Source organism: Paramisgurnus dabryanus, chromosome 21 (genome assembly GCF_030506205.2).
Source record: "Paramisgurnus dabryanus chromosome 21, PD_genome_1.1, whole genome shotgun sequence".
In the NCBI taxonomy this organism is placed as follows: Eukaryota; Metazoa; Chordata; class Actinopteri; order Cypriniformes; family Cobitidae; genus Paramisgurnus; species Paramisgurnus dabryanus.
Genome location: NC_133357.1, coordinates 14,478,607 through 14,723,670, shown reverse-complemented (window position 1 = coordinate 14,723,670; position 245,064 = coordinate 14,478,607). Strand labels below are relative to the sequence as shown.

Sequence of the window (245,064 nt, the reverse complement as noted above, 5' to 3'; positions counted from 1 at the left end):
AAGCCTAGCTCTAGCTGTCACATTAAATTATTAATTTGAAAATTAAGAAAATTGTGTGCAAAAGAACATTGTGTGCAAGTACCAATTGACATTTATTTGTATCTGTTACAACAGTGACAGGTTGAAAGTTGACATATCAAAAATAGTAGATGATAAGACTGAAAAATGACAGCAGACTCTATTCATAGAGCAAGTACTCAATAGCACACTGAGTTGGCCTTCTTATTATTTGTTCATAGTCATGATGTCCACTATACTGAAAGCACAAACCAAACCACTGACTCACAAGCTTGAAATATATCAAATATTTAAAAGGATGAATCAGCTGGATTTGTTCTGTTTAATATGTTTTAATTACATTTGTGTTTTTAATTACACAGAACAGCACAGGTTTATATTAAAAAAAAATAACTTTTCATAATAAGTTCAATGCAAAGGTTCCTCAATGCTTGGACATGGGTTGCGAAATTTTCATTGCATCATTTTTAATTTAATTAATTTATTATCATTAGACATATTATGACCCATGTTAATAATAAAATTGACATTTACATTAGTATGAAGAAAGTAGAGGAAAAACTAAGCACAAAATATATAAATAAAAATCTGTCATCATTATGTGTTTCCAAACCTATATGGGTTTCTTTCTTTTGTGAAACATAAAGGCAGAATGTTGAGAGTCTGTCAACGTTCACTTTCATTACATTTTTTTCCATACAATAAAAGGGAATGGTGACTGAGGCTGTCAGTGCATTACATTACATCTTTTATTCCAACAAAAGCATTTATAAATGATGACAACATTTTAAAAATATTTGGATGAATGTTTTCCTCTACCATGGTCAATATCAAAACCCTGATTAGTAAGGAATTAGAATTTATATATCTTAACATAAATGTATTATTATTTTAAGTGTGCTGTCAGACGTTTGGATGCCACTATATACTATATGTATAAGGTGCAATGTAACTGGGAAATTGAAGTAAGCAGTGTATTTGTCTTCAGTGTTTTGCACACATGCAGCAACATGATTAAATTAGTATAGTGTAATAAGAAGTAATGAGAGGAGATCATGGAGGAATGACAAAGCAATACTAAGTAACAAGCAAAGTTCAGTTTACATAAGAAAACTGAAGGACAAAGATCTACATTTTGATCTCCGTGCGGAACGTTTGTGCATGCTCCAATTTTGCAGGGTTTCTCTGTGCTTTTATAGTGAGAGTCCCATCAGCCCCTAAACATGACTTCACCGAGGTGGGATCCACATCCTCTGGGAGCTGGCATTTATGGTTGAAAGTATTCATCACTGTGCCATCAGTAGCAAGCTGTTGATTAAAATGCAGACATAATTGAATGCATATTTTGAAGATTCAGATGTAATGGAGGAAGCCAAATATTGCATTCGTTTTTACCTTTTCAGCATGAACTTCAATCTGATTGTTAGAAGTGGTGACTATAACATCCTCAGGTGAGAAGTCTCGGACATCCACTGTGAATTCGTATGTGTCTCCCAGTGTTTTGATGTTCCCAGGGCTTCCTGTTCTGTCTAAAGGAAACCATAAATATTTAATATCTAACAATATCTGGGTCTATCATTCTTATATTTGGTACTACAAGTATGAGAAAATTATTTGAAGCTTTACTGCAATATTTTTATCAGACCCCTCCGGCTACAATTTTAACGCAATATTGTCTACAGATGGACTGTCAAATATTGTTTGATCTCTAAGAAATGTTTTTGTGAAAGTATGCATTAAACAAAAATATACATTTTACAGTTGTCAGGCAAAGGTGTAGTTATATTTTCTTTATTCACATAAAAATGTATCAACTGTAATGTGATGTACAAGTATGATTATTTTAATGCCTTAGTACTGTAAGCATCACAACACAGTATAAAAAAGTAATAATGTGGAACCAGACACGTTATAGACCAGGCAAAAAATGTAACACCCAGTTTCATAATACATAACTCCTTTCTCTATATTGCTAGAATAAATATGTACTGGGGCAGTGCCCTTTAATAAGGTCCCAATATTTACTATTGGGTCCCTCGAGATATTAACATGTATCTTTGAGGTATAATATTAAACTCTCTTTGGTACCAATACGTACCTCTGAGGTACTAATGTGAACTCTTTAGGTGCAAAGCTGTACTTTTTGAAAGGGCACTACCCCAGGTACTGGGGTACATATTTTGACATTTTTTTCTGACAGTGTTTACACCTATAGAGGGTCCCTTCCCTGAAAAGACATGAAGACCCCTGCTATGTATATTTATGACAGACTTAATTAAATCAACTATAAGTCTGCACTCACAGTTGTCACTATTGCAGATGGCCATTCTTGCTATGCACTGATAAACCTAGCTAGTGACATATGGGAATTTAATGAATCTCAGACTATACTTCAAATTCATATATCATAATCCTTCAGTCATTTTCTGGGGCAGCGCCACTTCAGCCATTCCCCAACAATGAAGTCACAGCTTTGACTCTGCGCCACATATTCTCACCCTCAGTTTGTCCCCCAGATGCCCTTGTATAAGGCACTGACAGTCCCAGTCAGCACATTAAAATAATGTATTTAACTGCATACTTTTACACATGCCTGGGCATTGCCGTGTGAACATTCATCTGCTTTCACATATACAAACTAAGGTAACAGATTACACAGCTCACACCGCTTATGCAGACAAACTGTCAGATGTCTCATGGAGTCTTGAAAGGCAAATTCATATTCATATACTACAATAAATAAACCCATCAGATGTCACATTTATCATTTTGTCATACTGAGTGACCTGTAAATGGAAATATTAGGGAAAAGGAAATAAATAAAAATATTTTGTAAATATGCATGTTAGTAGAAAAACAGTGACGACCAGTGTTGGGGAAAGTTACTTTTAAAAGTAATGCATTACAATAATAAGTTACTCCCCCAAAAAAGTAACTATTTGCAATACTTAGTTACTTTTTATGGAAAGTAATGCTTACGTTACTTTTAAGTTACTTTTAAGTTACTTTTTCTTACTTGGCTGAGGTTTGATCTCTTTTTTTTGGTTTTATGATCGCAAAAATTTGCACAGGGTGCGTAATTCTATGTTAATATGTTCCGTTTAAATCAGTACATTATTTTATTTTTAAATTTAATTAATTAAACTGAAATTTTAAGACTGTACATTTATAAAGTAATGCGTTACTTTACTCGTTACTTCAGAAAAGTAATATTATTACGTAATGCGCATTACTTGTAACGCGTTTCCCCAACACTGCTGATTATATATCAGCATATATATATATATATGAGAGAGAGAGATTTTGTGGAAAAACAAACAAAAGTGTTCAAAAAGTAAAAGTTGTATACACATTAAATAATAGAGATACATGATGAACTGCCACTAAGTAACTCACTTGGAAATCCCAAAGCATCATTTGGACACATGAAAGATCCAAAGTCCTCAGCAAAGAGTCCTCGGCTTTTCTCCATGTATGGATTAGTGGTGGATGAAGAGGAAGTCTTGCTCCTGCACTCCGATCGATAAGCAGAAGAGTTTGTCACACTCATTAGTGTTTAGAGGGTTTCGTTGGCTCAAATCAATATCCAATCCGAACTTTACAGTGATGAGCCCCAAAGGATATAAATGAGGTAGCTTTGTGTCTGTCCTTATTAAAAACACTGTGTGAATCCACTCTTGAGCGTTGCTTCGTACCAAACTCTTCTCACAGTCTGTGGGTATTGTCTATCAGACCGTCTTTATATGGTGGGTCTGGGTTTACTTGCCCACTGAGTGTCTCTCTGCGTAGATGCGCTCACATGAGTATGTGTGTTAATTGTGGGACGACAGCGTGCTATATTTATCCCGTGAGGGATAGGGGCTCTGTGGTCGGAAAAGTTTTTGTGTGATGAGGGCTTGAGGTTGAGAAAGGGACTGTGACAAAGACTCAGAGATAGGAAAGAGAGAGAGATAGGCAGAGAGGGGCGAGCAAGCAGCTGGCATTCCAGACACACACTTCCTGAAATAGCCATCTCTCCCATTCTGCATCCATTTCTCTCCAGCTTGCCATCCAGAGTTGCTTGCTTTGATTTGCAGATGCACTTTTATTCTGTGAATCGACTCATTCCTTGACAGCACAATTTTAACCTAAATTACAGCGGAGTTAAGAACGCTTGTCTCTTTAAACAACAGGGTTGTAGAATCAAAGTTCACAAGCTGGAAGGAATGCAGATGAGAGTGTGTAGTAGAGGGACAAACGATGTTAGGAAAATGGATTAGGAGGGGTTTGTTTTTGGAAAACGACTGCTAAAAATAAACTCTTTAGTGACATGGTATTCTAAACTCATTTCTGGTTTATTCTTGATAACAGTAATTGCATTGTCTATTTAAAAACGTAGTGGGGATGCACAGCACAGTATTTGGAAACATACGGTTTTGAGATGATAAACAGCATGTGTTTGGAGCTTTGGTATTGTTTATCATTCCAACAATTTTTGTGTTATCTCCAGTGCATAATTCATGATGTGAAGTGGTTCTTCAAGTCAAGAAAGTCAACATTTACTCCTACAGCATGTCACTAATGCAGCTTTTCTATTTTGATTTTGGGGAGAGAGAGAGAGGAGAGAGAGAGAGAGAGAGAGAGAGAGAGAGAGAGAGAGAGAGAGAGAGAGAGAGAGAGAGAGAGAGAGAGAGAGAGAGAGAGAGAGAGAGAGAGAGAGAGAGAGAGAGAGCATTAAATCAGTCAGCACTATAATCAGTACTGGCACAGTTTGTCCTCAAGCTTAGTGTGAGTTCACTTTATAAAGTTCACTGACATCCTTGTAGGTATTGATCTCATAGATGTCACTGGACGGCTCTATGGGGAACATGAAAAGACTTAAGGCCATGCGGAGGTAAACAATTTGGTCAGAATTGAAAGCTTTTGTGCACCATGGGTTGCCCAGTTAACCCCTGCTGGCAGTTTTTGTAACTGCACCAGCTGTAAAGAAAAATCTTTCTCCATTGGCAGTCAACACCATCAACTTTAACCAAAAGTTTTTTTAAGCAACATATGAACAGCATCAATTTCAGTTAAATTATAATATTTGAGTGATATTTTAATAATTTGTGGAGAGTTCTTATTTAGCCTGTTTTCAGAGCACAGGATAGTCACTAAAGTGAGTGATTTGGGCCTGTTTGCATTCTTGTGGCGCCATCAGTCATTCGGCATTCTCATGATGACTGAAGTGTGACCGGTTACATGGCATTTGTAGCCCTGGCTGCAAAACCGAGCAACAAGGATGGCAGATTTTTCAAGGACTATTGGATGTGTTTGGGGGATGTTTAAAGCTTCACTGACCCAAACTGTTTTCATTTTTCAAGGAAATCAATTTGTAATTGGCCTACTTATAGTTGTCATATTGAAATGAGAGTTTTACATAAAATAACAATACTCATCTTGATTCTCTTTAATAGGTAATGATAAAATCATGTAATATGTATTTACACTGAAATGTAAACGTGGTGAGCACATAGAGAGAAAACAAATTTGTGTTGTGCTACATTGCTTTTGCTTATGTTAGTCTCAGCTGCTGAGCATTTCTTCATTGTCACTGTTTGAAAAAATGCAGCTCTGGAAACAAACATCATGCAATAATAAATAAGATGAAATACTACTTTAAATAGCCCGGATAGATGACTTTATGCCAGCATCTACCTGTATGAGAAAAAACTATACAGGAAAAACAAACATAATATGGGATGACAGAGGGTACTCATCAGACACACAGTGAGGTGGGCAAGAATTATTATTGTGATATTTCAAACATATTTATATTGATTCAGCGACTCTTCGGAGAATAAAACACATCGAGTTTACCATGAGGGAAAACAAATCCAAACTGATCAGGGGCTTTGAAATTTCAAATAAACAGCTAACCTTTTGTTATTCAGTGGGTGTTGGGGGCTTCACTACAAAATCAAAAGACATGAAATTGATCTGTAAGGTAGAGTCAAATCCTTTGTAGACTGGAAAATAAAACTAATATTCAGGGGCTATTGTGCCTTTATAATTTAAACTCAGGCTATTTTAAGGGGACATATCAGACTTTTTCCATGTTTAACTCTTTCCCCGCCAGCGTTTTTAAAAAATGTTGCCAGCCAGCGCCAGGATTTTTCATAATTTTCACAAAAGTTTAATGCCTTCCAAAAAATTCTTCTTCTTTATATTTATAATCATACAATATATCAAATAAAAGAACAGACCCTCTGTGAGATAATTACATTTTTGTGAAGAACTTTTGCTAGCGATCTGATTCAGAGCGATCCTCAAAACATACACAGACATACAGCTGTTTGCCCTAGGGCTATACTTCCGGGTTTTATACGTTCTGGAAGAGTGCCACCTGGTGGATAATAGCGATTGCCAGAAATACTCGTCATTGGCACGGAAGCGTTTTCTCTTGGCAAAGAAAGGGTTAAGTGCTATGATTGGGTCCCCAGTGTTTGTATTAACATAGAAAATGTAACAAAGAACAACCCAGTAACTTAATTTTGGTAAACTCTTCTATGCAAGAATGTGAAAAAATAGATCTGGCTCCCCTTGTGATGTCAGAAGGGGATAGTACTGCCCCTTAATCTGCATTATCCAACCACAGCACTGCCATTTAGTGCAGATATCAGCTCATTGCATTTAACAGGACACACCCAAAACAGCACAGTTTTGCTCAAACCTACAAAGTGGCAATTTAAACATGTTATAAATATAGTATTTTGAGCTAGAACATTAAATATGTACTCTGGAAAAAACAAGTTTTATTGAACATCTTAAAAAAATCTTGTGAAATGCTCTCTTTAAGTCCTTAAAGTTAACCAGAACTGTTATTAACAATCCAGCCAAATTTTAATGATGAAAGAAACACCAAGTAAATAAAGTTATCAAAGTCTTGGAAAAATAGGCAAGATTTTATTCTCTGAAACGCTGGGGGCGTGTACACTCGCGGGAGAGCCGCCTTCTCTTTTTAACTTTTAAATACAGCTACAACCTGAATGGATGCTCGCGATTGTGTTAGGGGCGGGGCCATGCTCGGTGGCTGCATCATTGAGTTTTGATTTTAACTTAAGAATGAAGGAAAAACTGATCTAACTCCACAATTTAGTACTACACAGTGCAGTCTTGTTCAATGTGTTTCAGCAATACATTTTTAACATTTATAATGTGTTTTCAAACAGTTCTCTAATTTTGCTTTAAGCTAAATCATTGAATAGAGAAGTAAAAAAAACAGATGCAAGATTTTAAATGCTTACACCCTTACCTTTGTTTATCAACTGCAAAACCTGATCTAAATGATTTTTGTAAAATAAATTGTTAATCATCTCAATTAGTGCCAATGCCATTCATCATGCCTGTCAAAAAATGTCACAGATTAGGATGTAAAAAGGTTTTGCAAAAATTATGCATTATTATTTTAATTGCCTGTAATTACTTAATGAAACACCCACAGACAGACACTATGACACGATGGACACTATGTGAAATTTTTTTTTTTTTTTATATTTGCACAGCGGTAACACAGATTTTAGAAATTTTGAGCAAAACACAGCTAATTGAAAATGAATGATTGTATGTGACAGTGGGTGGAGGGGTGTGTGCACCTGATTGCTTTCACCTTGAATAAAGGTTAATGTAATATGAATCAGTGCCAAAAATGGTAAAAACAGGGCAATCACTTGAAATGTCCAATGCAACAATTACAAAAGATGGGTAGAGTTTTAAATATGCATTGCTCTTTTTACTGTAGTCTGGGCTCATTAAAGCAAGTGAGTGGTGTATGCGTACAATTTGAAAGGTCAGTTGATTTGTATCCCTTTCTATGATCTGCACTTCCTGCCATTGCACCAGGGATCTACCATGAATCACAGGTTATTTCATCAACCACCCAATTAAAAGCACCAAAGGCCGTCTGTATCTGATATGTGCACGATTCAAATTTAAAAGAAAAACAAATAAGAAAACTTCAATCTCACATTGTTCCAATTCACGGCATGCCCAGAGGCAAAGCAGTCGAGGACGTGCACCATAAATAAGTTAAAGATTCATTTTCCATTTATGCTACATGTAGTGACGCCACGGTGGCTGTGAATTGGGAGTTGTTACTGACCTCAACGTCTTTCATGTGGAGTACACAGGCTGACAGGTGAGCTCTCTTTAATCTTTATCTTTGACAGCACAAAACCTTTGGAGTTGGAATTGACGTAAAATGATGAGAAATATTTCAGGTCACATTAAACAGATGTTCATTTTAAATTGAACAAGCAAGTTGTACTTCTTCAGGCAATGGACCAGATTTGTGTAGATGTGAAACGTCCAGATCAAAGTAAAGATCAGTGCACAGACCAAGATAAGACAGATACAGATAATGCAGAAGAAAAGCTTATCAGCCCTCACAAACAGCCCTGGAAACCATGGAAACACAGTCGATCACGTATAAGAGGTGAGGTTGAATAATTTCAGTGGAATAAACTCAAAGTATTTTCATTCCTAACAACAATAAGTGATTGATCAATTTTGACTTTGTGCAGACTGTGTGTTGTGTATGAAGAAGGCTATGGTCTCTTTGGCTAGTATGGAGTGGTATTGTTACGCCCTTTTAGGGATGCTTACTGCTCTAATAAGCTTCTTCATGGATTTGACTGTGGCCAAAGTGATAAATGGTGAGCTGCTCCTCGATGCCTTTTTAAAAATACAGTACAAAATTTACATAATGAGGAAATGGTGAATTATATACATATATGCAGCTGGAATAGTTAATGGTTTAAGCACTGTAGCTTGTTGGCAGCTGTGTGGCAAGGTCTTTTATAAAACAGACTTAACTTTACACTCACTAGCATTTATGTACACACTGGTGATCCAAAGCCTGTGCCCTTGTCTCTTATTAGCTCACCAATGGCTGTACGGTTGTCTTAAGGGTCAGCACCTTCTGCAGTTCCTCTGCTGGACGCTGTACCCTGCCTGTCTCTGCGCTCTATCCACCGGCTTCTCCCACAGCATCTGCCCATCCTCAGCAGGTCAACACTTCCTGGAGTATCTTTAAAAATGTTGAATGCTAAAATCAATTTAGAGTAAATGATATTGGTAAGCATATTAATCATGTGGGAAGTTGTGGTTCTGCCCATGTCATGATTTAATTACATTACATTAATGCATTTGGCAGATGCTTTTATCCAAATTGACTCACAGTCATGGTATACCTTCTCAGTATGTGTGTGTTCCTTGGGAATCGAACCCAAAACCTTTTGTGCTGCTAATACAATGCTCTACCGGTTGAGCTTCTGAAACACCACTATTCACATTCATCTTTTCTGTTCCCTCTTTAAACGAAAAGGGACATGAAAAAATAACCATGGTTTTACTATAGTAACTATGGTGTAACTTAATGTAAAATTACGGAAAAAACAGTATTTTTGTATCACAGAAAATTTCTGACATTTATTGTGACCGTTATTTTATGGTATTTTTCCGGCACCCCAGTTGCCGTAATTTTACAGTTTTTTACAGATTTTTTAACAGTGTTAATGTAAAATTACAGATTTTTTTTATCTTTTGTTTCACAAAAACTTATGTAATTTATTGTGACTGTTATTATGTGGTATTTTTCCAGCACCCCAGCTGCCAGAATTTTACAGTTTCTTACAGATTATTTTACAGTGTTAATGTAAAATTACAGGAAAAAAAACAGTATTTTTGTATCACGTAAAATTTCTGTCATTTATTGTGACCGTTATTTTATGGTATTTTTCCAGCACCCCAGCTGCCAGAATTTTACAGTTTCTTACGGATTATTTTACAGTGTTAATGTAAAATAACAGAAAAATCTGTATTTTTGTATCACGAAAATTTCTGTCATTTATTGTGTCCGTTATTTTTTGGTATTTTTCTGGCACCCCACACTGTAAAAAAATTCCGTAGAAATTGCAGCTGGGTTGACGGTAATTTACCGTAGATTTACATTTATGTTATTTACTGGCAAGAGTTTGTTCAAAGTTAAATGAACATTAAACATTTACAAGTCTTTGTCTTTACAGAGTAAAACTAAAAAAAAACAGTATCAAGCAAAACATTCTGGAAAACAAAATCTGAAGCAAAAACAGAAAAAGGTTGATGATGATTTCTGGTTCCCAGAATGCTTTGCATGAGGCTGTTATTGTATAGTTTTATTCTGTAAAGATAAAGACTTGTTAATATTTAAAATTTATTTTACTTTGAACAAACTCTTGCTAGTAAATAACATAAACGTAAATCTACGGTAAATTTAGCTGCAATAACATTGTAATTTCTACGGATTTTTTTACAGTGCAGCTACCGGATTTTTACAGTGTTAATGTAAAATTACAAAAAAAACTGTATTTTTGTATCACAGAAAATTTCTGTAATATAATGTGACTGTTATTTTATGGTATTTTTCCGGCACCCCAGATGCCGTAATTTTACAGTTTTTTACAGATTTTTTACAGTGTTAATGTAAAATTACAGACTTTTTTATTTTTGTTTCACAAAAATTTCTGTAATTTATTGTGACTGTTATGTGGTATTTTCCAGCACCCCAGATGCCAGAATTTTACAGTTTTTTACAGATTTTTTACAGTGTTAATGTAAAATTATAGAAAAATCTGTATTTTTGTATCACAAAAAATTTCTGTAATTTATTGTGACCGTTATTTTACGGTATTTTTAGCTTTAATTTTACCTTTTTTTACTGATTATTTTACAGTGATGTAAAATCATGGTTTTACATGTGGTAATCAAAAACACATGTTAATTATAATTAAACCATGGTTACTACAATAATTAACAATGGTTTTGCTACAGTAACTATAGTTTAACCATGATTTATTTAGTAAAATATTACAAATGGTAATAAAAACAATAAAACATGGCTACTAGTTTAACCATGTTTACTCTACTACAAATTAAACATAGTTTTGCTATAGTAACCAAATGTAACCATGGTTTATGTAGTAAAATTATGGTTTTACAAATGTTAATAAAAACAATAAAACCTATTTACTACACTTCTACTATAATAAAACCATGGTTAATTTTAGGAAGAATGTTCCTCAAAATGAGAGATATGAGAGTGGGTAGTTGACAATATAGATTTAAAATAGTCTTGTTTATGTAAATTACTTACATATACTTAATCCAGATTATTATTTGTAATAAAAATAACTATTGTTTTACTGCAAATAAAAAATATGGTTACTAAACCAGGATTATTAAAACTAACCACAGTTTGCTATAGTAACCAAATTTAAACATGGTTTTTGAAGTAAAATCATCATTAAACAAATGGTAAAAATGGTCACTACACTGTAAGGGGTCAACTTAAATGACAAATTTAAACTGCATCACAAATCTGAAAGAGAACACAAACCTGGCTTTTGTAAGAAGGTCAGATTTTTACATTCTAATTTATTCATTCATGATCTGTCCCACAGGTTCTGGTGTTCCTGAGGCGAGAGCTATTCTCTTAGGAATGGACATGCCAGATTACCTGTCTCTTTCCAATTTGTTCGCTAAAGTGGTTGGCATGACCTGTACACTAGCTTCGGGCAGCACAGTGTTTCTCGGCAAAGTGGTAAGGACCCGTTTAATATGCAAATTTGGGATTTGTATGTGGTGTATAAGCTGAATGGGTAAATGGACATTGTGAGTATTTTGACCTTTTGCAATAAAACTTGTCACCTCAATAGGGTCCCTTTGTCCATTTATCCACCATGGTGGGTGCGTTCATGAATCGTCTGCATGTTTCCTGTCGTGGTGGAAAGCAGGTAGCAGACATGTACTGTGAAATAACCAATGTTTCACAGCATTGTAATTTTTTTATTATGAAAAGCAGATCGAAATTGTACGTTACTTATGCTGGTGACTCATGTCAGTCTCTTCATCCGAGTCTCGCAGAGAACATCAAAGGGAGAAATGCTGGTTGTGGCAGCAGCAGTGGGTGTAGCGAGCTGTTTTGGAGCTCCAATCAGTGGCAAGTTGACGTAACCACCTTGGTATCCTTTAAGAAAAGAAGAAAAATTATAATGCATTTCATCAGACTATCAAACAGCTTGACTCATTTTTATATTTTTTTCTCACAGGGGTTTTGTTTAGTATAGAGGTAATGGGGTCTCATTATTCGGTCAGCAATTACTGTCCATGCTTCTTTGCAGCAGGTTGTGGAGCAATAACCTTTAGACTGCTTTCAGTCTTCAGTAGAGATCAAGGTGAGAGTGTTTACATTACCTATAGCGCCCCCTGATGGTGGCTGATTTGATGTAGAAACAGAATGTAATTTGTAAAAAAAATTCAACTATGTTCAAATGATGTTGGTGCTACAAAAGCGTTATCTGCTGTTAATAATATTTAGCATGACTGTATAATTGCATTTTTTAATTTGCAAGGTATTATTTGCTTTTCTAACCCAAAAGAACAGTTTCCAACCCACCACTTGAGAAACTCCAATGGCCGTATTTTGTGACCCAATGAGTTGATGAATTATTGAATTTAGATATGATTGAACTTAGGAGAAAGTAGGAGGCAGAAAATGTAAGGATGTAAAAGAGACAGTAAAAAATATGTCTTGCCTACAGAAACCATCCAGGCCCTGTTTAAAACCAGCTATTCTGCAGAGTTGCCTTACCAGCCATTTGAAATTTTTCTTTTTGCTTTGCTTGGGTAAGTTATCAAGTATTTTTTAGCAATATTATGTGACTGCTCATCAACCCCTTCTGTCTCTGACATACATAAACCCATCTGCATTTTATTGTCTTTTTGTTGTCCCTGATAAACAATGTTGGCTAAGCATTATTTCATATAAATAATAATGGGTTTGTATTGTGATATTATTATCAAATATCATTGAGGAGCTCAGATGTACCCCTGCCAAATGCAAAAATTATATAATATTATTATTTGAATGCTCTCAGCATGTATAATATGTTTATCAAATACATTTGCTTCAAATCCGCTTAATCCCAGCCTCAGGCCATTCAAAATTACTGCTTTATTGGCAGAATCCGATCAACTTCATGTCGATTTTTTAACCTTGTTTTTGAATGGATCACATTTAAACTTGTGTCCCTTGTGGGTACTTGAACCTGAATGTGACAGTGACATGGATCACAGCACCCTCTAATGTGTGGTTCAGTTTCTCCATTTTTGTACTTTTATCATTGGCAATCTTTAGTGATTTTGCAACTGTTTACAATGTCTTGTTGGATTATTTTATAAAGTGGACGTTAGCTTGCATGCACTTAGAGGGTTTTGCAGCGAAAGACAGTCAAATTAGTTAAAGGGACACGCCACTTTTTTTTAAATATGCTCATTTTCCAGCCCCACTGGAGTTAAACATTTGATTCTTATGTATTTAGTATCCATTTAGCCGATCTCCGGGTCTGGCACTAGCACTTTTAGCATAGCTTAGCATAATCCATTGAATCTGATTAGACCATTAGCATTAGGGCTGTAATGATATATCACATGTCCCATTAAAAAGACCTTTCTGCATCGAAAGGCTGCGATTTTGTGTTTCATGCGCAGCTTGTGCGTGTAGTACTATGGCGTTTTGGTCAGTAGGAAGTCCTTATCAATCTAAAATCACTATGAGTCGGAGTCGTTTATAACATGCATTTAAAAAAGTAACCCTTGATAAACAAAACATTCAAAATACTATCATGAAAATACCTGAAACAATTTGAAGAACGGCGATATAAATATTCCTGTAGACATTTCCTGGAATAGGGTTTGTAATGCTACTTCTTCTGTGGCACAAATGGAGTTTCTGCACAAGAGCGCCCCCTGGCTTTTGGATGTGGCGGCATTTAGCGTAATTCATTCAAATTCATTCATTGAGAAAATGCGCATTTGCACGATAAATTGTTACAGCCTTAATTAGATCGCTTCAAAAATAACCAAAGAGTTTCAATATTTTTCCTATTTAAAACTTGACTCTTCTGTAGTTACATCGTGCACTAAGACCGAAGGAAAATTTAAATTTGCGATTTTCTAGGCCGACATGGCTAGGAACTATACTCTCATTCTGGCGTAATAATCAAGACCTTTGCTGCCATAACATGACTGCAGGAGACGAAATAATAATAGGTAGTGCCCGAAAATAGTCCCCTGCTATTGAAAGATACTAAGAGGCAGCCGAGCCCTTGAGTTCCTATCCATATAATCGCAACTTTTAATTTTCTGTCATTCTTTGTACACAATGTTACTACAGAAGAGTCAAGTTTAAAAATAAAAAACTATTTGGTTATTTTGGAGCACGATGCTAATGGTCTAATCAGATTCAATGGATTTGCTATGCTAAAAGTGCTAGCACCAGACCCGGAGATCAGCTGAATGGATTCCAAAACTGTAAAAATCGAATGTTTAACTCTAGGGGAGCTGGAAAATGAGCATTTTTTTTTTTTAAGTGGAGTGTCCCTTAAAATATCAATTTTGTAAAAAAGTGACATTTGTGAATATAATCCATTTCAATTACTGACTAATAACCTTTATTGAGTGTGAAGTTAGTGAACCTAAACATAAGTGCCTGATTAAAAATGCTAATTTACAAGAAAATATGTCAGAAACACATAGAGGGTTTTGCATCTGAACTCTTCAAAGGTTTTGTGTATGTGTCTTACATGTGCATGCTTCTCTGCTTCTCAGGCTGATCTGCGGTTTTATCTGCTGTATTTATTTATATTGTCATCGCTGGGCTCTGCGGTTTGTCAAGACAAACAAACTCATCAGCAAATTCCTTGCAACAGAGTGAGCATCAAAAAACTTTATTGGCACACAGTATTTGATAAAGAACATTGAAGAGGTTAACTAAGATGCACGTTATGATTAAATGCCTAATAATATTTGTAGTGACCTAACTATGATGCCTCATGTTTGAAATATTCATCTAGAAAGGCTCTTTATTCAGCCATCGTGGCATTTCTTCTTGCCTGCTTTACATTTTATCACTCAGCAGGACATTTCATAGCAGCTGAGGTGAGGATCTATTTCAGAAATATTGGCTGTAAAATCGAAACAGTTTTCATTCTGTTGTCTTTACCTTAAATGTAACTTTGTTTCCTAATAGCTCACAATGAAGCAGCTGCTCTCTTCCCTGTTAGATGCCACTTCATGGCACACCATTTCCCAAAATGCAACAGGGCTGCCTGAGCCTCAAAACACATTTTGGAAAGCATGGAACCCACCCGACGGGAATTACTTCAAAACACTGGGATTTTTTATTCTTACAAAGGTAAAAAATGAATTCAATTAAATAGTATTCTGTTAAAATAAGCAAAGATTTTAAAATCCTCATATTGTGACTCTCTGTAAGATTGGGCTGTTGGTTGTGGCGTGTACCTTGCCTTTACCTGCTGGCTACTTCATGCCCGTGTTTATTTATGGTAGGTACAATTATGGTTATTATAATGTCCAATTCGATAGCATACCCCATCCCTCACTGCCCATGCTTACACAATGGCAAAGCCAAAATATTTATCTCCTAATGTATTCATATTGCCATTGCCGTATTTTATTTAACCAAACCTTTTTACTTTATTAAGTGAACCAACCGATGTCTTACACCCTTATTAAAAAGCCATTTTCTGTGGTTTAGGTGCAGCTGTGGGCCGTTTTGTGGGTGAAGGCTCTGCCTACATTTTCTCAGCAAAGCTTTTGATAAACCCTGGGGGCTACGCTTTGGCTGGTAAACAAACCTATTAACCTGTCGCCCTACTGCATGGAGATTATCAATACTGCAGACTGACTCAGACGATAAGGCCTCTATAAATGTATTGATGTGTGTAGGAGCAGCTGCTTTCTCTGGAGCTGTAACACAGACTCTCTCTCCCGCCTTACTGGCTATTGAGATGACCGGCCAGTGCACTCACGCCGTCCCTGCCCTGGTTGCCACGTTGGTGTCCAACGCAGTGGCTCGAGCAAAGCATCGTCCATCCTTTTACGATGGCATATCTCTTATTAAAAAGCTCCCACATTTGCCATCCCTCATTCGTGCTTGTCCAAAGTGAGTAACAAATCAAGATCTGTACAAAAATTTGGGGGAGACATAAAGGCAGGCTCGACGGTATATTGGTTTTATCATAAATACTTTCCCACAGGTTGGCTTCAGTTCAGATCAAGCAGTTTGTGATCCCAGCAGGAGAGGTGCTGGAGAGAGATGAGGGACTGACAGGCGTGCAGAAAATCCTAAACGATAATACTGAGGAAGAAATCCCTGTTGTGAACTCTCACGGTTAGTCTGATGAATGATCTTCAGGGTTTAAAGGAAAACACCACAATTTTTTATATTTTACTATGTTCTTACCTCAACTTAGAATAATTAATACATACCTATCTTATTTCAATGCGTGTACTTAATCTTTGTACAGCGAGTCGTGAATGTGTTAGCATTTAGCCTAGCCCCATTCATTCCTTAAGATCCAAACAGGGATGAATTTAGAAGCCACCAAACACTTCCATGTTTTCCCTATTTAAAGACTGGTACATTAGTAGTTACACGAGTAAGTATGGTGGCAGAAAATAAAACTTGATGATTTTTTAAGTGGATAAAAAATGAGAAATATATTTTATGGCGGAAGAGCGCTAGTCTGCTGCACTTCAATCTCAGGCACGGATATATTGACGCGAGGGGGGAGTAGTCAGGGGTGATTTTACCACGCACCGAGGTCGAAGATTAAGTGCACGCATTGTTAAAAGATAGGTATGTATTAATTCATCTAAAGCACTATTCGGACGGGATTAGGTTTCCAAACAACGTTTGAGTTTCAACGTGTCCCCCAGGACGCCTGTGATTTTATGTACCGATTCGGACGGGATTAAAATGATGCAGGCTATTCCAGAGATGGGAGTGTCTGTTTCATGCATTTGGGCGTTACAGAAGAGCACGTGCTCTGGATACGCGTGTTTGTAATGTTTAATATTTTTGCTTTAAATGTAAAATTATGACAGAACATGTAATTTATTAATTTAATTTGAACAAATCAAAATAAAATAAACAAATCCTACTAAAGTAACGTTAGCTTACGTGTTTTATATAACTGTCTGCTTATAATAAACTCAAAGAAATGAAGAAATAATGATTAATAACAATTTATTATCTTTATTAATTAACATTACCATTCCGGAGTTGAACAACTTTGAACGGAGTTTCTTATAACGTTAATGATATTACAGTGGCCAGTCTTAACAGTGTTTAATATTCAGCTCGTCTTGATTTAATTATTGTATTTTGCCGAATGCGAAAAAACATCCATATCTGAATGAATGGGACTCAGGAAATACAATAAACGGGCATTAGTAAGACCTTACAGCAGATCACGTTGGCCAAAACACGAAATGAACCGCGTTTTCAAAAGATATTGCGGGCAAACACAGACATTTGCATCCGGACGGGATTAAATTTCTCAGAGGACCTCTGAGTTCGGCGAAAAACAGTAGGTAAATTGCTCTGGAATTCTTACGGAGGTCGTAAGAGAAAAACACAAACATGGCCGATTCGGACGGGATTAAAAACACAGAGGACCTCTGAGAAGCACGATTTTCTCAGAGGTCCCCCTGTAAAACTAATCCCGTCCGAATAGGGCTTAAGTTGAGGTAAGAACATAGTAAAATATTGAAAAACGGTGGTGTTTTCCTTTAACCAAAAGGATTTTTTTGATTTTGAGTAGCCCACTGGCCAACAGACAAAAATAAATAAAATGTTATTATAATGTACATAAAGAATTTTAACAGCACAAATTTACATTAGTATTATTAGCAATTATTTTTCAAGTGAAAACTTAAAGTCTTATCTGAATTTGAACTGTATAAATCTTATATATTTTTTGCATTTGTTTGTACTAGCAATTTTAAGCACTCTTTAGCAATTTTTAAGTGAAGTCTGGACATGTTTTAAGGCAAGTGCTGTTACGTCACCCAGCCTGAATTTCACTTATACTGGCCCATAAGTATTGTCGAGCCCCCATCTTTCACATCATCAGGGCACCAATTTCACCTCTTGACTTTAGTTACTCTGTAGCTCATCTCAGCGCTTGACGAAGCAGATTGAGAACTATTGAAGAGGCCAGAGGTCAAGTTATTCAGTAATTGTGACTTGAGAAATAGCCTAGGTGGGACTCTTTAGAAAAATGATTCAATACATTACAATGAAAGTGCTATTGAGTGCAATTGGACTAATACTCGGAGGCTTGAGTTTGCAATCTAGTTTCTCTCCTCTCATCTGCCAGACTCCCTCACTCTCCTGGGCACAGTCAACAAATCACAGCTGCGAGACTTTCTGCAAGAGAATAAAAATGAGGTAATTGAACCTATTATTTGCTGAGTCATAACATGAATTGTGCAAAGTTACACTGGTAATGAAAGAATAATGAACGGATTTGAATTAAGAGGCCGGCTTCTCAGCATCACTGAATCATTTGTCTTGCAGGGGTTATATAAACAGATAGAAGAAGCTTGTACCATTAAACCAGTTAGACTACATCTGACTCCAGAAACCACAGTGAAGCAGGTGAAGTGTGGAGATAAACTACATTAACATATAGATTTTCTTTATACGGCGTGTATGTTTTTTTACATTGCATGTTTGTGTTTATTTTTCAGGCTCATTGTATCATGAGTGTCACGGGCGAGCAGAGTTTGTTTGTCACTGAGATCGGGCGGCTGTATGGTGTCCTCACAAGGAAAGAGGTGATAAGAGACATGCACAAACAAAATACTGAAAAATATACACTGGTTACACCCACTATATTAATGCAGCAAAATGTTTGTTTAAAACCCAACATTCTTCTTTCAGATGAAGAAAATAATCGAAGAAATGGCAAAGGAGGTCTAATGCATGCACACTGTCAGAAAAAGGTACAAAATGCGTCACTGGGATGACACTGTTTAACAATGATTGTACCATTTAGATACAGCCTATGTACCTTTGGGGTACAAATAAGTATTTTTGAAATACTAATATGCACCTATTAGGCACAAAGTGTCCATCCTGAATGGGTACTGCCCCAGTGACAGATTTTGTATTTTTCTTTCTGAGAGTGCAGGACAAGCATATGTCAACTGAAAACGGGCATTCATTTATACTTTTCACTGTAAATCTCATTACTTTGATAATCATCTTTATTGTTTCATCTAGTGGTGATTTATTTGGATTATTATATGGAGATCAAGCAATAATTATTCATTGTAAATGAGGAGGCGATCTTATGATATTAGGATTTTGTAAGGGTACAAAAAGGCTGAAAGTCCTCCAGGTTAAATGCCTTTGTAATTCAATGTTCTACCAAAGTCCTAAATGGCAACAAACACAACACTTTCCTAAACACTGTGCACTGCCAATTGTTTTATTTTTATTTATCTAGTCCTTGTGTTGAGTGGCAGCTTATTAACTTTAAGGGTAAACTGATCTTACATTAACATTTTTAAAAATATATGTTTTATTTTTGCATTGTTACAAAACATGTCTAAGAAGTAAAATGATAGCTATCACAATATCTGATGCATTTTAATAAAACATCTAGTATAGTTTGTATAGCTGTTACCTAAGCGTGGTTATAATAGCTTCCACCAGCTTTATGTTTTAATGGACTTTTGTGAAAACAATCCTCTTTCACTATTTATTTTCTCACAAGATGTGTAGTTAAACAAATATTCAGCATAATTTTTGTTTATTTATTCAGTTTGGGAGCATGTGGCTTAAAGCGATTCTTCAGCTAAATAATAAAGTTACCCCATGATTTACTCATCCTTAAAGGAAAACACCACCGTTTTTCAATATTTTACTATGTTCTTACCTCAACAACAAATTAATTCATACCTATCTGTTTTCAATTCATGCACTTTTAATCTTTGTACAGCGCATTGTGAATGTGATAGCATTTAGCCTAGCCCTATTCATTCCTATGGCTCCAAACAGGGATGCATTTAGAAGCCACCAAACACTTCCATGTTTTCTATTTAAAGACTGTTACATGAGTAGTTACACAAGTAAGTATGGTTGGCACAAAATAAAACTTTTGTTTGGAGCCATAGGAATGAATAGGGCTAGGCTAAATGCTAACACATTCACAATGCGCTGTACAAAGATCAAAAGTGCATGCATTGAAAACTGATAGGTATGTGTTAATTCATCTAAGTTGAACATAGTAAAATATTGAAAAACGGTGGTGTTTTCCTTTAAGCAATCTGAGATACAAACGTATTTAGTAAATGTCTTTGCTTTTCCAAGCTTTATAATGGGAGAAAACAGGGATCAGGAACAACTTCTGACTTTGAAGCCCAAAAAGTGCATCAATCCTTCACAGAAGTAATCCACATGGCTTCAAGGGGTTAATAAAGGTCACCTGTGGGTGATCGATGCGATATTGTAAGAAAAATGTCTATATTTTAAACTTTATAAACTGTAATAACAAGCTTCTGGTAACAACGCCATCTTGGACTCACGCGATTCACGAGAGTCACTGCGCATTGTACCCATGGCAACAAATACTCACTACGCTAAAACTCTTGAGTGAATCGAGTCCAAGTTACTGAAAGCTAGTTATTTCAGTTTACTTGAAATCTGTATATTTTTCTTACAAAATCGCATTGATTACCTGCAGAAGACGCTTTATTAATTCATTGGAGCCGTGTGGATTATCTATGTAAAGGATGGATGCACCTTTTTGGGGTTTAAAGTCAAAAGTTGTTATTTTCTTCTACCAATACAACGCTTTGAAGTGCAAGGACATTTACTAAAATAACTCCAAATGTGCACATTACCTCAATCATAGGTAATTCTGATATTTGGCCGGAGTATCCCTTTAATGGGTTGAACCCTACTGTTGTCAGTTAACTATAAACCTAATATAGTCCGGCTATGAGTAACTCACTTCAACAAACATGAATTTGGTAACATGTAGTTATGAAGAGATATATGATATTCCATCATGTAAGCAAAGCCAACAGTGATTACAAATTGTTTGGTTTCATTTTTTTATTTATTCCATTTATTTTGTGTCTGTCGTGCCCATGTCTCTTTTAAATGCAAAATTACTTTCTGGGTAGTTAAACTGAATGTCTGTAACCTCTCAACACATAAGACACAATTTTAAACAAAGGCTTCTGTTTTTCTCTCTACTTTCCTCATTATTCTGTGTATGCCTCCAAAGAGGCTTTAAAATAATTCATTTAAATTCTCAGCGTACGCCTAATATATTTAGTTGAAATCGAATTCCAGTTACAACACCATTTTGATTCTGCTCACCACCTCAGAGCGTCCGTCTACACAATTAAATCCAACAGAAAACCTCCCCAAGAGCACAAAAGCAGCCACACACATTATCTAACACCACAATAGGATCACACGGTGTAAACTTCTATTAAAAGACCCTAGAGCACGACAACACTTGACCATTCCACCTCCCAACACTCATCGCTCCTCTACTCATTCTGCATCTATAATCCCTTCGTCTCTCCTTTCTCTCGCTCTCGAACTATCTCTCTTTTTCTCTGACACCTCTCTTTGTTGGTGGTGTGTGAATAGGGCTAATTACAAAGAGAAGGTAGATGATTGTTATTCCAGCTCTTGTGCGTTTGTGTCTTACAGAACACAAATGTGCAAGAATGCGCAAGCATTTTCTTCAGCAATATAGATTTTAAGATAAAATCATATTTGACATGTACAAAGGACTTTTCACAAATATAACAGCTTGACACAATCATAAACACTATATGGTGGTAAGTCACTTAAAGGCAGCTGAGGTAACAATTCAATATGAAGAGCTCAGATGCAAAACCCACTATAAGTGCGTCTGACATGTTTTCTTGTAAATAACCATTTTATCAGGCTCTTATTTGTCAGTTTATTCAATTTGTCAGTAATTAAAATGGCTTATTTTTTTTTACAAATGTAGCTTTAGTCATCTGGGATTTAACAGATTGGACTTTTGCTGCAAAACCATATATACGTAAGTACAAAAATATCCACTTTTTAAAAAGTCTTCAGTCACTCCTTACTGTCCTTCTGAATAAAAGTAAAAGTCTCAAAATTTTGGTATTCGGTAAACCTCCTAACCGGGAAAAACCTTGCACCATGACGTAGATGCGCAGTTGTTCATTAAATTCTTACGTGCCAAAAGCATTCTCTCATTTTTGAGGAAGGTGGCGTTTAGCGGCTTTTGCATCTGAGCTCTTTGTATATACCCTTAAAAATAATGGTTCTAAATAGGGTTTTTTGCAGTGATGTCATAGAAGAACCATTTTTGGTTCCGCAAGGAACCTGTAAGTCAAAGATTGTTTCATTTTTTTTATTACCTTTTTATAGTCTAAAGCAGTGGTTCTCAAACTAGGGGCCTTGGCCCTCTGGGGGGCCACAAGATTTTCCTAGGGGGCCCCAGTTTTATGACATTTTATAAAATACATTAATTTGTCAAATTCTGACTAATAAAACCTCAGAAAAATAACGTTACTAACCAACAGCTCTACATTATATAATTTAATACGTTTTGAGTGTTTTATGTCATACAATTTCTTTGGGGGGGCTACGGAGGGCACAAGAGGGGAAAAAAGTTTAAGAACCACTGGTCTAAAGAACCTTCAGCATAAACAGAAAGGTTCTGCATATGTTAAAGGTTCCTCATGGAACCAACAAAAAACCTTTCAGGAACCTTTAATTTTTTTAAGAGTATAGGATGAATTCAGGTTGATTGGGACAGCTTTTGACAGTCATCTGAATTCACCATACATAATGTATAAATCTGTGGCAAGTGTGACTATACCCCTTTAAAAAGTGTGTTAAAGTGTGTATTTATGTAAAATACCTTATCCTATCAGACATAAATATAACATATATATGCCATCTGGGTTGATTTTGATGAAAAGTGTAAAGGGTCTGTTTATTTAAGCATCCCAACCAATGGCATTAGTTTGGGGCGGGACTAAGTTTGTACGACCAATGGCAGTGTTCAGAAAGCATGTTTGCAACAATCATTCATTTGAAAGTTTTGTTTGGTGAGCACAGAAAGTACACATTCAGCAAGTACACACTTCAGCAAGTTAACATCCAGTTGTTTGGTGTGTTATATATTTTACATTCAAAATCTCTAGGGCAACTGCAAATCTTCACAATCTCAATGTCAGCTAATGATTGCAGCTTTACTTAAAGCCATAAGTCAGTTTCAACTTCTGCTGCCATCCAAATTCTTCACAAAAGAAGTCTATTTACGCTGTAGCATCATCGAGCTGTTCTTATACACGAGGAAAACGTCTATGTAATATCTGAGAGATGAAAGCGTGTCTATTTTGGCTCCCTCTTCAGTGCTAAAAGACATCCAGTTCTTTTCATGGCGGAGCAGCAGTGAGTCTCAAGCAATTGCTGCATAAATACGAGTCTAGATGGGTTTGACTCAAAATCCAATCTCTATCATCATCACCACTGAAAACAGAGAAGGTTTCATTCGCAGAAAGGTCATATGATATGGAATTAGCATGATCGCATGTACATCGATCCTTGCATTCATTGTTTGAAGACGCTGAGCAGTGTACTTCAACAGTAAAGCGATAACCTTGTCAGGTGTAACTTCATACCGTTTCTCTTTCGCATCAGCAAACACAAACAACAGACGAAAAACGCTGATCCTTCTCATCACCAGCCGTCAGTCAGTTATAAAAAACCTCATCCTCCGACAAAGAGATGCTGTCCGCATGCCGCATGGCCCTTTCCGACTGAGAAATTCTCTGCTGTTGTTCAGGACGCTGCGCGTCAATCGGAGAAAAGGAATGGCTGGGGGAATGGGATTTAGGGGGCTGAGAAGGACCCAGAGAGCTGGTTTCATCATTAGCCTCCATGTGCATTCTGTAGAGATGCTGAGGAACACCTAGACTCCCTCCATCCAACAGGAACTGAGAGAGATAAAGGCTCTCGGGGTCTGTAAAGATATCCTTATTATCATCATCATTATTATTATTATGAGAGCAGAAATTAAAAAGACCTCAAGCACAAAGAGGCTTCTTCTGAAAGGAATTGAAATGAAAATTCTTTGATAGAATGAAAACTATATCATAATTGATGAAGCCCATTAAGTCCAAGCTCAACAAAGACCTAATGTGTTCATTTCTCACAACAGAAACATTTCTTTTTCAGGCATTTCTAAAGAACAGCTGCAAGACTTCAGAGTCAATACCACAGTATAATGTTGTGATCCATTTTGCACCTGGGTGCTTATCTGCGTTAGCCATTTATCATTATTCTCTGCCTATTACTGTGAAGAGCTATCATCCCCTTTATAATGAAATAAAAGTATTTGTACACATGCAGGCTGAGAGAGGTACATAGTGAAATAAAACAGATACAAAGTACTGTGCTACTTTTATTCAGCTGATGTGAATGCTTTTATCCAAAGTGGCTATCAGTGCATTACAACTATAGATTTTATCAGTATATGTGCTCCCTGGGATCTAACCCATGATCCTTTGCACTGTTAATGCAATGCTCTACCAGTTAGGAACACCTGATATTATGAATATGATCGTTTTGTGGCAAAGAAAATCTCCCACCATAAATTACCATTAACAAACACCAACCTGATATCTCAAAATGCAACATATGCTGGGTTTAATGGTGGTGTTACAATTACCTTGTAATGGGATTGTGCTGGTTGTGGCTTGACTTTCAATGTCTTGTGTGGACCAGGCATTCATCGCTGCCTCAGCCAGGGCAAACTGCTCTGCAACACCTGTGAAAGACAGAAAGCCATACTACAACAGCAGAGACGTTCACTACAAGTTCTGTTTTGCAAACGTACATCTTATGTAAATGATAAAACATTTAACATTATGAAATGTGCATGGTGCCCACCCATAAGTCTACCACCATAATGATGTTGCTATGATTTAGTGGCAAAGATATTCATTCATTTAGCAATAGATGCAATCAGATCTCTTTGTTCAGGGAGTGTTTTATTATCTGTAATATACATTGTTGCTATGGTGACTTATGAGGAAGCATGATGTAAGCATGAGGACAACAGAAAGAGTCATACGAGGGAAAGGCAGGACCTCACAATAGATTTTAGGTTTGAAAAATTCTACTAATGATGCATGCTTTTGTAATAATTTTACATACTGTTAAACGTTAACAATTTTTTTGCATATTATAAGAAATGTGTCACATTCATATGTAATGTGTGCTGTAAGTGCACAATCAATCCTGCACTTACCACACAATGTTTAAAAGTAAAAAGGTTGCCTCACCTGCAGCAAATCGAGCTTCCTTGATTTCATCAGTAAGGTGAGAGTAGAGCTGTTCGTCCTCCTGTAGTGCCGCTCCGACACCTCCCCAGCCTCCACCATCTCTACTCCATCCATACAAGCCTCCAGACGTCGCCTCACCTCCCCAACTCTTCCACTCAATCAGATGGGCGACCCGGCCTTGGGCCATTGCTGTGGGTTTGGTGATGTGGTCCTTAATGGTGGCCAGCAGTCCTGAGGAGATTGGAGGGATTAGCATAGATGCAAATCAAATGAAATGAAAGAAAATAGGAGGTGGTAAGGAAGTGACGCCTTGAGAGAGAGAAAAATTATAACCTTACGATTATGGATACATTGTTGGGAATAATTAAGCTTAAGGGATAGTTCACCCCCCCCCAAAAAAAATAAAATATTTCATCATTTACTTACTTTCATGTAATTTTTACAACTGTATAGCTATGTCGCAAATTACATACTATTCACTATACACTTAAACTATGCACTATGCACACAAACATCTAATATGTGAATTTTAAAAGAGTATCTTCCTAAATGAAACACTGTTTTTTTACTAACCGGAAGATTTAAACCCATCTTGATGTGGTCAATCACTAGAATAACATCACAACCGACGAGGAATAACAACAAAAGCCAATTCAAATCAGTTTAACTCTATTTTTACCACAGCCATAACATACAGCTTAAATTTACAGATTTTAGATACTGCAACGCTAGGAAAACACATCACAAATGCTAAAGAAAGAGCTGAACAACTCAGTGTAAAACAGTGAGTAAAGCCAAAAGCATGATCAAAGAAAGGTACACAAATTTTTCTGCATTTCTTACATTATCGACTGGTCTTTGTTGAAGGTGAAAAAACCAGTGTCATGCGCATGTGAAGGAGAGTCAGATTCTGACGTCAGACCAATGTTGGGTTTGGACGTTAAACCGACCCCAACGTTGGTCTTTTAGCGTCAGACCGACGTTGGCTTTTGCCGTCAGACCGACGTTGGCTTTTGCCGTCAGACCGACGTTGGCTTTTGCCGTCAGACCGACGTTGGCTTTTGCCGTCAGACCGACGTTGGCTTTTGCCGTCAGACCGACGTTGGCTTTTGCCGTCAGACCGACGTTGGCTTTTGCCGTCAGACCGACGTTGGCTTTTGCCGTCAGACCGACGTTGGCTTTTGCCGTCAGACCGACGTTGGCTTTTGCCGTCAGACCGACGTTGGCTTTTGCCGTCAGACCGACGTTGGCTTTTGCCGTCAGACCGACGTTGGCTTTTGCCGTCAGACCGACGTTGGCTTTTGCCGTCAGACCGACGTTGGCTTTTGCCGTCAGACCGACGTTGGCTTTTGCCGTCAGACCGACGTTGGGTTTTGCCGTCAGACCGACGTTGGGTTTTGACGTCAGACCGACGTTGGGTTTTGACGTCAGACAGACGTTGGGTTTTGACGTCAGACAGACGTTGGGTTTTGACGTCAAAAAAACGACGTTGGGTTTTGCCGTCAGACCGACGTTGGGTTTTGACGTCAGACAGACGTTGAGTTTGACGTGAGACAGCGTTGGGTTTTGACATCAGACAGACGGCTGAAATAATAAACCAGTGTTATGCACATGTGAAGGAGAGTCCAATTCTGGCAAGGAGACCAACGTCAGTCTTCTGTTACGGTAGCAAAACTCTGATTGATGAGTGCGTCCAGTGTTAGACACTTAATTTATACAATTGAATGAGCACTTATTTTTTTTGGAATTTTCAATGTGAACCTTCTTATGCTATTTATGCTGCAAAATGATGTAAAATAGTGCGCAAGTGTCCAATTTGGGATGCACCTTTTGACTTTATTCTTCTGTACGAAAGATATTTTGATAGATGCAGATAACCAAACTATTGTCCCCCAGGGGCTTCTACTGTATGGACAAAAAAGAAACACTGAGACATTTCTCAAACATCTTTTGTGTTTCACAGAAGAGAGAACGGCATATAGGTTTTCAATCAAATGCTGAGTTTTTATTTTTGCGTGAACTATCTCTATATTCTCGCATTCATTAGAAGCAAAAAGTTGAAAAAAAAATACTCAATAAGCCATTAACTGCATGCCTCTGGAAGTGATGAAAAGGCCCTTCTAACGTTTTACTAATGTGCTGTCATCCTTGTGATGGGTTTTAAAAGTGACTTTTTAATAGCTTTCCCCAAGTGCTTCAGTTCATTTAAATTTTTTCACAAAAAAGAAAGAAATGAAACAATTTGGTTAATCTGAGATTTGCCAGTAGTTCCTCATAATACACATCCATTGGCAGGTGACTATATTTATAATTAAAACTAAAATATAAAAAAGTTGTTTATTTTAACGCCTTATTAATATCTGTAATTAATTTCCTGAATAGAGTGGGTGTGGAGGAGTCAAGCTAAAAACAGGAGGAAAAAACAGTAGTGTTAGAAAGAAAGAAAGAGAGAGAGAGAGAGAGAGAGAGAGAGAGAGAGAGAAACCATTTATAAATGACATATTTAGTAAGAGGGAAATTACATTAGCAGTAGCTTACATAGAGCATGCACTTATTATTCAGATGAATGATTCTGAATGATAACAAAAAACAACAACGACAAAAACCATCACACGCTGGGTCTAATTTGCACTATGTTGCTCACCCAGCAGGGAAGATGTTGCCAGTTCTCCAATGTCATACCCACTACTGCTTCTTTTATCTGTCAAACCCCCATTGTAGGACTGATGGTTACCCTAAATGAAATAACAAAACAGTAAATACAAACGACAGCCTAGCATACGAATGCAAGCTTTTGAAATATTACAAATCCTAGCTAGGTGGTGAGTCACTAGTGTTAATTACACCTTACAAGATGCTTTTCCTAACTCTCACACATTCTGTTTTGGTGTGAAAGCGCTCCCATGTATCTTTGAAATGTATACACTTTCAGGCTAGCACAGAGAGACTTCTGTATAATGGGTAATTATTATTTTTGGATTGCTGATGATAAAACTGCCATAATCATGTCAAAAAACCTCATAAAGGCACCTGGAAAATAGGCTGTCCTTCAGCATAAGACTGAAGCTCTTCCATAGGATGTTGCTGGCCACCTTGAAGATCTGTGGAGACAAAAATGTTGTTATTTACCTGTTAATAATTGTTTTTGATATAAATATCTATACATATACAGCACCAGAAAAAAGTTTGGACACACTAACTGAATGATCTTAATTTTTTATTCTAGAGGTGTATTTTTAATAAAAATAAAGCATTGTCTTAGGAAAAAAGTATACCTTTAATTTGCCTTAAATTGATTTGTATATAAAAAGCATCTCCTAAATGCATAAATGCACTTGCATTTGCCCTTCTGCATTTAAACCGGAGTGGACGGACGGGACTGACTCCTGTTGCTCTCATGTTTCCATGGCAACAAGAGATTGTCTTGACAACGCCTCCCTGGGGATCCCCAGTGCACGAGAATGTTTTCTTCGCGGCCTGCATCTCATTGAGGTGAGACCTTAAAGAGGACAGCTAATCTCAGACCTGTTGAGCTTCAGGGACACACCAGCACATTCTGAAGGAACACTTAATTAATAGGTATCAAATAACAATGCGTGACCTTTACAATGTCACACGTTGGTTGTTTGTTCCCCCTATAAAACCCACCTCCCATTCATTACAGTGAAACTCCATCTATCTAACATATGCATTATACATACGTCTCGACCCTGGCATTTAACACACACGTTTCATCTTGTGTACGATGTGCTACGTTGTCCCTGAACCTTCTCACTTTTGCACAGAGCTCAGACAAACAAACACTCCTCCATGGGATTTACAGATCATACACTTCACTGCAACCCTGCCGCTTGGTATTTCCTTGGAGAACACATTGAAGATTAAGTTGTTTCATCTCTTATCCTAACCTTCATTTGTAACATGAGGTTATAAAACGTCATGAACTCAGACTTACAATACATAAAATATGTATATTCAAATGGGAATGTAATAATTTCCTCTCCTCTTTATTCTGGTACACAGAGCTCAGGGAAACTTCAAGGAAAAATTCCTATTTTGAATCCTAAGCGGCTTCTTTAAGCACAAAAAAATTTATTAAAAGCAATTAAACCCTCGGAGTATGAGCCAGGAGGACATAACATAACACATAAAAGGCACATTCGCAATAATAAAACTGCATGTTATCTATCACAATAGGCTCCTGCCAAAACCACTCATATAAACTAGTTATTTTAGCCAACTATATAAACACACATGCACATTTTGCATTCTAAAAAATATATGTATCAACATACCATGTGAATGATTTGAGGTGGAGATAACAGACAGGTGGAGGGCTGAACAGACTGACAGGTAAGCTGATGGACACAGGACGCACAGAGAACAAGACTTGCATGAGATCCAGAGACAGATAAAGTCAGAGACAATCAGGATGAGACTGACCTTGGTGACCTTTGCAGAGGCAGGAGCCCATGTTCAACAGCTTAGCAGTTATCTGTTCACCATGCTGAGTTAAAGTGGGGCGATGGGGGAAATAAACAACTGAGGGAGAGAGAGAACTAGATGACAGAGGGGAAGAAAAAAGATTGGTCCAGAAAAAGGATCCAATAAGATCTAGTGTCCATCTGTACAGTGAATAAAGCACTGTCTGTTTAACAAGTGGGGATGGAAGTGAGGAAAGGAAAAGGAGGAGAGAGAATAAGTGGGGAAAACATCACACTGACTGTCTACGTAGAGATCCCTCCTCTCTTCTTCTCCTCCCCTCCCTGCTCTCATTTTCCACCTCAGCGCTGCAACTTCAACACCCTCTGAATACTGAAAATACCACCTTTCATTGAGGATAAATGGGTTAAATTTGTGTGTAATCATTCGAAAGTAACCAGAATGAGACTGAAGACTGAAAGACAGATAACAGAGGGAGACAGAGCGATAATTTGGGGTATGTGATAAGATATGTTCAGTTAGTGGAATGGGCCTGCATTTTTTTTTTAAGCTGAATTAATATAAATAGATTTTTTTTAAGGTAAACACGATAGCAGCTCATAAGTCAACACTTTGACGTTGGCATTGTGCTGCCCTCTAGTGTTGCTTAGGTGAATGTGCATTCAACAGCACACTGAATGTGAAGAATAGACTGTATTTTTGAAATGATAAAAAATTGCTTTCATTTTTGTTTTTACTGTGTATTAAACATATTTTTATGTATAACATTTAAAGTAATGTAAATTATGTAATGCAATTGAATTGTACAGTAATTCCAGAGTAGATATGAATCTTCCTCAAGGGCAAAACAGAATTGATGAAGTGATGAAAATGATTTGAACATGGTTCAAGGAATTATGGTTTGGAACTGTCATTATTAATATATCATCATTTCTTATGTTATATGTAAAGATAAACTGTAGTAATATTGAACACACTGAGCACACTATTTAGAAACTTTGTATTTGCTACATTTATATTCATAAATTATATTATATTATTTTTTATTCGTTCAATAACTTCAACTCTTATCTAATCCATGCCATGTTGAAAAAAATTGAAATGTTAGCTTTTTGTCAACCTAACAGTTATGGTTAACATGTGGCCATTTTTGGGCAATCATGAGATTTTGGTTATTTTGTTTTAATAGCATAGTCATATACATTTAAGGGGTTTAAATAAAGATACTTTAATAAAAGAAAAAAGTTAATAAACACAAAACACATTCATTAAATATACCAATAAGGATTATGTAGGTCAATATTATTTTAGCATTGATATTTTATTAACTGTAACAAAACAAGGAGTTCACCAAGTTTTGTACACTTGTTAAAGTCAATCTTTAGAGAACACGTCAGGGACACGTCTGAACTTGTGGCTTCTTTTCAGTTCGTCTTTTGTAAACCTGTAATTCAGTAAGCAAACATTGTTGAAATACATTTTTACTGACGTCACCCTCGGGGTCAAGTTCGTGCACATGGGAAATTTCTGATCACTTGTAACTGCACGCACATAGAATGTTTCATTTCCATCACATTTATTCAAACTATGCAATTATCCAATTTATACTAAGGAAGCAATAACATATCAAGTGCTGCATTTTCTGCATGAATTTTAGGTTAAATACTGCATTAACACTTCAATTTATTAAACTTTTCTTGCTAAACTTCTCTAAAATGTAGTGTAACGAATACATTGCGTGTAAATTTATTAGTTCAAGTTTAAGAGTGTAATGCTTAAATCGGGGAAAGCCTGACTTACTGTGGTTATTGTATGTAATTACAAGGCTTGTTCGACTTAACGCGGCGCTGCGCAGACAAACTGGCCTATGACATCAAATATCGCGAGAGCAACCCGAAAGTGTAACGTTTCTTTCGAAACACCTTGCGGTGCTTTGACGTCATATTCAGATTTATCTGCGCAGTTCCTCGTGAAGTCAAACACATCTCATAATTCATCTTAACAACACGAGGCCCCATTTTTGATCATATCTCGTAGTAACTTACTGTTAAATGAACTAATAAAGTATGCCTGACTTTTGGGGCACATACATTTCCATATACATTTAACAAGCAATTACAATTACAATTCCCGCAGTTTTCCATACCACTCAAACCGGGTATATTTCTCAACTTTATCCCAACATGGAAAACTACATGGTATATCATTAACTTACATGATCTATTCAAAGAGAACAAATAGGTAAATCACGGAAGGAACGTCATCCTAAATTAAAGAGAGCGACTGAATACCTTTAAGATGCTCCTCCATGATGTGGGTGAAGTCGTTTGTAATCACGTGGAAATGGTAGGCTAATTTAAGATCTTACCTTACGTGTTTATAAGTTTTAAGTTTGTTTGCATCAAACGCCACACAAAATGGTCATTTAAAATCACAGATGCAACCCATCTTTTCCTACCGTTAGCATTTAGTAGACCTACTCATTTCGTTATTTATTTAAAAACCAAACAGTAGCGTACTAGGAACTTTTTAAGCAACCATAAAATAACGTTCCCAGAACGTTGCCGGTCGGTTATTTTTAAATATACAAATACTTAAAGGGAACATTCTCTTTTATGTTAATTTTCTGCAACCCTGTTTTCAGATTTTTTGTAATATAACGAATAACGTTAAAGATGACGTTAATGAATCATAACTGCTATAATCCGATTGAAGGAGGGTAAAATGTGGCACTTTATCCATTATGTTTTTTCAGTGGACGTATACGTTTTTATACTTTGTCAATGGACCCATTAAATAACAATTTTGATTATAATATGATTATGACTATGTTTCGTCTTCATCATGTATGCACAGTGCTAAAACGTATGGCAAAACTAATTGCAATGTAAACCTTTATCATGCCTTTAGTCGAGGTCCTCACCTTTGAACCGTAAAAAATATAAAGAACAAGACAAAACATGGTTTGTTTATTCATGAGAAACTGTATTTAATGTTTCAATGGAGCAGATGTATGTGTGCCTGTGTTTTGTATCATTCAAGATCCATCAGGGCATACATGAACAGGTGAATCTCCACTCGATGTTTCAAAGAACCCAAACAGTAGCATATTGTTTTAGATATGCTAATATGACACAATGAGATATGAAAAACTATAGGTCAACTTAAAGATCAGGGTATAGTAGCCTATGTAAGTGTCTGTGTGTAATTGAACATCTGCACGAACACAAACATATCCACACTGATGTTCATCCTCAGTTTAATTGTACATTCTCCACATGATCCTGATCTTAATAACTTCCACCTTCATCCGTGTGTTTTGTTGATCCCTCCAAAGGGACAAAGTGGCTTAAAAAGAATAATCAAAACTCTCTTGGTATTTACTGGATGAACAAACCTTTTAATGTCTTTCAGCTGCTCATAGCAGATTGTTAGGTGCTGTGATAAACACTCAGATATAAACACTGCTGTTTGGTTCATTATGATATGACTGATAAACCCATGAAAACATAAGGGTTGTTTATTAAATAATGTCACGCTAATTCTGATAATACTTTATAATGGATGTAGCTGTCTTCTCGAATTTTCCTGTTTATTTTAGTTATAGTTACAAGGAATATATTTATTAGAAATGACACGAGTCAGTTCGAACACCCCTGTTTATATTTTGTTGGAAAATCCCAACCCTCTGTTCTCCAAAATGTAGGTAAGATCATTGAAAGAAAGGAACGTTTCCATTGAAATGCTTTTGTAGGCCTATATGATAAACTGAGACTATTTTTAAAGGATTACATGCAGTTTGGTTCTCTGTACTCAACCACAAACATCAGCTTCTCTGAACCAATAAACGAACAAATTCACAAAACACAAAAGTTGTATTTTTTTAAAGAGATTCTGTGATTATAATGTTTTGTTCAGGGAAAAAAATCCCTCTCCCTTCCCATGGGATTTGTCAGTTTGATCCCCAGTCACTTCTTTTCCAACATTTCCACAAGCTGAAACTCCACGAGAGAAGAATTTATTTTTGGTTGCTGACTTTGGAGGTCTTTGGCTTTGTCTTCTTCTGCTCAGTCTCCATTTAGTTTACATATCGCTGTTACCATAAATAACACGACTAAAGCAATAATCCATTTTTATGAGTGTGTCAGTGGTTATTCCCCTGGAGAGGCAAGACTGAATGCTTTAATCAGTGCCCTGTAGTCATATGAATAACACAAGGTTTACAAAATTCAGTTTAACTTAAATATTATTTATTGCATTTGCAGCTTAGCGTTTATTACACAAAATCAATTTTAAATGGATTAAGTTAAGAAAAGTTTCATTTTGCACAGATTTTTGGAAAGCACATTATTTCAAACTCTATTAAAGCTGTGACAATGCCCTTTTGATTATTTTTATAACTCACTAAATCTTTTACAGATTAAAGGAATGTTCAGTCATCTTTTCATTACAATCTTAAAAAAAAGTTTTTCACAAAAGTTTCACAAAATGCCTTTTATAAATATATAAATATACAAATATATTAAATGAGTCAGACCTTCTGCTTTCAAACAAACAAACAAAACGGGGGGGAAACTTTCATCCTATTTTCATTTGTTCTCTTTAATAACCTTAGTTTTAAAAATGGGTAGGTTTCTTCAAAAATACAAAATTTTCAGCAAAAAGGAATTTTGTTAGAGATCAGATTAAGAATGTTGATCAAAACATACACAGAGTTTAAAATTTGTTTTAGCTTCATTTTTTTATAAATTGGGTAATTTACAGATTTCCGTAAAAACTTGGCTGGGAACTCATCAATGGCTATAAGAGTTAAAGAGGTCACTGTTTCAATTTTGTAGGTGCTTGGTGCTGGGGTGCACTTAATGATGTTGCTGCAATTTCTCTATGCTTTTTACACGGTAGTTTATTGTATTATTGCAAATTACTTATGTAATGTCATACCATTTTTTTCTCTCTTAAGGCCCATTTCCATGTGAAATGGAAAGGCATGTCGAGTTTAATATATATATATATATATATATATATATATATATATATTAACAAATTAAGTGAAACAATTTCAACTTGTTTTTATAAGTTATCACATGACAATACATAAAAAAGTAGGTTGAATTGACTTGCAAAACCAAGTTGTTGTGTGTATATTTTCTATTATAAACACTCTAAAAATGACTGGGTTATTTTTGACCCATAATGGGTAAATATTGGACAGAACACACTGCTGGGTTAAAACTGACCCAATGCTAGGTTGTTTTAACCCAACTGCTGGGTCATTTAATCCAGCACGTGTTCTGTTCTATATTTACCCATTATGGGTCAAAAATAACCCAACCATTTTTAGAGTGTATGCCAATATGTTTGATAATTTCTGTTTTTCTGTGACTTTTAGTTTTTTCTTCTTCTTTGTTAAGCTGCTTTGAAGCAATGAAACATAACACAAATGCTATACAAATAAATGTGACTTGACTTTATTGAAAAAACCCTAGAGATCCTAATGGGGTTTATTTTGTCATAATGACCAGATAATTGGACTTCATCCTTCTTAGCCTACATGGTTAATACCAAATAGTAAATAAAGAAAGGTTATCTCTTTAAAAGAAGATATCAGAGAATGTTATTAAACATTTAAATATTTGTTGCGGCTTATTTTAAAATGTGAAATGTATTTAAATGTGTATATATATATATATATATATATATATATAGATAGATAGATAGATAGATAGATAGATAGATAGATAGATAGATAGATAGATAGATAGATAGATAGATAGATAGATTATGTTTAACAAAATAATAATTATATAGATATAGATAGATAGATAGATAGATAGATAGATAGATAGATAGATAGATAGATAGATAGATAGATAGATAGATAGATAGATAGATAGATAGATAGATAGATTATGTTTAACAAAATAATAATTTGACTTGAATAAAAACATATTTTTTATTTAGTGAAACGCCTACTTCTATTGAACAGATTTGACTGATTTCAGTAAGCACAAATCTTAATGCTATAGCATATAATGATATTCTAGAGAATTGTGTTCTTATTTTATAGCAACAGTTTGGGCAGAGCACCTTTTTTGTTCCAACACGACAATGCCCCATGTACAAAGCAAGATTCAAAAAGAAATGATTGATTCAGTCTGGTGTTGAAGAACTTGACTGGTCTGAATAAAGCCCAGACCTAAACCCAGCTAAACATCTTTGTTATGACTTGCAGGCTCTGAGCCAAACACTCATCACCCAAACCCTCATCAACCAAACCCACCCGTCATTTTTAGCACAGATAAAGTCCAAAGCTGGACTTTTTCCAAAGCTGTTGCAAAAATATGGAAACAAAATTCTTTAAATATTTATATTGTTTTGAATAAGAGTTCTTAACGCCATTTTTAGCATTTATGGCTATATTCATAGTGGTCAATCACTAGATTAAAAATGCAGTTTAGGTGAATTGGAGATGTCAAATTGCCCTTCCCTCAGTGTGTGTATATATCATTGTGTGTATACTTTTTGGACTGTGGAAGGAAACCGTATACTGTAGTACCCAAAGTAAACCCATACTGACACAGGGAGAACATGAAAAATCCACACAGAAAGACATGACCCAGCCAACCAGGGACCCTCTTGCTATGAGACAACAGTGCCATCCCAAACATCTTTATTTGAAGGGGCTAATAAATATATATATATATATTTGTATATAGTTTTAATAATAATGGCAACAAATAGCCGCTTCATGTTGAAACATGTTAAACACATCTCCATTTGTCATCAGCTATTCAGAGGGACTGTAGGGGATTCCCAAAGCAGAGGTTTATAACCACAAACCTATAAATCCTATAAGATTTGTTGATAGTATATTTTCCACACGCCAAAAGTCATTAATGAACTCAAGAGCTCATTTGTTCATTGTTTCAGCACATCAGCGCCTTTAGAAACCTGATCTGCTTTTCCTGTCCAGTGTTTTTTCCCATTGTAAAGGCCCATACCATGCACCGGCTCAGCAGGTTTCCACTACTGTTTACTCCCTCCTACTGTCGTCTGTTCTCACACCTCTTCAGACAAACCTAATCTCACCAGTCTCACCTGCTGCTATCCTTCACAACCCCCCACTTGTTGCCGTCGAACAGAAAACTCTACACATTCTTTTACTGCCTCAAAGAAAATGCTGAAAGACGGATTTGTAGATATGATCTGAATGTGCCAATGCTTGTTATTTTTACCAATGCTCAGTGCCTCTTGGTAGAGGTTTGGTCAAGTAGAGAAGGCATCCAGCTTTCTGTCTGTTCCTGTTTCTGGCTGATACTGTTACACGAAAATATTTTTACTGCAATTAATGACGTAATGTAAGACCAGAAAACGTAAACTTGACTAATTTTAACTGCTTGTTTAAATGCTCTAGGACAGATGTGTTGAAACACCACTGGGAATTAGGCCTACATCAGAAATAAACTTTACTGAAACAGAATTTGGCAGATAGGCAAGAAATATGTCTTGTTAGTGAACAGAAAAAATAATATAATAACAGTACATTTATAAAACTTAAATTAAAAAAGGGAGGTGCTGACTTAGAAATCAGGGTTTTTTCAAGAAAGCCAGTGTACTATGAGTTGGATACACAAAAGTTGATAAAGGGTGACACTACCTACACAATCTCACAGGAATTTATACGTACACTGTTCAAAAATTTTTTTGCCCTTAAATTTTTAAGTACAATCAACTTCAATGGCGGCTCGTGATTGCTCATCCGAGGGGTGCAAATTCAAAATACGTGTTCGGAGTGTCGTGTGTTGCTTGTGTTTTCAAAAGATGTGTTTGTTGCGTCATGTGAACCATGTGCATCACGTGATTTGTCAAAATAAGTGCCTGCTGCACACGCGTCAAAACCGTTTATGATAAAAGATATGCTCACATTCACAAAATACACGCAAGACACTCCCTTAACAGTAAACTCTGATTACGCATGAGATTATGTGAGTATCTGGCAAACGCGAGCGTCTCTTTTATCATAAACAATTTAGACGCATCCGCAGCAGGCACTTATTTTGACAGGACACGTGCTGCACATAGGTTCACTCGACGCGCAGAACACATATTTTGAAATTACGAACCTCACACATGACGGGCTACATACATGTTGTGGCGAACTTCGCATCGAACTCCCTCGAAAAAAAGAAGTCACCGGCCACCACTGATCAACTTGGATTTACAAGTTTATTTTAATCTTGACTAGTTAGAATTTGCTAAGAAAGTTGAAATAAGTTAAACTAATTCAACTTTATTTTATAACTTACAGCAACCAAAAGTTGAAATTTAAGTTCATTATACTTCAAAATTTAAGGGCAAAATTTTGTATGAATTCATATCTCATTCGTTATGTTTGCGGGGCTAGGGGTGTGGCTTTAACATAGTTTTTTAGTAATCACACCTTTTTTGTACAAATTACAACGTACAAACTTATTCGAATTGGCCACCTCGTAAAATATGATGAATTCCTGTGAGATTGGGTTGGACACAACTTGTGTTTCACACATTAATGATCTCCACTTTTCTTAACTCTTTCCCCGCCAGCGTTTAAAAAAAAAGTTGCCAGCCAGTGCCAGCATTTTTAATGATTTTCACAAAAGTTGAATGCCTTTCAGAAAATGTTCTTCTTTAAATATATAAACATACAATAAATCAAATAAAAGAACAGACCCTCTGCTTTCAGGGAAAAAAACTTTTAATCCTATCTCCATTTGTTCTCTTTTTATCACCTCTCAAATATGTTTAGGTTTCTTCAAAAAGACGGGATAAATGAATTTTTGTAAAGGAATTTTGATAGAGATCAGATTCAGATTGATGATCAAAACATACACAGTTTTTACTGTTTGGCCTAAGGGGTTGCTTCTGGGTTTTATAAGTTGGATAAGAGTGCCGCCTGGGGGATAATAGCGGACATATGGATTGCCGTAAAAACTTGTCATTGGCAGGGAAGCGTTTTCTCTTAATTGACGAGTTAACTTATGAATATTTTATTACGAAGCATTCACCCTTCGTGTGAAATGTGTCATGTTTGAGGAAAAACTACAGAAAGATAAAAGGTGTTAGTCAGACAATATTGCAAGATAAATCTTGACAGAACAATTATAAGGTATTGCATAATTTATTTTAAAATAATGATTTATCAAAGATTTATTGTGAAATCTTATTACATGGCTACCTACCAAAAACATAAATTACTGAGTCATGAACGAGACTGCAAAGGGCCATGAATAGCGAAACTAGCAACTCCTGGAACAACAGCCAAAAGCACAATTTACCTGCCAGTTTCGCTGTCATTATCCAAAACTATTTGACCACAGAATGATCAGAAAATCAAGCACTTCATTGAGCAATGTAATAGTATAAAATAGCTATTAAGACCACTTATAATAAACTCATATATAAACCTAACCCACTGAGAGATAAGTCCCAGTATTATAAGAATTAAGGTGCAATTTCACGGTTTAAAATATCATCTCACTCTTGATTATGTTGTCCTATATTGTTACCTTCTTGCCACAATGTGAGGATCCAGAGCCCAGCAGCGTACATCTGCATGACCCACTGCCTGCAACGCAGCATTCAGGCTCTGCTAAAAGGAAATTGCTTTAATCCAAAATTGGGTTGAAGCAATTTACTCGGCCCCTTCCTTAAGCAGTGCCAGATTCAAGGACCACCTCAGCACCAGCTCACGTAGGGGGACGATTGCAGGCCTCTGTGTCCTCGGGGCATGCAAACTCTCTTTCCATATGCTGCCTAATTGGTTTAATTACAGTAATTATCTGCTGGGGTTCACATTGTGCAGACAGGGGCGATTAATGGCTTCAAGAACACATGCGGACAGGAGCGAGGGGGCGAAGGGAATTGCTGAAGAATGCCAGCAGAAAGAGGGTCGATAAAGTTTGAAAGGACTGTCGCGGACGCTTAGGAAGAAGAATAAACAGAGCTAATTGAAAGTTGACTACAGAGAAGTGAAAATAAAGCTTGTGTTGTTGAACAAGTCATTATTTGACCTGAAAAACTTACAAAAACACTGGGAAACTTCAGGGGAAGCAATCACGAGGATTTGTGCCGTTTGCGGCTGTCGTCTTAAAGGCATGGCGTAACTGATCAGCAACTCGGAAAGGAAAAAGATCATATTTCATTGTCAAGCTGTCAAAACCTGAAATAAAGTTAAGGAAGGCGCACTGACGGATAAGTTACAGTCTAGCGATCGTAATTAAACAAACTACACAGCCCTGTATGTTGTAAAAATGCAGATAAGATAAGCTGTGTTTAACAATCAAGGACACTTATCACAAAGCAGGATTTGTTTGAGTCCTGCAACAAATGTATGTGTCCGCGCATTTGTTTATTAAGCAAATAAATGCGTTTCCATAGAGAGATGTCACCAATAACATAAAGTCATTTGAAAATTATAAAAGGAAGTAAAGTTAGCTATTTTTCTGTGTGTTTAAGGACACACAGTTCTGTGCTAAGCAGTTTCGGTTTCTTTGTTGGGTCTCCACCTAATTCGCAATGTAGAATCAAAGCCAACTGAGAATCAACATAAGTTGTTAAAAAAGAGCCATGAAGACAAACAGAACGATCTGCAGGGAAAAAGAGCAATAAGAATAAGTGTGGAGAAAGTGAGAAACATACAGAAAAAGTGAGAGAGGAAGACCAATATAGCCCCAAATTGGGAGGATGTGTTTTTTGGTTAGAAACCCATCTCTAAAATTATCCAGGGATGAAATTCCACAACGCTTGCTGGCTTTGTGTGTTCAGATGAAACGGGCGATGGAAAAGACGAGAAATAAATATAAAAGGAAAACTCATACTCGAACAGTATAATGATGATTTTTACAATGTGAGCTCTTTAAAGAGCAAAAACACTTCAAAGCCACTCGAATGGAAGAAAGCTAAAAATGAAAGCCACAGGCCTCACACTGGACATTTGGCCATTAAGGTTAAACCATGTATACAAAGCATAAAACACAGTGGCCCAGCCTTCAATGCAGTCCTCACCTATGCTATAGTAGCCTGTAATTTAGGCTTGGCAAAGAAATGTATATGCACCAGGGTCATGCACCATTCAAAAATGTATTGAGAAGGCTTTAAATTTTATAGTTCCTCAAACTTACATTTTCATATTACAATTTTTTGGTTTGTGTATTTTTACTATATTTAATTATTTATTTATTTATTTAATTGTGCTGTATTATTTTGCCTTTATTAAAGACTGTGGTAGTTACATAGCAGATATTTTATATATTTATATATAACGGGGAGAGCGGGTACAACGCTTTTTGGTTTTGGCTCAATCATTAAAAAAATATTTGAGTTTGATTAATTATATTTTTACACAAGCAACACACACATCTCTGCTACAAATGAACATTTGAAGTTTGTTTCTAGTACTTACCATTCTGAGACAAACGTGACAGAAGAACAAACGTTACAACTTACCTCATTGGTGGGGTTAATTATAACAGGCAGGGGGTTAGTTGTAACACTTGCTAAAAATTAAGTTTGCAGGCAAATATTTCAATACTATTTTGTCTATATACTTGAATTGGATATTGTTTATATATCTGTCTATAATAGACGGGTATCCACACTGTATTCATTCATCCAGCCTTTTTCTAACAATAGTTCAATTATAAATGGATACAAATGTCTAAATATGTGAGAAAACGCTGCACAATTATGACAAAACATTTTTTTTATATGTGACCCAGTCTGTAATAACCATACTACAGTTTCAAAATCAAATTCTGAGATAATGAGCATCAAAGTCTGATTTTAGCCATTCATTTCATTATGATTTCAATCTTAGATGAACTTAGAAAACCTTACCTTATTCAATCAATATTAAAGGTATGAACAAAAATTAATTTTTGATAAGACGGGCACATTTATTTTGTTGGCAGCCAACAATCATTCATGTGTAGCCTATTTAAAACAACGGCAAGAATTACGCTAACGTTAGCGGTTTTCATATCGTAAGTGCTGAGGGGTTAGTTGTAACACAGCGTTACAATTAACCCCGCTGGGTCAAAATATTTTTAAGCCCACCAAAAAAAGTTGTTAAGAGCTGCAGATATATTTAAAAAATAATGCTATGTTTTAGTTAACAAGACACTGATTAATATGACATAGCATTGGATTTGGTATCTTACACACCCAACTTAGAAACCGAAAAAAAAACATATGATAAAAAAATTTACTTACATGCCACCAAAACACTCGTTCATCTATAACTCTCTGGAAAAACATTATACATTTCCAATAATTAGCAGGACATCGTCTTTTGACAGCGTAAAAAAATACTGGGAAAAACCCGCTCAACCTTGTGCATCAATGTAAACAGTTCGTGTTAACCCCGCGTTAGTTTTTTTTCCCGCGCACACCTATATATATATATATATATATATATATATATATATATATATATATATATATATATATATATATATATATATATATATATATATATATATATATATATATATATATATATATATATATATATATATATATAATATTAATATTTTTTATTATTACTTATTTATTCCTCACAAAACTAAAAACAATATCGGCATTATACTGTAATTGTGTTAAATTTACGAATTATTTCAGTAAATTATATTTTCTTGTCATATTAAAATACCATCCCATTTCAAATTAAATTACACATTTTAGGATAAAAATGTATACTCTTATTCTTTTTTGCTCTCTTTTATCTCTCTCTCTCTCTCTCTCTCTCTCTCTCTCTCTCTCTCTCTCTCTCTCTCTCTCTCTCTCTCTCTCTCTCTCTCACACACACACACACACACGCACGCACGCATGCACAGGCACACACACAATGTGCCTCCAATCATTCACATCTTGGTCCATTTCTGATGTAAACAGTTTTGCTCATTGCTTACATGTTTATGTAAATGTGTCATTTACATACATGACTTCCCCTCACTGCAACATGACTCTCTCTTTCTTTCTTTTTGTACTTTCCTTAACCAATTTCCACAAGAGACAAACATAAACACACTGAACCACATGAGGCATGCATTATGTATATAAATGTAAATATACAAGGGATGAAAAAAAGCTCTGGTTTTCAGGTCTTTCCACACAACACTGTTCTAGACCACTAATGCAGGTACAGATAAACAAAGGATGACAAATCTGCACTGTCAAAGATAGACACGCACACATAATGGACGACGAAATGAAAGCCGGACATTTTTATCCCCTGCTCTACCTGTTTGACTTCCATGATGGCATTCGTTTTTTTTTTTTTTTTTTGCCAGCTTCCCTTGTCCGATTACATTTGTATATAAATATTTACATTCCATCCTTGACATTTCCACCTTATCAAAGGGTGCATTAGTGGCTTTGTTACCTGCATCACTCAGCAGCCACTGATAAATGTAATACTCTGGGCGCCAGACAAAAGAAGCTCTTAATTTGGGTTCAGTGAGGCTGTGGATGGGGACAGGAGGGGAACAATTGAGAACAAAGTAAATCATCCCTCAAGAGTTATAAGGTTCGTTGATTTTTGCAATAGTTTACTGCTGAATTGCACCTAATTAAATAGGAGCAATTAAATACTGCAGTGATGCAAAGTTTGCGGCTTCCTTTACCACAGCACACTTTATATGAAACAGCTGTTTATTTATGTTGTTTTCAATTGCATTATTATATTTTATTGCAACGCATTCTTACTCTTGTGTGTAAAAGAACATGAGAAATAAAAAGTGACATTGAATTCAAAGAATCTACCAAGATTTTATTGTGACTGAAAGACAAACTTCAATTACAAATAAATCCCAATTCAGTGTTGTTAATACAATAAATAAAATTAAAAAATAAATAAAACTATTAAATAAAGTATAAAACAATTGGCCCAATCATTATTGTTTTTTGTGGAAGTTCTCATGAATGGGATCTGTAAGTTCGATTCAAAATTTCAATTATGTTTTGGAAAAGTAAGTCAGAACAGCATAGAGCAAAATCGAAAACCAAGACAGGTAATAAAAAAATACAAAATGTGAGGCCCTGTCATTACAGTCCCATAGCACACTTTTTAGTAAAGAAAGTTCTGCCAACAAAAACTAAATATGTCATTTCGGAAATATGTAAGAGCCCATTTGCATTCAACATGTACCAATATTCAAAATAAAGTTAAAATGAACAAAGAACTGCAATATATTTGACCATAAGCGTCCCCATAAATGTTTAAGGACATTAGGTGGTTGATTCTATCCTCTGTAAATACAAATAACCCAAACCTTCATGTTTATCATTAAACCATTAAACTTTCCATACTTATATCTACACTCCCATTTTAAACCACACTGAGGTTCTGTAATTCAGAGGAAATAATCAAAGAAGGTCAATGCAGGGTATAACATTTCATTCCTCCATATCTTGTATCAGTTAATCATAAACTAAATCTGCCAAAGACTGTCCACACAATTCACAGCTCCAGGCAACTGCGCTTTAATCTGCTGATACAGAATGAATAACAGACGTTGTTATATCAACCTAAGCAAAACTGTTTGTAGATTTCTTCTGATCATTTCCTTAGTTTGCTAGGATTGTCGCTCAATGCAAATATCTCAAATTCAGATCCGTGCATTTGTTTGCAGCCCCCTGCCAAACATGTTTTCCCATTTGATTCGGCCCGACGTGACGGTTTACAGTTTTGCGTGCCAAAATCGGTCCCGGTATCTTTTCGCTTTCATTCTTTAACCATTTCCACATTGTCATTTTGCGTGCTCCGTGTTCCCTTCGATCCTGAATGCAAGCTTCCATAATGATAAGGGATGAGACAACCCGCATTTAAGTCGCGTCCACGCAGCTGCTGAGATTTCTGATTTAAGTGCTTTTAATTTCATGGTGCTGCGTCTGCAAAGAAGACGTCGAATTTGAAGACTTCTCCGTTTCATTTAAACCAGAGGGTTTAAACTTGATGGTTCAAAGCATATAGCACTGAGATTGTAATTGTAGAAATGCCATCAATGCGCCTGACATCCAATCATGGCCAGCTCAAGCCGTGATAGAAACCAGAGCGCATTACAATCACCTTGATCTCTGCTGAACATCACTAAGTCTTAAGTTAAACCCATAACCACCAGCTATGATTTCACTGGTAGAGAAATACATATGTGTGTGTCTATGTGGTTCCCTCTCTTAATTCAGAGAGGCATGTTACATTGCCGCAGCACCAAGCTAAAGAGCTCAGTCAAATAGACGGCCAGTTCCCCATAACAACATCAGAGGAGCAATGCTTGCGTTTGACTATAGGATCAAAGCAAAATGTGACGACTGCAAGCTAGCATTGATCAAAGTCTGGCAAAATTAAGCATGCATATGAAAAAAAACTAAAGAAACTACTATACACGTCTCTAAAAAATAAACATATGCATATGGTAAAAATATATATCTAATGTACATGGTTTGATGCATACATCAATAGCTTTTTGATTGTTTTACACGTTCGCATTTTTACCCCAACCTCCCTCCGTTTTTGATGAGTACATCAAGTCTTAACGGCGATGAGAGTCCATCTTGATAGGCTGGAGGGTTATGGCCAGGTCAAGGGCTGTCCCTGCAGTCCGATCCCAAGGCATATTTGAGTTTATTCAGTACACAGCCAAATGGGTTAATTCCCTTTGGCAAGTTTTAACAACAGTTCACACCGCAAATACACTCAGGGTGCTGGTCTGGTCCTTAAGCCCTAAGATGCTGTATGCAATCCTCTTCAGGTGCCCCGGCAAACGGACTCCGATGTTCCGAATATCCCTGTGAACAGAAAGGAAAAATCGTGTGAGATGAGACTGGGAGGGTGCTGGAAAACTATAAACTTATCTTTCATAATGGAATTTTGAGGGAGGCCCTGCACGCACCACAGCATGTATCCAGGTCCTAATTATATTTTTAATTAGCGCCTTGATGATTTAACAAGGGTTCCCTGCACCCACTATGAAGGAGGGCTGGCGGCCACGGCCAGTGGAAGACCTGTAAATAGTTTTGGTTTTAAAGAGTGCTACCAGATGACACCGAATGGAACACTCAACCATAAAAAATGACACATCAAAGACCCTTCTGGTCCTCCGCACAAAGTTCACCCAGCTTCCAGGCTAAAACCACCCATGGGAGCAGAGCCAGAGGTCTCAGGGCTTGAAGCAACATTGCTTCCCTCCTCCCTTAAGACACACACATTATTCATCTATTCCAACCCCTTCATCATTCGAACTTCCTCCTCCGCAGGTCCCAATATTGTTGTCTCAACCTCCATTAGTCTCAACTTCAGACAGCACTCCTTGGAAACGCCCACTTTGTCTGATGCAACTTTAAGATGTAGCGGCAAACATCATTTGAATGTTTTTTACACTGATCCATAAGGGTTAAGTAGGGCATAATGTACAGAACCCCAATGCAAAGTAGGATTAATTTACGCGATGCCCCGCATTTGGTGTGTACGTAGCATTATGCTGCGTTCAGACCAGCCGCGGTAGAGGCATCAAGCGCGAGTGATTTCAATGTTAAGTCAATGTAAAGTCGCGTTGACGCGCATCTGGAGGTCTCGCGCCCCAATGAGGCATTTAGCGCGGTGCAGTAGACGCGATTCCATCTCATTCGCGCGTCTAGTTCTCCCGAATGGCGCGCATTGAACGTTGCCACGGGAAACACGTTGAGTTGAAACATTTTAACTTTGGTGGGAAAACGTGCCGCGTTAACCAATCAGGAGCTTGCTCTAGTAGTGACGTGATTACAGGAAGTGAACGGAGTCGCAGATGCCCCTCCCATGACGCGAAATTTCCACGGGAATCTCTCGATAACTAGAATTTCACACGTGGCTTTCATGCGAGAATGAAGTGAGTACACTCAAAATGTTCAAGCGTCCAACTACGTGCGGTAGACGTGAATTTGACACCTCGGTAAAACAAGTTTAAAGGCAAACATGCATTTGGTTATATCATTTGTAAATAAAAAGCCATATGTTATTATTTTTGCATATTTATATTGAATATATTTTAAAGTATTGCAGTTCACCTGTACAGATGACTCACAGTACCAGGATGAGTCTGTGTTATTAATTTTAGATGGTTGTTATCTGTAAAATATATGTAGTAATAATATTTGATGGCCCTGCCCCTAAATGGCATGTAAAAATAAAACAAATCCTGATTGGTCAATTTAAAAGCTTCCTGTCTAAATTGGCTGAAAGTCAAAGGCTATGCAAGTCTACCACCTCCACATTCACATCAGCTCACCATCCCATTTCCCTTTCATCTTGCATATTCTATCTTTAAATTCAATCCTGTTGATCTAAAGGGGAGTAGTCGCACAACCCAGCAGGCAGACACGGCGGTTCAGGCTTTGGGAAATGAAGCCCAAAACAGTGGGAGGAATGGGATGATGGCAGAACAGAAGAAGAACAGCATGGCGTAATTCACCACATCCAGGCCACTCATATCCATGCCTATTCCAGATCTTATTTCTTTAAAGATTGCTTCAATAAATAGCGATTTAAGGTGTTGATAGGTTTTAGAATAATAAAATTGCGTTTACCGTTTTAAAAGATTGACTTGAATTAAAGTATCGAGAAGGTTAAATCACTATTACTATTTATGTGGTTTTTATGTTGGCCAGACATAGTGAATTATAAATGGTCTGTGGCTGTGCAAGATTATCATTGTAACCAAAGCACATACTCAAGACACATTTAATTACCAGATCCATAAAACAAAAACATGGAAAATATTTCAGTTTCTCGAGAATTATTGATACCATCTTTAAATCCAGTCTCGTCCTGGCCAGTTAGCATCAGTGTGGGCTGTTTCTGTGCGCAACGGGAGAGAGTCCTCCAAACTTTTCCTAAATTTCCAGCACTCTCAATTACAAGTGATTTACATCTAGGGCCATTGGTTTAAATAATGTAATATCAGAAACCTCAAAAAAAGTTTGTATTGTGGATAAGGGAGGAGAGAAAAAGACTGCAAAATATGTCTTTGCAATTCCAAACAGGATACATTTAAATGCATTACCAAAAACAAAAATTCCCCTTTTTTCCCATTTCATGTTAAGTATTTCTGGTTTGAATGGTTGCGACAGGTCTTATTAACATCTAAATTAAATGAAATTCAAACAAAAGTACACTCTTTACCTGACAAAATATGCTTATCATTAACTTAAAGGACTTCTTTATGTGCTTGATGCTTTTGCTTTTATTGGTTAATTATTGACAGCCCTAGAGAACTGATTCTACTCAAGTGTGTGTCAAACCTAACATTTAATATATTTGGAAAACCAGGATGTGACACATAGAAGAAAGAACCGAGCCAATTGCACCTTCTCTGGATCTTTCTTTAGAAAATCCATGTGACCTCATCTAATTGTTTACAGCAACTCTTCCCTTCCACAGAATTCCCAAAGGCCGGAATGAGAGATTACTCACTCGCTTTTCATCTGCAACACCTGCTCCATGCTGACAATTCCGGCTATACTGAAGTTTTCACTGTACTGGCTCATCTTGATGGACTCCAACCACTCGGCCACAGACCTGAAGGGTGAGCCGTCTGAGCCGCTGGTGCTGGGAAGCCGAATGGAAATTCTGACAGGGACAGAACACAAATACTTTCAGCAAACCACACAGTGAGACTTTATTTTGGCTTTCCCTTGTTGTAATTGTTGGGTGGTAGAGGGACACTTCAGGAGGAAAACCTGTCTGTTTAGTTTTTAGGATCTGATAGAGATTTTTTCCTTTGTGCACATATACAGTGCGCTAAACATCGGATGACAACACCATTCCATGCGTCACACTGGTGCATACTGTAGTGCATGTCTTAACTTTACCAAGGGCTGGTTTGATGTACAATTAGACTTGTTTAGTTATTTTAAATTGTGTAATAGATGGTACATGTCTCAACATCTCTCTGCCTCGAAAAAACACCTAAACTTTTTGTCATTATTTACACTTCTTCATACTGAACCTGCATGACTTCCTTTCCTTTTCACTAAAATGGTAAATGTTTTGGTAAAGATACACCTTTTCACATAATGAAAATGGATGGGAACCAAGGCTGTCAAGCTCCAAAGTGACAAAAACACGAAAAAATCCCTTTATATGTATTAGTTAGTTAATATGGGTAACCTCACTAAATTGATAAGATTTTTTTCAAAGTTTTGAATTTAAAACTTAAAAATCTCCTTTTTTGGGTGGGTATGTGCAAAGCTCTCACCGTGGGTCGAAGTCTGCAATGGCCTTAAGGGAATCCGGGCTCTTCAGGAGTTTATCCAATAGACTGACAATGTCACCAAATCGGGGCCGTTTGGAGCGATCCTGTAGCCAGCACTGCAACATCAACTGATACACAGCAGACGGGCAGTCCATCGGTGCAGGGAGCCGAAAAGCCTCATTAATGGCCTTCATTACCTAGCAGAAGAAAAAATGGGATTTTACTCCAAGACAAACGGCAAATTCACAGAGTTATTGTTTAGAGTCAACGCCATGGCGCATTTCTGTACCTCATGATTACTCATGTCCCAGTAAGGTCTCTCCCCAAAAGCCATGACCTCCCACATGACAATGCCAAAACTCCACACATCACTGGCTGACGTGAATTTCCTATAAGCTATGGCCTCCGGTGCAGTCCAGCGAATCGGAATTTTACCTCCCTATTGGAAAAACCATACAGACGAGTGTCAGACAATTTCGGAAAATAACCAGGTTGTAGTTTTGTTCAAATAAAGACGTCTGGGCTTAAGAGCAGCTTTACAGAAGACTCTAACCATAATTCTATTGACGTCCTACGTGAACTTACACTGGTGGTGTAGGTTCCCTCGGGGTCATCCTCCAAAACACGTGACAAACCAAAGTCAGACACTTTGCACTCCAGGTTACTGTTGACCAAGATGTTGCGGGCAGCCAGATCCCTGTGTACATAGCTCATGTCTGAGAGATACTTCATTCCGGCCGCAATGCCACGGAGCATACCGACCAACTGGAAAGAGGACATCTCATCATCATGATCCTACGAAGAAAAGAAGAGTTTCATTTTTGCTTTTTTTGGGGATGGGACATTTTTACAAAATGGTTAACATGCCATTATCATCTGACAAAATGTAACATTCTAAGCGATGAATTTAACTAGCGTACCCTTAGGTATTTGTCCAGAGCGCCGTTTTCCATATACTCAGTTATAATCATGGCATGTTTAACTGCAAAAGAGAAAGAGACACAGACCGAGAGGTTTTACAACACGAAAAGCAAAAACAACATATGTAGAAATACATTCAAAAACAAAGATTAATCGCGATTAATCGCACACAATAAAAATGATTTATGCATAATATATGTGTGAGTACTGTGTGTAATTATTATGTATATTTAACCACACACACATTCATATATTCATGTCAGATTTTTGTATATTTATATATAATTTTTTTTAATTTATATATAATATAGAATATATAAATTATAAATAAATATATATACACATGTAAACATTTCTTAAATACATACATGAAAAAATCACTTTAATTTTGTATGCGATTAATCGTGATTAATTGTGATTAATCTTTTCCCAGCCCCAATTTAAATTAAATTAATGTTTTAAATAATTAACTTTGTGAATATTGCACTTACATTTGGTGACCACCCCCTCCAGGCGAATGATGTTTTGATGCGTGAACTGCCCCATGATGCTGGCTTCACTAAGAAAGTCCTGCCTCTGTTTCTCTGTGTACCCTGGCTTCAGCGTCTTTATAGCTACTGCTGTTTCTTTCCGCCCTGGTGCTTTCAATATTCCCCGATAAACCTCTCCAAACTCACCTACAGCACAAAAACCATCAAATTGAGAGACGTACAGGCATCAGATAACAACATCTTGTCTCATGATACATAGGGGTTATTTAGAAACATAACATTCAGGGAGAGTGAGTAACAAGCGGCATGTGTACCTTGAGCTAAGGCCATGGACAAGACAATATGACCGGATTCATGGGAGGGGGTCATAAGGGCATGAGAATTTGTGTAGAAGACGACAAAAGTGGACAAGATTCATGTCCTGTGGGCGGCTTGACTGACTGATCATCTCATTTAAAGACACAGAACTAATTTAGCCGCTGTTTGTTTTATTTTAAAGTCGTGATTAACTTTTTTAAATAGCAGTACTATGCCTCATGTGGGATATGAAAAAACCTCCCGAGTGACTTAAGAAAACAACACTGATTCATTCTGAGTGACGCTGAAAAGAAAAACAAGCTCTCCGGGGGGAAAGAATTGCTACACTAAAAATATTCCAGCTTTAACATGTTGAGTTTGAATTTGAACAATATCTGATTCGTGCCTTGTTGGAGCTGTCACTCCAGTGAACTGTAAAAATGCTGTCACTTGCAATGAACTGTAACATAACTTCAAATAAATACTGAGTGAAGTGCGCCAAGAGAAAAACTCTCTTCCTGGCACAAATGTACGAACCGGCACCGATGACTTTCTGCTTAGTGATGTGACTAGGATGAATCTCGCTGGCGAATTTGAGCACGGCCGTGTTGGGGTCTTCGTACGTGTGAGGGTCCACGTAAGTCTTCAACGGCTTTAGTTGGTCTGGATTGAAGAGAATTAAGGGAGCGTTTAAAAAGAAAACCATGTATTAAAAGAAGAAAGCGACCAAATGAAATTCAACACCACTAACCCGGGCTGGAGAAATAGGTGTCCTCTGGCCCCTGTCTGGTGTGAGAGTTTCTTCGGCTGTAAAAGAAAAACAACTCCATGAAAGCTCCATTTTACACGTTTCTTTTCAGACCCGAGTTTGAAAAGTGGCTAGTGGTGGATCTATTCAATGAGAAGTGCTTAGATAAAAAAGCTGCCTGTGTTTGCTAAGTGGTGACGGAGGTCTAGGTTATCACAGGGAGCTACGAAAGGCTCGGGTCACCTTCACAGAATCGCTACAGTCTCTGTTCTAATTTATACAATGTGCTCTTGAAAAACACGCCACTTATTAAGATTCACTTATGGAGCAGTCAGCGAACCAGATTTTTCCTCCAAAATGGTGAGGAGATAAAAAAAGTGGAACACTGAATGGACTGACTGAAAGAAAAGAAACAAAGCTTGAATGTCTGTGTACCGTTTTCGAAGAAGCAGGACCACTATGACGATGAAAAGCATGACGCCTCCACCGACCGCTGCACCGAGGATCACCGCAGTATTTCCCGATTTTTGGGCTGAAAAACAACAAGGAATCAAATAAGTCACTCCATAACAGAATAACAAACTGTATAAAATAAAAAGTACACACAAAACCCAAAATAGTTTCAAAGCCTTTATAATCACAATGGTATGCATTTCTACTTTGTTTACCTTGTGGGAGTGTTGAAAACTCGTGCTCCTTGCTGTAGCTGCCTGGGTTTCCCTCTGGACTCAGGGCTTGGACTTTAAACAAGTATACAGTGGAAGGAGATAAATCACTGATCTGTACTGAGCTCTTTTCCAGCACTAGCACGGTGTAGGTAGTGACCTTTCCTCGGGCTTTCTCCTCATCATTTTCCTGTGGACGTGATAATGAAAGACCATGATGAAATGGAGAATAACAACGGCTGCTTTAGATCAGCATTTGCGAGGCGAGTTTCGGAGATTAAGAGGACACGTTTCTGACCTTCTTACGATACATCAGTTCGTAACGTGTGGTGACTGGTTTGGCTCGATGAGAGACGGACCACTGCAGTGATAGGCTGGTGGGACTGCTCTCCACTAGATTAATGTCTGTTACTTTCGGGGGATCTGGAATTAATAAACAAAAATTAAGTGTTAGCACATTTTCTGAAAGTTAAGGCTTTGTTAAGATTATTTTGAAGGAAATTGGATATCTTTGTGTAATTAGAAGAACCCAATGGCTAAGTTTTGCTAAAAGCATCACGTAAAAGTATGACTCGAATCAGCTGTCTGTGTAGAGAGGATGAAAAACTGGACCTACGTTCATATCTGTTCGTACAGATTCACTACTACATTGACAATGTTGCATAGTTTTGTTTATGGGAAAATAAAAATGAGCTGTGTATTCGACCACAGCTACAGACATTCGTATGATGTTACATGTGCGTTGCAAAAATAAACAATTTGAAATCTGATCTGACCATTTGGACTTGCATTACAGAAAACGGCATTTCAAGCCACATATGGATCGGATTTGTAAACATATAGGATTTTTTTCTTTCATATGTTTTGTTTTTGTGTTCACACTTGCTTTAATTTTGGTGAATTCGGATGTATTTTGCTAGTATAATAGTAAATTGAGTCACAGACCTGTATAATGCAATGCAGTGTTGATGCTGTCGACCGCTCTTTTATTGCTGAACCGCGAAACTCCGCTCCGAGCCTCCACGGTGAAAGTGTAGTTCAGATGCGGCTCAAGTTCACTCACTGTGACTTTTGCCTCCTTTAGGTCGGTGTTACCAGGGTCGAAACGAACTTTCTCGCCACAGGACTGACACGATTTTCCATCGCAACGTTCGCAAACTACAGAGTATGTGATGTCACTGCGCCCACCGCTGTCTGCGGGTGGTTTCCATGACAACCGAAGCTTGCCTATCGGCATCTGAGCTGTTGTGGCCACCAGACTTAGAGGAGACGAAGGTAAACCTAAGCAGACAAAGAACAGAAGACAAGCCCATTATTTACCTGTTCACCTGTTCAAAGGAACTTGTGGTTTAGTTAATCCCTAAAGAAAAGGGTGACATGGTTAAAGATCTGCAAAGGTAAATATAAAATGACAGGTGGCTAAACTGGGTCACAATGAGAACAAAGATGCAAGATAGAATGGCGGCGGTTTCTCACCTGAGCAAGCTGCTGTCTCGGGGTCTTCAGGTGCCCGGTAAAAGCCCTCCATGCAGGAACAGCTTACGGCACCTGGGCCAGAGGGTTGGGTGTTTTTTGGACAAGGCTTGCAAGGTTCAGTGGACACTGAAGATTTAAAGTATCCGGGGCGACATTCTGCAAAAAGACCAAAGGGAAAATCTTGCAATTAAACTGCATACTGTATATGTCATGTGTATGAACACTATTAATGAACCTCCTTTGATGTGGTGTTTTTTCTCAACAGTTTTTAAGCTCTGTGCTAGAGTGTGCAAAGTTGACAGAGCAAGACTAAGTAAGCACACTCCTACTCATCCTGTGTGAACCATCCCCCCCATTCTCTACAAACAGGACCAGTCATCCCACATTCCAGACCAGAACCATCTTTGACAAACTCCACGAAAGAAAACAGAACAAAACGAATAAAACCAACATGAAGGATGAATACTTCAACTAACAAAAGGACTAAAACGTTTTAAGAAAGACAAATGTTGTTGTTGTTCAACTATGTCTGGTGGATATCGCATTAATGCTTTGTATTACCCAGCGTTCCCACACCTTTTGACCAGTGAATCTATTATATTCCATGACTTTTATTATTGGACAAGGATTTTTAACAATAGTTTTGTAGAGATTGCAGTCACAAAGAGCGTCTAGCTGACAACGTATTTTTAAGCTGAGCCATTATGCACTGTTAGATGTCCATATTTATTTTTCAATCTATTTTATTAAGATACAAACAAAAAATACAGGAAATATGTAAAATAATAATAATAATAAAAATTTTCAGGGATTAATGTCTTTTTAGGCGTCTGTGTTTAGTGTGACCTCTCTTGGCACTAAACACATCTTGAGCGTTTTTGAACAGAATGAAGTAAAAAGACTAATTCTTTAGATTTCATTTTATTTAGGTTTAAGAGATCCTGCAGTTTCCTGCTATTGCTGAAGTCGAAGGGGAGTTTACCCTAAAAACTTGACACATCAGTTTACATTTTTATACAGTTTTTAATACTATATACACATTTCTTATTACAGAAATAATTATATATGATCACTACTGTAACATTGCAAAAACAACAAATCTAATTCTGGCACTGTGGCCTAAGACTTTTGCACAGACCTGTACTTTTACAAAATGTAGGATGATTTTATATAGAAAATAGTAAATAAATCAACTACTTTAGCTGGGTTTGAACAGGTAGGGTAAATTTATTATAGTCATATACATACTCATAATGCATATTCATTTTTTTTTCTTCGTATCAAGTTATCATATTAGGTTTACTGTGTTGTAAATGATAAAAAAAATATAAATCTCTTAATTTCTTAATCTTGTTTTTCTTAATCTTAAATGTTTAGATTTATAAAATTTTGTAGTCTTTTTTCTCTAGGATATCGTTTACTGTGGGGAGAAGTCCAAAGATTTCACTACATGTTGTACTGTGTATGGCTGTGGAAATGCTTTGATTTTTTTATTAAAAAATTTAGTTTATTTTCATACGTGAACATTATGGGGCGGTTTCCCGGACAGGGATTAGACTAGTCTTAGACTAAAATAAAAGTAAGAGCTGTCCAAACTGAAAACAACTTGCACTGACATATCATCATCAGTGCCCTTTGTTTTGCCTCAAAATGCACACAAGTACTGTTTTAGTAAGGCATGTTTGTTCAAACTAGTTCTATTTCCTAATTAAACTAAGGCCTAGTCCTGGCTTAAGATAATTCCTGTCCAGTAAACCACCCCTACCACATTTTCTATGACTATTAAAAAAATATAAATGGACATATATTTAGGCTTTTTATGCTTTAAGTGTTTAAATATGGATGAATATATGTAAGGCAAAGAAAGAACTGAATTTGTAAACATACATACATATATTTAGACAATCGGATGTTTAAATGTACAAACAGGAAGAAAAAGAAAAGTGTCTTCAGAATCTGCCTACAAACATTCCAACGTGACCAACTCATGTCCTTCCTCTGTCGGCTTTCAAATATATTCACAATCCCTCACCACCCCGCACACAAACACACACACGCACACACACACACAGAATCCTGTCCGAGTCTATCCATGTACTGTACAATTTATTTGCATTCACAATATGTTCACGTGTGGGTTTAATAAGCCAAAGGACAAGCTGAGACACAGCAGGGCAGATTATTAGTTGCATTACACAATCATTTACACCATGTGTCTGACGCAGGTGAGATATCATGATTCGTGAACGTGTGCCAGCGTGACACGGGAGATTAAATATGATTTAATGATTAAATATCCAGGGAATCATGTCAGTGTAAAAGACACTTTAGGAATGTGAATGGATACATTTACACCCTATGGTGAGGAAAAATATTAAACTCATCCCAACTTGTCTACAATGACTTTTGTATTGTATCAAATACAAAAAAGTTTTCTTTCACAAAACTGATTTCAGTTACGCTATTTTCCTCTTTTTAAATATAGCCAGTTCACAAATGTATAGGTACTATAGAAATAGTTAATCACATAACTATAGACATTTTCTACTTAAAGGATTAGTCAATGTTCTCAAAAAAACCAGATAATTTTCTCACCACCATGGCATCCAAAATGTTTGTCTTTCTTTGTTCAGTCGAGAAGAAATTATGTTTTTTGAGGAATTCCAGGATTTTTCTCATTTTAATGGACTTTAATGGACCTCAACACGTAACAGAATTAATGCAGTTTAAAATTGCAGTTTTAAAGGACTCTAAACGATCTCAAACAAGGCATAACGGTCTTTTCTAGCGAAACGATTGTCATTTTTGGCAAGAAAAAAATGCGCAATTTAAAACCACAACTTCTTGTCTTCCTCCGGTCCTGTGACGCGCCAGCGCGACCTCACCTCACGTAATTGCGTAATGCGGTGGAAAGGTCACGTGTTACATATATGAAACGCACATTTGCAGAACATTTTAAACAATAAACTGACACAAAGACATTCATAAGTATCATTCAACATAAAACAACGTCCTGGAACGGTCCTCTTTCTCCACACTTGTAAAAACTGGGGCGTAGTTTCGCATACGTCATCCGTGACCTCTTGACGTGACAACGTATTATGTGAGGTTATAGGACCTGAGGAAGACGAGAAGTTTTGGTTTAAAAGTGCATATTTTTATTACCAAAAATGACAATCGTTTTGCTAGATAAGACCCTTATGCCTCATTTGTGATCATTTAGAGTCCTTTGAAACTGAAATTTTAAACTGCATTAAAAACTATTAAGTGTTGGGGTCCATTAAAATGAGAAAAATCCTGAAATGTTTTCCTCAAAAAATATAATTTCTTCTCGACTGAACAAAGAAAGACATCAACATTTTGGATGACATGGTGGTGGGTATATTATCCGGATTTTTTTTTAAGAAAGTGGACTAATCCTTTATGTTACACAATCACTCGACAAAGTCACTTTGCTGTAATTTTAATTACATCTATCATTTCATAATTTGTAATCTAGCAGGGTTTGCTTGAAAAGTGCGTTAGTTAGCTATTTTTCATTCAAACAAACTATTAAGCATTTAATCATCCGAAGTGATGACATTCATGTATTTTTAAGTGTAACTTGAGTCTCTAAGTCGTTTTCCCGGGTTACTGTATTCCTGTAACACAATAGCCACAAACCAAATTACTGTTTGCATTTTCTAATAGTTTGTTATCTGAAGTTTTGCCAAACAGTTATAATTACAGACTGCTGTGCCTCTTTCTTCCTGAATGCTCTGTATCAATTGAGGCCTTGTTTTGGGTTGAGCCACTTGGTCTCCCTCACAGGAAGGGGGTTAACAGTGGTATACATTACCTCTAATATCTGAAAGCACGCATTCTCTTATTTCAAAAGAAAACTCTCAGCATGAAAAGAATTTAGTGTGGCAGGGAAGATCGAGCCAATGTGTTATTTATTCCTTCTTTCAAGTCAACTCTTCATCGAGTTTCTGTGCCAGCTGTTGCGGAGACTTTACTGCAACTCATTAACACGGCTCTCTGCGGAGGAGGTGGGGATGGTGTGAGAGACATAGAGACTGAGAGAGAGAGAGAGAGAGAGAGAGAGAGAGAGAGAGAGAGAGAGGGAGAGAAAAAAAGGGGGGTATAACAAGTCCAACTGGGAATTGAAAGGAAAGGGGGAGAATAAGACGAAAAAGAATTGTCCTATTCACCGAGAAGGGGGCCAAACAGCAGCTGCGGTGAAGCCAGTTTCATATGCCTGCTGCCCCCCCAAACACACATTCGTAATCCCCAAATTCTTAAGTCCCCACGCCTGCCTCATGGCTACATGTGAGGATCTAGCACAACATTAGGCAGTCCATTCAGTCTGGACAACAGGCGCGGAAAGCCACTCGGCACGGCTGGAGAGAAAACCCTTGTTTGGAATAGTGTAGATGCCACATGACACGCCGGATGGCTTCTTAACAGCAACGGACAAAAAAACACGAGCATTTTTGGAGTGCCGTGTACGGTGGCTTTCAAGTGCAACGTCAATCCTTTTGTGCACTGGTATTTTCCAAAAACATCTTTGAGAATAGACTTTGAAGGGTTTATTGAAAATACTTTGTGCTTATCAGCACCTCTAACCCTCAAAGCGAAAGTCTATTGTATTGAAAGCCTAACTTGGCATTTTTCATGAACTTTTCACTTTCCAAAATACACTAGGAATGCAGTTCAGGGGCTTTGTCTTTGCGTTTCGGACACAACAGGAAGCAGGAAGGACTAGGCCGACGCGTTGCTTCCTTCCTAAGTCAGCCAATCAAAGCATGCAAAAATCGGTCATGGAAAGCAAAGACTTATGGCTTTTGAGGAACCTTGATTACATTACCGCAATACAAACTTTCCTGCAAAGATGCGACCGTGTCTGTTTCGGTCGACTCTCGAGGGCCCCGTCTCATTTTTTGGCACCACGGGCTTAGGACCTAAGAGGCTCTGAGTGACTGTTTGTTTATTGTGAGAGTAGCTGAATCCTGCTCGCCGTTGACCTGCCGGGGTCTGTGAGTTGTGTGGGTTGAGTGAAACAGTCAAAGTGAAGACTGATGAGAACGTGACATTAATGGACGGATGTATGGATGGATGGATCGCCTGAGAAGGGGAAGAAGGGCCGAATGAATGAATGTTTACACGGTGGCGGGACAGCACGAAGCCCTCCAGGACAGGAGTTTGGCGGGGGTGTTTCAAATAAGAAAAAGGAAAGATAAACAAAAGGCCCAGTCATTTAAAACTAGGCGCAGAGGGGCTTACATGTAGCCTAAGGCAGAGTTGAGTTAAAGTGTACCGCACCACCAGGTGTTGAGGGCCAAGTAAAACAAACACGGCAGTAGAGTAAGTGCGGACAGCGGCCCGGGGCCCGTTTCGCAGGGGAAAAGGTTAAATTCAGAAGGGGAGCCATTAAAAAAATAAAACGTGCACATAAGAAAATAAAGATTAAGATTAAGGGTAGGACAATCCTGTCATAAGATACAGCCACGTTTCTGCAGAAAATTGCCTGTTGAGTTTTGATGCAAAGTAATAATGTTAATAAGAAAAGCCTAACCCTTTAATATCACACAATAGGTTTCTGCAGAACATGTTTTAACTATCGCTAAATGGTCAGTGGCATGGAGTGGTTTTCCGGATCGGACAAAGACAGAATTGTGTGTCAGTGTTTGGATTTGTGTGTGTTTGTATGTGTAGAGGGGGGATGTAATGGTAACATGAGGCCACTGGGGAGTGAATGGTCTCTAGGTGTGGTGAGAGCATTAGTGCAAAGGATTATCAGACCAATGGAAGAGTTGTAAGAGAATTACATCTACGCTTTACAATTCCACTTACTCTTTCATCTAGTCGTTAACAGACACAATAAATGCACTAATCCTTCTCTTTTCACACTTTTTACTCAAAGGAAAGAGGGCATGAGGAAGAGAAGATGAGTGTGGACAAAAGGAGACTAAAGATTGAGACCCATGCAAAAGATTTGTTCATCAAGAAAAGGGTTAATTGGAAAACCTCAGGCAACACTGAAGATTCTTACGCACTGGTGTCCAAAACATTCAAAACACTACCTCATTGTCTAAACGTTGAAATGACAACACAGATGGGAAGCATCTTTAAGCCAAAAAGTGAAGCATAGCAATAAACAAAATACTTTTATAAGTAGGATGAATGGAGCCCACGGCTGGCAGTCACAATAAAAACCCTGAGCTGACGGGTTGGAGGGTCAGTGAGGATTAACAGGCCTCCGGTTTCCGGTATAGCTTGTGCTGTTTCGGGGGACACGGAGCTGACACAAGAGCAGGAAACTGCTGAACTCACACACCAACGCATATGGCACATGCACACAATGCTGAAATAAAATCAGTGTATAAGACAAAACTGATATTGCTCTCCTTTAAATCTGTTTACTAGAATGCTGAAAATGCATATTACATTACGAAGGTGAAAAAAATCCCCAGATGCTTCCTTATAGTGAGTCACTATTAAACTTTGCTCGCCTGTGAGGGACTTTGGTTTCCAGTGTTTAGTTTTATTTTCATAAACCATTATATTGAAATTAAGATGACTATCATAATAACCACATTTGTCATGTGATGTTCAAACCTGACACTAAGTTGACAGAGGATTAAAGTAGACAAACAAACTGTTTCATAGAAGTACTCATCGTTATGTAAACCTGTCCAGGCAGATGACACTGCGATAAAATGAGTTGCTGTGGTGGACTTAGTGAATGAAGTTTAATCCTAAAGGTTAAGATAAACTTTTTATGTTATTTAGCCGAAAGAGGAGCGCATAAGCATCAGATAATGCAAATGAAATTAGCTGGTGGAAGAAACTGCTATGCTATTTTATACTTCAAATGCAAATAATCTTTACTGGATAAACGGCTCACTTCTATATTCTATATTTATCTTAACTTTTACTTTGACTGTCCTTGTGTACATTGTGTTCAGTGACCCTGCGAGCTCAGCGGATATCTTACTCTGCAGGCTGCATTTAGACTCAATGGCAACTTGATTTCTGTATTCTCCTTATAGACCTGAGATCCATCTGTTGCCAAACAGTGCACTCTCTGTGGAGTTTCTCAAGCCTTTTAACCGTACACAACGTATATATTGCATGCATCGTGGTATATGAGTTTATTTACAATGTTCTCTGTGTAAACTGGGTATGGTCTAAAAGGATCTATTTGTCTTGAAAGACGGTCAGAGAGATAAGCAAAGTTGTTTATTTACAAGACACCACTGGAAATGAAACAGAGGAGGGTAAACAGAGTTTGCAGTGCCGTGTGAAACGGTATGTTTCCCTTTCGATACATGTCACATCTGAGACCTGCAGTCAAGGCCAAAAATAATATATTGTCATCAGAACAGCCAGTAACAATAAATATAATCCATGGTGCCTAGGTGGTTTAATTCGGAAGAACTTGGGATAAAAGTGAAACAATGTAAAGGAAGGTAAAAATATATTATTATTTTACATTTGCATTTAGCTAACGCTTAAATCCTTATAGTGCATTTAAGCTAGTGTACATTTTATAAGTATGCGTGTTTCCTGGGATCAAACCCACAACCTTTTGGATCGCTAATCCTCTACCAACTGAGCTATAGGAACACTATTTTACCCTGCCTTTTTCCAATAATATTGTATTTGTTAACATTATTTAATGCATTTGCTAACATGAGCAATGAACAAAACAGCTTTCCAGCATTTATTAATCTTTGTTAATGTCAGTTAAAGGGACACTCCACTTTTTTTGAAAAAATGCTAATTTTCCAGCTCCCCTACAGTTAAACATTTGATTCTTACCGTTTTGGAATCCATTCAGCTGATCTTTGGGTCTGACGCTAGCACTTTTAGCATAGCTTAGCAAAATCCATTGAATCTGATTAGACCATTAGCATCGCGCTAAAAAATAACCAAATAGTTTCGATATTTTTCCCAAAACTTTTAAAACTTGACTGTTCTGTAGTTACATTGTGTATTAAGGCTGTAACATGGCTGCAGCAGGCGTAGTGATATTATGCACTGCCTGAAAATAGTCCCCTGCTATTGAAAGTAACCAAGGGGACTATTCTCGGGCAGTGCGTAATATCGCTACGCCTGCTGCAGCCATGTTACGGCAGCAAAGTTCTTGATTATTACGCCAGTTTGAGAGTATAGTTCCTAGCCATATTGGCCTAGAAAATGGCAGCTTTTAATTTTCCGTCGGTCTTAGTACACGATGTAACTACAAAAGAGTCAAGTTTTAAAAAGGAAAAATATTGAATCTATTTGGGTATTTTTAAGCGTGATGCTAATGGTCTAATCAGATTCAATGAATTGTGCTAAGCTATGCTAAAAGTGCTAGCGCCAGCCCCGAAGATCAGCTGAATGGATTCCAAAACGGTAAGAATCAAATGTATAACTCTAGGGGACCTTGAAAATAAGCATATTTTCAAAAAAAGTGCAACGTCTCTTTAATGCCAATACAATACAATTTATTTTAGTTCATTATGCATGAATTAATGTTACCAAATACAACTTTAATGTAAATGCTACCAACGAATAAAGAGACAGAAAGACATGAGCAATAGGATAGGAAGATACATCCAAACCCAGTACTTTTAGGTCTTTAGAACACACACCCAAAGTCAATTACTACCCAGCCATCCACTCACCACATATAATAGACACACAGATCTAGCTTGGTCACCCATAACTCTCGGCTGCAGCACGTTTCAGTGAGGGGAAAAAAGGCTTCCACTACGCTGAACTGCATTACAATGAAAGATTCAAGACCGTCAGACCTCAGACTTTCCTATAGAACAACAATAAAGAGGCCAACTGCCTATAATATGTTCCAGTAAGCCGTTTAGCCGTTTAACTAACTCTGGAAAAGTTGAAGTTTACCGCTGATGGCAGGGTGTGTGCATGAAACAATCTAAGATAGATAAGGCAGCGTGTCTTTGTATGGTCACCTAAGGTATGTGCTCTTTTATTCCACAGAGCGTTGTGACTGAGAATGGGTGTGTTTTATTAGTGGAAAACTGTGTCAATGTCAACACTGTTTCAACTTGAATGCAACGGTGTTCGCTTCTTTCTGCGTGCGTGTAATGCTTTTGTGTTTGTGTTTTAAGTAATCCCACCGTAGACAGTTTGCCATCCTCTCGGACAAAAAAGGCTGGACCCCACCCACAGATTTACCCCATTCTGTTCTTCAGTGCACTGATCTTAGTATTTGACAATGATTGCCTTTAATCAACAGTACATCCATCAATGTGAGTCGCCTCTGGCCTGAAGCTCTCCCCAGGGAATTCCTCCAGCCTGCAGTAGTTGGGGAGGCTCCTTAATAAACCTAGCAGGAATGCATCAGTAAAGTGAAAGAGGTGGGGAGGTGGGGTCATGTCTCTGGCTGAACACAGCACTACATTGTTCTGCTACCTTTACATTCCATTCTGCACCTTACCACTACAACCTCCTTCCTCTCCCGAGTCCAACACTTTATCTCTCTTCTCGTTTTTCAACAGGCACACACACCTGTTTCCACAATCCTGGGTCTATAAATCAAGGAATTTATGCAAACGAAACAATGCGCGTGCCAGGCAGAAAAAAGGTATTTCATGCTGAGGCACTATTTCTATAAGAAACTTCGACTGTGTTTTACTTGTCACTTCATTGTAGGCTATATATGTTAAAGTGTCAGTGGACGTTTAACTTGGAATGATCGTAAACAGGTCCCAGCACGTCCGTGTGCTCGTACGGCAGCCACAAAACACTTGAGGACTGTCACATGACCATTTCTCCATCCGTGATGTGGCAAGAGTAAAGGAGAGAGAAAAAAGCAGGTGATTATGATACGTGCTATGGCTAATTGAGAGAAATTGTTACAGGCTCAAAGCGAGTTTTAAAACAGTCCTTGAAAGCGTTCTGTGCCTGGGGCACAATTGTTCGCAACAGTCGCTGACTTCTGAACTTATGTTTAAAAGAACGCTGGGGGTTATGGGAGTCAAACCCAAAGTTAAGAAGAAGAGCAAACAAGTTTGCGAAACATGGCTTTTAGGTGTAACAGCAGAAATAAAATAACTGATAAAAACATGTTTTCGAAATGTGAAAAATATAGTTTTGTGAAAACTGCATGGTGTAACACCACCAAACCTAACCCACTTCAAAAGTAAAGACTTTAGCTTTTTGTGTACATAACGATTAATCGCAACTAATCTTTTGTGGGATAATTTTTTTACATTATATATGTGTGTACTGTGTATAATAATAATTATTTGTTTATGTTGTGATTATATTATATTATAATATATTATTAGTTGTGATTAATCGTTATGCAGTCCTAAATAAAAATTATACCACTGGGCTATTGAATGCTTTATTCTGATTGGTTTAGAAATGTTCCATGGGTGTTGACTATTTTTCAATAACTGCACACCTAACCTTTAAAATGTCTTTAAAATAGGCACCAGAGCAATATTTTTTGTAACCGTGGTATAAGGGGAATAATTGACTACGGTCCTTTGAATTATAAGAAAATAATGCACACCCGCGGTGTAACGGCATAACCACCTTGGGTGTGCATTATTTTCTTATAATTCAACGGCCTGTCGTCAATTATTCCTTATCATACCACGGGTCTGTTGAATGCTGTATTCTGATTGGCTGAGAAATGTTCTGTGGGTATGCATTAATTTCTGATAAACACACACCTAACTTGTCAAATGTCTCAAAAATGGGCACCAAAGCAATGTTTGTGGTAACAGTGGTATAAGAGGAATAATTGACGACGGGCCATTGAATTATTGGAAAATAATGCACACCCGCTGTGTAACGATGCATTGCACCTTGGGTCTGCATTATTTTCGAATAATTTAATGGTCTGTCGTCAATTATTCCTTACATAAAAACTCTTATATGCATTATTGTATGCTTGCTTATCCCAAAACTTGGCGAAAAGTAATGTGGAAAAATTTTGTCCATCCTTCCTATACAAAACAAAAACATTACTTTTCTGAAAATGATATAGTAATTTACATAATGACATAGGCTACTACAAATGGTATGAAAATCACAATCCATGTGGACGTCTTCTCAATATTCAAATTCTTGACGAAAACCGGTCCTTAGGCGAAATCAGATGTCACAACAAACTACTTTCTTAATGTGAAAAGTGTATGAGACAAAAGAACTCATCTTACCTTGGCACGCATTCTTCATGGCTTCAAACCCGGCTCTGCATTGGCACTGGCTCACGGGTACCACCCACTCCCCATCCGCCGTGCAATAAATGCGAGGTTGGTCCTCGCTAACTGCATTTTCTACACAACTCCCAGCCACTTCCCGCAGGGCCTGATTTTCTCCCCCTGCCACTGTCTCAGGGAACGCTGCCAAGCTCTTCACTGTTGCTGGACATGTTTTATAGTAAACTCTGACAGAGTAAATAGCTACACAGGCCCCAATGTCCTGAAAGGCCAGGTAAAAGCCCTTATGAGAAAGATTATCCACTATTTTGGTCTCAATGTTCATCTTCATCTCCCCAAGGCTGGATATTTCATCCGGAGCGATGGTCGCCACTTTCCGGAACTGGCCTTTGCGGAAAGCAGTACCGATGTCGGCATCAGCTTCAGAGGCGTACAAGTTAAACGTCTCTTTGCAGATAAGGGAGTCTGCATTGAAAGAGTTGCAGTCACGGACTACGAATCGCAGCTCCACGAAGACCCGAGAGGCAGTTGGGTTGCGTTGGATGAACGTGGTACGAAGCCAGTTGTCTTGCTCTCGTTCCTCCACGTTACATATATAATAGTTATATAAGAGAGAGCCGTTCACAGCCCTCTGGCCGATCTCCCACTGCAACGTGAATGTAAAATGGATGTTAGCAATAAAGTAAAAACCAACAGAAATTTCAAAGAAAAGATGCCAGCGTGTGCTGAGGACAGAAATAACACAAAATGTCCAAACCGTGGAATTTTAAGTAGTAGTGAGGATGATGGTCAATTACCCACTAACCTCTGGCAAAGAACAATGCAACAGTCTTTCTGATGCTTGGCTGATGTAATGTACCGTAACACATACATGTTCAAATGCTGTATGTATGTGTTTGCGTGCATTCTCCTATTTCCGAACCTCTGCCATTAATTACAGAAGTGTAGGATTGATTTCTCAGTGTGTGGCATGGCAATAAAAGCGTTTCAGCAGCAAATGCTTCCATTTAAAATGAATGCTGCTGTGGTTAAAAGTATTTCATAAGTTTTGAAGTCTAAATGAACAACAGCTCATTAAGATACAGCTAACTTTCCATAAAACAAACATGCTGACACCTTGTTCGCATTCTTAAATGCTCAGCTTTTTCCACTACACATGAGAAAAATAACTACACAGGTTTTATTGCTTTATACTTCTTTGCTGTTTACCATTTTGCTTTACAGTTTCAGGCGCAACCTTCAGTGTCAGGCTGGTTATTGATTGGACGCAAATGTGACAAGTCGGTACTTGCCATCTCTGAACATTATCATATGAAGAAGAATGTTAATTCTAGTTAACATTATGCTAAAACTCTAGTTAACTGCTGCTCACGTCACAGAAAGCACCATTTGCGCCAACCTTTAAATGTTAATTACACCCTTAGTTTTACAATCCCCAACACAGGCCTTTAAAATCACAAGAGAATACAAATGTTGAGCAGGCAACGATACTGGCAAGTTTTCCAAAGTATTTTCCAAAGTCACGCAAGAATCCCAATGCACTAATGACAACCCACATTTAAATAAACAATAAAAGAGTAAACAATCTAAAATATACTTAAAAAGCATTTTGAAATATAATGAGTTTGGCACATATATTCAGCAGTTATAAAAGAAATCCAGTCAACTTACCCCACTATCACTAGGCGATGTCAACCAACCCAACTCTGCTCCTGATGCCGTCATATCCAACAGCACCTCTGTAATAACGCACAAATATGATATGATTATGATAAAACATTTTCTTTTTTGACAGGACACATGGCTCATTACGATGCCAAAAAAAAGTATAAAGACGCGTGGTTTTTAAAGTGCACACGTGCAAAACGTGGACCTTAAAAAAATACCGTAGATATTAGTCTTCTTATCAATATAAATCAAGGAAAATATTGCGTGCTCCAAAGCGGTCCAGTAACTTATTTACTGAAAGTCAATTTACGCACTTTACTTGCTTTTATTATAAAATAAAAAAAAACACATTTGTCAGAAATTGTCAAACATAAAAATGTCAGTCATTTACTAATTTGAATTATTTATCGTTACATGTTTTGAAATTCACACCGAATCGCGCAGACTCGCACGAGACCGTCAAAACCAGTTTAACTAATACATAAGAGGTTGAATGTAAAAAAGCCATGGGAGCTTTTACATTGTGCCGATTATAGGCAAATAATAATTTGCATTTAATACATTTAAAACGCAACAGAACGTAGCATTTGAACACATTTAAACCATGTGAGTCAACCTGACTAGGATGTTTCTGAAAAGTCTAAAAAAAAGTAGTAAATTTCACGTACCTTCTTTTTTCTGAAGAGAAATAAATACACAGTTCATAAATATACAGAAAAATAAAACACGTGTAATCCGCCTGTAATCCATGTTTTCAGTGAAGTGGACAGGTTTGTAGGTTTCTCCACACTGAACTCACTCGCGCTCTCGGCAAACTCATTGAGAAATGCAGAGAGTCGTGAACCCGCCCGCTGGAATGCAATGGACGTCCTTATAGGAAGGAGGGTTGATCATGAACATTCACATGTATGAGATCCGACCCCGCCCCTGACCTCTCAACCTACCTGTTACATTTACAGTAAACCAAACCTTTTGACAATTTAAACGAGGTTTTGTGATTAACAATCCAACATAAATACTAAAGAATACTTAAAGTAATAAACTTAGTTAACATACACTTTAGTAGGCTATTCTGTAATATATTGTGACTATATACTGTCTGTCTATCTATCTATGTCTGTATATATGGTCTGCCTGTTTTTATATGTGTATTAATCATTGGATTTGTCCACATATGACCCAATCGAGTGGTTGAAACAACCTAGCATTTTAATGTTTATCTTAATGTATCAAAAGCATGCATGCAAAATTGTTGGGATGTTGGCATGCTTAAATAGGAAAAGGTTGGATTTGGATACAGAATTTATATGGGACACCAGTGGCAAAAGTGTCCCCTAGCAACTCTTAGGAATTTTAGAGTCAAGCTCTCTGTGATTTGAGAGCCCTGCTTAGCTGACTTCAATGACAGCCACATAGTGGAGTCAACAACAAAAAGTGCTGATATGAAAGGAAATACTTGACAGCACTTTCAGTCCTTTTAGATATAGCACAGGGGATGTCTAGCAAAGAGAATAGTTTCGTTTAGTTCATTTTATTTATTTTAAATGTTAAACTTTTACATCGGGGTTTTTTTAGGAACAAAGCGGCACTTCTTTATCATTCATTTAAAAATAAGGTCTATGAATTGCATTACAAAAGCCACATTTTGTGGTCTTTTACCTGTTTATCAGAGTTTATTTTTGCTGTCATTGGCCGTTCCTGTCTTCTTTACACACCATTGAAGCCACTGTATCCACAAAGTCCTTCACACCAGAGGCTGATCCCAGTGTTTCAGAGATTCTTTTGGTTAACAATACCATCTCCTTTACTTCCACGCCCCACTGTTCTCACCTCACACCCTCTTTTCACACGAGTACATGAATGTCAGATTGATTTGAGAGAGAAAATTTTATATTTTGAAAGAAAAAAAGCACAAATAAAACCATTTTATATATGCTATATAATTATATAACTTCATTTGTTTTTTAGGCTTTAATGGAAAAGTGAGGAGTTCCGTTTTATATTTTCTCCCCGTAATATGTGACCATATTTTATGTAGGCTATTTATTTACTGTATTTTTTCATATATAACAACAATTTGATATGAAACAATGTAGAGCAGACTAGATACAAGTGTGTGAGATAACTACTGTGGAAAATAACATATCGTAAACTTTTAAACTTAACAGTCATGAATAGATGGAGATGGGTGGTTTGAAACTGTGGGGGGAGGTCGTGAAGGGATCGCTGTTGGAGGACAGGTGGTAGTCCACTCAGCGGCAAAGTAGCAAACAGCAGGTCCATTGTTACGAGCCCATCAACATACAGCAGCAAGTGTTGCTCAAAGATGCATGTGTGAGCTAATGTGATCTCACTGAATCACCTTTGTGATAAGACTTCCTCCTCAAACTCTTTCTGCCACTTCCTTGAATAGATATCTGAGTATATTAAAATGACAAAACTTTATATAAAAATATTATTTTGTGTCTAAGTAGATGTGGTGTCATACTTTTATGGTTGCCAGTTTGTTATGGTTACAAACGTATCAGTATCGATTCTTTATTTATTGTGTCCTATCACATGATAAGAGTCAGCAGGTAAATGTGTGAACCGGGTCAAAGGTTCGAGAAGGTGATTTGAATTACAATACAAAGGGCTTGGTAGAATATTTACTTGAAACGTGTTCAGAGTTCAATTTACTGTACTAGCACAGACTATGTTTCAATTTTAAAATAGGCTGAGAGCACAAGACCACACACAGTTGGGGACGTTGGGCCACATGAAGAGGCTAAACATCAGTTTCAATTGGGAACCATCACCACGGGCAGTTTATGTGGCAAACTTTAGCGTTACCAATGACACACATTGACGTCATAAGACAGCTCATTTGAATATGAACAGCTGTAAGTGTACTAAAGTGATTTCTGCATCTAACGAATGAGAGGAAGTCTTCACTAGTATAAGCACAAACATTCATGCTTTCCTTTATGTAGTTGTGGGTTAAAAGGAGTTTCAAGATCTTTATTGAGATGCACTGTATGCTTTATTGTATGTAGCTGCAGATGAACATAATGATGGGATGGGGGAGATGCCACAGTGGCCCTAACCCTCAAATTACTGCAAGACTGTGCGGTCGCGAGGAAGGAACATAAAGAGAAATTCCATTCCAACCGATTTTCCGACTCCTCAGCATCTTTGAAATACAGCCCATATCTCAATGTTGATTGGGAAGCAGGAGGGTGGAGGGTGGGATCTTTAGCACTCGTTCCTTTGTATCACAACATCTTACATTTACATTTGAGAAGATTAAATGCAAAACACTTTTCTTTTTTTTATGAGGCTCTTATGTTTAAGTTCAGTAATTTCACTTTAATGGCAATGAAAAGGTTATTAGTCAGTACCTGAAATGCCCTTATGTTCACAAATGTCATTTAAGTCTTTTAATTGGTATTAAACAAATTTGACTGTCTTTCGCTGCAAAAACCTCTAAGTACATGCAAGTTTTTTGGCCAAAAACCTCCATTAATGTGGACAAGACATAGTAAAGCTTTGCAAAATCACTAATAATGCAACTAAAAAATAAAAGTCCGAATGTAAAAATGAAGAAACTGAACCACACATTAGGGGGCGCTGTGATCCATGTGGCTGCCACATTTAGCTTGTATTCAGGCCCAAGTACTGACAAGGGACCCAAGTTTGAATCTAATCCACGGTCTTTCCGCACACCGTTGTTCATTCAATTCACCTTAGAGGACTTTGCTAAAAAATCTTTGTGGCAAAGATACTGAAACAAAGATATTTTGTCACAAATTTTCGCGGTTTTCGTGATCGTATCACACATTTTTGTTTATGTGTCATTGTCACATATTGGGTACTCAACTGTTTTGTCCAATTTTCGTACCATTGTTGCTTCGGTTTAGAGTTAGATTTACATAAAATGCCATCCTTACCCAAACCCAACTCTAACCCTAACGCCAGACGACAATGGGTTAAAAAATCAGAAAATATAAAAAAAGAAATCAGAAATTGTATAAACCAATACTTAAAGTGACATCCTAACGCAAACACCAAATCTAACCCTAAACGAAGCGACAATGGTTTGAAAATAGAAAAAAGCAGTTGAGTAACCAATACGTGACAATGACACAAAAACAGAAATTCGTGATACGATGCGGAAATTTGTGACAGTATCACGAAAAAGAATCAAAAAATTACATGACTATAGGTACATGATTTCGTGAGACTGGGTAGCAGCAGCATGAAGAAACAAATTTTAAATAATCTGTATTTGTAAGATTACAGTTTCTATTTAACATGTTTGATCACCATTTAAAGTATAAATCGATTATTGTACTGACCAAAATGTAGACAATCTCCTACAGTGTTTTGGACAATTTTTGACCTAAAATAAACAATTCTTTCTCGGCTCAAAAATCCTAAGGGAACTCATTTAAAGGGGAATGAAAGTTTTGCTATCTATTAAATTGCAGATTGCAGCAATTTAAATTCTTGTTTTTGGTACAACAGATTTACTCTCATTTATCATTTTGCCGAGGCACGCAACACAAACAAATAATAATCTTTTGAGTCGGACAAGAAAATGAGCACCGACTGATAGCCAGGTCGTCATGTGATCGCTGCATGAAGCAGTGTGCATATTCACTCGAATGAATAAATGCTCTCTGGGCACTGAGGGCCTTTATAACAACATTCCAATGCTCTGACTTGGAACACACCAATATACCTCCTGTTCAATTAGATATGCTCAAGGCTCAGTTAACACGAGGCCGGATAAATGGATGGTCTAGATGTTCGATGCAGGCGAATGACCTTGTCACAATTCATCCACCAGAAAATGAATCTACTGTATATGAGGAAATAGTTTTTAACTGGTAGGTGAAAGAGATTGTGCACTTGTTGGAATCCCGTTTCAAGTTTACCTTATCCTAATAAAGTCTGTATAAATCACATCCGAGCGTTACTTGTGCTCTATTAATGAGATCTTTGTTGAATAGCCACCTGTTGATTCATTGCTCATGAACCACCCAGCATTGAAAACGATCAGTCATGCATATATCAGATGAGCCTGGATAAAGCGGCAAATAACAGGAAGAGGTTGGGTGCTGTTACATATGACAAAACGACTAAACTCTACACTGTTTGTTTAAACTGAACTTAAGTTTGTGGTCACTTAACTGCTCACTGTGAAGTTTTACGGTTGTGTTGTATTGAGTGAGCAGACGGCAATAGGCACCTGTTCCAGCAGTCTGAGCCCTAGGAGGTTAACATTGGTTTATTGAGGTAGGCATTAGGAACGTAAGGCATGTCAACCCCCCCCCCCCAACCAGCTGACTGGACTTTCCTTCCTCCCTTACCCTATAAAGGAGGGGGTCAGTGCCAAGAGAAAGTGGAGGGCAGCTGTGTAAATTATTGGAAGAGGGAGGAAACTCATAATGTTGCTGTACCGCATAAGGAAGAGGAGGAAAGGGAGAGGAGGATCAAAGCATAGATCAGTCACAAACAAGATAAAAATGGGAATGTGTTATCCATTTGATAAAAACAGGAGACTGTGGGTTTACACAGCAATAGCTCAGGAATGAGGTGTTCGGTTATGTAGGTCACAAAAATGTATTATCACTGGGTAGATTACAATCTACACTAATAAAAGATCATTTGGGTGTCACGCAACATAGTGTACACTGTCGATGGTCTCTAATAGGGCAAAAAGTAACCTACTTTGCAACTAAAGAGGAAAGTTACCTCACGGGTACATTTTGGTACCAAAGCGTGAATATTAGCACAGGTATATATTAGGACCTCAAAGGTATATATTGGTACCAAATGTATACATATATGTACATTTTAGGACCTTTTTAAAGGTACTGCCTCCACTGGGACCATTTTTTCTGACAGTGTACTGCTTTAAGATTCCAGAAAAAAAAACTGGAATTCAGTATAAAATCTCCATAATAGAAAGTCAAAATTGTAAAAATATATATTTAAAAAATGTTTTTTATTAATGATTTGGCCTAAATGGGGTGAATTTTAACTTAACAATTCATTGACCCTTGATGTCAGATCATGCGGACACTACAAATAAAGCTGACAGCTGAACAGACAGGTAAGTAGAGGTTTTGAATTGAAGGTTGCAAATCATTCGCTGACAGATGTCACATCTTACGCAGGGCTGTGAATCTGTGGCCCATCATCTTCTCATGGGGGCTTTATGTGAGGTGCGAGAACATGCCTGTCTTTGATGGCCTGATTTTAAATACGACCCTTAAGAATGATTCACCAGATGACAGCAGAACTCTTCGTTTTAAACGCATTGGCACATGGTGACCACTTAAAATGCAGATGCTGTGTTACCCAACCTGTTCCAAATGTAGGCATGCTTTCACAATAATCCACATGAAGACAAGCATTCAATACAGCAGCAAACAGCATGGCCATATCGACACTGTGATAAAAAAACAGTATATGAATGAATCGATCAATTAAATGTAGTAAATTAGTTGGCTGCATGTAGTTTAAATTGTACAAATTTGAACATAGCATGTTTTAGTTATACAAAGTAGCAATACTTTAGTCTCTACGATTGTTTTACCTTAATAAGAAGAGTGCTCTATTGATGATGTTCCTACAGCACTATTGTTCTGAATCTCTCTCCCTCAGAATTTTTGCTTTAAATTTCCTTTTCACGCAATTCCTTCTGCTTGCTCCTACTTGTCCCTCGCAAGTTTTTACCTTAACCACAAATAAACTGGGTGTGTTGGAAGGGTGTGGGAGACTTAGAACCGGCAGGAATGACTTATGCAATATAAAATGTTGCTTTGTTCTCCTGCATATTTGATTCTTTCAAGATAACACATGCCCACTGTACCCGAATAGCAACTGGCAATATTAATCGTGAGAAAGTGTGCGTGTGCGTGCGTGCGAACATGTGTGTGTACCTGGTAATCACTTCGGTGTGAGGACCATGTCACTTCTCTCAAAAATGAGATAATTATATTTACTCGGCATGTATTATATGTTTATCAAACATAAATACACTAAATCCCTGCCTCAGGCCATTCACTGCTTTATTGGCAATTATTTATTGGAATCTGCTTTATTGGAATCTGCTAAACCCCACGTAGATAGCAAAGTCCTCTAAGTGTGCGCAAGATTAATTTAGATGAAGGATGGCACGCAAAAGTGTGGATCACATTCAAACTTGGGTGTACCTGAATACAACAGTGACATAGATCACAGCGCCCCCTAATGTGTTCGTCATTTTTGCATTCTGACTTCATTCATTGCCATGAAAGGGGGCATTTCGCAAGACTTTTTAAAGATGTCAAATAAATCTTTGGTGTTCCCAGAGTAGGAATGTGAAGTTCTAGCTCAAATACCATATAGATAATTTATTATAGCATGTTAGAATCTCCACTTTGTAGTTGTGAGCAAAAATGTGCCCTATATCCGTTTCAATGCAAATTAAGTGGGGTATTATAATAATTAGATCCCTTTCTGACATCACAAGGGGAGTCAAATTTCAATGGCCTATTCACTTTTCCCTTTTCACTTGTTTGCAGAGAATGGTTACCAAAACTAAGTTACTGTTTTTTTTCACATTTTCTGGGTTGTTCGAAGCACTGGGGACCCAATTAAAGCACTTAAACATTGAAAATGTCAGATTTTGATGTTATATCGCGTTTAAAGTGAAATTACTAAACCTAAACATAAGAGCCTGAGAAAAAAATGCACGTTTACAAGAAAACATATCAGACACATACAGTTTGTGCAGTATAAAAGTCATTACGCTTATGGAAATCCCCATAATGTGTGTGTGTGTGTGTGTGTGTGTGTGTCTTATGACTTAGTCTATTTGGTCTGTTTTACCCTGGCATATAAAATAACCTCTTCAAAATTAAGGTGGACAGTTTTTCAACATAATGAGAAAAGCTTATTGTCTGCTTGCTTCTCATTTTTCTTTTATGATACTCTTTATAATCCAGTTACAATATTGGATAAATTTTACCATCATCCCAGATGCCCAAATAGTGAGTCACCCAAAACTCAGATAGCCTTTGACTTTGTTGGATCATGTTCAATTGAGCAGCAAACATTTATTTGTTCACTAGACACTTTAATCCAAAGTCTCTTCAACATTTTATTTGGTATCTACCTCAAAAAATTGCATTTGGCAAAAAACATAAAACTTTGGCAAACATTTTAAAACAATCCAGTTAAAACATTTAACCAGATACTGTCCCTGCACTATAAGATTTGGTCCGAGATCAAGTCTGCTCTTCCCAGACTGAAATAAAGAGAAACATTATTTATGTGAGACATTATTATGAGGAAAACCCGTCTTTACTTGTGTTCAGGATTATATTTCAGCCTCAGAGCAGAGGAGATGATGTCAGAGAGGAGGTTGCGTGTTTACATGAGATCAGTCACCAGGTGAATCCTATCGCAGCGGCATTGACCTTTTCCATTCCCCTGTGCCACCTGATCCAGCACTAAACATATACCAGGCCATTGTATTGGATATGAAAAGAGGAGCACAATCAAATCCTATGGCTTTCTTCAGACTATTCTGTAAGCAATTGAATTACAACAGCTTGGTTTATGGATATACGTCATCCATTATGGCTCTATCTAGAAATGTTATCATTACACTCAGTCACGCATTGCAGTCTCCGTTTTCAGGCATCTTCATTTCAATCTCCCCTAACTGAAAGGTCAGGCAGCTCTCATTGTAAAACTTTTTATTGTTTTTGTCATCCGTTCTTTCATCCAGTGTGATGATGAACTGCGCTGAGACTTTGAGAATGACGCTTTAGGCTCATTCTTCAAAGGTCCCTGTAAAAATCAAGCGGTTTGGTTTAAATTTGCCATCCTGAAAGAGGTTCATATCATATAAATACAGTATGTCATTGAAGTGAAATGATGATATAAATAAAGCCTATATTTATGCTATCAAATGTCTGCTTAAGTATGACGTGAACACAGTGACACTTTAAGTGAATACTGTAGTTAGATCAAAATGTACTGGATGGTTAAATAGCACTGGATGATTTAACCGTCTCAGCAGCAATTTATGTCTGTTAAATATTATTATAAAATGACATATGATTGCTTGTCAGAGGTAAGAGAACCACAACTAGCAAGAAAGAGTATGAAAAGATCACATCAAGTTTTTTTGTATTAGGCATGCATTCTTTTTACACAATTTGTGTATAGATTTGTGTGATTGTGTTTTCTACTGTCAATTAAGGTAAAAGGGTGTCTGGTTAATATTAAAGGGTGACTGACCATTTACAGCCCTCCACCTTCATTATAAAAGCAAATATTCACATGCTTAGTAGTTTTACAAATATTATATAAAAGTTGTAAAACACTTAATTCTTTTAGCATAGCAGCACTGGGACTGGCTTGCATATGGCTCATTAAACGTCACTCTTGTTTATTTTATATTGCATAAAAGCTATAAATGATTGCTTTTTTTTGTTATGTCTTTTGCCATCCAACTGTATTGTTAACCTAATGAATTCTTTGTTAGTTGCGTTGGCTAAAAGTTGCTGGCAAAGGGCTCCAGTTGGATCATTTGTTTCTGAAGGTTTTTGTCAGAAAAATGCAGCCCCAAAATGGTCCTTCGCTGTACTCTTTTAAAGAGCACCTATTTTATTGATTTTAAAAATTTTATTTTGTGTATCTGATATAATACATTATGGTTTATGGTTAAAAACACATTATTTTCCACATACCATACATTCTTGTAGCTCCAGATTTCCCTGTCTTCCTGAAACGCACAGTTTTGTACAAAACTGTCCCTGATTGGCCAGCTGATCTGTACCTTGTGATTGGCCTGAATACCTCTGACATCAGCCGGAAATGTGACGCCCCTTACCATGTTTGAAAGATTTGGTCACAATGCAATGCTAACAGGAGTTAACTTAAAGGCTTTTAGTCCGAAGCGAGAGGAATTATGATAATGTCGGTCTTTACTACATCACCAATCCCAGGAAGTAAACAGTTGCCTACAATCCATGTGTTTGTTGTAGTCCAAGAAAAGAGATTTACGTTGGAGATGATAACTAGCGTCATCATTTACTTTGGGGTTTGTTCCTTTTGCATATCGTTTACATGTACTAATACACACTTAGGGTGTTTTCACATATACACTGTTTAGGTCGGCCCAAATGACGTGTCGCTCCGAGTACGGTGCGTTTGGGTCAGTGTGAACACAACAGCCGCACTCGGGTGCGCACTAAACGACCGCTCCGAGACCGCTCTAAACAGGTGGTCTCGGAGCGGCTGTTGCCGAACTCTGGGGCGACCCACCTGTGGTGTGAACACTGCTGGACCTCGGGCCGAACCAAATACAGGAAGTTCTCCACATGTTTGAACCACTGGGCTTTCGTTGTGACGTGAGCCGGGTGTTATATTGTGGGTTAACAACAAACAAGCCAATCCTGGTCCGTTGCAGAGAGATTCGCTGTCACCCTTACGTTTGAGCTGATGATTTTATAAATGCATAGCTGTCCTCCACACACAAATAGTGACATTACGGGCTTTTAGCAAACGGCTCCGTGAGAAAGGCTTTAATAGAACAGCTACGCAATTTCGCGTTAAAGCAAAGAAACTTCGCAAAGATGTGCATCGTTTATCTCCACATCTTGATAGCAGCGCTCTCTCTGTCAGGCTGGTTGTCGTGGAAACGTGGGGGTGGTCATGAGACGGTAAGAGCTGTCAGAGACCAATGACAGCGCTGACCGTTGTCACATGGTGTACGGTGCGGCATTTCGAGTAAAGTAAAATATATATATATATATGTGAACACGGACCGCACTAACAGAAAAATGATACAATGTATTTTGGTGCGCTCCGAGGCCGCACCACGTTGCGCACCAACATATGTGAAAACAACCTTACACACCAAAGTAAAATCTTGAATCAGACCAATGGTGCTCTTTAAAAAGTACATCTTTGCACCTAAAGAGAGCATATATTAGTAACTCAAAAATACATATTGGTACCAAATGTATATCTGCACCTATGGTATTTAGGGATTTTTTTAAAAGGGAACTGCCCCAGTGATAGGGACCATTTTTCTCACAGTGCAGTGATGATTATTAACCAGCCGTTATTGCAAAATTAAATTCCATAACAATCCATGCATCAACCCCCCCACACAGGAGTCTATTTTATCAGAATTTATACAGTTATGCAGTGACTAATAATTTAAGAATTCCTTGGTCAAAAGCTTAAAGGAAACAGGAGTCTGCACACTGCATATGCACATCTATTTTTGATAGGGAATGTATCAGCTCAGCAACTTGTAAGATAATTTAAATTGCAAAGATGTTTAGCGTGCCCAAATGACTGGTGGAAAGTAGACACTTATCAGAAAAAGAAAAGCCAACCCTACTATTTTCAACATTCTTAACATTTTCCTTCTCTTTCTAATTTGGTCTTTTGGAGCCTAGTCAGTGTGGTTTATGTCCATAGAATTACAGCGAACTAAAAAGATGAAGCACGTGCCGTGAAAAGACGCTTTGACCTCTCGACGGATAAACTACATTCCTGCACCTGTATACACACACACCATAACTAATCTCGAAAGGAAAAATAAAAGCATTAATGTACATCTGAATCATTTTCATGAGCAGATCCTTCTCATATTTTCATAAACCTGCTCTAATGTTCATGAGACTTGAGAATAAATGCAAAACAGATATTCCTAAAGCAATCTGTGTTTATAAAAATACCATATAAGTATCATATCACATGGACTCAACATCCTACATATGGCCCCAATAAAGCGGTGAAAAATACTCCCAGCAATTTAAATGAATTAGATATTTGCATGCCTGTTCTTGCTTTGTGTCCTCCAACTGTGGTTTTTACTACATACCAAGCTCCCTACTGCACCATAGCTACCTTTGCCGTCGGCTGAAGATGAGGAATATAGATGCCTTTATTTTCCCTTTTTTCTTCAGGATTCATACCATACTTCCTCCAAATGCATTACTGTTTTACTGGGAACGGGTGTCAATTAACATTCCTGGTCTTGGCCTGTCATAGCATTGTAAATCTTAGGCATTTTTACCTCTCATTTTCCACGAACACACCCCTCTTCCTACTGCGATGAAAGGAAAGATGAGAGGGAAATGTCTTCGGGATAATCTGTCCGTAACTTCGTTCTGTCTACTGCTAAAATGTGATCTTAGAATATAGGTGCTCTTTCATTGAGACAATTTTAAAATGTGCATTCATTTTATTATTAAATCTGACATAAAAGCCACAGCTTTGGAAAGAGATCATGTTTCTGAAAAACGTGCATTGTGGTCAGGATGGGATAAAATTTGATCATCAGAAAAGTCATCTGTGATGTGTCTTCTAGCTCACCACACTCACAAATATACTGAGATATGTTTTAGTGTCATGCCATCCTCACCACAAGACATTGCCCTTGGGAATTCCATGAATTCTCTCTGGAACATTATGGAAGTTTATAAATTTAAACAGCATCAGACTATTAAAGCAAGACACACACACACACACACACACACACACACACACACACACACAAACTCTTTTATGAAACATCTTACAAAGATAACAGATAAACCCATGCTGTTGCACGCTTGAAAATACATATTACCATACAAAATTGTAGTAAATTTGTCAAAGTATACTATAGTATTCTGTAGTATTTTATTATAGTGAAATGACAAACTGTAAATACTGTTGTATATTTTAATATTGTTAATGTATAGGCTACTGCAGTATTTTCTAATATCAGTGCATTGATAAAGTGTATATGCATTTGTACATTACTATAGTAAATTGCAGTATACCGTATTTACTACACTTATCTGATTGATCATTTTACATTTTTCTTTGGTGTGTAAGTGTGTATTAGTACATGTTAACAATATGCAAAAGGTACAAACCCCAAAGTAAACGATGACCCGAGTTATCGTCTCCAATATTTCTCTTTTCTTGGACTACAACAAACACGGATTGTAGGCAATAGTTTACTTTCTGGGATTGGTGATGTAGTAAAGACCGACAATAATTCTTCCCACTTGGACTCACAGCCTGTAAGTTAACTCCTGTTAGCAACCGAATCTTTTAAACATGGTAAGGAGCGTCACATTTCCGGCTGACGTCAGAGGTATTCAGATGAATCACAACGCAAAGATTAGCTGGCCAATCAGGGACAGTTTTGTACAAAATCCGTTCGATTAAAAAATCATTAATCTTTAGCAAACATTATTCAGTCATGTGAGTGTAAACAGAAGATTATAACTATATTATTATATTATATTATATTATAACTATAACAGTCACGTGCTTAAATACACGCTTAACAAGATGTAAATTAACTTACGCTATTTAAAGTTTTTGTTTCACTTATCTCAATCTCTACATTTACAGGGCATTTGAGGGCAAATGTTATTTTTCTCTTTTGACAATTTTTACTCTCTTGACAAAAGAAATTGATTTGGAGTAGTTCTTATTTTTTGATAACATCAAGATAAATCAACAATTTGAAGCTATTTACACTAAAAGTTTATACCAGCAGATATTTTTAATTTTTTGTCAAATGACAAAAACCTGATTTAAAAAGAATAAATCTGATTTAAAAATGCGATATGGTTCAGCATATTTCATTTGGATACAACGTAAGCATGCAGATCATCTTGGTTGACCATGCGGTGCTGTGCTTAAAACTTTGTAGTCTCCTACAGGGTGTGTGCTTTATGTATGGTATGGGTCTCAAAGTCAGGTAATATTTTAAACAATAATTCCTTAAAAAAACTTTCAGTTTGGCGTTTTGACTGTGACTTAATTAACGTGTTTGAAAACAAGAATCAATGCTTAACGTTAGTATGACTTGGTCTGAAGCTGACTGGTTGTCTATCCGAATTCATAAACTGTATTTGATCATATAAAGAGTTTTGTTGTCTTTTTATAATAACAGTTACAGGCAATTCAGAGAGCTTGAAAAGAGTTTAACTTACCTAGACAGAGCAAGTTAGCGTTTAGTTATTTAGCTGTACAGAAAATGTTAGCACAACACTGCCATCAAGTGGAGGTTTCGATCACTACAATTGAAAAACTAAACATGTTACCCTAAATTGCTACACTTCAGACTTTGAAGGCTGCAGTTTTGTATGATAAATTACAATTGTATATATTTGTATATGAACAGGGTATGCATCAAGTTACCAAACAAAACTCAAAAGCGACACAAAAAGCAACACCAGCATACAGATAGCGAATGACCATTTAATGATCTGCAGAAGTGTTAACCAACAAAATTTATTTTACATTTTAAAATGTCCTCATAGAGGAACAGCAAAATACACTCAAAATGATGAAATAAGATAAAACAAAGACAAAAGTTTAAGATCTGCTGTTTTTGTTTGCTCTCTCTTTTGGTATTCTAATATCTTAAATTTTGTATATCAAAAATGTAAGTGCCTTCAAAATTACCATGAGAAATTTTGTAGTCAACCCAAATAAACTGCAAAACTAAGACTCATGGTTATACTTTCTGCATCGGTTTTCTTTACATATTTTTGTTTTGTCTCACAAAACAATGACCCTGACATATGACAAAAACAGAGACATAACAACACAAATGATTATATACAGCTTGGCTCAAAGAGACATCAGTGAAGAAATTAGACCAAAATCAGGTCTCTAACATGTCTCCTGACAGATTTATACATAGTTTATCTTTCTTTTCTTTTTACAAAGTATTTTTACCACTTGCATTGCACTGTTCATGTTGGACATTCAGAGGTATGTTCAAAAAACCAAGAAAGAAACAAAATTATACATTTTTAGGGGTCCTAAAGGCAGCATCATCAGTTAAGATTCCCCTTTAGTTACGTACATGACAATAAAAAAAGATGAAATTAGAGGTAGGGAATAGAAAGCATAAAACAAAGGCAATTACAGATCAAGCAGGCCTTATAGATCAAGTCACAAATACAAAATATCAAAATAAAGTTTGATCAATCTCAATTAATTTAGTTTTCTCCATGGAAAAGAGTATGGCACAGGACACAAAGACACTCAATCGGTAACAGACAATTAATTTTCATGGTTGATGGCAATAGGTTGTCAATCTTGTTATCTGCAATGTCTAATGGCTGCTTTGAAAGTCTTTAAATATACATATTTACAGTCACGCCTTAAAATCAGTTCAGAGGAAAGCAGAAAAGTATACAATCCCCTATTGAGGCGTCAAGTGTAAACTGTACAACTCGCAATACTCCCATTTTTGTCCCTTTGGGAAAGAACAAGGGTTATATCAAGAGTCATTTCTATAAATGACATGGAAGTGACTTGTTTACTTATGATTGAACAATAGCTGCTTTATATTACATTATTTTTTACATTATAAAAATTGTCAAAGAAATTCTATGAAATGCTTTGACAAGATAACATTTTTATTCTTGACCACAAAATGGCTGGTGAATGAAGCATGTCCATGTAGTAATGTAAAGGTACAACTTCAATAATCAATTTATACAAAGTTGTCTTACTTTTTTGATTTTCATAACATAGTGCAATGACTGATCTTGATCACTGAAAGAAAAAAAAACACTACAATATCAATAAAAAAAAGAAAACTTAACCCCCATGATGTCCTAATAATCTCAAAGATATTCACTGTTTTAAAAACCATAGATAAAAATCTCCAAAAGAAGAAAAAATAAAATAAATGATCAGAGAATTGATCGTTGTAAGTAGCTCCACTGACTCTGTGCACTTCAAAGTGGTGCACAGTGAGATGGAAGCGGCAATGTTTCAATGGATTTAAAAAGCTGGTGAGCGAACAAAAACAGAGTGAGTTAATGGCCAAAAGGGAATAAACTCTCAATACAATGAGTTCCTTTTCAGAGTAAAAAAACTGGTAAGTTCCCAAGGCTGGTGTTGGCATACTGTATATGTGAGAAGCTGCAAACTTCTTATACAGAAGCGATAACAATCATAAGATGGGGAGAGATACTAGAGATGCTATTGAGAAGGTCCGGAGCAAGATGAGACAAGTGGCTCTCGGAAAACTCACAGGGAGGGAAAATCTGGACAACATAGGCTGGCTGTAAGGGAAAGTAAGGAAACAAAGATGTTACTGCATTGTATAATTATTATTCACTAATAACTCTATAGCCACTTTTCCATCCTCGTGCCAAACTGCTGTGTAACCAATCCGCGCCGATCCAACCCGAGTCAATACAGTTATGGCTTTATTTTCCATTGTAGAGCTTATAATAGCATCTTTTGGAATGTAATACAAATGTGTACTTCGTTGATTTGATAACGAAAGACGGTATGAGCTTGCATAAGCAAGCAAGTTATGATGAATTATCATATTTTGGTTTTAGGACTACTTTTAAGTTAGACAACCCTGCTAAGAATTCAGAGTGAAATTATTGTTTGTAATTGTGTCATGCCGAAGTGGAAACATAAATGTAACCGTTCCTTGCCGCTAATAAAATGGTTGGGTTTTGATTGTGGAAAACTAAATATGATATTTCTGAGAAGTATCTGTCAATGCTCAGTTTGCGTTGCATCTAATTTTAAATTTGAGTACTTACCTGGTTTGAGCCTGGGTTGGGGACGTTGATAATTCCAGCAGCTTGTTTTGCTTGCAGGTAATTGATAAAACCAGTTTTGAGAGCATGGGTCTGGTTATGGACATCATCTTGGTCCAATCCACAAGGCAATGCCAATAGAAGGCAGTACTCACTTTCAACCTAAAAAAGTTTTTTTTTTTATTAAATTCCCAACACAATTTATTTAGTTTATTTATTGAGAAATTATTGATATAGTCTGAGAAAGAAAATAGGTAGGCTTACAGTCATCCGTCTTGCAACCCCTTCAAGTTGTGATGCCTCCAAACGCATTCTCTGGGCAATGCGAAGCAAGGGACTTCCCTCTGGTGGTGGCAGTGAGCGGTGAGCCAGTACATTGTTACCAGACACAAAGTGCAGCTGTACTGCTGCACTGTCATTTTTTAATGCCAGATGACCTTGCCACATAATTGGGTATTTCTAAGGAAGACAAAGAAACTATTAAAACCTGAAGGTAAAAATGTATTGTTTTCATTAGAGATTATGATTAAAATAACAACAAAAATTGACAAACCGTTAACAACTGCACCATGTCAACAGACCGCCCTGTGTGATCAAGTTTAATGTCTGATCGCACGTGAGATGAGGCTGAGGATGGAGTTACCATTTGGTTAGTAATCTGTCCATGAGGTCCCTTCTGTACAGAGATGGGCAAGTCCAACTTGGGAGTTATGGTCACTGGAGAAATGTAAGAGGGGGACCCAGTCTCTCCCTGAACTCGTGATATGTGGGACAAATCCATGGAGTTTGGGTGTCGAATGTGTGAACTGTCATGTTTTGGTTCACCAGTACCTCCCATTGACCCAATGGAGGAGACAGAAGAAGCCTTATGTCTCTGACCATGATCAATGTCTTGTGATACCTGGTTATAAACAGGATACATAAATATAACATTAGGTACGAAATCTCACACAACTTGCACATCTTAAATCTACAGAATCCAAGTTTTCACAAAAAAGATTTTTCACGGGTAACAGAAATATTAACTTAACAAATATCACAAGCAGTAGCTTACCTGAGATGCAATTCCACGATTAGCCACATTAACCCCAATTACTGAATGACTTGGGTATTGGGAATGAAAACCACGGATTTCTCTGTAGTATTCAGATATGTGATTTGCATTGCCAGGATGAATCAACTGTACTCCTTGAGGAGATACCATCACAGAGCTTGGTGGGTGTCCAATTATTCTGCTCTCTGAGTGAGGGGAGGGTGGCATCTTTATCTCCATTGGTTTTGGGGCATCCCTCACAATTTGTGGAGTAGTCTTTAATACAGGGGAGGACTTAGTAGACAATATGTGTGAGGGAGACTGCATTCCGTCTGGTGTTCGAGATTGACGACTTTCAACTCCTTGATGGTCAGCTAAATGCTGGTGCACAAGTAGCCGTACATCTCTGCTGTACTGATCAAAGCGCAATGCCCGGTGATGGAGACCTTTGTATTCAGGCTGCATTCCCATGCTTTCTGGCTGTATCTGGGGTGCAGATGCCCTACGATGTCCTTGTGGGTGATTCTGCATATCATCATTGCTTATTTCACCAATCTGGCCACCAGCAGATGAACCAGCATGTGACTTCAGAACCACATCTCTGATCACCGCAGGCTGGGGAGTAGTGGGGCGTTGCTGAGGTCCAGACCGTGGAGATCCATGAATACCATAACCTATTCCAGATAAAGGATTATTGACTCTTACATCTCCTTGGGACAAATGACCTAAGGGCAAAGACTGGGTGACACTATGTGGGGGCATTATCACTGACTGCTCAGCATGGTGTACATTTGACGAGTACTGAGATATAGGGCCAGCTGATCCCAAAACAACGGAGTTGCTAGGAGGACGAACGTTCGGAAAGCTTGAAGCTGAATAACCTGATGCCCTTGGTGAATGTGAATCCTGCTTTGGTTGTGTGACCACTCGTTCATGTGAAGCCCCTGGGCTTGAAATATGATTGCCTGATAAAGAAGGGTGGTGTGGGCTTAAAACTGGGTTTACATTGAAGGTTTGTGATGGTTTCATTTCAACTTTTATTGAAACAGACTCAGTTGCTCCATTTTTTTTAATATGTTGCTGCTGTGTAACGGACTGACTATACCTTAGAAGTGGAGAACTGCCAGTGGCCTGCTGGAAGGTTTTCACAGAGCTTCCTTGCTGATTGGTGTGGTAGGATTGTTCAGATTTTTCAGAAATAGGACTTTCCTGATTAATTGAGGAAATAACCGTTTGAGCATTGTATGACTGGCCAGTTAATAACACTCCTGTGTGTCCATAACCTGTTGGTGTCTGTGAACCTTTTGGGGTAGAGGGTTGTGATGGTAGTTCTTGTTTTATCTGAGATTTAGATACAGACTGCTGAAACTCAATATCAACTGCACTGGCTGGTGGAACCTGACTAATTTTGGCAATGATCCGCTGTGATCCGGGAGTCTTTTGTCCAGAATAACTCAATACAACGACACCCTCTGATGTATTTACTCTTAATCCACTACCTAACCCCATGTTACAATGTGTGCTTTCAATAGTAGGCCGTCCAACTTTTCCTACATCATCAGATAGAGAAAGTCCATGATACCTGCTATTTTCATTACTGCCTGAACGATATTTTTGCTTGGGTAAAGATATTCCAGGGCTACGATTGCTCAAAGAGATACGAGGTGTTTCCTCAAAATCAAAAGGCATAGGGATCCGACTAATGACAGAAGTAGCAGTAGACGTTATAGCCAGTTTCTCCTTTAAGATCTGCTGACCCTCACAATGTTGTAAAGAAGGTGGCTGTGGTGGTACTGTACGGGGTACAAGTTGGGTTATAGGGCTAGGTCTATCTTCACGTAGAGAGGACTTTAAAGGCAACAGAGCCTCAACTGAATTTTCATTATCAGACATCCGTGGATCAGCTAAAGTTTTTGTGAATTGAGTGGTTGAGACTGCATTGCTGTTTGAAGCAGATACATACTTTGGCTCCATTAGAATCTTTCGCAATGTACTGGAACTAGGGTCAATATCAGAAGCTTTGGTGTCAGGGGGCATGGGAGGATTTGATGGAGGTCCCCCCACTCCAGATGTAGACAAAGTGACACTAACTTGTGTTTTAGGTGGTATTGACATCTCCTCTGTCCTGGTTTTCCACTCAGGTGGTGTGAGAGAAGTCTTTGCAGAGTATGCAGGTGAATTCAGGCAGGTTGTGGGTGAAGTAAGGCCAGATGCTACAGGGTCTGGAGATGGTTGTTGTATCCTCAAATATGAAGGACTATTATTCCCAGTGTGGAAGGCTGATTCTTGAGGTTCAGGCTGGTCAACCGCAGGCTGTTCTGCCTCTTTTGGCGTGTCCAAAATCACTGTAGATGTAGCCTCATGTTTACATGCAGCAGCGACAGTGACCACAGCTGCTGCAGCTGTGGATGTTGCTGCCTTGGGGTTGGCAGTCTGAATCTCTTCTGGGATCGACTCTGGAAGTTTGACTGTTGTTGACTTAGGTTCCAACAGTGTATTCTCAGCTATGTCAAATTTTTTGTTTGAAGAAACCTTCCGCCCTCTAGATTTCTTTGGTGTTTTTGGTCGTGTTCGTCCTCCCTTTTTGGTTGCCTCTGATAATGGAGATTCTGTTAAAGCTTCTGTGGTATTTGTTTCTGAAGATTTTGATTCTAGACCTGAACTTTCTGGTTCAGCCTGCACAAAATTCTTTATAGTCAAGTCTGTCTCAGGTTCATTAACCTCATTTGCTACAGGCAAAACTAGTGTCTCTGTTGTGGAAAGTAGGGCTGTGTATGTTGTTGGCGCAGAAAATCCATCTGCATCACCTGATATATCCTCAGCAGTAATGGAATCAATTGCTGCAGCAAGTTCAGTTTCACTTGCTGGGTTGGCAGGCTTTTCTACCTCAGTTTCATCTGCTGGTTGTACTACAACAGGTGGTATTAAAGTTGGTGGTACAGTTTGTGGTTCTTTGAATGGTACTGGATGTTGTTCATCTGTAAGCCTGGAAATATTTTCCACAGCCCTTTCCAGTTCCATTTGACGAGCAAGCAAGGCAACCACAGGATCAAAAGGAGGCTCCGGTTCTGATAGAGGCTCTTCCTTTTTATCAGGACTATGATCATTCTCTTTGTGGTAAATTGGGATATTTGGGTCCTCTTTTTCTAATAGTGGAGCTTTGGTCTTGTTCAAAGAGTCCTCAAAATGTACAGGTTTTTCAACACCAGAGTGAAGGGAATCTTTAACTGCATCCACAGTGAGATTAACTACGTTTAGGGACTTTTCATCAGATGCCACTTTTGTGTTCCGTGTGGATCTTGATGTCTTAACGTTTTCGTTTTTTTCTAATATCTGTGTTTTATCTACAGGAATGATTTCTTTATTATCTGTAGGTTTCTCCTCAGCAGGATATTCAAGTTCTTTTTCTCGTTTAGTGTGTTGTTTGATTTCATGTGAGACCTGCCCACCTTCCATTGGAATTTCATCTTTGGCTTCATCTTGATGCACTAGGGTAGCAGGCATATCAGTCTCTATTTTATCTGTCTGATTAAATTCTGAACTATCAGACATTTTATCAAATTTTAATGATTTTCTGCTTTGTCCTGCTCTTACAGGTGACAAATGCACTTTTTGAGTTCGTGGGGATCGCCATCCCTCTGGTATTTTAGAAACTTCACTATTAACTAATTCTTTATTTTCAGTCTCTTCGCCCTCAGAATTTTTGGTCTGATCTGCTTTAACTGGTGACACATCCTCACATCTTTTGCGAGTTTTGGGTGGACGACCTCTCCTGGTGTGTGGAGCAGGTGTGTTTACCATATGTTGTATTGCAGCATCCTTATCACTACCACGCTTGCGAGTAGAACGGAGAGGTTCTGTAGTCTCTTTTCCAGTTTGTTGAGAAGCTTCATCTTCATGGGGTTTTGCATAAACAGACCGCACATTTCTCCGCTGTCGTGTTCTCCCAGAGTTCATGTTTGATTCATGGCCCTGTTCCAAATCTGTAGCATGAACAGGAGATTTTGCTAAGTTCCTGGAATCCGTCATAACTTTAGTAGAGTCCCCTCTGGGTGATCTTTTTAGCTTCTCTTTGTCAATGCGCTCACTCTTTCTCGTAGCTGGTTTCTCGTTACCAACTTGAGGAGTTGGTGTCGTGGCTGGTGAGATATTTTTTGTCTTTTTACTCTTGGGGTGTTTTCTTATTGTTTGTGCCTGTTCAACCTCTGGTTCAATGACTGGCAACTCCACCCCAAGTGGGGATGTAACCTGGTGCACAGAATCACTAACAGGTTCGGTTTTGATTTCTGGAAGCTCCACAGTCTCTTGAGTTTGGCTAGCCTCTGGAATCAACACAGAAGATGCCTGTAAGGGATTACGTTCTTGCTCAGTATTATTCAATGATGCACCAGGAGTAGGTGGTTTGACATCAAAATTCTGTTCGACAGTTAAGGTCACAGTTCTTCTGTCCTCACTCAGTTTCTCACTAGGTTCTTCAACTGGTAACTCTTTGTTAATCGTGATTTTAAGGGGTGTGGCATTTAGTGAGACAGCTTTGTCCTCCTCCTCTAGGCTTATTAATGGAGAAGAAACTAATGAAGAATCTTCTGACTTCTCATCCATGACTGCTGGAACATCTATGTTTGTTAACGTAGAGGGCAAAACTGGCTTATCTGATTGCACAGAAGTCTTGGAGACTTTGGAAAAAGTGGATGTTGTAGTTGGACCTTCAGACATTTCCTGGGAAATTTCAGATACATTGGAAGACCCAAGCTCTACCTCAATTATCTTCTCTTTGTCCAACTGATCAGGTACATTGTCTCTCTCTGAAAGTTGCAGCTGTTGGTTCTTATCCCTTTGTTGTTGAAGCTCCAAAAAGCGGCTATGAAACAATACTTTTGGCTCTTTGGAGTGGTCTGAACCCTTTGTTCCAGTTTGGTCCAATTGGGGATCACATATAATACTTTCTCTACTGGGTCTAACTTCAGGATCATTATTTTTACGTTCAAGGTGTTGAAGTCGCCTTGAGTCCTGCTCAAAGATTGAGCTATGAAGAAAACGAGAAGCAAATAGCTCTTGTCGTTCTTGTTCCTCATGTTTGGCTTCATCCTTCTTATCATCAAGCTTTCCCTCAGAATTAGAGCGGATTTTCTTTTTTTTCATGTACCATGAAGGAATAGGTCTTGGGGCGGGTTCAGACTTCTCCTTATCTGTGCTATTGCGAAAGTTTTTGAATTTTGAATCATGACCAAGAAAAGACCAATTTTCTTCTCTAGATGAAGACAGAGACTTGGCACGCTCAAGCAAGGCTTTGGTGTCTGGTGTTATGGTCTTATCTAATGCAAATTCATAGAACTTGTTCTTTTCAAGAGACTCAGAAGACTTTATGTCTGCCAACCTTTCTTCATGATCTCTTTTAAAGGAGTTTGGCTTCACTGAAAGGTGCCTGCTGTCACTATCATCATCATCAGAGTCTGACTGAACCTCCCCAGGTTCCAATTCATGCTCAGAACGTATACTTTCCTGTTTAACAATGCTGGTAGGGAAGCTCATTTCTCTCACTGCGCCCTGCCGAATATTGCTCTCCCAACAAAACTCCTCATCAGGCTTAACTTTTAAAATCTCTGCTTGGGATGTAGGCCCTTGATGCACTGAATTATCAATGTTGTATTTACATACATCAAAGGGAAAACATTCTTTCTCCACTAGTGAATTATCTACCACTAACTGTGATGCAGTTCTGTCCTCCTCAGCAAAAGGTGTCCTATCAGGAAATCTCCTATCAGGTTCATCATTTATCTGTCTAAAGCTGTGGCAACTGTGTACTCTTGTCAAGCCAATGTCCAATTCCAATGCTTCCAACTTTTTTCGCTTACTTGGTGGTGAATCACCAGTTACATCCTGGGGTAGTTTTCCTACTTCATGCATAAGACTTCGACGATCAAAGTCCTCTGCATCAGTGCTGGGTGTGCTTTCAGTTTTATCAGATTTATTACATTCCAAAAGTTGTTGAATGCGACGGTTTTGCTCCATTTGTTTTCTACAGCTTTGTGAGTGATCGATGTCTAAGAGAAACCTTTCTTTACTTTCTGAATCTATTTCTAGCCTAGTGGAGAGTAATTCGTAGTTTAAGTGCTGTGATTCTTGGTCTCTTAGAGATTCCATTTCTACACTCCCATCATCAGAGACTGCAAGACTTAAACTTGGTTGACAATTAGCTCCAAAATGTTCTGTTTTTTGATCAAGACAGTCTAAGGGATCAATTGCCTCTTCAGTTGGTTCCCCAAGACGAGACCGAAGATCTAGACTAAGCCCTGCTGACATAATAGTGTCCACCTCTTCTTTTGTTGTACTAACAGTAGCCAATCTCTCTAGCTTATTTTTTTGCTCTCTCTTGTGAGTTTCTTTTCTAATCTTTTTATCGTAATCAGTGTCTTTTGGCAAATAATCATCAATGATTCTCCTTAATTTGCCTTCATCTTCCTCCTGACATTTCCTGCTTAAATGATCAGGTTTTCCAAATGAGTCATCAAAACGCCTCTTACGTGCAGCCAAGCGGTCTGCATCCACAGAAGAACTGGTGTCAAATCCTGGATCAGTTTTAAAGTATTTTTTATTTTTCACCTTGATTTCTTTATCCACAATCTCAACCTGACTAGCCAAGCTTTTCTCCTTGAGAGGTTTTCCTTGCTTAAAAATATCTCTACCTTGAGTCTCTATGCGGAAAGACATACTCTTGTGGTCAGTTGAGGGGGGTGTGGTTGGAGACCGCACTGGATCACTCACAGCTTTTGTTTTTGGTTTCTCACTGAAGACACTTTCTATTAACTTTCCTTCCTTCTCTTTTACTCTTGTCAGCTGGACAACACAAGGCGGCAAATCAAGTTTTCCTTTTCCAGAGGAGTCTTTCTCTTTGATTAATGATTTGTTGGCTTTCCCTCGCAAAGTTAAGCTAGCCTCTGGGCTGTTGTCCCTGTCAAATTCAAAGTCGGTTTCTGATGATGGAACAGTGGGAGATGCAAGTTTGGATTTCCTCGACTTCTGCTTCTCTGTTCTATCCTTCTCTCCTTTCTCTTTACGGCCAGCATGGCGTTCTTTTTCTCCTCCACTTCCACGCTCTGTCTCAAAGAGAGATTTGTCTTTCTCTGATTTATCACTCCTACTGTGCCTTTCCAAACGAATTTTGTCTGACTTTTCAAAGCGTGGTGGAGAAAGTGAGCTGCAGCTGCCACTTCGCTCAGATGAGTGACTGTAAACAAGATGCTCAGTCTCACTGGGTGGACGTTCTGATAGGGATGGGGAGGCAGCAGGGCTGGCAGGCCGACGTGAATGGGATGGGCTTTGATTATGTGGTTCAGTGGTTCGTCGACCATGGTCACGTTCACGGTCTGTTTCAAACCGCTCTCTTTCTCTTTCACGTTCTCTTTGCAAGTAACTGTATTTCCGAATATCCTGCTCATAGGGGTCTCGATAATCCCTGTATTCACGGGGGTCATCATAGTATCGTGGGTCATAGTAATCCCCCTGGTAAGGATCCCATTCTGAATAAAAATCTCGACTTCTGCCAGGATATTTTCGACGTGGATCCTCTGTGTAGGAGCCTGGGGTACGCACATTCTCATAGTATGTCCGGTCAGTTGTGAACTCATATGGCGGCCGGCGCTCATCTCTGTAAAAGCCCAGACAAAGAATTTGAGTGGACATGAAGACAACCATTATATCACACAATAAGAAAGACATTAAAATATAGGCTCACCGTCGTTCAGAAATGATTTCATAGAAATCTCTTATATCCTGTCCAGATGCCTGCATTGAACGGTAGAAAGCCATCTGGCTTTCCTGGTTGGCAAAGTCAACCTACAAACAAATCATTTAAAAATGTAAGATCAACAAATAATACGTTGTTCAGTTAATCAAAAGTGCATTGGTATGATTAATACCGTTTTACCAACCTTAATTTTATTTCCTCCAATTTTCCAACCCTTTGTTTCCTTGACAGCGGCCTGCGCATACTCTATATTATTATATAAGATGAGGGCCATTCCCTTCAGTCGGTCAAACACAACCTGATAAATAATTGTAATTTAAGAAATGTATATAATTACAGATTTGAAATGTATATTCTATTGATTAAAGTAATAAAGATATATAATGTAAACAAAAAACAGAAATGTAAAATCGCAAGGATGATTACCTTTACAACATGTCCATAACGACAAAAGTGTCTTGTAAGATACTGTTCAGTAATATTCGAGGCCAAGCCATCTAACCACACACATGTAGTAGGCATACTCTTGCCAAACCCAAGCTGCAGGAAAGAAAAACGTATTTTTAAGTGAACGAATATTTCTCACAGAAATTTTAAAGACTTAATTTTAAGAAGAATTAAAAAAAAGACTGTAAATAAAGTTTGGCTGTAAGTGAAGGGAAACCATATATTTTGAATTATTAATCAATTTGATCTCATCCTCACCTTTAACCTGTTGTTGCCAAGGTATTCACCATCCATTTTTTTGATTGCTTTGCAGACACTCACTATGTCACAATACTGAAGAAAGGCATACTGGGGGGATCCGTTTACCTTTTTGATATCAATATCCTAGTAAAGGCAAAACCGTGTTAAAATATTAATTTTTTTTCCAGAATCATGCATGCTTTAACTAAAGATTTCCATAATGTCTACTTACAACAATCTCTCCGAAACGCTGAAATATGTTTAGTAGATCGTGATAGGTTGTCGTTTTCTCCAAATTTCCAATGAATAATGTCCTTGTTGCTTTGGGGTGAAACTCATCTATACGTTCATCCAAAGGCCGAAACTCATTCTCACTCTCAGTTTCTATTTAGCAAAAGATTAGAGAACCAAGATGAGTCCACTGCTACCTCTAAAGTTAACAACAAATTAATTTTGTACAAATATAGGGAACAAACCTGGGCCATGCCAAGCAGTGACATCAATTTGCATCCCAAAAAACAGCTTTCCTTTAGATGCACTCAGGGCTTTCTCTTGGTCCTCTTGCTGGCGAAAGAACACCAGTCCATATCGGTCCTCAGAGGCACCATGAATCTGAACTGATGTCACTTTGCCATGTTTCTTGAATTCATGGAAGAGACCATCCTTTAGACTTGTATCTGAAAAAACAGGTTGGCTCAAATTACACACACATATATGACATCTTTCCAAACATTGCTCAGCAATACGGTTTTGTTTTGTTTTGTTGGGTAGTTTGAAAAGTTAATTTGGACTTAATTTAACTCAAACCTTACCTGTTGAGCGCACAGGGAGGTTCTGCACTTTTATACCAAAGCTTTTGCGAGGTTCATCTTTGTCTAGTGAAGGTAGAGGTTGAGCAGAAGGAGCGGGAACCGCTGTGGACTGTACAGAACGAGCTGGCGAACGATCACTGGAGCTACTGCTGGAATCACTGCTGTGAAAAAAAAAACACAAAACACTCTTTTTAGTACCATGTAAATACAATGATATAAAATTACATTCATTCCCAGATAAAAATAAAGTATACCTGAATGTACAAAAAATATACTTAAATACAAGCAAGTGCACTTGTATTACATTGTTATTTAAATAAAAGTGTAAACGTTATACACTACAAAATAAGCTGATTAAAAGTATAGTTCTACTTCAGTAGCAGCTCAGTGCACTTGAATAAGTAAACCAAATACTAGTAACACTTAAAAACAATTTAGTCTATTGAAATAAATGGTGTCTCAAAATAGCACAGGCATTCTCAACATAGACATTCTTAAGTTTATCTTAAAAAGTAACAACTTTTTAACTAATTGTACAGAATTCGTGCATGGAAATAGTATATTTAGTTAACACTTTACAATAAGATTCATTAGTTAACATAAGTTAATGCATAACATGAACAAACCATGAGCAATACATTTGTTACAGTATTTATTAATCATTGTAAATGATAGTTAATACAAATAAAGCTTTTAATTGTTTGTTCATGTTAGTTCACAGTGCATTAACTAACATTAACAAGATTTTAATAAAGTATTAGTAATTGAAATTAACATTAACAAAGATTAATAAATGCTGTATAAGTGCAGTTTATTATTAGCTCATTTTAACTAATGTAGTTAACTAATGAACCTTATTGTAAAGTTATACCTATATTTACGAAAGTGCACTTAAGGCGGATTTTAGTGTACTTTTTTCACCTGGGTTGCTTAGTGGTGGAATGTTATAAGTATTAATAAACAACTTATATTGATTCAATTCAATTGTAGTTCATTTTCCCACCTCTAAGAGGCACTAAAGGCAAAAAAATGCCACCTTTTATAAATAAACCATTGTTGGTCTTAGCAAATAAATATAAAAATGTTATAATATGAAAAGAATGCCTATACCAGTCACAAAAAAGACAAGGAAACTTGCAAGCAATATGGCACATTCACGTATATAAAGCTAAATGACAATATATTGTAAGGGTGCTGGCTCTTTTTTTAAGGTTCAAATAATAGTGTTTTAATAGTAAAATAAACATAACTTTACTAAAGTAAAACATTATTACGAAAAGCAAGATATGCCTGCATTGAAAGCTAATATTTGTTTAAAGAAAAAATGTAAATTTATTTGAATGGTGAATTAATACACATATTAATAGTGCTATTTTGCATGGTTGTATAGCAGCTTTACAGAAAATACATTTCAGTACAGTAGAGGCATACGAAACAAGAGGAATAACAGAAAACAGTAAAATGATAAAATACATGTGTAAGGCAGTTGGTCAGCAATGAGATTAAACATCAGACACAAAACCACATTCATGTAATGACATCTAGGGTATGGTTGTCTATTTTTCACGTTGTGGTGCTGATTAAAGCATATTAAATGTTCAGTAATCAAAATGTTATTATAAAACCATCCTTTCAATATCCTTACACATTTCAATGACTTAATATGTACATCTTGAATAACATTTACATGATGGTTTGGCCATGACTTTACAGTGGGTACTACTTTTCCCACTATGATTCAGCCATATATACTGCTTTCCTTTTGTCTGTTTACATCGCTGTACTGCCCTCTTTTTCCCACTCGCTCTTGCTCTCAGTGCTTCTGATAGGGGCTGGCCTATGGGAGTGGGCAAGGAGCCAGCGGTGGCTAGAAATTTCCAGTTCCAACTGGATCTCACGGGGGTGGGGGGAGTTCAAGTGGGCAGTGTGAAAATACACCAGCCGTTGTTTCTTAAAATTCCCCTACAGCATTTTCTCCTCCAAGCACACACTACCGATATAGGAAATTTATTTAACAACAAACCTTTTCAGATAAATAAACCACTCTCCATTTTAGCTTAAACATAGTCATAGTTCTCTTTAAAACAGCGATGGAGACCATCCTGCAATTTAGAGGAGCAAACAACACAAAGATTGCCATTTGGTTTATGCTTATAAAAATATTGTTAAAATACTCAATATTTACATATATTAGTCATTCAAAACTGCATCTTGCCATTAATAACATTTCTTTCACTTAAGCAAAATAAATAAGAGGTTTAACAAAATAATTATCCAGATAAAAATTGCTTTCCAAATGACATTTAGTTCCAGCTATTAACAGAGGACATCTGCGATTTCATTGACTAAATTAGGATGTGTCTGGTTTTTACGGAGATGGAAGCGTCTATTGTCTGGGTGTAGCCATTATGGAAGGTCATGTGCTCTAGATGTGTGCACCACAAAACATATTGAAATAAGACTGGTACATGTTATAACAGAGATAGAATTATGGCAAGGAATTGATTATGATAAGGATCATACTAGACGCTGCTAATACAATGGCTGTTCTGAGCAGCTCAAAAACCTTCACAGAGAAGTTACAGTATTTGGCAAAGGTCAAAATGAATGAGTAGAACTGCTGTGAAAAAAACCTTCATGTCACAAACATCCCTATCTGGGCAAGATGGGTAATTTCCACTTTTGTTCTATCCAATTCGAAAACAATACTGATAAGTCAAAAAAAAATGAAGAGGTAGTATTTATAGCATCTAATACACCACTCTCAAACAACGAAGATTCATCAACATCAAGATTCATCAAGTATTTCCTTGTCAGGTAGTTTGCGTGTAGCCTAATGCATGTGGTACGTTCACACCGCCGCCGACAGGAGCGTCAAAAAAGCTCTGGCTGGTCTGCCAACAACGCTATAGAAAAAATGTAGTAGACGCTGTGACGCTCTAATGCATTTTCTGGAGGTTTCTGCCTTCTGATTGGTTGCCACTAGGGATGTTCACACGTTTACCGAAGGTAAGAATTTATGACCGATTAACATTATCAGTTAAAATAAAAAAATATTTGTTAATACATGGTGCGTGTCGTCATGAGCCGACAGACATTTCGCCACTTTTCTATCTTTAATTTGTGAATGTCCTGTAAATGACACAAATGATTGCTGCCCTGACTGACGGTCTGATAAAGTAATCAATTTGTATGCGTGTTTGGAAGCTGAACGGAGACGCCGCGTGTCCGCGCAAGATGACGCGGTCCGTCACATCCGAACAGACGTACGCTGATGACCTCTGACCCTATCCATAAACATCTCTCTTTTTGCACAAATGAAGAAAGACGACGCAAAACCAAAACTTTCTGAAAAGCGTCCTGCTTTAGAAATGACCACTCTGGTAGATGAAATGGAGACAATCTGCCCTTTAGATATTAATCCTCTGGACTGATCGCGTCCTTTTTGATAAGGTAATGTTGCGTGAATATCTGATAATGTATGAATCCTGGTTCTGTTGTTGATCTGTCGCTGCTGTTTGCACGTTCAAATTAAATGTTTTGTTTTTACTAGTTCACAGACAACCGTCAACTGTATTTTTACTCAATGACAATTTCATATTAAAATCTTATAAGTTAACGGTAAATGTTCGGTTTAGAAGCTACGGTTGTTGGTCGGGAAAATTAACTGATATGAGCATCCCTACACTCTAAAAAACAAACGGTGCTATATAGCACCAAAACAGTTGCTTTGGATCGTAATGATAGAAGAACCATTTTTAGTGCCATATAGCACCGGTGAAGAACCAGTGAAGCACCAGTGAAGCACCTGTGTAGAACCATATAGTGCTATGTAGAACCATATGTGGTGCTATATGGCCCCTATATGGTTCTACACTGGTGCTTCACTGGTGCTTCACTGGTGCTTCACTGGTGCTTCACTGGTTCTTCACCGGTGCTATATGGCACTAAAATGGTTCTTCTATCGTTACGATCCAAAGCAATTGTTTTGGTGCTATATAGCACCGTTTGTTTTTTTAGAGTGTAGTTGCCACCGAACGTTTCCGCTTTCCGATTTGTTGCTGCCGAACCACGTCAGCTCATTACCATAAAGTTCAGCTGATTTCAACTGATTTTGTTTCATCAGCCTTAGCCGATGACCGATACAGACTGCAGATTTTCTTGAGCCGATATTTGGATGCGATACTGCTTTTGCTCACTCAATTTACATCATAAAAATGACACGATGATTCCAAATGTTACAAGTCTCAATTTAAAAAAAGTTACATTTATTAAACTTTAAAAAACTATATTTAGCAAATAGTAAAAACAGGTGAGGGTGCTATGGAACCCTGAACTGCGTTCTCCACAATGATGAGGAACTATCAGAAAAGGATATTGATTTCTAGCACTTTACTACTACAAATATATATAGAGATGAGAAATAAAAACCCGCTTTGTCCAGCTATGATCAGCTGTTAAGCCGAGCTTTCGATGTTGTCTGTAAATAATGCCGGAAAAAATATTGGCATGTATCGGCTGATGTCGATACACATAAAACTTGCAAAAATATTTTTTTAGCTTATATTTCTGTACTGTTTGTTAAGTAAAACTTTTATAAAATTATAATGTTTAATAAAGACATATTTAAGAGATTGATGTTTTATTCATTTCTCATATTTATATATCTAGCTCTGATGTTACAAACACCAGGGTTGTTCCAGCGAACGGCTTCTACTACCCTCTTCTTTGTGTTTGTTTTTGACTCGATTGCTCGCGTCGCCGGTCGCCCCCTGTTGTTTCAAAGAAAAGTGCAACAGCGAGCGCATCAACTACAAACGCCTCATCCATTTTTTGAATGTGTGATTAGCGGAGACTCGCGTTGCGGCCAAAGCTCGAGTGTAAACGCAGCTTCATTGAAAATGAATAACTTCCGGCCACTTTGACGCTCTCGCCGGTGGCAGTGTAAAGACACAAGTAAGGTTAGCTTTTCATTTTTAAGTTAACGCATTAGACTTTCTAGAAATTGTGTTAATCTGTGGAGATTATGTTGTTGGACAAAACGTGTAAAACACAGATCTTACTTGTGTGATAATCCAAAAGTTTTATTGGCAAGGGAACCAGTGTCCAGCTAACTTCCGAGTTGGCCTACAAAAATAAGTCATCCCTGCAGCACTCAATTAAATTATTACTACAATTAGCAAATGTAAAAGCTAATAAGACACTGATTTGACTAAGCCAAGGGTATTCTTTAAAATGTAAATGTCTGAAGGTGAAAACAAAAAACAGCCAAAATGCACTTTCTCCGATTCATTTTTAACTTGAACCATAGGCTTAATACAACCACAAAAGTTTAACATTTTATGCTCAAATGCACTTCCATCATATAAAGTGATTCCCAAAGATGAATATCTGGCCTAAAACCTGCTGGGGGCAATTCCTGACCAGATGGAGCATTTATCTGCTCCAGGGCATCCCAACATGGCTGACTAGAAAACTACTCACCCCTTTGGTGCTATATTACAGCATTGGATCATAGTGTACTTAATTTGGCATGATCAACAGAAAATGACTATTAAATATTGTTAAACTATTTATTTATGCTCATGAATAGTTAACAGAAATGACCATTAGATAGTCAAGGGGTATCAATTGATAAAAGATTATCATAAATACACTTCCTTTAGAAAAGTCAGTGTTGTGGCAGAACATAATAAGGGATAAAGAAAACATAAGAAACTTTGTGGAAAGTAACTGAAATGCACACAACAGGGGGTTGTGTTGATTTCTAAGTGACCGAATATCTCCTGGACTACAGGTAAATTAATAATTATTAAACAGGAAGAATTGGACACAGCTGTTAATCCACCTAGGGCTGCCTAAAAACTTTATCGCCCGTAACCATGCAAGGACAAGACTGGTAGGAGAGGCCAACAAGAGACCAATGACTGAAGGAGTAACAATCTTCACTGGCAGGGATTGGCAAGAAACTGTGCAAATGACAGCAGTTCAGGGCTACAGACGAAGACCATTTTTTGAGAATGTGCGAGTTAAAATTTGACGTGGTTGCATTTGCGTGAATGCATGGTAGAGCTGTGGAATATAATTATTTAATGGATATATTGCGATGCTGATGTGAAGCAATTATGCATTGATGCATAAAAACAAGAAATTATACTAGTTTTGTTTTATTATTGTTTTTAAAAAATGCTTTTGAGAAAAAATATTTTTAAAAAGTAAGACTTTTTGACTGTAATTTCAGAATGATTGAGCCCTCTCTCCCTCTCTCTCTCTCGATGAGCAATAATAAAGCGCCATCTCATATACAGTATTTCTGAGTTAAAAAAGATTAAAACATTTTGCCAACATGAGGTCTTGTGTAACTGTCAGTCTTTACATCAGTGCAAAACAGACAACTATTCATCTACATGCATTGATTAATGTTGCTGTAATAAAAGTGTCCGACCAAATCATGTGCTGGTGAAATCATTTGTACTGCAATGTCTCGAATCCATCCGCGCGTATCCGTGGCTGAGTATGCTTTGAAAGCTGTGACAGACGAGGAAGTTTTCCAAGGCACTAAGAAAGTTGGTAGCAAAGTTGGTAAAACTTAGTCTAAAGCCCTGGCAGTTGCCAGAGTACTTCAGCAGCAACAAACATTTATATTGAAGGGTTTCAAGGAGATAAATGGTGTTAATAAAAATTCATATTAAATCTCAGTTTTTGAAACTGCGAGCAGGAAAGTCTGAAACTAGCTGGAAGAAGGTTTAATGTTTTTTTTTTAGCTTTGTAGGCATTGGACTATCCATTATCATCATATAGTACACCATCCCAACTGTGAAGTAGTGTTGGGCGATATGCCCTATTTTCAGATCGTCCTATCGTCAGCCTGTGAGATCGGCGATACACGATATTATCGGGGGGCGGGGCAGTAGTTTACTCATTTTTTTATTTGTTAATTTTTTACTCATTATAACAAGTCACTTGATGGGTGGACAAAAAAACAAGAGCAACACCGTCATGGCCGCAACTTTCTTAAACCTGATGCCATTAATGCGAGTGCGTCATTAAAACCCTATCATGATTACTTAATAACTGTAAAAACATGCATCTGCGCACGCACACACACGTGCGCGCACATAAACAATTCAATGCATTGGTTTAGTGCTGTTGCAGAAGACTACACGTGTCAAGCAGTGGTGCTCTCATGAGGTGCCTTTTTAAACGCATCGGTCCAGCGAAACGCGATCATATTTTAAACACAATCATATATTAAACACGAGGGACGTGTTTCTACAACTCCTTGAAATGCATATCATAAACAGGATTAATACCTAGTGATCTGACTTCAGACAGAGCGCAGCTTTCTGCACGTACGCGAGAGTGAGAGAGAGAGGCGCTAATATGCAGCGGGTCATATTTTAAACAAAAAGTAAAGTTTGCCTCAGCTCGCATGAAACGCATTAAACTGAACAAATACATAAGGATTACTACTTTAGTTTATGTTTAGACTTCGGACAGACGCGAGAGCGCGTGCACGTGAGACAGAGAGAAGCGCAGCTGCTCATGACGCGGCGCGCTGGATTTAAGTGGTAGAAGGAGACCAAGACGCGCGCATTAATGCAGGTACGTGCAAGAAGGAATTCTCTCTTTACAAGCTCTCCTCGTAAAGTGAAGCCAAACCCTCATGTGAGGAAAAGCATGCATTGTGGGTGTTAATATAAAACTATGATGATGATAATAATAATAACCATTCGCCAACTATCGTCGTGACTATCGCCATGAAAGCCTGCCATTGGCGATATGTCTGAAGATCGTCGATACACGATACTATCGTCTATCGGCACAACCCTACTGTGAAGTATTGCTGGGTGATCTATAGGTTCAAACTGTAAACTGGTTTGAATTACATGTCAACTTTCTACTGTAAACAAAAGCTTGCAATGCTTGCCCCGCCTGCAGGGTCTTCTGATTGGTCAACTGTCCTGAAACTGACATTGATGAACTGCACTACGAGATTAAATTATTTAGCATATTGCGCTCATACAAGATGCAGCAAAAGATGCGAGACGCAAGTACAACGGTCAAACTATGTGACTGTGGTGGCGCGCATTAATCTGATTTGTTACACCAGTTTCAAAACGAAAATAGGTGAAGAAAAACAGATCTAATGTGCCAATACTGGTGTCATCCAGTGCCAAAAAATGCACAAGTTACATGCACAAAATTTGGTCAATCTGACTGAATTTAATCTGATTGAAGGTTACGACAATACAGTTTACATGTACCCTAAACATTGCAATCTGATTAAAATGTGTTTATCAATGTGTTTATCAATGTGTTTATTCAAGAGCACAGCCAGGGTTGCCAGATTTGCGCATCAAAACCATCCATATAGAAATTCAAAACTAGCCAAAAAGCATCCCGATGAATATTTACAGCTCAAATACCAATAACTGAAATCTTTTCATCTTTTACCTGCAGAAAAAAAACAAACCTGCAGTTTAAACAGTAGCCCAAATCTGAACTCGAAAAAAATGACTTGGCAATGCCACCCAGCACACAGCATCTCTTGTCGAGTTCACGCTTTATTTCTGGATAATTGTACAAATGTTTCTGTGAAGAGAATTATGTGATGTAAATAAGAGGTAAATATAAGACATGAACTTGAGCACAATTGTTCTGCGCATGTGCACAATGTATTTTTGAATCCGATTGAGAAAATACTACGATTCACGTGTTTACATGCATACTTTTCTCTTGCTGATCGGATCACATATCAGACTACACCACCCTCTTCAATACAATCGAAATTTGCATCCAATCGACCCCAATCGTATTGATTAAAGTGTTTACGAGAAGGTTTTTTAATACGATTAAGCCATCAATACAATTACAAACGGATTATTTGGTTTTATGTAAACATGCCTACTAATAATGAAGAAAAACTAAGCATACATTTTAAAGTAAGAGGAAAATCCAGAACTCTTATGGGAGGACCGCGATAATCTGTGAAACCACCAGAATGCTAAAAAATGTGGTATAGATTTTGGGGTAAACCACCCAGCACTACTTTGGTGCTTGTAAGAAAATGTAGAGTTATTGGGGTTAAATGAATAAGGCGAGAAAAGCTTGACAGACACCTGCAGCTAAGAATATGGTTTCCACTGAGACAATGACCACAAGCATAAATCCACAGCCAAAACAGGTACACCTTAAAAGTAACCTACAAAGTCCAGATCTCAACTAAACAGAAAATGTATGAGTGTTGAGGATTAAGGCTACTAACTCGATCTCAATACAAGAACAATTTTGCAAGAAAGAATAGGTAAAATTTCTGTGGATACTCAGACATGACTATAATTGTTAACAATGGTAGATCTACCAAATATTGACTTGAATGGGGTGATACCTTCTGGAAACTAGTATTTTGAGTTCAACTATTGTGTCACAAAATGCAAATAACTGCTCTCTGGATCAATGCTGTAATTTTCCAGGGAGATGAATAGTTTTACACTGTAATTTTCAAGCTTCCTGTGGAACGTTTACCAATAAAGTCAACAAGACTCTTTGAAAACAAGTGTAGCCATATTCGCACTGGATCAGTATTATCTGGGGACCTCGTGTGATTTAGAAATTACCCCCCTACATCTGAATTTCGTGTGGCGCATTTGCACGGCATAAGTGAAGCCTGTTATGTTGTCAAGGCTTTGCATAACACCGTACACAAGACGCCATGTTAATCAAAGTTTTTCTCTAACCATATGCAATATTAATCACAGGACCATGTTTTTTGGCAAAATATGTTAAGTCATGGGCGGGGAAATTTTTCCTTTACAAATTACAGATATAGCCAATTTACACGGGATTAAGATCACAGACAACCTCCGCAATTATTAAAAATGACTAAAGGTCACCAGGTAATACTAATCCCATGCGAATAGGGCTTTAGTCAAGAGGAAAGACTCAGCGGGTCTAATGGAGTTAATGATATGTAATCAGTAACCATGGTTATGGACTGTTTCAGACACCAAGGTGATCACCAAGACCACTGAACACAAAGCTATCACATGTCATTATGAAAGCATGTGGCTTCAGTCCAAAGATCCAGGACTAAGCACCTGAGAAGTATCCTACTACATATGGCCACGACATGCTAATCAAGCATTTGTTATCAATGTTATCAAGATAGTTAAACTTGTGGGATTTTCAGCATCAACATGCTTATGGTGTAATGGTGAATTGTGTCATTTTGTGCAACCAGTGTCACCAGTTTTCAAAGACTGTCTTCAAGTATTCCATTGGCCGGACAACAACCTCAAACCACTGGTTGAGCAAATGTTGCTATGCAATGTTGTCTGAATGCTCTGATATATATATTTGGAAGCTCCACAGAGTACACTTTCAAAGGAAATCAGCTTAGAAATGTCTCAAGTTGGGCTGGGTCAAAGTATTTTAAAAATAAAAAAACAGCAAATGAAGTTTCAAATGAATGCCTGACCACCAAACCCTTAAAAGTGCAACACTGCAGGTCAAGTACAAGCAGTCACGAAAACATTTAAAACTAAAAGTACAATAAGATATGCCAATGAGATCGTTTGAAACGTACCTGCCGCTGCCACTGCTGCTGGTGCTGCTGACTGAATCAGAGCTGGAGGAGCGACTGCGGGATCCTGAGCCGCTGCGGGAACGCGCCGGCCGTGCGGCCTGACTCGCCAGCCTCTGCGGTGATGGATTGTGTGATTGTGAAGAGTGTGGTGAACCACTTCGACTGTGGTGGTATGTCCTTTCTCCTCGTCTCCCTCTTTCCTCTCTGTATAAATCCCGATGGACCACACTGGCCAGAGTGAAAGATTCCCTCGCACGGGGCTCGTACCGAGTCTCTGTAGTCTCAAAACGACTGGGGCTTCGACTTCGTGAACCATAGTAGACTATAGCTCCTGGTGTTGACGCTCCACTTACTACTCCTGCGGCAGCGCTGACGCTGCCACCAGCACTGCTGCTCCCCGTGACGCTCCCACCGCCGCCTGCGCTGGCCCCGGAGGAGCTCCCTCCAATGCTGCCACTGGCAGAACTGCCACTTCCACTGGCTCCACTAAGGGCCCGGTCCCTTGAGTCTCTGTAATAATCAGTCTCATAGTGGCGTGGTCGATCAAAACTAGTGCTGTTGGTGCTGCGTTCATGGTGTCCATAGGCACTGTGATCGTAAGAGCGCTCCCGACTGTCTGTCGCCCTACAGGATAAGGAAAGGAATGAAGGATGGCAAAGAAAAAATGGAAAGAATGAAACAAATGTTATTTTTCTTAGTTGGTTTCCTGATAGAGATGGGTATCAAGTGACATGCGTTAAAGAGGTGAATTATTCAAAACAACTGCAGGTGCATGTTGGAAAGTTATACTCTTAGATCATTCTATTGTAGTGCTTAATACAAATACTGACACCATGTAAAACAACTTAAGAGTTCACACTGTAAGAAAAACTTAAGCATTTATTTTTATATCTGCTTGTTTTTGTCTTTGCTGTAATTTGTGTTTTTATTTGGCATTTTCATATTTGAATAAAAAAGAAATATGCATGACAAAAGTCATGCATGCCATGGTCAGTCACATTCCAAGTTACACAGGGTAGAGAAATGTATTAAAGATTAATGACATATGGTTCTTATTAAAAAAAGCTTTTAGTTTTTTTTTTCAAAATGCATTCACATTTATGCATTTGGCAGATGCTTTTATCCAAAGTGATTTACAGTGCATTACAAGCTGTGCATTTTATTAGTATGCGTTTCCTGGGATCGAACGGATGACATTTTATTCAGCTAATTGAGGTTTGTTTGCATGAGAAATTGGAATTACATATCCACTGCAGACATTTTTTATTAGTATAGATGGTTTGATCGGACACTCGCGCATTGTTGCGGTTAAGCATCTGGACGGAGCTTAACTTCCGGTCGCTGTTTGTTTAATGGTATGGCTAGTGGCTAAACTGAAATTGAAAAAAAAATGATATTTTGGTTTCCTAAAGACGTCGATCATGGATCACCGCTTCGTGAAGGGAGGTTTGACAGCCAATCTGTAGTTAACATTGTATACATTTATTTTACGTTAGTAAAATGTAGTAACGTAGTAAAGTTAGTTATGTTTGTTCCACGATAGCTGTTTGTTTATGTTGTTACTGCTGAAACCATCTATACTAAAGTAAATTATTCTTTATTACACTAAAAACATAAAAGCAAATATGCCCTTTAATTACGAATTTGCTGTTGTCTAAACCAGTGGTTCTCAAACTTTTTCCGCATGCGGCCCCCCTTGTGTACGGTACAAATTTATGACAAAAATTTTTTCTAAAATTTAACATTTTAATTCAAAACATATTAAGTTATACAAAGTAGTGCTGTTGGTTAGTAGCCTTATTTTTTTTTAGGTTTAATTACACAGAATTCATGATAAATTAATGTATTTTATAAAATGTCATAAAACTGGGACCCCCCTGGCACCATCTCGCGGCCCCCCTGGGGGCCCCGGACCCCACTTTGAGATCCACTGGTCTAAACAACCTACTTTCTATAATTGATTGACACGAATGCATATTCATGCCTCATTTTGTGATTTAACAGTAATAAGGTTTTATAAATACAATGCAGTCATTCTGAAAGAATTTGTTGTGGATATATCTCTTGCAATAGCCCAGCATCATTTGTTCTGGTCAAGCTGTTAAATAATAAATGTGGCAGGGGTTTCTGAACAATGTTTGAAAATAACAGCTATGCCAAGGATAAGAGATGCTACGCTTCGCTCTATATTACATCCACTTGAACATAAGCCCATTCAAGCTACTATAAGCAGCTATTCAGGTATGTACTGATACTTTGAAAAAGCTGTGAAGACATAATTATGCTTCAAGAATGGTGAATCTTTCTCAAAAGATCTGTTGTCTTCGCAAAACTTAAATTCTCTTTAGACTGCAACAAATACTAAAGCAAAAAAGCATGATTTAACAGATAAAAACCACAGATAATCAGAAGTGTTACCAGTGCATTATTTTTAATATAGACACCAATGCCTATATTGTACACTGTTCATTAGCTTTGATGTATAGTTGCCTAGCAACACAGTAACTGTTATGAATGTACAGGCTATATAAGAATATTGATTATTTTAAAATAGCTTCTCTGCTTCTATGTAAGGTTTTAAAGGACAAGTTCGGTATTTTAGACTTAAAGCCCTGTTTTCAGATTGTTTATGGTCAAATAGAATGGTTTTGACTGAAATTTCGACATTTTCGGCTGCCCTGAGAATTTTCGCTTGTTTGTGTTTCAGCTCAGACCTCTACAATGGCTTTATAGGTGCACTGGAACAATCCTTCCTAAAATGCATTAAACTTTCGTTTACAAAGACGTGAAACTCACCGAGTGGTCAGGGGTGTTCACTGATATGCTCACACAAAAATCGCTGCAAAAGATGCTTTCCAACAGCTGTTTTAGCATTCGTTGTTAACTTGTGGACCTATTTCCCAAAACGCCTCACACCCGTACATTCTTCCGCTTAGAGCTTGAATAATAAACACTCCAGCCCAGGAGGTGGCGCTAATCCGCCTTTGCCAATTGCAAGAATAGAAACAAAGTTCCCGGCGCGGAGTAATACCGTACCTCACAGGACGTCTAATACAGTCAATGGAGTTGGTAAAAACTACGATAAAACCTGTTGGAATGCGTCTTTTGGAGCGATTTTTGTGTGAGCATACCAGTGAACACCCCTGACCACTCGGTGAGTTTCACGTCTTTGTAAACGAAAGTTTAATGCATTTTAGGAAGGATTGTTCCAGTGCACCTATAAAGCCATTGTAGAGGTCTGAGCTGAAACACAAACAAGCGAAAATTCTCAGGGCAGCCGAAAATGTCGAAATTTCAGTCAAAACCATTCTATTTGACCATAAACAATCTGAAAACAGGGCTTTAAGTCTAAAATACCGAACTTGTCCTTTAAGGAGGTCGCACACCGGGGCGAGAAGTGCTGCGCATCTAAAAGTTGCCTGACAACGGCCGTCCGCTGTGACTCTGTACACTGCACAAATGTTTTTGTTTTTTTAACATTACATTACATCATATTTGTCCAAAATTGGTAAAGACTATCATAGGGAACTAACACATATTTTTCATCTGGAAATAAAATCTGTCGGACTAAAATTACGCTACTGAATGTGTACCTGCGAGTTGTCCAACACGCGACATGCCGCTACTCGTCCGGTATGCGGACTGTTAGGGGCTGTTAACACTTGGTATTAAGATGTATTTTCGTAGATCGGATCACAAGTGGATGACGCTTAAGACAGGTGTAAACAGTGTTCCAAATGTTTTGAGCTCGTCCACTTTCGACCACTTTAACCACATTCAGCGGGAGACGAAAACCCTTTCGATCACATTGCTTTTTTAGTGTAAACGCACATGTGGTTGAATGCGTTCACCTTAGCTCTTAGAGGCTGTTGACACTTGGTATTAAGATGTGTTTTCGTTGTATTTAGAGACTGAAGATTCACTTCATATGCACAAATACGTCAGACCCATAACGCAAGATTGTGCAAAAAAATTCACATTTCGCTTCATTCCAAAGTACAAGTTTGGTGGACTATGATCTATAATTGGTATCACGTGAAGTCTTATGATTAATATATCAGTGAGTGTGACCTTTTCAGGTTGAGCAAGAACATCAGGATCACTTTGTGTGAAAAAAACACTTTAGCACGAGATATCATATCCGGTTGTTGCAAGGGTCTGCTTAAAAATTGTGCAAGTCTAGTAAGCCGTGGCTTTAGCTATTTCATAATGCTCATTTTACCATATGCTTATTTTTTGTAAACCTCTCTAAAACAATTTATTTTATTAACTGTATTATTTTATTTAAAAAAAAAACATGAGATAATTATTGCTTTCAACATACATTTCTGTTATTTTAATCCAGTAGATGTATTGCTAGAATACGTCTTGGTTAGTCAATAATAGTAGTAAAAAATAGTATGCATATATCAATAAATCTGACCTAGTTAGGGAACCTTATTGTTCTTCAATGAGTTATTATTATTAATCCAGTTGTTTTTTATTATAAAAGAATGCTTGGTTTAGGGAAAGCCAGCTGTGTAACTTGACTGTGATCAACCTTTAAAATACATATATTTCATTCCTGTCACAAGAACTGACAAACATTGGTGACACATTGCATCACAACACTCCAAGCTCATTTGCCATCTCCTCCAAATCCATAGAGGTGTTTTCTGATTGGCCAACTTTTCTCTATTCTTTGATAATCCTTTTAACCTTTTTCTTAAAGCCTCAAACATTATTCAAATTAATCACCTAGTTGAGCAGAGAGGCAAAAAGCCAGGGAGTGTGAAAGAAAGTGAGTATCAGGAAAAGGAGAGCAAAGTGAGGTAAACATTTTCAAATGCCAACAAGCTACTATAAAACAGCCTGTTTTAACGGCTACATCTGTTAGTGGGAGATGGAAAAGACAGGGGATCATACTAGGGGTTAGAGAACAGCTAATATACACATGGCAGAACATACCAACCTTTTAAGACAGCGGTAACCCGACCTACAATTCCAAATACAATTTAGGGAGACAGAACTTTGTGAGCAAAAAAGGGGGTTAAAAATGTAGAATGTAAAAATGGTAAGAAAAAAATCAACGAAGTAATCCTTATTTTATTCAGGATCCAATATAATAGTTCAGCCAAAAAAAAAATCCATGAATCTGATGAAAAAATGACATTGTGATCTGGGAAAAGCGTATGGAGGTAATAGTTAGGAGGGAGGATGTCCAGTTCAAGTCCAATACAAGAATCCCCATACACGTCAAAAAACAGTATGAAGATTTAAGTCCAAAAAACGCAATAAATCCACAGCATTGTTTTTCTTCATACAGCATCATTTCTGTTCTTCATTTAGAAGTCCTTTGAAATAAATTCTCTCTCTCGATATTTGAAGAACTGCAAAATCGCTTTTCATGGTGCCTTTGAGCTACTAAATCCCTCTTCTCGGTGTAGATAAAAAAATCTCTGGTGCTTTATTTTGAATCCTTCAGTACAACCACATTCTTTGGGATGTTGAAAAGATGTTTCCAGACGTGCCACCAAAATAAAGTAACAATGTTCTAACTGTTGTGAGTAATCCAAGTCATCTCTGAAAATATGGGGGTTGTCTTCTTGTTTTACAAATCCCACTGGAATCTTGACTGATGTCTGGAAGAAGATCAATAATCCATTGGCATAGGAATAGTCCATGAGCAGAAAGGTTCCAATTTTTGTTGCGTCTCTTCTTGATAGCACTGTATCCATAGTCTTTCTAGATCCAGTATGGGGCTTTGTAATCCAATGGGATTTTTAACATCCAAGTTGAATAATATTCAGCCCCACAACAGCAATACCTCCATGCTTTAATTTGTTGATCCAAAAAAACAGTACACTTTTCCAAATTAGAATGTATACTACTATAAATCCATTCTTTTATTATTTGGAGTTTTAAAAAGGCAAAAATGAACTCAAATGGTTTAGAAATAAGAAATGAATAAATAAAGAGATTTGCTCACTGTGTTTCTGTCACATTCTACCATGTTGATCAATGGCCAAAGTACCCCATGTAATAACCAGCAAACCCCTAACACCATGCATAATCCCAAAAAACAGCAAGGTAGGTATAGAATATCCTTGTATAGGTAGTATTAATCCAGTTTGATTAGGAATCCAGAGAATATCATCCAGAGGTTTCCAGATCACGGAAAGAATGAACTGTTTCTAAACCACCCATTTCAATAATCCAATTACCAATAAATGCGTCTTAATTGATCAACACCGCAATGCTGTTAAAATAACAGAGCAAAACCACATTTGGTAAGGCATTAATCCACCTTGGGCGTACAGTACTCCAGAATAAGGCAATCCCAGGTACGGTCACGGTCACCGATTCTCTCTGGCTTCCAGAAATCCCGGAATATTCTGATATCCGTAACGTGCCCTGGATTCTCTTCGCTGTGATATCCAACTCAAGCGACATATACGGCTCAGAGAGAATCCCCATGCAGAGGCACGCTAAGCTCTACGAAATTATGAATTTCTGTGCACGTTCACCATGTTTTTGCAAACTTGTTTTACACGGTGAGTGATGACACACCTCAACTATCAAAGTGTGATGCATAAATTACTACCCTGCAGAGTGTTAACTTAATTTCCCTCATGTCCCCCGCCCGCAAAACAATAAATTAGCCCAATTAATGACGGAAATAATTGGGAGGGAGAGATGAGTAACAAGAAACGAATGGTCCCCCTGCCTTCAGAAAAACTATGTCCACTTACCCGTCTAGTCTGCGTTCAAAGCGTCCCTCTCTGCTGTGAAGTGACACAGGGGGCCCATACACAGGGCCCCCCGCCCCCCTTGTGAACCCTGAAACATCCCGCCCACGAGTGGCTATGGACAGGCTATCATCCAGGCCTCGAGCTGCACTGGGAATAGTTCCTGGTTCATTGTAATCGGTGCGTAGGTCCCTGTCTCCCATCTTGTTGATGGAATTATGAGCTTTCTGAGCACTCTTAATGTCCACAAAATCCACAAAGGCAGCCACTCCACCCTCTGATCCACGTTTTGGGAGGACCTTGACACTCTCCACACGTCCATATCTATAAAGAAAAAGGCAAACACATTTTTTTTTATAAATTATCGGTTGTTAATACAAATGCATTACATGATACTTTCAGTCAATTATACTTATATGAAAACGCATCACGCATACTTGGAATCTGCAAAGGCAGGATTATGACAAGAGTTGTCTGTTTCTAGTGAACCACAGAATAGCAAATAACAATAAACCAACACGGCCCTTATTATCTTTCTCCAGTGTGATTCAAGTGTGTACGTGTGTGTGATAATATACAGCCACCAAGCAACTTGACTACAATCAAGCAAGCAAGCATCACATGTGTGAAATGTCCTTATCATGCATGTTTGCTTATTTTACTTTAAGCACCTTATATAATCATACACATACTAATACTAGGTATGCACTAGGGCTGGGCAAAAAAAAACTATTTTTCGATTAATCGTTTTTGTACAGACGGTTTCATCGGACGCACGTGCACTGATGCGATACACGTCTGGATCCGAACTTTACTTCCGGTTTTGTTTTTTTAATGGTCTGACTAGTTGCTAAACTGATCCCTTGAACAAATGCCTCGTCGAAAATAACAAATGTTTTGGTTTCCTAGGTAATCTATGTGTTGTTGTTTTTTGCTTGTTATATAAATAAACTACGTTTAAAGAACTTTGTTGTTATTTATTCTTAGCGGAGTTTGCCGGCAGTTATGTGCGGCCCGCGACGGCCGCTTGTTTATGTTGTTATTGCTGAAACCGTCTATAAGTGGTCGACTCAAAATCGATTCTCAAAGCCCATGAAAGATTTTTTCCCAGAATTTTATTTCCGCAAACATTGAATGTAAGATTAACGTTAATCTAATTACAAGTCTTCTCCACTAGATGTCACCCTCTTTTTTTCCTTACGCGATGTTACCAAGGAGCAAGAGGCGAGCCTGTCTTTCATTCATTCAGTTTTTATTCTAATATAATATAATATAACATTCTATATAATCTATATATTCATTGAGCTGAATCGAAAATCGAGTATAAAAATGGCCCGAGAATCGGAATCGAATTGTGAATCAAATCAATTTGATAGCTTATACGAATCGAAATCGATCTGGAACATCCGAATCGATACTCAGCCCTAGTATTTACAGCTTTAAAAACAGTTATTAATGGATTCTGATATCAGTCACATTATTTACAGAACAATGTTTTATTATTCTTATTATTTCAGCCATGCATTATAATTTGTCATGATACAACTCAAAATCTCTATACAGTTTAATAACTAACTACCAGTGTGTTATATTATTACTTAGTTTTTAATTGTTATATAGATTCCTTCTCAGTCGTTATGCCAAAGGTTGATCAAATTTCGACCAATACATATCGGCAGCAGATAAATCGACGTGGGTCAACTAATGCATATATCTTCTGTCAATGTTTGAACTGTCGATATAAATGATATTCAATACATGACAGGCTTACAGATGGCTAAAAAAACACTCGGTAGGCATCAGTGAAAATATGAAAATGAGGAAAAAACAATAGGCATTGAATGGGTGCAGCTCACCCCACCGCTGTGTGCTGTAGGTGAGCAGCTGCCTGACACACCAGTTCTCACACTCACTACACACAATCGCCGTCGCCATTTTACAAACCTATTCACACTGCTTATTCATTCCGCATCTTCAATAAGCACCTCTGCTGCACTGACCTGAGCTTTCAGTCACTGTAACCACATCATTCTCCCGCGCAATTGGATACAGATATAATAAGAAGATACATATATATAACGTTACCTAATAAACCCTGCATGCATTAGTAATTTCTCATAAGCTTGATTATTTAAAGCGTTTCAATTTCGTTTTTCCGAAAATGCCAAAGCTAAATAAACATGCATTTGAATAAAAGGCAAAGCTAATGGTCAAAAATCGAACAATAAAAATGACTCGTTTTATATGCAACGTATACGTTTAAAGTTTGTTAAAATTGTATGTAGTAATTGCTTTGCAAATAACCTATGATCTTTTCTCAAGCATAGGCGTTAAGGGTTAAGGTCTAGCCTTCATAAACTACAGCCTGTCAGTGGATATCTCCATCGCAAAACTGGCTACAATAGTAAAACATATTGTGCGATGTTAAAATGAACGTAAGATCGGAGTTCGACTGCATTTTATATATATTTAAAAAAAAAAAAACATTTGAGGCTTACATATTAAAAATTATTTTACTTTGTCACATAAGAAGTCCTTATAAACCGATCAAAACAAATGCCCATAATTTAGTTTCACCACCTTTCATCTTAACCAAAGTAACAGCTTCTGAATGAATTTAAGCCATGCAGGTCCATTTTGAAAAATAAATAAATAAATAAAATACACCCCCACATATGTTGTTGGTAATTCTGTACTTGAACCAATTAAGAGACGAGATGGGAAATGGATGACGATTTTTAATGCTTAAACTCAAAATATAGTTGCCAGAATGTGCAAAAAGGACAGCCACATCGTGTACACAAGTATATTCCCCTCTATATACAAACCTTCGAGTGACAACTTAACTCACACTGGTAAGGACATACAAGTTTTTTGCCACATGTTCACACACATTAACAATAATTTGAAAGTTGCAAATGGTCATGTAACAATAAGACGTTGTCTTGAAAGTGCCCCTAAGCTTCCATTGTCTGATTTGACGGTCACAGCTTGCCTGACATACATGACATTTGAGCCGAGAAGGTTCAAAACAACACCCACCAAAGCTTCACAGTAATACCTTCAGTTAGTAGACACCATTTAGCTCATTCAACTTGCTCGCAGTGTTTTTAGCCATCGAGCAAAACACAGTACTTGCTAGCCATACTTTTACAAATAATGTTAAGTTCTGATACTGACATCGGGGTTGCAATTTGAAGCATACTGAAGGAGAGAGTTGTGCAACCACAAGTAATGCGCTTATATGCGACCCTCTGTGCTAATTAGCAACCTAGCGACAACTGCGACTCTTGGGCTAACTTACTAGCCAGCGTCAAAATAAGCGAAGCCAAAATGAGCCAACTCAAATGCCATGTTGTTGTTAAAGTTGTAGCACATATTTAAGGTGCAGATTTGTGATGTTTAAGCGCACACCGGTGGGTCTCTGTTTTGTTTTCTCTAAGCACTTGATTACGACTCGACTAAAGGAAGCACATTGCTAGATGTTCTCTTGCTGAAAATTGTCACTCACCGTTTGAAGTGCTCGATAATTTTTTCCTCTCGTACATTTTCTGGTAAATTCCCCACCCATAAATGTCTGGTTTCCCGGACCATACTGCGTTTTGGTGTCCCCCGATCATACAGAAGATTTTATTGAGTTAAATCCGTCTCCACTGAATGTGTGTATGACTGGGGCGCTGAGATGTGCCAAGCTCGAAAACGACGAGTAGCTCCTCTGACTCGACACTACGATTAGACCCGCTTGCACTTGAAAGCTGTGTTGACTACGAGAGCCTGAACCTTGCTGTCGAGGAGCGCGCTCCGGTTCATGACGAGATCGCGCATTAGGAACGTATGCAACGAGCTTCTGGAATACCACATGAATGAAACCGGACAACACATTGTTAAATGTGATTTACTTTTAATCTGATAAACGTGTATCATTACATTGGACTAATCTTAGTGTAGGTCGAAAGGTAAAAGTTAGATTGCATACAATATGAAATTTGAGTACGTTCTCCTAAATGCAGTTTGACATGTGACATTATTTGTAAAAAAGGTCTGCCAAAATGCAAGTTAGACATTTTTTGAGATAAGCAGTGTATGTGGTTTACCACTGTTGCTATCTACAATAATGACTCATCAGTTCTTAGTACTGCCTTATACGTTTGCAAATTGTACATTTGTTTTCTTTACAAGCATTTTGTGTTGAATAACATCTGCATGATACACTTAAAAAAATAAATAACACAAAAGCATCAAAAGAGCCATAGATACACGACTTCCTTATATGGTGCCAATTAAAGTGCTTGGGCATTTATTTCATGTTAGATGGTAATTTTTTGTCAACTAAATAATTCCCTAAGGACATACATGTCCCACTTCTTTTGTGGGAATGTATTTGTTTTTACCCGCAGTCTCAACTACACAGAAATCTACAACAACGCCTTGTATATGATTAGTTATTTGAAAGACAAGCTTCGCGTCAAATGTAAGCTTAATAATTAATGACAGTTAATCAACTATAGTCAACTCTCCATAATTCAAAAAAAAAAAACCTATAAGGTCTGATTAATTACAAGCCAGTTTGCTTGGCAATCGATACTGTTTCAAATAGCACAGAGAGTGACCAACCATTTCAAATGTTCAAAGACGGGTTTGACCACTTTCCATTTATGCCTAGTGGCTTAAAAGAGCACGAGGCGTAAGGTTGATTCACGCATGCGCCAGAATGCGGCAAAACAGGGACCGCAATGGCTCCATTTCGCATGCGCCCAACACGCCCACAGGGTTTTGACAAAGAGCAATTACAAAGCCCACTGACTTGCAGAAATTTCTCTAACTTGTACCGAGACGAAGCGGGTTGTATCTTGAGCAAGGCACATAATCTTCCGATTCAGTCTTCACTGGAATTGTATGGATTTTATGGATCTGCCTAAATCCTTAATATTTCTGGATTTGACCTAATAAAATCCATTGACAGTATCTTTGGGATTGGATTTGTTACACGTTGGAAATACAAAAGCGCAGACCTATTCAGTATTGTTTTATGTTATATAATAAATGAATCCCCTGGACATTTGGACACTTTATTATTCTTCTTTCTTCGTTCCTAAACCACAGACGGCTACTTCTAAGGGAATGAAGAAATTGTTTAACCGTCTGGCAAAAACGTAATTGTAATGTGTATTTATCTGACAGGAAACGATGGAATTGTAAACAAAATCCTGTGGAATCTTTTTTATAAAATGGTCCATGTATTTCTGTCTTCTACACATTAAAATATCGAAAAGCAGCTGTATTGAAGAAAAACAAGTGCAGGTCAAACATAACGACTTTGACATTACAAAAAAATCCCGCATTCGACGTTTCTGAAGGTTTTATGTGTTTTTTAATCGGTGAAACAGTTGTTGGCGCCATTCTACTAAAGAATGCTCTTTGAAATATGACGCCATTTTGAGCATGACCTAGAATAGACAAGACCAAGCACAACAAAAGAATACAATGCGCCCCGGCCATTTTGTTTCCAGAGATTTCTTTGAGTTTATGTTTTGACTGCACGTTTAACGTTTCCCTGTATGATGTGACGAAACTAAAGTGTTACATTGTTACAAAATGCAACTGTGTGCTACATTTAAATGTTATTGTTTAGTTAAAATGGATGTTAAAATGCATCGGTGACCTGAGAGTGTAGCTGCTTATTTAAAATAAGGCAAATAAAAATGAGTGTGCAGAGAGTTAAGGTACGTAATAACACAGCTATATATGATGAACAGTCTGTCTCGTAAGTAAAAAAAATAACAGTGCTTATATTTAGATGTGAAGTAGCTGGATTTGAATTAATCATACATAAAGTTAGTGATTTTAAATAGTTTTTTTTTGATGGAATTCGTTCAAAAAGCTTAAAATGGAAAGGGAAAGATGCATAAATAATCATTGTGTATAAATGTACAGTGTCCATACTGTGCAAACCATAGTCCTTAATGGAATTGCTTAGGTGGCAATGTTGTTTTTGTAGCGAAAGTAGAGCTGTAAAATATCACCATTGCTGTTATAACTCTAAAATATAACTCTGCTGTTGTTTTAATCCAAGTTCAGTCAAATTTGTCCCATTTCTTTGGTCCAGTCTGGTTTGCAGGCCTTTTTAGGGATCTTTCTGGCACAGGGATAACATGCTGCAAAGATGCATGAATGCAACAACAAAAATAAGTTATTACATTTAATGCTCAAAATATATCATTTAGGGGCGGTTTCCTGGACAAGGTTTATCAAAACTGCATGTATGAGCTGCTTTAAGTTAAAAACACATTGTCCTGACTAATTTTAACATATATTGGTGCCATTGTTGTATCTCAAGAAGCACACATGTAGTGTTTTTTGTAAGGCATGTTTGTAAAAACTTCTTAAGTTACCTTATAGAAATAAGGCCTAGTCCTGGATTAACCTAAACCCTGTCCTGGACACAGCCCTGTATTATCATATGGAATGTGTTGGGATACTGTCACTTGTTACTTAGTTCTGATCTCAGTGCAGCTTTAGAGATTAGAGAGACCTAAAGGAATGCAAGTTGGTGCTAACCTTATATATGGCTTCCAAAAGGTCTTGAGATAGTAGAAGACACACAGCTTCACCAATGAAGCAGATAAGGACATGGAGTACATCTGACCACCGGCCCACTGTTATCAGTAAAACAAAAAGCCCACCAAGCCGCACAACAACTGTATTCAAAAGGGCTTGCTGGCCAGGCTGACGTTGATCCTCTGAAAGAATATCAAGGAATGATATACTCTTATACAGCAAGAGATTCAAACCGTGGTCACTGTTGGCATGGGGCGCTCTTGTTACATAAACTGATATTATGGTATTTCCCCCAATAAATAAAATCTGTTTTTCTTAGTCCTACTATTATTTTTTCTCTTACCATTCATATACACAACCAGTAGAGTGTAGCAGATTGTAAGTGGGGTCCAAAACCTCAGAGCCTCGGTTGTTGAAAGAAAATGTTGGTTTATGTTTGATATGGCAGCAATTCCAGACACACTAAAAGTTATAATGAGTGCACTGCAGAGCCAAGTTAATATAGAAGAGCCAGTAGTCAAGAGCCCAATACAGAGTCCACAGTAGCGCTGTGTGCTGTGTATTGGATACATTGTCTGTACATGTTGCCATAGTTTGCAGCACTGGCTTGCCAAAAACCAACTCAGGCCAACTGCAAGCAGGAGGCTTAGCCAGGCTTGTGGTGCCCCCTCATGGAGGAAATTTAGGCTGCAGCTTAGTGCACAGCCTAGGGAGAACTGACACTGGATGAGCTGCTGTAACAATGGATCAACTACTGAGTCCTAAACAAGAGAAAAAGGTGTATTTAACCCAGAAAAAGTTAACTATAGTTATGCATAAATTCATTGTAAATAATTTTCGTACTGATCCTCCTGTGATCCGTGCTGAAATGACTCGAAGAGAGAACTCTAAAACGACCAGTGATGCCACACGAGATCCCACAATGGAAAGAATCAATGTTAGGACCCAGAACTGAATTTTCTCTGTTAGTCCAGCAGTTCGTTTAGTTGGTTTATGGTCTGTTTTAGGATCTACAATACTTAATATAACAAACAGGTGATACAACAAAAAAGTATATTTGTAGACCTAATAGCTGTGTATTTATAAAACATTAATATGTTTAACAACAAAGCATTTCATTTTTATCTGACATCCTTACCTCTGATCATCAACAAACAAGTAAACTTTTAACAGGTTACGGAGAACCAAAATTCCACAAGCACCCACTATACCTGGGATTAATATCAAACAGAAGACATCAAAGATAGTTTACTTTAAAATAACATGTGTGAAATAATAAAATACATGATTATTAATAAAACAGAACATAAGATTTGTTAAGCAGAATAGACATTTTATTACTCACCTTGTAAAACACTATGTAAAGGATCAGTTCCTGGTATTAACCAAGTAGGAACGCTTGGAAGTAACCAGGAAATAAAGGACGACATGCCTATTAAAGTGGAAAGTCAAACAGACCACACCAACAAAATCCAAGCAGAAGTCAAAATCTCCAATACCACTGACCTTATGTTGTGTTATTTTCAGTTGTTTGAAGAACTCATTCATGTAAAACCTTTATCAGTTGCTGATATGAGAGTTGGAGGTTTGGTAGCACAGTATCAAAGGTCACTTAAGCCTTGATTAATTTTTACACCTGTCATCTCTTCATAATGTATTTGTTTATTTGGGTTGTTTCTTCACAAGCATAAAGTCTGAATATATTAATGTATTTTCATAATAATACATTGAATGCAAGTCAACACTAGATTCTGGTTCAAACTATCAAAGAAAGCAATATGAAGAATTTAGCATCTCATTTCTGCCCTCTACTGGTGACTATTTTATAACAATTAAGAGAGGTTCTGGAAGATCCACAGATTTTATCATGGTATGTAAACTTTAAACCGCATTCATGAGCTTTGAACATTCAACGCTTATCAGTCATCTATTTGCAACATCTTACATTATACTACTAGAAATAAGCACAGAAATAAAGGAGATTTTTTACATTTGTTTGTTTATTCTGATATTAACTGTTTGCATCGTTACTCAGTTGTTACTGCAATGTTTTCTGGTCTAAGAAATAAATACTTTATTTTAGTTTAGTCGTTCATATTGTGAACCGTATTGGAATAGGACAGTCAGCCATCAGTTTGTGATACTGATCCTCAAATACAGCATCTTCTTCTGCACTGAAATGATTCTTCCAGTCACCGACCTCACCTTAAAAAACAAATGTTAATATAGGCCTACATTAATTCAAACATAACAGAAAAAGATAAACCATAAGGGATATGCTACTATGAAAAATGTAAGTAACCACCTTTTCTCATAAACTCTGAGGCCGTACGATCAAAAACTGTGTCTGGGATAGTTGAGTAGTTTGCCATGGGGTTCTCCCGCATAGCAGAAAATGTTGTCATTTGTACAATATGATCTATTGTACTTTCTGATAACTGTCGTTCAAGAAATTCAGCAATGCGTGTCACCTCACAATGAGGGTCCTAAAAATATAAATAGATCATATTAAATTATGAATATTTTGAATTTGTATATTGTGTGGAAGCAGGAACAAATAACTAAAAAAATTAATTGATGAAGGGTCAAATAGATGGTTTTATTGATATAGCAAACAGACCTCTTTCATGTCTTCGAAGAATACGTAAAGGATTCTCCTGTTATGCCTTTCCTTCCAGTATCCTTTAACATGGTCATGCCAAGATCCCCAACCCACTAAAAATATAAAATCATCAGAAGTTCATCTAACACACAAAAAAAAACACATTTGTCTTGCATGACTTACATTGGCCTGCCATGAACTTCTCCAGAAATTGTTGCCAAGAGCCAGGCTCTGGCTGGTTCATATTCATGCGACTAAAATGATAATATGAAACCACAGTGTCTTTGGGATTACGGGCCATATATATGACCTAAAAAGAAAATAGATTCTTAAAATTTAGTTATACAGCACAATAGCAATCTTAAAACAGCAAAATCTCTAACCTTGCAACCAGCCTCCCAGAAAGACTGAGGCACAAGTTGGATAGGAAGATGAGTTTTGATTACACGTGGGGGATCCATGGTTTCCAGAATAGTTAAACCTATATAAGTATTCGTATTATTATTTCAGAGGCACATATATATAGTAGGATAGATTAGAATATGCATAAAAATATTAAACTGTGCAGTTCAAATTTTCAGTTTTTCTAAAACATACCGATGGGTACACCATCTGTAGGGACCATCTCTAAAAAAGGCATGCGCACCTGAGTGGGAGCGCGTTTGCACTTTTCTGCATCTCCAACATTTAAAATTTGGTCCACTACTTCTTGTATCCAGGTAGTTCCTAGTAAGGATGAGCGGTTGTACTGTTATTTTTTTATAATGTATAGTACAGGTCTTTTTCATGTGATTACAAAACCAAGTAGAATAACAACAGATACTGCTACATTGATAGATAATATATATACACATTTTTTACATTGTTTGTCTAGAGAATTGTAAAGAAGCGCAAAAATGATGATAAACCTTGGATTACTAAGGGAATAGAGAAGGCATGTAAAAAGAAAAAATGCTTTAAATAGGAAATTTATAATGATAGAAGATAAAGATAAGACATATAAAAATAAATTAATAAGCATTATAAGATGTAGTAAAAATATTATTATCAACAATTATTGGACAGGAATAAGAGTAATACTCTAGCAACATGGAAAGTACTCAACAGTATAATTAAAAAGAAAACTGAAAAGGTGGATTATCCTAATTATTTTGTAAATGATGAGTCAATAATTATTAATGAAGTGAAGGACATTGTCAATCAATTTAATGAGTATTATTTAAATATTGGATATAAATTAGCAAAAGAGATTGTGGAACAGCAAACTGGAGACAGGGTAGATGAAGTAAATATTTTTAGTAATAAATATTCAAAATTTATTAGGGGAACTGATGAGATGGAAATAATAGACATTGTCATTAATTATAAAACCAAAAAATCTACTGATTGTAATGATATTGACATGTCATTTTTATACAATACTACATTATATTTAGTAAAACCATATATTTGCAAAAGTCATTTTTAACAGGCATATTTCCAAGTAACATGAAAAAAGCCAAGGTTATCCCTATTTTTAAAAATGGTGATAGACATATTTTTTTCAATTATAGACCCATTTCTCTGCTCTCCCAATTTTCAAAAATCTTAGAGAAATTATTTGTGTGCAGGCTTGATAGTTTTATAGACAAACATAAAATATTGAGTGAACATCAGTATGGCTTTAGAGCAAATAGGTCGACCACAATGGCAGTGATGGAACTGGTAGAGGAGATTTCCACTTCTGGATAATAATGAATATACTGTGGGGGTGTTCAGATTTAAAAAAGCTTTTGACACTATTGACCACAGTTTATTAATGAAGAAATTGGAGAGATATGGTATAAGAGGAAAAGCCTTTTCTTGGTTAAGCAGTTACCTTGATTATAGATATCAGTTTGTACAAATAAACAATATTAAATCTGATCTAATGAAAGTTACTTGTGGTGTTCCACAAGGTTCGGTGTTAGGTCCCAAATTTTTGTATTGTATATAGATGATTTTTTTAAAGTGTCTAAAAAATTAAAAATGGTATTGTTTGCTGAAGACACAAATTTATACTGTTCGGGGAAAAATTTGGAGCGGCTTCTGAAAACAGTTGAAATTGAATTGATGGGTTTAAAAAGTTGGTTTGATGATAATCGACTTTCATTGAATTTGACTAAAACAAAGTTCTTAATATTTAGCAATCATCAAAGTAATATCAAAGCTAAATTTATGATTTGTAAGAAGGAAATAGAAAGAGTATATGAATATAAATTTTTGGGTGTTACAATAGATTATAAATTAAGCTGGAAACCACATAAAAACCATGTAAAAACAAAAATGTCTAAATCCATTGCGATATTAAATCGAATAAAACATATTTTAAATGAAAAAGCATTATATACATTGTTGTTCTCTCATAGTTCCATACATTACTTATTGTGTGGTGGTGGTGGTGTGGGGACATGCATATGTAAAACTAATACAAAATCAATATATATGTTACAAAAGAAAGCAATAAGGATTGTAAAACGGGCTGACTATTATGAACCAACAGATAAATTATTTATAAATTTACAAGCTTTAAAATTCGTTGATTTAGTTAATCTTTATACTGCACAGATCATGTATAAAGTTTATAAGATTTTACTTCCTAATTGCGTACAGAGGATGTTCAAAATAAGAGAAGGTCTAAGAGGAATGTGATGTTTATAAAAGTAAGGGCAAGAACCAATATAAAAAACAGATGTATATCTATATTAAAGGAGTTAAACTATGGAATACTTGTGACAAGGAATTAAAATTGTGTACATCACTCAGTACATTTAAGAAAATGTTTAAAAACAAGGTGATAAATAACTACAAAAAAAATCAATAGGAATAATTAAGTACAACATACACACACACACACACACACACACACACACATATATATATTTTTTTTCGGTTGATATGTATGTATATATTTTTCTTTGTTTTGGAAATTATGTGTGAGGACCGAAATAAATTTTGTTGATTGATTGATTTCCATTATGCTACAGTTTCATTTTTATTCCTTATTGTGCAAATAAAACGAATAAAACTAAATAAAACAGATCTGCACCTTACCTGATTTTGGATACGTGGCAATAAGCAAATCCTCTTTCGATGCTTGGAAATTTTCCACTTTTGTCCATTGTTGCACTATGCGCTCAAGTATTGGGATGCCATGAACTTGACCCAGTGTCGCGACAGTCCCGCGTACTTTTTTATCCATAATTTTCCACCTTATATGTCTAAGATTAAGCATAACCATTTCATTATCATTCGCACTGAAAACAGCAAATGTCTCGACTTTTAAAGAAGTTTGAGTCACTTCGGTACTTCATGAAGTTAACCGTACAAATTTTATTTTGCAAGCAAAACAAATTTAAGGCAATATTTTTCTCAACAAACTATATTTTACAGACAAAATATTTCAACAGGCGTTTACATACGACATTTTTGCCCTATGCTTATCTATATTACCTTTTTCGGTTGCCGCCAATTGAAACTATTTAAAAAGTAATTAAAAAAACATGTAAATGTGTAGAAAGCTATGGTTTCAGTTTCAGGCAAACAGATCTGTGGACGGCTGTTTAGCTTTTAAGACTAGTCTTACAGGTTAGTCAAAGGTTGGACAAAGTTCAAAGTTAATGCATTTGGCTCTGTACAGTGAATTGTTGTATTGTAGTATTGTAGACTATTTAAAACTATAAATACATGTGTTACCCCTGATTCGTGTAATATTTGTCATAAGAGAACCAAAATGAGGGGAAAAGCTCAATTGAAAAAATAAATAAAAGAAAGTGTTAGCAGCTCAAGCTGTCCGATTTCTGTTCATTTGTGTACGTTTATTTCCACAAGATTCCTCCGTACAGTAATCCTCATGTCCTCCGTACAGCAGGTGGCGGTGTGGTGTAACACTTTGACTCACTAAGCGGCTCTTTTACGCTGAAGAGGGAAAATGTGCGTTAGCTTTTGGATCGAGGGAACCCCCTAGTTAGTAGCTAAGAGTGGAAACATGGATGATGAGGAGGTCGCCGAGAGTTGGGAAGAGGCTGCCGACAGTGGGGTAAATACGCGATAGTGTACTTTCTTCACACTTGCACGAACTCTTCTCACAGTGTAAATAGCTTCACGTGGAGCTTTAGGGCGATTCATACAACTAACTAGCTTCTTGCTAGCGCGCTAGTCACCCAAGTGTGTGTGTATAGAGTTGGAAAGTAGGCCACAGTTAAAGGGAAACTAGTCAGATACCGTGGGATATTTCCTATTTTTAACCAGTGTGAAGAAATAGTGACGTTCACGATCTACATCTTTAGCGCCATGTTAAACAGTATGTCTTATAGGCAAGCGGCATGATGAAACTAGATTGCTTGCTAACTAGCGCTAGTTAGCCGGGAGAAGTTATGTCGAATTAGAAAACCTTTCTTGCCATCGCGTAAGGAATCAAAGATGGCTGCTCCAATGAATTGAGACCTGTTGGGTGTCGTGCTGAAATAAACGTAGTGTTCGGTTTAGTTATGTTCAAAGTTACTAATTGAATTTTACAAGGATTTCGAAGTTCCGGGTAGTCTCCATTGAGATAATCAACAGGCAGTTAAGTTCTCAACACGTCTTTGAGGTCTCTTCAAAAGATATTATTGGATTATTCAATCAACATGCCTATTATTTTAGCAAAAGTGTTTGAAGGGATGTGGAAATGAAGGTTTATAAAAAGGTATAGTGATAGTAATTTCCTATAAACATTTCCTATAAACAGATCTGTCTGTATAAAACTTTAAAACGAGAAATGACAGTAAAGGTTCATTTGTATGAATTAATAATGACCTATTATTTGCTCTGATGTAGCAAATTAAATATTCTGTTTTTTAATCTGTTTAGCTTAGAAAATGTATACACTAGACTAGAATATAGGAATACATATGAATGATTTGTTTTATGATATAGCAATATGCACTCCTCCTTTGTGGTATGTCATGTCCACTATTAAAGTTAAAACGTAAGTTAAACATTGTTTTGGCAGTAACACCTACAATCCGACCACTGTAAACATATCATTCCCTCCATTAAGTCATTTGCTTTGATAAGCCCTCATATTGTCAGACCACTCAAGCACCACACTGTAATTTGGCCTTGCCATTAATTTAGCCACAGCACTAGAGATTTATAAATAACTTTGTGAAATTGAAAACTTGATGTTGCAGCAGCCCCTCCTTAAAGCACTTCACTCATACTACTATTACTTATAGGATTGCCTCATAAGTTGCATTAGTTAAATCTAAATTTCTTTACTCAGGAAATGGAAAGAAGACTAGAGGAAAAACTTCGAATCAGTCAGAAAGAAAGGTATGTCAGGTCATCCCCAGGTTTTTAAGTCCACGTTCTCCCTTATGTGCTTGCTGTAATCATTTTTTGATGTCCCTTTCAGACTTTCAAGTGGCAGTTCAAGCCGATCTCCAATGAAGACGGCGATTGTCATCCAGGATGACTCACTCCCTGCCGCGCCCCCACCTCAGATTCGTATTTTGAAGCGACCCTCCAGTAATGGATCCTTGGGATCGTCTGTGACGCAGACCCGACCCTCCCCGCAAGTGAAATCCTTAGCTCAGCGAGAGGCTGAATATGCAGAAGCCAGGAAGAGAATACTTGGCAGTGCTACACCTGATGAAACACCCCAGGAGAGGCCTAATTCAGACCGGTAAAATACTGACACAGTAAATAAAACTTAGATTTATGCACGGTCACTGCAGTTTGTGGGAGAACCAGGGTTCCTACGGATCATGGAATTTTAAAGGTCTATTCCAGACATTGAATGTCAGGATTTTTTTGTCCACTTAATGGAATGTCAGGGATTTTATTTGTCTCATTAAATTGTAGTTTGCATTTATCAAAATGTAATCATCTTGTTAAGTTGTGACTTAAGGAATGCAGGTTCCGGGTCCAAGCCTCCACGGATTTCAAGTGAGATTACAATCTTAACAGCTGTTTATTGGTATTGTTTATTTATTTCACGCATTTAAAGGTGCCAAATGCATTGAAATAATGTTGAATTAAAGAGTTTGGTTCCAAAACGCGATAAACGGCATAAAATTTTTTTTTTGTTTAAATCAGTATTGTATCAGGTCAGTATTAAACGTAAATTCTTAAATTTTACGGAAAATCCAATATCCGCCGTGTTATTTGTCATCTTTTTTCCCAAAATGTGAAAAACGCCACTCCTCCTTCTCTGCAGAATGGAATAAATCCACTTAGCAAATCACAGCGCACCATTCCACGCATTGTAAACAACAATGGCGGCACTTTGAACTTACACAGAATCCTAGTATTCCTCATCTACTTTTTACCTCGTGATCAACAAACAAACAAAAACAAAATAATACTTTGATGGCATTGATAAACCTGTGGTGGTTTTCTGTGACGGGGAAGAAACGTAAGCTATCAAAATCGAATCATTTACGCGAGAGGCACTCAGGAGACGGAAAAATGCCGGCTGTTGCTTGTTCTCTCAACAGCATCAAGCTTCTGTCATGCTAACACATTGAGCCCATGGGATCTTATGAAAAACTTTCCATTATTTTACTCTAAAGTCAACGAAAATCGGGCAGAACCAAAACATTTTATAGCTGATCGCTGTCAAAAAAGTTTGGCGAAGACATCCTAATAATAACGGCAGCAATTACAGTGTTCTTAATATGACAAATTAAGTGTTTTGATTAATGTTTATTTTTTTAATTAGTGTATACCACTAGTCAACTAAATGAATATAACATGGCAAAGATGAATGCACATTATATATTCAATAGATTTATTGCATTTTGTGGGGGAAAAAATCTGTTTTTTATTATCTGAATTTTTAATATTATTATAACCTAAAGATGCTATGTGAATGTTTGTAACAGAAAATAGTGGTTTTCATCTTGTCACTTTCTTGGTATAGAAAACAAGTTTTTACCAAAATTAGTCAAATGGATTTATTGCATTTTGGAACCAAACTCTTCAATTGTTCTCTGATATCTACATAGAAGGTAAGTGGCTGTATTAAGTGAAAAAATGGCCAGAAATTTTTTTACATTTCCATTTACAACCCTAGGATTTTTAGAATGAAATGGTCTATAATTACCTTCATTATAAGAGTCATTGTAATAATTGAGATTTACAGCACCTTTAAGCTACATTTTTATAAACTCAGTGTACACTACATTATCAGGCCTACTGCATCTCACACATGGGTTATAAAAATGAAGCTTTTAGTCAGGGGATTTGACAATTAGCTTAGAGTAGGAACCCTGGAGAACGTTGTACTTTTGTTAATATCAAAATGAGTATTTTAGAGTGGCCAAATGATCTTAAATATGTTTTTAAAAGGTTTCCTGTGATTTGTCCCGACCAGATCCCCACGCGGAAGCAGCCATACACTTTCGGAAGACAGCAGATCAGGAAACCATGTGGTTCGACAACCAGCAGGTCCAGATGGTACACAAGGCTTTCACCAGCGCAGATAGGAATAACAGTGTTTCCTGGGAGAAGTCGTATTGGGTCGATCTCCCAGAATACAGTCAAAATTCGAATAATTTTATCAATATTTAGAATATGGGATGCTTTTCGTATAAATATAAAACCCTCTCGAATCCATCACGGCATGTATGCCGGTGTGTGGCACTCAGAGGACAACGTTACACAGAGGAGCGGATAGGGAATGTCGCATTCCCGGTTTTACACTGTGATGAGGACCTCGCTTCCGGACACGGCTCACTGTGACGTCCAGCCCCCGCGCCTTTAAATTAAAGAGAATACGGAGGAAACCAGAACTGCAGAACCAATGTCCCTTACTTCCTATACTCAGCCGTCACACCATTTGAGCAAGCCGTGAAAATCCCTTTGAAAAGACATTTGAAGAAGAAGATAGCGGTGACAAAGGCAGAGCTGGAAGTTCTGTCACCGATGCGGTATACATGATGACATTAGGCACCAGCTTCTTTCAGCAATAATTCTAGATTGATCATGAAATGTTCACATCTCCTTTCCCCACTGTTCCACCCAAGTTGTTTTGTATGTATTGTGTTTGTTTTAAGTTGCCATATGCTTTTAAATCGGTAAGGAACGGTGAGGTCGTTGTGGAAACTCAAGCTGACTTAGTTTGTTCTTTATTGTTTACGGTTATATTATTTTCATATGTTGTTTTATTCATGGGTCTTCCTCTGACTGTCCTGATTTCTACATAAAGTCAAAAGAATAAAAACAAACGAGTAGAGAATTAAACAAGTGCAGCAAATGACATTTTTAAGCAGTTTCTATGCCTTTTAGATGATTTGAGGCGGTAGTCATTTTTAGAGCTGTGTATTTTAATTGAAATCTAACAGAAAAGAGACTTCTGTATATACGTGTTGTGCTGGGAAGAACCAAAGGGAGTGAAGCAGGGGGAAAAACGATTCTGTGGCTCCCCTCGCTTCACTTTCTCATCAGATCTGCTGTTGACCATTTTCTTTTCTTTTTTTTACTGATGTAGGAACTCAGGTTGTTTTAAGGAATTATGAGAATGAAGTTGTGTATGAGAGGACAGGCTTTTAACAGATCGATGGTGCAATGTTAAGCTTTCATGAAGTAAAAGCTTAGTTGCTTTGAAAAACACCTCCAAGACTGGATTACAGATAAGATATCCTATAAGAGATTATTTAACGTTTATTGAAACCTAAGATGTGTGCATAGCACCAGTGGCTTATCAAGGCAACTTTAAGTGTTAAGTCAGTTAACCTATAGTTGCTCTGGCTCTTGCAATACAATGTCAATTTAGAAGAGCCATACTACCTTTTCTTGTCACCCTAAAACACCTTGCTTTCCTGTGCTGTCCATGAATGATGTCTCTGAAATGACCCTGAAGTTTATGGAGGTAATACCCTTTAACCTGATATTTCATTGTTCACCTATTGTGCTGTAACACATCAGACCAGACAGGTTTGTCTGAATTCCTGAGAACACAGCAATCTGCCTGTAAATACTTTTAAAAAATGGCCATTTAATAAAGACTTTTTAAATAATGTCTCTGGATATTTATGTTCGCATTTGGTTTAACATTGTCTATAGGGATAATTTTCAAACTCTGTGAAAGACGGTGTGAAACCCCAGTTTAAGATTTTTTTCATGATTGATTTTCAACCTACATAATTTAAAGAAAATTCTCCCTTACTCTTTTTAATATTGACTGAGTAAGATCATGTCAAAGAGTGAAATTAAACTGATTTCAAACTTATAATTAGATTGACTTTAGCCTGGATTTGTCAATACAGATATGGACACAATCCCAACCAATACCATACAGTTGAGCTATAATCTTAAGCTTTCATGCTTACCTACAATGTTACTTGAGTCACAGAATAGGAATGACATTCAGTTTCACAATATGGTCAATTGTGGGTCATGGTTACATTCATAGAAACATCGAAATGATGATATTGAGTTGAAAAGTGTTGTTTTGAGATGCACAGAAACACACCAAGTCTGTAAACCCCTTCAGACCCTGCGTCAACTGGAATGGACATCATGTTTTGTGGGTCAAACCAGTAAAAATGCTGATTAACCAATCAAAAAAGGCACACTGGTTAAAACACCTGAAAATCAGGTCTGAAAGGGTTAATTTTACAGTTCAAGTTCATTTTAAAGGTCCCGTTCTTCCTGTGTTTTTGAAGCTTTTATTGTGTTTACAGTGCACAATATAACCTGTTCATGTTTCACGTGCGTGTAAAAAAATGCAGTATTTTTCACACAATTTACTTATCTCTGTACCGCTGCTTTCACTGTCCTGAAAACGGGCTGATGTCTTCCTTGTTCGTCCCTCCTTCAGAAATACACAAGTTTTTGTGTAGTTTGTTTAGTGTGTTGTGATTCGACAGCAGCTTAGCTTAGCCAGAGCCGTTAAAAGCTTAGCTCGCGACTGACGTATTCCTGTGAGCGGAGTTTAGTCAAAACACACTTATATTGACGTCATTCAACCGGGAACTAGAGGGCTGTAGTCCAAACAGGCCGTTCCCTGTAGGCTTTGAAAGGGGAATTCTGTTAAAAAAAATAAATCGCCTGGCAGTGAACTTTGAGCTTTATCATTTTGCAGATATTAGTTATGCTCTGACAGCAACAAATACACACTAACTGAAGTTTAAAAAATGGGATCAGGAAAAACGTGATCTTTAAGTCCAATATTAAATGTGTTCTCAGTTTGTGACACCACAGAAAAATGTAATATTAACATTCCAGGCAAATTTGAATGATTAAAAAAACAAATAAATAAAATAAAAACACGTACGATTTTCTGCTCTTACACTGGGGGCGTGTCCGCTGTCGGCACTGAAACCACGCCCACTGCTCGCGATCGTGTTAGGGGTGAAAATTATTATAAATAAATTATTATTTTCACTAATAATAAACATACATTTGCATAAAGCATCCATATTTGTCCATACCCATGTTGATTAGAGTATTAAAACTTAAAGTGTGTTAAATTAAGGTAAATATAAAACAGATAAAATGTGTGATGAAGTTGTAACTCATGACACAAGTAGTAACTCATGACAATCACGTGATTAATCTAAATTTAAAGACAGCCCTAGTAAATATCCTTTCATGTGCTCAAAATGTGATTCTAGCGCACGCATAATTGTGATAGAAATAACTCCATAAATGTGTTTCAGCAATACATTTCGAACATTTATAATGTGTTCAGAAACAGTTCTCTTAAATTATTACACTGACTTTATAATAGTTGTTTCTTTACCCAAGCATAATAAAATTTTAGAGATGCTAGTGACTGCAAGATTTTTTTTGTGAATAACTTATCACAGGTTTAAATTGCACACTGGATGTATGAACAAGCTTTGTCATTTTTTAAGCTCGACAACCACACAAGTCACCGTATACAAAACACTTCCTTTGCTATTCTTCAAAATAATTTTATAGGTTTGAAAAGGTTTTAATGATTCCAGAATTTGTATTTATAGTTAAACAACCATTTTATATGTTCAGCAGTTCAGATCAGCGTGACTCAAATAGTAACATTCATTAAAGACTCCCCCGCTTACCACTTTTTTTTACCTGTGGAACACAGTATCTTATTGAAATAAACCAGCACACCCATTCAAAATACTTATTTATTCAAAATGTATTTGTTATTTGCTTTAGAAACACCATCAAGTGATCATTAGTTTACTTGAATTTCTGTATAAAGTTCTGTGCCATATATAATAGGCAGACAAGGATAGCATCCGGTACACACACCTAACCAGCACTTTAAGAGGTGGTACCAGATTATGGCGACCTTGGATATGTGTAACGGGAAAGCCAGAATGCTAAAAAGGGAAGCTGGTGTTAGCTAACACCAATGACGGTACTCTGTGGTGGGTACAAGGGCTGGTTCAGTGGCGGCCATGAGGGCGTTTCTGCCAGAAGTATGTTCAGACGTTTGTACTGCTTTTTGGACTCGCGTTTGCCTCGTAGTTTGCGAAGGCAGTTCAAGGCACCTCGGTCAATGAGAACCTATGGACAGAGGAACTTCATGAGTAATGCAAACACTTAAATTAAATTACAGAATATTCAGTGACATGATCACTGTGTGATCTAGATATACTTGTCCTTACCTCAAGCAGGTAGCATATGAAGAAGTTAAGTGCACCTAAAGCCAACAGTAGCAGTTTATAGTTCATGTCGGTAATGTCATAGATCTTGAGAATTCTATGCATGATGGTATAAGGGTTAAGCACCAGCCAGATCATTAATGCAAAGAAGATCAGCAGCGTACCTAGAAACAAAACTAACAGGAGGGAAAAAACCATGAATATTTTGTTTACATTGCTAAAACGAGGAATCATAAAAAAAACGTACAATTGTAAAACAGTGGCTTTTTGTAAGGATATCCTTTAGTTATCACAATAGCCATGATGATATACTGAAACCCTGATAAGGAGAATACGCCTGTATTCTCCATGTTGGGCAAGTTGGCCGCCCCTGAAACAGTGGCGTTTAAAGGCACATACCTGAAAACAGTCACAAAGATATAAAAATGAGCAGTCTGGGGCTAAACATCTACTGTAAACTAGGTCTCAGGCAAACTTACCAGTCTTGAGACATGGTGATAAGCAGTGCAGACACCTGTGCTAGGATTAGCAGGAAGGTGTGCACAAGTAAACTTCCCAAAACTGTCAGGGACAAAAGACTGGCAGGTGGTCGCTGGACATGAAGCTCATCGCTGGGCCCTCCCCGCCCCATCACTATGGCCAAAATTGTCACCAAGATCAAGTCGATGAAGAGGAACTGCAAGTCACTCAAGTTTGTTTTCTCCTACAGTAGGAAAACCACAGCCGTTATTGTTGAAATGTTGATTTTAGCTGATATAAAATGTGTTATATAAAACATGACACTTACAGTATAGAGTATTAGTACAGAGGCGAACTGAATAATACTGTACAAGGCCATGTACTTGAAAAGACTGAATGAGGTCACAAGTGAACATCTGCCTTCCCTGTTTAAAAAAAGTTTTTATATCAAATTAAGTAGACGGTTGATCGTTTCATTCCATTTTAGAAAACACTACATGCAATTCACTATAAAATACAATACGCTATTTAAGTATAATTATCTTTATGGGTCACATGTCCTCTCAGTTGAAAAATATAAATGCACAAACAAATATGGGCCTTTATTACATTAAGAAGAGGAGCCAAAAAAAGATTATCACCCATTTATAATGGCAACTAGACCACTGCTATAAACACAACAGTATTTCTATTTGGAAAAAGCACCACATCAAGGCGTCATGTGTGTTACCAACATATCACAAATTGCTTGGTCATTCATTTCTCATTTGACAGTAATGTTACAGAAGTTGTGAATCTGAAGAATTAATATGACAATTTTGCAGCTAGTACTGGTGTTTAGTTTTCACTCCTATATTATTATAACTTGAATGTCTTGACAGTAACAAACGTGAAGCAATGAATAAAAAATCCATGCATAGGAACTGAAAAAGTGTCTTATTTACTTAATGAGCAGAGGTACACAGCTAATGTTGTCGGACTTGGATGTGAAAGGAGAAGCCACGGACGCCTCAGCCTCAGATAATGACACACCAACATCTGCAGCCCTCAAAGCTCCACAGTCATTGGCTCCATCTCCACACATTCCCACTTTATAACTTTACAGAAGGAAGGAGAAATAGTTAAAGGACACTGATCATTTTAGAAAAGGTGTTTCTATGTTCTAAGTTTTATTTTTGTTTCGGTTTAAAGAAATAGGAATTTAACTATTAAAGGGGAAATTTCATGAATTCTGACTTTTACTATATTTAAGTGCTATAATTGGGTCCCCAGTGCTTCTATCAACCTAGAAAATGTGAAAAAGATTAACCCAGTAACTTAGTTTTGGTAAACCATTCTCTGCAAACATGAGAAAAAATTGGTTATTGAAATTTTGCTCCCCTTGTGATGTCAGAAGGGGATCTTATTATAATGCTACTGCCTCTTAGGGCGCACTCACATTATCCCAACTAAACCAAACCATGCCCCAGCGCGATTGTCACTCCTCCCTACTCTCCCAGGGCACGCACTCACACTGTACTTTTTAGCGATCCGAGTACGGGCGCGCTTTCATCATTAAGATGCGATTGTTTTGAAGAAAGCAGGAAGTAAAGCTCTCTCTTAACATTGGAACCCACCATAATGATAAGTCTGTGTTTTTTATTTGGAGTCGTTTGGTGCGCGTTTACAGACAGCCCTCTCACATGTCATCATATTGCTTAGTTGATCTGTCACGTGTGCAGCTCGGACATTCACGTATCAAAGGTTTTTACGGAGGCAGATGAAGGTGAGTGGTCGCGCAACTGACGTCTTCACCTTTTGAATCGCGCTCACGCCCCATTCCGACAGCCAACGACAAGCAGTAGCAGAGCGACGCGATCTCATTCATTTCAATGGAAACCTGGCGAACTTCCGGCGACACGAGCGACAGTGACCGTTGGCGACCGTATGGGCGTGTCCAGCGACGCGAGAAAAGTAAGAAAAGTTTAACTTTATGCAAATGTCGAGCGACTTTCGGGAGCGACTACCAATGAGAACAAAGCAGTGGAGTTCACGTCATCCTTCTCTCGTCAGTTACTGGCGTGGATGGAACTCATTTGTTTATGACCAGCAGATTTAGAAACGCCTCATTGAAAGAGACAAGCGACACACAGCGATAACGTCGCTGGCTGTCTGAACGAGGGGTCAGGCGCGATTGCGCTCACACCACAGCCTTCCGCGCCTGAGCCCAAGTGAACCGCGCTCCGGCCCACCTCTGCAACCCGGCCGCGGCGCGATTAACCAATCAACGCCCGGGCGTGGAACAGAGCGATCACACTAGTCAAACAATCCAGGCTTTGGGGGTCAAACGCGCCCGAGTGCGGTTTGGTTTGGATTGTGTCAGTGTTAACAGTGCGCCCTTACCCCCCAGTCACATTAGCTACAAGCAACAGAGACAGAGCGACAGGCTACCATTCATTTTCAATGGAAGTGGCCGTTTGCCAGTGACAAGCGACGAGCTCGCCGCTGCGCGAGCAAGGCGGGGCCAAAATAGACAAGCAGGCTATTTTATGCAAATGCTGAGCGATGCGAAAAAGCGACTGCCAATCGGAGTGAAGGAGCAGCGTGATGTAGGTCTGTGGTCGAGTCTGAGAAAATAATTCAAGATGGCGGAAAATGCGTATTTATGTATCTGATAAGTTTGGCATTTTATCCTATATATTTTGTTACTTTTATCGAGAAATAAATACTTTTAAATCCAAAAACACCGTTCTTGTAACTTAACAATACAAGTGACTTTTGATACCGCTTTTGGAAACTAGCCAAGGAACGCCCATCAAGCGAGTGCGTGTTGCTCGGTGTCGTTCACTTTTGTAGCTAATGTGACTGTAGGGTTAATCTGCATTATCAAACTACGACACTGCCATTTAATGCAGAGATCAGCTCATTTGCATTTCAAAGGACACACCCAAAACGGCATATTTTTGCTCAGGCCTACAAAGTGGCAATTTTAACATGCTATTTTAAATGATCTATATGGCATTTTAAGCTAAAACTTCACATATATACTCTGCAGACACTAAAGATTTAATTGACATCTTAAAAAGTCTTGTGAAAAAAGATATTAAAAGATTTGACCAGATCCATTGTTCTAAATATTAATTTCCTTGGCATAAACAGTAGTGGATTTGTTCAAATGCGTATTTGACATCAAATTTAAACACTTGAATGAAATGTTGATCTTAAAAATCATTTAATCTGAAGGTGTATAAATGGTATGCTTGAAATTACTAGACAAAAATATATCTGTGCCAAAATTAATTTCTGTTAGAAAATTAACATATTATATTTGTACTATATTTTTGAAATGGAAGACAGACTGAATATTGAAGGAAAAGCAGCCAATAAGAGTCCAGATTAAATGCATCATCCTAAGGTAAAACTTCAAGAACAAGAAGCTTATTGATAAAATGACCCTCGTACGGTTTTGCAATTTATAGGAAATGGGTGACTGCACTTCAGATGATAAAATATAACAGATGCTTTTAGTCACACCATAATTCCCACAGTTACATTTGTGTTACGCCATAGTTTGGACAAGTTTATTATTATTCTGTAATGTGGAAAAATATATAAATAAAGAACGAGTGAGTGTTGCAAAACCTTTGACTGGTAGTGTATATGCTAATATACCAATGCTATACTCACTTGAGTTTTTGCAGTGCCTTCACCAGCTGGGTTTTCTGTTCTGGAGTCATTCGGGCGTACACTGTACCTCTCATCAGGATCTGTAACACAGGCAATCAATGAGCACTGCACAAAACAATGGAGCATCACAGATCTAAATTTGAAATGAATCAATATTTGCAAAACTTAATCTAGTAAGTCACCTTGGGTAGATATTCAGGGAAATAATCGCAAAGTGCAGCGAAGGACATTCCATTAATAGCCAAATGATAGGCACCACCATGCTGATAGAGGCCCTTGGTGTACAAAAAAAAGACATCTTAACAACAATTCTCAACTAACAAATTTCTATGTGATTTCAATGGTGATTTTATCTTGCCTGTGCTAAACTGTCCATAGACTCTTGAGTATTAATGGTGGACACCACTCCATCTCCTTGATGAAACTGTAGTAAGGCCATTGAGCTTGCAGTAGGGGGCGATGCATGAACAAAAATAATCTTCTCATTTGACAACACCATTCCACATGTACGTGCTACATTTACAGCTGTCAGGATATTGTCACCTGAGAGAGCAGGAAGACCATGACCAATCACTTGCACTTCAACATGATTATATCACATGAGGCTAATAAAAAAGCCAACAATAACACTCAAATGTTTAGTGAGTATTCAACTGAGAGACAGATAGTGTAGTGTATATACAGTACAATTATCCAACGTAACATTGGTTAAGGTATTTTATGGGCATACCTGTAACCATTACAGGCCGAAGGTTTGCCAATTTAAGGATATGGATTACTTCTGCACTCTCTGGCTTTACTTGGTTTTTCATTATTAATAGACCCAGGAAGTTCATGTCTTTCTCCAACTCCACCCTAAAAGCAAACATAAATCAAGATCTGATGTCAGCACTGCCACGCGAGTTACCAATGAATTCAAATCAAAACTCTTATGCTAAACTGATCCTGCATTTGTACACTGTAAATAAATTACAGTAAAAAAGTGGAAGCTGTGGTTGCTGGAAATTCTGTTCAGTAAAAATACTGGGAAACATTTTACAGTTAAAAACTGTAAAAAATACGGTGTCATCTTCTTTCTCACTACATCAAAGTTTTATATATTTCACAATTCTTAACCACGCATAGGTCAAGATTATGAAATTTGGCTGACATTTAATTGTCTAATAAATTGTGACCGTTATGACGATTAATTGTCTGATTAATATGACGATTAATTGTCTGATTAATGCTTTGACATTTAATTCTCATCCTTTTTTTTGTTTGTTCATGAAATAAATTTCACACATAGTTGTAATTATTTAAATGAAATATTTTGTCTTATGTTTGTAGTGAATAGCATCCTTCACTTTCCTAAATTTGAAATTTCCGTTTTTGGAAATGTATGTTTTACCTGGCATTACTGCTTCGTTTAAATGCTATTTTTTCTACTGTATTGAATCGCTTTGCAATGCATCGCTTACACTGTCAGTTAAGGGGTGCCAACTGATACGCTATTGCTTATACAGGCTCTGCAGCTCCCCCTTGTGTTTTTTAAGAGATGTGCAATCATTGCGGTGATCTGAAATCATTGCGATGAGGTCAAACAATTGCGATAAGACGATTATTAAACATTGTGGCAGCCCTAATCATGCATTTATATTAACTGATATATATGTCTAATAGTATTAATCTGCTTTTTACTTAATAACATACCACCATAACACATGTAAAATGGATGGCCACACGCAGAATCAAAGTTTATCACAAGTGGTCTTTCCTTAGATCATTGCAAATACATGATGGTAACACATGTGTTACAACAGTTACGTGAAAATAATGCTGTAAACATTATTTAAATGACACCAAGTGTAACATAAACACCCTAGTGTACATAATTGGTAAAGAATATAAGAGGAAGCATATTTATTTAAATGAAACATCATAAAATGTGAAGAGTTACGCATATTACGTAATTGTGGGAAAGTCATTTTACTGTTTTTCACTATTAATTTTACAGTATCTTACAGTAATCATTTACTGTTTTAACAATATTTTACAATAAAAAAACGTTAAATATTATAGAGATTTTTACCTTTAAACACACATTTTGCTTGCTTTTATGGTAAAATTAAATGTAATGTTTTGTTAAATCTATTGCAGTCTTTAACTGTACATTTTTTAAGAGTTTATAAAAATACCATTAAAATAAATTATTTTTACAGTGTATACATAAAATAATTTACATATTAAAAAATATATTTTTAATGTTTTGCCCAATTCACAAGTTTGTTCTAATATACTAATGCTTAACTAAGTCTGTAAATTTGCACTGTTACTTCTTGACACTCTATTTGCCATGTGCCTTGTATTTTTATTTTTATTTTTTATTATATTTAAAAAAAATTATCTGTAAATATTGACTGTATGTGCTTGCAGTTTGTTTAAAACACTCCCGTTAGTGTTTAACTCCTTCAGACCTTTCAGGTGTTTAATCAGAGTGCCTTATTTTGAGGATGCAGTGCTGGCATTTTTACTGGTTTGAACCACAAAACATGTGATGTCCATTCCAGTGGACGCAAGGTCTGAAGAGGTTAATATTATATTGTTTATTGTGTTGCGTTTCTGTATACACCTAGGGCGTAAGAGTAACCCAATATCCATTCTCTGTATGTGCTGCACATGTCTCAGTATTGATAATAAAAAGGGCTTGAACTTTGTTTGTTGTTCGTTCAAAGTTTTGAAATAAAATACTCTGATGCTAGATTACCAATGTATTACAGCTGAATTCAAGGTCTATGTACATAAAGTAAAACAGCTGACCTTTCAACAGTGCTTACGTCAGTCTCCTTAGAAAGATGCTTGTAGGCGAGTCCTAGGACTCTAAAGCCTTTGCTTGTATAGTCCCGTAAAGTGTCTGAAAAATGAGTAGGCACTGTTAAAAAAAAAGAGGAACAAAGTGAGTGCACAGCGTTCTGTAAACACAGCTCGAACAAAGAATCTAAGTACGGGAGGTCAGGTCCGCACCACTTTCTCTAAGGCACAAGCTGGCCACCATCTCAGGCGCTCCTTTAAGAAATGCAGTAGGAGAAACTCCTCCAGGGCCAACAGTCACTACACTCATCCTTTGAAGAGAGGAGGAGAAAGGAAATCGCCGCACTATTGCCACCGGCTCATAGATAGACTGAAAAAGAAGAACAGCTTAATTAGGAGTGTAACAATTAAACATCTGTTATAAACTTTTAAAATCTATTCCTCCTTCTAAGTCAAAGCTGACTTATAAACATGACTCATGTTATTGTTCAGCCATTACTTACATTTTCTTGAGACTGGAGATCAGATTCAGGTGGCTTCATCACTGCTAATATTCTGTGTTTCCCAAATTCAGAGTCAAGTCCCAGCTCATTTGCAGGCTCTGTAAGTTCCTGTCATTGAAATGCAACATAACTTCAAAGTTGCCATAAAGACTGACCAATGCATAGTTTCATAAAGAAACAGCTCACCAAAAAAGCCATAATGTACTCTTAAAAACGTCCAGAGTTATATTAAATCATTTCCTGGCCCTTCCTTGCTTTTTTGTTTGTGAACGAAAATTATTTGTATTTTGAGCACATTTATGAAACACACAAGAACCAATGATCATCATATAGCGTGCCGCTATTTCACATGTATTCAATCCTCTACTTGTGTTTACATTTAAACACCACATATTGATTTACGCTTAAAATACAAATAATATAAATTTATCTTCAGCAAACAGGACGTCATTCAATGCATTACAAAAATTGGAAAGAGCCAGGACATTTTCTCTAAATGTGTTCAGTTAAAAAAAAGGAAGTCATATACATTTAGGATGCCATTAAGGAACTGAAACTGGACATTACCCATCCAGCTGACTCGATCATTTTGAGCTCTAGAGGGTCTCCAATCGCTTGACCCCGTAGCAAAGCCAAAGAATGGCAGGAGGCGAGAGCTGAAAGCATGAGTCCAGAAGGAAGACCGCGAGGATCAGGGACCACCTCACTAAATGTTGTCCCATTAACTTCCATCACACCCCACACATCCAGACCCTCCTCTGTAAGAGTACCAGTCTGAAAACAAAAATGTGCATAGTTTAATTTAGGAATACAGTACATCCATAGTATTCGCAGACATCCCAAAAAAGTCATTTCAGGGAGGTATCCCAAAAACCCCTTAACCCCCCCAAAATAAAAGACATGAGATCAAACAAGATTTGCATAATGTATTAGTAAATGTTTAAATTAAAGGAATATTCCATTTTCTTAAAAGAAAAATCCAGATAATTTACTCACCACCATGTCATCCAAAATGTTGATGTCTTTCTTTGTTTAGTCAAGAAGAAATTATGTTTTTTGAGGAAAACATTGCAGGATTTTTCTCATTTTAAATGGACTTTAATAGACACCAACAATTAACACTTAACTCAACACGTAACAGTTTTTTTCAACGGAGTTTCAAAAGACTATAAACGATCCCAAACGAGGCATAAGGGTCTTATCTAGCAAAACGATTGTCATTTTTGACAATAAAAATAACAAATATACACTTTTAAAGCACAACTTCTCGTATAAATCCGGTCCAGCGCGACCTAACGTAAATGCGTAGTGACGTAGGGAGGTCACGTGTTACATATATAAAACGCACATTTGCGGACCATTGTAAACAATAAACTGACACAAAAGACATTAATTAGTATCAGTTGACATACAACAACGTAGGAACGGTCCTCGTTCTCAACACTTGTAAACACTGGGGCGGAGTTTCGCCTTCGTCCTCTGTGACCTCTTGACGTCATAACGTATTGCGTGGGGTCACGTTTGCGTATCACGACCGGATTTAAACGAGAAGTTGTGCTTTAAAATTGTATATTTGTTATTTTTCTTGTCAAAAATGACAATCGTTTTGCTAGATAAGACCCTTATGCCTCGTTTGGGATCGTTTAGTCCTTTGAAACTCCGTTGAAAAAAAATGTTACGTGTTGAGTTAAGTATTAAATGTTGGTGTCTATTAAGTCCATTAAAATGAGAAAAATCCTGCAATGTTTTCCTCAAAAAACATAATTTCTTATTAATTATCTGGATTTTTCTTTTAAGAAAATGGAATATTCCTTTAACATTAACAAAGATTTTAAAAAATGCTTTATAAGTGCAGTTCATTATCAGTTCATGTTAACTAATGTAGTAAACTTATTTAACTATTGAGGCTTATTGCAAAGTGTTACCCAATTATTTTTGTATTAAATAGATCACTTTTACTATTTATATAAGCTGCTTATACTATTTATGTAAACTGTTTTTATTTATATTCTATTGCAACTTTAAACATGTCTAAGGGGTTTGTTGTTTTCATGTAAATAGTTGCCTTTGCAACTAACCGGCCTGAAAAATAAGCACATGAAATTAAACTTGTTGAACTCACCTCAACATGTCTTTTATAATCATTTAACCCGCCATAGGCAATGCTGAAGTTATAAAATGCACCGCGTGAAAGATTGTCATTATTTTTAACTCTTATAAGACAGGGGAGAAGAGATAAAAGGCCGCCCACACTGACAATTAATTGGTTGATTTAACGAAACAGGCCAATCAGGATGCTCTCTGTCTTACATGCGCTTAACGAGGCACACAAGCACACTAGCACGCACTCGCAAGGTCTCCCCCTCCCTCTCTGCCGTGCACCCGCTACACGGTTCGCTCGCTCTAGATTCCGGGAGATTGTAACTAATTTGCGGGCATCAGGGAGCCGCTATGAATATGCGGGAGACTCCGGGAACTTCCGGGAGACTTGGGATGTCTGGTATTGTCATTTATACCAAAGACAAACAATGAATCATGAAACACTCAATATGGCCATTCAGGTTAGTCCTGCTTTTATAGTAAAAAAAAACAATTTGAGCTTTAGTAACAAAAGTTATGATATCAATTGATGTCAGGTTTAATTGTTGGTAAGAAATATGTTAGTCTTGCACAACTGCCCATATGCATTGCAAATATGGCCGCCAAGTGGAGTGACTTCTCTAAAGGGTCTATGTTTGTACTTTAAACAGGATCTTGATGTTAAGCAAAGACTGTAGCAGTTTATGCATCACGAAGCAGAGATCTTATTAGTCATCATGGTTAATACTCTGCACATACATACTGTGTAAACACTCTTCCTAAAAATGGGAGTTGGCACAAGTTGACAGCGAAGGAATAAACTTCTCCATTAGTTTTGAACCAGGGCTCTAAAATCTAATCTTTATACAAACAGTGCGTCTTTTCGGAGCAATTAAACAACGTTTATCAGCCTGATACACAGCCTTTGAAAAGCCAAATATAATTTGACAAATGGATCTAGGTTTAGAATATACCCTCATTTGGCAATCCTACAAGTTATATTTGCTTGCTATATTTACAAAGTGTGACCTCTTATAAAAAAGTAGTTTCCATAAAGCAACAATGATCTTTGTTCTCTCACCTTGTCAAAACAAAACAGCGATATCTTGCCACAGATGTTAATGCGAGGAGGGCTGATGCAGAACACCCCATGCTTCTTCAGACGGCTCTGGGCGTAGATGGTAGCTGTAGTTAAAGCAGCAGGGAGGGCTGGTGGAACGATTATTGTCACGATGTCCAGAGATCTAATGATACATTCTTGAATGGTGCTCTTAAAAGAAGAACAAGCATTGAGAAACTCAAAAGTGATTAGGATCAGTTATGAAACAGCATAAGTAATATTCACTGTTGGCCCCTTAAAGGGATAGTTCATAGAGATGCGCGGTTGGCGGTTACAGCCGCGGACTCCGCGGATAAACCGCGGATCGGGCGGATGACGTGACGAAAAATAATATTTTAATTAGATTTGGGCGGGTGGCGGATCGACTGCTTGTTAGCTGTGTCCTTCTAAGCATGCAACCTTAAAAGGTGAGCACTCTGTCTTTCAGGGTGGCAGCCTCAGAAGTTCTCAAAGAGAACTGAAATGAGACGGTCTAGCCTTCTGAGGACCCATAATTTGCGTCACCTGTTGCACGCGCCCCCAGTAGCCCCCACCGCGCCTGTCAGCAGAAAACAGCGGAGACATTTCTGACTTATTAAAATAAATATGTAATCAAAAATATTAATTTATTTTAGAAAATATGACACATTGATGTAGATTAAACTATTCAACAGTATATCAAATAATCAACCTTATGTTGCAAATATACGCAACATAAACATAATAATATTAACACAAAACATAACTTATAATACTAAAACAGTGACAAGAAAAAGTTTTCTAATACACTTTTATTTAATAAAGGTTTTAATTGTTTGGGATAGCCTCGGCATGTTAAGAATCCATTCGTTCTATCATTAACAGCGCAGAGAAATGAGGACGCATTTTGACATAGCTCTTATCAACGCCTCAAAAAATGAGAATTAAAAACAAAGGAAATAGAAGGTCAGAAAAGGTTTGCCTGGAATAAGTTTTACAAAGTGGTAAATCAGGATGACACCAGTGCAGACTATGTAATTTGTGCGTTTAATTTAGGCATTACTTATTTATTTATTTTTGTCCCGTGTGCGCCGATCGGAGACTGAGTTCACTGCTGATATTCTAGAGCTTTCTAGTCTCGCGGCTGTCATCAGCAGCGTCTTGCATCCAGTGGCGCCCCCAAGGGGGGGCCAGGGGGGGCCGCGGCCCCCCCATAAAAGTCACTGCCCCCCCCAGTGGCCCCCCCAAACAGAATGAGATTTAAAAAAAAAATTTTGTTGAGATTTTTATATTTAAATAATAGTAGTAATATGTATTCATTAAAATGTACACTAAAAGCACTATGTAAAAAAATAATATGCATTTGTATAATGTGTTAAATAGAATACGATCTTAACCCCTCCCCTCACCTTTACCCGCAAAGCCGTGAGTACGCGCAGCCGCACTGCCATCCATGTGACGTACACGTGACGTCCTGTTCGCTCCTGTTCAGCCATTGGATGCATTACAGAAGAAACTCACAAACTAGTAAGTAAAACTCAGTTAATTATAGGTTATATAAAGCATATTGTTCCAAGCTTAATCACTGTCAGGGTTTAAATTGGGCTGGGGCACCAGAGACGTCATACCCATTCAAACTGACCCTCGGTTTTTGAGCCAACTGGATTTTGCATGCAACCTCAAAATCACAGAAGCATCCATTAATCTGTTACTTGTCTTTTAATCTGTTTAATATGCGCAATATAATCAATTCTGTGCTGCATCCTTGTCACTTTTCGGAGATTTCCGCCGTTTTGATCATGTTAAATTTCTTTGTTCTGGCGTCATCAGCGTCTGAGAGCACTCACGAGCTTTGCTGTTGCCTTTGGCTTTCTGAGGAATTAAAACGTCTAAGAAACACTCACAACATTTCCAAACCCCAGGACGGTAATGTGCAGTTAACCTCCTCTGTGTAGAAAATGTATAGTTTAAAATGTGACCGTCTCGACGTTATATTAGTAGAGATTTCTAGATTCATCTTCTTGGTGCAATGGCAAAGTTCGCCAGAGTTCACGGGCACGGGGGCGCGGAATCACACATGCTCACATACGAGGTAACATTTAATGCAAAAGTCCGTTCCTCTAATAATTTTATCTAAACATATTTTTTTAAATCGTTATTGAACATTAAAACCAATCACGTGGCTATAGCTTATGTCATTTTCGTTGTTTATATACTTTATGGATTTAAAATGACATTAATTTCATAGGATAATGCAGTTGTTTTGCAAAATGCATTAATGACACAATTAAAGTCATTAAACAAAACGTAAATAAACAAAACATGCCGTTTCAGATGTAAATATGATGCCAATATGTCATTATTCCGATTGAATAGTATTTGACATAAAAGTTATTCAACACATTTATTTTGAAGGTTTTTCATGAAAGCATGGGGCGCTCAGATTGTTAGAAATGTATGCCATGGAAAAGACTGAAGAATCTATAATATGTCTGTGTATGCACAAATTTCTGTGAGCTGTGCGCACTGTGCCCCCTTAAAAAAATGGTGCATGACGCCCCTGCCCGGCACATAGGCTGAAGGTCTCGCTCTACTCTTGCCAGTGTACGATTTGCGCGAGTAGATTACATACAAAGTCAATGCAAAGACGCAATCAGACTAACACAGTCTCACCCCATTTCGTCAATATTTGACGACACTTGACCATTCGTCATATGTTGACGTGAAGGGTATACCTTTCGCGTCATTTTTTGACGAACTGGGGACTTCAATACTATTACGTCCGTTGCATTCTCTTTCCTATTTTATTACCATTTGCGCGTCGGTTTAGGGTTAGATTTACATAATGACATCCCTACCCAAACCTAACTCTAACCCCAACGCCAGGTGACAACTGTTTCTAACCCCAACGCCAGGTGACAACTGTTTAATTTCGCGTACACTGTTTAATTTCGCGTACACTGTTTAATTTTGCGTAATCTAACCCTAAACCGACGCGCAAATGGTAATAAAATAGGAAAGAGAATGCAACGGACGTAATAGTATTGAAGTCCCCAGTTCGTCAAAAAATGACGCGAAAGGTATACCCTTCACGTCAAGGAGGATGCGAATGACGCGAAATGGGCTGCGCAATTGCCGAAAACACGCGCTTTTCCCTTCAAACGCGTCTTTGTGTCTGTGTGAGAGAGAGAGAGAGAGAGAGAGAGAGAGAGAGAGAGAGAGAGAGAGAGAGAGAGAGAGAGAGAGAGAGAGAGAGAGAGAGAGAGAGAGAGAGAGAGAGAGAGAGAGAGAGAGAGAGAGAGAGAGAGAGAGAGAGAGGGGTAAGATTGGTGCCCACGTCGAGAAAACTTAAGACTAGAGACGTGTTAAGGACTAAAGTATGTCACTCATTTAATTAGAGTATGTTAACTGGATAACACTGGATATAACTCATTGTATAGTTTAATAAAATAATGTATTTTAAATACACAATTCAAACGGTGATCGGTTGATACTCATCTTTGATAGATTAATACTATTCCACCATCTGATCTTTAAATTATTTGCAATTTTTATTTGTCTCTAGTAAATCATATAGTAGTAATAAATAAGAATAACTATACTCCAAGTAGCATTAAAAGCAAAGGAAAACTGTTGAACATTAGATTCAGGCATAATACATTTTTTAATTGTGCCACCCTAAGATTTGTGCTGGCCCCTTTGTGCCCCCCCATGAAAACAATCCTGGGGGCGCCACTGCTTGCATCGCCCAGTCAGCGGATGGCGGGCGGGTGCGGTTTTGAAAACTGGTCAGAAACGTTGGTGCGGATGGATGGCGGACGGATGATGAGTTTTGTGATGCGGTTGCGGATGAAATAATAGCCCATCCGCGCATCTCTAATAGTTCACCCAAAAATGAAAATTCTGTCATCATTTACTCACTCTCATGTTGTTACAAACCCATATAAATTTCTTTGTTCTGATAAACAAAAAGAAAGATATTTTGAAAAATGTTTGTTACCAAACTGTTCGTGGACCCCATTCACTTCCATAGTATTCTTTTTACTACTATGTAAGTAAATGGGGTCCACGAATGGTTTGGTTACAAACATTTCTTAAAATATCTTCCTTCATGTTTATCAAAACAAAGAAATTTATACAGGTTTGTAACAACATGAGAGTGAGTAAATGATGACCAAATGTTTGGGTGAACTATCCCTTTAAAGCACTCAGATGCCTAACAGGATGCCATATGATGGATTTTCCCTGCTTGGGGTTGATGTACTATGTCATGGTGAAGTAAACAGGAAGTAGGATGGGTTGCATTTTTGCATAGTCTTGCTTAGAGATCCTAGAAACAGACTTTTGGTTTATTTAAAAACAAGACCCCTGTTCGTTTTACATGCAAAGAGATTAGCCAATCACAGCAGGGGTAATTTGCATAAAGATCAAAATGTGCAAGAAACCTATTTGCAGTGAAAACTAATTTAAAAAATGATTTAAAAGCACAAGATAGAAATATCAACTTAAAAATACTTACATTACTCCTTGAAAGTATCACAAGGCTATAAATAGTGCCACCCAGTGCTGTAACATAAACATTTCTCTTAATAAGACCCAAAATTCTGTATTATTAGATCAATCCATAAACACAAGTCACGGTGTAAGAACCCAACTTACCCAAAACTGCTAAAAACAGCACAAACTTCATAGCGTCTTTGTAAAAGCGGAAGTCTAATGGTTGAGGGTACAAGATAGAGCTGATAAGGTCTCCTTTGGCCGTGAAAAACCCTGGGGAACAGAAATCAAGGTGGTTTAAAATGTAAAAACAACACAGAAAGCCGTCAAGTAAAAGCCATTTTGTAGCTTCTCCATCTTCTAGCCTAGGTCAACAGAGTTGTATCTAATATACTGTATATCAGTGATATATCAGACGTAATCCCGTTTCTGTCTGTGCATCCAAGCAGGTTTAATCTACATATAGCAGATTATCAAAAGTCTGAGATCATAAAGCTGCTGGATTTTGCTTGTACTCCAAAATAGTACACTAGTAGACTTCTACACCCTACTTAATATAGGTTTACTTTAAAGTTACCTGTGCTTGTTACAACAGCTATAGCCCCTTTTCCATCATGGCCGCCTCCTTTAGCCTGGATGATATGCGTGCCACAAAACAAAGTGTGTCTCCGCTGAGAATCTGGACTGTATGTGTCCTCAGATGCAGGCAATGGCGTCTTCATTACAGGTATACTTTCACCTGCCAGTGAGACGGTAAGATAAAAAAGTTAGGTTACAACAGAAACAATAGAGTCGGCAACAGGGTTCCCACACCTTAGTTTACTTCAAATTCAAGGACCTTTCAAGGACTTTCCATGTCCAATACCCTCAAATTCAAGGACTAAATGTGGGGACACATTTCAAGTGAGAGCAAGGTTACATTGTGTTATCTTTTAAGATACATTGTTACAGTTCCCTTTCGAGGGAACTCGCGCTGCGTCACTGCTGTGACACTTTGGGGACGCCTCCAGGGATAAGTGTGTCTGAATGTGTATATCAAATGTAACCAATGGTGAGTATTAACGACAAAGATAGGGTGACGCCGGAGGCAGGAAGTATATCGCTATGTAAAATATTGCCAAAAACGGCGTTACAGGGACGCAGAAAGTATGCAAGGGAGACGCAGCGTCTCGTTCCCTTCTCAGGGAACAACAGTTACATACGTAACCCAAGAAGTTTTCATGTGTCAAACACAACTAAGCAAAAAAGCATTTTGGTATGAATCAACATTCGCACATTTAAAGCGAACAGTTTAGCACGTGTGCTTAAATTATTTTTTTAAAATATGTTCTCTCACCAGTCAGCATGCTTTCGTTCACCATGCACTCCCCGGTCAGCAGGGCGGCATCACAGGGCAGAAGAAGCCCCTCAGCTGGAATCACAACACAGTCGCCCGGTACCAGCTCCTCAGAATTCACACACTCCTCTTCTGTACACACAAAAAACATGTGATGAACACCAATGACACCAGTTTGCATGGAAACAACTAAATCGAGTACCGTCATACCTCCAGTGTCTCTGCGCACAGTAACGTTTACCACCAAGCGTGCCATGTGTCGGAGAGTCATGCTTTGCTGAGAAGACATAAAATTGCATCTTACTAATGTATATGAATTCAAACCTACATGTAAGAACTCAAAATCAACGCATGTAACACTTTACAATAAAGTTGTATTTAAGGAGCTCAGATGCAAAACTGTCTGTGTGTCTGACATTTTCTTGAAGATAAGCATTTAATTGTCAGGCTCTTATGTTTAGTAATGTCACTTTAATGGTAATGAAGGTTATTAGTCAGTAACTGAAATGCCTAATTTTTACAAATGTCACTTTAGGCATTTAACAAATTTGACTGGATTTCGCTGCAAACTCTCTACATGCAAAAATCTCCACTTTTTAAAAGGTCTCTAGTCACTTTTCATTGTCTTTAAGAATAAAGGTAAAAAGGCTCATATATTCAGTAAACCTCCTTTAACCAGGTAAAAAAAAATGCACCCGCCATCGTTCATCCCATTTTTCTTTCATGCACTTAAAAGACTTTGCTGAAAAATCACTGTGGTGTTTAATCGAAATTATTAACAAACACAACATTTCTATAAAGTTTTCACACCTTACGAATTTCATAAAGGGACACGGCGATGGAAATTAAGGATATGATGACGATGCAAGCAGCATAATAATAGTACTTGTCTGACATCCACAGGATGATGCTAAACAATTGAAAAATGTAGAATGGATTGAGGACCTGGAAAAATACAAAGAAAACTGGATCAGTTTACATTTCAAAAAGTAAATTATTACATGTAATTATTACACAATAAAAACATACCTCCTCAAAGAGAAGTTGCAAATAAGACTTCACAGGAACATCAATAATATTGGTCCCAAAAATCTGCTTTCTGAAGAACAAACCATGTAAGGCAAAAAAAAGGTAGGCTTTGAGTAAGGTATAAATTATATTTACCTTTGTCATATAGATATTTAGGTTACAGACCTTGAACTTTGGTCTGCACGACTTAATCCTTGCCCTTGGCCATGCAAGTCAACACAGGTCCAACTCTCATTGAGAATACTGGGGACAGATGAGATTATATCGCCATACAGCCTTCGGCTATCATTACATAAACATATAGTATAAAGCTCACAACAAATACAAACAGACAGTACCTCGCTTTGCAGTAAGCACCTTTCCTTGACATCCATATGTAACGCATGCCCTCAAACACATAATATCTAAGCAATGTTTTCTAGATTGAAAGAAGAGAAGATGATCAACCAGGGTGGTCCAGAAACGTGAAATGTTTTGACTGCCCTTATGTTACCTTATCTTTGTGCAGCTGTACAGTGTCTCTCCAATCATTTTCATCTGCCTCTCCTATTGCATACTCCAAACTATAATATAACATATACATCTAAGGACAAGTTCTTTATTATTACAGTTACATTATGGTTCATTACATTCATCAATCTATGAAACTTGTTTTTACACATTCACAATTGTAGGTAAAACAAAATAGCTTACAGCATTACCATCAAATGCAAAAAAAAATCAAAGTAGATGATTTCTGTACGTGTTAACAATTTATGTATTGTGGGTTTTACCTGCCCTCCTCAATCTCTTCTGTATGCACATCAATAACAAACTGCTGGCCATATCTGTCCTGTGATAACCAACAAAAAAATCCTTAATTATAAATACAAAAACTGGACTGATTTTTATTCCCTTTATATTCCATTTCCTGTTTTGTTAACATTTAACAAATCAGTATTTAAAACATCAATAAAATGGGATATTAAGGCAATACTTTTAATAATAAAACATCCGCCATTGGAACCGGACAGGAGCTGCAACGGGCCAGTAAGCCGAGGCGAGGGCGCCAGTTGAAGAGCACCAGAAGTAGACCTACAGAACATACTGCCCCAATACGACACAGCCACACCTTCCACCATACCCATTTGTACCCCTGAACATCCTGTAAAACAGATTATTATAAAGACATTATTATGGCTAAACATACTGTATTCAATTTCCACTTATTTAAATTTGCTACAATAGTACCATATGTGAGACAGCACAGGGTTCCTTGGGCGGCGGATCCTTTGTGAGGGGTTCTGTATCTGAAGAGGTCGCCTCAACCGAGCCCTGACCCCAGCTCTCTACAACACAAGTTGAATTATCAATCCTGTTAAGCATAGGTTCTAAAAAAAGCACTGACAATAACACGAAGCACAATATTTGTATTGTACACTCCCGTTCTGTAAATACTAGTATCTAGCGTCAGATGGGTGCTATATTGTTTTATTGAGACAGAGGCATTTAACCAAATACAGCAGAATCCTACTTCCTGTTTGCTTGCCACGTGCACACCACTGTCACATTCTACCAAATCATCATGATGCTTTTATTTTAACATCATGTGATGCCAGTTGACTTTTATGTTAAAGTCAGCTTTTTGTCCTTCAAAAAAAGCTGAACAAAAAAAAACAGAAGCCAAACATTTTTCAGATGTTTGTCATGCTTTCTTACTTGAACTTTTGTCATTAAGATACATCACATTTTGTTCATGTTTTAAATAAGCAAAGTTCAAAAACACATGATCAAACCATTTTCACTGAACATAGACTGGCAAGCATAAAATGACAAACTATTTTGTTCAGGTTTAATTCAAGCATTTAAATATTTTACCCAAAGAAAGACATCGGATAAGTCATTACACATAATCCCTTCCCACAGTTCATAAACTCTTGGTTTATTATAATGGCCTTTTCATGCTATATCTGAAATGCAGATGGGTTTAAATTGATGGCTTTATACTGCATTAGATCATCCTTATCCCTAGGTTATATAGTAAAATGTCACCATCTTAGATATACTGTAGCCATGCTCCACTACAGCTTTAAACTTCACACAGATTAAAGACCACTGCTGTCTGTTGTTTCAGATCTCTCTGTTAATCCCATAGACTAAATTTGTGTGAACTTCTTTTTCCTCTTTTTTTTAAGATCATGTGCTTGCTTTGTGATGTTTTTAACGCATGGAAAAAGATTGTTCTGACTTTCATTTAACAAATGCCTGATTCATTCTGAGACCAAAATATACAAATATTATTGAGGTTAATACATCAACATTTTAATCAGTTAAAAATCAGCACACTGAAAAATGTTAATAGCTACCGTTCAACAAACACTTCATTGTGTTCTGAATTTGTAGTAAAGATGAGCTAAAGATGTTTAAAACTAATTCTTCTGGCAAATGTTAAATGTTTGGCAGCAAACACATTAGATACACACTTGTTAACAGCTTAACACAATGACTACATTACAAGACATCTAATACAAAAACTCCGACAGGCTCAATAAAGTGAGCTTGATCTTGAAATACAGGTTCTACCACCACAACTAGTTAAAAACTACAACAAGAACATCCATAAGTAAATGTACCAGGCAAATGTTGTCCTTTATATCACAATAGGAATCTTTTCAAATCAGTCAAATCAACTACCTTTGAGTGTTCAGACAGTTGTTTAGCTATTACTAATTATTACCAGTCTATGAGCTGAAGAAGAACTCCAGGTGTATTTTACAAGAAGGTAAACTTACCCCACTTCACTTTGTTTTTGTTGCAACCCCCAGTGACGTTCACTACAAAATGTTTCTACGGCATTCTAGTTGTATTCGGGGGATAAAGTATCCAAAAGGTCTTGAAAATTCACTGTAAATTTGCCGGTAGGTAGATGATTGAAGTGAATTTGCAAATTCTTCGCCACAGGTAAACTTACCACAGCTCCGCCCACATTCTTTAATAATCTGAGGGCGTGGTTTCATGCGCGCTAGACATCATAGTACCGCGCGAGCAATTTGAAAGCACTGCGTTTGAATCGCTCTCGCGGTACTGTGACGTTATGAAGCTGAACATGTCTCTTCTATGTGCTTTAAAAAGCCGAAACCGATCAGATACAACAGTAAGGGTTGTGCACCGTGGTAACATTCTTTGACACTATAGTGTTTTTAAACCTTACCATAGTAAATATTGAAGTAAAGTAATGTTACAGAATTTACTATCAGCTCACTATAATACTACAAAGAATAGTTTATCGATTACTACAGTATACTCTGACTACAGTTCATTATAGTAAATATTACAATATACTACTGTATTTTTATGTGTTAACTTGTTGTTTCAAGGTCCCGTTAGCAATCTGTCTTTAATTAAATCCATGTCGTGGCTGTTTAAGAGACTGTAGCACAAACGAATGCTAATACACAAACTTCTAGCGGTGCGTAGATCCAACAATATTTTTTTTTAATCATCTGGCTGTTTTAATCACAAACAAGTTTACGTATAACGAAACTTAAGCAGTAAAACAGCTATCATACACAGACTATTAAGATTGCAATAACAGCATTCAGAACGCAATCATATTTATTTTATGCATCAAATTTATATGTTACATTTAATTATAATGCATGACATGCAGGAATCAAATGCTGCCAAGTTCGACTAATTCTTATGTTAAGATTTGTTGACATTTCATTCAGTAAAAGCATGCGCAAGTGACATGCACTTACCACGGGAATCCATCTGTGTATTAAAACATGAGTCTTAAAGCGCATACTTAACAATCTTAAGCCATTGTTTTAAGCCGAAACGTACAGTTTCAGTTGTGCAATATGACGCTACAGCCCCTCTTCCTTTATGTTCTGCTTGGGTTCTTAGTACAACACACCCATTGAACACCGCCATCTGGAGGACATCGTGAGAATGCGGTTTTACAAAACCGTGCACTGAAACCTTTTTACAGTCTATGACTGAAACATATAGGTCTCCTCATGCTATTTATAGCATTGTTAAAAGACTCAAAGATTTATAGTCAGGCATTCACTTTTATTCAAAGTGATTTAGAAATTGGGAACTTCACAAGCATCCCTTCAGTAGTGTCAAAATACTCACAATGCTGTTATACTAAACTTTAAGTAAGTAGGGTAGAAGTAAACATGCAAAATCTTAATTCTTTCATTAATTCATTCATTCATTATAAATGTTGTCCAAATGTTTCCAGATCTACTTTTGTTATCCAAAAAGGAAGGCTGTTTTTGCTGTTTATATTTTCATATATCAGACAACATAGGTTAAAAATGTATGTTTGTAATATACAATAATTCAAACACAATAATTAAATATAAACTATAAACCAGTGTCATTTCCTATATTACAAAATTAGCTAAGAGATCTATTTTCTCTATAAACTGCCATCATTTTCTTAATTTCTGCTACGGCTTTTCCAGGATTGAGTCCCTAAACAGGAAAAAACATAAAAAGATCAAATTAAACAGTTATATTAATGCATGATAGATACTTAACAGAAAACATTATAAACAAACATTACAAATATTATCTTGATTCAAGCATTATCGAATGAAGAGCAGAGTAATGGTACGGTTATAAACTTACCTTGGGGCATGTCTTCGTACAATTCATTATTGTATGACAGCGGTAAAGGGAGAAAGGGTCCTGTAATCTGGAGAGACGCTCTTCTATAAAGTCATCCCGAGAGTCAATCATCCACCTATAGGCCTATTGAATTGGTGACAAAATAAGCACTTAACAAGAGTTCAAATATTGTTCATATGAATATGTTGATCTAAACAACCCAAGAACTGCAATAAGATCCAGAATTTACAATCAATGTGTTTGCAGGATCACAACAATTATTGTACAATTATAAATGTTATACAGTTAAAAATAAAAAATGACTTGCATGCAGTGGTTGCCGGTGACTTCTCTTTTAAGGGGCGCAAGTTCAAAATAGCCTATGTGTTCGTTGCATCATGTGAACCATGTGCATGCGTCTTTAACAAAATGCATGCCTGCTGCACACGCATCAAAAGGATTTATGATGAAAAAGACGCTCATGTTCACAAAATACTCGCAAATCACTTTTATTAACACTAAACTCTGATTACGCATGAGATTAAGCACATATCTGGCAAACAAGTGTGCCTCTTTTATCATAACTCTTATTTTGACATCACACGTGATGCACAAAAGTTTACATGACGAGCTGAACACATATTTTGAAATGACGACCAACACACACGACAGGCTACATACATGTTGTGATAAGCTTCACATCATGCGCCCTCGAAAAAAGAAGTCATCCGCCGCCACTGACTGTATGTTTAATTGAGCCTCGGGGACCCAACCAAACCATTTTGCTCTGGGCCCTTAGTCATTTAGTGATGGCCCTGAAGCCAAATTGTAAATAATATATACCTGCATAAGCACAGCTGGGCCGAGGTACTTGTCTCCATTCCACCAGTAACTAGGACAACTAGTGCTGCAGCATGCACAAAGAATACATTCATACAGTCCATCCTATGAATAGATTAAAAAGTGTGTTATTTTAATATAAATTATTAGGAAGAGCACATTCACCCTTCACGTCAATACAATGCATCTAAATTGGGCAGGATGTTAAATACCAGCTTTTGACGGTCCTCAATTGTTTGAAGGTATTGTTGCTTTCCCTGTTTTGACTCATCTTTCTTCTTAAGATAAGGCTCAATGGACTTGTACTGTGCATAAAAGTTGCTCATATCCTAAATGACACCAAATAGATTTAAAGATACATGTGGATTAAATAATGTGAACACTTAAATGATTATTGGTGGTATTTTTTTTAAACATTTTTATACTCACAGGGACAAGATCTTTTACAACATACATGTGAGGCAGTGGGTATATCTTTGTTACTTTGCTGATATTTGTATCTATTTTGTTCAAACAGGCTAAAGTGTTGCCTCCGTTGATGTTCATAGCACAAGAGCCACATATACCTGTAAGGTAATATATTATGTAGAAAAATATCACACTCTCACAGCACACAGATGTGTAAATATAATTACCAAAGTTTTTTATTTGTTTTATCTGATATTACCCTCTCTACAGGAACGTCTGAAGGTGAGCGTGGGGTCTATCTCATTTTTAATGTTGATAAGGGCATCTAGCACCATTGGACCACATCTTCATTGAGAAACCATAATTTAATTTCTGTCATTTTTAAAGAAACTATTGTTACCATAACAGTACATACGTGTTCAAGTCGATCTTATAGGTTTGCATGTGTGGCTTGTCACCAGATGTGTCAGGGTCCCATCTGTAAATTTGAAATGTCTTTATTTTTGGCTCAGTGATAGGAGCGGGGCCAGCTGCTATCTGGGCATATCGCACCAGCTGCAGTAGACAGAGAAAGGAAAAATGTTATCTAAAAATGACTGAAAGATGTTATCTATGTGTAATCAAATGACTGAAGTTCATGTAATTATTGAACCCGGGGTTGACTAGGGGTCTCAACAAACTTCCAAGGGAGCAAAGATGAAATATTTAAAATGAAAAAAAAAACAAGCATTAAAAAAGCTAAAGCATATAAAATTCAAGGTTTTTTTCTGTGTTTGTTTTTTTTTCATAACAAACATACATTTTTTTAGTTATGTCAACCTAAATTTATTTTATCGGATTAAATTTTAATTGTCATTGGCCTTCGGATATTGTGGACAACTGGGGGCGCCGAAGTAAAAAAAGGTTAAAATCCACTAGCGCGGGTTTACTAGAGCGCAATCTCTCGGTGTAAATGAGAAATTACCGTCTTACGTCACCATTATTAAACTCGCACTGGAAAATAAATCGCAATGTTCCTCCTATAAACTACATTTACTGTAATCACTTCAAAATCATCGTTGCGCAGACAGATACAATATTAAAAGACAAACCCAAGTTTCTCACATTTTGAAAGTTTAAGTAGGACCTCTTTAGATAAGCGTAAAGTTACAGGTTAACGATATCTCTCTCAACCTAATAAAGAGGTACAAAGTTCCCTATAGACATGTTAACATGAATCACAAGTGAACGACCAAACAATATTTTCTCAAACATTTTCTAACAATTTTCTCAATTAGGTATTAAAAAAAAGCATTTTTACTCTATGCAAAAAAATTGACCAGAGATTATTTGTAGTCAAACTTTAACTTGCTGGAAATTATAAGACACCGTACGCACTATTCTTTAACTTACCTGACCAGGGTGCAGCATGTGCATAATTTTCAGATATAATCAATAATCAGCTTACCATCAGCTTCTTACGAGTGCGACTGAGAGATTTGAACACGACTGACATTTTACACTTGGGTATACTGTTATGTAGGAGAATATATGTTCAAAACTTTGAATAGTTTCAAATACCACAAGTTGATATTTGCCACGCCTCTAAATGCTATGACGTAAATCAATTGATAGTTTTATGTGACGTCACGCATTTAGGGGATCGCACCGCTGGAGGGCAAGAGAGCGCTATTTGCCGTTATCCGCAGGTTAAGAATTGAGTTGGGGTTTTCTTTGTTTTGTTTAGCCTAAATAGCATACTGAATAGTTGTTGTGACATAAAATGCACTAACCGACGAGGAGAGCCTGGGCTATGCTTCTACAGAATGTCGTCAGAGACGGAAACCCAGAAAGGAGGAATTTTGTGCCATAACGTTATGTGCTTCTGTCCCCAGTGATTGGAAACAAGCCATCGTGTAGTGACCACTTCATCAAAGGTAACCTCACGTAAGCCATGTAAATATTAATCATTGTATTTTTTTAGCCATAATTCATATAGGCCTATTTGCAAAATTTTCTTACCTTGTTGTACTAAGACAACCAATTACACTAACTGCTAAAGTTAGCTAAAGAGTTGTTGTGAAAATGCAAAAGTGACATGTTAAAAAAAAGAAAATGCAATGTTCATCATTTCACACAGCACTTAACCCCAGGTTATCTTTGTTCTAAAACACCGCTTTTAATCCTGGGTTAAAGCATTTCACACTTGTGAGGTTATCCCTGAAATTAGGGTTATCAAACCCTGACCTGAACATGTGGTTAAAATCTTATCATTGATGATGTAATTAGGTTAACTTCTTGTTGTTATAAAAATTATTCTGAAGAATTTATTTATAATAATAAAGTATAGGCTGTTTCATTTGACGCACGTGCGCTGACGCGATACACGTCTGGATCCGAACTTTACTTCCGGTTTCGTTTTTTTTAATGGTCTGACTAGTTGCTAAACTGATCTCTTGAACAAATGCCTCGTCGAAAATAACAAATGTTTTGGTTTCCTAGGTAACCGATGTGTTGTTTTTTGTGCTTGTTATATAAATAAACAACGTTTAAAGAACTTTGTTGTTATTTATTCTTAGCGGAGTTTACCGGAAGTTACGTTCGGACCGCGACAGCCGCTTGTTTATGTTGTTACTACTGAAACCGTCTAAAATAATAATAAAAATGTATTTATATACATTTATTTATTTATAAGAGTTTAGCATTTATTCATTTTCATCAGCTTGAGAGACAAAACAGTGAATAGGGGAGAGTGGGGTAAAGTGAGACATCGGGTAAAGTGAGACACCCCCTGTATCTAGGCAATGGAACACATTTGTGGTCCTATGACCATTATGTTTTTAAGCCCCTCAAATTTCCCCTTGGCCATGAAGGACAGGACCTCATGCTGCTGTGGTTAACATGTTTTTTTCACAAAAATATATTTTTTGCTTGTAAAAGTAAATTTTCTTGCTGTCAACTTAATCAACTGTTGTGCCAAAGCAAATTGATTCAGGTAGAAAAACTTATATCACACATGTTTATGAACTACCAACATATAAAACCTTGTGTTGATGCTAGCTGAAGATTAGCCTGAATTTCCAAGAGAGAGAGTTTTTTTCCAAAATGTGGTGGTGGGGTAAAGTGAGACAAATGATGTGGGGTAAAATGAGACACGAGGCACAAGTTCAGTTTAGTCTAAAACATATTTTAATGTAATATTACATTACATATGTTTTATTTTTAATGTTATAAACATTGCAGAAAAACCATTATGCCTAGTCAATACACCAGGAAGACAGCCTGGGGAAAAACACCCCTTGAGGAGATGGAGAGTGCAGCTGCTTAGGTCAAGGAAGGAAAGAATTCTCTAATGCTATGTACACACCAAACGCGAGGCATCATGATACTGTGGGTTCACACCAGACACAAGTTCAACAATTTGCGCAAGTAGATTACATACAAAGTCAATGCAAAGACACAATCAGACACGTCCCCGCATGTGGCGATGCGAATGACGTGATATGGGTGGCGCGTTTTCCACGAAAACACTATTCGCCGCAAACATGTCTTCGCCCAATTTGAAAATATTCAACTTGAGCGAAAAATTCCATTACACAATGTTAAATCCTGCGAGTAATCTAGATCAAGTAACGCACTGCCCCGCATTTGGTGTGTACGTAGCATTATTCACTCTAGATTACTCACGGGATTTAACATTGTGTCATGCAAATTTTTCGTTCGAGATAAATATTTTCAACTTGGGCGAAGACAAGATTTTCACGGCAAATGCTCCGCTCATATGGCGTCATTCGCATCGCCCCAGGCGAGGATGCGTCTGATCGTGTCTTTGCATTAACTTTGAATGTAATCTACTTGCACAAATCGTTGAACTCACGTCTGTTGTGAACCCACAGTAAGAGCAGCTGCAAGGGATAGAAATATTGATAGATGGTTCTGATTGTCTTTTGCGCTGACCCGCAGACACTAGCTGGCTCTAAGGGTCCTTTGTTCTGACCCCCAGACTGCGTTCTAATCTAACTGGTTCTATATGTCATTTGAATGTTAATTAAAAAAATTTGAATTGTCGGAGCCAATGGTCTACAGTGGGCAGCGCTCCGACATGTGGTGCTTTCACACTTTCTGGGAGTTCGATTCCCGGCTCGTGGTCATTTGCCGATCCAATACCCTTCTCTCCTCCCTGTACTTTCCTGTCCTCTCCAAAACTCACTGTTAAATAAAGGCAAAAACTGGCCAAAAAATATAACTTTTGAGTTATGTTATGTTGTATTTGATTTTGGTTCAGATTTACTGTACTTTCAAGTGTTTAGAAAAATAATGTTCTTAATTGACCAATCCCCTTGATTCTGTTACTAGTCCAACATTAGTTCTGGAATGTGTGGTTGTCAAGCTAGCCGTCAGGATTTTATCTGTTACAATATGTGCTGTTATGGTAGTTTCAGAGTGTAAAAAGTAAGTGGATCAGTTTACCCCGAGCTGGTTCACTTTACCCCCTTGATTTTTCTGGTCTGTCTCAGTTTACCCCTAAGCTGGGGTAAAGTGAGACACAAGACCACTTTTTTTAAAACAATCATATTTTCATTGCTCTTCGTCCTGAATACATTCTGGTAATTTCCATAGCTAGGAAACATCCTGAATTAATGGGAAATGTGTAAATTTGACTGATATATCATTTTAGCTCGCTTAGAGGGGAGCAAATGTAAAAAATGTCTCACTTTACCCCACTCTCCCCTACATGCATTTTGAAAAGCTCATTAGAGCGAAGCACAATGCAAACTGGTCCATTTTTTTAATCCCAAGCACCTGCAATAAAAGTGAGAGAACTGACCTACACTATTATTCTGACTATTTTTAATACTATTCCTTGCTTGTTTGAGATAAATCAAGAATTATGGTTGAAGAAGCACTAAACATTCCTTCTAAACTCAGATGATGATGTTTATTGGCCTTTTCTCAGTTCTACCCAGAGATCCGTAGTGACGCCTGGATCAAAAGCAATTCAGGCTTATTCAGGCTTCAACTGGAGTGGTCTACGTTTATCTGTCAAGCGAGTCCCACTTCTGCCAGAAGAGCTTTTAACAAATTCGTTTGACCTCCATATAGGGGATTTTGAAAAAAGAAGGATATCAGAAGAGTTCATTTGCATTCAATTCAAACAATTTGATCGTTTATTTTAAATGTGTCTCTTGAAGGTGCATATTTATCCTGGTAAATGATGCAATGCAATTCAGTATAAAAAAGTCAAATTATAAAATTGACCATATTGATGTTTGTTAGTACTTTCTCATAAATCAACCAAATCTTGTCTAGTAACCACATGATGACTTGAATTTGTTCTTTTTCCTGTGATTGTAATTTTTCATCTTTAAATTTGTTTAAATTTGCAAGACATTTACTGAAACGGCTAAGGCTATATAGAAAAGTGCATTTCACTCAAACCTATAGAAAATCAATAAAGACATAAATCCACACTGCTAGAAAAATGGTCAAAATACGTACCCTAGCTGTCACTGTGGCAGTACACTTTAAAAAGGTCATAATAGGTACAGATACAGTATACATATGGTACCAATATGTGCCTTTGACACACAAATATGCATCTTTGAGGTGCTAATAAGCTTTCTTTAGTACCAAAATGTACCTTTGAGTTACTATAAAGAACTCTTTAGGAACAAATGTGTACTTTTTGAAAGGGTTTTGTGATGGTGGGGCGGTACATATTTTGACATTTTTTTTCTGTCGGTGTACATGCATTACACTATTGGATGGGAACAGAGCAATTATGGCATTGCCGTAATATTGGGTTCAGTTCATTTTATTTAAGGTTTAGTTAATTTGATCCCTCTAGATTCTACCATAATCATTTTATTTCTGCAAACAGAATCAATATTCAATAATTTATAATATTTGAGAGTTTGGCCAAATATTTCGTTTTTTTGTTTATTTAAGTAATTCATTAATGACATTCATGTTAATGGGAATTTTAAATAACAGCACAGTGTAACTTACCTTAGTTGTAATTTGCCCAATGCAACACCTTCAGCTGTTAAGAAATGACACATCCAAAAACTAGGGGTCACTGTTGTGCTGCAGTGGCACTTTTAATAAAACAGACATTTTATCTTCACAACAGCAATGTCTGGACATAAAGAGGAAGAGAAAATTAGGTCAGGACTCTTTTTGCTGGCAGGCTGGTTGTTCTTGTTTGAGTATGGGGTAGTTTTTAAAGCAATCCTGGAAGGGCTATTGGACACAGTGTAGGGAAGACAAAGCGAATGCAAGCAGCTCTCTCACATTTGACAGATGACAGTTGAAACAGCAAAAAGAGCCCTGAACGTTCATTTCAATCTTCCTGCACTCTCATTTATTTACAGATAAAATTATTACATTCATTTATTTCACATAGTAACAAAGCTAATCAGTCGTTTTTAAAGTCTCTTCTCCATCCATCCAAAAAGTTCACATATCACATCTGCATTCAAATACCCTATCATTACTTTTGTCTTTTACCTTTTTCTTTTTCTTACAACTCATGACTAGTTTTCTTAGAACATCCTACTCTTGTTTTGACTTCAATCCCATAAAACAATATGTATAACTATTTACATTAGCAGTAGCTAATCTCTAACTACACCATCACAAAACCATGACCTCCACCCACCCACCCCAACCCTTGTATCCCCATCTCCCAAAAAAATCATATTCAGATGAAAAAGCTAAAAAAAGGTAGGGGAAGCAAGATAAAAATTAATTGACTCCCAATGTCTCACAAAACCATCTTCCCCGTTCTAAAAGTGCATGCCTAGATTCAGCAATGAAAAATAACATGTCTGTACAGAAAAAACATTCGCCCCACATTTCAGTCTCATACGTGACGGACGTGAACACAGATCAGGACATTGGCAACGATTTGTCTTGAATTTGGCAAATATTTAAATGTGTTGAGTGCTTTTAGAAGACCTAAAAGATGGTTCAGACTGGAACGATTAAAGTGGGTCTCTGAGGCAGCAGCTGGTAATGGAGCAGTTTTGGGAAAACTGCTGTAAAAGAGTCAGAGGTGACGAGGACTGGGGTGACCATTATGATAAAGCTTCTGCTTGATGTGCACCATGTTTCCACTGGAATCCTCCAGCTGTCGAAGCTGCGCACGTCTACGGAGATCCCGAAGGTTACAAAACTGTGGCAACCATGACCAGGATGGGGTATCTGTGAGCGATTAATTGAGAAAGTCATTAGCTTATAAATACTGTCAATGCAATTCGACAAAAAAAAAAAAACATTGAATTCAGATCCCTGTGGAGTTTCATACGTTCTTAATGACTTCACTAATAAGATGTTTAGGAATAGAACAAAATGTACAACATCCTACAATAAACCAGCATGTCTACACAATGTGTTAATGGAAACAGCATGTGGGTTCAAGACTGAGGTTGAGATGTAGCAGGACCTTGCGAGAGAGCTCCTGAGACGGCCCCGCCCCTCACAACCAGTCCTGTTGGAAGTGTGTCAGTGTGTGTGAAAGAGATGCAAAAGGGGTGGGTGGTTATTTATAGCATTTCATGAGTATGCCATCCAACTAGGACTATTGTGAAGGGTATACAGAGGCAGACAGTGAATAAGGTGTTTTTTTAGCCTTATCTAAATCCAAAGAAAGGTTAGGAAGAATTGAGTGAAGATACGCTTATGAAAGGGATGCAGAAAAAGTGGAAGATTAAAGAGATATTTTGTGTCAAGGGAGCTTTACTGTATAAATAAAAAATTTAGTTGAGGTCAATTTATATTTAGCATTTTTTTATAATTAAAAATATGTACATTTTATACATTTAAGGATGTATTTATCTGAACAGAAAATAAAATGAGTGAATTGAACAGTCATTTGGATGTCAGTGACCTCTAAAATATATATATATAACACATTTCTACCTAAAGGGTGCATATTGGTACCTCAAATGAATATATCTTTACCTAAATGGTACATATAAGGACACTTTAAAGGGTTCCTGTCTCGGTGTACTATACAGTATTATATACAATACAGTATATATAGACATATATTGTATGTGAGTGCACTCTTACATGTCTCGCCAAGTTGCCTTCTCTTTCCAGCTGCTCTTTGTCTATTTTTAGCACTTGCACAGTGCAAGGGTGCAAGAGCGTGTGCGTACTGGTGGGGGTGGGGGTAAAACTGCATTTCCCTCCCACCTTTCTCTCTGTCAGACTCACCTTCACTCCCTATTTTGACAAGGCTAAATGAGGCTGACCCGCCACTAACGTCATGATTTCACAGCTGTGGTGCTTTTCACTAGAGGGGCATTCCCAACATTTTGCAGCAGGCAAAAGCCTATGGACATAGCATCTTCTTTTGGATCAAGACACCTTTGGAATACTAACATTTGTATTAAAGGTATAGTTCACCCCCCCAAAAAAATATTTACTAGCCTGCATGCCAGCCGATCTTAGTCCCGCCCACAACATTTTGAGGACAGGAAGATCGGTCTGGGTTTCTCCGTTGAGGAGCTACTATGCGAGACCCAAAGCTGGTCGACCAATCAAATTGTCAGGGCGGGCTTTATACGATGATGAACAGATGATCAACAGTAACGTAATCAACCACATCACCAAAGAGCGCGTGTGTTGAATCTATTTACAACGAAATGGCTTCTGCTGTAGAATTCAGATGTGTGGATTCTGACATTGAGTCTGTGATATCGACAGAGCATTGATTTTAAAAGAGGAACAGAGAAACGCGATCAAGGCATTTGTTGATCGGAAAGATGTTTTTGCCGTCCTTCCTACGGGATTCGGCAAACGTTGGTCGCACTTATAGAGGACAAAGTTAATGAAGCAACTGAAATGGGTATCATGGCGATGTAACTCGGCGTGCACGACGAGATGGATATAATAAGCGGTCGTTGCCAGCTTCTTTTCGGAACCCCGGAATCGTGGCTGCTGAATAAGTGGAGGGACATGCTAGGCTCCGATATTTTTCAAGCCAACGTAACGTAATGGGTATTGTCGTGGATGAAGTTCACCTAATGTATAAATGGTAAGAGAACATAGTAGTACATAGTAGGTGTTGATGTACGTTCGCTAGTATAATCACAATGTTAGGGCCCTATCTTGCACCCAGCGCAATTGACTTTGTCAGTGACGCATGTATCATTCGTATTTTGCACCGGCCCACAGCGGGTTTTTCCCTCCACAAACGCACGTCGGCAAACTAGGGAATGAACTTGCGCTCCCTGGGCGGTTCAGAGCAAAAAAGGAGGCGTGTTCCGGCACAAACCATCCCTGATGCTATTTTCCAGTTTCAAAAAACAATTGCGCCACTGACCAAAAAAGTCTAGTAACTAGTCTAAAGTCAGTGGCACGTTGCGCGTTGTTCATTATGCTATTTTAAGGGCGCATGCTTGACCATAATGTATAGCGTGCACAACGCGCACACACTTTGCTTATCTAATCTACACAGATGCAACAGTTATTTTTGCAAATCATAAATTGTTACAATAAAAAATATTAACACATGAGATAAGGGAAATCATTGTGGTGATAGTTTTTATTTATTGTGTGGCGGCGTTAAAAAATTCTCATGCAAATAACGATTAAAATATTTTCATAAGTTTGTTGTGTGGCTGTATTACGTTTATTTTATGTAAATAATAATTAAAATGTTTTCATAAGAAACCTTAATGTATGTGAACTGGATTTGTAAGTGTACTTTGGGGTTGGACTGCTTGCTTTTCTTGGGTCCGATCTCAAAGCCCCCAAACCCTTTCAGCAGTGAGGGTGGACGCAGATCTGTGTAGAGGCAGATCCACCTCCCGTTATACGGCGTGCCCGATTTATGCTGGCAAGCTTGGGATTCCCCCGTCTCCTGACATCATTGTAGCGCTTGGCGCAACGTCCTGGGGATGCCAGCTGATAGACAATTGTGGCTATTTCCTGTTATTAAACGCCTGTTTAACCTACGCTGATTTGGGCAGGTTTCTCCCATCCCCATACAAAACAACTTCTCTGTCTTTGACTGTTCTTACAAGAACTTTGGTCTCCTCGGCTGTGAACCGCTCCTGGCGTGTGCCTGGTAAATCCGTCATAATAATAGCAACCCGCCATGGAACTTGCGCCCTTGCATTTAAAGGGAATGTTAGATAGCGTTCTGATTGGTTTATTTGACGTTACGCCCAAACCACACCTATGAATAATGCACCTACTTCAGACCAACCCCTTACTGATTTGCGCTTGGCGCAAGAGTTATTTCTCCCGCCGGGAAAATAGCAACAGCGCCCAAGATCCGCCCACAAAGTCACTTGCGTTTTGCGCTTCACACTTGCGTTTCAGATCGTTAAAATAGGGCCCATAGTGTCATTGTAGCGAAATAACTAGCAGTTCGGTCAGGCTGCAAAAGACGTCATTTCAACATGCGTCACACACTCCGTTGCTCTGATTGGTCATAGGTCTATCCAATTGAGTGCAAAGGTATTTTTTGGTTGAGACCCGCCCCATAATCATAGCCCAATGGAGCGGTATCAGACTCAAATTCTGACTAGAATTGAGTATGACAACGTCAGGCTAAATATTTACCCTTATGTTGTTTTAAACACTCATGAGTTTCTTTTACACAAAATTTTAGATTTTGATAAATGATAGTAAACACACAGTTGACGACAGTACCCATGACGCTCTATGTTTATCCTAGTATTGAGGTTAATGGGTACCATCAACTGCGTGCTATAATTTATCAAACTATTATCTTTTGTTTTCCACAGAATTAAGAAAATCATACAAAGTGAGGGTGAGTTAATGATGATTTCTATCACTTTAATGCTATTAAAGGCAAAAGGCATATTGTTTCTGGCCACCCAAGTTCTTTACCATTGCTTTTTTTTACTGTAGTTTATTCCTATAAGCCACAACATGTGCATCTGTGGAACACAGTGATTGTATTTAAGCTAAAAGCCGTGTCTTCATCTTTTCCCAGAACATATGTACTTTTTCCCTGACAGTCCATTGCAACTGCTATAAACAACTGCTGTGATTCAGTTACATTCAGTGAATGCCTGCTGTTGATTTCTACAGCCGCTCTTCGTCTTAATGCATTCATTACTGAGGGTGATAATAACAGGGCAGAAAAAGAGTTCTGACAGCTGATGAAAATGTTCAAATAGAGCTGTGTAAATGTTTGGGGACAGAAAACTGAATTTTTTAAAGGTTTGGAAATATATTTATTTACATAAAATGAATACAGTAGGACAGAAATTTCTGAGGATTTAGTCTTATGCAAATTCTGGTATAATATCACTCTATAACACCAACTGTGATTCATTTAATGACTTTAGCTAATCGTATATAAATTATAATTAATGAGTGTAATCTTTATTTCCATTTTTTTTTTTTTACATTTTAAAACATAACTGATGCACCAAACGTTAACAGCTCAAACCTTGATCATTTTGCTAGGGCACAGACACTATAAGGCACTTGGTCTGGACAGCAAAGTGTTTCATGTCAATTGTTTTATTTTTCACACAGTGATTTGAAGATGTGCTAACATAGAGTAACACACAAAAACCACAGAAAGAAAACTCTCAACCTCAAATTCAAGCACAAAATGTCAACATTCTGTATATACTGATTAAATTGTCACTTCGGAGAGAAAAACTTGATTTGATGCATTGTGATGAAAAACAACATTCATATTCATAATTTTGTTTACTCTGGGATGGTCTGAATGGTTCCTAAAAACACGATCTTTGGTCTTTACATCTCTCGAAATATATGCTATCCCTGTACATTTGGTTACAATGTTCTTTCCACTCACCATAGTAGCGACTGGCTCTCCAGGCCCTCACAGCACAGTGTAAAGCCCCATCCAGCCACAACAACAGCCAGCTGATACAAAACCCCAGCAACAGCCCCAGCATGAGGTCCATCTCCTGTTTGGTCACACTGTCACTCACAAAGTAATTCTCAGATGAGTCCACGAGTGAATGGTCTCCGTCATATGGAATTACATAGTGAATATGATGCCTGTGAAAGAGGACAAAAGATTTTCAGAACAGTGTAAAGACATTACTAAAAACCTTTAACTTAAAATTAAATATATATACTAGTCAACATTTGAAGTGGATCAAAACCTTTCATAAAAGTTGTCTTAAAACCAATACCTGTTCTTATCTTAGGACAGCTTTGAAAACTTTTTCTTATCCACTTCAAATGTTGACCTATATATATATATATATATTTTTTTTTTAAATGTATTATAAAAAATTAATTTATCTAATTTTTGGTTTCCTGCGTTGTAACGAGTTAAAATATTGAAACATTTCTTAGAGTAACACAGATATTTAAGTGTGATAGAAGAAAGTAATAATACAGATTTAGATTGATGGAAAGTATTGTTATACAGAAAGTTACAGAAACACACATGGCAGGAAAATAATTTACATTAAGAGTGTGTGAGTAACCATTCTGACTATGAATATATAGAAGTATATCTGAGACATTTGTTTATTTGTATATGCCTATTGATGTATTGGGCAATGGTAAACTAAAATCACAAATAGGTCTGTTAATATACTCATGCTTTATTTCTGCAAATTTCCAAGACACTGAGAAAGTTTTCAACACTGTTCAATAACTCATTTATGGGTCCTAATACAGTTTATCTGATCTATCCTTGAAGTTAATAGTGCTGCTGTAGTAATGTATGTAGTCTGGTTCATAAAATAAATTTGTAACATATTTTTGACTAACCAACATTTAGGAAGATTGTTAAAGCATACACTTCTTATATAGATGAAAACTATTTTATTTGACCCCATTTAACATTCTCATATAAACTGAATATTTTAACATGAACAACATGTGATGAACTGACATAGCAGTTTGTGATTAAACAGAGGCAACAATGCTGCATGTGTAAGGTCATTTTCTGTGATTTACTGTTAAAATCATCCTACATTATGTAAAAAAAAACACTATGTGAAAATATAACCTTGATATTTTTAATATTGTCTTAGTAATGCCATGTCAAAGATTGAAATTATAGTGAAATTAATGGTTGAAATCAAACTTTGATGCTCATAATTAGATTATGAGACTTGGGAGGGTCACTTATACTATTTAAGATATATAAAGACACACAGAATAGGAAACAAAGAGTATATTTCATAAAATTATATAACATAAAAATAGGCTTTCAAAAAGAAACAAATTCAATTTAAAAGGCCCACCTTGTATTTTTACACACAAACTAAGCATCTTTTGTATTTCACTCCTCAAAACCACAAACTGCTTTTGCCATATTCACTTCAATACTAAAAACTCTTGAATTTCAACGTTTTGCAATTGTGTGGCCCAAAAAAATATAAAAAAGAACAACATCTCAAGCTGTGACTGGGAGAAAATCACACCTTGATACGCAGAAAGAAAAAACACAAGCAGAGAAATCAAGGAGATTCTCATACAGGCAACACCGACGCAAAGCATCAGTGTTTGCTTCGATATATCGATAACCTTACGAATTAACGTCCGAAATAATGACACAAAAACCTAGAATACGTAAAGGCCTTGTAATGTGACGATCTCCAAATAAATAAATGAGAAGCTACAGCGAAGACAGTCTCCCGAAGCCTAAAGAATGGTTCAGGCCTAAAAGATGTGGGTAACAGATGCACCAGTTAATCCTATCGTAATAATAAGATGCTATTAATTATTAACCTTTTTTACCTTCCACAGTTGCAATGACAGACGCGGTCTTCCCCTCGTAAATGCGGTAAGATGTAGTTGTGAAAGCGGTCCAGGAGTGCGTTCATGTCCATTAAACACGCTATCGCCTGCAAAGAACCATTCGAGTCAACCGGGACATGACAAGCAGTATTGGCACACAGCAACCGCTACATGACCTGGTACTGTGACCACTGCAGGGGGAAATACACATTGATACATGTCCATATCAGCCAATAATAGAAACAAGTACGCTTGTGTTGTCTTAACTAGATTTTAAGTGGACTTCACGTACTTCGGTGCTTTGCTAAAACCCCCGTTTCACTTTAAAGCATGACAGAAATTGATATTTGAAGGCTGTAAATAAAACTGTGACAGACTTACCATTACAACTGAAGCACCGAGGATCATAAAAATCATGGTGGTTGTGATCATATGCATCAAAACTTCAGAACCCGCCTTTCCTCTTCCACCAGTCTTTTCAACAAATCCGCCTAAACTAAAAACATGCCGTCCCGGGAGAAGACGCTCATGGATGCGCCCTTGCACCTACACCTGCCTCTCAGTCCGAAACTGGAAGATGCTCTTGAGGTGCATATGGCAGGGCTCACCAGATCTCGCTATCCAAATGTATTAGCCTACAAACACAGTCTTCAACCAAATCCAGTGATACGATCCTATATACCCCAATGCAGCAGATGAATCCGCCTCAGCTGTGTGGTTCGGTATCGTCGTGGGAGGGTGCTGAGATTGTCCTGGTCTTATTACTGATGCTATGGTCTCTCTCCTACTTTGCGCTTCAACACCGTTGAAATGTGCTGCAAGGCCAAGGAACGCTAGTTATTCAATGTTCCAGTTTCATTCATGTGTTTTTGGCAAACCGTGGATTGATCGTCGTCAAGGATTTATTTGCAGAAATGTTTCAAGTACTTCGCATTACACGTCTCCTGTAATCCGCATTCTGTACGCCTTTTGTTCATGCGATGGGCTTTTCTGAGCCACCAGAAGACCAGACCCTTCTTTCCTAAAATCCATTTGGGTTTATGCAGCATCTGCCATTCCAGCTTTATACCTTTCGATGTCGTCCACGGCAGCCAGGAGCGTTCCCGTGGCCGTGCGTGAGCGTGTGTGAGTATGAGAGGGGGAGAGCGAGCGCGCGAGAGAGATGGAGAGGGGTGGGTGGGCTGGGAGTGGTAGAAGAGTCTGACTAATTCACTTTTCCAGTAAAAACATGGCTGATCTATTTCAATTAATGAAATGCATTTTATAGGACAGGCATCCCCCGAGGAGCTTGTAGTTTTTCGCAACCGATCCTCACGCCCACTCGCACGCGCTCTGCAGTTCATATCGCGCCATTTCGTGTCGTGATGTTCAGCATCTTTTACCGACCTCCTAATCCTTGATGCTCTGCGCGTTAACTAACACAGATACACAGCCCTGTTAGACAGAAATTCAGGTTGGTGCACTTCAGTATCTCTCGTAACCTATTTTCCAAGTGTGAAACGTAACCAGATTCCTCCTGTGCTTCTTTGCAAACATGCTTATGCAGAGAATGTTTGAAAACTTAGGAGGCTAAGGTTACATCAGACGACCCATCTTTATATGTGAAGGTCATGCCATGATGCCCTCGACATTCAGCGGCAACCCATTTCAGCACCCTGGAGAGCAGCCAGATTTACTGCTGACCACTATCAAACTCTCTCTCTCTCTCTCTCTCTCTCTCTCTCTCTCTCTCTCTCTCTCTCTGCCTCTCTCGCACGCCCTCTTTCGCGCGCTCTCTCTCTCTCCATCCTTCACTAACTAACACAATGTAATGAAATGAAGGCAATTAGTTTCCCTGAAAATTGGATATTGATTGCTTTGAATATTTTTTTGCAATGGCTAATCCTATAATAAACACAATGAAATAGTCTTGATCTTAGAATCCTATGGATGATTTATGACTTGATTTTACCAGATTTATTGGCCACGAAGGTGATTGTGATTTATTTTCCAAGTCTACTCAGTTATATTTAAAAGAAATAAAAAGCTAGAAAAAAAGGAAAGAAAATTAGGCAAAGAAAAGACTTTACACACAATATCTGGCTTTCATTACTGTTTTTCTATGGAGACAAAATGTATTTTCCAAGTCTAACTGCACTTGTTTGTGAGAACATACAACAGTGATTTTTTTGTATTGATGCTACTAAAAAAAACGTCATATTTATTATTAAACAGAAAGTATAATATGATACACTTGTCAATTCATTCACCTATCTTTCTCTTATACTCATGCACAGCATGCACATCTCAATTATTTGATGCTAACAAATATAGGCTAGATCTGTTTCCTGTTGTTAAACAAAGCTACAAGAATGACACAAATTAAACCAGGTAAGTATTTTTTCTTTGTCATTTGCATATGTTCTGCCAAAAATGTGTTTCTTCAAAAATACGCAGAAAAAAATATTTTTGTAAAATAACACTTATCAATCATTGTATCTTATCTTAATGGTAAAGCATCCAGAGTTAATTTATAGTTCGTGAATGTATGTGTAAATTGTATAAACTAGATTCTTTATTATATCTGGAATAACCCGATTCAAAAGTAAAACCAGACTTTATTGTAAACTGTTGACATATACTACATAATTATGCAGTATTTCTCATGGATTTTTAGAAATAAAATGTTTGTGTATTTTTTTATGGATTATATATACATACAACTTGAGTTTGTACAACCTAATTCGTAATATCACATTGCACTTTATTGCGCTATATGAACTAATTAGCTGTTTTAACGGTTTTTTTTTTAACGTATCATTTAAACTGTCAAAATGTTTAGCAAAACATTATAAATGAAAAAAAGCGGGCTTTGGTCATATTTAAAAAAGAAACGTAAGTTCAGTTTATTTAAGATAAATATTTGCATAATTGTGGAGTCTTTTGTTTACTACGTGCGTCGCAATGTTACCTTTTCCTTGATGTCGTTTACTTCACACTGTTCATTTATCAACGTCATTTCCGCTGCAGATGCGGAGACTTCAAAATATATCGCTGTATTCCATTAATGAATAATACAAACACGGTTTTTATCACATCTCAGTATATGTGCAGAAACACCCATTAATAGTCAAAGGTAATGAAAACGTTTAAATTTTAACGGACTGAAATTAAACTTAGCTGTTAGCAAACTGACTACCCTGTTATTTGTGAACACTGTCAAAACTGACTGACAGACATTTAAAATGTCATTTTAATGTTAAACTTGTCATTTTAAGTTAACTTTTATCATTTGCTTGTGTAATGTTACACAGCTGACATTTTACATACCACCAAAGAAGTACAAACAAAAACAACTTTTTTGTCATTCTTTTAAAATTATCAATTAAAAACTCTTTAGTTCCAGTAATGTTTATTGATATAAAAGCTAATGATTAATATTTACCACATTTAATTTCTGTGCAATTTTCCCTTTTTTTCTAGAATGATCAAGAGTTTACCCAAAGATGTTCAAGCACAACTACGCTCTGGCGTTACAATCTTCTCATTACAGCAGTGTATAGAGGAGCTCATATTAAACAGCATTGACTCCGGAGCAACATGTGTTGCTGTCAAAATAGATGTAGCTGCCTTCAAAGTGCAGGTAATCGACAACGGCTCAGGAATGTGTCGAGAAGACATGGAGAAAGTAGGAATCAGATACAACACAAGCAAATGCAGTACAATACAAGATCTGGATAACCTCCGCTTTTATGGGTTCAGGGGTGAAGCCATTTCCAGCATTGTCTCTCTTGCTGAAGTGGTTGAAATAAACTCTAGAACTAAGCAGACTGCAAAAACCTACGTTAAAAGATTCAATGAGACCAAAGAATCAGATGTTTTTGAAGCACAGACTGTTCGCCCGTCCGCAGGGACAACCGTGTCAGTCTGCAACCTCTTCCACAACATGCCAGTCAGAAGAAAAAGAATAGATGACGTTTTAGAGACTGAACGTATCCGTAAGAGAATGGAGGCCATATCCTTAATGCATCCATCTGTGTCCTTTACGTTAAAAAAAGAAAACTCTTCCCAAATGGTAGTACAGCTTTCCAAAACAAGTAATACCTTTTACAGATTTGTTCAGATTCATGGGTTGAGTCGAGCCCAAAAACTTGGAGAGGTCAGTTATGCCCATGAGCAGTTTGAAATGACAGGTCACATTGGTCGTGAGGGTCACTACAACAACAGCTTGCAATTTTTATTTGTAAACGGGAGGCTTCTTCTGAAGACACGCATTCATAAAATACTCAACAGTCTCTTGAAGAGAGTGAACTGCACAGCTAGACAAAACAACAGCCAGAATACATCCGCATTGACATCAAGCCCTAAACAAAGGGGTGGGACAGATCTATATGGAGTCTATGTGTTAAATATCAAATGTCACTACTCTGAATATGACATATGCCTAGAACCAGCCAAGTCCCTTATCGAGTTCAAAGACTGGGATAATGTTCTTATCTGTGTTGAGGAAGGTGTAAAATCATTCCTTGCTAAGGAAAACCTAGTTATGGAGTCTTCCGTGAATGACATTGATGGTCCAACAGGTAGTCGAGACTCAGTGAGGAGTGTAAAGACCCCTGCAGAAGAACGAAACATTGATGTTAACAAAACACATGAAGGATATAAAGCTCCGACTGAGAAAAATTATGATATGGAAGTCTCTGGTGGTGTTCAAATGCATAAGCACCCTACACCAAACACAGAAGGTTACACAAGTGAAGAATCAGAGATGGTTCAAAGTGTCAGTTTGCCCATACAGACCACATTACCAGTTGTTAACAATAGCAAAACAGATGTAATACCTGACCAACATGTAAATGCAATCTGTATAGATAGTAACTCAACGGTTGGGACAGAGACAGATGGCAACAGTGACAAGATTTCAGTATTGTACTTCAATACTTCATCCATGAAAGATGAAAGATGGGTGGAGGATAGTTTGAAGCAATTCAGTCTGTCGAACAAACTTCATCCACGAAAGAGAAAATTGCCATTAAATGACACTGCAAGAGCCGAGCAGGATTGCCATGTTTTTTACGGTCCCAGTTCAAAGAGCGTCAGAACTGAAGCACGCCGTAAATTAACTCTGTCTTTTGAAACTGGATCTCTTGACAAGTTCAGAAGGTTGTTCGGGAAGGATGGTGATAAAAAACAACCGTCTATGGACAAAAGCAGTATTTTATATCCAGAGTCCTCTATAAATTCAAATGACCTCTCTGTTGGTTTTACTGGGCTGGAGTACACAGACAGGCAAGTACTAATGAACATTGACGAGACTGTATCTGCACATACAACAAGTTCTGCTAAATCTTCACTAGGGGACAAAGCAGACAATATATCATTGAATGCTAAACGTTCGCATTTAAAATGTGACAAAGAGACATTCAAATTACACAAGCATCAGCCATCACACAAGGCTAGTACAAGAGCAGAATGGCTCATAAATGAATCTTTTTCTTGTCCAGATGTGCAAGACTTTATTTCTGATAAGAGATCTCTTGTCGAGTCCATGTCTTTTGAATTAGAAGAAAGATCCTTAGGAAACGATCAGGGAAAACTTCTTGAATATGAATCTTCTGAAATTGTTGATTTAGCCATCAGTGATCCTTTTACAGAAAATCCAGACATTGATCTGATTGAACAGAGCACAAAAATTCCTTCTGCTTTAGAAGACTCACACCTCTGCAACCCGTGTAGGACTTCCTTTGGAGGAGGTATGAACACCGCTGATGAAGTTGGCATAACCTCTGAGCATATTCCAATGTCTAACAGTGCAATAGATGAATGGGAGACTATAAATGAAAGTCGTGATGAAGCAATCCCAGTTTCCAGCAACTGGCTGTCCCATTATGACAGTTCATTAGGTAAGCTGGTTTACATTAACCAGGTTACAGGGCTCAGCAAATACAACTCTCCTCCTGTGGAGGAGGCTCAAGTGCCATGTACCACAGATATTACTAACATGATGGTCAGCGTCATTTCAAAAACAGGTAGGAATAATGCAGTGAGCACTGTTTGATCTTCAAATCAAATAAAGCTGTATAAAAAGATGTATATGTTTATTATAATTAGCTTTTCTCTGCTCATAGGATTTGAGTACAGGTGTTATCCATTTCAGACAAATATTGTACTTCCCTTTCTCCCCAAGCCAAGAGCAGAGAGGGCTCTTTGCTCATTGACAGATAACAGAGGTATACATTTATATAGAATGTATCATATAGGCTGAAATAGCTGAAAAATTTCACCTTTACTAATTGCCTTTTTTCTTTTTTTAAGAGGATGTCCAAGGTCCAAATTCACTTTCAGCTCTGTTTTCAGAATGGACTAACCCAGTGTTTATAAGACCTCCAGAGGTTTGTTTTTCTTTCACTTATATCGTATAACTTTTCTTTTATACAGAACATACACTAATTTCCTATTAATTCTAAAAAGGTTGCTTTGGATATTACCAGTGGACAAGCGGAGGGCCTTGCTGTAAAAATCCACAACATTCTTTACCCCTGCCGGTTTACCAGGAATATGATTCACACAATGAAAGCAAGTATTTATCCTCTATCCTTTTTGTGCTCGACACTTACAATACCTTTAATAAAAACTACTTGTTTTCTGTAAAAATAAATTTCAACTTTGTTTTTACCTTAGGTCATAAATCAAGTGGACAAGAAGTTTCTTGCTTGTTTGATAAATACAGCAGAGCAAGAAGTGCCTGAAAGCGGTTACAATGAAGGTAACATCACATTAAAACTCATTACGTTGATTTATATGGCGTTTTGTTTTAAACATGTGTCTTTTCTTCCCTTTGCAGGAAATCTTCTTGTGTTGGTTGATCAACATGCTGCCCATGAAAGAGTCCGACTGGAGGGGTTGGTGCTGGGTAAATGTTGTTACTGTCCATATTTCAAAAAATGATTCTGTGACTAGTAGTCCAATAAGAAAGCATCTAATTATAACTTGAAGGGCACCTATTATGCAAAATCATAATGTTTGGAACTTTGGACATAATGTGTGTTGGCAGTGTGTAAACACAACCACGCTACAATGAAAAAATCCACGCGCTCCTCATTAAACCAAAGCAGTCTCATTAAACATAATTCTCTTATCAATGTGAGGTCACATTTATAAAGCCCCGCCCACTTACAGTCCTGCATTACCATAGTTTCCACCCTCAGCGAGTTGTACTCTTACTGTCTGTTTGTAAGGCAGTCAGGAGCAGTAGCTCATTTGCATTTAAAGGTACAGACATTAAAACACGTTTTTGCTCCCACCCAAATAAAGGAACTTTGGAAATGCTATAATAAATGATCTGTGGGGTATTTTGAGCTGAAACTAGTCCCAGACTAAAATGCATGTTTGAGCAGTCTTAATTAATTAAAAACAGCTTGCACTGACGTATTTTAAAATAAATTAGTGCTTTTGTTTTAAAGGGAACATATTATGAAAATTTGACTTTTTCTATGTTTAAGTGCTATAATTGGGTCCCCAGTGCTTCTATCAAACTAGAAAATAAAAAAATAAAAAACCCAGTAACTTAGGTTTGGTAAACCATTCTCTGCAAGCATTTAAAAAAATAGCTTATTAATTTGACTCCCCTTGAGATGTCATAAGGGGATAAAATACCGCCCCTTTATCTGTACTATCCAAGCAACGCTTAGTGCAAAGATCAACTAATTTGCATTTAAAAGGACACGCCCAAAAACAGCACATTTTTGCTCACACCTACAGTACAAAGTGGCAATTTTAAAGCCCCCTTAACCAAGAAAATGGCCATGTTCAACATCGTACAATGAAAGATCTGTGGTGTACTTTGAGCTGAAACTTTACAGACACATTCTCGGGATACCACAGCCTATTTTATATTGCTTAAAAAAACACCTAGGTTATGGGCCCTTTAACATGTTATGATAAATTATCTATAATATGGTATTTTAAACTAGTACTTCATATACAGTAGTACTCTATGGCCACCAAATATTTATTTGTGAAATATCCCCTTTAACTCCAGATGCACACCATTAATGTTTCTTTTTCACATATAAAAATAATAAAACATTTCAAGTAGGAATATTACCAGGCAAAAACTCATTTACATTCTTTTCATGCTGCTGCTTGTTTGGTGCAGACTCCTATGAGGATGATCCAGACACACCTGGAAAAAAGAGGCTGTGTTCCTCGAGTGTAACTCCACCCTTGGAGATTAGTGTTACAGAGGAGGATATGAGACTTCTGAGGTCAGTGCAGCTGCTATCTCGATTCGACATTCCTGACTCCACCATCATCATGTCCCTGAAACCTACATGTGTCTGCAATAGGTTCTGCACTGAATTAATGGTTCTATAAATATCTCTTGTCCTTGAAGGTCTTGTCAGGCTTTTTTGAGGGGTCTTGCTTTAGATGTAAGCTTCCTGAAGAGTGAGTCACTAAATGTGTTATTGGAGAGACTTCCCACATGTTTCATAGAGAAAGAGAATGCAGAGCTCCAGCGTGGAAGGCAGTCTGTAATTAAAACCATTGCAGAGGTTAAGCTCACCTATTTAATGTTTAGGCATATTTTTATGTAGTTTAGAAACATCATTTTGTTTTCTCTTATTAAACAGTATCTTTTGTTTTGCAGGACTACCTGCGAGAACAAATTGAGGTGAGCCAGGATTTTAAATTTATTTGTTTCTAATATGTAAACAAATGTGAACCCGTCTGTGAAATCCCGGCTAATCAAAGTTTCATTACAGTCATTGAGTTTACTTTTATTTTAATCTTTGACATGGCCTTCCTTAGTCAATATTAAAAATTTTATATTTTCACAGAACGTTCTTTACATTATATAGGATGATTTTATGTAGAAAACAGGGATGTAATGTTTTTCATTCTTTTGATTCACGTTTACAGCTTCTGCGCTTAACAGGAAGAGTGAGAGGAACCCTGCCTTTAACAGTTCATAATGTACTTGCTTCACAAGCTTGTCATGGTCAGTGTATAAAACAAAAATATATCTTTTTTATATAAAAAGTGCAATGTGTCTAAACAATTTCATGTCGGTTTTGATGGTAATATGCAATTTAATTTTATAGGAGCAATTAAGTTCAATCACATTCTGAGTAAAGAGGAGTGTTGTAGTCTGGTGAGCTCGCTCTCCTCTTGTCAGCTTCCCTTTCAATGTGCCCATGGCAGACCTTCCATTGTCCCACTTGCAGATCTTTACCATTTAGAAGATCAGCAGGTACAAATATCATCTTAAATGTGCTACTTTAGGACAGTTGTAAATTGGTTTGTATAAATACAAAATCAGCTGTGCAATATCCATCCTGTGTCAATAATGATTTTTATTCAAGAACATAGTACTATATATAAAACACTTAAGCGTGTATGTTAATTGTAATTTTTACATGCCCACAGGATCTTCCCAAACCAAATCTGAGGAAACTGAGAAGAATGTACAAGGCATGGCAACTATATGGAAAAGACAAATCTGTTTCACAAAACTAAGCATGAATTTAGAAAACAAAACGTTCTGCACTTTACATATTGTGTTAAATTAATTATCTTAATGAAGAATGTCTACTTTTATATATTGGCATTTTCTTCAAATATCAAAAACAATAAAAAATACATAAATATGACGGCTTTTATTTTGTTGCACTCATGGATACTGTATGCAAACGTTTGCTGGAAAACCATGCAAAATCGAACAGCCAATAATAAAGATATATACTCACCCAGGAAGTGTTTTCCTCCAATCAAATCTTTTCTTATACGATTGTGAGCCAATAAACAAATGTGGGCGGGTGCTAAAATGGATGACGTTCATTTTACAGCGTATTGTTGGTACTTCAGCTCTTCGCTGGGCGGATCGGCAAGGATCGTTATCTGTGAAACGTTAATAAAAACATAATATATTCGGTAAGTTTTGCCAGTGGAAATGTCAGATTTTTATGTACAGGATTGTCGGAACGCACTCTGTATAAAAACGAAACAGTTTTGAGTCAGTTTATGTGGGGTTAAGGTTTTTTTTTCGATTCATGAATGTATGTACGTTAACGTTAGTTCTCAATTCAAAGATGGCCGCAGCATTAGCGTATTCATTTGGCGCTTTCCCCATAAAATTATAACGCCAGTCGTTTAATTTCTTTTAAGGTTGGTAGAGTCATTGTTGTGTTAACGTTAACATTTGTGTAAATGCAAAATAAATAAAATAAAATTAGGATTTCTCACGATCTGAAGAGAGATACGTACACTTCGTACACGTTTTTCTAGAATCTGAGGGAATGTCGCATGTTGGTAACGTTATATTAAACGGCACACGTCTTTATTTATGCATGTTTATTGAGGTCTCCAAAATGTTTATCACAACAGTCTGCATTTAAGTGACTTTAATTTGAATTGATGAACAGTGATGAACAGGATTCGGATCCACGTGTTACCGTCCAGCAGGGGTAGAGTGACACAGGCTGCTCGAACCCAAGAGCCTCAGACCTGCTCCTATACCCAAAGACCCTGTTCGCATCCTCGACTGGAAGGCCTCGAGTTTTGCATTAAACACATTCTTGAAGATAAAAATGCCCCGTACAAGCAGTGCAGTTATGTGTCCAACAAAAATGGCAAGCGTTGCCCCAACGCAGCCCCCAAAACAGAGAAAAAAGATGCGTGAGTATGTTTATATTTTAATGTAGTTATGATGCCCAGAGTATGAAAATGTTTACGTAACTGTGCTGCTTTCTCTTAGAGTAACGTTCTGTGCTGAGCATGCACGAAGAAATGCGTTGGTTCAGCAAGCTCAAATGCGTAAAGCCTCATCAGGACCTTCACCAGACGTTCTGTTGTCTCAGCTAAGTGGTTACAGTCGGCCAGATTTTGGAGTTCACAGTCAAGAGGGGCGTAGTGAAGCTAGTCGCATACTGGGTAAGATTTTACTTACTGGTAGTTATTAACTAAACAGACAGGTTGTCTGTTTAATAAAGGTTTTGTATGCTTTTCCTCGTTTAGATGATGACAGCTGGAGTGAAGAGGAGCAGGACCAGGTTGTTTTGGATCAGACTTGGAGAGGAGACCCTGACAGTGAGGCTGAAAGTCTAGACACTGACCACGAAGACCCTTTGAAGTGAGAGAGAGTTCCCCATTTAACTCAATCCACTGATCTGCTTGCTATAAAGCATTGTTCGTTTCTTTATGTTACCCGAGATGCCAACTAATCGAGGTTTACTTATTTTCTATAGGCATGCTGGTGTGTACACCGCAGAGGAAGTGGCACTCATCACACGTGAAAAGCTAATCAGACTTCAATCCCTCTACATAGACCAGTTTAAACGTCTGCAACACTTATTGAAAGAAAAGAAAAGGCGCTATCTGCACAGCCGCAAAATCGAGCATGAGACCATTGGTAAGGCAGTTGCAAATTACCTTTTTTTTTTTTTCATTTATGGTGGCGGTGATGTGCCATAATTTATGTGAATGATCACTGTTGTTTGGGATGCAGGGAGCAGCTTGCTAACAGGCCCAGAGGGTCTGTCCACGAAGGAACGAGAAAACCTGAAAAAATTAAAGGCCCTACGTCGCTATCGCCGGCGGTATGGTGTGGAGGCTTTGCTGCATCGCCAGCTAAGAGAACGCAGGCAAGCGGTTACAGAGGGTGGAACACCACAGGTAAAAAGCTTGAATCTGACATAATTTATTCATTTTACAAATTAAAAATAAGGTTAAATATATAAAATCGATTCTTGCAGAAGAAAAAGCTTACGAAGCTTTCTGTGATGGTCAGTGATTTTTTTTATTAAATAGATGTATTTTGTGCTCTTTCTGACAGGCAATGCGCTCAGGCCAGAGATGCATATCCTTTGTGGAAGGTACACGCTGTTCAAATCAATGCCTGCCGATGACGCGACATTGTGTATCACGTATCCTTTTTTGTTATTGGATTATCTGTTTCTTTTATTGTTCAGATCTGTTAAACGTTACTTTATCAAGTAGTGAATAATAAAATTTGGCTAATAGTTTTGGAAATTTATAAAGCTTTATGTAGACACACATTGACTGTCTCTTGAAGCCCTGAATCAAGGCCCACAGCTTACTGTAGCTGTTGGTTTCAAACAGCGGCTAAAATCAAAGTCTTCCAATAGTTTGTTGACTTGCCCATGACATGTAAATGGGTTTAGTCAGTTCAGTTTGAAGCAACACCTCTTACCACATCCTCCACCCTTTGATTTTTTTTCACATAAGTGTTTGTGATTAGTTTTCCAAGTATGCCAATATTGTTTTTATAATATGCGCATCTTGTCAATAAGCCGGTTCCTTGATTAGTAGTAAAATGCCATCACCTGCTTTCAGAGGGAGCAGCATTTACTACACAAAGCTTGCCCAGGCGATACGTCCACGATAATGAATATGAAATTGCCACGATTTTCAGTAAACTACAGCTTTGTGTAGTAAATGCCACTCCATCTGAAAGCAAATGGCAATTTACTAATAATCAAGGAACCAGCTTTACTGACAAGATCCGCATGACAATCACATGCGATTTATCGTGCAGCCCTACATATATTATCTGCCTTAACCTTTCACAATAGATATTTATCAAGACAGTAGCCAAGTTTTATTCAAGATGTGCCCAGGTCTAAAGGACGTTCCATGTGATCGCCCTGTGCACATGGGACAGTCAGGCGATCCTCGTTGCCCTTTGCACCTGTCTTTGCCTCCACCCATGTACCAACCTGAACAGGAATCTATCGCCCCCGAGCAACTAACGACTGCACCCACAGATATGTACCTTAGCGCTGCAGAGCTTCAACCAACAGAAAATCTACCTTTGGAATTCAGTGATGTATGATTTGTATTGATCTTTTCCTCATTAAACAATTACTGTGTGCAGTTGCTTTTCACAATTGTTTTGGCACATCCCTTTAAACAAAGTTTTATATTAACAGTATAATTACTATAATTACAAAATTTGTTCATCAAAAACAGATTACAGAAGTATCAATCAAGTATCTACATGCCTGCAAGCGTAGTTGCTCAAACACATCCCCTGCTGTGGAAATCATGCACCTGCCTTTAGCGTCACATAAATGAATAACAAGTGTTTCTAAATGTTTAGTCATCTTTAATTTTAAATGTTTGGCATTTTCAGTATGCTCTAAGTGTACCATATTTTGTTTTTATTTTTGGAAGTCTCATTTTCCTCTTATTTGCTGCTTCATTATTTAAAGTGCTCCGATGCAAAAACCTACCAAAAACCAAACATGAGGTAATGATGTTAACAGCTCTCGGCATGTAGCATACGTTCATCAAGTACTTTCCAGTAAAATTTGCTTAGTCATGGCCTAAGGCCATTCAGAAATGGTTTGTTGGCTGAATCCACAACGGTGATTTGTCAGCAAAATCCTCTTAAATGCCCAAAAGAATTGGATGACCTATGGTGTGCGCGCATCTAGGTGTAATGGTTTATTACCCAGTTAAAGGTGCAGTGTGTAATTTTTAGAAGGATCTCTTGACAGAAATGCAAAATAATATACAGAACTATATTATCAGAGGTGTATAAATACCTTTCATAATGAACCGTTATGTGTTTTTTACCTTAGAATGAGACGTTTTTATCTACATGTACCAGGGGTCCCCTTACATGGAAGTCGCCATTTTGTGCCGCCATGTTTCCACAGAAGCCCTTAAAGGACAAGTTCAGTATTTTACACTTAAAGCCCTGTTTTCAGATTGTTTTTGATGAAATAGAAATAGAAATTTCGACATATGATGCTGGCCCGAGAATTTTTGGGTGTTTATTGTATCACCTCCCACCTCTATAATGGCTTTATAGGTGCACAGGAACAATCCTTCCTAAAATGCATTAAACTCTCAATTACAAAGACGTGAAACTCACCGAGTGGTCAGGGGTGTTCACTGATATGCTCACAGAAAATTCGCTGCAAAAGACGCATTCCAACAGGTTTTATCGTAGTTTTTGTCCAACTCCTTTGACTTGTATTAGATGTGCTGTGAGGTACGGTATTACTCCGCGCCGGGAACTTTGTTTCTATTCTTGCAAATGGCAAAGGCGGATTATCACCACCAACTGGGCTGGAGTGTCTATTATTCAAGCTCTCAACGGAAGAATATACGGGTGTGAGGCGTTTGGAAAAATAGGTCCACAAGTTTACAACGAATGCTAAAACACCTATTGGAGAGCGTCATTTGCAGTGATTTTTGTGTGAGCGTATCAGTGAACACCCCTGACCACTCTGTGAGTTTCACGTCTTTGTAAATGAAAGTTTAATGCATTTTAGGAAGGATTGTTTCAGTGCACCTATAAAGCCATTATGGGAGGTGGGAGGTGAAAAACAAACACCCGAAAATTCTCAGGGCAGTTGCATATGTCGAAATTTCAGTCAAAACCTTTGTATTTCATCATAAACAATCTGAAAACAGGAATTTAAGTGTACAATACCGAACTTGTCCTTTAATGGACAAAGTGTTTTTACTAAGTTGTCTCCGACGATGGCATGCTGGTCCAGTGGGGCTACCATAGCTTCTCTATGCATTTCAAAAGCGAGGGGTGAGCAGTTGGTTGCAATTCGCAACCTCACCACTAGATGCCACTAAAATTAACACACTACACCTTTAAAGGAGGTTTACGAAATATGTATTGTATGAAAAGATATTGACTGAAGTTTTAAGCCTTTCACCTTAGTTCAGAAAGCACAATAAAGAGTGACTGGAGTCTTTTAGAAGTAGAGATCTTTGCATGTACTTAGAGGGTTTTGCCCTTGAAAGACGGTCAAATTTGTTAAATACCAAAGAAATGACATTAGTGAAAATAATTGTGAACATTTTAAATTACTGACTAATAATATTTTCATTGCAAATAAAATGAAATAACTGAAGCTAAACATAATTTTCACTTACAAGAAACTGTCATGATGCACTTGGTGGGTTTTGTGTCTGAGCTCTTCATTTGTTCAAATTTGTTTACTAAAACCTTAATTTTATACAAACTAATTTAAACATATTGCTCATTTTGTGTGTGTTACTTTAACTTCAAATAATAGAAAGATGGAGTTTCAAATTTTAATGCTAGTTGACAAAACAATTGCTTGTTAAAACCTTGACACTATTAAACATATATATATATATATTTAAATCTCTTGAAGCATTTTAAAAGTGTTGGTTTGAAGAAATGTGTAAAAAAGGTATTGTCCGCAACACTGTTTTTAACTCCCATATTTTAATACAGAAGCTTCTTTATTATAAGAAGTGAGATAAAAGCAGTGTTGCAGACATTGTTTTTTTCACTTTAATAGTTTATTTTATCCTGCAATTCACAGAAGTTGGGATGTGCACACAATTACTTGTTTAAAATAGTTTGAAGAAATGTGCCATGAATTGAGACCTCTGAATAGAAATCCTAAATGAAATTATTTTGACTCTCAAAATAAATCTGGTGGGCTTTTGTACTTTACTGTAAGTCACTGATTTCTGCACTATATGTATTACCCTGAAAGTACTGATATTTATCTGCTTTATGAATTCCTCTTTCATTCTTCATCACCACAATCAGCCATGTCATTACATCTGCTGACATGTTTCTTAATGTGTAGGATCTTGATGTTGAAGATGAGGGTTTGCAGTGTCCACCATCTCCCCTGCAGTTTGACACAGCTCTTGCTTTAGAAGACCAAACCATTAGAGAGATTGCAGAAGCACCCATGGATATTCTGACAGGGGATGAGCAGGGTTTTGAAGCCCAAGATGCAGAACTTTCAGAGAGAGATGAGGTGTCTGTGGAAGATCAGGTATTTTTGTTACTTTCATTTGCTGGAATAAACAGTAATACAGTTATGATTATAAGTGCAACCGTTTAAATCTGTTCTGTAAAGTGAGCATGCATTGCATTAATTTATTGTCTTTTTACAGGTTGAGTCTGAAATGCTTGAAGCAGTTGGACAAGCGGTAACCACACAGAATTCATCAAGGGACTCTCACATGAAAACAACAGATGCCTTATCTTGAGCACCATGTGACCTGATTTTCTCAGCTGCCATACTGTTGATATTTCAAACTGTTTAAATAACTATGTTTAAAAGCCATACTCCAGGAAGCCTATGTGGATTGCAGAAGCATTCGTGATTCCAGCCTTCTCTTTTCTTTAAATAGCACAGTAACAATTTGTGCTTTTGGTGAAGCTTAAAGGGCAAGTTTAACCATTAAATGCAGATTCACTGGTCGTGGCATTTACATGATTTCAGACAAGGCGATGTGGTGTTTTATTTTAGGGAGTCTGATATCTAGAATTTTGCCAAACTACATAGCGTAGTGTTTAAGCACTTTGTTTATACAGTAGATATTTGTTTCCTTATGGCATTAATAACTCATACTGAGATTTGTTTACTAAAATAAATCTTTACATCATGTCTTGCCCCAATTCATTACAGTTATACACATGAAATACATTTTTTCTGGGACAATGAAGTTGTTTATTTGAAGTTGGAGTCCTAAAACTACAATGAAAAACTTTCTCAAATGCTTTATAGAATACAATATTGGTCACTTTAGTTACAAACGAGATTGCATAAATAAAAACTAGATATCATATCTTATCATGTAAACATATTTACTTAAAATATAAATGTTGAAGACTACAAAAAATGCTGAGTTGCTGGTTAGTCACGAATGCTGACTCACTGCAGATGCACCAGCGTGCTGTTGTCAGACATTTTATCTTAACAAAATAAACTGGGTGAGCAAATATAAAACTATACTGCAAAAAATGTTTTAAGTATAGAATAAAAACAAGTCTTTTGAAAATGCTACGTGGAGCGCATAGAGATAGAAGGCGTGTTCTGCTTCATTGGGCGCTGGCAGATCATCGGTGTATGACATTGAAGTACCGCGAGAGTGACTTAAAAACGCAGCTTTAAACCGTTCTCGCGGTACTTTGATGTCAAATGCCGAACGTTCTGCGCAACGCTGCCCGAAGTCGAAAACGCCTAGATTATTTTACTCAAGCGGGGCGGGCAACACAATTTCGAGCCATGACATCACTTTTCCTGCCGAGCGCTTTAACCTAAACACGGGAAGAGAGATGGATGGGAAGAGACGACGATAAAACCTCAGATCAGCGGCTGGGAAAACAGACAAAGATGTCCACACGCTGCCAGTGTAAAAGTACAGTGAAAGGCATTTCTTAGCAATATTTAGCGGGGACATTTTCTGACAGAAGAAACAAGGATCGCGCGAGGTAAAGATTTATTTTACCCGGGTTAGCGCATGCACAATTTGTTGTTTAATTGTTGAAATGATGCAAAATACAACGTAATGTGCACATAGCGGGTTTGTTTTGTTGTTAAACGTTGATGTGTGAGGTATAAGGTGGGAAAAGGAAATGTGGGGCATTAGCCATCCGGCTAGTATGTGGGACACCGGTGGGTTTTGTAGACTGAGGATGCTTGTCGTGATGATATCCTGCCTTGTTCAGAAACAACGTGCATAAAGCTTGTCTTTTTAAAATGAGTTGTATTGAGTTGGTCAGTGTATAAACAAATACAGTAATATTGGATTTTTTCTTAGCTTTTGCATCGGACCACTGTGTAAGTTATATGGTTTCATGTAGTTAAATGTATACTCCCCCCACCCCCTTTGTCAAGCAAAGCAAACGTGTAGCTATATTTATAGACAACCCACAACTTTAGTGTTTACTTGCCTGCATTGTAAAATTGCTAATTTTGGAAGAGTTCATTCTGCATGAGACCCTAAAACAGCAACTAATTCAAGAGTAATTGAGGGTAAACGCATGCCCTCAGCCCGTCCTCTTTAATATGTTACAGATGTTTTTCACATTTGCGAGTCCCATGTTCAAAACCACGTTAAGGTCGTACAACCTACAATTCCCCTGGATTTAATATTGTGAGACGGTGCAGTTGAGATATTTATTCCTGCTTGGAATTTTAATGCCCGAACAAGCCATTACACAGTGCATGAAATAAATGATGTCCCCAAAATAGCTGACAGCAATTCAAAGCGAGATAAACTTCAAATTGCTTAGTATACCAAATGGCCACAAAGGACATTACATGCAGCAGGGGGGCACGCTCACTGTTTACTGATGGTCATGGTTGTTTGGTAATTTTGTGAACTACTCCCTATGATCACAACATTATCTTTGCATTGCTTTTGATCTTTTTTGCATGCCCGGGAGACATACATTGTCTTTAATGGGAGTCAGATGACACAGGCAAGAGCACACTATTAATGACTCCGAAACACTTAAAGAGGAATTCAGGATGTTTGTGATGGGTTTCCTTTTTGAGTTTTCTCATGTTGTGTGCAAAAATAACTAACAAACAGGTAATTTATCTTTGTTACTGAGTATAAACAGTGTGTGGGGATTTTTTTGTATATTACTTTGGTTGTTTTCAAGACAGATTCAGCGGCACATGCCAATGTGGGTGTATCCTTACTCGGAGAACACACACATGCTTCAGGCACTTTTGACTGAGGCGGATTTTCTTGTTGGACTCCTATGCAATTATGGTCCTATTTCTTTCAAGGAAACACTTATGCGTGCAAATGTTCTTTGGTTTTTACTGTGCTAAAATTTTTACATTTATTATGTACATTTTTAACATGTTATTGGTAACCATACTCACCAAACATTTCATCATATAAGTTTTCCTGGCAAGCACTATGTAAATTAATTCACATATATTATCAGTGTAGCAAATGCTGAAAAAATCCACTGAGTCAGGTTAAAACGGTGTGTAGTTGAAATTCCTGAATATAATTGCTATGCCAGAGCTGTCGCATATTTGCTATTGTTTCTATGTATATGTATTTAAACAGAGATACTATCAGTGAGCTCAAAAATCCATTTCAACACATTACGACTCCCACATGGCCAGGAGTTGTTACTCTGTGTTGTAGCCTGCGAACAGTGCTGTTCGTTGTTTTTCCAGGTTGTGGTTCATGATGTTATTTTATGGATCGGAGCCCAGAATGGTTGGGGGAGATTTTTCTGGCCACCTGATCCTAATACAGGGCAGAGGCTCGGATCAGCTGCTATTACAGGAGCTGGATTTCAGATTCAATGTGCGGAGGTCTTAATTTTAGTTGTTGAGCGGCTTATGTCTTCTAATTGTTATTTTGCATTTCTACACACCACGCACAATTGAGGAACTAACTTACAAGGTAGAGAAGTGACCCCTTCCCTAAATCTAAATTTGTTGACTGGTGTTTTCACTTCATTTTGTGGTTTTGGTCCGAGGTATAACATTTTATTTTTGCCCGTGTGTGATTTTCGGTAGTCTCGCATTGGAGTGAGTAAATGTAAGCCATTGTTACAGCAGCATCTTGCTTGTCAACATAAAAGGCTGGAAAGGCTGATGGGTCACTGTTGGCACAAAGCATGTTTAAATTCCCTCAAGACACACAGGCGCTCATTTTACTCATGCTGTGTTGGGTCGGCCATGTCTGTTATCAGTTTTTCCCCTTGGTGCGTTGCCCCCTGCTCTCCGGCAAACAGTTACCATGGTTATGGATTGGGGGATCATATAAGCATGTAGAAACTCATCAATTACTCCGGGATGCTGGAAAAATATGCCGCGTACACAGCGGGGGAGTTGGTTGCCATCTCCGCAAGACATTACTACTGTTTTCACAAACAGTGCAGATATTTGGACCATGGCAATTACTCTTTTTTTTTTTTTTTTTTTTCTGCAGCCTTTGTTTCAGTTTTGGGGTTCTGTGTACGCTCGAAGACAGTGAGGCTTTCTAGCATATCCATTTATGCTGTGTTTTGCACACTTTATGTATATATTATTACAGTGGGCTTGTCAAACATTCCTGTTAACTTCCTGTATACTTAGTTCTTCGACAGTAACAGTATCTTTCACATCGAACAGTGGCGCTTAGAGAACCCGTCAGCTGGGACGTACCGAAAGAAGTGCACCGGTGCAAACCATTTGGATTTATTTTGCTTCGCATTCACACTGCGCAAAAAAAATCCGAAGCAAACATTTGCTTTGGTTTCTCACAGTGCGGCAGTCTTTGGCTGCAACAAACATTCAATTCATACTTTTACTCGGAAATATGCTTAGGAATGTGGCCTTAATCAATTCAAGCAAACCAGGTCAATGGCACATCCTGTTTGGGGAGAGAGGGGATAAATGTCCACGATTTGGTTGGGCCGCGGTGAGAGTCAAACAAGCCTCGTGGTGAACGGTTTAGAGTGGGGCATTTATACAGCACCATACATTTGATATGGCAGGGGTCCCTTTTTCTGGCACAAAGAGGCTACAGTCATGGACCCCTTTGAAAAGCCAAGCCACCCTGTTTGAAAAAGGGCAAAAAGTGCCCTCATGCTTTCATTTTCCTTTTTTGTCCCGAAATGAAAGCTTTGGTGGTTTAGGATCTTGTGACCTTTAGCCCGTTAATTACGCCAAAGTATTCCCCCGAGAGGCTTACCAAAGCTGATGTATGTTATGTTTATGTTAACTATGCAACCTACCATGCTAGCAGGTCACTTCTTTCCACCCTCGCGGTCTGCTTTTAGGGAAATTTCGGCAGTCTGTTATCATGGTAGCTCTTTTGAGTGGCAGAAAACGCATATTTATACAGCCCAGACGGATTAATCAGAAACGGAAATAAAGAGCTAGCATGCACGCAGAACGCTTTAATGCGGCTTAAATACGGATTTTTGCGTTTCTAAGTGGACTGTGGTCACGTTGACCTGAACAAAAGAGTGAAGGTAGGGAGTTAAAATGACTGCATCGGCCCAGCTGGAAGGTGCCGGAGGGCATTTGCTTTAAGCCACGACGCCTGGTGTCCAGATGTTTAGTGGCTGTGTCCATGTTCACTGGCTCTGCAGTCTGCTGAAGGCCAGGCTTCACTGCGTTTTACTGCAGTACCGGCACGGGGACACCAGCTCACATGCCCGCCTTTTAACCAAGCGTATAGCCCACTGTTTTACTATGCAAAGTTGTTTATTTTACAACGAAAGAACATTTTTCCAGGATTGTTAAAGATGTAGCTTAGTTTATCATTGGAGGAACGTAATCTGATATTCTCCTCCCCCTAGTTTTTATTTTTTGTAAGCGTAGCCAATACAGTAGCCGGCGTGACATTTTAGTCAAGGTGGTAACCATGGATACAAGATTATTCGCCTTGGTTTTACCAGATGTCCTTGTGCAATAAACGCAGCATAAGACTTGCGTGTTTTTGACCTCCAAGTCAAATATGCTTTGTCAAGCAGTTTTGTTTTTACAGTTCATACTCGGTGCACGGTTTATTTGGAACGAAATAATTTAGGGTTCACACATTCCCAGTTAACAAATAGGTTTTATGCCATAAGGTAAGTGTAATACGATTGGTTTATTACAAAAGATGTCCGTGTTAAATTTGGTGTTTACCACTGCATCATTTTTATATCAGGACCAGACTCATGATGTTAAAGACTGGCCGGTTTAGCACAGTGGTCTACTGCCGCTCCCTCACCCCCCGCCCCAGACTAGTGTCACATTTCTAAAAGGTGGATCAACCCCTCCACCTCACATGGAGTTCAGCACATTACCGCCCATTAAGCTGTCTCACTCTCAATGGGGCTTTTTTGCCATGAGCCTGATTTATTCTCTTAATCCCGAGTCACCCAAATGCTTTGTCATTGACCAACTGCTGGCAAATGGAAGTGGAACACACACAAGCAAACGTCTAGGCCAATATACTGTATATAGAGCTAGACATAAACAAATAATGTGTGTGTTTATGTGTGCATATATATATAGATGAGAAAAGCACTATCCTATAATTCATTTACCCTGAAATCCTAAGTATATCTCCCTCTTGAATGTTTCATCAGCGTCATCATCTACCACACAGAATCCAAATGTTCATAACAATCTCGATCAAATTTCAACGTCATTACAGTGATGTAACGCTCCCAATATCCACTTCCAAACGTTGCCAATTCAAGCTTAAATTAACTTGAAATGTAATTGCCTGTGTTGCTCCCTTTGAGATGTTCTAATTGGGTCAAATGTCCAGCTGTGTTTAAGGAGCAGAATTGTTACAAGCATGTTAATGTCACTTGGCACCTGGGGCTTACCGACGCTTTCAAGTGTGCTCCGGTTTGCATGTCATTGCTGAGTAGTGAATTGGCAACACATTGCTAACACAAAACGTGATGACAACCCCCAATATGAACTCCCTGCTCTACATACGTGACATTTAAGACCAACGTGTCACATTGTACCTCATTGTGGTTCTGTATCATTGTGTGTAAAACCGTAAGTCTATCCGTCTCGGTGTTTAGAGAGGTGAAAGTGGAGTTTAAGGGATCACAATGGCCTTTTGTCTTGAATGTTCCCAGCCCCTTGACTCCAAGACGACATGCGACCCCCTTGCATTTGGTTTATTTCATCTAATTTAGTCACCTCATGTGAAGACGCTAACATGGCAGAGGTGGAAATCCACCTACAGGCATCCACATATGAATTAGCGGGGCATGATCTGAGGCTCATTCACATTCAGGGACAAGGTTTTTAGCCATTTGCCCTTGTATACCACCCCTGTAGACATAACACTGAAGAGATATTATTTAGATAAGAGTTGAGTGCTTACAAGAATTTATTGTTTTGGCAATGGAAATTATTTTTTTTATTATGAGAAGATTAAGATGAGAATCATCTTTGAGATTGAAGAGAGTCAGAATAGAGAAGTTACGAGTGTGTCCGACCCAATTTAGGTCACGTTTACATGACTACGTTTTCAACCAAAACGTTTGCTTGCATAACAACTGCGTTTTGGGGTCTTGAAAATACTTTTGAAAATAGGCTTCAAAGTACACGTTTTTGAAAATGACACAGCTATCTTTTTGATTTAAATGATAAAAACTAGAATATGTGAAAATGGTGACGTAAGCTAATGCGTATTACCCGTTCAGTCTGCACTTTTGCGCAACAGTGGTGGTTTAAAGGATTGTGTTTGTGCTATTCAAGATATTGAGTTTATTTACACTTCTCCAACAAAATTCTTTAGGGATTGTTTAACAACCTTGTGGTGTTTGCAAAATTTTCAGTAAACAAATTAAAACCTTTTTCATGTTTAGTACAATCGTTGTACCTTAAAGGTATATTTTACTATTTAAGCTTAAGCAAGGTTCAGTGAGCATGACCACAGGAGTACTTGAAGAGTTTGGTTCCAAATGCGATAAATGCCATTTAAAAATAAAAATTGTCACCATGGTCAGTATTATAAAGTCAATTCTTAATTTTACGCAAAATCTGAAATCCGTGTTATTCTGTCATCTTTTTTCCCTTTCTTCCAAAAACTCGATAAACGCCAGTCCTCCTTCTCTGCAGAATGCAATAAATCCGCTCCTCAAATCACAGCGCACCATTCCACACATTGTAAACAACAATGGCGGCGCTTGAATACACACAGAATCCTAGTTTTCCTCATCTACTTTGTACTTTGTGATCAATAAACAAACAAAAACAAAATAATACTTTTGATGGCAAAACTGTGGTGGGGAAGAAACGTCAGTTACTGAGGCAACGGAAACAAGCAACAGCCGGCATTTTTCTCCCAACAGCATCAATCTTCTGTCATGCTAACAAATTGACCCCAGGGGATCTTATGAAAAAATGTTCATTATTTTACTCGAAGTCAAGGCAAATCGAGCAGGACCAAAACATTTTACAGCTGATTGCTGTCAAAAAAATTCATCGACGACATCCCAAGGATGACAGCAGCAATGACAGTGTTCTTTATAAGTGTTTTGATTAATGCCATTAATATTTATTTTTTTAATCTGTGTATACCCCTAGTCAACTAAATGAATATAACATGGCAAAAATTAATGCACATTTATATATTGACTCAAAAGATTTATAACATTTTGAAAAATAATCTTTGAAAATCAAATTAGGATTTGAATTTTTAATGTTATTATAACCTAAAGATGCTATGTGAAAGTTTGTAACAGAAAATGATGGTTTTCATCTTGTCACTTTCTTGGTATAGAAAACACATTTTTACCGAAATTAGTCAAAATAGATTTATTGCGTTTTGGAACCAAACTCTTCATTTAGTATGTAGGCCAGGAAAGGTATTGCAATTTGTTGCATTGCGCATGCGGTGAACGCTTGTGTACGCATACAAGTCAAACAAAGTATTCTCTGCAAGGCTGTGCGTACGTCCATGCATGAGTCTATTTGGGCCTTTAGTCACAATTATAACAGCCTTTGCATGTATTTGTGACCTAACATCTATAATAATCTATCTTCATCAGTTATCCAGGTCAGTTTGTGGTCATGCAGCTATATTGACCGCCACAGCCTCTGCAGTCTCAATCCAATCAGTGCAAGTCTGATAAAGTAGTCCAATCCTCTTAGAAAAGAAGCTCTCGCTCCTTGACGGGAGCTGAGTTGCCTGGGTAACTCCATTTTCTCCTCGTGCTCATTGGGATTTCGGCCTCTTCCCTCATCTTTGTTTGGGGTGCGGCGTTGTCTTGCTTGAAATATAACCCTCTCGATTTTATGGCTTCGCCGGCAGTTGTAGGGTTAATGTTTAGCTGCAGCCGTTGGAGGAGGGAGAGATACTCAGAGGAGAGGTAGGGGGCTGGCCCACAGCTGTTGTAGTAGGCTGGGTCTATTGGGGTAGGATGCCTGCCTCACACTCCCGTGAACAATGGGAGGACATGGAGGCCGCTGCAGACGCTACAGACAGTTTCCTCACACTTACCTTAGGACAGCCGATCTAGTTCCCTGAGTCCTGTATGCTCGCAAAGGAAGGGAGATTCCTGACAATTCGCCTCTGTCGCAAGGCCATTTTTTGGTGGCACTGTGCTTCTGTGCTTCACGTTTGCCTTGCATGGGTTGCACTAAAACGCCTGGGATGCTCTGACTGGAATTAAAGGTAATTTTATGCATAACTACCCTTGCAACACAAACCTTGTTTTTGCACAAAGGCTCCATTTTGTGTGTACGTTAGTGACTTTTTTAAGTATGTGATATATTTTGTGATCCGATGGAAATATCAGATGTGGCTTGATATCATAAAGTATACGTTTATCTCTTGCGGGCAGTTGTTTTTTCATTTTTATTAAACTTGCTGCAGTTGTACATGCATGCTATAAAATTTGCACGGCAGTCAGTGCGACATTTATTGTAGGTAGGTCATCGTGGTATTGATTTGCATCATTTCCATATGTTAAGCATGCACAACCTTTTACTTAAACCAGGTTAAATGAATAAAGAGTTTACTTGTTTTTAAAAACAGGATGTCATTTTTAAACCAAAACACTAAAGTCTTACATTTCAGTTATATCTGGGTTAGAGAAGCAGTTGCATGTTAAAATGTTAATGCTCACATATGTCTGCTTGAACCGGATCAGCAACAACACGCGTTTATCTTTCTGATGTCTGACAGATTCATTGTTTGGGTGCGAGTGATTCACCTTATTTCTTGCAGTTGGCTTTGAGTTAAATATGGTAAAGTTCATACGTTTCCCACATCAAAACAGTCCTTGAACAAGCAATAGCTTTTGAGATGTTTGGTAGCTCATGCTCTAGTTGGGAACGTAAAAAAGGAGATAATATATATCATCCAGACATAACCCACATAGGTGCACCGCTGCGTAAAGAACAACAATAATGCATGAGTTTGCAGATGGCTGCATGCTAACTTTGCTCAAAGCCACAGAGAAACATGGCTTACCTTTCATGTTTGGAGCAAAATGGAGGACTACACAGTCCATAAAATTTTGGGGCCCTGCTGTCAAGAGTGTGACCGATGCAGTGTGCGGAAAAAAAAATCTTAATCTTTAAAGCACATAAAAAATTGAAATGCAGATGCATAAGCTGCATTATTAAAGATTGTATATATTTAATGGCACATTAAGGAATAGGAGCTGCCTCACTTACATCAAACAGTCTTTATCGCCAAAATAATTGACATCAAAGAGAAAAACTAATGCCCTTAGGGATTTGCCTGAAGGTCTGCGTGTGTGTTTGCTTTTCTGAATGTAGGCATCATCTGCTTTCTGCATTCATCGTAACTCATTAATTCATTGCATTTGCAAAGAGTTTATTTTCTCTTAAAGCCTGATTGATCATTTTATCTGCTCGTAAATCATGCGCAAAGATCAATAATTGGGTTATGAAGGTGTCTGTGGGCTCTGTGCCCATTGTGCAGGGTGTGAATAATCAGAGAGCGTCTGAGCCGGTGCCTATTGGCTGCTTCCTAATAACTCCTCGAGTGTGGGGGATGTAGGCGGAGCTCGCAGCACATTTTGGGATCCCAGTGAGCCCTACTTCTGTTTGATTGCCTTCACACTGGCTTTATTCCACCCTTCTAAGCCATTCAGGACCTCCCCCAACATCCACTACCCCTTTTTATCTATGCTCGTGTAAATCCGTATTTGCATTTTTCAAGATATCATTCTTAACTGTATGAAATCCCCCAAGAAAAGGAATCATAGGCACCAATTCCACGTCTCCCAATTCATTTGTGTATTCATTAATGCCTTATCAGTGACCTAAACAGCTGAAGCTTGTGATTTTTGCATACAAACCAAATCAAAGGACAAGTATAGATTGTATAGAAAAGAATATAGAAATGTACTAATCAACGGATTGACTCTCGGCTTTGTCCATTTAGCCACATTAAAATGTATTTTTCCGTCTGCCACCCATTCTGTTACTGTAATAATTGGTAAAGTGTATAATTCATTGGATGGCATGTGATTGTTATTTGTCTTTTTTTGGTTGTGAGGCTCTTATGTGGTGCATTTTGCAGAGAGGCAATAAAATGGATGCCTGAATCTTTGAGACGGATAAAGAATGTCAGCCTGTGCACTTTAAAGTCCAAGACTACTACATCCATCTCCCTGATTGAATCGTCACTCTGTGGCTTAATGGGTTGAGACTTACGTTAGCATTGCAAAGCTCATGGGTTTAAGGGGAACCCACATGCTGCTAAAAGAAATGTATAAATTGAATGCAGTGTATGTGCACTCTGCCAAATGCATAAATGTCATGTTAATGTAGTCTACAGTTTCCTTTAACTCATTTAAGCAAGTTGTTTGCCAATCTTAAGGAAAACTCAGTCATTTCCCTTTACGTTGTCAGATAAAAGTGTCGCTTCTATGTTTGATATGTCTAGTAAAACAGACAGTGGCCTCTTGTGTCTGACTCTGCCATGCTTTGTGAGATTCGCGTCTGCAGAGCGAAGCTTTGATTTCTAGTCTTAGTCACATTCAGCAGACTTCTCCTTTGGGCATCATACCAAGCCAGTGACTCAGAAGTATGGGGGAATATAGGTCTTACCAGACCTCTGTGTTTTAATGCAGTAGTCCCTCAGAAGCTTAGCTTCAATAAATGTACTGCTTTACAGACAAATGAGTTTGGGGCCCTGTTTAGGGTATGCCACAATGCTTTATTGCTATGTTTACTATACAGCAAATCCCTGGATTTAAGGGGCTGGCATTGTAGCAGAGCACCGCCAAGATTCTTGTTGGCATGGGTGCTTGTTTGCCTCCGTTTTTGCGTGTCAAGAAAACTGGCTCCATAACATGATAGTACTGTATGTAGAGCAAAAAATATACACCCCCCTAGAAAAAAAAGTGAAAACAGGGGTTTCTGAAATTCTTGAATATTTGGTTCTGCCCTTGATATATATATATATATGCTTTCCAACCCTAAAGGTTCAAGTATCATTATCAGTTGATGTTGTTTGATGTGTGATTTTTATTTTTGTATAAATTCAAGCTTCTTTACCTACAACAATTTTCTATCATTGGTTGATATATTTTTTTATTTAATTGTATTGAATTATTAAGAATAAACCTGAAATATGTTCAATATACTGGATTACCTTAAAAAACTGAATGGGTTAACCTGTTCACGGTAAAAAAAATCATTGTGAGTTCATGCCTATGAAAACAAATACTAGCCCCTGGCGTATTTACGTTTTTGCATTTGGCAAACACTTTATTCAAAGTGACTTCCAGTGCATTCAAGCTATTAATTTATTCAGTAAAGCCCTTTTCACGTAGAGGTTCTGGAAAATAAACTGATAAATCCCAGGATCGTTTGATTTTGGTGCATTTACACTACAGTTATATTCTGGAATATATATGTGCGACTTGTGACATTAAAGCTCCCGTTCTTTCCGTGTTTTTGAAGCTTTGATTGTGTTTATAGTGGGCAATATAACATGTGTTCATGTTTCACGTGTAAAAAAACGCTGTATTTTTCACACAATTTACTTATCTGTATAGCGCTGTTTTCACTGTCCTCAAAACGGGCTGATGTCTTCCTTGTTCTGTGAAGTCCCTCCTTCAGAAATACCTAACGAGTTCTGATTGTGTAGTTTGTTTAGTGTGTTGTGATTCGATAGCAGCTTTGCTTAGCAGAGCCGTTTGAGCCAAAGCAAAAGCTGATGTATTCATGTGGGTGGAGTTTAGTCAATGAACTGTTTTACTGACGTCATTAAAGCAGGAAGTAGAGGGCTGCAGTCCAAACCGGCCATTCGCTGTAGGCTTTTAAAGAGGAATTCTATTAAAGAAAATATATCGCCTGGCAGTGAACTTTGAACTTTATCATTTAACAGGTATTATTTATGCTATTATAGCAACATTACACACTAACAAGGGTTTAAAAAAATGGGATCAGGAAGAACGTGACCTTTAAGGTGTGAGTGTAATGTAATTTTTCGTGCATTTGGTGGAATATTTTTTGTAGCGTGAAGTTTCCTTACAGGGATGCATAACGATTAAACACGATTTATCTATAGCAGAATAAAAGTTTTTGTTTACATCATATGCTGTATGTGTGTGAACTGTGTATAATAACTTTGTATAGATAAATGCACACACATGCATATACATTTAAGAAATTTTTACATTTAAATTTGTATATTTAGGTATAATTTATATTATAATAAATACTTAATATATAAATATATTTTTTTTCTTAAAATTATACATGCATGTGTGCATTTTTATATATACATAATTATTATACACAGTTCAAACACACACATATGATGTAAACAAAAACGTTTATTATGCTATAGATTAATCGCGATTAATCGTTATGCATCCATATTTCTTGATCTTTAGGGCGATTTATAGTCGTGCGTAGGTCCTACGGCGTAGGTTCCGCGTCGGTTTTCATTTATACTTGTGCGTCGCCGTCCACGTCGACGTGCAAACACACGCGAAACCGCTGGTTGGCAGTAATCATGCGTGTAACCACAGTAGCAGCAGAAGTCGTCACAGAAGAAGAAGCTAACCAAGTTAACCCACAAACGAAGAAGAAATAGCAACTTGTTGTGTATAATTTGAGAAGACCAGCAATGATGGAAGTAAATAAACAGCGACTTATGTTGCAGTTTGAGTTAAATCACTCCTCAACTTGGCTCATCTTTGTTTTCACCGTCTCAAACGGAAATACCTATGACGCCGTTTTTTTACCTGACGGGAGGGGTTCTGGTGGACCAATCACAGAGCTTGCGGTCCGCGTAGAGCCGACGCGCTGTTAGAAATTTTGTGAGGTGCGCGTCAGGCTACGCAGAGCTACGCACAGGCTACGGATAGCTACGGCGTAGGACCTACGCACGACTATAAATCGCCCTTTAGTCTTCTCTCTCTAGAATCCACGCTTGTGCAATTTTTTTTATTTCAATCATAAGCTGGCGCTTCACAAACCATTCAATTAAGTTGGCAAACGATCTCAGCTTTAGCGTGGATAGTAAGTAGCTTCCTGGTCTCTGCATCATCTTTTTCATTGACATTTTTTTCGTGAACGTTGATCTGCATTAAAAACCCCAAAGAAATGCACGATAACTATATTTATATATATATTTGCAACGACACACACGTCATCACTACAACACACATTGTTCATGCCTTTCCTTCACACAGGCTGCGTTCCGGGACTGATCTCGGCAATGTTCTGGGTCCCCATTCCTGCATCGATTCCAGGAAAACAGAAGGCAATTTTATGGGAATTTTATGTTTGTTCTCTAGGATTCGAACCCATGACTGCTGCTAACACAATACTCTACATACTGAGCTATAGAAACAACACATGCCCCGTTTGGCAATCACTGATATATTTTATAGTAAAATACACAAAATGTAGTTTTTCAAATGTGAGTGAAAGTTAGAGACCAGCATGAATCCAATATGATTGTGTGCTCCAGTTAATATTTAATGATCCATTTAATCCGCATAAGATCCCATTACTAATCTAGGTGGATTGTCACACGTGTCCAGCAAAGAGCAACATGATTCCCACAATGGGTCAGTATAAAGCGCAAACATTAAGTTTAGAGCCTGATGCAAACTGATGCTAATCTGCTTAGGTCCTTATAAGAGCACAGGGGATTAGTCTTGTTCCACTTAGGACGTGAGAACAGAGTACTTCAGTGTGTTAGTAATGATTTAACTGTAGGTATGGCTAATGCTTGCGTAGTTGTGCGATGATCACAGCAAAATGTAAGTCATATTTTGAATTCCTAGCTGTCATTTCTAATCATTTGACATTCATGATGTGTCTAAAAGACATTTACTAAATAATAGGTCAGTGGGTTTTTACCTGATCCTGAAGGCACCATAGTGAGGTGTAGAGGAATAACTTGGTCATGCCTTGTACTAACACACCTTATTGAGGAGTGCCAACCAGTTGTGTGGTTAGACCAGGTGTGGTAGTTCAGGACGGAAACTAAGAATGTCTGTTTATTTCATGTGGAGATGAAATGAAATGGTCTAGACGTGTTGTTTAAATTGAGGGCTTCTGTCAGGTTGTGCTTTTAGGTATTGATGCAAGGTTGGAGAAGCCATTACTTTCTCAAGACTGAGAAAAAGTGGTTTATTTATAAAGACTGTAGGCCCTCTGTTATTTTATCAAACATATAAAGCTACATCACTTTTGAGGAATGTTGGATGTCTGTAAAGCTTTCTGTAGACTTCAAAAAAAAGTATAGTAGCTGTAAAGGGGAATTTCTCATAAAGACTGACAGGACAGATCTTTGCTAGCAGTCATCGCTGTATTTGATTATACAACCCTAAGTATTATCTTAAAGATAAAAATACGCTTCTGAGGCTGTATTTCACCAGAATCGGCTTACCCATTAATTTTTCAACGCTCACCAGTGATTCATAGATGAAAGGGAAAGATGATCGAGGCTTTTGGTGGATCTCTTGAGGTTGAGGGTGACCCAACCCTAGCCAACAGCAATCGGAAAACAATCATTAGCAGCGCAGTTAAATGAAACAAAGTCATGAAATGGTTCTGGCTGATCCAGAATTATTACAAATGTGAACAAAATTTATTACTGTCTTGTCATCGCGTAATTACCATGGTGTGGTTAGATTTTGCTTCCTTAAAGGGCGTCATCCTTAATATTGTCTTTTTGGCAGAAACAAATTAAATTGTCAGACAGACACAAATGAAAATTGAGCATGGCACAGTGATTTCAGAGGGATTTTTTTTGTTTGCTTGAGAAATGAAACAGGAGTACCAACCAGGAATACCAGTTATTTTTGCCCCTCCAGCTATATGCAGACCAAAGAAGGATATCACATAAACTTGCTATTTACACATTTAAATATACTATGGTTTTATGCCTAAGAGCACATTTACACCTGGTATTAAGATGTGTTTTGGTCGATCGGATCACAAGTGGACGAGAGAGACAAATTCCCGTTCACACCTGATGTTTTAATCCATCTTTTTTGTCCACTTTCGACCGCTTCTGGCCTGATTACTTCGAGGGGACGGTCTATGGGTGAGTCCTTCTGTTTTTACTACAACACAAACTCACGAGTGGGATAAATGACAGGTTTAAGTTGACACGCACTTATATTATGTGAGAGTACGGCTGCTTGTGTTGTGAGTAAACATGCTTCACATGTTTTGTACATGTATACGTAAGGGCTCAGATATTTGAGAGATAAGCTCACGCAACTTTCACACGCTCGTGAAATGAAACAAAAATTAAAGAGGCGGAGTGCGGCCATAGGCGGTGTTTTGTGGGTGTTCAAACACATTTAACCACATTAGCGTAGCAATCCGGTCGAATGTGTTTTCGACTACGTCTGAATGTGGTCGAAAGTGGACAAGTTAAAAAGTTTCACACACCGTTTACACCTGTATTAGCGCCGTCCACTTGTGATCCGATCTACTAAAAAGCATCTTATTCCCAGATGTAATCCTAAGGGCCTAAGGCTTTGGATTTTTACAATATACATTTCTTGGTGAGTTTTTGGCTTTTATACTTGAGTATTTTTCCAGCGTTTAAAACTGAACAAAATAACCAGACCTTTTTAAATGTATTACAGGATAGCTCTCGGATATTTTTCCTCACGGGCTATGTAACATGTCTTAAAATGCAAGCTTAAGTATACTTCAAATAGTAATTTTTGTATAATTAAAACTGTAAAATGACTAAATTCATATTTTTATTTAAAGGGAACATTTCACCAGAATTTTTTTTCCCGATACGATACAATATATTTTGAATTACATTTTGGTTCAGAATTTAATAACAACATTATTATTATTATTATTATTATTTTCTGTTTATTGTACATTGTGACAATTTATTAGCTTTTGGGGTAACTTGTAGAAATACTTCAAATTAAGTTAGTACTTATGTTTTTTCAAAGCAGTTTTTTAAAGATAGTGGCTTAGTCTAGGCATTAAATTTGTCTCTTATTTAATTATTCTATATCTTTGAATATATGTATAAACATGCAGTCAGATTTAATACTATTTATTAGAAATGAATGTGATACCTATAGTTTAGTAGCTCTGTATCTCTTCTCTAGACGTACACTTTTCACATGCAGCTCTTTGTTGTGTTTTTTCTCTAATGCATTAGTACCGTATTATAAGAAAGTGGCTAATACAGCCCTTTGCATTAGTATAGGCTAAGATATCTGCGCTTTCATACTGAACTCATTGATTTTAAATAAGCAAGCGCATGAGAGCGCGAGAGAGAACGTGAGGCGGACACAGAAATTGAAAGTATACCCTGCTTACCTTTCACTCTACATATTCCGCGGGTCACATGCGTCGTTTCCATATGGATCACAGATAAACAGCGATTCGTCACACTACTTTCAAAGTGCATTCAAATTGATACTGAAGGTGCTGTATCGATGTGTGGATCATCAGGCGTTCATGCCGATTTATCGTTGCAGCGATATTTTGAACACAGCACTAGTCCACAGAATATGTATGTGACATTTTTTTGCTCAAAACACCATATAGATAATTTATTATAGCATGTTAAAATGGACACATTGTAGAAGTGAGCAAAATGTGCCGTGGGCAAAAAAATGCAAATGAGCTGATCTCTGCACTAAATGGTTGTGACATGGTTGGATAGTGCAGATTAGGAGTGGTATTGTCCCCTTCTGACATCACAAGGGGAGTCAAATTTCAGTGACCTATTTTTCACATGCTTGCAGAGAATGGTTTATCAAAACTAAGTTACTAGGTTTTTCTTTCTTACATTTTCTAAGCACCAGGGACCCAAATATAGCACTTAAACATGAAAAAGTCAGATTTTCATGATATGTCCCCTTTAAAATGTGGCACATTGGCTGCCAAATATTTTAGGGGTAACATTCACAGCTTTTTTAAGGGTTTTGAAGAGTGTAGATGTTTTGGATAAGATAAAATACAGCTAAATGTGCTTCAGTTATATAGTACAGATTCTGTCCCATGTCTCTATGAATAGAGTTTATCATGTGAAAGGATCCTCCTGGCACTGCAGTGCTCTACAAGAGCTTGCAATTGTATAGAGTAGCCTCGAGCTTGCGTTAGTGCCATCCTTTACTGTTAAAACAGAGCAGTGTTCTCTGACCCTCCGCACCCTGTCAGCCCTCTGGCCCCAGAAAGCTTTGTATTCATTTACTTCCAGATATGGAGTTTCCATTTAAACTATTCACTCGCAAAGAGTCTGGCGTCTATACATAGGCTTGGCACATAAGTGAGCACATAAAATGCTTAGAGGATCAATTATAAATGAGTCCCATGAACATGCATATTGATTTTTAGATTCAGTTTGGCAATGATAGTCCATTCGTCAACTACATCCGGTGTTCACTTTGAAGGTCACATTTGTGGTATAGTGCATTGGTGGGAAGGGGTGGATGAAAGGATTCTACTGGAAATTTGATGCATTATAATTCATTAGCATTTAAGAAAGTTTCTAGGTGGTCTAAGCTTTTAAAATATATGTGTCCAGGTCTGTGAAATCCAGGTTAATGTCTCATAATTTAAAAATGAGATTAGAAGAATCACGTTTGATTTCACTCATTGATTTCACATTGATTTAAACATTTGACATGACCTTACTCAGTCAATTTTAAAGATATCAAAGGATAAAATCTCTATCAAATGATTTGATAATAACAATAACTATTTATATGTCAGTCATTCCAGACTTTTTTGTTTTGGGCAGTGAGGCTATTCTACACTGTAGGAACCCCGCCATACAAATATCTGCCTAAAAACCACACAGTGATTTGCTAAGCTGGTTTAACTTTAAATCTGACATGTGAGAATGATACTGCATCTAGTTCACATGCCTCAATACTACTCCTCCTAAGTTTAAGTGCAGGTCAGGAAGAACCAGATTTGTGACCCGGTCAGTAAGTCAGTAGGTCGCATGACGATAGGAATCCTCCGGTGTCTTCTAACCTCTTCTGTCTAATCCTCTCTGAGGACAATGTTAATGTAAACTAGATCTAGGACACTAGATTTGTTTTTACAGTCCCAACTGTCTTAGTCTTTACAATAAGATACAAAGGCGGTTCAGCTTGTCAGGTACAAAAGATTGTTTAGAAAGCTGGTATACAACTTGCTCAGTCAGTTGTGGTTTAAGTGTATAAGGGTTTAAAACTAAGAATAGTTATTTTAAAGTGTGAATAGTTATTCCCAAACATTGCCATTGTCTGCCATAATTGTTGAAACAGATCCTGCCCCAAATTCATGCTCATTGGGTCATGCTGTTTGGTATGTGTAAAACGGCAATATTTTGATAGCTTTAACACTTTCCCAGTGTATCGAACTATAAATGGTTTGCTTATAGTTATATCTGCATATTGTTTTTGGGATACCAGAACATGCTTTAAAGGAAAATTCCACTTAAAAAAAAAATGTATGCTCATTTCCCAGCTCCCCTAGAGTTAACAATTTTGATTTTTACAGTTTTGGAATCCATCCAGCCAATCTCTGGGTCTGGTGGTACCAGTTTTAGCATAGCTTAGCATAATCCATTGTATCTGACTAGACCATTAGCATTGTTCTCAAAATTAACCAAAGACTTTTGATAATTTTCCTATTTAAAACTTGACTCTTCTGTAGTTAGATCGTGTACTAAGACCGACGGAAAATTAAAAGTTGCGATTTTCTAGGCTGATACGATAAGGAACTATACTCTCGTACCAAGGGACTATTTTCAGGCACTGCGTAATATCATTGCACCTGCTGCAGCAATGGTACGGCAGCAAAGTCCTTGATTATTACACCGGAATGAAAGAATAGTTCCTAATCGTATCGGCCTAGAAAATCTTAACTTTTAATTTTCTGTTGTTCTAGGTACACAATGTATTAGATTCAGTGGATTATGCTAAGCTATGCTAAAAGTGGTAGCACCAGACACGGAGATCAGCTGAATGGATTCCAAAATGGTAAAAAGGATATTTTTAACTTTAGGGGAGCTGGAAAATTTCCTTTTTTTCAAAAAAGTGGAGTGTCACTTTGACAGACAAATATTTATGTAGATCCACTTTAGGAATGGCACTATGAATAACTTTTCCATTTATGCATTGTTGGACAATTTTATCCAAAGTGCCTTTAAGCGGATGTCCAAGAATAGTCCAATAAACAAACATATTTGTCTTCTTTGTCAGGTATAAACAATGTCGGAAGAGGCCCAAAATCGAGTGGATGAGGACTTTGAGTCTGAGGAGGGGGATCTTGAGTCCTATCTAGAGGAAGAGAGTAGCAGTGAGCTTCTGGAGAGAGTGAAGGAACTTCAGGTAAGTGTTTATTTCCGTTTGATTTCTGTCTCGTCTTGACTTTGTGTTTAACTGTTCCTGTTTTGTTTAGGCTGAGAATTCTGCTCTTTCCCTGGCAAATGAGAGTCAGAGAGAAGCATATGAGCGATGCCTGGATGAGGTGAGTTTTGATTGACAGGATAAATATTGTTTTCTGCATTTAGTATATATAATAAAGATTTGCAACGGATTTGGCTAATGCAGAGAGCTGAGTAGTTTTCTAATTTGTGGTTTTAGGATTACAAAAATATTTTAATGTTTAAATTCCTGTGTTTTGTTTTAAGGTGGCCAACCATGTTGTCCAAGCCTTGCTCAATCAAAAGGTAAAAAGCAGTGTATTTTATGCATCATAGCGTATTCAATTCCTTGGACCTTGTGTAATAATTCAGTTTGGCATACAAAGAATTCAGATAACTTTGACAGCCTTACAATAAAATGCAAAATTTATTTCATTTTAGGATCTGAGAGAGGAATGCATTAAGCTGAAAATGCGGGTGTTTGATTTGGAGAGGCAGAACCGAACCCTGTGTGAACTCCTACAGGAGAAATTACACAGTCAGTCATGTGTACACCAGCAGGTAACTGATTATACGTATGATTAAAAATATCATAACAGAAATCATGCATGGTGCTATTCATGTTGTTTTTTAAATGCTGTGTTTTTCGCAAAGCATTCTTCAAACCCCACAGGGATGTCCTATTACATTTGTTTGCAAACTAAAAGAAAATTGCTCAATTAACATTTTCCTGTTTAATTTATAAGTCTGTTTGTGCAGCAATTGTTTATGTGACTAAAAGGAATTTAAAGGGAACAAAAGTGCCCTTGTTGTGCATTGTGTTGTATATAATCCAATAACTGATTCATATAACAAGATGCTTAAAGCTAACACGATTGTGTTTTATCAAAGCAGCCAGGACCCTGTTTGGACCACATCGGCGAGCTGCAACACAGTGAATCTAACAAACTGATAGAGGCTCAGAGAAATCCACAGGCAAAGGTAAAATCTATACACAATAAGAATGCAAAGCATCAATTTTTGTTAAATCTTTTATGGGCAGTTTCCCAAACAGGGTTTAGACTAATCCAGGATTAGGCCTATATTATGACATTTAAGTAGTTTACCCTACAAAAACAAAACAATGCAGGTGTGCATCTTCAGACAAAAAAATGTCACTGATGGGTCAGTGTAAGATGTTTTTAAATTAAGGCAGTTAAAAAATGCGTTTCAGTCTGGGACAAGGATAAGCCCTGTCCGGGACACCGCCCCTATAAGTAATAATATGTAATTATGTTTTTTAGGGACCCAGTGAATGTGCACAAAATTACATACCTGATACCCAGGGTTCATCCACTTCCATGGAGGCCATGTCTCCATTCTTGAAAAAGAAAGCACACATCTTGGAAGTCCTCCGCAAGCTTGAAGAAACAGATCCGCTTCGGTACCATCGTTCCTCTGGCATTCCGTCAATCTGTGACTACAGCCAGGCTCTTGCCTCTAAGGAGGCCGTTTTAGCCTGCAGAGACAGTTCGTCCAGGTGCAATGCACCCAAAGCACATTGTTCCCATTCCTGTCCAGATGTTTGCACACATCAGCATTTGAATGGAGGAGAGCACAGCAATGTAAAGTGTGGTAGTTGTAGCACATGCCTGATGCTGTCCAATAAAGACTCTGTGAGCTTAGCGAAGAGTAGTCACAACTGTTGCACTTCATCACCTATCACTATTGATAACCTCAATCTGTCTCGGCCTGATTTTCAGGAGAATACGGACTTGCAGAGCCTTGTGAAGCCTGTTGCAGGTACAAGTGAACTGTTTGTAAATAGAACATCTGCTGACCTGTCTGCTCTTTCAGCGGAACAAGGTCCATCTATAGATTCCCACCAATCAGAAGCTCCTGATTCATGCTCGCGTTTGTCAGTCTCAGAAAGGGATCAGACTAGAGCAGTTTCTGATCATATTTCAGTCGACACAAGAGACAAGAATAGGTTATCTGATGTTCTGCTCGAGTCTATGTCAAACAGGTCTAGTGGCAGCACTTGCAATGACACAATTTGTGACGACAGCATAATTGACGTGGACTCTAATCTGAAGCACTTAAACGCTGTAGTGCCACAGAGACTTGAGAAGGACCATGGTAGTGAAGAGCTTGCAGTGAAAGATGACACGGACTACGTATCCGGTTCAAAGCTGCCTACTCTTGGACTCAAAGACAATTTACAGAATGCACACTGTGTGATGGAAAGCAATGAAATGGTTCACAAAGGTCTGTTATTTTCTCCCAATGAAAATCACACCGCCTCAAAAGTGTTAGATGACATCTCGGCTCCCGTGAAAGACAGCACCCCATCCGATCCTCAGACCTGTAGATCAAAACTTGCGGTTAGCCCAAGTCAAGTTTCCTGCCTTAGAGAGGTCAAGGCCTCACCCTCCAAACTGCTCAAATTCCTAAAGATACCCACTCTTAACGAACGTACCGCAGTACCTAATCCACCTCGTCTCAGTCCTCAGTTGACGCGTAGCTCAAAGATTCCTTGCCGAAGCAACAACTATGAGGTTCACCAGTCGCCTGTAGCCACGCGAAAGGCCACCACAACAGAGAGGCAAAGACAGCTGCCTGCTTCTAAATCAGAGTCTCAATCTGCGCCAACATCTCCACCCCAGCCCGAAGATGTTCCCACACCGCTGACAAAAGAACTGAGCTGTGGTATACCTAAAACCAGTCGCGTAGCCAAACCTACACAAAGTTCTCACGTTCAGAGGACCCCTCAAAAAATACCACATTATGAAAATGTCTCGGATCTCTCCAAAACATGTAGTACAGATGTATCCCAGTTACTCGGAGAAGTGAGCTCTTCTCTTCGCAATTCCAGCCCTGGTAGTGAAGGGGTAAAAGTGAAGCAGTCGAAATTTGCTATGGAAAGGCCGACAAATCTCAAGCAGAAAGATGTCTCGCCAGAATCAGATTTTTCAGATCAAGAGGACAGCTCGGAGAGCCCAGTCTGGCATAAGCAAGTTCGGAGTCTACCTACTCAGTCAACATCCCAGAAAGTTCAAAGTGGGATCAGCACGCGGTCCAGAAGCCAAGAAAAAAGCGAAATTGATGCTGATCCACAAAACAGAGAATCACCTTTCAAAAGGAACGATCCACCTCCTGTTCCTAAAAAATCAGGGATTGGAAGGCATTCGGGTGAATCGAGCCATTCGTTTAAAGAAAGGTTGGCTGCCCTTGGTAAATTGAGAAACCCGGAGGAATCAACAGCTTGTCCCCAGCTTGCAGAAAAGAAAGAGGTTCAGTCCACAGCTAGTATAGTAGCACATCCCCAAGAAAAAATCAAAACTGCTGACAAAAATTCCGATTGTAAATCAGGAGAGTATAGACTTCCGAAAAATACAGAAACCAATGATGAAAAATCATATCATTCAGGTTATCTTGATGGTGCTGTCTCCAAACAACAAGGGTCCTTTCAGCATGGCGAGCAAGTGGTCAAGTCTCTTCCCTCTAGCACGTTAGTCTCTAAACTTGAACACGAATCTCCCAGAACATTCATAGCCAAGCAAGAGAGCCCAAAATCGAAGATGCATCCACCATCTGCCAATTTGGAGGCTGCACAGGCTTTGCGCACCTATGTTAAAAATACAACGCCACATAGCCTTTCATATAATGGAAAAAATATCAGTGGTAGCCCCAATAAAATACAGCTTAAGTCACCAACCAAAACTGTGCCACCTTCTATGAACCGAGATGGGAAACCTACCCAGGAGTTTCAGAGGTACATGTCAAAATCTGAAGACAGGAGCCATCTCAGGGCCAATAAGAAGAAGAATTCCTACGGAGAGAGTCTTCCTCCTCCACCACCAAGGCCAGTAGAAGTAGCAGAAGAAAAGAGACACTCTGTCCCCAGTCTACAGTCTTCTATTGAACAGAAGGTCATGAAAGGCATTGAGGAAAACATGCTGAAATTGCAGGAACAAGATAAAGGGCAAATGGTTGAGGTCAAGCAAAAGGCTTCCAACGGAATCGCTAGCTGGTTTGGCCTGAGAAAGAGTAAGCTGCCGGCTCTTAGCCGAAAACCAGAATCATCAAAAGTTAAAGATGACAAGAGAGAATGGAAACTCAATATATCGTCTAAGGATTCCAAGGGGGCTGCTAGAAAACCAGAGGGTGAGAGCTTAAACATTTCTATGCTGATCGAGAAGGCCGAGGGCTTACATAAAGCTCTTGAAGAGGAGCGGGCTTATGTGAATGGAGTGGCTTTGGACCGACAAGGAAAAGGACATTCCTGCGAGGTGGTGATGGATCAGGCCCAAGGACAGCTGTCTGTGATGTACAGAGGAGTGCCGTCTGACAACTTCATGCAACAACTGCTGAACCGGTTAGTACAGAACAACATAAAGAAATTATGCTTTGTATCAGGGATGCACCAACTTTCTGTGCCGATACCGATATACAATTACTTGGAATACAGATAGATGACCCTGTCCTGTCGGTTTCATCTTGGGATTTTATTTTTAAGACCGGTCAAGACCACAACTGCGGGAATTATACTAAATTGCTGGTCCATTGTTTGATTTATGTGTTATTATCATTATTGTGATTGGATGAAAAAAGTTTTTTGCCTTTAAACTCAATCATTGGCTTATTTCTTATTTGATTTCTCAGCTAAATCTGTCAACAAATTAATACAAAAGCCCACAATATCCAAGATGTAATTCCATCCATTATTTGATGGTTTTGGTCTTGTCTCTGTCTTAACTGTCTTTGGTCTCAGTCTTGGTCTCAACACCCTCTGATCTGGGTCTCGGTCTCGGTTTAGGTGGTCTCGACTACAACGCTGGTTGGAATAAATGCTTTTATCTGCCAACACCGAATATAGGCCCATATATCAGTGCATCCTTACTTTGTATAAACTGAAAATGTATGAAAGTCATTACAGATACAAATTTTAAAAACAGGGATGAAAATTGTGCTTTAAGACTGCATTCAGTTGCTTAATTTGAACGTGGCTTCCGAGTCAACAAGTTTGAAAGTTGCGTACTCTTATCTATGTACTTGAGAAATGTAGTCAGTTATGGGGTTGGGGTTGTAATAGACACAAAATTTGAGAGCCATGTCAGAGCCAACTAATTTGAAATTAACACTTCATTGTTTTTATTTTCATTCTCTTAGGGTTGATGGGAAGGACACAGGGGCCATCAGCATGGCACATCGGCGTCTCTCATTTGACTGTAAATCCAGACCTGTATTCAGTCACCAGAGTTCTGGCATTGCCATTCAGACACGAAGCAGTGATGACATGCAAAAGGTGAAATCATATGTTGTTGCATTTATCACCAATAGATGATTTACTAATATGTGACCCTGCTTGTGAAACCCAGCTAAAGTCTATCTTTTGTGGTTCCTATATTCTGTGAAAATATAACCTTAATCTTTAATATTGACTTAGTAAGGTCATGTCAAATCAACACAAGTAAAATTAAACTTGGATACTCCTGATTTGCAAATTAGGTGTTAAGACTTTGGCCTGGATTTTATAGATAGGGTCACATATAATATGCTTTTTGGTTTGTAATAACTAAAGTGGCAATAACCTTAATAATTGACTGGTTCACAGGTTTCTACTTTACTGAGTAAAGATGTTACATCAGATGACAACCTGGCTGAGAACATTCATCATGAACACTTTGCAGGTAAAGAATGATTACAATGTGTGGCATTCCGTGTTTCCAGTGGCGTGGAATTTTTATTGGTTAACTTGTAGCCACATTAAACAGGTTATAACCTGGCTCTACAGTCACAGATGATGAATTATCTAGGCGCGTCAAAGTGATTCATGCTTAGCAACAGCTGCATGGTAGATGTATTTGACTATGTTTTGGGTGTTAAAGGTTAAAGGTATAATTCCAGGGAAAGACGAATAGTGATGAAATGTATACCTTGTAATGCACTGTAAGGGCTCTATTTTAACGATCTAAGCACATGGTCTAAAAGGGTGTGTCTGAATCCGCTAATTTAACAAGGAACGGTTGCTCCTATTCTCGTAATGAGGGTGTGTTTGGGGTGTAACGTACAATAAACTAATGAAAGTCTCATCTCTCATCCCCTGCCAATTCCCTATTTAGATGGTGAAATTTGTAAACTAAAAAACTAAGCGGAGGAAGAAGACCACCAGTTTAAGATTGATGTAAAAAATTGCGTTGTTTTTATTTGTATTCAAATTGTTAGTTTTTTGTCTTAAAACCTTTGGTGTTTCTTTCAGTCATGGAAGTAAAATTAGCAGGCTTTTAATTGCTGTAAATGTATGGATAGCCTACATGATGTTAGTGTTTTGAAAAGCATTACTTAAAAAGGTTCTCATCTCATCGTATCCAAAGGACAAAGTCATCATATACAATAAATCCATGGGGTAGCATTAAAAAAATTCAAAATAAATGCAATATTTAGATTTGTTTAAATCAAAACTTTCAGTTACTTACCAGGCTCCAGGTGAAGCAGCTCTTTACACCTTCTAACGTCTTGTAATTAGTCTTTATTTTTGTCCAAGAGACTTAATAATAATATTTAACATTTTAATCCTTCAATTTTTCATATTTAAAAACATTTGTGTGCTCCTCCGCATCCATGTGTGTGATAAGCAAACGCGCGTTGTCGTCCCGTTTATAGGCGCATATTACTAAAGCACTCTTTAAATAACACAAACAATATTGCGTCATTGATTTTAGACTTTAGACCAGGTTTTAGTTGTTCAATGGTGTAGTCTATTTTAGTTGCCTCAAAATAGCAACGCACCAAAAATGCGCCTGAACAGACCTTTTTTTTTTAGACCAGAATGCCCATGGGTGCAAAAATGGGTGCAAATGTATTTGCTATTTAAATAACGTGGCGATAAACGTAAAAATTACAACTGTGCCGGGCTGAAACTAGCAATAAACACTTGCATCGCAGTTTGCGCTGCATTGCGCCAGGTATATGATTGGCCCTAGGTCACTTTGGATAAAAGCGTCTGCCAAATGCAAGTAAAAGATCATAATATTAGTAAAAGCTTAGTGAGACCATGTTTGATTTATTATTTTCTCTTACAGGTTCTGGAATTTCTACACATACTCTTGACAGTGGCATTGGCACGTTCCCGCTTCCTGACTACAGTGCAAATGCCGGCTGCAAAAGCATTCCCAAAGGAAAGACCCACGGGGAGAGCGACCCTTCCCTTTCCCAGGGAAAACATGGCTCAGGGATAAAAATCTCCCACAAGGCATGGACTTTGGAGAGAGAGCTGTCTTCTTTAGAAGAGGATTATATGGGGAGTCAGGATATTGATCTTCACACCAGCACATTGGAAAACAAGATTCCAGCCAGCCAGATTGCAAACATTGTGCATGATGGTATGAATTCAACTTTGCTTTGTACCGATTTTGTTAAATTTAACCTGTAAATTGAGTGACCATCCGTATGTGAAATATGCTAAGATGGACGTGATGGAGATTTTTTATTGTGTTAAATTTGTAAAGTGCTTGTGGAATATTACACTACTCAGTCATGACCAGTTTGGAGCATAGATCTCTCAGATCTGTACTAGACCTGGTATTTTTCGTGGATATGTTACAAATTGCCTTGTTACTTAAAAAGCTCAGATGCAAAAACCCTCTCGGTGCGTCTGACATGTTTTCTTTTAAATGAGCCTCTTATGTTTAGGTTTAGTAATTACACTTAAATGACAATGAAAAGGTTATTAGTCAGTAATTGAAATGCCTTTTCACAAATGTCACTTTAACCATTTCATTGGTATTTAACATGTCTCCAGGTGCTCTTCACTATCCTTTCTGAATAAAAGGCAAACAATTCGGTCAATATCCTAATATACCGTAAGTCGCATCAGTCAACAAATGCATCATGAAGAGGAAAAAAACATATATAAGTCGAACTGGACTATAAAATCCTGCGAGGATTTTTGCCCTCTTATAAGATCATTAACTTATCACACTGTGCGACATGGATCGTTTAAACTTGGGTACGACAGGCATGTAGACTGTACGATGATGACACGGAAGCTTCGGCGGCAGCGTCACACATTGCGCGATGTCACCAGCATGCGCTCGTGGTAAACAAATACCAGTACGCAGGTCGTAGCAGCAAACACACTGTGCGGTGATCATGCTGAATTTCTGACACTGTCAGAAAACTATCGTAGGCTATCTTTGGACGCAAGACCTGGAAAAACGGCCGTCTTTGAACCTCTCTCACTGTATGACACAGGACCACCGATGATAGACGCCATAACAGAAATTGCAACGATTGTTACACGATGGCAAACTTCGTCTGGGACAGCCAATAATCATGCAGTGTATCCCGGGCTTAAGTCGTATCTATTTAGAAAATTTTTATTCTTTTGAGGGGCATTTTGTTTGATAAGTCTTTCTCCATTGTCTTTAAGTTAATTTTTCGGTTAACAGTTTTTTTCAGGGGTAGGCTACAGGACCAACATATAGTGCCCTCTCGTGGCTGTAGATGGTAATTTTTTCTTTTGGTTCATGTTAGTCAGTATGAATTAATTTTGACATATGAGTCGCACCTGACTATAAGTCGCATGACCAGGCAAACTATGAAAAAAAGTGCGACTTATAGTCGGAAAATACGGTATTCGGCAAACTTCTTTTACCCAGGTTAAAAAACTCTTGCACTGTGACGTACATGCACATCATTCATTCAGTTCTTCTTCTGTGCACTTAGAGGACTTTGCTAAAAAATTCATAGTGGTGTATTACTGATTCTGCCAACAAATCAGTTTTTCTGAATGGTTTGATTCCGGGATTGAGCGGATTTGAAGCGAAAATATTTGATGAATGTATAATACGTGCCGAGAGCATTCGGGGCAATATCATTATCTAACTTTTGACCAGTGTTGGGGATAACGCATTACAGGTAACGCGCATTACGTAATAATATTACTTTTCTGAAGTAACAAGTAAAGTAATGCATTACTTTATAAATGTACACATTAATATTTGAGTTACTTTTAAAAAAAAGTAATGCGAGTTACTTTTCAGTTGAATTAGTTCAATTTAAAAATATAATAATGTACTAAATTTAACTGAATATATTAAGTAAAGGATAATGTAGAGGCAGCCGGTAGTTATCGGGAAATAAGCCCCGACAGTGTGATTCGCATCGGGTCTTGTATCACACTGAAGGGGCTTATTTCCCGATAACTACCGGCTGCCTCTACATTACTTCGCTTATTACACGGCTACTTGCCACATAAGAAAAAAAACTGGACATGAATATGAATTTGAAACATTTTATTGGCACATTTGTTTTAAATTAACATTTTTATCCTTCCGCGAAACTTTGCACAGATGCATAAAATGATCGTAATACCTTATTAAGATCCTCTGCTTCATACTTGTCTGTCTTCATTTTTTCTCTTTTAGCCAGTCTTTGAGAAGTTTTAATGCCCATTCTGTATTTTTTTGTGTGTTGGCTTCGTAGCTGTCATGCTCTATTTTGTCAAGTTCAGTCTCAGTAAGCTCTCTGTGTCTTGTCGTTGTTCGTTCTTCTATCCACTGTTTAAATGTTTTGTTTTTTCCGTACATGTTAAAATTAATGTCAAAATGTTGTGGTTGTCCAGTGTTTGTCACAAGATGGCGCCAAACAGTAATCTTTATTGGCGCGGAGCGATTTTAATCGTACAAGTAGTACCGGCTATGCGTTATTACTTTGGAGCGGTTATTATTTGAAAAGAACGAACCTGCAAATGTCTCAACTGACCAATCAGAATCAAGCATTCCAGAGAGCCGTGTAATAAAGTAGAATAACGCATTTTGTGTGCCTGAGTGGGAACGGTTTAAATCAGAAATGGAGATGGCAGGCCAAACCTCACATTTTTGCGATCTTATAAAACACCCGCAAGGCTTGAAAGAGATCAAGCCTCAGCCAAGTAAGAAAAAGTAACGCAAAACTAACATAAGCATTACTTTCCATGAAAGTAACGCAATTAGTTACTTTTTGGGGAGTAACTTAATATTGTAATGCATTACTTTTAAATGTAACTTTCACCAACACTGTTTTTTGACGGAGATAGCATTTAGCGGCTTTTGCAACTGTCATATTAAAAGTAATTTTGAACAACTTGCTTGCCCCTACTAAATGTCCTTTTGATTATTGAAATGTCATTGTGGGGTTAATTTCATACTCCTTGCAAAATCACATGAATGGTCAAAATCAAAATACTAGCTATTTACTTTTCAGTTTTGAGTATTGAGTATTTGTAAGTTTTGCTTTAGCTCATTTGGTAGACTATTTTGTTAACAACGCAAAAGGTCATGGGTTTGATTTCCAGGGAACACACATGCTGATGAAAAATCTATACCTCGTAATGCACAGGATGAAAGCGTCTGCCAAATAGATACATGTAAAGTGTAATGCATAAAACATGACAGTTTCCTTTGCTTCTCTCGATAATCAGCTTTGATTTTCTTTTCCAGGCACTGATATCTGTGGAGCACCTATGAAAATGGGCCCTACTAAAAACTGGACATTTCCTAACCTCAAAGCATCAGGAGAGCCATCGGAGGTTTATCTTGGTGTTGGAGATGGTGTAGAGCCAGTCAGCCATAAAAGTTCATTTAAGAGGGTGAGAATCACTTGCTAAATCTATTTTAGAATCATAAAACAATGAACAACATCCATGTTGGGGTTTTATTAAATTAGCTTATATATCAAAGTGTAAAAGTTTATACAAAGCACTAAAGTGAAGATATTTCTTCATATTTGCAGTAAGCTTAAATCAAAATGAAATGCAAATACTTTTGGCGTATAAACTCACTGGGAATTTTCTGGACCATTTTATCTGCAGCGCAACAAGATTAGTGGCCCCGTAAGCAACCGAGAAGGCGACCCCAGAAGTCTTCCTCAACCCGGTCAGGCATGTAGAGGCAAAAGCCGCATTCCTGCTAATCCAGAGATGGCGAGGGACACTGGTTTAGAGTTGGTAAGAGAGAGACCCGATGATAGTTTGTCTCCAAGCCATCCACAAGTCCTCGAGACCCCCGAGTCCCTGAGTGACTCTCTCTACGACAGCCTCTCCTCCTGTGGTAGTCAAGGCTGAAGTTTTAGAGGTTAGGACTGAATAATAACCAGGTACCAACCTTTTTGTAAAACTGATACTTGTGATTCTTCTCAAACATCAGACATATTTAAAAGGTGGATACTTATTGGAAAATCAATTTTTTCGACAAAGAACACGATATCCCCTGTACACTAAATACACACGTTTGTATCTGAGATAGCCTGATGATGGAAGAAGGATTTTTCCAGCGTGTTAGTTGTGATCTCATTTTTGAACCATTATATCAACTCTGTCACCTCATTTGTGTTCTCTGTTTCAAGTGGTAGCATCGTAGTGATGTCATGAACTCGTTATTTTAGCATTCAGTTAGCTTCGGAGACCGTTCCAAGGTCTCGGTTCATTGCAGCAGTCTTCCAGTTTTCAAACTCACCGAATGTTCTGGTATTGTCATGCAACATCCGTGCACATTCTTTGGTAACATTTGTGTAAAGTTATTGGAAAGTGAATGTTAATATATGTGATTTTCGATTCATATGCATATTCATGAAAATAAGGAAAATTAAAAAAACACATTTGTGTTAAACTTGCATTTTAAGAGTTTTGTTTGGTTCATTATGTGTTGAAAAAAACGTGTAGCAGCAAGCAACACAAGTGCTGTCCAGAGCTACAGTGTTCCACAGTGAATTTTTTTTACGTTTTTATTTATTTATTTTCTTTGAATGGTGTGGTAAGACAAGACCACATTTTATTGGTTACTTTTTTAAGTTCTGTTGAAATATGTACCGTGCCTGGCTTTATGCGTCTCTTTATGTGTCTGTCGGTTTGTTTGTTTCCCAGATATGCCCATGATGATGTATTAATACTTTGTGTTTCTTATTTTTATTTTTTTATAATGATTTAATGTTTTTATTCATCACACTGCTTACAATCACTGACATTTAACAAGGCCTTCCCAGGATTCTCCAGGGTTTTAATGTTTGGCTTAATGGACAACAAAAATAATACACAATCAAACCATTCCCAGCTCATTTTAAAACAAGGCAGGCGATTCATTCACTCTCTTTCTCTGTTGACGTAATGATGCAAAATCTGCCTTACACAACCCACTACAGCTGTTAGAAATTATCCAAGTTATTTAGCGAGGGATTTTTGTTTGGATAGTCATGTTGTTCCATAAACGCATCTGAACAAACCAAAATATTTGCTGGAATTCAAGTCAAGGTGTTGCGTTGGATATTTTGACAGTAAAGTGAACATTTTACCATTATTACGTGATTGCACAAAAGCCATAGTTTAAGTAGATAAATAGTACGACCCAAATCCTTACATGTATGTGATGACCTCAGAATTTATCAGCTATTTTAATAAATCAATTATAAGAAGACTATTTGAAACATTCCCGAATATGCATACGTTGTCATCCAGCCATCCAACAGTCATTTCTGGCCCATGTAAAATGTAAAAAAAAAAATTTCAAGAGATAAATTAACTTTCTACTCCTCTTTAATCTTATACGCATGACATTCTGTTTTGACACAAAACCCTTGATTGTTTTTTACGTAGTTTATGTTATTATCTTAGATTCCTCATTTGCCTGCCATTATAACCTTTGTTATTTACTTTGTTATTGTCAGGAATATTTTATATTAGTTTGGTATGTTTACAAAAGAATTTATGATGAAGTTGTTAATATATCTGTAAAATGTTTATATAAGGTGCTATCTGATTTTTGTTTCACTCTGTCCTGCAAAAGCCATAAATGTGTTTTCATAATCTCCTTTCTAAGCAATCGTCATCACTCATGCAACTCAATAAATCCTTTTGAAGTATATTTGTTGTTTGTTATGTATTTTTCTCTTTTTAGTTGCAGGAGGTTGGCGAGTTGATGAAAGATTTATCAAATACAGTGAAACCATAAAATGTAAATAAGTATTTTTAAAATAAAGACAATTTAATAAAACAATTACTATAAAAAATTTTGCGCACTGATATATTGCCCAATGATAAAAGCAATTTTTTATCAGCCGAAAGAGAACAGGAAAATTCGATGAATTTGAGCTCTGTTTATAAAAAATTGTTTATATCGGTACATCTCTAACCAATATATATATATATATATATATATATATATATATATATTGTTTCAATTAAAATGCATGTCGTGTTACTATTACACAACACTTAAATATATAAATGCAAAATGGACAGATACATTTTATGAACCAATAAAAGAAAATTACCAGATGATCCAATAACAACTAATAATACCAATAACTATGTAAAATATAGCTGATAAAACTTTAAAACGGATGAAAAAAATAGTTTTTTGAAGTTAAACATGCAAATGTGCTATTAAATTATTGAAATATTAACTTAAAATTTCAGGGGGTATAGTTTAAGTAAATAATTTAGGTCAAAGGGGTTTGGCTGAGAAAAACATTTTAAAAGCCATGGTTAAGTTAGCTGGGTTTGGGTGCCCCTAGTGGTAAAAGAAATGATTTACAAGGTACAAGTGTACTTTATGTGGACCTGTCATCGTTGTCAAAGGGATAGTTTACCCCAAAATTAAATTTTTTTAATAATTTTCTCACTTTCATGTTACAAAACGGTATAAATGTATTTTATATAAATTATTATAAATGAAGATATTTTGAGGAATGTTTGTAACTAAACCGATCAAAAGCCCTATTGACTTTCTTAGTAGGATAAAATAATAAGATGAACCTCATTAGAGCGTCCTCAAAAATCTTTCTTTGTGTTAAACAGAACAAAGAAATTAATATATGTTTTTAACAAACTGAGGGTGCTTGAATTATAACAGAATTTTTATTTTTGGTGAACAATCCCTTTAATATTATTTTATTATCTCTCTCTATATATATAATCTGAATTTTTGCTAATTCAAAAGAATGTGTTAGCTAGGTTTACGTTAGCTATTATTATATTTGCATTCTGTAGGGCTGTATGTCTAAATTACTTATTAATGATGCGTCAAAGAAAACCAAAAAAAGAGAACAAAGAAATAATTTCAAAATTTTCATAAGGTTGTCCAGAAAATTTATTGTCTGCAGTATAAAAGTCAAATATCACATGAACGCAAACCATATCAGGGCATATCATTTTCACCCTTTAAACATTTTGCTGTAATTATAAAATGGCCATTTTAATACTTGTGCTATAAAAAAACAACTAATCATGTTTAAATAATATTATAAGATGAAACAAAGAGGTGAAGGGACATTTCAAGTTTCAACCAAATATACACATAGATGACAGCATAAGTTTCACAATACAGCATGGTGTAAACCCTCAACGAACATATGATATGAACTTAACAACGTACATTTCTTTGGTTCAATCTGTGTGGTGTTAATTCTGCCTCTCAAGTATAACAAAACTCTTATCAAGTAGATCTGAAGCAGAGATAAGGCCACTTTAAGATAAATACAGTAAATATCAAAAGCAAATAAACAGTACGTGCTTGTAATACACGTGAAACAGTGTAAAAACAGGTATTTCATTAAGTTACATTAATGCACCGCAGTGACACATAAAAAAAGGCCATTATAAAGGAATAAGACTGAATAGTGTATCAACATATGTGTTTAAAGAAAAAAAAATATGCATAGCATGTTGAAAGGTTACGATATGTATCCCACTTATGCCATTTCACAATTCCTGTGGCATGAGTCTGGAATACATAAAAAACACACTTAAAAGAAAATATTTAAAGTATGATTATGATGAATCAATAAAGATGAAAACAAACTGTGTAATGGTGAGTTCAGGCAGAACTTGCATAGAGAGATTGGCCCGAATGTTTACTGTGCTTTGAAGCATTTGCTGAGCCGTTTACCACAGTACATGGATTTGATTAAACACTGTATATCATCCTGTTCCACAGCATCTGGTTTAATCTCCCAAAAATGTAATTAAAATGTAAAAAACATAAACAAGTAAAAAAATTCATACAAAATTGGTAAATAATTATTGCAAAAGGCTTTATGACAGAGTCAGCCACTGACAAAAATATTTTTCACCCCAAATTGCTGAAGGTCACACGGATCAAGTAACAGAACCGCACAATTCTCCGTCTTCAGTAGATTATGAGCTTTTGTGTTTATGTTTTTAGGTCAGAGGGCGGAGTCTGCTGTCATATGAGCTGCTTGTGTGTGATTGACAGTCAGTGCAACACAACATGGAGGTTTGCCCTGGTCTGACAGTGTGTAGGGATTATGGAGCCCTGAGTTGTTCTAGTCTGCTGCAGACATCATCAGCTTGACTTAACTCTTCAAATACTGGGATGAGGTGAAGCAGCTCAGTGTCCTCTGCATCATCAAACCAGGACAACACAGGAACCTGTCAAAGGCAAAGAGATGATAAAAAACACCATAAATGTACATAGTTTAACTGTATTGGCAACAAAAGTTCATGCATCTTTTCCTTGTGATAATTTAAATTTACTGAATTTAGGAATTTTGTGTATTAAAGGGGACATTTCACAAGACTTTTTTAAGATGTCAAATACATTTTTGGTGTCCACAGATACATATGTGAAGTTTTATCTTAAAAAAACCATATATATCATTTATTATAGCATGTTAAAATTGTCACTTTGTAGGTGTGAGCAAAAATGTGCTGTTTTTGGTGTCCTTTAAAATGCAAATGAGCTGATCTCTGTACTTAATGGCAGGGGCATGGTTGGATAGTGCAGAATAAGGGGTGGTATTATCCCCTTCTGACATCACAAGGGGAGCCTAATTTCAATTAGCTATTTTTTCACATGCTTGCAAAGAATGATTTACCAAAACTAAGTTACTGGGTTGATCTTTTTCACATTTTCTAGGTTGATAGAAGCACTGGGCACCCAATTATAGCACTTACACATGGAAAAAGTCAAATTATGTCCCCTTTAAGTCCATAAAGCACTTTAGAGGGTTGTATAAATATTTCTTAATGTTAAGAGGCTCATCTAAAGGTCTGAAACCACGTCAAAAATTGGGAAGATGACAATTAACCCAGCTAATTAAAATGAATTCAGCAGAAACAATGTGATGTCCATTTAACAGTAAATATGAAAAATAATGATATAAAACTTTGTTTTACTAAATGTTTCACTCAAATTGTTATGGTGATAATAGAATCTGTAATAAAATAAATTTTGAATCATAAATGCAAACAGAAGCAGTGGTCTCAGACTTTTGAGCTCCTCTGTATATTAAAGGGGGGGGGGGGTAGTTCACAAAAAATGTAATATTTTTTTCATAATTTACTTATTCTCGTGTTGTTACAAACCTGTATAAATTTCTTTGTTGTGATGAACACAAATTAAGATATTTTGGGGAATGTTTGTAACCAAAGCAATCAGAGGCCCCATTGACTTCCATAGTATTCTTTATTTTTACTATGAAAGTCAATGGGGCCTTTGATCGGTTTGGTTACAAACATAACTCAAAATATCTTCATTTCTGTTTATCAGAGCAAATAAATGTTTAAAGGTTTGTAACAACATAAAAGTGCGTGAGTGATGACACAATTTTCATTTTTGGGTGAACTGTCCCTTTAAGGGTTAAAAATGCTAATGCTGTAAACCATGACTATAAAACTTTAAGGAGCGGTTTCCCGGACAGGGCTTATCCTAGTCCCAGATTAAAATGCATGTTTGAAAAACATATAGCTCTGACATATCTTAACATATATCAATGCCATTGGTTTGTCTTAAGATGCACACCAGTTTGGTTTTTTGTAAGGTATGTTTGTAAAAACAACTTAAATGGCCTAATATAACTAAACCCTAGTCCCGGTTTAACCTAAACCCAGTCCGGGAAACTGCCCCTAAATATGTGCTAAATGGAGAGGGATCAACATAAACATCTAAACCAGCGGTTCTAAATCCTGGTCTTGCACTCACAGCATTGCACATTTTTTGCATCGCACCTAGTTAATGGATCTCTCTGCAAATAAGCTGAGGTGTGTGTCAGATTTGTTAAACAGTATTTTGTACTTTGTTTTACTTTATTTTATTTGATGGAAAAACCCAATAAATATAATGTTCAAAAAAAAAAGATTTGTTAAACAGTACAAAATGTACCGACCAGGCTTAAGAAAAACTGGCTTAAACAAGAGCAGTAAAATAAAACCCACAGCGTTTTCAGGGTGGAAGATGTACGAGGCAGGGGAGTTGTCCAGGATCAAGGTTTTCTGGAGCTCACGGCCGAGGCGACTCAGGTCTTTAACATAGCAGCCTTGATAGAACACGCAAGATTCACGAAACAGCCGTGTCCGAAATACACCACACTGATCCAGCAGGTCAGTCACTGGGTCTGCATACTACCATAGGAATAGATGGAGGAAAGGGGATGGATTTAGGTCAACTGCAATAGATCTAAAAGCTTATATTGATACTGATAATGAAAATGGTTGGACAAGCTATGCCATATGGGCATAATTCACTTTTACTACTTGGCAGGTTAGTCATTTTAACTTAAAGGTCAAATAACTTACAACTTGATAAATGGTTTGCTACCTTAGCAAGGCTGGCAGTGAACAGAACACATTCAAACAGTTCTCCCATCCTCTGAAGAAACTCATCCACATACGGCCGCTTCAACACATACACCTACAACATAGTTTAGAGGGATTTGCCCCTTATTATTAAAATATATATAGATTTGAAAATGTAAATTAAAAATGCATTTAAAGTAATATGTTCTGCAGTTTTATATTCTGTCGCTGGTAGCCGCCTCCTGAAACAAGTAATCAAGAATAGGCCGTACTAGTGGGAACTAACCTATCCTGGATTACTTGAATCAGGGAGAAGCCAAACTCAAGTTTCTTTGGAGGGAATTTTTAAGACAACCACAAATGCACATCAGAATATTTCATAGTATTAATTATTTATAGCTAAAACACCAGTGTTTGCAAATGTTGCTACATGTGACATCACAATCCATTAGCACTGCCAATGCATTCTCACAGCAATCCAGCAGAGGGCGCTCCTCGTTCATGTTTCAATATTGAACAACATCTCCACTCTTCCCTCAGGCACATGTACCCTGCACAGTTCAATTCAATAAAAACACCAGCTTGCTGGCAGAGGATTACTAGTCTTTCTCACATATACCAGCATTTATCACATCTCACCTGGTGTGTGGTCCCCTCAATCTCCACAGGCACAATGAAATCTGCATTGCTTATTGGCTACAAAAAGACAATGTATATTTATAAACATTGGTATATATGCAAACTTTAGTCAACTATGAATGTGAGTTTTATAGTAATGGTACATACAACTTTTTATAAATGCATCTTTCATTTACATTTATGGATTTGGTTTTATGCAATATCTCGTATGGGCGTACCTTAAAGGAGCTATGCACCAGTGTTTCATCCAGATCTATAACAACACAGATTTTCCCCTGGTCCTGAGAGGTCACTGCTGGTAGAAGACACTCTCCTGGTATCTAGAGATGAGGGCATAACTTTTAAGATGAGTATAAGTTTCCATACACATTTTCATTTCCTAATAATGTAGGCTTGTGACGCAGAGATGAACAAGATCAAAGGCTTATTATCGACTGGGGAAAATTTCATTTTTTTCTGTTTTGCACATGATTTCATACATTCAGAAGTAAAAGAATAAACCCCACCACCATATTTTATCACATTCACTTCACTGGGCAGTACAATGCAGTGGCTTTCCAAGTACAAATGCATTTTATAATTAACTATACATAAAACAAAGTGATACAATGATGATTTAAGGTTACTATATTACTTTGGCATTGGTCCCATTTTCCTCAGGTGCTAGCAAGGCATCATGGGTAGGTGAAGCTGGCAGTTGGGCATCTTGTGCTCGAAGGCAACAGATAAGCTTTTTGAAGATGTTCCGACTTCCAGGTTTCTTGGGCGAGGTTTTATTCACCTGATCTAAGTGTAGGGCAACACAATAAAACAGGTTTAATTAATTGTATAATTTGCAAATATTTGTCCTACTGTATTTATTTAAAATAAAAAAGCATGTGATGTGTGATTTATAAACAAGTAAAGCAAGCAATGTCAAATCTCACTTGTAGCACATTTTAATAATTTTATAAACCACTTTTTACTTCCAACAGATGAAAACAAGCTGTTTTCCTAATACCAAAATAAGTTTGATCAGATATCAGCTGTTTACATTTGCATCAAACATACCACAGGGTCTTGACAGATTTATAAATAGTACAGCACTGTGATATAAATGCATATGTAAATGTTATACAATTTGCATGACTTTAAGACAAAAAATGTCAATTATCCATTAAAAGTAAATGTTTTAGTCTGTTTACAAAGTGCCTATAAACATCAAAATGAACAAACGCTCAGCAGCCACCCTTCTCCAGTGATGGCACACGTTGTACAAAAACAGAAAATCTGTTTTAAATGAGACTGCTGGCCACGGCTGGTATACGTTATATAATCTCAGAGGGCGGGAAAGCCCACACATTTCTGCTGTACCTTTGGAGTAAAACATACACATACTAGCACACACATACCACTCCTACCGCTTTAGTACAGCGTTCTGGCATAAACAAGGTCTCATAACGTATACGCCTCATGCAAAATAACCACACAAAAAATAAACAAGCAAACAAGCTATGTTTTGTAACATGGTATATGTAGAAAGCTTTGCAATGCACCACAATGGGCTCCTTGCATATTTGGGGGCTTCTGCATATTTTTGCTTGCAAATATCCGCATTTAAGTGAAACATGGTTTTGTCCAGACATGTCTGTTAGGATTATATGAAGGCAAATATTTTTTAAATGGACATGAAAGCTTCTGTGCATAAGTTTGCTATGAAATGATTATTTTTTATGTGATGATGTAACTTTAGTACTAGTAATGTTTTTCCCCTTTCTCAGCTTAAGGAATGATGGCGTTAGAGAAGCTGCCGCTCTTCTTTTTTAAACAATGCATGCATTCTTCCCGTATAGGAACTTGTGTAGCCATAGGAATCGTCTTATGTAACATACGAGTAGCATGTACGGCGGAGTGAAGATGAGAGAAAATGGCCTCCATCGTCATCATTTACTCTGTGCTGTGCTTGCCCATCTATGTATACACTCACTGATAACAAGAATGGATCTATCCATGAATTCAAGTCAACTCCCTTAAAAGCAATTGACACATGCAGATGAAGCAATACCAAGCATTCAGAATAAAACAAAAAGAGGGGTGGGTGTTTTTGTTAGGGACTTGGTTTTTTAATAAACAACATTTTAAGACCTAATCAAATAGCTTAAAGAGATAGTTCACCAATAAAATGAAAATTCTGACATCATTTACACACCCTCAAGTTGTTCCAAACCTGTATACATTTCTTTGTTCTGCTAAACACAAAAGAAGATCTTTTTAAGAATGTTTGTAAAAAACACATCTGGGGCACCACTGACTTCCATAGTAGGAAATATAATACTATGGTGCCCCAGATCTGGTTGGTTAATAACATTCTTTGAAATATCTTGGAACAAGTTGAGGGTAAGTAAATGATGACAAAATTTGAATTTTGAAGGAACTATCCCTTTAAGTGTTTTTTCCAAGAAAAAAATGTATTTAAAAAGCAGCTAAATATGTTGTTTTTACAGAACTAATTTTGTGTTGTGCAAAAATTTGAAATGCTTTTAAAATAAAACCAGATCAACATTATGTTATCCCAAACAAAATCTTTTGTTCTGGTCTGTAAATTTTATGAAATGTATCCTAAATAAAAACTAAACAAAATTGTGAACATACGTTAAAATGATGCTAATAATGTGAAAATTTGAAATTTTTAAATAAGCGTTGTTTCTCATTGCCTTGATTCATATAGTGCATTGCATTTATAACTTCGTTATAATGTACAACAAACTAAATAATAGTTAAATCGCTAATTTATGACAATAGAAATATTACAAACTTAAGTAGCCTATCTGCTATTTTAAATACTGTCATAATAATTCATAATTTATGGTTATTTCTCCAGGTTCGATATTACAATACTTTACATAAACATTGAAAACATATTTTGCCTTAGGCATTTATTCACATTAGCACAGTATTTGTTCACACTCTTGAGCGCCATTATTTTTGTGCCTTTGCTGTCATGGCTGATGTTAGAAATGTGCAGTTGTGTTATTTTTTTAAACATTTGTAAGTACGTAGTTTAATGGGTATTAAAAATTACATGTTTGCTTGGCTGTTCCAAACATTACTATTACTACTTATTATTATTTTTTATTAAAGATCTGTAATCACACCCTCTATTAACATCAACAACACATGGTAACAGTAGCAGTGCGAGTTTTATATTCAACGTATTTACGTCAGATCCATAATTAGCGCGAGGCTGTGCTCATATTTACGAGGAACACGATAAACAGTACACTGTACGTCAACACACAGTCGCGAGCACAGTAACTAAAGGGACAAAATGGCTCAGATATTGTCTCCAGTGGTTTCTATTCTACAAAAACAACCCCTGTGTTTTCAAAATAAGGCCTTCTTTAACAGTTACGGTTTGTTTGTTTGTTTCTTGATGTTTTCAACCATGTTCGACTTACATACGGCTAGGCGAAGAACGATCAGCTTATGACAACAAATACCGCGAGAGCACTTCGAAAGGTGTGCTTTTGAATCGCTCTCGCGCTACTTTGATGTCATAACTGATGGCTCTGCGCAGCACCGCATTAAGTCGAATACGCCTAATGTCGGTGGCTGTTCGTCGCACGGCAGATGGAGGGCGTGTGCTGAGGGGTGTGTTTGTGCATTCCACCGCGGCACCTTGCGTTCTCCATTAGGCCGATGTTTTCCACATTTACACTCGATATTTTTGCGTCTACTCCGTGAGGTACGGTGTGAGATATGAGAACGTTGGTAACTTGCGTCGATAAAATAGAAAAAAATTAAACAAAATGTTCGTGACGTTAGGACAAAATGTCGCTCGAATTATCCATTAACCCAGCTATGAAACGTAGCCCGTTTAACATCACAAAAGAGGAAACAGACGTTTCTTTCAATACAAGTTATTGTGATATTTTTACGCTTTAAAATGTCAAAACCGTCAACATCATTATCTATTGTGTGAAGGGGAAAATAAATAAATAATTTGTATATGAATAGTTTATTCATGTACGTCAGTGTCCAACAAAGGGGATAGGAAAATAAAACAAAACATAAGAAATACAGAAACAACAACAAAAAACATCTAAAAAAATCTGTTATCTAAAAAACCCTGTTTATATTACGTAAACAATCAGTATCTGTCTTACTACAACAGAAAGGCATGTAAATAATAAAATGTTTTTTTTTTAAATGAGATTTAAATGAGAAATAAAGTGCATATGTTTATATTATTTGCAATTATATTGGGCTGACTGACATGTCACAGTCGCGAGCGGAATTTGTTATGTTCAACCGTTGTAACTTGACGAATTCCGCTCGCGACTGTGACCTGTCAATCAGCCCAATAACAAAATAAAACTGTCACCCCTCGAGAACCGAACATGTTCGAATCTTTTATTATTTAACATTGTGACTCATTGACTATAAAGAGTGAAAATAACTGCAAAGCGTTCAGCTCATATGACAGCGCTGAACATAATAATTTAACATGTGACAGTGCATCGCCTACCTGTTTTCGAAGGCGACCGAGAATCCTCTCTCTGCACTTGAGTGATAATAGAACTTTCCATCTAACAAACGCACAACCCTTAACGTCCAACCAGCCTTTTCCAGCCACAAACAGTCGGTCCGCATTTAGTGGCATTAATAGCTAGCGATGCTGGAAATGAATAATTTCCGTCCGCGCAAAAACGATCTCAAACCGACGGCGACAATAATTTTCTTATTTATTTATTCCCGCCTTCTATTCTCTTCCACATGGGAGGGGCATGACACTTTGTTTTGTTGTTTCTTATCTGCTATTCTGTAGCCTTTGAGTCTCAGTTTACGTTATCGCTTGTATATTTATCCCTAGCCCCCTCTAGTCTAGGTAAAGCCCTCACTTTTTCTCCAACAACATGGAGAATCCAGGCGAAAGAAGAAAAACAACCGAGGACATGGGGCACGGGACGGTTTCAAGTTCCCCTTACTACAGATAAACAACCCCGTAGGTGGGCTATATACAAAGGCGTATTTTAAAGAATGACACGAACAGTTCGTTCAGATTTGTGATATAAAGACGTAATAATCGAACATTTACGACAATTTGGGGTTTTTGTGTTTTTCCGTGTATTGTTTTGCTTTGGACGGACTCAGAGGGGCGCCTTGAAACTGGCTGGTCGTTTCGGATTGGATCTCCAGGAAGTGGGAGTAGCTGAAGCATTCTTCTACACGCTCCACACTGACAACATTCCAGTGCTGGTTTTGTTGCGAATCAGTAGTGCGAAGCAGCAGTCGTACCTAAACCAAAACCTAAACTACACCGTCGGAATACTTATTTAAAAATGAGGAAATGGCAACATAAACGAGCAATGCCATTTAAAGCGATTTCCGCCTTGTTTTTAAAATGCATCCCAATTCATTTTACATTTATTTCTTTGGCAGTATATGTGTGTTCCCTAGGATTCGAACCTACGACCTTTGGCCTGCTAGCACTGTAGCATTGTAGATAAGTCATTTTTAAATTTAATTTGGATTACATATGTACACAATTGTATTGGGAATACTGTGACAAAAATGATAATTTTGGTTAAAATAAAATAATTTAATAGATACATTAAAGTCTTTTTTTATGTATATTAAAGTAGTAAATAACAAATAAACTAAATCACGTTATCATTAGTAATTTAAAGTAATTCATTGCTGGGTGCTGAGATTGAACTGCATGTAATGACAGTCTTATGTCGATTCCAGCATATAATGCCGTACATGACTTGCATCAATAAAGATATCTGTAAGCTGTAAGTGAGATCATTAAATTTAAAGTAATTTCTGAAAGAAATCTGCCAGCCCCACAGGCAGTGTTAGCTCTTGGATAATAACTTGTTTGCTTTGACAACAATATTCATGGTGCCTATAAATGGACTTTTGAGAAGACATCATTGTAAAACTACAACGGTCAGCTGCATGAATAAAATCTCCTAGCCACTCTTGACCAACCTTAAATGCCTTGCATAACGTCTATAGCACAACCCAGATATGTGTTTATTAAATAACTAATCTCTTAAAATTTGCTAATGCATGAACAATGTAAAAACAATTACTGGATTAAACGTTAAAGTATAATCAAATTTACTGATTATTTTTTACTTATTTTTTTAAAAACTTGAGTATTTTATAAAAATAATAGAAATTGACATTAAATTAATGTCATAAGATATGTAGATCACATAATTTTTTAGAGTGTACTACGCTTAATAATGTTCAATAATTTAATTGATTAAATAGCTGTTTTGTGTGATTTATAGGGCTTACAATAATGTACTTTTGCTTCCACACTTGTGTTTTAATGTATATTTTCTAATTTGGGAAACAAAAAGAGAGGATCTAAGTGATTAAAATGAAGATGTGTGTTGTCAGACGAGTCTGAGTACGCCTAACTGTAAAAAATGTTACAAACCTATTTCTGACTTTTTCCGAATGGGACCAATGCTATACCACAAAACCAAGACGTAAACAAGAATGGTACTCTTGTTTACATTCCTACTTTAAGAAATATGGAAGTTGTGCAGATGTTAGATATGTGATTAAAATAGAAGAGCTCCAAAACTGGTTCTGCTTTTAAAAAGTTATTTTGCAACTCCATGCAACAAAAAGCATACAGTCACATTACAATGACATTAGTCATTACTATGCATAATGAGTTAATAATGCATACACTGTAAATAATTTTCGTTGTTTTCACAGTTTTTTACTGTTTTTCTCGACAGTTTCTTACTGTATAAGTTGTTTACAGTTTGTTACTATAGATTTGTTGTTTCCACAGTATTTTAATGTATTTTCAACAGTTTTTTACTGCATAAGCTTTGTACAGTAGGCTACTGTAGTTTTCCAATGCATTATGGGAAATATTACTCTGAATACAGTATTACCAACCAACTGCAAAACACAATGACAAACGTCTATTTATATCTTAAATGCTTAATTTTTTTGTGAGATATTTGGTTTAATGTCTGTTTTCACATCAGATGCTCGGTGTGTTCCTTTAACATAAATCAGGTGCCTTTTCTGAGGCTTTAATGAAATCACCAGCCAATTCAATAGACATACCATCAGTTCTTAATATTGTTGCCTCTGTGTCACAAAATGTATTTTTAAGATTAGTTTAGGCGATAATATATATATGTATAATCTTCAAATAGCAGTCGATTAGTTAAAAAAGCGCTAATTTTAGAATTTGATTAAACAAATGCGGAGGGTTCAGGCGCGAGTCGGTCACGTGATGTGCTCCTCAGTTCTGTCAGTAGGGGGAGTGGGAGAACGCGTGTGTGTCGTCGTATCTGTTCTGCTCATCTAGCGCGTATTTCTTTATTAATATCTGCTGGGTGAATATTAATACGTATATGCTAACATTAATTTTGTGACCACAAAATGACAGCGAGCTATTATACGAGATATTGTGTCGTCGTGTTTGTCTTCACTCACTTCATCATTATCTGGTAAGTGCTATATGCAATATCTGGTATGAGACTTTATTGGCACTAAAGGGTTCTTTCGGCTAAATTTTACTTAATTTCTGTCATAACAGCAAACAACTTCTGCAACTACACAATGATTGTCTGCCTGTGTGCAAAATAAAGCACGTTCACTGTGTAAAACCCCGCGCAGGGCATTTTCAAATTAACGGTCAGGGCGAGTCTGAGCTTATCGTGTTGTGTTGACAGAGACTTTGCTGAGGTAAGTAAGAGAAAGAAATTAATGTGTTAAATAAATAACGTTATAAACTTGAATTATGTTGTGCCAGAATACGTTGTTTAATGAATATCTGTGGAATAGGTTTAAAATAATACATTAATGACTGAACGTGAACTTGACTGAACATTATGGCAGCTAGAAGTATTGAAAAGACGTATAATAGATTTAACAATGTTTTATCTTCTTTATTAGTGTATGTAAATCTGGGCTACAGTCCACGACAAATTTTCTACGGTAGATTTACGCCTGCATGCTGGTCCTTTCGTCTATCGCGGGGATATCATCACTTCAGCGGACATCGCACTGAAGAGATCCTGTGCTTGCGTGGCGGTGTGTTTGTGTGCTCACTTGGATTGAGACCAGCAGTGCTTTTTTAAAAGTGGGTGAGTACTAACTTATTATTGTGTAGTTTCATAAAAGCCTTACTCTTTTCAGTCACATAACTTTTGTTCATCTGCTAATAATAGGACTATCCATACACAAAGATGTATTGTGGATTTAAGTAATATCTGCGAATATTTATGTGAAAATGTATTAGTGTTCTGCTGACATGAGATCTGAAATTGTGTTCTAGGACCTGATATGGATTAATCCAATGATCAACGTTTTCCTTTGTATCCCTGTTTTGTATACGCTGCCATTACATGATGGTCATATGTCCCGGATGATCGGGAGAAGTCACGTGGTTCAATTATTATTTTTTTTTTACGTGGTTCAATTTTTTTTCAATTTTTTTTACCATGCATTTAGCATCAGGCAAAGCCTGCAATCAATCTATTAAGACAGAAACAATATCTTACTTATTATTATGTTGTTATGACAATATCATGTGATCATCTGAGTTAGAACAAAATCTATTCATTTTCAGGTATTACTGTGCAAGTTCCCTGAATCATTCTGTTGAAATGTTATGTGTTTAAGATTCTTTATGACATCAAGATGTGGTTTGGGAAGGACCTTCATCTAAATCTGAAGACAGGACATACTGGCTCAAAAAGGTACAATATTTTTTATACCCAATTTGAAATGTTGAACAATTACTTTACTTTACTTTACTTTACTGTACTGGACTGGTCAAGCGTTTGGTCAGGAACTGCCTATACACTTGAAAAATGCACAGAACTGGAACAGCACATCAGTTGGGAGCACATTAACAAGGATGAAATTTATCCAATAATTATTTTAATATTTATAGGTAAGCAACTACTTGCTGAGTGTATTTAATGAGTGTGTATTAATCTCTTACAGCTCCCATACTTAGTACAGTATATTTTAATCAGTGTGGCAATAACTTGTGTTTTATTTTTATGTTTACACAGGTGTTTCTGATATGGAGAAAAACCCAGCACTGCTCATTTTATTTCTTCATCTTGAGAATACAGCAAGTTTACCTTTTGTCTGGAAAATGTAAGTTTTGAGTTTGGCTAACAATAGAGGTTAGATTTTGATGCAATTTATTACTCATCTCTTTAACTTGTATTTTTAGTTACTCAGTACATGTTATTTTCACAGGATTCAGCAAAGCTAACACCAACAACAATTTTTCATGGCACTTTAAACCACCTTGATGTGAGGAGCCAGCATCAGAATGGATGGTGTCAATATCCTGAAAGTGGAGGTAACAGAGGTACTGTATCTCTTTTTTGTCTCCTTCAGTGTAGCATGTCCAAACCCATCATTGCACACTAAACGTTAAACATTTTTGGTGACTACAAAAGACAGTCTATAACACTTCTAAAATTGTACAAACAACGTATTTCTATAAATTGTTTTGCCATAACAAACCTTACTTAGTGGTAATTGGTTTGTATATAGTTTTGTGTAAATTTGTTCATTTAACGTCTTAAGTTTGGAATGGTCTATACGGAATTAGTTTTGTGTTTATTGATAATAATTATTATAGTTAACACATTTATTTATTTCATACACCAGTTATTATTTATGGGTAGGGGTGTGACGGTCATTATATAACCGTGAGACCGACGGTTATAGTTGAACACCGTCATTAGAACTCTATAACCGGCAAAACCGTGTTATTAAAATATTTTTAAAAACATTTTTTATCAAAGAATTTTAAAATACTAATTAAAAACAATTGTTAACAGTCTGTGTTACACGCCCCCTCATGTTCTCACGCAGTGAAAATACAGAGCGGAGCAACACTGACAACACGCTGACATACAGGACAAACCAGGTTACTTTTCGGTTACTTTTGAGATTAAACATATTAAACAAAGTCTCACCTTTCAAATCATCTCTTCCGTCAGTACACTCCCCTTTTCAAGTTCAAATCCTCCCATGCTAACCTACTAACTCTCCTGAACACACATTCACTGCTTGCTGTTAATTTTAAAGAAACGTAGAGCAAGTAGCTAATCAGTGTCTAGTTTATTCAAACGACGGGTGAGCACTGTGCAGCGCGTCTGTGGAGAGCGTTTGCTGCGCGTGGCCATTGTGCTTTTACACCGGTTGCGTTTGCAGCGCATAGTGTGCAGTTTAATAACAATCTGAAGTTCACATTACTTTCTTTTACCTGCATTTATGAGCAAAACCTCTTCAATACGCTTTAAATCCACATTGTTTTTGTGCTGTTCTGTACTGACAGATATATATAGACACAATTACAGACATAAAAAGCCCATGGCACAAATTTGTTTCTCTAAAGATTATTAAGATAGATGATAGATAGAGGATTAATTTATGCTGGGCAGAGAGTGACAGCGCAGTCTTCTTGCAATAGTGTGTTTTTTAAATATTTCATTGCTTTCTGTTAAATTGTTCAACATTATTACTGTTTGAAACACACTTGGCATAACATTCATGATTTTATGGTAAAATGACACTTTCCCGTCAATCCACGAGCATTTAAACGAGCAAAACACACCCCATCGACAGTTATGTTACGAACCGTCACATTTGACTCATGTCATAACCGACATCACCAATTCTGAAACCGGCACACCCCTATTTATGGGTAATATTTGTGTCATGTTTTAGTCACTGAAATGTGTAAAATCGTGCAAAAATATTTAATAGTCTACCTGTGGTCTATTAAATATTATTTATTCAAAATGTAATTCTACTTCGCAGTGGTGGCTGGTGACTTCTCTCCTAAGTGGTGCAAATTCAAAATATGTGTTCAGAGTGTAATGTGTGTTGCTCATCATGTCAAAGTATGCGTTCGTTGTGTCATGTTAACCATGTGCATCTTGCCTTATGTGAAAATACGTGCCTGCTGTAAAAGCGTCAGAAGGGTTTATGATTTTATGACACTCACTTTCACAAAATACTCGCAAGACACTAACTTAACACTAAACTCTGATTACACATGAGATTTAGCGAGATCGTTTATAATAAACCCCTTTGAAGCATCTGCAGCAGACACGCATTTTGACATGATGCGTGATACACATAAGTTTACATGACGCGCTTAATACATGTTGTGACAAGCTTTGCATCGTGCACCCTTGAAAAAGAAGTCACCAACCAGCACTGCGACTGGGTTATTTAAGCTTTCAGTAATGTTATTGTAACATTCTCCGTAATATTTTCTCTGTTCTCTCAAGGTGGATCTCGAGACTTGGCCATGTTCTAGATTATAACTGGTGAGCTCAAAGTACATTATTGCTAAAAACAAGCATTTTAGATGATTAGTTAATTTTTTGACTTATTATTAATTTGTTTTATCATTTGTTACAGGATTATCACAAGTGCTGTCGCCCCTGCTGTATATGACGCCCCCACCACCTACACCAGGTGTAGGAAATGTCGGTCCTGGAGTGCCGTTGTCCTGCAGAGTTTTGCTCCAGCTCTAAACAAACACACCTGAACAACTAGATCTGAAGAGTCACCAGAAAACTACAGGTAGGCGAGGTTTTATCAGGGTTGGAAATGAAATCTGCAGGATTTCGGCACTCCAGGACCGACGTTGCCTACTACTGACCTACACCTTCATCCTGCCACCACCACCCATACTACCTACAAAAAACTGTATTGTAATTATGCTTTTCACTGTATTGTATGATGTGGTTTTCTCATTTAGGGTAACTACACTATGGCAACAATTGGATACATTGATTGCTGACTGATTTTGTTATTTTTTCTTTACTTTTTGTTTAAAATCTAATCATTTTTTTGTTATTTTTGTTAATATTGTTACAAATATACAGTTAAAAACTGCACAATAAATTGTCTGCTTTTAAAGATATAGTTGTTGTCTTTATATTTAACATCAACCAATAAAATAACAGTATTTAATTTAATCTTAAAAAATACAGTAGTATATATTTTACACTGTAAAATAAATAACAGTAAAATTGGAAAATACAGTAGTATATATTTTATACTGTAAAATAAATAACAGTAACATTTCCAGTATAACAGTAAAATGCTGTATGTTGGATCTTACAAAAAACAGTATAATACTGTACTTCATTTTGCAGTATCCTTTAAACTACTGTCATTTTTTCTACAGTAATTTTACTGTTGTTTGAAATACAGGAACTACTGGATAATTGTTGCCAGTAAGTTACTGTTAATTTGACAATAAACTTTTTACAGTGTAGTAATTACAAAATTGTGAGATGTTTAAAAAAACTTTAAAATAAAACAAAATAAAAAAGACAGAATTAGCTGTCTTAAACTGTAATACTGGCCTCTCACTCAAAAGGGCAACCTAATACAATTTTTGACTTGTGCCAAAAAAATTTTATAGCACTGCTTTTTGCCATATTGTGACATAAGTGACTGGACCTCTTAAATCTATAGTTAGTAAAAATGAATGCTTATGTGTTACAGAAATTTCACCGCCTCTTTCTTGCTGAAGACAGTGCCCCTTGTTTGTCCGGTCAGCTAAGCATTCCACAAAGTTCAGAGCTGAGATATAAAAGAGGTATGTACTAAAACTCTATCTTGATTTGTTTTGAGCTGAGAGCCAAGATTAATATAACAGTTTCAGCAAAGACGCAGAGTCTGAAAATGATTTTTGACCTATGTAATAAAAAGATATAATCATAAACATCATGGAGACTTTTTCACAAGCAAAATATTTATTTGATAAATACTGTTCTAGGTAGTTCCCTTTTGTAAACCTCCATCATAGAGTAGCTGTACATGGTCCCCAATAGTCCATTAAATGCAAACTGTAATCCTAGCCTTTCACCCAAAAGGGCAACGTAATGTTTTCACAAGGCTGCAATTTTGGATTGGTGCCTTAAACGAGGGTAGAGTGAAATTAAAACCTGCAGCTCCTTAGCAAGAAAACAAGTACACTGTTTTACATGGTGATCAGGTGAACTCTGTTACTATATACACATAGCTTTCTTTCAATTTTTTGTATTTAAAAGCATTTTTAACAAACAGTAAATAAATAAATATTATTCAAAAAACACATGAATCCTCAGCTTATAGGGTGTATGTACACCTGAGATATCATTAATACATTAGGTTATTTCCACATAAATAATCAGTAAACATGATATGAGCGACTTTATCCTACCTAGAGCCTCTCCACACCCTTTGACTTACAGTCAATGTACTCAATGACCTGATCGTAACTAATGTAAACGCCTAACAAGAGCCGTCCCCAGATTGACTAAATCTGAGGTTTCTGTACAGTTCAGACTTGCGTCTGGAACCATGTGATTTGCAGGAACGGGAAGGAGACCCCCTCCTACGATCGTTTTTTCTCTCCCCCCAAACCTGCCCCTGAGTGGCCCCTGCCAGGCTCTGTTTCCAGGAAAGGGGCCTAGTGGACAGGCGCAGGGGCCTGCATGAGGGAGAGCCTGGCTCATTGAGAAAAACAAAAACAGAGAGGGGAGGTGGGAAGACTCTCTCTCCTTACATAACAGTCTCAACCAGTGAAAAAGCCTCTCTATACCACCGCTGTACTTGAAACCCGTCTGTCTGCTCTCAACATAATGCCACACCCTGTAGTAGATCTCTGCTAGAACTGCATCGTTTGGGACTGTTTCTTTTTTGCATGTAAACTAGACTCTTTATAATTTTATTCATTTTAAAATTGACGTGCATACAGAACATACAAGTGATATGCATGCTTTTTATGGAAAAAAAATCTCTTAATAAAAAAATTATGTAACCTGAAGGTATACAAGAGTGTGTGAAGGATGTGTAATAAACACATCCAGTAATATTAATCAGGGTAGTTTTAAAGCAACATTTTAGACCAAGTCTTTATGAATTTTGACACTTGATTGCCACCTCGTGTTCATAATAGGAACTTCCGCAAAAGAAAATGGCAATGGGCCATCGTTTCTCAAACGGAAGGCTGCACCCTTTCACTGCGGTCAAGCCAGCCGCCACTCCGAAAAAGACGGTCAAACTAGCCCCCCGTTTTTTTTCTGTGTGCACATAAATGAGACATTACGGTAAACGCACGAGAGGAATGATTTCAAAATAAAAGTTTCTCACTTAATCTGCTGATATTTCTGTTGAATTATGTGTCTCTTTTAAGTCATTGCTAGGGTATTATGGGTGGTTGCTAGGCTGTTTCTCTTGCATTCTGTGTGGTTGCTAGGGTTCTATAAATGGTTGCTAGGCTGTTTTTGTTGCATTATGTGTCTGTTTTAAGTAATTGCTAGGGTATTATGGGTGGTTGCTAGGCTGTTTCTCTTGCATTCTGTGTGGTTGCTAGGGTTCTATAAGTGGTTGCTAGGGTGTTTCTGTTGCATTCTGTTTGGTTGCTAGGGTTCTATAAGTGGTTGCTAGGCTGTTTCTGTTGCATTCTGTTTGGTTGTTAGGCTGTTTATGTTGCATTATGTGTCTGTTTTAAGTAATTGCTAGGGTATTATGGGTGGTTGCTAGGCTGTTTCTCTTGCATTCTGTGTGGTTGCTAGGGTTCTATAAATGGTTGCTAGGCTGTTTTTGTTGCATTATGTGTCTGTTTTAAGTAATTGCTAGGGTATTATGGGTGGTTGCTAGGCTGTTTCTCTTGCATTCTGTGTGGTTGCTAGGGTTCTATAAGTGGTTGCTAGGGTGTTTCTGTTGCATTCTGTTTGGTTGCTAGGCTGTTTCTGTTGCATTCTGTGTCTGTTTTAAGTCATTGCTAGGGTGTTATGGGTGGTTGCTAGGTGGTCTCTCTTGCATTCTGTGTGGTTGTTAGGCTGTTGCTAAGGTTCTTTAAGTTGTTGCTAGGGTATTATGGGTGGTTGCTAGGTTGCTTCTCTTGCATTCTGTGTGGTTGCTAGGCTGTTACTAGGGTTTTATGCGTGGTTGCTAGGTTGTTATTGTTGCATTCTGGTTGATGCTGTGCTATTGTTAGGGCTTTTTAAGTGGTTGCTAGGGTATAGCTTTGGTTTTCTATGCGATTGCTAGACTGTTGCTAGGGTATTATGGGTGGTTGCTAGGCTGTTTCTATTGCATTCTGTGTGGTTGCTAGGGTTCTATAAGTGGTTGCTAGGCTGTTTCTGTTGCATTATGTGTCTGTTTTAAGTCATTGCTAGGGTATTATGGGTGGTTGCTAGGCGGTTTCTCTTGCATTCTGTGTGGTTGCTAGGGTTCTATAAGTGGTTGCTAGGCTGTTTCTGTTGCATTATGTGTCTGTTTTAAGTCATTGCTAGGGTATTATGGGTGGTTGCTAGGCTGTTTCTGTAGCATTCTGTTTGGTTGCTAGGCTTTTTCTGTTGCATTCTGTGTCTGTTTTAAGTCATTGCTAGGGTATTATGGGTGGTTGCTAGGCGGTCTCTCTTGCATTCTGTGTGGTTGCTAGGCTGTTGCTAGGGTTCTTTAAATTGTTGCTAGGGTATTATGGGTGGTTGCTAGGTTGTTTCTCTTGCATTCTGTGTGGTTGCTAGGCTGTTACTAGGGTTTTATGCGTGGTTGCTAGGTTGTTTTTGTTGCATTCTGGTTGATGCTGTGCTATTGTTAGGGCTTTTTAAGTGGTTGCTAGGGTATAGCTTTGGTTTTCTATATGATTGCTAGACTGTTGCTAGGGTATATGGGTGGTTGCTAGTCTGTTTCTGTTGCATTCTGTGTCTGTTTAAGTCATTGCTAGGGTATTATTGGTGGCTGCTAGGCTGTTTCTATTGCATTCTGTGTCTGTTAAAAGTCATTGCTAGGGTATTATGGGTGGTTGCAGGGCTTTATCTGTTGCATTTTGCATGGTTGCTAGGCTGTTTCTATTGCATTCTGGGTCTGTTTTAATTCATTGCTAGGGTATTATGGGTGGTTGCTAGGCTATTCTGTTGCATTATGTGTCTGTTTAAGCCGTTGCTAGGGTATTATGGGTGGTTGCTATGATGTTTCTGTTACATTCTGTGTCTATTTTAAATCATTGCTAGGCTATTTCTATTGCATTCTAAGTCGTTGCTAGGGTATTGTGGGTGGTTGCTAGGCTGTTTCTATTGCATTCTGTGTCAGTTTAAAGTCATTGCTAGGGTATTATAGGTGGTTGCTAGGCTGTTTCTATTGCATTCTGTGTCTGTTTTAAATCGTAGCTAGGGATTTATGGGTGGTTGCTAGGCTGTTTCTGTTGCATTCTGTGTCTCTTTTAAATCATCGCTAGGGTATTGTGGTTGTTTGCTAGGCTATTTCTATTGCATTATGTGTGGTTGCTAGGCTGTTACTAAGGTTTTTTAAAATGGTTTTCTCTGTGATTGCTAGACTGTTGTTAGGCTATATGGGTTGTATAGGCTGCTGTTCTGGCATTCTTTCTGGTTTCTAGGTTGTTGTTGTGGAATTCTGGTTGGTTGCTATGCTATTGCTCTTGTTTTCTGGGTGATTGCTAGACTGTTGATAGGGTTTTATTGGTTATTGCTAGGCTGTTGTTGAGATATTATGGTGGATTACTATAAAGTTGCTAGCATATTAAGGGTGGTTGTTAGGCTGTTGCTGTGACATTCTATGTGATTGCTGGGCTGTTGCTAGGCTACGGTATTTAAATTGGTTGCTAGGATATTATGTTTTCTTGGTGATTGCGACGTTGAGGCTGTGTCTTTCTAAATGATTGATAGGCCTTTGCTAGGGTATTTTAGGTGGTTTATTAAATTGCTAGGCTGTTCAGGGTAGTTAACACAGAACTGTTATGCATATAATAGAGAGTCAGTGAGTGAATGATTGGTAGTTGATTCAGCATTATGGGTGGCTGTTAGTGTTACTAGATGCTGGGTTGTTCAGGGGATTGACAGAGCATTGCTATATAGTTGATAGGGTATTTAAATGAGAAGGCTCTAAAATATCCAACACATGCTGTATTTTTATATATTTAGTTAGATGTTAAAGGAACTGCATGTTTCCAAAGAATCATTCCATCTCTGAATGATGGTACACCATCTCAGGTTGTCACTCATGCAGTATCAACACAGTCTGATATGCTGTTTTTAAAATAGACACCTCTAAGATGTCCTATACACTCTGTATTTTCTATACATTCAGTTAGATATTAAAAGAAAACTACCTGTTTCCACAGAATCATTCTACTTCTGAATGATAGTTCACCATCTCAGGTTGTCACCCCTGCAGTATCATCACAGTCTGATATGCTGTTTTTAAAATAGAGAGTTCGAAAATGTCCTATACATTCAGTTAGATGTTAAAGGGAAACCACCTGTTTGCGCAGAATAATTTCACCTCAGAGTGACAGTATCCCACCTCAATGTGTCACTCACACAATATCAAGTCAATAATTTGCACAGAATAATTTCACTTCAGAGTGACAGTATCCTACCTCAAGGTGTCACAGACAACATATCAGACCAATCTGATATGGAGTTTGTAAAATACAGCTCTCCAACATAACCTAAATACATATTTATTTCTATAAGATCAAATACATGTTTATTTCTATAAGATCAAATACATGTGCAAAGGAAACTACCTGTTTGCACAGAATGATTTTACTTCAGAGTGACAGTGTACCACCCCAAGGTGTCACTCACAACATATCAGGCCAATCTGATATGGAGTTTGTAAAATACAGCTCTCTGAAATAACCTAAATACATGTTTATTTCTATTAAATCAAATAGATGTTTAAAGGAAACTATCTGTTTGCACAAAATAATTTCACTTCAGAGTGACAGTATACCACCTCAATATGTCACTCACACCGTATCAGGCCAATCTGATATGGAGTTTGTAAAATATAGCTCTCCAAAATAACCCAAATACACATTTATTTTTATAAGATCAAATAGATGTTTAAAGGAAACTACCTGTTTGCACAGAATAATTTCACTTCAGAGTGACAGTATACCACCTCATTGTGTCACTCACACTGTATCAGGCCAATCTGATATAGAGTTTGTAAAATACAGCTCCCAAAATAGCATAAATACTTGATTGTTTCTATAAGATAAAAGAGGTGCTTAAAGGAAACTACCTGTTTGCACAGAATTATTTTACCTCAGAGTGACAGTATACCACCTCAATATGTCACTCACACCGTATCAGGCCAATCTGATATGGAGTTTGTAAAATATAGCTCTCCAAAATAACCCAAATACACATTTATTTTTATAAGATCAAATAGATGTTTAAAGGAAACTACCTGTTTGCACATAATAATTTCACTTCAGAGTGACAGTATACCACCTCATTGTGTCACTCACACTGTATCAGGCCAATCTGATATAGAGTTTGTAAAATACAGCTCTCCAAAATAGCATAAATACTTCATTGTTTCTATAAGATAAAAGAGGTGCTTAAAGGAAACTACCTGTTTGCACAGAATTATTTTACCTCAGAGTGACGTTATACCACCTCAATGTGTCACTTACATTGTATCAGGCCAATCTGATATAGAGTTTGTAAAATATAGCTCTCCAAAAAACCCAAATACACGTTTAATCTTATAAGATCAAATAGATGTTTAAAGGAAACTACCTGTTTGCACAAAATAATTTCAATTCAGAGTGACAGTATACCACCTCAATATGTCACTCACACCGTATCAGGCCAATCTGATATGGAGTTTGTAAAATATAGCTCTCCAAAATAACCCAAATACACATTTATTTTTATAAGATCAAATAGATGTTTAAAGGAAACTACCTGTTTGCACAGAATAATTTCACTTCAGAGTGACAGTATACCACCTCATTGTGTCACTCACACTGTATCAGGCCAATCTGATATAGAGTTTGTAAAATACAGCTCTCCAAAATAGCATAAATACTTGATTGTTTCTATAAGATAAAAGAGGTGCTTAAAGGAAACTACCTGTTTGCACAGAATTATTTTACCTCAGAGTGACAGTATACCACCTCAATGTGTCACTTACATTGTATCAGGCCAATCTGATATAGAGTTTGTAAAATATAGCTCTCCAAAAAACCCAAATACACGTTTATTTTATAAGATCAAATAGATGTTTAAAGGAAACTACCTGTTTGCACAAAATAATTTCACTTCAGAGTGACAGTATACCACCTCAATATGTCACTCACACCGTATCAGGCCAATCTGATATGGAGTTTGTAAAATATAGCTCTCCAAAATATCATAAATACTTGATTGTTTCTATAAGATCAAATAGGTGCCTAATGGAAACTACCTGTTTGCACAGAATGATTTTACCTCAGAGTGACAGTATACCATCTGAGGGTGTCACTCACACCGTATCAGGCCAATCTGATATGGAGTTTGTAAAATACAGCTCTCCAAAATATCATAAATACTTGATTGTTTCTATAAGATCAAATAGGTGCCTAATGGAAACTACCTGTTTGCACAGAATGATTTTACCTCAGAGTGACAGTATACCACCTTAATGTGTCACTCACACCGTATCAGGCCAATCTGATATGGAGTTTGTAAAATACAGCTCTCCAAAATAACCTAAATACACGTTTATTTCTATAAGATCAAATTAGGGCTGCACGATTAATCGTTTTAAAACCGAAATCGCGATGTGAATGGATGCGATTTTCGAATCGCAAGAGCTGCGATTATTTCGATTCAAAACTATCAAATATAACAATCATCTAGTACGCAGTTTTTGACAGTTACGTTTTGACATTTTACGTTTGATGCAGTTTAAACCAATAGAGGGCATTAACACTGATGTGCTGACAACACGTCAGATAACACCATTGCGCGAGCAGCAGTTCAACTCCTCAACAAAGTGTACGGCCATATGATTTCCGCGATGCGGAAAACACGGACAGCATCGCGAAATGCATACAAATGGAATTAACTGCACAACGCGGAATGTCATGAAGTTGGCAGATTTTGGATTCAGTCATTTTAAAAACCCATTATAACTCATTAACCTGCAAATGAAAGGACAGAAATGCGCGAAAACATTTCCCTTTTGTGTAATGTTGGGCTTAAAGAAAGATGTGTATATACGTCCGTTTCTCGTCATGCATCGCAAACAATGACAAGCGCCTCATCAGACTATAAGCAGGTTTCATTAAAGCCCGGAACACAGCAGACGAAAGAGGTACATTATACTTTATGTATAATGTTTATCAGTATATTAAAGCAGAGCAGTTTTAAAGCTGTCTTGGGTCTTAAAATGACAGACAGTAACCTGGTGCTTTCTGTGTCAGAAATGTTTATTACACACCAAAAATTAAAATCACTCCTTACTCTTTACTGAACAAGCTTCTGCAGCTCCACATTTAAAATCCTACAGTGAGGAATGTGCAGTGTTTTATTTGTATTTTTTGCTTATGTTAAATCATAGATTCTAATAACTAATATATTTACATTTATGACAGATGCCTGAAAAGTAAAACAAGATGAGTATAGTCTTATGATTAAAAGAAAAAACTAAACATTTGCTTGTCAGAAGCATTGTTGTAGTGACAGCCAAAATACGTTGGCCTATATGTTATTTTAAATAAAACTTATTAAATTGTATTTTAATGTTCTTAGATTAAAAAAAAGTTGGTCTGCAGAAGAGCAAAGTCCTGCAGACAACTTGGCACAATGTTTAAGAGGTTTTAAATAAACAGTAGCACAGCATCTTTCTTTGGTGCTATTAAAACCACCACAACAAACCTGGATGTAGCTCTTTTATTATATACAAATGAATCACACTTTAAATCGCGAATCGCAATTTTGATCAGAAAAATCCCAATTAGATTTTTTCTCCGAATCGTGCAGCCCTAGATCAAATACCTGTTTAAAGGAAACTACCTGTTTGCACAAAATAATTTCACTTCAGAGTGACAGTATACCACCTTAATGTGTCACTCACACCGTATCAGGCCAATCCGATATGGGGTTTGTAAAATACAGCTATCCAAAATATCATAAATACTTGATTGTTTCTATAAGATCAAATAGGTGCCTAATGGAAACTACCTGTTTGCACAGAATGATTTTACCTCAGAGTGACAGTATACCATCTGAGGGTGTCACTTACACTGTATCAGGCCAATCTGATATAGAGTTTGTAAAATATAGCTCTCCAAAATAACCTAAATACATGTTTATTTCTCTGAGATCATATAGGTGCTTAAAGGAAACTACCTGTTTGCACAGAATGATTTTACCTCAGAGTGACAGTATACCATCTGAGGGTGTCACTTACACCGTATCAGGCCAATCTGATATGCACTTTATAAAATATAGCTCTCCAAAATAACCTAAATACATGTTTATTTCTCTGAGATCATATAGGTGCTTAAAGGAAACTACCTGTTTGCACAGAATGATTTTACCTCAGAGTGACAGTATACCATCTGAGGGTGTCACTTACACCGTATCAGGCCAATCTGATATGCACTTTATAAAATATAGCTCTCCAAAATAACCTAAATACACGTTTATTTCTATAAGATCAAATACCTGTTTAAAGGAAACTACCAGTTTGCATAAAATAATTTCACTTCAGAGGGACAGTATCCCATCTCAGGGTATCAGTCACAACATATCAGGACAATCTGATATAGAGTTTGTAAAATACAGCTCTCCAAAATATCATAAATACTTGATTATTTCTATAAGATCAAATAGGTGCTTAAAGGAAACTACCTGTTTGCACAGAATGATTTTACCTCAGAGTGACAGTATACCATCTGAGGGTGTCACTTACACCGTATCAGGCCAATCTGATATGCACTTTATAAAATATAGCTCTCCAAAATAACCTAAATACACGTTTATTTCTATAAGATCAAATACCTGTTTAAAGGAAACTACCAGTTTGCATAAAATAATTTCACTTCAGAGTGACAGTATACCACCTCAATGTGTCACTCACACTGTATCAGGCCAATCTGATATAAAGTTTGTAAAATACAGCTCTCCAAAATAACCTAAATACATGTTTATTTCTATGAGATCAAATAGGTGCTTATAGGAAATACCTGTTTGCACAGAATAATTTCACTTCAGAGGGACAGTATCCCATCTCAGGGTATCAGTCACAACATATCAGGACAATCTGATATAGAGTTTGTAAAATACAGCTCTCCAAAATATCATAAATACTTGATTATTTCTATAAGATCAAATAGGTGCTTAAAGGAAACTACCTGTTTGCACAGAATGATTTTACCTCAGAGTGACAGTATACCATCTGAGGGTGTCACTTACACTGTATCAGGCCAATCTGATATAGAGTTTGTAAAATACAGCTCTCCAAAATAACCTAAATACATGTTTATTTCTATAAGATCAAAAAGGTGCCTAATGGAAACTACCTGTTTGCACAGAATGATTTTACCTCAGAGTGACAGTATACCATCTGAGGGTGTCACTCACACCGTATCAGGCCAATCTGATAT

The 245,064-nt window shown here is 37.4% G+C and overlaps 15 protein-coding genes, 1 long non-coding RNA gene and 1 other non-coding gene across 37 annotated transcripts; 7 read left to right on the top strand and 10 right to left on the bottom strand.

Moving 5' to 3' along the window:
- Positions 1–673: 673 nt before the first annotated feature.
- hspb7 (heat shock protein family, member 7 (cardiovascular)) lies at positions 674–3,817 on the bottom strand. The gene is made up of 3 exons (XM_065285819.2): positions 3,415–3,817; positions 1,414–1,547; positions 674–1,326 (listed from the first exon to the last, which is right to left on the bottom strand). The coding sequence occupies exons 1-3, from the start codon at positions 3,566–3,568 to the stop codon at positions 1,147–1,149; spliced, it is 468 nt and encodes a 155-aa protein (XP_065141891.1). The 5' UTR covers positions 3,569–3,817; the 3' UTR covers positions 674–1,146.
- A 4,496-nt stretch (positions 3,818–8,313) lies between these two features.
- Positions 8,314–19,502, top strand: clcnk (chloride channel K). The gene is made up of 19 exons (XM_065286674.1): positions 8,314–8,470; positions 8,559–8,690; positions 8,916–9,044; positions 11,475–11,614; positions 11,730–11,823; positions 11,930–12,013; positions 12,123–12,248; positions 12,615–12,699; positions 14,683–14,784; positions 14,928–15,012; positions 15,104–15,268; positions 15,350–15,419; positions 15,632–15,721; positions 15,823–16,039; positions 16,134–16,267; positions 18,261–18,331; positions 18,461–18,541; positions 18,634–18,720; positions 18,827–19,502. Exons 1-19 carry the CDS (start codon positions 8,314–8,316, stop codon positions 18,863–18,865), a joined length of 2,088 nt encoding a protein of 695 aa, XP_065142746.1. The 3' UTR covers positions 18,866–19,502.
- Positions 19,503–21,020: 1,518 nt separating this feature from the next.
- On the bottom strand, positions 21,021–32,195 carry fam131c (family with sequence similarity 131 member C). 2 transcript variants are annotated; one of them, XM_065285815.2, is made up of 8 exons: positions 31,998–32,195; positions 29,707–31,150; positions 29,559–29,621; positions 28,294–28,364; positions 27,908–27,998; positions 25,264–25,494; positions 24,648–24,746; positions 21,021–23,939 (listed from the first exon to the last, which is right to left on the bottom strand). In XM_065285815.2, the coding sequence occupies exons 2-8, from the start codon at positions 29,735–29,737 to the stop codon at positions 23,671–23,673; spliced, it is 855 nt and encodes a 284-aa protein (XP_065141887.1). In that variant the 5' UTR covers positions 29,738–31,150; positions 31,998–32,195; the 3' UTR covers positions 21,021–23,670. The 2 variants fall into 2 exon arrangements, with proteins under 2 accessions (XP_065141887.1, XP_065141888.1); XM_065285816.2 differs by lacking the exon at positions 29,559–29,621 and having other exon boundaries at positions 29,707–32,192.
- Positions 32,196–43,492: 11,297 nt separating this feature from the next.
- On the bottom strand, positions 43,493–67,438 carry epha2b (eph receptor A2 b). The gene is made up of 17 exons (XM_065285813.1): positions 67,089–67,438; positions 66,424–66,491; positions 64,750–65,398; positions 53,570–53,725; positions 53,039–53,374; positions 52,392–52,516; positions 52,097–52,283; positions 51,864–51,960; positions 51,432–51,487; positions 51,218–51,343; positions 50,384–50,569; positions 49,892–49,953; positions 49,557–49,766; positions 49,261–49,410; positions 48,975–49,168; positions 48,191–48,346; positions 43,493–45,531 (listed from the first exon to the last, which is right to left on the bottom strand). Exons 1-17 carry the CDS (start codon positions 67,168–67,170, stop codon positions 45,423–45,425), a joined length of 2,949 nt encoding a protein of 982 aa, XP_065141885.1. The 5' UTR covers positions 67,171–67,438; the 3' UTR covers positions 43,493–45,422.
- A 13,230-nt stretch (positions 67,439–80,668) lies between these two features.
- spen (spen family transcriptional repressor) lies at positions 80,669–114,537 on the bottom strand. Of its 2 annotated transcripts, none has more exons than XM_065285805.2 (15): positions 114,116–114,537; positions 110,608–110,928; positions 103,877–104,500; positions 93,289–93,449; positions 92,953–93,153; positions 92,709–92,860; positions 92,495–92,620; positions 92,216–92,329; positions 91,974–92,087; positions 91,778–91,878; positions 84,064–91,690; positions 83,563–83,910; positions 83,274–83,468; positions 83,013–83,171; positions 80,669–82,514 (listed from the first exon to the last, which is right to left on the bottom strand). In XM_065285805.2, exons 1-15 carry the CDS (start codon positions 114,196–114,198, stop codon positions 82,383–82,385), a joined length of 10,458 nt encoding a protein of 3,485 aa, XP_065141877.1. In that variant the 5' UTR covers positions 114,199–114,537; the 3' UTR covers positions 80,669–82,382. The 2 variants fall into 2 exon arrangements, with proteins under 2 accessions (XP_065141877.1, XP_065141878.1); XM_065285806.2 differs by having other exon boundaries at positions 93,289–93,446.
- A 469-nt stretch (positions 114,538–115,006) lies between these two features.
- tmem82 (transmembrane protein 82) lies at positions 115,007–118,734 on the bottom strand. Of its 2 annotated transcripts, XM_065285808.2 has the most exons (7): positions 118,669–118,734; positions 118,508–118,594; positions 118,301–118,373; positions 118,006–118,180; positions 117,506–117,923; positions 117,163–117,344; positions 115,007–116,759 (listed from the first exon to the last, which is right to left on the bottom strand). In XM_065285808.2, exons 2-7 carry the CDS (start codon positions 118,590–118,592, stop codon positions 116,679–116,681), a joined length of 1,014 nt encoding a protein of 337 aa, XP_065141880.1. In that variant the 5' UTR covers positions 118,593–118,594; positions 118,669–118,734; the 3' UTR covers positions 115,007–116,678. The 2 variants fall into 2 exon arrangements, with proteins under 2 accessions (XP_065141880.1, XP_065141879.1); XM_065285807.2 differs by having other exon boundaries at positions 115,011–116,759; positions 118,508–118,726.
- Positions 118,735–119,228: 494 nt separating this feature from the next.
- Positions 119,229–123,371, bottom strand: sult1st5 (sulfotransferase family 1, cytosolic sulfotransferase 5). 2 transcript variants are annotated; one of them, XM_065285809.2, is made up of 8 exons: positions 123,236–123,371; positions 122,837–123,003; positions 120,362–120,490; positions 120,148–120,245; positions 119,948–120,074; positions 119,783–119,877; positions 119,468–119,648; positions 119,229–119,367 (listed from the first exon to the last, which is right to left on the bottom strand). In XM_065285809.2, the coding sequence occupies exons 2-8, from the start codon at positions 122,982–122,984 to the stop codon at positions 119,255–119,257; spliced, it is 891 nt and encodes a 296-aa protein (XP_065141881.1). In that variant the 5' UTR covers positions 122,985–123,003; positions 123,236–123,371; the 3' UTR covers positions 119,229–119,254. The 2 variants fall into 2 exon arrangements, with proteins under 2 accessions (XP_065141881.1, XP_065141882.1); XM_065285810.2 differs by having other exon boundaries at positions 120,411–120,490.
- A 300-nt stretch (positions 123,372–123,671) lies between these two features.
- On the top strand, positions 123,672–128,789 carry szrd1 (SUZ RNA binding domain containing 1). 2 transcript variants are annotated; one of them, XM_065285811.1, is made up of 4 exons: positions 123,672–123,821; positions 125,049–125,098; positions 125,181–125,450; positions 127,143–128,789. In XM_065285811.1, exons 1-4 carry the CDS (start codon positions 123,771–123,773, stop codon positions 127,252–127,254), a joined length of 483 nt encoding a protein of 160 aa, XP_065141883.1. In that variant the 5' UTR covers positions 123,672–123,770; the 3' UTR covers positions 127,255–128,789. The 2 variants fall into 2 exon arrangements, with proteins under 2 accessions (XP_065141883.1, XP_065141884.1); XM_065285812.2 differs by lacking the exon at positions 123,672–123,821 and adding an exon at positions 123,861–124,469.
- A 2,084-nt stretch (positions 128,790–130,873) lies between these two features.
- atp13a2 (ATPase cation transporting 13A2) lies at positions 130,874–152,695 on the bottom strand. Of its 2 annotated transcripts, none has more exons than XM_065285801.2 (29): positions 152,548–152,695; positions 150,038–150,135; positions 149,784–149,951; positions 149,581–149,639; positions 149,301–149,370; positions 149,146–149,225; positions 148,973–149,050; positions 148,808–148,877; positions 148,589–148,723; positions 147,989–148,055; positions 147,779–147,910; positions 147,020–147,181; positions 146,605–146,715; positions 146,465–146,511; positions 141,949–142,137; positions 139,356–139,562; positions 138,789–138,896; positions 138,499–138,655; positions 138,295–138,406; positions 136,226–136,350; positions 135,854–136,038; positions 135,678–135,770; positions 135,496–135,575; positions 132,774–132,926; positions 132,158–132,254; positions 131,850–132,073; positions 131,618–131,769; positions 131,374–131,546; positions 130,874–131,272 (listed from the first exon to the last, which is right to left on the bottom strand). In XM_065285801.2, exons 1-29 carry the CDS (start codon positions 152,558–152,560, stop codon positions 131,105–131,107), a joined length of 3,513 nt encoding a protein of 1,170 aa, XP_065141873.1. In that variant the 5' UTR covers positions 152,561–152,695; the 3' UTR covers positions 130,874–131,104. The 2 variants fall into 2 exon arrangements, with proteins under 2 accessions (XP_065141873.1, XP_065141875.1); XM_065285803.2 differs by lacking the exon at positions 152,548–152,695 and adding an exon at positions 151,579–151,782.
- Positions 152,696–152,856: 161 nt separating this feature from the next.
- On the bottom strand, positions 152,857–156,176 carry LOC135775531 (succinate dehydrogenase [ubiquinone] iron-sulfur subunit, mitochondrial-like). The gene is made up of 8 exons (XM_065285804.2): positions 156,105–156,176; positions 155,073–155,212; positions 154,917–155,002; positions 154,679–154,815; positions 154,462–154,578; positions 154,253–154,354; positions 153,431–153,553; positions 152,857–153,274 (listed from the first exon to the last, which is right to left on the bottom strand). Exons 1-8 carry the CDS (start codon positions 156,150–156,152, stop codon positions 153,197–153,199), a joined length of 831 nt encoding a protein of 276 aa, XP_065141876.1. The 5' UTR covers positions 156,153–156,176; the 3' UTR covers positions 152,857–153,196.
- Positions 156,177–160,712: 4,536 nt separating this feature from the next.
- tmem240a (transmembrane protein 240a) lies at positions 160,713–169,782 on the bottom strand. 2 transcript variants are annotated; one of them, XM_065285799.1, is made up of 4 exons: positions 168,746–169,782; positions 168,365–168,471; positions 166,455–166,663; positions 160,713–161,842 (listed from the first exon to the last, which is right to left on the bottom strand). In XM_065285799.1, exons 1-4 carry the CDS (start codon positions 168,800–168,802, stop codon positions 161,688–161,690), a joined length of 528 nt encoding a protein of 175 aa, XP_065141871.1. In that variant the 5' UTR covers positions 168,803–169,782; the 3' UTR covers positions 160,713–161,687. The 2 variants fall into 2 exon arrangements, with proteins under 2 accessions (XP_065141871.1, XP_065141872.1); XM_065285800.1 differs by having other exon boundaries at positions 168,365–168,555; positions 168,746–169,779.
- Positions 169,366–178,026, top strand: mlh3 (mutL homolog 3 (E. coli)). Of its 4 annotated transcripts, none has more exons than XM_073812933.1 (14): positions 169,366–169,489; positions 170,678–170,734; positions 171,827–174,372; positions 174,472–174,573; positions 174,659–174,735; positions 174,815–174,919; positions 175,025–175,097; positions 175,188–175,256; positions 176,502–176,610; positions 176,739–176,898; positions 176,994–177,017; positions 177,266–177,344; positions 177,448–177,596; positions 177,773–178,026. In XM_073812933.1, the coding sequence occupies exons 3-14, from the start codon at positions 171,828–171,830 to the stop codon at positions 177,860–177,862; spliced, it is 3,582 nt and encodes a 1,193-aa protein (XP_073669034.1). In that variant the 5' UTR covers positions 169,366–169,489; positions 170,678–170,734; position 171,827; the 3' UTR covers positions 177,863–178,026. The 4 variants fall into 4 exon arrangements, 3 of the variants coding, with proteins under 3 accessions (XP_073669034.1, XP_065141868.1, XP_065141867.1); XM_065285796.1 differs by having other exon boundaries at positions 175,025–175,109; XM_065285795.2 differs by lacking the exons at positions 169,366–169,489; positions 170,678–170,734 and adding an exon at positions 171,273–171,479 and having other exon boundaries at positions 175,025–175,109.
- A 118-nt stretch (positions 178,027–178,144) lies between these two features.
- Positions 178,145–184,770, top strand: kansl2 (KAT8 regulatory NSL complex subunit 2). Its single transcript, XM_065285798.2, has 10 exons — positions 178,145–178,276; positions 178,768–179,020; positions 179,100–179,275; positions 179,360–179,474; positions 179,590–179,753; positions 179,850–180,016; positions 180,177–180,267; positions 180,937–181,190; positions 183,958–184,152; positions 184,274–184,770. The coding sequence occupies exons 2-10, from the start codon at positions 178,770–178,772 to the stop codon at positions 184,367–184,369; spliced, it is 1,509 nt and encodes a 502-aa protein (XP_065141870.1). The 5' UTR covers positions 178,145–178,276; positions 178,768–178,769; the 3' UTR covers positions 184,370–184,770.
- Positions 180,413–180,549, top strand: LOC135776159 (small nucleolar RNA SNORA2/SNORA34 family). Its single transcript, XR_010544085.1, has one exon. It is a non-coding gene; the product is annotated as a small nucleolar RNA SNORA2/SNORA34 family (small nucleolar RNA).
- Positions 184,771–185,400: 630 nt separating the features above from the next.
- On the top strand, positions 185,401–217,326 carry nckap5l (NCK-associated protein 5-like). 5 transcript variants are annotated; one of them, XM_065285794.1, is made up of 12 exons: positions 185,401–185,597; positions 204,285–204,413; positions 204,484–204,552; positions 204,716–204,754; positions 204,890–205,009; positions 205,343–205,429; positions 205,732–208,805; positions 209,600–209,735; positions 210,045–210,120; positions 211,513–211,812; positions 214,912–215,060; positions 215,283–217,326. In XM_065285794.1, the coding sequence occupies exons 2-12, from the start codon at positions 204,294–204,296 to the stop codon at positions 215,532–215,534; spliced, it is 4,422 nt and encodes a 1,473-aa protein (XP_065141866.1). In that variant the 5' UTR covers positions 185,401–185,597; positions 204,285–204,293; the 3' UTR covers positions 215,535–217,326. The 5 variants fall into 5 exon arrangements, with proteins under 5 accessions (XP_065141866.1, XP_065141861.1, XP_065141863.1 ...); XM_065285789.1 differs by having other exon boundaries at positions 205,340–205,429; XM_065285791.2 differs by lacking the exon at positions 185,401–185,597 and adding an exon at positions 193,014–193,267 and having other exon boundaries at positions 205,340–205,429.
- Positions 217,327–218,529: 1,203 nt separating this feature from the next.
- Positions 218,530–227,603, bottom strand: ctdsp2 (CTD (carboxy-terminal domain, RNA polymerase II, polypeptide A) small phosphatase 2). The gene is made up of 7 exons (XM_065285788.2): positions 227,146–227,603; positions 223,273–223,424; positions 222,857–222,958; positions 222,639–222,695; positions 222,022–222,114; positions 221,640–221,825; positions 218,530–219,854 (listed from the first exon to the last, which is right to left on the bottom strand). Exons 1-7 carry the CDS (start codon positions 227,204–227,206, stop codon positions 219,729–219,731), a joined length of 777 nt encoding a protein of 258 aa, XP_065141860.1. The 5' UTR covers positions 227,207–227,603; the 3' UTR covers positions 218,530–219,728.
- Positions 227,604–229,328: 1,725 nt separating this feature from the next.
- On the top strand, positions 229,329–234,574 carry LOC135775524 (uncharacterized). 7 transcript variants are annotated; one of them, XR_012335591.1, is made up of 8 exons: positions 229,329–230,351; positions 230,562–230,748; positions 231,291–231,367; positions 231,449–231,564; positions 231,689–231,776; positions 231,882–231,996; positions 233,936–233,974; positions 234,069–234,574. It is a non-coding gene; the product is annotated as an uncharacterized lncRNA (long non-coding RNA). The 7 variants fall into 7 exon arrangements; XR_012335590.1 differs by having other exon boundaries at positions 230,562–230,752; XR_012335589.1 differs by lacking the exon at positions 231,449–231,564 and having other exon boundaries at positions 229,329–230,113; positions 230,203–230,351; positions 230,562–231,367.
- Positions 234,575–245,064: the final 10,490 nt, after the last annotated feature.

Bases quoted from the DNA above. Each gene is read 5' to 3' on its own strand.
- hspb7 (XM_065285819.2), bottom strand. From the start codon at position 3,568: ATGAGTGTGACAAACTCTTCTGCTTATCGATCGGAGTGCAGGAGCAAG. The intron at 1,548-3,414 runs GTGAGTTACTTA...GGTTTCCTTTAG, and splicing joins TGATGCTTTGGGATTTCCAA to ACAGAACAGGAAGCCCTGGG. The intron at 1,327-1,413 runs GTAAAAACGAAT...TTTAATCAACAG, and splicing joins TTGAAGTTCATGCTGAAAAG to CTTGCTACTGATGGCACAGT.
- clcnk (XM_065286674.1), top strand. From the start codon at position 8,314: ATGGACCAGATTTGTGTAGATGTGAAACGTCCAGATCAAAGTAAAGAT. The intron at 15,269-15,349 runs GTAAAAAATGAA...ACTCTCTGTAAG, and splicing joins GATTTTTTATTCTTACAAAG to ATTGGGCTGTTGGTTGTGGC. The intron at 16,268-18,260 runs GTTAGTCTGATG...CTCATCTGCCAG, and splicing joins CCCTGTTGTGAACTCTCACG to ACTCCCTCACTCTCCTGGGC.
- fam131c (XM_065285815.2), bottom strand. From the start codon at position 29,737: ATGGGCTCCTGCCTCTGCAAAGGTCACCAAG. The intron at 29,622-29,706 runs GTCAGTCTCATC...TGTGTCCATCAG, and splicing joins CCTCTGCAAAGGTCACCAAG to CTTACCTGTCAGTCTGTTCA. The intron at 27,999-28,293 runs GTGCCTTTATGA...TATTTCATTTAG, and splicing joins AAGGACAGCCTATTTTCCAG to GGTAACCATCAGTCCTACAA.
- epha2b (XM_065285813.1), bottom strand. From the start codon at position 67,170: ATGGATTACAGGCGGATTACACGTGTTTTATTTTTCTGTATATTTATG. The intron at 49,411-49,556 runs GTAAGTTCACGT...TTTTTCCAATAG, and splicing joins AGGGAACCTACACCACCAGT to GGAGGTAAAATTCCGATTCG. The intron at 48,347-48,974 runs GTGAGAGCTTTG...TGTCCCTGTCAG, and splicing joins ATTGCAGACTTCGACCCACG to AATTTCCATTCGGCTTCCCA.
- spen (XM_065285805.2), bottom strand. From the start codon at position 114,198: ATGGTCCGGGAAACCAGACATTTATGGGTGGGGAATTTACCAGAAAAT. The intron at 91,879-91,973 runs GTTGGTAAAACG...ATTTGTTTGTAG, and splicing joins TTGGAGGAAATAAAATTAAG to GTTGACTTTGCCAACCAGGA. The intron at 82,515-83,012 runs GTAAGTACTCAA...TTTCCCTTACAG, and splicing joins CCAACCCAGGCTCAAACCAG to CCAGCCTATGTTGTCCAGAT.
- tmem82 (XM_065285808.2), bottom strand. From the start codon at position 118,592: ATGTCGTCCTTTATTTCCTGGTTACTTCCAAGCGTTCCTACTTGGTTA. The intron at 118,374-118,507 runs GTGAGTAATAAA...TATTAATCCCAG, and splicing joins TTTACATAGTGTTTTACAAG to GTATAGTGGGTGCTTGTGGA. The intron at 117,924-118,005 runs GTACGAAAATTA...TCTCTTGTTTAG, and splicing joins CACGGATCACAGGAGGATCA to GACTCAGTAGTTGATCCATT.
- sult1st5 (XM_065285809.2), bottom strand. From the start codon at position 122,984: ATGGATAAAAAAGTACGCGGGACTGTCGCGACACTGGGTCAAGTTCAT. The intron at 120,075-120,147 runs GTTAGAGATTTT...TTTTCTTTTTAG, and splicing joins TCTGGGAGGCTGGTTGCAAG to GTCATATATATGGCCCGTAA. The intron at 119,368-119,467 runs GTGGTTACTTAC...TTGTTTTTTAAG, and splicing joins CTCAGAGTTTATGAGAAAAG to GTGAGGTCGGTGACTGGAAG.
- szrd1 (XM_065285811.1), top strand. From the start codon at position 123,771: ATGGATGATGAGGAGGTCGCCGAGAGTTGGGAAGAGGCTGCCGACAGT. The intron at 123,822-125,048 runs GTAAATACGCGA...TTCTTTACTCAG, and splicing joins AAGAGGCTGCCGACAGTGGG to GAAATGGAAAGAAGACTAGA. The intron at 125,451-127,142 runs GTAAAATACTGA...TGTCCCGACCAG, and splicing joins GAGAGGCCTAATTCAGACCG to ATCCCCACGCGGAAGCAGCC.
- atp13a2 (XM_065285801.2), bottom strand. The intron at 142,138-146,464 runs GTAAGTATTTTT...TCTTCTTTTAAG, and splicing joins TGATACTTTCAAGGAGTAAT to AGCACCATTCAAGAATGTAT. The intron at 135,771-135,853 runs GCAAGATAAAAT...TTGTACACCAAG, and splicing joins CTATGGACAGTTTAGCACAG to GGCCTCTATCAGCATGGTGG.
- LOC135775531 (XM_065285804.2), bottom strand. From the start codon at position 156,152: ATGTCAGTCGTGTTCAAATCTCTCAGTCGCACTCGTAAGAAGCTGATG. The intron at 155,003-155,072 runs GTATGTACTGTT...TTCTCAATGAAG, and splicing joins TATAAGATCGACTTGAACAC to ATGTGGTCCAATGGTGCTAG. The intron at 154,355-154,461 runs GTATTTAACATC...ATCTATTCATAG, and splicing joins TTGAGGACCGTCAAAAGCTG to GATGGACTGTATGAATGTAT.
- tmem240a (XM_065285799.1), bottom strand. From the start codon at position 168,802: ATGCATATGATCACAACCACCATGATTTTTATGATCCTCGGTGCTTCA. The intron at 168,472-168,745 runs GTAAGTCTGTCA...GGTTCTTTGCAG, and splicing joins TCGGTGCTTCAGTTGTAATG to GCGATAGCGTGTTTAATGGA. The intron at 161,843-166,454 runs GTGAGTGGAAAG...AATCGCTCACAG, and splicing joins GAGAGCCAGTCGCTACTATG to ATACCCCATCCTGGTCATGG.
- mlh3 (XM_065285796.1), top strand. From the start codon at position 171,828: ATGATCAAGAGTTTACCCAAAGATGTTCAAGCACAACTACGCTCTGGC. The intron at 175,257-176,501 runs GTAAATGTTGTT...TGTTTGGTGCAG, and splicing joins ACTGGAGGGGTTGGTGCTGG to ACTCCTATGAGGATGATCCA. The intron at 176,899-176,993 runs GTTAAGCTCACC...TTTGTTTTGCAG, and splicing joins TAATTAAAACCATTGCAGAG to GACTACCTGCGAGAACAAAT.
- kansl2 (XM_065285798.2), top strand. From the start codon at position 178,770: ATGAACAGGATTCGGATCCACGTGTTACCGTCCAGCAGGGGTAGAGTG. The intron at 179,021-179,099 runs GTGAGTATGTTT...GCTTTCTCTTAG, and splicing joins AAAACAGAGAAAAAAGATGC to AGTAACGTTCTGTGCTGAGC. The intron at 181,191-183,957 runs GTATGATTTGTA...CTTAATGTGTAG, and splicing joins TACCTTTGGAATTCAGTGAT to GATCTTGATGTTGAAGATGA.
- nckap5l (XM_065285789.1), top strand. From the start codon at position 204,294: ATGTCGGAAGAGGCCCAAAATCGAGTGGATGAGGACTTTGAGTCTGAG. The intron at 204,414-204,483 runs GTAAGTGTTTAT...TGTTTTGTTTAG, and splicing joins AGAGAGTGAAGGAACTTCAG to GCTGAGAATTCTGCTCTTTC. The intron at 211,813-214,911 runs GTATGAATTCAA...TTTCTTTTCCAG, and splicing joins TGCAAACATTGTGCATGATG to GCACTGATATCTGTGGAGCA.
- ctdsp2 (XM_065285788.2), bottom strand. From the start codon at position 227,206: ATGGAAAGTTCTATTATCACTCAAGTGCAGAGAGAGGATTCTCGGTCG. The intron at 221,826-222,021 runs GTAGCAAACCAT...TTCCTATGGTAG, and splicing joins TCACTGCCAGCCTTGCTAAG to TATGCAGACCCAGTGACTGA. The intron at 219,855-221,639 runs GTGGGTTTTATT...TGCCTTTGACAG, and splicing joins TCTTCCACCCTGAAAACGCT to GTTCCTGTGTTGTCCTGGTT.